The 254,052-nt window shown below is 40.0% G+C and overlaps 4 protein-coding genes across 9 annotated transcripts; 2 read left to right on the top strand and 2 right to left on the bottom strand.

The window, feature by feature from the left end:
* Positions 1-42,295: 42,295 nt before the first annotated feature.
* On the top strand, positions 42,296-45,040 carry LOC124404908 (cytochrome c oxidase assembly protein COX18, mitochondrial). Its single transcript, XM_046879808.1, has 6 exons — positions 42,296-43,046; positions 43,135-43,272; positions 43,347-43,494; positions 43,598-43,722; positions 43,812-43,922; positions 44,360-45,040. The coding sequence occupies exons 1-6, from the start codon at positions 42,435-42,437 to the stop codon at positions 44,549-44,551; spliced, it is 1,326 nt and encodes a 441-aa protein (XP_046735764.1). The 5' UTR covers positions 42,296-42,434; the 3' UTR covers positions 44,552-45,040.
* Positions 45,041-45,389: 349 nt separating this feature from the next.
* LOC124403977 lies at positions 45,390-56,571 on the top strand. Of its 6 annotated transcripts, none has more exons than XM_046889990.1 (27): positions 45,390-45,820; positions 45,939-46,352; positions 46,445-46,810; positions 46,891-47,062; positions 47,185-47,466; positions 47,593-48,234; positions 48,603-49,412; positions 49,742-50,029; positions 50,301-50,392; positions 50,613-50,761; positions 50,874-50,984; positions 51,155-51,499; positions 51,588-51,802; positions 51,873-51,985; positions 52,059-52,203; positions 52,311-52,411; positions 52,504-52,679; positions 52,835-53,121; positions 53,329-53,533; positions 53,620-53,803; positions 53,900-54,112; positions 54,237-54,362; positions 54,812-54,961; positions 55,067-55,216; positions 55,347-55,578; positions 55,665-55,844; positions 55,920-56,571. In XM_046889990.1, the coding sequence occupies exons 1-27, from the start codon at positions 45,749-45,751 to the stop codon at positions 56,054-56,056; spliced, it is 6,357 nt and encodes a 2,118-aa protein (XP_046745946.1). In that variant the 5' UTR covers positions 45,390-45,748; the 3' UTR covers positions 56,057-56,571. The 6 variants fall into 6 exon arrangements, with proteins under 6 accessions (XP_046745946.1, XP_046752519.1, XP_046737726.1 ...); XM_046896563.1 differs by having other exon boundaries at positions 47,590-48,234; positions 49,745-50,029; XM_046881770.1 differs by having other exon boundaries at positions 47,590-48,234.
* Positions 56,572-58,846: 2,275 nt separating this feature from the next.
* LOC124414152 lies at positions 58,847-243,698 on the bottom strand. The gene is made up of 13 exons (XM_046895141.1): positions 239,426-243,698; positions 234,187-234,237; positions 165,065-165,124; positions 81,389-81,550; positions 73,869-74,078; positions 72,947-73,207; positions 65,864-65,980; positions 65,599-65,712; positions 64,866-65,009; positions 62,774-62,976; positions 61,102-61,253; positions 60,910-60,982; positions 58,847-60,787 (listed from the first exon to the last, which is right to left on the bottom strand). Exons 1-13 carry the CDS (start codon positions 242,741-242,743, stop codon positions 60,766-60,768), a joined length of 4,887 nt encoding a protein of 1,628 aa, XP_046751097.1. The 5' UTR covers positions 242,744-243,698; the 3' UTR covers positions 58,847-60,765.
* On the bottom strand, positions 181,542-220,864 carry LOC124414236. The gene is made up of 4 exons (XM_046895261.1): positions 220,632-220,864; positions 185,399-185,633; positions 184,768-185,191; positions 181,542-181,893 (listed from the first exon to the last, which is right to left on the bottom strand). The coding sequence occupies exons 2-4, from the start codon at positions 185,629-185,631 to the stop codon at positions 181,789-181,791; spliced, it is 762 nt and encodes a 253-aa protein (XP_046751217.1). The 5' UTR covers positions 185,632-185,633; positions 220,632-220,864; the 3' UTR covers positions 181,542-181,788.
* Positions 243,699-254,052: the final 10,354 nt, after the last annotated feature.

The following is a 254,052-nucleotide window of genomic DNA, read 5'->3' as shown; positions in this document are numbered from 1 at the left end:
TGCAATTAATTCTTTAGGGCACTATTCCGACGTAATTTTGCAAGAGAAATCGATTGAGCGCAGTCCCAATACGCTGCGAGCAACGGATCAAAAGTTACAGCCAAAAAACTGAAGATTTTTATCGTCATTTCTCTGCTGTTGGTCCTACGCATTTTTTAATGTGTTTTTTGAGTTCCTGGGGTCCCAATTAGTCGAGAAACGGTCATACGAATCAATTCGGAGACTAGAAATTTTCAACTCCAAAAATCGCAAAAAAAGTAAGGCTAACCCCTTTGGATTTTTGGCGAAAATTTCGACGACTTTGAAAAGTGCTGCGATTCATTCTTTAGGGCACTATTCCGACGTAATTTTGCAAGAGAAATCGATTGAGCGCAGTCCCAATACGCTGCGAGCAACGGATCAAAAGTTACAGCCAAAAAACTGCAGATTTCCATCGTCATTTCTCTGCTGTTGGTCCTACGCATTTTTTAATGTGTTCTTTGAGTTCCTGGGGTCCTAATTAGTCGAGAAACGGTCATACGAATCAATTCGGAGACTAGAAATTTTCAGCTCCAAAAATCGCAAAAAAAGTAAGGCTAACCCCTTTGGATTTTTGGTGAAAATTTCGACGACTTTGAAAAGTGCTGCAATTAATTCTTTAGGGCACTATTCCGACGTAATTTTGCAAGAGAAATCGATTGAGCGCAGTCCCAATACGCTGCGAGCAACGGATCAAAAGTTACTGCCAAAAAACTGAAGATTTCCATCGTCATTTCTCTGCTGTTGGTCCTACGCATTTTTTAATGTGTTTTTTGAGTTCCTGGGGTCCCAATTAGTCGAGAACCGGTCATACGAATCCATTCGGAGACTAGAAATTTTCGGCTCCAAAAATCGCAAAAAAAGTAAGGCTAACCCCTTTGGATTTTTGGCGAAAATTTCGACGACTTTGAAAAGTGCTGCGATTCATTCTTTAGGACACTATTCCGACGTAATTTTGCAAGAGAAATCGATTGAGCGCAGTCCCAATACGCTGCGAGCAACGGATCTAAAGTTACAGCCAAAAAACTAAAGATTTTTATCGTCATTTCTCTGCTGTTGGTCCTACGCATTTTTTAATGTGTTTTTTGAGTTCCTGGGGTCCCAATTAGTCGAGAAACGGTCATACGAATCAATTTGGAGACTAGAAATTTTCGGCTCCAAAAATCGCAAAAAAAGTAAGGCTAACCCCTTTGGATTTTTGGTGAAAATTTCGACGACTTTGAAAAGTGCTGCAATTAATTCTTTAGGGCACTATTCCGACGTAATTTTGCAAGAGAAATCGATTGAGCGCAGTCCCAATACGCTGCGAGCAACGGATCAAAAGTTACAGCCAAAAAACTGCAGATTTTTATCGGCATTTCTCTGCTGTTCGTCCTACGCATTTTTTAATGTGTTTTTAGAGTTCCTGGGGTCCCAATTAGTCAAGAAACGGTCATACGAATCAATTCGGAGACTAGAAATTTTCGGCCCCAAAAATCGCAAAAAAAGTAAGGCTAACCCCTTTGGATTTTTGGCGAAAATTTCGACGACTTTAAAAAATGCTGCGATTCATTCTTTAGGGCACTATTCCGACGTAATTTTGCAAGAGAAATCGATTGAGCGCAGTCCCAATACGCTGCGAGCAACGGATCAAAAGTTACAGCCAAAAAACTGCAGATTTCCATCGTCATTTCTCTGCTGTTGATCCTACGCATTTTTTAATGTGTTTTTTGAGTTCCTGGGGTCCCAATTAGTCGAGAAACGGTCATACGAATCAATTCGGAGACTAGAAATTTTCGGCTCTAAAAATCGCAAAAAAAGTAAGGCTAACCCCTTTGGATTTTTGGTGGAAATTTCGACGACTTTGAAAAGTGCTGCAATTATTTCTTTAGGGCACTGGTCCGACGTAATTTTGCAAGAGAAATCGATTGAGCGCAGTCCCAATACGCTGCGAGCAACGGATCAAAAGTTACAGCCAAAAAACTGCAGATTTTTATCGGCATTTCTCTGCTGTTCGTCCTACGCATTTTTTAATGTGTTTTTTGAGTTCCTGGGGTCCCAATTAGTCCAGGAACGGTCATACGAATCAATTCGGAGACTAGAAATTTTCAACTCCAAAAATCGCAAAAAAAGTAAGGCTAACCCCTTTGGATTTTTGGCGAAAATTTCGACGACTTTGAAAAGTGCTGCGATTCATTCTTTAGGGCACTATTCCGACGTAATTTTGCAAGAGAAATCGATTGAGCGCAGTCCCAATACGCTGCGAGCAACGGATCAAAAGTTACAGCCAAAAAACTGCAGATTTCCATCGTCATTTCTCTGCTGTTGGTCCTACGCATTTTTTAATGTGTTTTTTGAGTTCCTGGGGTCCTAATTAGTCGTGAAACGGTCATACGAATCAATTCGGAGACTAGAAATTTTCGGCTCCAAAAATCGCAAAAAAAGTAAGGCTAACCCCTTTGGATTTTTGGTGAAAATTTCGACGACTTTAAAAAGTGCTGCAATTAATTCTTTAGGGCACTATTCCGACGTAATTTTGCAAGAGAAATCGATTGAGCGCAGTCCCAATACGCTGCGAGCAACGGATCAAAAGTTACTGCCAAAAAACTGAAGATTTTCATCGTCATTTCTCTGCTGTTGATCCTACGCATTTTTTAATGTGTTTTTTGAGTTCCTGGGGTCCCAATTAGTCAAGAAACGGTCATACGAATCAATTCGGAGACTAGAAATTTTCGGCTGCAAAAATCGCAAAAAAAGTAAGGCTAACCCCTTTGGATTTTTGGTGAAAATTTTGACGACTTTGAAAAGTGCTGCGATTCATTCTTGAGGGCACTATTCCGACGTAATTTTGCAAGAGAAATCGATTGAGCGCAGTCCCAATACGCTGCGAGCAACGGATCAAAAGTTACAGCCAAAAAACTGCAGATTTTTATCGGCATTTCTCTGCTGTTCGTCCTACGCATTTTTTAATGTGTTTTTTGAGTTCCTGGGGTCCCAATTAGTCAAGAAACGGTCATACGAATCAATTCGGAGACTAGAAATTTTCGGCCCCAAAAATCGCAAAAAAAGTAAGGCTAACCCCTTTGGATTTTTGGCGGAAATTTCGACGACTTTGAAAAATGCTGCGATTCATTCTTTAGGGCACTATTCCGACGTAATTTTGCAAGAGAAATCGATTGAGCGCAGTCCCAATACGCTGCGAGCAACGGATCAAAAGTTACAGCCAAAAAACTGCAGATTTCCATCGTCATTTCTCTGCTGTTGGTCCTACGCATTTTTTAATGTGTTCTTTGAGTTCCTGGGGTCCCAATTAGTCGAGAAACGGTCATACGAATCAATTCGGAGACTAGAAATTTTCGGCTCCAAAAATCGCAAAAAAAGTAAGGCTAACCCCTTTGGATTTTTGGTGAAAATTTCGACGACTTTGAAAAGTGCTGCAATTAATTCTTTAGGGCACTATTCCGACGTAATTTTGCAAGAGAAATCGATTGAGCGCAGTCCCAATACGCTGCGAGCAACGGATCAAAAGTTACAGCCAAAAAACTGCAGATTTTTATCGGCATTTCTCTGCTGTTCGTCCTACGCATTTTTTAATGTGTTTTTAGAGTTCCTGGGGTCCCAATTAGTCAAGAAACGGTCATACGAATCAATTCGGAGACTAGAAATTTTCGGCCCCAAAAATCGCAAAAAAAGTAAGGCTAACCCCTTTGGATTTTTGGTGAAAATTTCGACGACTTTAAAAAGTGCTGCAATTAATTCTTTAGGGCACTATTCCGACGTAATTTTGCAAGAGAAATCGATTGAGCGCAGTCCCAATACGCTGCGAGCAACGGATCAAAAGTTAGTGCCAAAAAACTGAAGATTTTCATCGTCATTTCTCTGCTGTTGATCCTACGCATTTTTTAATGTGTTTTTTGAGTTCCTGGGGTCCCAATTAGTCAAGAAACGGTCATACGAATCAATTCGGAGACTAGAAATTTTCGGCTGCAAAAATCGCAAAAAAAGTAAGGCTAACCCCTTTGGATTTTTGGTGAAAATTTTGACGACTTTGAAAAGTGCTGCGATTCATTCTTGAGGGCACTATTCCGACGTAATTTTGCAAGAGAAATCGATTGAGCGCAGTCCCAATACGCTGCGAGCAACGGATCAAAAGTTACAGCCAAAAAACTGCAGATTTTTATCGGCATTTCTCTGCTGTTCGTCCTACGCATTTTTTAATGTGTTTTTAGAGTTCCTGGGGTCCCAATTAGTCAAGAAACGGTCATACGAATCAATTCGGAGACTAGAAATTTTCGGCCCCAAAAATCGCAAAAAAAGTAAGGCTAACCCCTTTGGATTTTTGGCGAAAATTTCGACGACTTTAAAAAATGCTGCGATTCATTCTTTAGGGCACTATTCCGACGTAATTTTGCAAGAGAAATCGATTGAGCGCAGTCCCAATACGCTGCGAGCAACGGATCAAAAGTTACAGCCAAAAAACTGCAGATTTCCATCGTCATTTCTCTGCTGTTGATCCTACGCATTTTTTAATGTGTTTTTTGAGTTCCTGGGGTCCCAATTAGTCGAGAAACGGTCATACGAATCAATTCGGAGACTAGAAATTTTCGGCTCTAAAAATCGCAAAAAAAGTAAGGCTAACCCCTTTGGATTTTTGGTGGAAATTTCGACGACTTTGAAAAGTGCTGCAATTATTTCTTTAGGGCACTGGTCCGACGTAATTTTGCAAGAGAAATCGATTGAGCGCAGTCCCAATACGCTGCGAGCAACGGATCAAAAGTTACAGCCAAAAAACTGCAGATTTTTATCGGCATTTCTCTGCTGTTCGTCCTACGCATTTTTTAATGTGTTTTTTGAGTTCCTGGGGTCCCAATTAGTCCAGGAACGGTCATACGAATCAATTCGGAGACTAGAAATTTTCAACTCCAAAAATCGCAAAAAAAGTAAGGCTAACCCCTTTGGATTTTTGGCGAAAATTTCGACGACTTTGAAAAGTGCTGCGATTCATTCTTTAGGGCACTATTCCGACGTAATTTTGCAAGAGAAATCGATTGAGCGCAGTCCCAATACGCTGCGAGCAACGGATCAAAAGTTACAGCCAAAAAACTGCAGATTTCCATCGTCATTTCTCTGCTGTTGGTCCTACGCATTTTTTAATGTGTTTTTTGAGTTCCTGGGGTCCTAATTAGTCGTGAAACGGTCATACGAATCAATTCGGAGACTAGAAATTTTCGGCTCCAAAAATCGCAAAAAAAGTAAGGCTAACCCCTTTGGATTTTTGGTGAAAATTTCGACGACTTTAAAAAGTGCTGCAATTAATTCTTTAGGGCACTATTCCGACGTAATTTTGCAAGAGAAATCGATTGAGCGCAGTCCCAATACGCTGCGAGCAACGGATCAAAAGTTACTGCCAAAAAACTGAAGATTTTCATCGTCATTTCTCTGCTGTTGATCCTACGCATTTTTTAATGTGTTTTTTGAGTTCCTGGGGTCCCAATTAGTCAAGAAACGGTCATACGAATCAATTCGGAGACTAGAAATTTTCGGCTGCAAAAATCGCAAAAAAAGTAAGGCTAACCCCTTTGGATTTTTGGTGAAAATTTTGACGACTTTGAAAAGTGCTGCGATTCATTCTTGAGGGCACTATTCCGACGTAATTTTGCAAGAGAAATCGATTGAGCGCAGTCCCAATACGCTGCGAGCAACGGATCAAAAGTTACAGCCAAAAAACTGCAGATTTTTATCGGCATTTCTCTGCTGTTCGTCCTACGCATTTTTTAATGTGTTTTTTGAGTTCCTGGGGTCCCAATTAGTCAAGAAACGGTCATACGAATCAATTCGGAGACTAGAAATTTTCGGCCCCAAAAATCGCAAAAAAAGTAAGGCTAACCCCTTTGGATTTTTGGCGGAAATTTCGACGACTTTGAAAAATGCTGCGATTCATTCTTTAGGGCACTATTCCGACGTAATTTTGCAAGAGAAATCGATTGAGCGCAGTCCCAATACGCTGCGAGCAACGGATCAAAAGTTACAGCCAAAAAACTGCAGATTTCCATCGTCATTTCTCTGCTCTTGGTCCTACGCATTTTTTAATGTGTTCTTTGAGTTCCTGGGGTCCCAATTAGTCGAGAAACGGTCATACGAATCAATTCGGAGACTAGAAATTTTCGGCTCCAAAAATCGCAAAAAAAGTAAGGCTAACCCCTTTGGATTTTTGGTGAAAATTTCGACGACTTTGAAAAGTGCTGCAATTAATTCTTTAGGGCACTATTCCGACGTAATTTTGCAAGAGAAATCGATTGAGCGCAGTCCCAATACGCTGCGAGCAACGGATCAAAAGTTACAGCCAAAAAACTGCAGATTTTTATCGGCATTTCTCTGCTGTTCGTCCTACGCATTTTTTAATGTGTTTTTAGAGTTCCTGGGGTCCCAATTAGTCAAGAAACGGTCATACGAATCAATTCGGAGACTAGAAATTTTCGGCCCCAAAAATCGCAAAAAAAGTAAGGCTAACCCCTTTGGATTTTTGGTGAAAATTTCGACGACTTTAAAAAGTGCTGCAATTAATTCTTTAGGGCACTATTCCGACGTAATTTTGCAAGAGAAATCGATTGAGCGCAGTCCCAATACGCTGCGAGCAACGGATCAAAAGTTAGTGCCAAAAAACTGAAGATTTTCATCGTCATTTCTCTGCTGTTGATCCTACGCATTTTTTAATGTGTTTTTTGAGTTCCTGGGGTCCCAATTAGTCAAGAAACGGTCATACGAATCAATTCGGAGACTAGAAATTTTCGGCTGCAAAAATCGCAAAAAAAGTAAGGCTAACCCCTTTGGATTTTTGGTGAAAATTTTGACGACTTTGAAAAGTGCTGCGATTCATTCTTGAGGGCACTATTCCGACGTAATTTTGCAAGAGAAATCGATTGAGCGCAGTCCCAATACGCTGCGAGCAACGGATCAAAAGTTACAGCCAAAAAACTGCAGATTTTTATCGGCATTTCTCTGCTGTTCGTCCTACGCATTTTTTAATGTGTTTTTTGAGTTCCTGGGGTCCCAATTAGTCAAGAAACGGTCATACGAATCAATTCGGAGACTAGAAATTTTCGGCCCCAAAAATCGCAAAAAAAGTAAGGCTAACCCCTTTGGATTTTTGGCGGAAATTTCGACGACTTTGAAAAATGCTGCGATTCATTCTTTAGGGCACTATTCCGACGTAATTTTGCAAGAGAAATCGATTGAGCGCAGTCCCAATACGCTGCGAGCAACGGATCAAAAGTTACAGCCAAAAAACTGCAGATTTCCATCGTCATTTCTCTGCTGTTGGTCCTACGCATTTTTTAATGTGTTCTTTGAGTTCCTGGGGTCCCAATTAGTCGAGAAACGGTCATACGAATCAATTCGGAGACTAGAAATTTTCGGCTCCAAAAATCGCAAAAAAAGTAAGGCTAACCCCTTTGGATTTTTGGTGAAAATTTCGACGACTTTGAAAAGTGCTGCAATTAATTCTTTAGGGCACTATTCCGACGTAATTTTGCAAGAGAAATCGATTGAGCGCAGTCCCAATACGCTGCGAGCAACGGATCAAAAGTTACAGCCAAAAAACTGCAGATTTTTATCGGCATTTCTCTGCTGTTCGTCCTACGCATTTTTTAATGTGTTTTTAGAGTTCCTGGGGTCCCAATTAGTCAAGAAACGGTCATACGAATCAATTCGGAGACTAGAAATTTTCGGCCCCAAAAATCGCAAAAAAAGTAAGGCTAACCCCTTTGGATTTTTGGCGAAAATTTCGACGACTTTGAAAAATGCTGCGATTCATTCTTTAGGGCACTATTCCGACGTAATTTTGCAAGAGAAATCGATTGAGCGCAGTCCCAATACGCTGCGAGCAACGGATCAAAAGTTACAGCCAAAAAACTGCAGATTTCCATCGTCATTTCTCTGCTGTTGGTCCTACGCATTTTTTAATGTGTTTTTTGAGTTCCTGGGGTCCCAATTAGTCGAGAAACGGTCATACGAATCAATTCGGAGACTAGAAATTTTCGGCTCTAAAAATCGCAAAAAAAGTAAGGCTAACCCCTTTGGATTTTTGGTGGAAATTTCGACGACTTTGAAAAGTGCTGCAATTATTTCTTTAGGGCACTATTCCGACGTAATTTTGCAAGAGAAATCGATTGAGCGCAGTCCCAATACGCTGCGAGCAACGGATCAAAAGTTACAGCCAAAAAACTGAAGATTTTCATCGTCATTTCTCTGCTGTTGGTCCTACGCATTTTTTAATGTGTTTTTTGAGTTCCTGGGGTCCCAATTAGTCGAGAAACGGTCATACGAATCAATTCGGAGACTAGAAATTTTCGGCTGCAACAATCGCAAAAAAAGTAAGGCTAACATCTTTGGATTTTTGGTGAAAATTTTGACGACTTTGAAAAGTGCTGCAATTAATTCTTTAGGGCACTATTCCGACGTAATTTTGCAAGAGAAATCGATTGAGCGCAGTCCCAATACGCTGCGAGCAACGGATCAAAAGTTACAGCCAAAAAACTGAAGATTTTTATCGTCATTTCTCTGCTGTTGGTCCTACGCATTTTTTAATGTGTTTTTTGAGTTCCTGGGGTCCCAATTAGTCGAGAAACGGTCATACGAATCAATTCGGAGACTAGAAATTTTCAACTCCAAAAATCGCAAAAAAAGTAAGGCTAACCCCTTTGGATTTTTGGCGAAAATTTCGACGACTTTGAAAAGTGCTGCGATTCATTCTTTAGGGCACTATTCCGACGTAATTTTGCAAGAGAAATCGATTGAGCGCAGTCCCAATACGCTGCGAGCAACGGATCAAAAGTTACAGCCAAAAAACTGCAGATTTCCATCGTCATTTCTCTGCTGTTGGTCCTACGCATTTTTTAATGTGTTTTTTGAGTTCCTGGGGTCCTAATTAGTCGAGAAACGGTCATACGAATCAATTCGGAGACTAGAAATTTTCAGCTCCAAAAATCGCAAAAAAAGTAAGGCTAACCCCTTTGGATTTTTGGTGAAAATTTCGACGACTTTGAAAAGTGCTGCAATTAATTCTTTAGGGCACTATTCCGACGTAATTTTGCAAGAGAAATCGATTGAGCGCAGTCCCAATACGCTGCGAGCAACGGATCAAAAGTTACTGCCAAAAAACTGAAGATTTCCATCGTCATTTCTCTGCTGTTGGTCCTACGCATTTTTTAATGTGTTTTTTGAGTTCCTGGGGTCCCAATTAGTCGAGAACCGGTCATACGAATCCATTCGGAGACTAGAAATTTTCGGCTCCAAAAATCGCAAAAAAAGTAAGGCTAACCCCTTTGGATTTTTGGCGAAAATTTCGACGACTTTGAAAAGTGCTGCGATTCATTCTTTAGGACACTATTCCGACGTAATTTTGCAAGAGAAATCGATTGAGCGCAGTCCCAATACGCTGCGAGCAACGGATCTAAAGTTACAGCCAAAAAACTAAAGATTTTTATCGTCATTTCTCTGCTGTTGGTCCTACGCATTTTTCAATGTGTTTTTTGAGTTCCTGGGGTCCCAATTAGTCGAGAAACGGTCATACGAATCAATTCGAAGACTAGAAATTTTCGGCTCCAAAAATCGCAAAAAAAGTAAGGCTAACCCCTTTGGATTTTTGGCGAAAATTTTGACGACTTTGAAAAGTGCTGCGATTCATTCTTTAGGGCACTATTCCGACGTAATTTTGCAAGAGAAATCGATTGAGCGCAGTCCCAATACGCTGCGAGCAACGGATCAAAAGTTACAGCTAAAAAACTGCAGATTTCCATCGTCATTTCTCTGCTGTTGGTCCTACGCATTTTTTAATGTGTTTTTTGAGTTCCTGGGGTCCCAATTAGTCGAGAAACGGTCATACGAATCAATTTGGAGACTAGAAATTTTCGGCTCCAAAAATCGCAAAAAAAGTAAGGCTAACCCCTTTGGATTTTTGGTGAAAATTTCGACGACTTTGAAAAGTGCTGCAATTAATTCTTTAGGGCACTATTCCGACGTAATTTTGCAAGAGAAATCGATTGAGCGCAGTCCCAATACGCTGCGAGCAACGGATCAAAAGTTACAGCCAAAAAACTGCAGATTTTTATCGGCATTTCTCTGCTGATCGTCCTACGCATTTTTTAATGTGTTTTTAGAGTTCCTGGGGTCCCAATTAGTCAAGAAACGGTCATACGAATCAATTCGGAGACTAGAAATTTTCGGCCCCAAAAATCGCAAAAAAAGTAAGGCTAACCCCTTTGGATTTTTGGCGAAAATTTCGACGACTTTAAAAAATGCTGCGATTCATTCTTTAGGGCACTATTCCGACGTAATTTTGCAAGAGAAATCGATTGAGCGCAGTCCCAATACGCTGCGAGCAACGGATCAAAAGTTACAGCCAAAAAACTGCAGATTTCCATCGTCATTTCTCTGCTGTTGGTCCTACGCATTTTTTAATGTGTTTTTTGAGTTCCTGGGGTCCCAATTAGTCGAGAAACGGTCATACGAATCAATTCGGAGACTAGAAATTTTCGGCTCTAAAAATCGCAAAAAAAGTAAGGCTAACCCCTTTGGATTTTTGGTGGAAATTTCGACGACTTTGAAAAGTGCTGCAATTATTTCTTTAGGGCACTGGTCCGACGTAATTTTGCAAGAGAAATCGATTGAGCGCAGTCCCAATACGCTGCGAGCAACGGATCAAAAGTTACAGCCAAAAAACTGCAGATTTTTATTGTCATTTCTCTGCTGATGGTCCAACGCATTTTTTAATGTGTTTTCTTGAGTTCCTGGGGTCCCAATTAGTCGAGAAACGGTCATACGAATCAATTCGGAGACTAGAAATTTTCAACTCCAAAAATCGCAAAAAAAGTAAGGCTAACCCCTTTGGATTTTTGGCGAAAATTTCGACGACTTTGAAAAGTGCTGCGATTCATTCTTTAGGGCACTATTCCGACGTAATTTTGCAAGAGAAATCGATTGAGCGCAGTCCCAATACGCTGCGAGCAACGGATCAAAAGTTACAGCCAAAAAACTGCAGATTTCCATCGTCATTTCTCTGCTGTTGGTCCTACGCATTTTTTAATGTGTTTTTTGAGTTCCTGGGGTCCTAATTAGTCGAGAAACGGTCATACGAATCAATTCGGAGACTAGAAATTTTCAGCTCCAAAAATCGCAAAAAAAGTAAGGCTAACCCCTTTGGATTTTTGGTGAAAATTTCGACGACTTTGAAAAGTGCTGCAATTAATTCTTTAGGGCACTATTCCGACGTAATTTTGCAAGAGAAATCGATTGAGCGCAGTCCCAATACGCTGCGAGCAACGGATCAAAAGTTACTGCCAAAAAACTAAAGATTTCCATCGTCATTTCTCTGCTGTTGGTCCTACGCATTTTTTAATGTGTTTTTTGAGTTCCTGGGGTCCCAATTAGTCGAGAACCGGTCATACGAATCCATTCGGAGACTAGAAATTTTCGGCTCCAAAAATCGCAAAAAAAGTAAGGCTAACCCCTTTGGATTTTTGGCGAAAATTTCGACGACTTTGAAAAGTGCTGCGATTCATTCTTTAGGACACTATTCCGACGTAATTTTGCAAGAGAAATCGATTGAGCGCAGTCCCAATACGCTGCGAGCAACGGATCTAAAGTTACAGCCAAAAAACTAAAGATTTTTATCGTCATTTCTCTGCTGTTGGTCCTACGCATTTTTTAATGTGTTTTTTGAGTTCCTGGGGTCCCAATTAGTCGAGAAACGGTCATACGAATCAATTCGAAGACTAGAAATTTTCGGCTCCAAAAATCGCAAAAAAAGTAAGGCTAACCCCTTTGGATTTTTGGCGAAAATTTCGACGACTTTGAAAAGTGCTGCGATTCATTCTTTAGGGCACTATTCCGACGTAATTTTGCAAGAGAAATCGATTGAGCGCAGTCCCAATACGCTGCGAGCAACGGATCAAAAGTTACAGCTAAAAAACTGCAGATTTCCATCGTCATTTCTCTGCTGTTGGTCCTACGCATTTTTTAATGTGTTTTTTGAGTTCCTGGGGTCCCAATTAGTCAAGAAACGGTCATACGAATCAATTCGGAGACTAGAAATTTTCGGCCCCAAAAATCGCAAAAAAAGTAAGGCTAACCCCTTTGGATTTTTGGCGAAAATTTCGACGACTTTAAAAAATGCTGCGATTCATTCTTTAGGGCACTATTCCGACGTAATTTTGCGAGAGAAATCGATTGAGCGCAGTCCCAATACGCTGCGAGCAACGGATCAAAAGTTACAGCCAAAAAACTGCAGATTTCCATCGTCATTTCTCTGCTGTTGGTCCTACGCATTTTTTAATGTGTTTTTTGAGTTCCTGGGGTCCCAATTAGTCGAGAAACGGTCATACGAATCAATTCGGAGACTAGAAATTTTCGGCTCTAAAAATCGCAAAAAAAGTAAGGCTAACCCCTTTGGATTTTTGGTGGAAATTTCGACGACTTTGAAAAGTGCTGCAATTATTTCTTCAGGGCACTGGTCCGACGTAATTTTGCAAGAGAAATCGATTGAGCGCAGTCCCAATACGCTGCGAGCAACGGATCAAAAGTTACAGCCAAAAAACTGCAGATTTTTATCGGCATTTCTCTGCTGTTCGTCCTACGCATTTTTTAATGTGTTTTTTGAGTTCCTGGGTTCCAATTAGTCCAGGAACGGTCATACGAATCAATTCCGAGACTAGAAATTTTCGGCTCCAAAAATCGCAAAAAAAGTAAGGCTAACCCCTTTGGATTTTTGGCGAAAATTTCGACGACTTTGAAAAGTGCTGCGATTCATTCTTTAGGACACTATTCCGACGTAATTTTGCAAGAGAAATCGATTGAGCGCAGTCCCAATACGCTGCGAGCAACGGATCAAAAGTTACAGCCAAAAAACTGAAGATTTTCATCGTCATTTCTCTGCTGTTGGTCCTACGCATTTTTTAATGTGTTTTTTGAGTTCCTGGGGTCCCAATTAGTCGAGAAACGGTCATACGAATCAATTCGGAGACTAGAAATTTTCGGCTGCAACAATCGCAAAAAAAGTAAGGCTAACCCCTTTAGATTTTTGGTGAAAATTTTGACGACTTTGAAAAGTGCTGCAACTAATTCTTTAGGGCACTATTCCGACGTAATTTTGCAAGAGAAATCGATTGAGCGCAGTCCCAATACGCTGCGAGCGACGGATCAAAAGTTACAGCCAAAAAACTGCAGATTTCCATCGTCATTTCTCTGCTGTTGGTCCTACGCATTTTTTAATGTGTTTTTTGAGTTCCTGGGGTCCCAATTAGTCGAGAAACGGTCATACGAATCAATTCGGAGACTAGAAATTTTCGGCTCCAAAAATCGCAAAAAAAGTAAGGCTAACCCCTTTGGATTTCTGGTGAAAATTTCGACGACTTTGAAAAGTGCTGCAATTAATTCTTTAGGGCACTATTCCGACGTAATTTTGCAAGAGAAATCGATTGAGCGCAGTCCCAATACGCTGCGAGCAACGGATCAAAAGTTACTGCCAAAAAACTGAAGATTTTCATCGTCATTTCTCTGCTGTTGATCCTACGCATTTTTTAATGTGTTTTTTGAGTTCCTGGGGTCCCAATTAGTCGAGAAACGGTCATACGAATCAATTCGGAGACTAGAAATTTTCGGCTGCAAAAATCGCAAAAAAAGTAAGGCTAACCCCTTTGGATTTTTGGTGAAAATTTTGACGACTTTGAAAAGTGCTGCGATTCATTCTTGAGGGCACTATTCCGACGTAATTTTGCAAGAGAAATCGATTGAGCGCAGTCCCAATACGCTGCGAGCAACGGATCAAAAGTTACAGCCAAAAAACTGCAGATTTCCATCGTCATTTCTCTGCTGTTGGTCCTACGCATTTTTTAATGTGTTTTTTGAGTTCCTGGGGTCCCAATTAGTCGAGAAACGGTCATACGAATCAATTCGGAGACTAGAAATTTTCGGCTGCAAAAATTGCAAAAAAAGGAAGGCTAACCCCTTTGGATTTTTGGTGAAAATTTCGACGACTTTGAAAAGTGCTGCAATTAATTCTTTAGGGCACTATTCCGACGTAATTTTGCAAGAGAAATCGATTGAGCGCAGTCCCAATACGCTGCGAGCAACGGATCAAAAGTTACAGCCAAAAAACTGCAGATTTTCATCGGCATTTCTCTGCTGTTCGTCCTACGCATTTTTTAATGTGTTTTTTGAGTTCCTGGGGTCCCAATTAGTCAAGAAACGGTCATACGAATCAATTCGGAGACTAGAAATTTTCGGCTCCAAAAATCGCAAAAAAAGTAAGGCTAACCCCTTTGGATTTTTGGTGAAAATTTTGACGACTTTGAAAAGTGCTGCAATTAATTCTTCAGGGCACTATTCCGACGTAATTTTGCAAGAAAAATCGATTGAGCGCAGTCCCAATACGCTGCGAGCAACGGATCAAAAGTTACAGCCAAAAAACTAAAGATTTTTATCGTCATTTCTCTGCTGTTGGTCCTACGCATTTTTTAATGTGTTTTTTGAGTTCCTGGGGTCCCAATTAGTCGAGAAACGGTCATACGAATCAATTCGGAGACTAGAAATTTTCGGCTCCAAAAATCGCAAAAAAAGTAAGGCTAACCCCTTTGGATTTTTGGTGAAAATTTCGATGACTTTGAAAAGAGCTGCAATTAATTCTTTAGGGCACCATTCCGACGTGATTTTGCAAGAAAAATCGATTGAGCGCAGTCCCAATACGCTGCGAGCAACGGATCAAAAGTTACAGCCAAAAAACTGAAGATTTTCTTCGTCATTTCTCTGCTGTTTGTCCTACGCATTTTTTAATGTGGTTTTTGAGTTCCTGGGGTCCCAATTAGTCGAGAAACGGTCATACGAATCAATTCGGAGACTAGAAATTTTCGGCTGCAACAATCGCAAAAAAAGTAAGGCTAACCCCTTTGGATTTTTGGTGAAAATTTTGACGACTTTGAAAAGTGCTGCAATTAATTCTTTAGGGCACTATTCCGACGTAATTTTGCAACAGAAATCGATTGAGCGCAGTCCCAATACGCTGCGAGCAACGGATCAAAAGTTACAGCCAAAAAACTGCAGATTTCCATCGTCATTTCTCTGCTGTTGGTCCTACGCATTTTTTAATGTGTTTTTTGAGTTCCTGAGGTCCCAATTAGTCGAGAAACGGTCATACGAATCAATTCGGAGACTAGAAATTTTCAACTTCAAATATCGCAAAAAAAGTAAGGCTAACCCCTTTGGATTTTTGGTGAAAATTTTGACGACTTTGAAAAAAGCTGCAATTAATTCTTCAGGGCACTATTCCGACGTAATTTTGCAAGAGAAATCGATTGAGCGCAGTCCCAATACGCTGCGAGCAACGGATCAAAAGTTACAGCCAAAAAACTGCAGATTTCCATCGTCATTTCTCTGCTGTTGGTCCTACGCATTTTTTAATGTGTTTTTTGAGTTCCTGGGGTCCCAATTAGTCGAGAAACGGTCATACGAATCAATTCGGAGACTAGAAATTTTCGGCTGCAACAATCGCAAAAAAAGTAAGGCTAACCCCTTTGGATTTTTGGTGAAAATTTCGACGACTTTGAAAAGTGCTGCAATTATTTCTTTAGGGCACTGGTCCGACGTAATTTTGCAAGAGAAATCGATTAAGCGCAGTCCCAATACGCTGCGAGCAACGGATCAAAAGTTACAGCCAAAAAACTGCAGATTTCCATCGTCATTTCTCTGCTGTTGATCCTACGCATTTTTTAATGTGTTTTTTGAGTTCCTGGGGTCCCAATTAGTCGAGAAACGGTCATACGAATCAATTCGGAGACTAGAAATTTTCGGCTCTAAAAATCGCAAAAAAAGTAAGGCTAACCCCTTTGGATTTTTGGTGGAAATTTCGACGACTTTGAAAAGTGCTGCAATTATTTCTTTAGGGCACTGGTCCGACGTAATTTTGCAAGAGAAATCGATTGAGCGCAGTCCCAATACGCTGCGAGCAACGGATCAAAAGTTACAGCCAAAAAACTGCAGATTTTTATCGGCATTTCTCTGCTGTTCGTCCTACGCATTTTTTAATGTGTTTTTTGAGTTCCTGGGGTCCCAATTAGTCCAGGAACGGTCATACGAATCAATTCGGAGACTAGAAATTTTCAACTCCAAAAATCGCAAAAAAAGTAAGGCTAACCCCTTTGGATTTTTGGCGAAAATTTCGACGACTTTGAAAAGTGCTGCGATTCATTCTTTAGGGCACTATTCCGACGTAATTTTGCAAGAGAAATCGATTGAGCGCAGTCCCAATACGCTGCGAGCAACGGATCAAAAGTTACAGCCAAAAAACTGCAGATTTTCATCGTCATTTCTCTGCTGTTGGTCCTACGCATTTTTTAATGTGTTTTTTGAGTTCCTGGGGTCCTAATTAGTCGAGAAACGGTCATACGAATCAATTCGGAGACTAGAAATTTTCGGCTCCAAAAATCGCAAAAAAAGTAAGGCTAACCCCTTTGGATTTTTGGTGAAAATTTCGACGACTTTAAAAAGTGCTGCAATTAATTCTTTAGGGCACTATTCCGACGTAATTTTGCAAGAGAAATCGATTGAGCGCAGTCCCAATACGCTGCGAGCAACGGATCAAAAGTTACTGCCAAAAAACTGAAGATTTTCATCGTCATTTCTCTGCTGTTGATCCTACGCATTTTTTAATGTGTTTTTTGAGTTCCTGGGGTCCCAATTAGTCAAGAAACGGTCATACGAATCAATTCGGAGACTAGAAATTTTCGGCTGCAAAAATCGCAAAAAAAGTAAGGCTAACCCCTTTGGATTTTTGGTGAAAATTTTGACGACTTTGAAAAGTGCTGCGATTCATTCTTAAGGGCACTATTCCGACGTAATTTTGCAAGAGAAATCGATTGAGCGCAGTCCCAATACGCTGCGAGCAACGGATCAAAAGTTACAGCCAAAAAACTGCAGATTTCCATCGTCATTTCTCTGCTGTTGGTCCTACGCATTTTTTAATGTGTTTTTTGAGTTCCTGGGGTCCCAATTAGTCGAGAAACGGTCATACGAATCAATTCGGAGACTAGAAATTTTCGGCTCTAAAAATCGCAAGAAAAGTAAGGCTAACCCCTTTGGATTTTTGGTGGAAATTTCGACGACTTTGAAAAGTGCTGCAATTATTTCTTTAGGGCACTGGTCCGACGTAATTTTGCAAGAGAAATCGATTGAGCGCAGTCCCAATACGCTGCGAGCAACGGATCAAAAGTTACAGCCAAAAAACTGCAGATTTTTATCGTCATTTCTCTGCTGTTGGTCCTACGCATTTTTTAATGTGTTTTTTGAGTTCCTGGGGTCCCAATTAGTCGAGAAACGGTCATACGAATCAATTCGGAGACTAGAAATTTTCAACTCCAAAAATCGCAAAAAAAGTAAGGCTAACCCCTTTGGATTTTTGGCGAAAATTTCGACGACTTTGAAAAGTGCTGCGATTCATTCTTTAGGGCACTATTCCGACGTAATTTTGCAAGAGAAATCGATTGAGGCAGTCCCAATACGCTGCGAGCAACGGATCAAAAGTTACAGCCAAAAAACTGCAGATTTCCATCGTCATTTCTCTGCTGTTGGTCCTACGCATTTTTTAATGTGTTTTTTGAGTTCCTGGGGTCCTAATTAGTCGAGAAACGGTCATACGAATCAATTCGGAGACTAGAAATTTTCAGCTCCAAAAATCGCAAAAAAAGTAAGGCTAACCCCTTTGGATTTTTGGTGGAAATTTCGACGACTTTGAAAAGTGCTGCAATTATTTCTTTAGGGCACTGGTCCGACGTAATTTTGCAAGAGAAATCGATTGAGCGCAGTCCCAATACGCTGCGAGCAACGGATCAAAAGTTACAGCCAAAAAACTGCAGATTTTTATCGTCATTTCTCTGCTGTTGGTCCTACGCATTTTTTAATGTGTTTTTTGAGTTCCTGGGGTCCCAATTAGTCGAGAAACGGTCATACGAATCAATTCGGAGACTAGAAATTTTCAACTCCAAAAATCGCAAAAAAAGTAAGGCTAACCCCTTTGGATTTTTGGCGAAAATTTCGACGACTTTGAAAAGTGCTGCGATTCATTCTTTAGGGCACTATTCCGACGTAATTTTGCAAGAGAAATCGATTGAGCGCAGTCCCAATACGCTGCGAGCAACGGATCAAAAGTTACAGCCAAAAAACTGCAGATTTCCATCGTCATTTCTCTGCTGTTGGTCCTACGCATTTTTTAATGTGTTTTTTGAGTTCCTGGGGTCCTAATTAGTCGAGAAACGGTCATACGAATCAATTCGGAGACTAGAAATTTTCAGCTCCAAAAATCGCAAAAAAAGTAAGGCTAACCCCTTTGGATTTTTGGTGAAAATTTCGACGACTTTGAAAAGTGCTGCAATTAATTCTTTAGGGCACTATTCCGACGTAATTTTGCAAGAGAAATCGATTGAGCGCAGTCCCAATACGCTGCGAGCAACGGATCAAAAGTTACTGCCAAAAAACTGAAGATTTCCATCGTCATTTCTCTGCTGTTGGTCCTACGCATTTTTTAATGTGTTTTTTGAGTTCCTGGGGTCCCAATTAGTCGAGAACCGGTCATACGAATCAATTCGGAGACTAGAAATTTTCGGCTGCAACAATCGCAAAAAAAGTTAGGCTAACCCCTTTAGATTTTTGGTGAAAATTTTGACGACTTTGAAAAGTGCTGCAACTAATTCTTTAGGGCACTATTCCGACGTAATTTTGCAAGAGAAATCGATTGAGCGCAGTCCCAATACGCTGCGAGCGACGGATCAAAAGTTACAGCCAAAAAACTGCAGATTTCCATCGTCATTTCTCTGCTGTTGGTCCTACGCATTTTTTAATGTGTTTTTTGAGTTCCTGGGGTCCCAATTAGTCGAGAAACGGTCATACGAATCAATTCGGAGACTAGAAATTTTCGGCTCCAAAAATCGCAAAAAAAGTAAGGCTAACCCCTTTGGATTTCTGGTGAAAATTTCGACGACTTTGAAAAGTGCTGCAATTGATTCTTTAGGGCACTATTCCGACGTAATTTTGCAAGAGAAATCGATTGAGCGCAGTCCTAATACGCTGCGAGCAACGGATCAAAAGTTACTGCCAAAAAACTGAAGATTTTCATCGTCATTTCTCTGCTGTTGATCCTACGCATTTTTTAATGTGTTTTTTGAGTTCCTGGGGTCCCAATTAGTCGAGAAACGGTCATACGAATCAATTCGGAGACTAGAAATTTTCGGCTGCAAAAATCGCAAAAAAAGTAAGGCTAACCCCTTTGGATTTTTGGTGAAAATTTTGACGACTTTGAAAAGTGCTGCGATTCATTCTTGAGGGCACTATTCCGACGTAATTTTGCAAGAGAAATCGATTGAGCGCAGTCCCAATACGCTGCGAGCAACGGATCAAAAGTTACAGCCAAAAAACTGCAGATTTCCATCGTCATTTCTCTGCTGTTGGTCCTACGCATTTTTTAATGTGTTTTTTGAGTTCCTGGGGTCCCAATTAGTCGAGAAACGGTCATACGAATCAATTCGGAGACTAGAAATTTTCGGCTGCAAAAATCGCAAAAAAAGGAAGGCTAACCCCTTTGGATTTTTGGTGAAAATTTCGACGACTTTGAAAAGTGCTGCAATTAATTCTTTAGGGCACTATTCCGACGTAATTTTGCAAGAGAAATCGATTGAGCGCAGTCCCAATACGCTGCGAGCAACGGATCAAAAGTTACAGCCAAAAAACTGCAGATTTTCATCGGCATTTCTCTGCTGTTCGTCCTACGCATTTTTTAATGTGTTTTTTGAGTTCCTGGGGTCCCAATTAGTCAAGAAACGGTCATACGAATCAATTCGGAGACTAGAAATTTTCGGCTCCAAAAATCGCAAAAAAAGTAAGGCTAACCCCTTTGGATTTTTGGTGAAAATTTTGACGACTTTGAAAAGTGCTGCAATTAATTCTTCAGGGCACTATTCCGACGTAATTTTGCAAGAAAAATCGATTGAGCGCAGTCCCAATACGCTGCGAGCAACGGATCAAAAGTTACAGCCAAAAAACTAAAGATTTTTATCGTCATTTCTCTGCTGTTGGTCCTACGCATTTTTTAATGTGTTTTTTGAGTTCCTGGGGTCCCAATTAGTCGAGAAACGGTCATACGAATCAATTCGGAGACTAGAAATTTTCGGCTCCAAAAATCGCAAAAAAAGTAAGGCTAACCCCTTTGGATTTTTGGCGAAAATTTCGACGACTTTGAAAAGTGCTGCGATTCATTCTTTAGGGCACTATTCCGACGTAATTTTGCAAGAGAAATCGATTGAGCGCAGTCCCAATACGCTGCGAGCAACGGATCAAAAGTTACAGCCAAAAAACTGCAGATTTCCATCGTCATTTCTCTGCTGTTGGTCCTACGCATTTTTTAATGTGTTTTTTGAGTTCCTGGGGTCCTAATTAGTCGAGAAACGGTCATACGAATCAATTCGGAGACTAGAAATTTTCGGCTCCAAAAATCGCAAAAAAAGTAAGGCTAACCCCTTTGGATTTTTGGTGAAAATTTCGACGACTTTAAAAAGTGCTGCAATTAATTCTTTAGGGCACTATTCCGACGTAATTTTGCAAGAGAAATCGATTGAGCGCAGTCCCAATACGCTGCGAGCAACGGATCAAAAGTTACTGCCAAAAAACTGAAGATTTTCATCGTCATTTCTCTGCTGTTGATCCTACGCATTTTTTAATGTGTTTTTTGAGTTCCTGGGGTCCCAATTAGTCAAGAAACGGTCATACGAATCAATTCGGAGACTAGAAATTTTCGGCTGCAAAAATCGCAAAAAAAGTAAGGCTAACCCCTTTGGATTTTTGGTGAAAATTTTGACGACTTCGAAAAGTGCTGCGATTCATTCTTGAGGGCACTATTCCGACGTAATTTTGCAAGAGAAATCGATTGAGCGCAGTCCCAATACGCTGCGAGCAACGGATCAAAAGTTACAGCCAAAAAACTGCAGATTTTTATCGGCATTTCTCTGCTGTTCGTCCTACGCATTTTTTAATGTGTTTTTTGAGTTCCTGGGGTCCCAATTAGTCAAGAAACGGTCATACGAATCAATTCGGAGACTAGAAATTTTCGGCCCCAAAAATCGCAAAAAAAGTAAGGCTAACCCCTTTGGATTTTTGGCGGAAATTTCGACGACTTTGAAAAATGCTGCGATTCATTCTTTAGGGCACTATTCCGACGTAATTTTGCAAGAGAAATCGATTGAGCGCAGTCCCAATACGCTGCGAGCAACGGATCAAAAGTTACAGCCAAAAAACTGCAGATTTCCATCGTCATTTCTCTGCTGTTGGTCCTACGCATTTTTTAATGTGTTCTTTGAGTTCCTGGGGTCCCAATTAGTCGAGAAACGGTCATACGAATCAATTCGGAGACTAGAAATTTTCGGCTTCAAAAATCGCAAAAAAAGTAAGGCTAACCCCTTTGGATTTTTGGTGAAAATTTCGACGACTTTGAAAAGTGCTGCAATTAATTCTTTAGGGCACTATTCCGACGTAATTTTGCAAGAGAAATCGATTGAGCGCAGTCCCAATACGCTGCGAGCAACGGATCAAAAGTTACAGCCAAAAAACTGCAGATTTTTATCGGCATTTCTCTGCTGTTCGTCCTACGCATTTTTTAATGTGTTTTTAGAGTTCCTGGGGTCCCAATTAGTCAAGAAACGGTCATACGAATCAATTCGGAGACTAGAAATTTTCGGCCCCAAAAATCGCAAAAAAAGTAAGGCTAACCCCTTTGGATTTTTGGTGAAAATTTCGACGACTTCAAAAAGTGCTGCAATTAATTCTTTAGGGCACTATTCCGACGTAATTTTGCAAGAGAAATCGATTGAGCGCAGTCCCAATACGCTGCGAGCAACGGATCAAAAGTTACTGCCAAAAAACTGAAGATTTTCATCGTCATTTCTCTGCTGTTGATCCTACGCATTTTTTAATGTGTTTTTTGAGTTCCTGGGGTCCCAATTAGTCAAGAAACGGTCATACGAATCAATTCGGAGACTAGAAATTTTCGGCTGCAAAAATCGCAAAAAAAGTAAGGCTAACCCCTTTGGATTTTTGGTGAAAATTTTGACGACTTTGAAAAGTGCTGCGATTCATTCTTGAGGGCACTATTCCGACGTAATTTTGCAAGAGAAATCGATTGAGCGCAGTCCCAATACGCTGCGAGCAACGGATCAAAAGTTACAGCCAAAAAACTGCAGATTTTTATCGGCATTTCTCTGCTGTTCGTCCTACGCATTTTTTAATGTGTTTTTTGAGTTCCTGGGGTCCCAATTAGTCAAGAAACGGTCATACGAATCAATTCGGAGACTAGAAATTTTCGGCCCCAAAAATCGCAAAAAAAGTAAGGCTAACCCCTTTGGATTTTTGGCGGAAATTTCGACGACTTTGAAAAATGCTGCGATTCATTCTTTAGGGCACTATTCCGACGTAATTTTGCAAGAGAAATCGATTGAGCGCAGTCCCAATACGCTGCGAGCAACGGATCAAAAGTTACAGCCAAAAAACTGCAGATTTCCATCGTCATTTCTCTGCTGTTGGTCCTACGCATTTTTTAATGTGTTCTTTGAGTTCCTGGGGTCCCAATTAGTCGAGAAACGGTCATACGAATCAATTCGGAGACTAGAAATTTTCGGCTCCAAAAATCGCAAAAAAAGTAAGGCTAACCCCTTTGGATTTTTGGTGAAAATTTCGACGACTTTGAAAAGTGCTGCAATTAATTCTTTAGGGCACTATTCCGACGTAATTTTGCAAGAGAAATCGATTGAGCGCAGTCCCAATACGCTGCGAGCAACGGATCAAAAGTTACAGCCAAAAAACTGCAGATTTTCATCGGCATTTCTCTGCTGTTCGTCCTACGCATTTTTTAATGTGTTTTTAGAGTTCCTGGGGTCCCAATTAGTCAAGAAACGGTCATACGAATCAATTCGGAGACTAGAAATTTTCGGCCCCAAAAATCGCAAAAAAAGTAAGGCTAACCCCTTTGGATTTTTGGCGAAAATTTCGACGACTTTGAAAAATGCTGCGATTCATTCTTTAGGGCACTATTCCGACGTAATTTTGCAAGAGAAATCGATTGAGCGCAGTCCCAATACGCTGCGAGCAACGGATCAAAAGTTACAGCCAAAAAACTGCAGATTTCCATCGTCATTTCTCTGCTGTTGGTCCTACGCATTTTTTAATGTGTTTTTTGAGTTCCTGGGGTCCCAATTAGTCGAGAAACGGTCATACGAATCAATTCGGAGACTAGAAATTTTCGGCTCTAAAAATCGCAAAAAAAGTAAGGCTAACCCCTTTGGATTTTTGGTGGGAATTTCGACGACTTTGAAAAGTGCTGCAATTATTTCTTTAGGGCACTATTCCGACGTAATTTTGCAAGAGAAATCGATTGAGCGCAGTCCCAATACGCTGCGAGCAACGGATCAAAAGTTACAGCCAAAAAACTGAAGATTTTCATCGTCATTTCTCTGCTGTTGGTCCTACGCATTTTTTAATGTGTTTTTTGAGTTCCTGGGGTCCCAATTAGTCGAGAAACGGTCATACGAATCAATTCGGAGACTAGAAATTTTCGGCTGCGACAATCGCAAAAAAAGTAAGGCTAACATCTTTGGATTTTTGGTGAAAATTTTGACGACTTTGAAAAGTGCTGCAATTAATTCTTTAGGGCACTATTCCGACGTAATTTTGCAAGAGAAATCGATTGAGCGCAGTCCCAATACGCTGCGAGCAACGGATCAAAAGTTACAGCCAAAAAACTGAAGATTTTTATCGTCATTTCTCTGCTGTTGGTCCTACGCATTTTTTAATGTGTTTTTTGAGTTCCTGGGGTCCCAATTAGTCGAGAAACGGTCATACGAATCAATTCGGAGACTAGAAATTTTCAACTCCAAAAATCGCAAAAAAAGTAAGGCTAACCCCTTTGGATTTTTGGCGAAAATTTCGACGACTTTGAAAAGTGCTGCGATTCATTCTTTAGGGCACTATTCCGACGTAATTTTGCAAGAGAAATCGATTGAGCGCAGTCCCAATACGCTGCGAGCAACGGATCAAAAGTTACAGCCAAAAAACTGCAGATTTCCATCGTCATTTCTCTGCTGTTGGTCCTACGCATTTTTTAATGTGTTTTTTGAGTTCCTGGGGTCCTAATTAGTCGAGAAACGGTCATACGAATCAATTCGGAGACTAGAAATTTTCAGCTCCAAAAATCGCAAAAAAAGTAAGGCTAACCCCTTTGGATTTTTGGTGAAAATTTCGACGACTTTGAAAAGTGCTGCAATTAATTCTTTAGGGCACTATTCCGACGTAATTTTGCAAGAGAAATCGATTGAGCGCAGTCCCAATACGCTGCGAGCAACGGATCAAAAGTTACTGCCAAAAAACTGAAGATTTCCATCGTCATTTCTCTGCTGTTGGTCCTACGCATTTTTTAATGTGTTTTTTGAGTTCCTGGGGTCCCAATTAGTCGAGAACCGGTCATACGAATCCATTCGGAGACTAGAAATTTTCGGCTCCAAAAATCGCAAAAAAAGTAAGGCTAACCCCTTTGGATTTTTGGCGAAAATTTCGACGACTTTGAAAAGTGCTGCGATTCATTCTTTAGGACACTATTCCGACGTAATTTTGCAAGAGAAATCGATTGAGCGCAGTCCCAATACGCTGCGAGCAACGGATCTAAAGTTACAGCCAAAAAACTAAAGATTTTTATCGTCATTTCTCTGCTGTTGGTCCTACGCATTTTTTAATGTGTTTTTTGAGTTCCTGGGGTCCCATTTAGTCGAGAAACGGTCATACGAATCAATTCGAAGACTAGAAATTTTCGGCTCCAAAAATCGCAAAAAAAGTAAGGCTAACCCCTTTGGATTTTTGGCGAAAATTTCGACGACTTTGAAAAGTGCTGCGATTCATTCTTTAGGGCACTATTCCGACGTAATTTTGCAAGAGAAATCGATTGAGCGCAGTCCCAATACGCTGCGAGCAACGGATCAAAAGTTACAGCTAAAAAACTGCAGATTTCCATCGTCATTTCTCTGCTGTTGGTCCTACGCATTTTTTAATGTGTTTTTTGAGTTCCTGGGGTCCCAATTAGTCGAGAAACGGTCATACGAATCAATTTGGAGACTAGAAATTTTCGGCTCCAAAAATCGCAAAAAAAGTAAGGCTAACCCCTTTGGATTTTTGGTGAAAATTTCGACGACTTTGAAAAGTGCTGCAATTAATTCTTTAGGGCACTATTCCGACGTAATTTTGCAAGAGAAATCGATTGAGCGCAGTCCCAATACGCTGCGAGCAACGGATCAAAAGTTACAGCCAAAAAACTGCAGATTTTTATCGGCATTTCTCTGCTGATCGTCCTACGCATTTTTTAATGTGTTTTTAGAGTTCCTGGGGTCCCAATTAGTCAAGAAACGGTCATACGAATCAATTCGGAGACTAGAAATTTTCGGCCCCAAAAATCGCAAAAAAAGTAAGGCTAACCCCTTTGGATTTTTGGCGAAAATTTCGACGACTTTAAAAAATGCTGCGATTCATTCTTTAGGGCACTATTCCGACGTAATTTTGCAAGAGAAATCGATTGAGCGCAGTCCCAATACGCTGCGAGCAACGGATCAAAAGTTACAGCCAAAAAACTGCAGATTTCCATCGTCATTTCTCTGCTGTTGGTCCTACGCATTTTTTAATGTGTTTTTTGAGTTCCTGGGGTCCCAATTAGTCGAGAAACGGTCATACGAATCAATTCGGAGACTAGAAATTTTCGGCTCTAAAAATCGCAAGAAAAGTAAGGCTAACCCCTTTGGATTTTTGGTGGAAATTTCGACGACTTTGAAAAGTGCTGCAATTATTTCTTTAGGGCACTGGTCCGACGTAATTTTGCAAGAGAAATCGATTGAGCGCAGTCCCAATACGCTGCGAGCAACGGATCAAAAGTTACAGCCAAAAAACTGCAGATTTTTATCGTCATTTCTCTGCTGTTGGTCCTACGCATTTTTTCATGTGTTTTTTGAGTTCCTGGGGTCCCAATTAGTCGAGAAACGGTCATACGAATCAATTCGGAGACTAGAAATTTTCAACTCCAAAAATCGCAAAAAAAGTAAGGCTAACCCCTTTGGATTTTTGGCGAAAATTTCGACGACTTTGAAAAGTGCTGCGATTCATTCTTTAGGGCACTATTCCGACGTAATTTTGCAAGAGAAATCGATTGAGCGCAGTCCCAATACGCTGCGAGCAACGGATCAAAAGTTACAGCCAAAAAACTGCAGATTTCCATCGTCATTTCTCTGCTGTTGGTCCTACGCATTTTTTAATGTGTTTTTTGAGTTCCTGGGGTCCTAATTAGTCGAGAAACGGTCATACGAATCAATTCGGAGACTAGAAATTTTCAGCTCCAAAAATCGCAAAAAAAGTAAGGCTAACCCCTTTGGATTTTTGGTGAAAATTTCGACGACTTTGAAAAGTGCTGCAATTAATTCTTTAGGGCACTATTCCGACGTAATTTTGCAAGAGAAATCGATTGAGCGCAGTCCCAATACGCTGCGAGCAACGGATCAAAAGTTACTGCCAAAAAACTGAAGATTTCCATCGTCATTTCTCTGCTGTTGGTCCTACGCATTTTTTAATGTGTTTTTTGAGTTCCTGGGGTCCCAATTAGTCGAGAACCGGTCATACGAATCCATTCGGAGACTAGAAATTTTCGGCTCCAAAAATCGCAAAAAAAGTAAGGCTAACCCCTTTGGATTTTTGGCGAAAATTTCGACGACTTTGAAAAGTGCTGCGATTCATTCTTTAGGACACTATTCCGACGTAATTTTGCAAGAGAAATCGATTGAGCGCAGTCCCAATACGCTGCGAGCAACGGATCTAAAGTTACAGCCAAAAAACTAAAGATTTTTATCGTCATTTCTCTGCTGTTGGTCCTACGCATTTTTTAATGTGTTTTTTGAGTTCCTGGGGTCCCAATTAGTCGAGAAACGGTCATACGAATCAATTCGAAGACTAGAAATTTTCGGCTCCAAAAATCGCAAAAAAAGTAAGGCTAACCCCTTTGGATTTTTGGCGAAAATTTCGACGACTTTGAAAAGTGCTGCGATTCATTCTTTAGGGCACTATTCCGACGTAATTTTGCAAGAGAAATCGATTGAGCGCAGTCCCAATACGCTGCGAGCAACGGATCAAAAGTTACAGCTAAAAAACTGCAGATTTCCATCGTCATTTCTCTGCTGTTGGTCCTACGCATTTTTTAATGTGTTTTTTGAGTTCCTGGGGTCCCAATTAGTCGAGAACCGGTCATACGAATCCATTCGGAGACTAGAAATTTTCGGCTCCAAAAATCGCAAAAAAAGTAAGGCTAACCCCTTTGGATTTTTGGCGAAAATTTCGACGACTTTGAAAAGTGCTGCGATTCATTCTTTAGGACACTATTCCGACGTAATTTTGCAAGAGAAATCGATTGAGCGCAGTCCCAATACGCTGCGAGCAACGGATCTAAAGTTACAGCCAAAAAACTAAAGATTTTTATCGTCATTTCTCTGCTGTTGGTCCTACGCATTTTTTAATGTGTTTTTTGAGTTCCTGGGGTCCCAATTAGTCGAGAAACGGTCATACGAATCAATTCGAAGACTAGAAATTTTCGGCTCCAAAAATCGCAAAAAAAGTAAGGCTAACCCCTTTGGATTTTTGGCGAAAATTTCGACGACTTTGAAAAGTGCTGCGATTCATTCTTTAGGGCACTATTCCGACGTAATTTTGCAAGAGAAATCGATTGAGCGCAGTCCCAATACGCTGCGAGCAACGGATCAAAAGTTACAGCTAAAAAACTGCAGATTTCCATCGTCATTTCTCTGCTGTTGGTCCTACGCATTTTTTAATGTGTTTTTTGAGTTCCTGGGGTCCCAATTAGTCGAGAAACGGTCATACGAATCAATTTGGAGACTAGAAATTTTCGGCTCCAAAAATCGCAAAAAAAGTAAGGCTAACCCCTTTGGATTTTTGGTGAAAATTTCGACGACTTTGAAAAGTGCTGCAATTAATTCTTTAGGGCACTATTCCGACGTAATTTTGCAAGAGAAATCGATTGAGCGCAGTCCCAATACGCTGCGAGCAACGGATCAAAAGTTACAGCCAAAAAACTGCAGATTTTTATCGGCATTTCTCTGCTGATCGTCCTACGCATTTTTTAATGTGTTTTTAGAGTTCCTGGGGTCCCAATTAGTCAAGAAACGGTCATACGAATCAATTCGGAGACTAGAAATTTTCGGCCCCAAAAATCGCAAAAAAAGTAAGGCTAACCCCTTTGGATTTTTGGCGAAAATTTCGACGACTTTAAAAAATGCTGCGATTCATTCTTTAGGGCACTATTCCGACGTAATTTTGCAAGAGAAATCGATTGAGCGCAGTCCCAATACGCTGCGAGCAACGGATCAAAAGTTACAGCCAAAAAACTGCAGATTTCCATCGTCATTTCTCTGCTGTTGGTCCTACGCATTTTTTAATGTGTTTTTTGAGTTCCTGGGGTCCCAATTAGTCGAGAAACGGTCATACGAATCAATTCGGAGACTAGAAATTTTCGGCTCTAAAAATCGCAAGAAAAGTAAGGCTAACCCCTTTGGATTTTTGGTGGAAATTTCGACGACTTTGAAAAGTGCTGCAATTATTTCTTTAGGGCACTGGTCCGACGTAATTTTGCAAGAGAAATCGATTGAGCGCAGTCCCAATACGCTGCGAGCAACGGATCAAAAGTTACAGCCAAAAAACTGCAGATTTTTATCGTCATTTCTCTGCTGTTGGTCCTACGCATTTTTTAATGTGTTTTTTGAGTTCCTGGGGTCCCAATTAGTCGAGAAACGGTCATACGAATCAATTCGGAGACTAGAAATTTTCAACTCCAAAAATCGCAAAAAAAGTAAGGCTAACCCCTTTGGATTTTTGGCGAAAATTTCGACGACTTTGAAAAGTGCTGCGATTCATTCTTTAGGACACTATTCCGACGTAATTTTGCAAGAGAAATCGATTGAGCGCAGTCCCAATACGCTGCGAGCAACGGATCAAAAGTTACAGCCAAAAAACTGCAGATTTCCATCGTCATTTCTCTGCTGTTGGTCCTACGCATTTTTTAATGTGTTTTTTGAGTTCCTGGGGTCCTGATTAGTCGAGAAACGGTCATACGAATCAATTCGGAGACTAGAAATTTTCAGCTCCAAAAATCGCAAAAAAAGTAAGGCTAACCCCTTTGGATTTTTGGTGAAAATTTCGACGACTTTGAAAAGTGCTGCAATTAATTCTTTAGGGCACTATTCCGACGTAATTTCGCAAGAGAAATCGATTGAGCGCAGTCCCAATACGCTGCGAGCAACGGATCAAAAGTTACTGCCAAAAAACTGAAGATTTCCATCGTCATTTCTCTGCTGTTGGTCCTACGCATTTTTTAATGTGTTTTTTGAGTTCCTGGGGTCCCAATTAGTCGAGAACCGGTCATACGAATCCATTCGGAGACTAGAAATTTTCGGCTCCAAAAATCGCAAAAAAAGTAAGGCTAACCCCTTTGGATTTTTGGTGAAAATTTCGACGACTTTGAAAAGTGCTGCAATTAATTCTTTAGGGCACTATTCCGACGTAATTTTGCAAGAGAAATCGATTGAGCGCAGTCCCAATACGCTGCGAGCAACGGATCAAAAGTTACAGCCAAAAAACTGCAGATTTTCATCGGCATTTCTCTGCTGTTCGTCCTAGGCATTTTTTAATGTGTTTTTAGAGTTCCTGGGGTCCCAATTAGTCATGAAACGGTCATACGAATCAATTCGGAGACTAGAAATTTTCGGCCCCAAAAATCGCAAAAAAAGTAAGGCTAACCCCTTTGGATTTTTGGTGAAAATTTCGACGACTTTGAAAAGTGCTGCAATTAATTCTTTAGGGCACTATTCCGACGTAATTTTGCAAGAGAAATCGATTGAGCGCAGTCCCAATACGCTGCGAGCAACGGATCAAAAGTTACTGCCAAAAAACTGAAGATTTCCATCGTCATTTCTCTGCTGTTGGTCCTACGCATTTTTTAATGTGTTTTTTGAGTTCCTGGGGTCCCAATTAGTCGAGAACCGGTCATACGAATCCATTCGGAGACTAGAAATTTTCGGCTCCAAAAATCGCAAAAAAAGTAAGGCTAACCCCTTTGGATTTTTGGCGAAAATTTCGACGACTTTGAAAAGTGCTGCGATTCATTCTTTAGGACACTATTCCGACGTAATTTTGCAAGAGAAATCGATTGAGCGCAGTCCCAATACGCTGCGAGCAACGGATCTAAAGTTACAGCCAAAAAACTAAAGATTTTTATCGTCATTTCTCTGCTGTTGGTCCTACGCATTTTTTAATGTGTTTTTTGAGTTCCTGGGGTCCCAATTAGTCGAGAAACGGTCATACGAATCAATTCGAAGACTAGAAATTTTCGGCTCCAAAAATCGCAAAAAAAGTAAGGCTAACCCCTTTGGATTTTTGGCGAAAATTTCGACGACTTTGAAAAGTGCTGCGATTCATTCTTTAGGGCACTATTCCGACGTAATTTTGCAAGAGAAATCGATTGAGCGCAGTCCCAATACGCTGCGAGCAACGGATCAAAAGTTACAGCCAAAAAACTGCAGATTTTTATCGTCATTTCTCTGCTGTTGGTCCTACGCATTTTTTAATGTGTTTTTTGAGTTCCTGGGGTCCCAATTAGTCGAGAAACGGTCATACGAATCAATTCGGAGACTAGAAATTTTCAACTCCAAAAATCGCAAAAAAAGTAAGGCTAACCCCTTTGGATTTTTGGCGAAAATTTCGACGACTTTGAAAAGTGCTGCGATTCATTCTTTAGGACACTATTCCGACGTAATTTTGCAAGAGAAATCGATTGAGCGCAGTCCCAATACGCTGCGAGCAACGGATCAAAAGTTACAGCCAAAAAACTGCAGATTTCCATCGTCATTTCTCTGCTGTTGGTCCTACGCATTTTTTAATGTGTTTTTTGAGTTCCTGGGGTCCTAATTAGTCGAGAAACGGTCATACGAATCAATTCGGAGACTAGAAATTTTCAGCTCCAAAAATCGCAAAAAAAGTAAGGCTAACCCCTTTGGATTTTTGGTGAAAATTTCGACGACTTTGAAAAGTGCTGCAATTAATTCTTTAGGGCACTATTCCGACGTAATTTCGCAAGAGAAATCGATTGAGCGCAGTCCCAATACGCTGCGAGCAACGGATCAAAAGTTACTGCCAAAAAACTGAAGATTTCCATCGTCATTTCTCTGCTGTTGGTCCTACGCATTTTTTAATGTGTTTTTTGAGTTCCTGGGGTCCCAATTAGTCGAGAACCGGTCATACGAATCCATTCGGAGACTAGAAATTTTCGGCTCCAAAAATCGCAAAAAAAGTAAGGCTAACCCCTTTGGATTTTTGGTGAAAATTTCGACGACTTTGAAAAGTGCTGCAATTAATTCTTTAGGGCACTATTCCGACGTAATTTTGCAAGAGAAATCGATTGAGCGCAGTCCCAATACGCTGCGAGCAACGGATCAAAAGTTACAGCCAAAAAACTGCAGATTTTCATCGGCATTTCTCTGCTGTTCGTCCTAGGCATTTTTTAATGTGTTTTTAGAGTTCCTGGGGTCCCAATTAGTCATGAAACGGTCATACGAATCAATTCGGAGACTAGAAATTTTCGGCCCCAAAAATCGCAAAAAAAGTAAGGCTAACCCCTTTGGATTTTTGGTGAAAATTTCGACGACTTTGAAAAGTGCTGCAATTAATTCTTTAGGGCACTATTCCGACGTAATTTTGCAAGAGAAATCGATTGAGCGCAGTCCCAATACGCTGCGAGCAACGGATCAAAAGTTACTGCCAAAAAACTGAAGATTTCCATCGTCATTTCTCTGCTGTTGGTCCTACGCATTTTTTAATGTGTTTTTTGAGTTCCTGGGGTCCCAATTAGTCGAGAACCGGTCATACGAATCCATTCGGAGACTAGAAATTTTCGGCTCCAAAAATCGCAAAAAAAGTAAGGCTAACCCCTTTGGATTTTTGGCGAAAATTTCGACGACTTTGAAAAGTGCTGCGATTCATTCTTTAGGACACTATTCCGACGTAATTTTGCAAGAGAAATCGATTGAGCGCAGTCCCAATACGCTGCGAGCAACGGATCTAAAGTTACAGCCAAAAAACTAAAGATTTTTATCGTCATTTCTCTGCTGTTGGTCCTACGCATTTTTTAATGTGTTTTTTGAGTTCCTGGGGTCCCAATTAGTCGAGAAACGGTCATACGAATCAATTCGAAGACTAGAAATTTTCGGCTCCAAAAATCGCAAAAAAAGTAAGGCTAACCCCTTTGGATTTTTGGCGAAAATTTCGACGACTTTGAAAAGTGCTGCGATTCATTCTTTAGGGCACTATTCCGACGTAATTTTGCAAGAGAAATCGATTGAGCGCAGTCCCAATACGCTGCGAGCAACGGATCAAAAGTTACAGCTAAAAAACTGCAGATTTCCATCGTCATTTCTCTGCTGTTGGTCCTACGCATTTTTTAATGTGTTTTTTGAGTTCCTGGGGTCCCAATTAGTCGAGAAACGGTCATACGAATCAATTTGGAGACTAGAAATTTTCGGCTCCAAAAATCGCAAAAAAAGTAAGGCTAACCCCTTTGGATTTTTGGTGAAAATTTCGACGACTTTGAAAAGTGCTGCAATTAATTCTTTAGGGCACTATTCCGACGTAATTTTGCAAGAGAAATCGATTGAGCGCAGTCCCAATACGCTGCGAGCAACGGATCAAAAGTTACAGCCAAAAAACTGCAGATTTTTATCGGCATTTCTCTGCTGATCGTCCTACGCATTTTTTAATGTGTTTTTAGAGTTCCTGGGGTCCCAATTAGTCAAGAAACGGTCATACGAATCAATTCGGAGACTAGAAATTTTCGGCCCCAAAAATCGCAAAAAAAGTAAGGCTAACCCCTTTGGATTTTTGGCGAAAATTTCGACGACTTTAAAAAATGCTGCGATTCATTCTTTAGGGCACTATTCCGACGTAATTTTGCAAGAGAAATCGATTGAGCGCAGTCCCAATACGCTGCGAGCAACGGATCAAAAGTTACAGCCAAAAAACTGCAGATTTCCATCGTCATTTCTCTGCTGTTGGTCCTACGCATTTTTTAATGTGTTTTTTGAGTTCCTGGGGTCCCAATTAGTCGAGAAACGGTCATACGAATCAATTCGGAGACTAGAAATTTTCGGCTCTAAAAATCGCAAGAAAAGTAAGGCTAACCCCTTTGGATTTTTGGTGGAAATTTCGACGACTTTGAAAAGTGCTGCAATTATTTCTTTAGGGCACTGGTCCGACGTAATTTTGCAAGAGAAATCGATTGAGCGCAGTCCCAATACGCTGCGAGCAACGGATCAAAAGTTACAGCCAAAAAACTGCAGATTTTTATCGTCATTTCTCTGCTGTTGGTCCTACGCATTTTTTAATGTGTTTTTTGAGTTCCTGGGGTCCCAATTAGTCGAGAAACGGTCATACGAATCAATTCGGAGACTAGAAATTTTCAACTCCAAAAATCGCAAAAAAAGTAAGGCTAACCCCTTTGGATTTTTGGCGAAAATTTCGACGACTTTGAAAAGTGCTGCGATTCATTATTTAGGACACTATTCCGACGTAATTTTGCAAGAGAAATCGATTGAGCGCAGTCCCAATACGCTGCGAGCAACGGATCAAAAGTTACAGCCAAAAAACTGCAGATTTCCATCGTCATTTCTCTGCTGTTGGTCCTACGCATTTTTTAATGTGTTTTTTGAGTTCCTGGGGTCCTAATTAGTCGAGAAACGGTCATACGAATCAATTCGGAGACTAGAAATTTTCAGCTCCAAAAATCGCAAAAAAAGTAAGGCTAACCCCTTTGGATTTTTGGTGAAAATTTCGACGACTTTGAAAAGTGCTGCAATTAATTCTTTAGGGCACTATTCCGACGTAATTTTGCAAGAGAAATCGATTGAGCGCAGTCCCAATACGCTGCGAGCAACGGATCAAAAGTTACTGCCAAAAAACTGAAGATTTCCATCGTCATTTCTCTGCTGTTGGTCCTACGCATTTTTTAATGTGTTTTTTGAGTTCCTGGGGTCCCAATTAGTCGAGAACCGGTCATACGAATCCATTCGGAGACTAGAAATTTTCGGCTCCAAAAATCGCAAAAAAAGTAAGGCTAACCCCTTTGGATTTTTGGCGAAAATTTCGACGACTTTGAAAAGTGCTGCGATTCATTCTTTAGGACACTATTCCGACGTAATTTTGCAAGAGAAATCGATTGAGCGCAGTCCCAATACGCTGCGAGCAACGGATCAAAAGTTACAGCCAAAAAACTGAAGATTTTCATCGTCATTTCTCTGCTGTTGGTCCTACGCATTTTTTAATGTGTTTTTTGAGTTCCTGGGGTCCCAATTAGTCGAGAAACGGTCATACGAATCAATTCGGAGACTAGAAATTTTCGGCTGCAACAATCGCAAAAAAAGTAAGGCTAACCCCTTTAGATTTTTGGTGAAAATTTTGACGACTTTGAAAAGTGCTGCAACTAATTCTTTAGGGCACTATTCCGACGTAATTTTGCAAGAGAAATCGATTGAGCGCAGTCCCAATACGCTGCGAGCGACGGATCAAAAGTTACAGCCAAAAAACTGCAGATTTCCATCGTCATTTCTCTGCTGTTGGTCCTACGCATTTTTTAATGTGTTTTTTGAGTTCCTGGGGTCCCAATTAGTCGAGAAACGGTCATACGAATCAATTCGGAGACTAGAAATTTTCGGCTCCAAAAATCGCAAAAAAAGTAAGGCTAACCCCTTTGGATTTCTGGTGAAAATTTCGACGACTTTGAAAAGTGCTGCAATTAATTCTTTAGGGCACTATTCCGACGTAATTTTGCAAGAGAAATCGATTGAGCGCAGTCCCAATACGCTGCGAGCAACGGATCAAAAGTTACTGCCAAAAAACTGAAGATTTTCATCGTCATTTCTCTGCTGTTGATCCTACGCATTTTTTAATGTGTTTTTTGAGTTCCTGGGGTCCCAATTAGTCGAGAAACGGTCATACGAATCAATTCGGAGACTAGAAATTTTCGGCTGCAAAAATCGCAAAAAAAGTAAGGCTAACCCCTTTGGATTTTTGGTGAAAATTTTGACGACTTTAAAAAGTGCTGCGATTCATTCTTGAGGGCACTATTCCGACGTAATTTTGCAAGAGAAATCGATTGAGCGCAGTCCCAATACGCTGCGAGCAACGGATCAAAAGTTACAGCCAAAAAACTGCAGATTTCCATCGTCATTTCTCTGCTGTTGGTCCTACGCATTTTTTAATGTGTTTTTTGAGTTCCTGGGGTCCCAATTAGTCGAGAAACGGTCATACGAATCAATTCGGAGACTAGAAATTTTCGGCTGCAAAAATCGCAAAAAAAGGAAGGCTAACCCCTTTGGATTTTTGGTGAAAATTTCGACGACTTTGAAAAGTGCTGCAATTAATTCTTTAGGGCACTATTCCGACGTAATTTTGCAAGAGAAATCGATTGAGCGCAGTCCCAATACGCTGCGAGCAACGGATCAAAAGTTACAGCCAAAAAACTGCAGATTTTCATCGGCATTTCTCTGCTGTTCGTCCTACGCATTTTTTAATGTGTTTTTTGAGTTCCTGGGGTCCCAATTAGTCAAGAAACGGTCATACGAATCAATTCGGAGACTAGAAATTTTCGGCTCCAAAAATCGCAAAAAAAGTAAGGCTAACCCCTTTGGATTTTTGGTGAAAATTTTGACGACTTTGAAAAGTGCTGCAATTAATTCTTCAGGGCACTATTCCGACGTATTTTTGCAAGAAAAATCGATTGAGCGCAGTCCCAATACGCTGCGAGCAACGGATCAAAAGTTACAGCCAAAAAACTAAAGATTTTTATCGTCATTTCTCTGCTGTTGGTCCTACGCATTTTTTAATGTGTTTTTTGAGTTCCTGGGGTCCCAATTAGTCGAGAAACGGTCATACGAATCAATTCGGAGACTAGAAATTTTCGGCTCCAAAAATCGCAAAAAAAGTAAGGCTAACCCCTTCGGATTTTTGGTGAAAATTTCGATGACTTTGAAAAGAGCTGCAATTAATTCTTTAGGGCACCATTCCGACGTGATTTTGCAAGAAAAATCGATTGAGCGCAGTCCCAATACGCTGCGAGCAACGGATCAAAAGTTACAGCCAAAAAACTGAAGATTTTCATCGTCATTTCTCTGCTGTTTGTCCTACGCATTTTTTAATGTGGTTTTTGAGTTCCTGGGGTCCCAATTAGTCGAGAAACGGTCATACGAATCAATTCGGAGACTAGAAATTTTCGGCTGCAACAATCGCAAAAAAAGTAAGGCTAACCCCTTTGGATTTTTGGTGAAAATTTTGACGACTTTGAAAAGTGCTGCAATTAATTCTTTAGGGCACTATTCCGACGTAATTTTGCAACAGAAATCGATTGAGCGCAGTCCCAATACGCTGCGAGCAACGGATCAAAAGTTACAGCCAAAAAACTGCAGATTTCCATCGTCATTTCTCTGCTGTTGGTCCTACGCATTTTTTAATGTGTTTTTTGAGTTCCTGAGGTCCCAATTAGTCGAGAAACGGTCATACGAATCAATTCGGAGACTAGAAATTTTCAACTTCAAATATCGCAAAAAAAGTAAGGCTAACCCCTTTGGGTTTTTGGTGAAAATTTTGACGACTTTGAAAAAAGCTGCAATTAATTCTTCAGGGCACTATTCCGACGTAATTTTGCAAGAGAAATCGATTGAGCGCAGTCCCAATACGCTGCGAGCAACGGATCAAAAGTTACAGCCAAAAAACTGCAGATTTCCATCGTCATTTCTCTGCTGTTGGTCCTACGCATTTTTAATGTGTTTTTTGAGTTCCTGGGGTCCCAATTAGTCGAGAAACGGTCATACGAATCAATTCGGAGACTAGAAATTTTCGGCTGCAACAATCGCAAAAAAAGTAAGGCTAACCCCTTTGGATTTTTGGTGAAAATTTTGACGACTTTGAAAAGTGCTGCAATTAATTCTTTAGGGCACTGTTCCGACGTAATTTTGCAAGAGAAATCGATTGAGCGCAGTCCCAATACGCTGCGAGCAACGGATCAAAAGTTACAGCCAAAAAACTGCAGATTTTTATCGGCATTTCTCTGCTGTTCGTCCTACGCATTTTTTAATGTGTTTTTTGAGTTCCTGGGGTCCCAATTAGTCTAGAAACGGTCATACGAATCAATTCGAAGACTAGAAATTTTCGGCTCCAAAAATCGCAAAAAAAGTAAGGCTAACCCCTTTGGATTTTTGGCGAAAATTTCGACGACTTTGAAAAGTGCTGCGATTCATTCTTTAGGGCACTATTCCGACGCAATTTTGCAAGAGAAATCGATTGAGCGCAGTCCCAATACGCTGCGAGCAACGGATCAAAAGTTACAGCCAAAAAACTGCAGATTTCCATCGTCATTTCTCTGCTGTTGGTCCTACGCATTTTTTAATGTGTTTTTTGAGTTCCTGGGGTCCCAATTGGTCGAGAAACGGTCATACGGATCAATTCGGAGACTAGAAATTTTCGGCTCCAAAAATCGCAAAAAAAGTAAGGCTAACCCCTTTGGATTTTTGGTGAAAATTTCGACGACTTTGAAAAGTGCCGCAATTAATTCTTTAGGGCACTATTTCGACGTAATTTTGCAAGAGAAATCGATTGAGCGCAGTCCCAATACGCTGCGAGCAACGGATCAAAAGTTACAGCCAAAAAACTGCAGATTTCCATCGTCATTTCTCTGCTGTTGGTCCTACGCATTTTTTAATGTGTTTTTTGAGTTCCTGGGGTCCCAATTAGTCGAGAAACGGTCATACGAATCAATTCGGAGACTAGAAATTTTCGGCTGCAAAAATCGCAAAAAAAGGAAGGCTAACCCCTTTGGATTTTTGGTGAAAATTTTGACGACTTTGAAAAAAGCTGCAATTAATTCTTTAGGGCACTATTCCGACGTAATTTTGCAAGAGAAATCGATTGAGCGCAGTCCCAATACGCTGCGAGCAACGGATCAAAAGTTACAGCCAAAAAACTGCAGATTTCCATCGTCATTTCTCTGCTGTTGGTCCTACGCATTTTTTAATGTGTTTTTTGAGTTCCTGGGGTCCCAATTAGTCGAGAAACGGTCATACGAATCCATTCGGAGACTAGAAATTTTCGGCTCCAAAAATCGCAAAAAAAGTAAGGCTAACCCCTTTGGATTTTTGGCGAAAATTTCGACGACTTTGAAAAGTGCTGCGATTCATTCTTTAGGGCACTATTCCGACGCAATTTTGCAAGAGAAATCGATTGAGCGCAGTCCCAATACGCTGCGAGCAACGGATCAAAAGTTACAGCCAAAAAACTGCAGATTTCCATCGTCATTTCTCTGCTGTTGGTCCTACGCATTTTTTAATGTGTTTTTTGAGTTCCTGGGGTCCCAATTAGTCGAGAAACGGTCATACGAATCAATTCGGAGACTAGAAATTTTCGGCTGCAAAAATCGCAAAAAAAGGAACGCTAACCCCTTTGGATTTTTGGTGAAAATTTTGACGACTATGAAAAAAGCTGCAATTAATTCTTTAGGGCACTATTCCGACGTAATTTTGCAAGAGAAATCGATTAGGCGCAGTCCCAATACGCTGCGAGCAACGGATCAAAAGTTACAGCCAAAAAACTGCAGATTTCCATCGTCATTTCTCTGCTGTTGGTCCTACGCATTTTTTAATGTGTTTTTTGAGTTCCGGGGGTCCCAATTAGTCGAGAAACGGTCATACGAATCAATTCGGAGACTAGAAATTTTCGGCTCCAAAAATCGCAAAAAAAGTAAGGCTAACCCCTTTGGATTTTTGGCGAAAATTTCGACGACTTTGAAAAGTGCTGCGATTCATTCTTCAGGGCACTATCCCGACGTAATTTTGCAAGAGAAATCGATTGAGCGCAGTCCCAATACGCTGCGAGCAACGGATCAAAAGTTACAGCCAAAAAACTGCAGATTTCCATCGTCATTTCTCTGCTGTTGGTCCTACGCATTTTTTAATGTGTTTTTTGAGTTCCTGGGGTCCCAATTAGTCGAGAACCGGTCATACGAATCCATTCGGAGACTAGAAATTTTCGGCTCCAAAAATCGCAAAAAAAGTAAGGCTAACCCCTTTGGATTTTTGGCGAAAATTTCGACGACTTTGAAAAGTGCTGCGATTCATTCTTTAGGACACTATTCCGACGTAATTTTGCAAGAGAAATCGATTGAGCGCAGTCCCAATACGCTGCGAGCAACGGATCAAAAGTTACAGCCAAAAAACTGCAGATTTCCATCGTCATTTCTCTGCTGTTGGTCCTACGCATTTTTTAATGTGTTTTTTGAGTTCCTGGGGTCCCAATTAGTCGAGAACCGGTCATACGAATCCATTCGGAGACTAGAAATTTTCGGCTCCAAAAATCGCAAAAAAAGTAAGGCTAACCCCTTTGGATTTTTGGCGAAAATTTCGACGACTTTGAAAAGTGCTGCAATTAATTCTTTAGGGCACTATTCCGACGTAATTTTGCAAGAGAAATCGATTGAGCGCAGTCCCAATACGCTGCGAGCAACGGATCAAAAGTTACAGCCAAAAAACTAAAGATTTTTATCGTCATTTCTCTGCTGTTGGACCTACGCATTTTTTAATGTGTTTTTTGAGTTTCTGGGGTCCCAATTAGTCGAGAAACGGTCATACGAATCAATTCGGAGACTAGAAATTTTCGGCTCCAAAAATCGCAAAAAAAGTAAGGCTAACCCCTTTGGATTTTTGGTGAAAATTTCGATGACTTTGAAAAGAGCTGCAATTAATTCTTTAGGGCACTATTCCGACGTAATTTTGCAAGAGAAATCGATTAGGCGCAGTCCCAATACGCTGCGAGCAACGGATCAAAAGTTACAGCCAAAAAACTGCAGATTTCCATCGTCATTTCTCTGCTGTTGGTCCTACGCATTTTTCGATGTGTTTTTTGATTTCCTGGGGTCCCAATTAGTCGAGAAACGGTCATACAAATCAATTCGGAGACCAGAAATTTTCTGCTTCAAAAATCGCCAAAAAAGTAACGCTAACCCCTGTGGATTTTTGGTGAAAATTTCGATGACTTTGAAAAGTGCTGCAAATAATTCTTTAGGGCACCATTCCGACGTAATTTTGCAAGAGAAATCGATTAGGCGCAGTCCCAATACGCTGCGAGCAACGGATCAAAAGTTACAGCCAAAAAACTGCAGATTTTCATCGTCATTTCTCTGCTGTTGGTTCTACGCATTTTTCAATGTGTTTTTTGAGTTCCTGGGGTTCCAATTAGTCGAGAAACGGTCACACGAATCAATTCGGTGACTAGAAATTTTCGGCTCCAAAAATCGCAAAAAAAGTAAGGCTAACCCCTTTGGATTTTTGGCGAAAATTTCGACGACTTTGAAAAGTGCTGCAATTAATTCTTTAGGGCACTATTCCGACGTAATTTTGCAAGAGAAATCGATCGAGCGCAGTCCCAATACGTTGCGAGCAATGGATTAAAAGTTACAGTTCAAAAACCGCAGATTTCCATCGTCATTCCTTTGCTGTTGGTCCTACGCATTTTTTAATGTGTTTCTTGAGTTCCTGGGGTCCCAATTAGTGGAGAAACGGTCATACGAATCAATTCGGAGACCAGAAATTTTCTGCTCCAAAAATCGCAAAAAAAGTAAGGCTAACCCCTTTGGATTTTTGGCGAAAATTCCGATGACTTTGAAAAGTGCTGCGATCAATTCTTTGAGGCACTATGGCGACGTGATTCTGCGCCAGAAATCGATTCAGCGCAGTCTCAATACGCCGCGAGCAACGGACAAAAAATCACAGCCGAAAAACGATACAGTTTATTTTATTATTTCTCAGTCGCTGGTCTTTTTCTTGCAATTTCTCCGCCGATGGATCTTCAACCTTTTCTGTGTGTTAGCTGAGATTCAGGGGATCCAATCAGTTTACAGAGGGGCATACAAATTGATCCTTATATTAAAGATTTGTTGGCTACCCAAATTGTCATGCTACCTATTCTTCATCATTGGCGAAAATCTCGTCAACTATCAAAAATGCTGCAAACATCTCTTTTCTTCACCATTCTGACGTTATTCACGAGTGGGAGCCATCGCGTACAGTCTTGATTCGCAGGAAACGAATGGTTGATACGGTGTGATAGGAACGAACATAGAATTTGCACCCCGCTGTTAAAATAATGGGACAGGAGAATAACGAATTCATAGCTACAGTGTTTTTTTCGTACGGTATTAGTATATTCATTATGTCCTAATCATAAATCACGTGTTGCGGTCCCAGTGTATCATACGTGAACAAGTTTCTAAATTATATTAGAATGACTTAAAAAACAAAATGGCCAAAAATTATTTATCATTCCATAAGAAGTCTGATTACTATATTAAGGTCAAGTAATGCAAAACATATAATTATCTTAAGCAGTATATGGACAGTAGTATATGAGATAGCAATTATTAACGTAGTCTCTAAGTACCTATACAATTAAGTTCAGGCCTACGCATAGATGCATTACACCTTTGCGGGATACGATGTGTATAACATTGTATTGCTTCATGCCACCTTATTAAAATAATTGAACAAATAAATTTTTGTGAGTTCTTTTTGTATCACCTCAGCCCTATCTCTTACGCTATTCTTCATGTCTTTTATGTATTGCTCATGGTCGAATTATACTAGCATTATGCTAGGTTTGCACAAATCGATACTGAGACTAAAAATCGTCTATTGCAAAAAACCCGAAAAAAGTAAGGCTAACCCCTTTGGATTTTTGCTTAAAATTAGGATGATTTCGAAAAATTCTTGAATCAATTCATTGATGCGCTATGTCAACGTAAAATTGTGCACGGAATCGATTACGCACGCAGTCCGAATACGCTGCGAGCAATGGATCAAGTGTTACAGCTGAAAACGAAAGCTTCTTATCTTAGTTTCCAGTCCTACTCTATTTCTGAAGTCTTGTTTCACGTTTACAGATTTCAAAATAGTGTTCCAAATGCTGTCGGTAGATTTTGTTAGCAAATTCTTGTTGACCGTTCGACCAATTTGTTGCATGAAGATACATGTATCCTTTAATGCCGTTTAAATTCGTACTCAGTGCGCACCAGATGGCGTCTGTGAAACAGATCGTGGAAACATAGGGACTCGACGCTAGCGGAGCCACAGCATATTACTGAACCGTAAACCATGCCTTAAACGGTCTCCCGACGGACCATCGAGCTTGCCACAGAATTGCGAGAGGTTTTTCGAAGACACTGAAATTATATTGTTGAAATGCTACGTTCCATAAACTTTAACTTTAACTTCCAACGAAGTTTGAATTTCACACATGCTGCATCAATCAGTTCAATCAATTTGAGACTCATGAGTCATTCGTGGCGATCAACTCATAACCTAAACCTGAATCAGGGCGACAGTCACATTGACAGTGAAAATATTCAAGCTTTTTCAATTCACATGTCAAAGACTATGTCATCCGTTACAGGCAAAGACAGTTTATTCAGTTTCAATCGGAATATACCTTCTCGATTCAACATACAGAGTGCAACGGGTTTAAGTTCATCACACACCGGAATCAACATTTCAAGAAAACGCAGCACATTTCCGATAAATTCGATGTTATTGCCCGCCAATCGCACTCGTTGTACGGTTCTGCATCCTAAACATTCTGGGGTCAGGCAATTCTCAAGCGAAGTGACACAGCATGTACCACAAGTCCGCTTAACTGGAATTTGGAAAGATATATCAGAGAGCACACCTGTTGAATTTGCACAAGATACTTTGGTCACATTTCAGTCTACAACTGGTTTGCCATGGTGGGCAACTATAATTTTAACCACGGTTATAGTAAGAAGTACATTGACGCTACCGTTGAGTCTTTATCAAGTAAATATTCATGCTTTTTGTTATGTAATAGATATATATCTAGTTGGTGGGGAATCATTGCATTAAATAAGCATAATTTATATTATAGCATTACATTATTGCCAAAGTCCAAAATTTGAACATCGAAATGAATGACACTGTTAAAAAATTACAAGCCGAAGCAAATGTAGCTGTATCACAGCACAAATGTCCCGAATATTATGCTAGGATGCTGTATAATACAAAGGTACTTACTTTCGTTTTTACTTTCAACATAGATGGTCTATCCAAATCTTATTGCTTTGCCGTCTTTTTTTATAGGTAAACGAGAAATGGGATGAATTGATTCAAAGAGAAAACTGCCATCCTGCCAAAGGATACATTGTATTGTGGACACAAATACCATTGTGGATAATGATATCTGCTGCACTGAGAAACCTCTGTTTCATGTTACCTCCAGGTCGTACAGGTGAGAGACCTTATCCTGATGGCTTTGTTATCTAAGAGACAATCTTATGGAATAAATTAATGAACCGTACCAATTTTTAATAGGTTCTTATATTCTGACTTAGATGCTGAGAAAAATTTCCTGGACTTGACAACAGGTGGTTTTGGATGGATAACAAATATGATCGCAGTTGATCAATTTTGTATCATACCGATTTCTGTGGGACTCTTCAATTTAGCCAATATTGAAGTAAGAATAACTAATTCATGTATCTGCACTTGAATATTAATCCATACAATATACAACTAGCCACTATATATTTGGATAAACCTTTACAGATGATGAATCTCTTGAAAACTACCGAGGATACAAAATTACAGAAGTTTTTTCTTTATTTTTTACGATTCATTTCCATTGCAATGATACCTATCTCCATGTACGTTCCATCGGTAAGTTGCACAGATTTTAAATATATGACAACGGTACATACACACGTCATTAACTATTAGTATCTACACATTATTGTCAGAATATCCTGGTTCGTTCATTAGTTACCAAATACGCAACAGCCGTTTTGGGTTTTACAATATGAGATTGAGATTTGTAATGTAAGTGTAACTATGGATTCATAGGAAAAATGGTCATTTGTCAAGTTCAGGAATGTTCCAAATTCAGTAAACTGCAATTCCGCATTATCGTGCTTATACTTTAGAACCTCAACTTATCCAAAATTGTTTTAAACTAACAAGTGGGTTCCCATGAAAATCCTGCTATATAAATCTTACTAACTTCAACCTTGTTGCATGATGCCACGTACCCAGTCCTATTTATTCCAAATATGATTAAATTCCCCATATGAGTTCAGATATTTCTATTTTACTTAAAGTGCATGTCTCTGTACTGGGCAAGCAGCAGTGCGTTTGGTGTTGTCCAGAATCTGCTATTGCAATCACCAAAGCTGCGAAGATTGGCTGGAGTACCTCTTACTAAGACTGCGAGGACAAATCCATATCGTCAAATGTATACAAAACTAAAAACCAAATGGTACTTCAATTTTATGCGTAAACGTAACAGCTGAATGTCATCGTAAGTATGAAGTGTATTAAAATGTAATGCCAATGGCAGGTACACATCGCATAGGATATTCCACGACAAACCAATCAAGATCCGTTGCACTTGAATTTTAGATTTGAACCGTCTTGACTTTGTCAATATCAAAGATACGCTAAAATTGGCAGTTTTTTTGTAAATAAATTTCGTTGACTTAACTTACCTCCATCGGTTCTTGACATACTTCAGAGACTACAACTATAGAGGGAAGTGTTGGTTCCATCTAAAATTCAAGTGAGAACATGGTTGACTTGATGTAAAATGTTTTATTAAACGTGTTTTTATTTTTATTTATTATCAAACCCAATGTACATACAATAAACTTATGTAGTTTACTTGACATATGTATATAAATAAAGTAAAGTAACAGCAAAGTATTTAAACCTGCGTACATGTATGAATTTTTCCTGTAATGTTTTTCTACAGTGCAGTTGTAATAATGTAGAAGTATATTCATCAACTTAATACAGATGTAAGCGAAGACATAAAGAGAAAAGAGCAATTCTCAGCATAATTTTATACTTAAAATAATTAAAAATAGTACAGGGTATTTTGAAATTTGTCTTACCTGGCAAGAGAGATTGGCGCCCATTTTTTAAATGTTTTAACATATACATAATGTTCATACCGTGTTTTTGTAGCGATAAGATGACAAAGCAATTACATAAGATTGATTTTCTCAGAAATTCTGAAATGTAGGAAAACCATTTTGTTATGATTCCTGCTTTAATGTTATCTTTGGTAGTATCGATTCATAAGAAATGGCGGGTGTAAATACGTCAATCATTCTATTTAGACCTCTAAATTGTAACTCACACAGCTGACATTTAGGTATCACTACAGTGAACCAATTGGCCAGCTGTGCACACATGGAAGCCTACAACTGATTTCACATGCTGTCGAATGCCATTAGGCAGTGTAGGGGTGACCTTTGCTTTGCCCTAAGATAACCCAATATAGAACTTCGCTCTGTCAACTAAATTGAACGCATTACTCATAAGGAAGTCATCGGTAGTATAGGAATGCATAAAATAAATTATTTGGCACAAGTACATCGTCTACGAGTGAGTGTTGCGCAGTGATGTTACATGATGAAAAATTAATATAATATATTAATTCGATAAATCTGTTCAAAATCTACTGTGACTTATCAAATTTACTGACGATGAAACCATCTGAAAACATATTTTTGCTCGCTGTACTGACCGTTACATATTTATGTAATACATCGTTTGCCGTAAGTTTTCGATCAGTTTTGTTCTGTATTACGAGTTCATACAGTGTAATATGGTAGGAATAATAGCTTGATTCAGAGAACCTATGTATTAATACTCATAATCGAAAATTGGATATAGATTTACGATCCAAGACAAACTCATGCTGTTAAACCTGCCAAAAGACGCGAGTTTCCGAGCCTGTGGTATTCACCAAGTAGCACGACTCTAACGCCGATTGAACCTCAAGTTTTCGAAGGAGTTAAAGGCACAGACTTGGGTCCTGAGAAACCAGTTGTTCTCAACAATGGCGCTCACACATATTCTAAGTATGGAACATATAATGAGAATATAGAACAGCAAAGCACAAAAATTTTCCATAATAACTATGACCGAGGGCAGGATGTTCAACGAGAAAATTCTGATTTTCAACATCGTTATGATCAGGATCAGAATATCGTATATTCTGATCAAAATAGTTATTACGGAAATGGATGGTTTATTGATAATGCTGACAATCACAAGTCCTATGAAGATTTTGCTATCGAGATTAAGGTAAATATGACTGAGCGAACAGCATGAAATACATAGTATATGCAATTATATAGAATATTGACTAATATTTTTAACTTCTTCTGCAAAATTAGAAACCTTATAAGGACACAAAGGACTTCAGAGTGAAACCAGTTACATCAATTAAAGTCGCCAAATATGATTCGGAAACTGAAGCTGTGTGTCCAACATCTTATGCAACAGGTCAATTCGTTTACCCACCTGATTGTAAATTTTTTGTCAACTGCTGGAATGGCCGTGCTTTTGTTCAACCCTGTGCACCTGGGACGCTTTTTAATCCTGAAACTCTTGAATGTGATTTTCCAACAAAAGTCCAGTGCTATGGCAGTGAATTAGTGGACTTAAACAATCCATATAACATACCACCATCGGCAACAAAACAGCCATCACAAATTTCAGAACCGCAACGAGAATGGACGGTACCATCACTAACTAATCAGGCAAGTAAAATTATAGTAATTTGTACAAATTCGTTTGTTGCAAGACCATAATGTGAGAATTTTATTTATGGGTGTTTCAGCATCCATCATGCCCACCTTCGTTTACCGGTTTATTGCCACATCCAACTGATTGCGCTAAATTTTTGCAATGCGCCAATGGGGTGACATTTATCATGGATTGTGGTCCGGGAACAGTTTTCAATCCTGCAATAAGCGTATGTGACTGGCCTTACAACGTAAAAGGTTGTGAAGGTATGATTCCTGAAACGCATTGATTACCAAAATTGTGTTGAATGTTTCCTGAGTATTTCGGCACTGCACCAGATCTGTCATGATAACACTGTAATGTACATGTATTTTTTATTTGTTTCAAGATGCACTGAAACTTAAGACAGACCCGACGTCTGTTCCTGTTTGGAAGGGAATTGACGTGAGGAGTGATTTCAGTCCACAGGTTCTTCAGAAACGAATAGAACCTGAGGTAGTGACATGTCCTGAAGGTGAAGAAGGGTTGCTGCGACATCCCACAGATTGTAAAAAATTTTTGCAGTGTAGTAATGGAAATACAAATATAATGGACTGTGGACCCGGAACTGTCTTCAATCCATTAATGAGTGTCTGTGATTTTGCTGACAACGTGGAAGGTTGTGGTGAAGGTAATATAATGTACTAGATTATTCTTATATACAAAAATGCTGTCCCCATAGGACCTGTAGTTAACAACAATAAAAAAACCTGTACAATTATTTTCATTTTCATATTTAATTGTTTTTTCACAAAAGATTTGAGAACTACAACAGAAATTTCACAATTTGGCATAAACTCCTATGTGGGAAATTCGGGGAGCCAAAGTGAAACTGGCTTTGATCATAGGACGCACTGGGGTGCTGTACCGAATGTACCGAATAATCAAAAGTTTGACATTCGAAAGGATTATGAAAATAACTCTAATCGTGGAGATCAAAATAGTAACCCAACTGGAAACTGGCACCCATATTATAACGATAATAAGAATGAAGGAAATTCAAATGATAAGATTGATCAAGGCAAGGAACGGCAAACCGAAAGTTCACTAAGTGGTAACTTTAATGGAAATCCGAATACATATGATAATGACCCAAATCTCGGTCAAAGCAACACTCATAATTTTAATGGGGATCAATATGGGTTAGATCAAAATATTTACGTGGACAGTAATTATAAATTGCCCAGTGAAGAAGGAAATCCTGATGAGAGTAAAAAGGATGGGAAAGAATTTGTTGTAACTCCTGCTACACCTGAAAGCGTAATCAGTCAGCAGAGCTGGAATCAACCAGAGACATTTGTTAATCAACCTGGTCGGTTTAAACCAAGTTCATGGACAGGTCAAGAGAAAGAAGGCGAACACCCGTCAAATCCAGTTGTGAACCATGAGTGGTCACAAGGTAGGTTTAGAATATTCTGTACAATGATTCATAGAGTACAATTACTTCCCGACAGCATTTTTTTTCTGAAGATTCGATTAGGTGACGAATTTCGTAATTTTAAATTCTATTGGAAAATATTTGCTTGCATTTTATTGGCATATACGGGAAATATTTTTTATTATCAATCTGACTATTTTTGTCTACCACACAATTGGCTTGATAATTCAGCAGGTGAGAGTGTACACACTACAGTACCTATTTCTAATATGCACATTGTGAAAATAATTTGGAATTTCTCTTTTTGTCATGCAAAATGCGTACAGTGAAAATATTTTTGTCAACATAAGAAAAATGCAATATGAGCAATGATAATCCTTTTGGTATAGGTTCAAAAACAATTGATGTAAATAAGAAACTGAGTGCCGCAAACAGCATGAATGTTCTCAATGCACTGCATCAAAACAGCATGTTCTATAATAAGCATAAACCGGACACGAATACTGCAATTAATAACAATCCTTCTTATTTATTACAAAATAATCAAAAGCCTTTTTCACGATATCAACCCAATAATAACGCACTGGGGTCATCATTTATAAATAAGCAATATGCTATTACGAATCAAGGACATGGGCAAGAGTATTGGTATGCTACAGAGGGAAATGTGGACGTGAATGAAACGTACGGCGGCATTACTTACAGGAATTTTAGTAGTAAAAACATGACCCGTACTCGAATACTAAATACTGATGAATACTCCAATACCACGTTAAGGAACAGGAATTCAAGTAGCAGAGTAGTAGAATGTATAATACGCACATCTAAAGAATTACCCTCAGTAAAAACTGATTTGTTAGGTCCTTCATCAGGAAAAATAGATCTGGCTGATCACAGGAAAAAGGACCTTGATCTTGATTCGAAACTAGATCAATGGGCAATCCGAACAAATGTTTTTCATCATGTTCCTACCCAGCCTGGAACTAAAACAGTAACAAGACAAAGAAAAACAGATGAGAAGAATTTCCACTATCGAAACTCAACCGATCTGACAATGAATAATCAAAACTGGTATCCAAGTGGAATATATGTGAATGTAAATGGAATCCAGGGTCATTACATTACGAAAGAAATAGAAATTAATCAAGGACATTCCAATGCACAAAAATATGGCAATAATAATGGATTTTCAGTTGTAGGTAAGCCAAACAATTGCTTGGCATTATCAATTTATTATGAAAAACCACTATTACAAAACTTCAGTACCATTAATAAACCAGCAATTGAATAATGCATTGATCGGCATATCGATTCTAAATAGCTTAGTAATCCAAGAATGTCAATACCGGACTAGATATACATAGGAAATGTAAATTTCCGGCATTAAAAGCATATTACTTTAGACCAATTGCATGAGATAACTCTGTAGCAAGAATTATAGATGTATCACGGAAATTAGTCGGTATATAGAATGCAATCTATATCATAATGAACCAAGAAATTATGTTGATATATACGTATAATTCAGCAGAAGAGGAAAGAGATTATGACACAACTGAAAAAAATATACTACACACTGAAATTGAGTTTGATAGCGACAAGGATGATGATGAAAAATTGTATGAAACGAAAATTGAACATACAACACATGGATCTACGAATACTTTGGTAGAGACCGAAACCAGTGTGGAAAATAAAAAAATTGATAAAGATGATAGAAATATTACTGAGGGTTCAAAAACGTCATCAATCATGAAAATTACTAATCAAGAAATTGATCTAGATATTTTTGGTGTAGAATTCGTAAATAATAAAGGTAGGTAGATATTGTTAATGTATTGCAGGAGAATTGCGTGCTTTTGTAAAAAAAAGATATTACAATATTTGCAAAACTGGTAAGTATAATATGCTTTCCCTTGCTTTCTGATTATTGAATTATGCAACACACACGGATGAAAATGGCATTAAGAAAAACATGCGAAAAGTTAAATTTCCATCCACTTTTCTCGGATACAGGTCTGAATTATAATAAAAAATGTTTAAGTCTTTTCTTAATAACGTTATAAAGATTTGCTCTTTCTTTTTAGGTGAACCTCCTTTCCCTGTTTACTTTGTACAAGGTGTTCAGCCCATAAACGGCTGGAGTGAATGGATTAATATTACACCGATTTCTGGCCAGGTGAAATATTGATGACAGATTGAATTTGACAAATATTTAATTAAAGTGCATGCAATGTGATATTGTATACTCGAGGCAGTACTGAATAATGAGGCAGGCAAATCTGCACTCTCAATCAATGCCATCCTGTAGCTGATGAAAATTTGATAGCTCTTCAGTGTATAATATAAATTAATTCGAGGTACAACCAGTAAAATATATTTATAAAACTAATTTATAGGTATTGCGGTTGCGTGGCGGTTCCGTTTTGGAGGAAGGTTATTTAGAAGTACAAGGTACTGAGCCGGGCTGGGGAATCGTATGCGATCATAGAAATGCATGGAACCTCAAAAAAGCTAATATTGTTTGCAGGCAGTTGGGATACACCAGGTATTTCATTCCGAAAACTGCATTGTATCTCATTCCTCTCCATTCGTATAAATCTTGAAAAGAAAGTACTGAGTTTATATGTGGTGATAATTCAGATCCTTTTTTTTGCTAGGGGAGCTGTAATGGCATGGCAAGGAAATAATAATCAGAATAAAGAGCTACCTTGGGTAGCAGCAGATAGTGTGGATTGCATTGGAAATGAAACATACTTTCAATCTTGCAAGTAAGAATGACAAAGTACATGTGTAACAACAAGGCAATTGATACAAATTTGGATATGTACAGCCGCTACTATCATAATTTATAGCTATGGTTGGACGGCCTGGAAATAGTTCAGTAATTATTGTGAAATTAATTTGTTGTAAACTATAGCTTCCATTAAATTGAAATCAGGTTCACCCACAATCCATATTGTGACGTAGCCCGCGATGCCGTTGGAATCCGTTGTTTACCAAACAGAGCAGCCTATTGCAGAAAAGATGAAATACCACACAAAGGTTTTTGTTATCATTTGGCAAATCCTGATACAGCGTTAAATCATCCTGAGGCTTTGGACCACTGTAATAGTAAAGGGGCAAAGTTAGTGGATGTTCTCGATCAAAGCGAGAACAATTTTATATCTGAGTGGCTCGTGCAGAGACATCCATACGTCAACTCAATCATGACATCAGGATTTGGTTTTACAACCTTAAACAGAACAGTTTGGCTCTGGGAAGACACGAATCATGCCAAGTTTAGGTACGTTGTTGCTCACTACAATCGGTATTTCAATTACATATATTTATAAGGCTGCAGTTAGATAAATTGAATTTTGTGTATGTGTTAGGTTTGGAAATTGGTGGCCTGGCTGGATGCAGGACAAAAGACTACCTCCATCGGTTGGCTCACGTCCAGCGTGCGTTGTCATGAAGCGTATATTTCCCTGCCATAATCGTCCTGACGAAAGTTGCCTCAGTGATTATTTCTTCTGGGACATTGAAGACTGTGCTACATCATCCAAAGGACATTCACACATTTGCAAGAGGGTCTACAATGATATTGGTAAAACAAATACCAATTGCATAAAATATTGCGTGAAAACTACAATTCTCATAACTGATTTTTGTGATAGGTTGCGTTTATGGCAAGGGCCAACACTATTTGGGAAAAGCAAATATCACCGAATCAGGAGCACACTGTCTTCCATGGAATGACGAGGCGATCGAGCAACATCTCCGCTTTAAGGTAGGGCTGATTCTTCTTTGCTGAAAATGACCCAGCCTATAGTGAACCAATTTTCATTCTTGCTACACTACAGGTGGTTTCTGATGAAATTAGAGAAAAATTGAAAGAACATGACTACTGTAGGAATCCGAATCCAAGCAGGGAAGTGAAACCTTGGTGCTTTACTGGACTGAATGGCGAATATGAACACTGTGACATTCCACCCTGTGCCAAACAAGGTAGACTACATTAAAAATTGTACATTTTGTTGTAGTACATTTTCTTGAAACTTTTGTCAGTCTTTTCAAATTTATGGTAATAAATTATTCTTCAAATGTTTTTTTAGGTATGAGAAGGACTGTCACAGCAGGACGCTGCAAGCCAAAACATTTTGAATGCACACCTGGCGAATGCATTCCATCACTATGGATTTGTGATGGCGAAGAGGTATAGGATGATGTGGTATCATTTAATTTTCAATTCATAAATAATGATCAGCTAACATTTCTGTCTAATATTAAATTGTAATAACATTTCAGGACTGCAGCAACGGAGCTGATGAACAGGCCTGTTCTCAGCACTTGGAATTTTATACAAAAATAGAACAACATCATCTGGATGACCACGATGTAGAGAAATGGTTAAACACTCCACTGAAAACATGTGCTCTCAGGTGTAAGGAAGCTGATTTCACGTGTCGATCATTCAGTCATAAGTATGTTTTCATTATATTGGTCACTTAACGATAAAAATTTGCCATCAAGTTTTAGTTTATCAGCAATTTTCTTATAAACGAAAGTAATATACGAATTAATTAATACAGTTTCCTCCTATAGTATTGCGGATAAAATTTGTTATTTTGCATTTCAGAGCTGATGGGAATGTCTGTTTACTCAGTGACAGTAACATCGGGCTTACTGGAGACCTTCAACCTTCCATAGACTATGATTATTATGAAATGAATGAAAGAAGTATCAACTGTAGTGATATGTTCGTTTGCGGAAATGGAAAATGTATAAATCAGTCGCTACTATGTGATGGAAAAAATAACTGCGGAGATCGTACTGATGAAAGCAGTTGTAATTTGGAAAGTTATGGATATGAAATTAGATTGAGTGGATCCAACAATACTAATCAGGGTAGAGTGGAAGTGAAAGGTAATCTTACGATGGAAACAGTAAAATAATAATAATAATAATAATAAATAGTTTTTTTTTGTGTCTTTGGGACGAGTCCCCTACCCACATATTTCAAGACACCTAATTAATGGTCTGCTTTTGCGATTGAAATCAGTTACAATTTGGTCTATGAATTACTAGTGGAACTACATGGGCGTATACCAATTGTTGCTTACCCTTTCACAGTATGGGGAAAATGGGGTCAAGTATGTGACGATGGTTTTGGAATGATTGCTGCTAATGTTGCGTGCAAGGAGCTGGGTTTCATCTACGGTGCTCAAGAAGTCAGGCCTGCAGGTTTCTATGGCAATGCAGATTCACAGTTATTTTTGATGGATCAATTAAAGTGTAGGGGAAATGAGACCTCGCTAAGGGAATGTGATTTTGATGGGTACGTTGCACGACTGGATTACAATTCGAGTCAAATTCCAAATTCAATATCCTTAAAAACTTCTGAATATGTTCTCTTCATTATAGATGGGGTGTTCACAATTGCCTCCCTGAAGAGGCTGTCGGTATAGTTTGTAAAACCGCAGTGAACACATGTCAAGATGGGTTCTGGAAATGTGACAACAGTCCCGAGTGTATTCCAACACCATTCATATGTGATGAAGTTGTAGATTGTAATGATCGTTCTGATGAAGGTCCAGAGCATTGTGAGGTAACGTCCACATATATGAAGTAAAATATTTCAAAAGAGTTAATAATTTTAGGGAACCATTATACCCATTATAATTGATCACGTGAATGTTTATAGGCACCTTTTGAGCTAAGGTTGTCTGGGGGTAGTAATCTTCTTGAAGGAAGAGTTGAAGTGCGTCACCATGGTATTTGGGGCACGGTTTGTGATGACGATTTTTCAGATAAAGCTGCCACAGTGATTTGTAGATCATTGGGTTACGAAGGGCAAGCAACTGCAATAAAGAATGGAGCTTTTGGACCTGGAGATGGGCCAATTTGGTTAGATGAGGTAACAGTAACTGCTAATTTGATGAATGGTGGTAATATATGTTTAAGTATGATATCAGTTAATGGTTTTACGGTATATTATTAAAATAAGATAAAAAAATAGTAATTTTGAAATTTTATTATAGGTATTCTGCTCTGGTAATGAGACACAATTATACAGGTGTGATCATGAAAATTGGGGCCGCCACAATTGTGGCCATGACGAAGACGTCGGCGTGCGGTGTAAGGTTGGAGAATTAATAAGACACGAGGTAAATTAATATCGATAAATCTACTAGATTAGAGTAGCTGTATGACAGACATTCAAGCTTAGAACGTGGGCTTCCGTACAGTTGGAAAATATAGTAAAGTTTTTTTAATATTCACGATAATGTATTACTGTAAATTGTTATCAATGGTGGTGGAATAAAATTTTTTTGACAGACATGCAAAATAACTTGTTTCATTACATTATACCCATTAGTTTCCGTTAGATAAAACAACATGAGCTTGTTCTACAGATTCCTTTCCACAGCCGTTTTTAAAACTTGAATATATGTAAACTTTACGAATACCACATTGTTGTAAAACACTTGGATGATCGACCATATATTCGAAACAGTAAAAAAATTTGTGTTTTAACTATTCAAGAGTATTGGGACTATTGGGAGATATGTTTCCCAAATTTATTTCATTCGCAAACGTTTTAAAACGATTTCAGACATCACTTCCATACTTACCTGAGGTCACAGCCAATGATATATTGCCTACAGATTGTGGTAAACGCAATGAAGATTTTGATGAAAATGACGAGTACATGGCCAGAGTTATTCAAGGGTCTGTTGCTCAAAAAGGGGCATATCCATGGCAGGTAATACTATAATAAAAATGAATTTATTGTAGAAAGGTCTTTTACCCTTAGATCAGTCAATATGTTTTGAACCTTTTCTTGATATCGGTTATTCACTATCTCTAGGCAAGTCTCAGAGTTAGGGGGCACAGTAGATCGAATCATTGGTGTGGTGCAGTGATAATATCTCCATTGTATGTTTTAACGGCAGCTCACTGCTTGGAAGGCTATAATAAGGGAATGTATTTTGTACGAGCTGGAGATTATAATACAGAGGTGAGCGGAACTTCTTACCTATAAAAGATAGAATTACACAATCACTTAGAATCAATGGTTTCCAAAAAAAGTTATTGTATGACAAGAGCTTTACAGTAAATCGTCAAATAGTATAATACCTATGTTGTAGGTCGATGACGGTACCGAAGTAGAAGCAAATATTGAAAATTACTATATACACGAAGATTTTCGCAAGGGACAACGAATGAACAATGACATTGCCTTGGTGATGCTAAAAGGGCAAGGGATTCCTTTAGGTAGAAATATAATGCCCATTTGCTTACCACCTGAAAATGTTGAATACTTACCAGGATTAAATTGCACAATTAGTGGTTGGGGTAGTATTGAATCTGGAAAATCTGGTGCGTATACTATTACAATATAAATATGGCCCTATGAACATTCTATTCAAATGATTTGATATAATATGTCCAATATTTGATTACAGTTCAATCACACTTCTTGCGCTTTGGTTGGGTTCCAATACTCGATCAGTCTGTCTGTCAGGCAGATTATGTTTATGGAGAAGGTGCAATTAGTGATGGAATGGTGTGCGCCGGTTATTTGAATGAAGGTGTCGACAGCTGCGACGGAGATTCTGGGGGGCCTCTTGCCTGCTTTCATAACAGTATGTATAAATTTGTCTATGTATCAAGATTTGTTTTCATGTTTCTACTAATAATTTGATTTTCAACAATTACAGATGCATTCACTTTATACGGTTTAACAAGTTGGGGAAAACACTGTGGAGAAGCTAATAAACCAGGAGTATATGTTCGCGTAGCTCATTACAAAAAATGGATTGAGGAAAAAATACAGACATCTTCAGCCAGAATGTAGAAGACGTAGAGGAATTTATGGCAACACTAACTGGCTCGACAGACGTTGTTCTGCCTTGTCCGTTAGGTGCGTGATAATATGTTAACAATATGAAAAATGAGTCGATAACAAATATATCTATACAGCTATAAACCATTGTCTGGACAATATAAATGTATTGCACGAATATAAAATCAATTGGTCAAGTCATTCAGGAGTTACACAATCTAACAGATGGACAGAAGAATCATATATATAAAGATGATTTTAACCATGTGTCCTATAATTTTTAAACCAAACTATGATGAGAAGATGTTACTGCGTATTGATCTATTCGATAATCTAAGATGATTAGAATGTAATTTTTTCACGTATCTTATAAACATATACCTACTATGTTTCACCCATAAATTCATCGACAATCAATAAAATTTTTGTTGCTTTCACGTTACAAAGCTGACAATAGATATATCATTTTTGAAACGTATTTATGTTAATCTGTACTTTATTCAATAGACATTATCGCTTCTACATAATTGTTGCGCTGTGATATTGAATCTATTTACAACAGTAGATATATTATATGTATAGCATGACAACGTAATTCAATATAGGTAAGTATAAAGCAGCATTATTTACAATAAAAAAGAAAGTTATAGATCATGATTTTGTACTGAAAATAAAGTGAATTATGGTTGAGGATTGGTTACAGTGGGAAGTACAATTAATATCTTCCATCGTTTATGCAACTCAACTTGTTCGTTTTCCTTTAAATTCCACTTCAGGGTTACATATATATATATATATATATATATATATATATAATGAAATCTCAACAGTTTATCACTCAAATAATAAAGTTTTATTATTTCTATTAGAAAGGTGTTGTTTTATTATATCGCTATTAGTTTGCCGAATTTGTTGTTGTGACTATTTATACGAAAGTTGTGGATCAACTTTAGCTTCACTCTAAAACAATAAGTGCAATAAAAATTGAGTTAACGAAATTGAAAATGGTTTTGCATCATACTCTACATGATCATACAAGAAGTGTAAAGTTAGGAAATTGTAAATTGCTCATTTATGCTCCTTCTTTGTTATGGCATCTTGATTTCTTATCACTCAGCCATACACATGGTACTCGTAGCAACAATTTATGACACCGTCGTTGTTGGTTTATTGTTATGTTTATCACCCAGATACTTTAATAGAAATGAGTCAAAATTTATTTATGTCAGATTAAAACGTTCACTTCTTCGATGAAAACGTGATATATATTCTGTAAATATATTAAGTCATTACACTGCATGATTATATTGAAAAAACTGAAACTCTGAATCTTTCACTTCTTCTCAAAATAGTTTAAAAAAAAGAATACAACAAATGCAAGTATTGTAGTATGTGATAGGTGAGATGACGCAAATGATTGTGTTGTGCGTTGTTTGAAAGAGAGAAAGCAAAATAATAAAAGGAATAACACGTGAAGCGATTTATCAATGTTTATAATAATTCACATAAATAATCTAAATATTTTTATGCCGAGTTACTTTTTTTCACGTATCATTATTCATTGTGAGCTTTTACCTATTTGCTGCTAAGAAGGGAAAAATATGATATTCAAACGTTTAGACTTATTGTTATACGTTATGGGAATGTTAATAGCCAAATACGTATAGGATGAACTTAAATTAAATGTATGAAACCAATCTTATTCTAATTTCTAAAGGCATAAAATTACATAAGAAAAATGTCAAACGACGTAAAAGAATACCGGATGCTAATAATAATACTGAAGTATTATGCAAATTTCATGAATACATCTGCATATGTTTAGTTGTATATAATCGATAAATAATTGGCGAACTATGATTTTTGGAAACCTGCACTATGATAGATAATGTAACGTGTTACGCTACTATAACTACTATTAACATCCAGTATCCTTTTATTTACATATACATACTTTTAAATATAATAAGTTCAACTAATAGCTAGTGACTAGAGCAAAGCAGAAATTACATGACCTGGCGTCATAATTATACATACGATAACATAAATGTTAGCGAGCTCGTCAAAGTGAACATTGCCGGAGCTTCGAAATTATTTGAATAAATTTTTCTATAGCATTATATTGTATAGCATTATATTATATCTCGACAACGGGTATATACACGACAGTTTATTTACAATTGATTATTACTGTAAACATTGGTGATTAGGATTAGGTGACAGTATTTAACGAAAAAAAAAGTTTAATAATAACCAAAATATATAAAAATTTCGTAAAGTAGTAAAAATCGAAAAAAATGAGAAGAAACGATAATAAGATTAAATAATCAAAAAAAGAATACTCCTCAACAAAGAGTAGTGATTTAAATTCAAAGAAATTGAACTGGAATTACTTTTTAACTCTCAAGTATCTCAACATATACGCCTTCTCAATAAATTTGGTACAATAATAATGATTACAATCGTTGGAGACATTTTATCCAAGGAATATACTGTCACCGAAAAAATCTCTGCAGAATTCTTCATTTTTTGAATAAACAGGGAAACTTTATCAGAGTCACGGAAATATACTATTTCACTATAACGAAGTAAATATTAGATTCACAGTTACTAGTCGTAGTTATGAATATTGACGATTCAATTCTGGAATTCTAGTAATATTAATTTTTAATACTTTACGATACCGTGCATATAGTATAGCTATCTTTGATATATTCTATGAAGTTCAAATGCCTTGTATACAAACTTGTGGTATTCAGAAATAAGAAATTATAAAATCGGGGTAAATGCTTTGAATTTTTGACTCGTACATGCCTGTAGCTGTAATCGACTGCGACAAATGGTCGAAAAATCATCGAACAATATAAGTAAACTGAAATCAATCTCATTCATGCAAAATAAATATATTCCGTAACACAACCAGCAAAAATGTGAATAAAAATATGACAGAGATTTTTATATTTAAGGCATTCGATTGATTTAGGTTTGAGGAGAATTTTTCTCTCTAAGACGTAGTAGCTGGCCACTGAAAATGATCTTGATATGAGTAATCGATGCAGACGGGTGAATCAAATACATACGAGACTATTACATCGGGGCATATAGTTAATTAAATGATGAAATGTTCAATAAAACTTATCTATTTATCAGTGGTAAGTGATGGATTATTATATGAAATTATCATGGGATCTCGAAATTTATATTCACGATCGGAAGAAATTAACTTGGTCCCTATACTTTCAAATTCATTAAAAATTTGATAAAGTATATTATATATTTAAACTTTAAAAACTGTTGTAACTTGTTGTATAATCATTGTTCAAAACTAACATTATATTCTGCAGAATTAGTATACCTATAATGTAAGGTGTTGACACTTGTTCTTTAATCGACATAATATACTTGTTTTAAACGGATACGACCAGTGAAATTAAGTGTAAATCATCACATGTACAACAATATACGGAAAGTAGAATTTTTACTTCGATCCGGACTGCAAATGGTGTAGAGCTATTACGATCTTTGAATAACTTTTTCGACTACGTATAAAAAGGTTTTAATAACGGGAAAGATCACACTCAGTATTTGAATTAGCGTTTTTATAATGGTTGAAATAACTAAATCCGTTTAACGTTGTCCATTGAAACTTACTCCGATTAACAATAAGTACGTAAACCGGGTTATATACTTTGTTTACCTAAATCGAACTTAAACTACAGGAACGAATCTACTCACACCTAATTTAGCGTATATCAAAAGGGCTATGTACAAGTTGAATCGTGCGTTAAAAAGTCTACAATCTTTGCGAAGAAAATTTATATATATATATAATTATCGTAAAAAAGTGACAAAGAAGAATACCTAGACTAATATGACTGAGACAGAAAGTAAGAAAAAATGGTCACAATTATCAAATTTATACATACGTAATTATAAGAAATATGACCGATGATTGTATTACATTTGAAAACCGTAAGCTGGGTTTTAGAGAGATTTTCGATAAAAAATATCGTGATCTGACGAATAATATGGTATTTATGTAATATCCGTATTTTAGATTTTTTAATGCACGAGGTTTGATGAGGCTTAGGAACTATTCTTACTCCTATACGATACTGTTACGTGAATCCGATGACCGTCCATTGAAATTTGAGAAATTATAATCATGTTGAAACTTGGGCAAGAATTGTTGAATGTCGAACGTGTCTCATAGGAGATTGTCCTATAAAATTGGCCGCGAAGTTGCCGTGGCTCTAGCGCCGTGCCTTGAAATTTATGATCTAAGTGGAAAGAAGAATGGATCAAAGAAAATTGCGCTCGAATAAATAATTGCCAAAAGTATTTCAACCGTGAAGTTTGAAATTTTGCTGCGTTATCGATATTTTGTAATATATTGTATAACTACAGTATATGTACTTGTATTGAACGTGAGATCTCTATAATAATTTCCGGGTCTATGGCCAAACGCAGACCATTCAATTGGTGGGTATTAGATTCCTATAATACCTTGTAATACTTTGACTATATGTATAATTTATACGTATGACGAATCCATGGGTTTAGAATCGCTTCATTCATATTATCGTTCGCATTTCAATTACATCTTTAATATAGGTATAAAGTTATTCACCCATATGTAATATTCCCTTAAATATTCGTATTCGTAATTCGCGTATTCAGTACCTTTCAAGTTTGGCGTCTTTAAATCCCCCATATTCAACTCACTGAGCGTTTAACTCGGATCTGCGGGAAAACAAATCGGAAAATGGAATAATTATGAATGCACAGGTGATGCCTGGCGCGATAAACATGAAAATATCACGATCTTCAAGTACGACTTTTACGTTAAAACCAATTATACTCACTTTAGAGATTTGTAACGTTCTTTCTCTGGGTTGTTATCCGGTGGTTCGCATTCAAACGACGCTAGAGCCAATGCTGCAAAGAAAAGGATAAATATGTATGTACATGCATAGTCCAGCTACCGTCGGATGACAAAACTAAAAAGACGCTTTTTAGATTTTCTGTGTAATCATTTATAAAGTAATTAAACTTACAGTTTTCCGTGAGTACGGGGCTTGCTTGAAGAAAGGCGATCACACGCGCGTTCTTCTCGAATGGACAAGCGACTTGTTTCCATGCTATGAATTCCGTAACTTGTTTTGCGAGCTGCCAAAATTTCTCGAAATTGATGTGTCCGTTCGGCAATCTAGACGAGAAAAAAAAAACACAACGTTTATCGAATCCGAATCATCTGAAATGATGCAATGTATAAATTAGGAAACAATCAATTGAAAAAAAAACAACGATTACTGATTAAGTGCTAAATCATCCTAAAAATCTATAATAGTGAGGTTCGACGAAAATTTTACTCAGATAAAATTCTTCATTACTTGAACCTTGATTCATTGTAAGAACAACTTGTTATTATTGAAATACTACTAAAAGTTGTACTGCAGGGCTGGTGCCTATCCTTGCGTGTAATTTTCCCCACCGCACGTCTAGCTCTATACGTCTATTTCACCAAGAAATTCCCAAGCAACACGTCGAGATAACGGCTGAAAGTTTCCCAATTTCTAGGCATGAGGGCTGCGCGTTAAATCTAAGTGCAAACCCGTTATAACATAGGTATGTATATACATATATGTATATAAAGTATACATCAAAGAAGAGGAAAAGAAATCAGGACAAAGTGGTTTACAGACGAGTCAGAGTGAATTATCTGAGGATTTTTCTTCATCAAAGAAAATCATTAACCAAGTATAATATTATTCTACCTGGGTGTAAAAATTTGTGCGAAAAATAAAATCTGGAACAAATTTTGTTATTCGATACCTAATAATATTTGCTTATATTATATGACGATCGGTAAATATTATATCCATCACGACGATTGCACGGTGGTCCGAAATATTCGTCTGCGGGTCTTGGATTTTCTGCGCTATATCCCATCTTCGTTTCAACTTTTGCCATTACAAGTTTAATAACTTTATGTACAAAAACTTGGAGAAGGTGGTCGAGAGTGTGCGGCAAGGAAAGATACGGCTTGCGGGATACCGCGGGGCGAGAAAAAAGAACAGGAAAATAAATATACCTGTATACTGTGTATATAGGTATAGGAAAAAGAAGGAGACAAGCATATTGCATGTATAAATTTCATCAAAACCCTGAACCTCTATGATGAATATAGGCGATAAGCATGCAGATGCGTCCGTTCAAGTATCAGTAACGCCTTGAAATATGTCCCCGGAAATAGAAGAGCAATAGGGGGTAAATGCGGGAGGAGGTGAAGAGAACGCGTGGATTGATCGATCCCTTTGAGTTTCAAGTCGAGGGTGCAGGTATAGCCGATAGTTGGAAATGATGGTATGCGCTGAATCTGTGTCGAATAAGAATTTGAAAAAGGGCGAATGGGGATGAATAAAGACGACGTGTCTGCAATTCGGCATTTTTCAGGATTACCTGTTTCTTTTCGATTTCTTTTTCCACGTAATACACATTGCACCAGACGCAAACCAATCGATGGATGCTTGATATTTCGATTTTGGGGATTTGCTACGTCGCTGTGAGACATTGCGCAAATAACTCTGAGAGATTGAAGAGTGAAGTATAGAAAATTGGAAGGATCGAATGATCATTGTGATCAAGTGTTACGCAGTAACTGGAATAGAATAGAGGGAATAAAGAAGGCGACCCTCGCGCCTCGTTCCTTGTACACCGTATACTCACTTGTTACTGCAACCCTCGTTCAGAAAATAAAGGTCCTTGACAAGGAGGCTGAAAAATGGCACGACTATACGTTGTCGTTCGTCAGTCGCTCCGGCGCTTCGCCACATCGCTGCCTTCAAGGTGCTTCTATAGCTGCTGAAATTACTGCTCGGATCCATTTGGTGTTCCAGTATCGAAAACTTGGCTGACTGAACTTTCGACCACTGTGTAAAGAAGGAGAAAAAATTATCATTATTGTGCCGAATTGTCACGGCTAAAAACGTACCCAAATTATGCGTTCAATTTTCTTCGGGGGGAAAATTATACAGTCGGTAAAATATGATTAGAATCTCGGCGAGGAAATTGAGTTTCCAGAACTTCGCGTCATGTCTATAAATCATTTTTAAATACATGCCTGCGTACGAATCGCGTGTAACAATATTACGCACGTAGTCAAGCATGAAAGGATCGGCGAATTACATGTACTCGAGTAGATAATATAATGCGAATATCGAATGAACCTACGTCGCGAATGTTTACATAAAACAATTACACGACGAGGTAATTCCTGAAATCACTTACGCAATTTTTTTCAACGAACGCCAGTTATTATCAACCGGTATACACGTAGAAATGCCAATATTAGGATTATTTTACGTTATACATATATACAGTGCGAAATCCAAACTATAAAGTATACACTACTACTAAAAATATCGAAGCAGTAGCGAAACTTTTCAGGTACTGACTACTGCGGTACCTACCGAGAGCCGGTCTTTCGGTGCACGAGAGAAAAGTTTTTCATTAAACGATCAAATAAAAGCTCGCCCAACCCACAGTGAAACTTTATTTTATTTCCACTTTTTCCAATCAAGGCTAAAGTCCTGACTGACCAACAATTTATCCGACCGAGCGTCGTCGACGTCGTCGTAGTCGATTCTTCTACAATTCTTTATACAAGAAAAACTAAAGGCAATGGAACGTGGTGAAGCAAAGTTTCCGGTTACATCGCCGGAAATTTCACACCAAAGTCCGTTCTACAGACGACCGAGGACCGAGATGGTTCGTGAAACGCGAACTGGAAGCAATAAGACAGAGGCAAAAAGGCGTCAGCGAAGTTCCAACATCTTTCTTTATTTTTTCTTCTTTCATTCAGGTTTGCGAAGCCCCCTGAGACGCATGCATTCTGGATCTAGGTGAAATTGTATCTCTAATCCACGTCGCTGCAGGGTAGACGGAAAATTTTGAGATGGTTTTGTGCTTCGCTATACATATATAGATACAATCGTATGCTGGCAGATTTTAAATTACACAGCGAGAGCAATCATTAAATGAGAGCCTGTAGAATTTCATCAACGATGAATAATTGTTTCGCGAATTTCTGAACCCGCTGTTGGGTTCAGGTTGCGAAATTGATTAACGAAAGTTCATAAATCAACAAGGACGCAAATGAAATGAACACCGAATACCTAACGCAACCCTGCGCAAGTTAAAGCTATTACGCGAATTCACTCAGCGTATAGAGAGAAAGAGAAACAGTGAATAGTGAGATAGTAAAACACGGTCGTATAATTAAAACCGTTGGAAAAACAGTTAGAATTTTCGGACCCAGTGACAGCGTTGACTGAAACACGATTTAGCATCTCAGATATGCGTCGACGACATTTACCCGACGTGATTATATTGAACTATAAAAAAATCAGTCAACAATTTCACCATAAAAGCGTAATTATAAAAATTGAATTACAGCGATAGAAGAAAATTGACTCCTAATAGCCAGCTTTTATTCTTTCAATTGAATTATTGAAACAAGTGAATTTTATCGGAAGCGCAGTATGAATTTAGAGCAATTTCTGAAATTTCATTTCATGCGGCACGGATATTATATTCATCTGATATTGCAGTAATGCTGATATTGTTTGAGAAATATATATTTATATATTAGAAGTCGCGACGTTATATGTGCATAAATCTTGTATGAATCCATAATTTTTAAAATTACTTCAACGTGTTATGGATTTCGCTTCAATTGCAATTTATACATACTTATGTTGGAGAAGAGGTAGCTTCTGTAGAACATGGAAACATGTAATTATGTAAAATTGTGACTTACGGTTTTTTTCAGCCGAGAAATTGGCGACATGTTGAGACCAGCGATGATAGCCATGAGAGAATTGAAGTTGCCGATGTTGAAACACTCCCTGGCCGTTTCTATCCAGTACTCGACGACCCTTACTCGTTGTTTCTTTTTTGCATGCTTAAAGAGGGAGGAAATACGGTTTGAAGAAAGAATGATAATCGAGTTTTTCAAATTTGTATTGAATCGAATTATCGTTAAACGCTTTACTTCTAAGATAAGAAGGAAGAAAAAGAAAACGCAAGGAAAAAAAGAGGCGAGTGAATAAATGGCGAACGCAGGGCGGAGAGAACTTTCTAGCACCGTGATAATCGGATAATCTGATAATCTTTCCACCACTCTCGCTTTCGCGTTCCATCTCCCTCTTCATTGCTCTTTATATTTAGTCATCCTTCGAGAGAGAGAGACTGCTATGGGGAAAACTTTACTTTCTTATACATACTCAGCCATGGAAAACTTGAAGCGGGAAGTAAAATGAGAAGAAGAAAAATAACATTATATACAAATAAAACAAGTATAATTTAAGCTTTTCCAGTAAACTTTCGCGGTATCTCTGCACCTTCTGACTTCTATGAATAATATTTCTAACCGTTGTTATTACGCTGTAAAATTATAGAAGCGTTTAAGCACTGCGAGAAAAGTCGAGACAACTTGTCAATTTTCTCCATTAGATACGTAAAAATTATATATTAAAAAGATCATAAATTACCTTGCAGACTTCTGTTGCTACAAAGTAACTCAGTCTGTTGAACCACTGCACATACGATTCCAAGTTTCTGGTCTTTTTCATATCTTTGAACGACGTTTCCAAGTGCGGTGACTCCTGTACAAAAGCAAAAAAAAGACTTCCCTCAAAATAACGTTTTCATTTTCCAAAACACACCCGCATTTTTTGTATTATTACGACGGATATAAAAAATTAATAGAAATGTGCGAAAACATTCCCTATCTGCACTCGAAATTAGAAGACTCACCTTTGCGAATGCCTGGACAAATTCCTCCGGACCGATGTAAGAAAGTCGTTCCAATTCGACGTGGGTGAGTTGCTGAGCGAGAACAGATGCCGATGGACAAAGCTCCGTGACGTCGACCTGGAAAAAAGGTGAAAATTTCATTTCCACAACAGCGTGCGAGACGTGAACGGTTCTGCGTTATAATTGCGCATTTCGCGCCGGTGTTATTCACTATGATTCAGGTGCATTTCACCCACACGAAGCCGGAGACAGGCTCGTGCAAATCCTCCACATGCACGCATGAGAAGGGTTTCAGTGCAGAACGGGTGCGCTGTCAAACATAAATTTCCCGGACACCATTCTACCCCAGGGGGTTTGCCATTCGCCTCTCTACACGTGCAGCAAGTTCCGCAACCCGCTCCCTTGTCGCGTTATAGGTACTTCTATAATATGTAATTATATATCTATTATATACCTACAGGGATGATGGTTAATATGCCAGCTAGTAAATAATTGTAGATTCGGCGTGCGCGGTAGGTTGTATAATTTTTAATTTTTTATCACCGTGTATAAATAAGGAGGAAAATTTATTCGCTCTTCCAAAGCCTGATAAATATTTCGCAAGAACTGGGGCTAAAAGCGATGATATCTGGGTCTTTCCATCATACGATCAGCGCTTTTCCTTCTCAGTTTGTTTTCATTCGCGATCGTCTCTCGCGAGGAGAAGCGTTAAAATATTGGGATTTGTAATTGCCACGGGCAAACACTCTCTGGTTTGCAGATTAGGCTGGAAATTCTCCGATATTTTAAGCGCCAAATCAGTTCTTCCCCAAATCGCTCTTAACCATTTTGCGAATAAACCGCCCAACGACGGTTTGCTACACTCAACAAGCAACAATCGCCCGATTCGCTCGTAAATCCTCAAGAAGAAAGAAACACAGAGGGAGACAAAACAGGGGTAGTAAAGAGAGGGTGAAATTCATTAGAGCTGCATAGTAGCAAACGTGATACTCGCCACGTTCAGGATGATACATGTATTTCTGCACGCTTGTATGCATACGGAGTAGAATAGATATTTCTTTTTGAAACCACGTTTTTGTTCACCAAAATCGTACTGCAGCGGCGATTTCATTTCGATTCGGATCTATAACGTTTCAATTTTATTATTTACATAGTGTTTTCCTCTTCTTTTACAGTCTTCGCCGATGCTGTTGTGATATCGTTTTACCTCACGAATAGCATGTGTTCCCTAAAATCCCGATAATCGTGAGTGTAGTCGAGAGCCGTTTTCATTGATTAAAAAAAATGTAGTGAATAAAAAATAATGCGAAACAGAAGGGGGTGAAAAAGTTTGGGATCTACTGAGTGCAGGGATCGCGTTGTTATTGTACAGTTACGGTATGACAAAATGAAGGTTCAAATTCTGGTTCACGGGGGCGGCAGGGTTCCCGAGATCGTTTATATTAAACCTCTAACGTGTTTTATCCCACTCAATAAATCTGGGGCAATTTCCTGCTGGGGTGCAATCTCCTCTCGCTCGTTTGACAATAAAAAATAAAAATCTAAATACATGGTAACAACGAAAATGAAAATCATTACGGCAACATACGGTATCGATGATTAAAATCGCAGTTTGATATTATATCAAGCACGGCAGTCAAGTTACTACAAATGCTTGGTGTATCTAACTGCAGGGCAATAGAATAATAGTAGGTACGCTACGCCCTTTGGCAAGTAACCAAATTAACCGAGAGTATAACAGCTTTGGAAGTAGTTTCCTACATCGATGGAGTAACTCTGGCAATTTGACCACGAGTGTAACTAAATTTTATAACTGGATTAATATATATCGCGTGCCAAATGCCAAAAGGGCGTATGATTTTTTTTTTTTAGTAATCATTTTGGAATTTTTTTTATACACCCTTTTGGTGTTAGTACATCAAAAAATTTTTTTACAGACGTTTATGTTTTGAGCGACTCTAAGTTGAATGGTAGAAATTTTTTTTCATACGCCCTTTTGGCACGCAATATGTCTATCTAAAACGTTTGGTAAATTGATCCCAAGTTGTTACTTTGGTATATAATTATTCTAAGTTGCGCTGGCGGATCGGGAAATTTGATGTTGAAGAGTGTATTATAAGAGGTTTCCCGCGAAAGCTACGAAGTGCAATTCTGTTGTTGTTGCTCTCCTCGTTGTGTACGGCTCATTGAAACTGGATAACAGTTTGGGTAATGAGCGTTGTAACAGTTATGCTTGCCCGCGTTCTACCATTCTAGGGGTTTCATAGTCTGGGAACTTTGAGCGTTAATTATCGTTTTTGTTGTGTGCATAGTCGAGACAGAAAACATCGAGTAATCTCTGACGGAATACCATGCACGAATTGATTACAAGATCTTTATTTCGAAGTCCGATAGGCTGGAACGAATTTTGGATATTCTGCATCGTCTTTTGTTCGTTTATCGCTACTGGGAAGAAAATTTGCTATGCACGCGACGTGACTCAATCTGAATTTACTTCGTTTCCGCGTAGTACAAATTATGACTCATCCCTTGAATCGGTTAGTTATTCGCTTCACCGAAAGAAATGCGCGAAAGAGGATTATTGGTTGGTAAAGTTCTGAAGACCGGAAAGGACCACGAAAAAAATTTCTGGCTCGTTAAAAATCGATGAGAAAAAAAGAGATTTCTCGCAGCAGCCTACGAGAGTCGTATCTGGGCATATACCTGTATATATGTATGTAGGGCATTCCACGCCAATTCGACCTGGGTTTCATCCTTGACCTCTCAGATTTGGTGCGAATTAGAAGCGAAAGTCATTTTACTATGCATGGTTGCTGAAACATTTTTATACGTCACATTTGATTTTTGAAAAATTTTCAGATTTCTCGCAAGCCATTTTTTTTCCTATTTATTTTGTTGATAAAAAAGATTGCAAGCCGTAAACCGTACGAGTGTACGGCGGGTTATGAAATACGCGCAAGTTGTCTGTGGTCCGCACTCGCTCACTGCCGAAACTTATCTGCCGAAATTCGCGCGCTCGCGATTATCGGGACGTCGTCAAACGGCACCCGCCCGCCCTCTGATTCTTAGTACTGAAACTATATTCTAACTAGGCATTGTGTCTTTAACCACACAGATCGCCAAAGGCGCGAACAGATTTAGAAAAATCTGATGTGACACATAAAAATGTTTGAGTAACTATCCATAGTAAAATGACTTTCGCTTTTGATTTTTTCAACGATTCTTTTCGGAAAAAGCTTGAAAACAGTAAGAAGGGAAAATCGGTCCACTCCGGGTCCAAGCATAAGAATTTTGATATTTGACGCACGATTTTCCAGAGTTTTTTCAAATTTTTAATTTTGTTCGGTTGATAAAATCGTTTCTAAACATTGTACAAAATTCGAATTAAGTCTGAAAAACAGAAAAAAAAACGAGTACCTTCCAAAGTAAGATCAATCAGAAAAAATCGCGCGCCAAATCTGAGAGATCAATGGTAAAACCCAGGTCGAATTGGCATGGAATGCCCCATATGTATATCTATGTATACAGAAGGAAGGACAGTGCATCAGGAGCACCTTGAAGAGGGCGGTAACTGGCTGTAGTTAGTTATGAGCGCGGAAGTTTGAATTGGCTTTAAGGCGATAACGTTTAAGCACTTTAGGCGGCGGGGTTAAGTCAAAGATTTAATAGAACCGCCTTGCAAAGCTGTAAGGCGAGTTGTGCTTATCGACGTTACAAATATCATCCAGCATTTACTCATAACGACCTCGAGAAACGTGCGAGCCTTCTTCTATTACTGTCAACTGGGCAAAGTCACCCGTTTTGCGAATTTTGCCTTGACTATGCAACCTCATACGATATAATACCATATATATAGGACAACAAAGTGACGAAGAGGCGACGCGACGGTGAAAATACGCACCGCAGCGTTTCCTCCGCGCTTATACGTACACGAAGCTTGCGGAACAACGGCCATATAGCTCGTATAGATTTTCCATTAAAATACCCAAGCGAGCAATTTTGTCCCCCGCTGCATGGCGCGTCGGCTCGGACCTCCCGTGGAAAACACGTATGTATATATATATATACATATATTTAATAATATATATACACACACACACGTAACGCAATTTTTTACACAACCCGTATAGGTATAATATATACGGCGCGCAATAATTGGTCCGGAGAAAATAATCGTCGACAAAACCGTGGAATCCGTTTTTTATTTCACCCTTTCCGTTCGACCGTCCCTATTTTCATTCATTTCAACCCCCCGAAAGCTGAAATGCTGTGTGTGCTTGCGGGGAGGAGCATCAAAGCCTTCTCATAAGGCAGGCCATGTCCTCTCTTATCGTTTTTATGGCGAATCTTTGTCCTCTCGTACACAATGCAGCAGCAGCAGCAGCAACAGCAGAAGCAGAAGCAGCAGGTTTTACTTTTCCTTGCAAAGAAAACACGACGCTAATTCAAAAAATTCGCTTTTTCTATCCTCTCCTCTTACCTTTTTATTTCTTTCCTTTTCTTCTTAACTTTTTTGCCCCTTTCGCTTCTCCGCTCTTTATACACATTATCCCTGAATCGACCTATAACCTATCTGACTATACATATACATTCCCCTTGCTCGATGGTCTATAGGTACGTGACTTTTATCCCCCGATAATCAACGTGGAGGAGGCGAAATTTCGTTTATCCACGGCTTGGAGAAGGTGTAATCTGTACGAATTTATCACGTCTGTGGAGGCGATACTGCGTCAGCAGAAAAATAAATAAAAATGTCAAGTTTTTCATAGTGTGTACTTATGCAACAGTCTCGAACTTGAGTTTTGCAGAAGAGTATTTTCGAATTAATATCGCTGAAATTAGAATCTTATTTATCAAGGATGGATTGCACTGTTATTCCATACTTGATAAATCCTATTTCACGTCTATTTTACATACCCAATTTGATAACGTAACGATGTCTCGTCAAAGTGTACAAATACGGAAGCGAGTACTTGTTTAACTCAAAACTTGAGGGAAAAAAATGATATTTTTCGATTCAACATTGTTCGCCAAATTAAAGAGATGATTTTTTTTTTAGCGTAACGTTTTAAATGTTCCAAAATGTTGTAACTTTACGGGGATTTATATCGGTTCCAGTTACATTCGGGTATAAACCACGAGTGAGAATCTTCAGCAGAACAAACACTTGCAGTTCTGTGCGGAAAGTTAGTTGGGCGTGTGCGGTTTAGTCCCGCAGCAGAATTGCGAACGTTCCAATTAAGCTCCCAGCCTTGTTTTCCCACCTCTCTTTCCTTTCTTTTGCTCTTTTCTACACGCGCTTCTCACCCGCCGGACCAACTACTCCCCTCGTTTTTTATAACACTATGTACCGAGCACTGTGTGTCACTAAAGTCATGCCAACTCGTGTATTAACCACATGACATGTTAATTGTGTTCACTCGTTACTTACGGTGTGACAACATCCAGAGTTGATTTGTTCGGGGTAGCGTAATTCAATTTTTCCCTTTCCTTAATAAACGCACGACTGCTAAAGCAGGGATCATATTAAACCTCTGAAAATCCTGCCTTCCGAGATTAGCCATTTTTTGCGAAACTTGTTGGGAAATGTATAAATTTACAAAATTACCATGATGCTTGAAGAGTTCGTGGTCTTACTGATAGTGACTCGTATTTTTTTAGATGAAAAATTACGCAAAGTATGCGGAAAATAAAGAGAAAAAGAAGGGATCGGAAAGTTTGAGATTTTTTTATTCGTACGATTTTTTCACCTCTTAATTCACTGGGTATGTGAAGAAAGCCCTTATTAAAAATTCATCGTAAAAGTTACGCGAGTTCTAACTAAAGGTTCAAGATAGATCAAAAAGACACGACTAGAGTTTCGAAAAGAAATTATCTAGCGCTTTTCGCTTTGCTGAAGATAATCTCTCATATAAAATCCTTTCTGGGAAAATTTTATGGAAGAAATTTTTACGGTAGAAGAAAAAGGAAGCTTTTAAACGGAGCGAAATGCTTTTTGAACTATTTTATAATCCTTTTTGAATCCCCACGCTATTTCATTCATTCCAGAGTTGAACAAAAACGACGTAAGCCGATTGAACATCATTTTGAACGTGTTTTCGGTACTCAAATTTTGATGGATTCAATCTTTTCATGGTAATGGTATGAATAAATAAATAATAGTACTATAAAGCACAATAATACGGATAGCTTCTTTTTTTTTTGAAAATAGAGATATAGAGTTATTCTGAACAGAAAACTTGAACAATTTTTGTTTGAAACTTTGCGTATACATTGATACGTAACGTTGAAATTTCCAACTGATTTAACATGGTTATTCATTTATCTCGTTACGGGCAGCGTGTGTAACTATACTAAGTATAAAATTCAGTTAGAAATTACCCATAATCTAATCTTGGCGAGGTATAGTGAGGTGTATGGCATAGTTGGGCGTGTTTGTAGATAGGAACGTGGCTAGATATAAGCGTATGTCTATTATAGATACGTACTAATGCACATGTAAAGTAACAAGTATATGCATGGGGGTGGGTAAGTATCGAGTATATGTTGTGCAAGATTGAATTGCTTGAATAGTTGAGGAAACCGCGGAGAGAAACCACAAACGGCATTATTCAAGTTGAAGTACGGAATGTGCGCTGGTTTAATTCCATTGAAATCAATCGACCAGTTTCGCCGAAGCATAATATAGATAAAAAATTAATTATTCCTCCGCATACGAATGAAAAAACGGTAATAGAAGGAAGAAAAGAAAAAAACAAGAACGAGAAAGAGGAGGATTTTTTTCGCCAATTGAAATTCTTCGTCATAAGATTTACCGGAAATCTTTCTCTCTCTCTAACCAGAATAAGGCGCTACGCAATTTACTCGCAATTATTAGATTGAACACGCGATTTCACGATTTCCGTCGATTTCAAACGCGCTCATTTTGTATACTTTTTATATTACACAAGTATAGAATTTCGTGATTTAACAACGTTTCATTATATTACACAGAGATTATGCGAAAGCGAATCACACAAACTGCTTACCAACAGGCAACGCAAAGGAAAGGAAAGAAGGAATCACACCTGCTGCAATCGTTACCTGAGTGAGTTGTTCGGCGGCGGCTTCGGTCGCTAATCTTGCGAGTCCTTCCTCGTACCTTTCCAAGGCTGTTAACCTGAGCAAAAGATTCTGAAGAAGAGCCGAAACCTCTTGTCTTGCTGTTGCGTCAACGGCAGCCACCTTCTGGGTGATGGCCCGCACGTGACCCATGACTCTTTCGTCCCGAAAATCGTAGGGGAATGTCTCCGTCCACTCGGCCAAGAGCTGGACGAGCCTTGGAACGAACCGATGAAGCCTCTCCTGGTTAACCGAAATTATTTCTGTTGTATTCTACTGGGAAAATCGATCAACCCCAAGTACCTCATCGTCATTGTCAGTGTCTTTATCATATACCCAACCCAATCGATGTGACATACAAATATATAGGTACTTACGAGGAACATCAGTTTGGTGTCCCCTCTGATTTCGTTGAGACTCGTGTATGTTGTAGACCATTGAAAACTAAGAGACTTCTTTCATTTGCATGAAACTAACGCTGAAGTTTTCCTATTCATTAAAAAATCATTTCAGTGTTGATTTCATTCAAATACACGAAGCACGTCAAGAAATCACTTGTTGAGTGCCGATCTTTGGGGGTAGTTTTCACCCCTTTGAACCGTTTTTTCGCAGATAAAAAAAATACGTGTCTCTTAGTTTTCAATGTTTTACAAAAAACATGAGTATAAACGAAATCAGAGGGGGACACCAAACTGATGTTCCTTGTAAGATGGGATCGATTTCTTTGAAGGTTTCCTAATTTAAAACTTAAATTCTGTTGCACTACAATTTTCAACTATATATCACTGATTGTGAGTCTTTTCAGAAATAACTAGTGTAACTCGGGTTGCCTACATGCCAGCGAAATGATGGCAACCTTCAAGTAAGTCGCCCCGTATGATCGTGGAAAATTCATATTTCTCACCTTTCCACCCTCGCCGGTGAGATTCTGCTGTAGTTCGCAGAGGGCGCAAACCTCGCCGAGGAGCTCGTGTGGTTTTATGAAGAGTCTGGCGCTGAGGAGGAAGGCGAAGAGGTAGGCGCGATCCGGGTAATAATCCTCGGTTGGTACCATGTGTTGGACGAGAGCCTCCAACGAGCCCGAAACCAGATTCCCATCCCGATACACCAGCGCCTGTACAAAATGATTTGGGAATAGCGTAAAAATTATCAGGCAGGATTAATCGTCGTTATTATTTTCAAGCTCGGTAAATGAATCCTTGTAATAAGTCGTCAGTTAGGTACTATGTGGGGGCTGCTTGTACGTTACTGAAAGTAAATTGAGAAACTAATTTACACGTGCAAACATTTCCTTGATGTCCCTCCGGCAAGTGGTAGCAGGTATATCGTACAGGTATATCTGTGACAAATTTGCCTTACCAAGATAAGTTTTCCCGGAGAGATCCTCGCTTGGTTATAATCATAGGATATAAATGTATACGTATAGGTAGATAGGTGTACGAAGAAGCGGATTCAAGTTGGATCGTGAGATCAAACTTTTCTCGTCATTTTTAATCAACCTACTCGACCACCGCGTCAAATTTTTTACCCTGGAATACTTTCTTCGTTTTTCCTTCACGCATTATTATTATTGTTATTGTTGTTGTTATTATTGTTATACGTGGCACCTGCAGTATAAGTACGTAAATAACGCGGAAATTTTTTACCTACCTGCCTAAGTTGTAATGAGTTGAATGAATAAAGACAGCAAAGAAAAGATAAGGACGAGATTTCTTTTACAAAAATGCGACAGAGGTGGTGACAAGAAGGAAAGAAAAACATTTCGGCTCACGGTTTTCGGTTTCAGTCAAATCTGAGCCAAGGAAATCTCGCGCAAGCTCTGCATGCAGGCCAACAAAAGCTCGTCTGGGGTTGCCGGGGTTTGTTTGGCCTAGTAAAAAGTTAGCTACGAGGCGCGTGGCGTCGGTGACAGGGTCTACTGTTTTGTCACAAATTCAGTTTCCCTCGTTTTGCGTCACCTCTAAGCGAGAGGATGAAACAGAGAGAGAGAGAGAGAGAGAGAGAGAGAGAGAGAGAGAGAGAGAGAGAGAGAGAGAGAGAGAGAGAGGGAGAGAGAGACGGGGAACCCGACCGCAACACTCGCTGCGGTTTTTTAAGCTCCGGTCTCTGCTGCATTTTGTGTTGTCATGTGCCAAAATGTATTCAAAGCATCGCACAGAGAGAACGCCGATTTTGATGGACATGTCGGGTTGAAAAATCTCGCTGAAATTTTGCATGATGAGATGATCAGGGGTATATAATTTTCATAATTTCATTGGGAAACAGGCATTTCGAGAATGAATTGATAATTGGCAAATAAAGTTTTTGTCATTATTTTACTTGTATAAAAACATCGCAGGTGTATTTCGAATTCCTTATTTTCAATAAAAGTATTCATTTACGGTTTTTCTAATATCACCGACGTTGGTATAATTTTTCCCAAAGCAATTTGCAAGTCAATCGATAAAATCTTGCTGGAATTGAAACTTATAGGTGAAATCGACGGCTCGTCGTACAAGCTAATTCTTTCAATATACTTTTTATTGTTCAATTACTCGTCGTATCTTTTCCATTTTTGAATATCGCGTATGCGGAATAATCGGCAGAGTGTAATGAATATTGATGTGGCAAAACAGCGGGTGACTTGAAAGCGTGGTTTGCAGGAACAGGAGAAGGGAACGAGGGAGAAATTATTCTTCCAATATTCGTTATTATCCTTCTTTGCAATCATAAGACTCCGCGATGCTGTAGAGCTAATTGTTTCAGGTTTTAATTCGTATCTCTGTTTGTTTCCTTTTCCATGGGTTGTTCAATACCTCCTTTCCACGGTTATATAATTTGATTGCGGTTAATTTTCGCGAATCTTAATTCCGGATGAAAAATGAATCTTTGTAAGTTTTCATTTTACGGAGTAGACATAAAGTTATTATTATACGAGACCTTCTACAATTACTGGATATTTGCAAAATAAAAGGTACTCGGGTCACGATATTAAGCTTGGCTAACCCGAGGCACCGTAAACTCGTATAAATGGTATACTGCAGTTTGTACATATAACGTATTCCAAGTGGGGGAAATTAGACGCCGGAAAAACATAGAAACTTCTATAGTACAAGGTGGTGGTTGTTGCGGTGCAGGGTAAAAAGTTGCGAGAAAATTTGATTGCTTTTACGACACGGTTACGCTGTTGCAGACTGTATAATAATAGGGCCACACGACGCCGGAGAAATAAGAGCCGGATGAAAACATAAACGATATAATTCAACGACTTTTAATGTCGTTTTACAAGCGCATTAAAATATATACGAGGTATATAAGAATAAAACAATGCGTGTAAAAATAACAGTAACAATAACACCGTGTTTTACCAATACATGAGATTATAAAGCCGAGTTGCTCCGTTAGCTTATTATATCTTAGCAATGAGCGATGTCTGTTTAGCTAAAACTTTCCGAAAATAAGAATTAATTTCCGAAAGATTTAAATAATTCTATAAGACAAGTTTCTAAAATTATTTATGCGGAGTTTGTCTTTTTTTTCTTCGTGTTTCGAAAATTGTTTAAAACTTTGCGAAATGATTCACATCAGACTTTGCATACCAGTAGGAAAGAAGATAAAAGAAATGTATAAAAATATAATTAAGGTTTAAAAAACGTGAAAAAATTGACCAATTACAGCTTGAAGCGAGAAAGAATAATTTCTCTATTCTCAAAGTTTTTAAAAGTAGATAAAAAAAAAAACACAGGCGAACAAACGTCATGGCAAACAAATCCCAATATGTCAGGTATTCACCCTTTCGTTCTTTCCCCACAGATGCAAAGCAACCCGCGATACGAACATTAATTCAGAGTTAATTGCCCAAGGCAAATGAAAAAAAAGCAATTTAGAATATTGCATAATATTGTAAAATAAAGGTGGAAACGTTTAAGACTTGTATTTCCTAATTGCTTGTTTTTAATCATTATTATAACTATATATAATTCTGCATGAAAAAGTAGATTTCTGTATCAAGATAACGGATACCAATTAAGAGTAGCGGCCATTCTGTTACAGGACAGCACGAAGGTATCCTGTAGGAGTTTATCAACTTTTGTACCATATATACATATGCATGATATTTACATAGGCAAGTATATATATACATAGACCTGAAGTTCTCGATCAGCGTCTGGTGAACCTGCAGGAAAAAGGAATCAATCCCCCCCACCTTTAAAAATTTTTTGCTCTCTTTTCTATCTCCCTCGATTTTTTTTTTCTTATAATATACATTTTTTCTCCTTCTCTCTACCCCCCCATCCTTCTCTTAAACTGTGACCCACTTCTTCCGTGCACTTTCCAATATCTCACCGGATCTATTTTCCCTTCATCTTCTCTTCTTCACCCTCCCCCTCCGTAACGTCACCCTGGTTAAGTTAAGGTAGTATTAGGTACTCGCAATGTTCTAACGTTCAACCAGCAGCCATCCGCTCCCTCGGGACGTTGCACCAATCTTCGGGGAGAAAATTGCGTTTTATTGCCCTCACCCGGCAAGCTTGTGCGGCCGATGAAAACACCCTCGTGAATATTAAAGCGGAGAGTTTAAGAGGTTCGGTTAAAAAGCTCCCACTTCCGGCATGGGTATGTACCTATACATATACCTACGTTATAGGTACGTATTACCGGTGCAGGTGCATCCTTGCTGAATGTTCATTTGACGCGTTGATTCCATTGATACGATTCAGTTCCACGCTTAACATGCCCATGTACATTACATGAACCATTATTCAAACGTTGTGAATTTAATATACTGCATGGTGGTAAAAACGACATGAAAATGAAACGAAATGTTCATCCTTGCGGGGACAATGGTCTGCAGCAAAATGAAACGAGATTCTGAAATGTACTCGGTTGGTATAATGTTGAAAATTTTCCCTGATATATATACATATATGTATATGTATACATATATATTGTGGATGTACTATGGGTACCATCGCGTTATGACGTTATACTAACAAAGTGAGTATGTACAAAGCAGCCCATTCAAATTCCGAAGGGAATGGCCGAGCAAACAATGAAGTCTTTTCTTCGCGGTTTAATTTCCCACACATCTACAGTCAGCGATTTTAATTTTCCCTGCAGTCATACACCGCGGACTATGATCGGGACGAGTAATAACGGTAGGGTAGCTACGTCTCTTTTTGTGCGCTTTCAAAAATGCCTCTGTTTGGAGATAAATCTATACGCCGATCGGCGTTCATCAGCGTCGGTTTGTCGATTTTTGATGAATATAGGTATAATATATATATATATATATATATATATATATATATATATATATATCGATAGACGCGTTCCGACGTCGAAGCTGTGACGGTGCACCCATTGTCGGATAAAGGTTTTAATTTCGAACGGAATCGTTCAAACGGACTGGGAGGCAGCCGATGAAAATGAAAGAGATAAAAAGATTAGGAACAAAACATAAAAGAATGAGACTAAAAACAGAACAAAGAAACAGGATGGAAAGAGAGAGGGAATGAACGAGGGAGATGAAAATAGGAAATGGGAAGTAATAGGAGTAGAAATGAAAAGATTGAAAGAAAAAGAAAACGAAAGAAAAGTGTAGACGAAAGGGATAAAAAGTAAAAGAGTCAAAATCGTTGCCCGGTCAGATTGATAAACCCGACAAAGCGCAATGGAGGGGGAGGGGGGGGGGGGGGGTTAAATTCTTTGGGCTCGCTTTGACGGAGACGAATTATAAAATTGTAAAAAAAATATTGAATCGGATTCTTCTTATAAAAAAAATTATTGCTATTTTCTCGACGGATATTGCGAAACTCGGTGAAGATTTTTGACGAAGTGAAAAGGGCACGAGAAAGAAAATAATAATTGAAGAGAAGAAAAAAAGAACAGCTCATCGACAATGGAAGTGTGGAATATATATTCATTTTTCAAACGTATAATACACGCGCAACAGCAGCAGCAGCAGCAGCTCAGCATCCTCGTATATGTATATATATATATATATACATATGTCGCATTGATTTAACATGTGAACAAACGTTTGCGAATATTTGCGAAATGGAAAACTGAAAGCAAGCGCGTGAGTGATACAATACAGACTTAATTAAACTTGGCTTTATTTTTGTTTATTCATTTACTTTTGTTCCGTTTGTCCGTGTGTTATGTACCTTCACGCGTGTAAACTATACGCTATAAGCTGCGTGAATTGTTCTATAGAAAAATTTCTCCCCCATCCGAAAAAGGAGAAACAGAAAAACGGAAAACGTGTGTAAACAAAAGAAAAGAATAAACGTTGCAATCATTGGATTGGTTTCTCTCCCTCTCCTTTCCTTCCGTTTTTTCATTCTTCCAGCGATTCTTCGCGAGGCTGCAGACAAATTCCACGCGTGTTAATCAAGTTTTTTGCCTGCTATATCGAGGCAAGAGGGTGTTCAAGATAACTTCGGAGTTCTGGTCCGAAACGCGTGGAACTGAGACGGTAAATAATAGTTTTGCTGGGGGCGCCTCCCTGCGGAGACCGCCATTCTCTTATTACCGGAAAAAAGGTGATTCCCGAAAATTACTTCGCCATCTTATCATCAGGGATCCCTCGTCCCATTCCTTTTGCAATTTCCCGTACCTGAACCGCACACCCACGTTATATACGAATACCAATACGCGAAGGTGAAGGCTTCCCTCTTTTTCTCTCATTGTTCTTCGTTTTCTGCCAGTTATTCCTTCTTTACTTTTTGCGCCAAATGTTTTTTACGCCAAGGTTTCGCCCCCGTGTTTTTCTCGACTTGATTTCTAACCTCCCGCGGGTGAATTCGAGATGGGGATAAAAGGGGATCATGTATGCGAATAAAATAATCGAAAAGTCTGCGTTGAGAGGTGAAAAATTTTTCAAACTCCATCCGAGTTTATATATACCTTACATATGCCTTATACTCCCGGGTGAATTATTCACGAAGCGTTTTTGTTGTCAAAGTTAAAAATGATGCGCGGTGCCTTTTGTTGACTGGTTCTCACGGTTCGTTCTCTCGTCGTGTTTATATCATAAATAGAATTTAAAATAACGCTTAACATTGCGAATAAAAATTAGAAAAGAATATTACAAAACCTTGATTTTCTCCCTCCCTCGGTGAAAAAAATAATAAAAACCGCGCAGCTGATTAAAATTAATAAAGTTAAACAAACAAGCCGTAATTTTGTGTACGGAGAGCTGGAATTATCGGGATACCAGTAATTCTGGGGGTAACCTGATGACCAATTTGAACCCTAAACCAGACCCCGCCATTACAACTGGATGCTCACTTTTGCAGTATGTATTATTACAAGATTCGTCAAAAACGGATGAAACGTTGTTACGCATAGATTGACGTCACGTTTTAATCCAATTATCTGATTGTGAGAATAATGGTTTTATTTTCTCCTTCTCTTTGAACGAGGGAGAGAAAAAAAAACATCAGCATCGTTAATGGAACCGGTTTTAGGTTGTCGATAATCGCATGAACGTTCGATCGTGATAACAGCGGATGTACTGATTTGGTTCTAAAGTTTTTACGGATTTTGACGATTTTATTTTTCAACCATATGACGTGAACGAATTTGCATGTTTACCCGATTTATCAGAGCTGGTCAAACGATGCCCCTTAAAAATACTTCAAAAGTGTACAAAAATCGTCGATTGGGTAGAGATACGCGAGGAGTGAATATAACGGCATCTGGAGAGTGGCCGCAGCTGCCGGAGGTTGATTAAATCACAGCTAGGTTAAAATGGCAATAGTAGCAAAGCGTAGACGCGTTTCTACGCGGCGTCCATAAAACCGTTTATATGCAGTTATAGGTTTCAGCGTTTATTACCGGCGTGGCCTAGTTTTAGAAACAGACGATGATTTGGTCCGAATATATACTTGCCACCACCAACTACACATGCCTGTAGCATTTTCCAACCCCAGAGCTTTATGCGCCACTCGTTCGAGAAAAGATTCGATCGTACGGAGTGAAAAAAAAAACTAATAAATAAATAAGATGGCAAAAGTGTGTAAAAAGGGCGCCCCTATATAATAACAGTAATAATACTGTATGTAACAGGTACAACAGTGGTCGGGATATGAATTCTCTCGTTTTGAATATTGTGGAAACGTCGAGGAATATCAACTGGGTGATTGTCTGGCACCCTCGTTGGTATAAGCTGCAGGGGGTAGAAGAAATGTAAATACAAATATAGTAAGCGCGAAGGGCGCGTCTGGGGCGGAAATTCCTCAATATTGATTTGGCAAGGAGGCAAAACCCGGCTCGAGCCTCCGGAGGGTAGGCGCTGTTTGCCTCCGCAGCCCTCAAGGGTGTCAAGGGTTGACTTTGAAATATACCGGAGGAATCACCGAGAGCAATGGACGGACGCGCAACCCCGCCGAGGGGGAGGCGGCGAATAAAAGGCGAAGGCGGCTTTGCTTTACTCACGTGCTCGGTGTTGATAGCGGCACTATCTCTCGGATCCGGATGTTCTACGTTGGCTCCATTTGCCAGCCCCGGACCAGGAACAGAACCGACGTTACCGCTTCCAGCACTTCCGATGCTGAGACCCTTGGCCCCGGTACATCCTGCCGGCGTCTGGGGTAGACTCTGGAAAGAGTGAAAAAAAACATAAACCCTCGATTAGACAGGTATGGATGGATCGTGAGTTATTTAAAAGCTGTATTAAATTTTTTTTTTCAAATTCGCACAATTACGAACTAGTGTGAAGTTTGTGTCGTATGAAAAACACATAATTCGCAGTTCAGGGTTATTTGAAAGAGGAAATAAACGAAAATAAAAAAAAAAATGTTTACACGATTCGACTAATAATAATTTTACCCACTTAGGTTAGTGTTTAAACTTGGATACAATAAATGTATTCTTGAAATAACAAATAACAGACTATTCTCAGGTATAGTTGTGAAAACGAACTTCATACCTACGTACCGATAATTTCTGAAACGATGTAGAAATGACGTTACGTACAGTTCTGAGCGGTAAATGAATTCGCACAATAAAAGCAGGCCCCATCGTGCAGAGGAGGTAAAAATTCGAGAGAAATGAATAAAATGAAAAATAAATAAAGAAAAAGGGATGAAAATCCCAGGGGAAAGGTCGTGGTACGTTTTAAACTAGTAAGCGAGACTCTAGAAGGGTCGACGGAAGGCTGACAAACTAAGTTACCAGAGCAAAGCTCTTTCGTGCTGCACTTTACAGCGTTCTCATCCAGCACTCGCTTCCGCGAAGAATGAACAAAAAATTTCGTTTCTATACCTACAGTTGTATCGGTAAAATACATACGTACACGCAGGTAGGTGGATATGTAGGTACTGTATGACATTTTGCTTACAGAAATGGTTTCCCGTACATTTCGGGGGGGCGGGAAAAAAATTCGCGCACACTGTGCGGCATGTGCGAGGATTCCCTTTATTAACAACGGAAATTGGCTGGGACCAGGATATATTATAAGTTCAACTTCCGTTTTTTCCACGGTGCAATACCTGCATGGGGTTTCATTTTCTTCCATTGTTGTTGAAAAAATTGTTTACGTGAACTTTCGCGCAGCTGTGCAGAGCAAGAAGTATCGAGATCATAATTTGGCGATAAGAATTGCGTTGCGGAAAGTAGACGCGTCGCGGGAAATGAAAAAGAGGGACACTTTTTTTCAGAGACACTAACGCAATTCATTTTCTTCTGCCTCGTGATCTTTTTCGTTCATTCTTTACCTTGTAATTATCGCTTCGCAATTAACAAGCATTAAAAATTCATTAAAATCATCTCCTTACCCGGCTGCTGATGCACGTTCAGTAATAATTAGTAACGCTCGGACCTCTGAAACGGACAAGGTGATCATGGAAAGGCTCTCACGATAAGGGGGGGATGGAAAAAGGTGATCAAAGTACACTTTGCAGTAAAGTCCATGGAGTGCCAAAGGCTAGAGACGCGATTGGTATATGTATTATAAGCGCGAAAAGACGGCGGTGCACCATAAGACGCTGTTCGTTCGCCTTTTCGCACACCCGAAGCTCCAATATTTACTTTATTGGCAATAGTCGAGAGGCAAGAGTGCTCTTAGAGTAATGGGGATATCAAAGAGTCGATAAGCGTGGCGTTTTATGATCTCGCAATTTCCTTTGTCCGCAACGTAATATGTTTCTATCCATACATTGTACATTGAATATGCATAAAATGTATACACATTATAGAAATTTTCTCCTCGATTTGAATTCGTCTTTACCCCCGGCGTTTTTCGATGGCTCGTACCAACGATTTCCGGAATTTGACTCACTCACTCTAGATTATACCTACATGTGTGTCTGTACACATATGTATCGCATACATGTATACGTTATACTCGGCAAAGTGATACGTGGAGCGTAATTTATACGACAGAATTGCAGGGTATCGCATGCAGGATCCGGAATAAATTTCGTTTAGCAAAAAGGAATCGATCAATCAGTCACACAGCGTTACGGTTCGTCTCGAAGTTTAACCGGATGTGTGGGGGTGGAAATATTATATAAGTATAGGAGTGTGGAAGTGATGCCTATACATCGCATCTGTTATGGCTCATGGATATCTGTGCGAGTACAGCCAATGAAGCTTCGCTTTATCAGTGACTTGTAAGGGTGGAATGCAGGTTTTCTTCCAAGTTGTCCGTAGTTCTTCATCTTTTATTTTCACCACGGCGAGCAAAGGCGTGGCAGGCGAGGGGCGTACCCGATGCAGAAATGCAAACCCGAAGGAATAAAAGCGGTTTCTCAGGAGAGTAAGCGAGAGTTTTCTTTCGCGTTAAGCTTTACTTTTTCACTGCTTTTCGGCTGGGATTTCACTCGGACTTTCACCCTTCGCATAGTAAGTGCGAATCTCCTAGCCTCCTTTATTTTTCATTCTTAAATCGGCGGTTCACAGGTAATTCGCTACCTTGATTAACATCACACTGCAATTCGTTCGATTCGTACAATTAGCAATTTCAATTCATGATCGATCAAGAAATTTCAAAAAATGTAAACCGCAGTATTCATCTATCCGTTCTTCTATGTTTGTAACAAAAAAGTTGATTTCCGGTTATAATTATTAATAATTAATTTCATTTTCACCAATCTCGACCAATTTTGCGTCAAAGGATACCGCGGTAATGATAAAGGCTTCGGCAAGCCCCACGTTTTGGATAAGCAATAACAGATTGTAGGCACGGAGGTAGAGAAGATGGGTGATCTTAAATTGCATCCGCGCGCCGCGTCGCCTCCTCATCAATCTTAATATCAGCCAACGATGTGCGGTACAGAAAATTTCATTCTAACAATACACACAGAAACCAGCAGCATTTGTTTAATGAATGCGTCGGAAAAGTGGTGCAAAAGAAAAAAAATAAAATAATAATAATAATAATAATAAATAAATAATCGCAACTCGGTACGAAGTAGCTTATTAATTTAGATGGAGAAATCTTCACCGGATATGAGATGTATAAATAACAAACATTCTCAACAAAATTACCCAAAATTTTACATTGAAGTTATATTTCTTCTTTCTACAGAGCCGATGGAAGAATTTAATTTTTATTACGTACTAAAAGGATGATAAAGAGGCTGAAAAAAAAGGAGAAGAAAAAGCAACGGATCTGTAGGGACGTCCGGTCGTAAGTAATTCAAAATTGCTCGTGCGTTAATATATTTTTAATTCGTTTTTTTTTTTTTTTTTTTTAGCATCATTTTTCGTTCCCCGTTCACTGTCTCGATTCCTTTCTTTCCGTTTCACCTCAGCTTTTGCAGTCAGCCGTGTAATCTTGTGGAAAATCGTCTCGCCACAGCTGCAGTAGACACGTGATTACAAGTTTTTATCAAACAGTGTGCTATTACATATTATATTGCCGAACGAATTGAATTCCTCGCTTACTTAAATACGTTTATGGGGAAGGTAAGTGGCATAACGAGAGAATTGCGAGCACGTTATAAGGAAAGTTAAAATTTTAAAATAATTTTAGCTCCGTATAATTTCCGTCGCACCTTATAATACTTTTGTACAATGAATCTTGGCAGAGGTAGTATCTTCACTTACGAACCAAAGACGACACCGCGGCCCGTCTGCCGCTTTCCGAACACGTTCCTTCTTCCCCCCTCCGCGAAACGGTGCTAATTGCTTTTCACACCCCGTGGGAATGTTAATGAGAATTATAATTACCGGATGAAGCCGCAAGACCTTTTCCTCAAATGCGAGATGAAAACAAAAAAAAAAAAAAAAAAAACCAAAGAAAAAGAAATTAATACATTTTTTTTCCTTCTCAATAGGACGAAACGAGAACGAAAAATGAAGGAGTAGGAAGACAGGGAGAAAAGATTAATAATAACAATAAAACGAAACATCTCGAAAAGTCGGCCCGTCTCGTATATAATTAGGGAAAGTTGAGTGGCTGGAAGCGCCGTGACGTCCTTTGGATTTCGAACAACTTTCTACACAGACTTTCGTCAAGGAACTTTGATATCTGTTCATAATTTTTCTTTTTTTTTTGCAGTTAATTATTTTTTAGTACAGCTTTCAACCCTTCGGATCTGCCCCAGATCTGTCAGCTTACTGGTCGAGTCTGAAATTGAATCCGTGGATATCCAATATGCAAGGGCTCCTTAAAAATTCGTTTTCAAGACGTACGTATAACCTCGATCGATTCGCTCGATTTTCCTTATTGCCTTTTTTTCATCACGTATAAGCTAAGGTACGAAATTTTCCGGGAACCCATGAATTGAGTTGGCTAGTTATAATTTATATCCGCTGTCGCGTGATTTTTTGCATTTACTTACGGAACCCATGAGGTCAGAAGCCTAGAGCCATAAAAACTTCACAACAATCTTAATAAGTTGACATTCGTGCTTTACCAAAACTTTATAGGTAATTAAACTTTCGAAGAACAAGATGGCGGTGAAACTATATACAATTTCCCATTAACCACAAAGTGCTGCTAGTGTGTAGTGTACATGTATAATCATGTGTACCACGATGGAAAATTCAGACCTGAAACTCCTGAACTTAGTTGCTCGTTCAGTCGGACATAATAAACGACTTTTCTCAGCTCTGTTACCTACCGATTATCTTCTTCATCTCTGTCTAAAAATCTTTCCTTTTTCGTCAATTTCAAGGCTTAAGATATATGGGTGAAAACGTTTCGAAGTCGGCTTTTCCGCCTCTCGAGACACTCGAGACAGTGCTAATAAGGAGAAAACAGCAGCACCTGCAAGACGTGCGAAGGACGCCGGTGTCGGTCGCCTAGAAACAACGAGTTTCAACTTTGCCAGAAGTGTGTACTTGGCGTTTCTCGTTCGCAAAGGTTAAAACGACGCCCGGAATACACATACATATATATATATATATATATACAGACTTTATATTAGAGAAGTAAGATGAAAAAGAGGAAAGAACTAGATGACTGGGAGAAGAAAAGAGAGTCCCTACTGCAATTGTACGAAAGTAAACAAAAAAATAGTTAAATAAATTAAAATACTAAACTAAATTAAATAAGAAATCAGGTGAATAAGAAAGAGAAAATCCGGATTAATTTTTTTTCACCGGTAGTGGAAGCTTGACGCAAAATGGGAGGAGATAGCGAAGACTCGAGGATATTTTATGGCAGCCCTCACCTGCATTATCTGTATCTGAGTGTTCATTCGGTGGCTGATGTATAACGCCATTATACCGTAGCGTACTATAAATTTCCTACTCGCGTAGACAGCCGTTCGATCGTTAGTTATTTGAGCTTGCAAGCTGAAACACGGCCGACGTTTCGTGGAGTCTTGATCAGAGAATTAAATCGGAATATATGAGCTCTGCGCGTGCAGTAATTAACTAATCGAACTGACCAATGCTCTCCGTTGATGAGAAGAGGAGAGCTTTTACAGCAGTCACAGTCATGCTAATAAGAGTGAGAATTGTTGTAGCAACAAACCCAGCTGTCCAATCCGATTGTCATCCGACGATGTGTATATTAAATAGGAATAGAGAAAACGGAAGAAAATAAAGTCAAAGCACAAACTTAACTACGGTTGGAGAATAATTCGTTCAAACTTTATTTGGTGCAGCTGTAGCCTCAGAGGGTTAAAAACTAAGCGCTGAGGAAAACGTGACCCAGTTTATTATTATGCAGCTGGTGCTTTAACGGTTTTTCTTATTTTCTTACTCTCTCTCTCTCTCTCTCTACATATGTATATATATTTCAATTTTTAAACACGAAAATGCAAACTCCGGTTTTCGCTCTAATGGATAATTTCGCGAGCCTTAAAACGGCCCCGCTTTTCACCCGGAGCGAACGCTGAAAACCCTTTGGATTTCCGAGTTGAAGCACTAAAGTAGGAAGTGAACAGGGAAACAAATGATCGCTCGAGAGACCCGAGGGAGTGATTCATGTGTGTTGGACTAGGCACGTGATATCAGATAGAGACTAGATTCGTTGGGTAATAAAGTGATAACCGAATACATTAAGCTGGAGGATCTATCCAGCGTTCGGGATTAATGTATCACAATATTATCACGCCTGGGATGACGTGGAGTTTAGGAGATGAAACGTGGTTTTTACTACAAGCTTGTGTTTGCATCGAGTCACCCCCGAGCGACAAAAGCCGCCATTGAACATGGCGGAAAAGTAGCGTAATGGACGGGCCAGTAGTCGGGGTAAAAAGGCTCGTTGATCGAAGCTTTTACGGTTCTCCGAAAGTAGCATCAGCACATATATTCGAGATAAAACAGTTGCGTTCGATTGGCGAAAGTGATGGTCGATACCGGAAGCCCTGCACCTGATCCTGGAGGTGTTTCGTGATTTCATTTTATACTTCTGGTAGAGATCGGTTAGCTCATCATCCCTCACCTCGAGTGATAGTAAAGAGAGTAAGGAAGGAAGGAAGGAAGGGGTGAGGGAGGGAGGGAGGGACGTGGAAGTAAGTGAGTCGGAAATAGCGGGACGATTTTCTCTTCTTTATCGTTTTCTGGTCTATTAAGATAAAATAAACGACCGAAACCGGGACCACAATAGAACTCCTCATTCGCACGGGCATTCGTACGAATTGACGCAGGCTTGAGCGTAACGCGGGTGTGTTCGTACGTACATACATCTCGTTGGTAGTGTGGGTATATCGAAGTATGGTGCGTTCGACTGGAGGACGAACCGTCCTATTGGAGCATCCGGGTCGTTTTGCCTGCTCGTATTCCCCACTGGGCTAAACTACCACACCGAGTCATATAGTCCCTGAAATTCGCACCGAAGGGTCGACTTATTACCTAGCAGGTAGTTCCAGGATTTTCCCTTACACTGTGGAAAGAGAGCGAGTAGAGTAACGGGGTGGTTTTAATGCCTCCGCTCAAGCCCACACCAGGTGTCTAGGGTCGTTAGAAATTTGCCTGAGTTTATCTCCCACGGCGAAGAAAGAGAGAGAGAGAGAGAGAGAGAGAAAGAGAGAGAGAGAAAGTCAGAGGGAGAGAGTCGTGGATAAGCGGAAAGAGGATGATGTGCAGGATTTTTGGTGGAGGGACGAAACCGATGTCAGCTGGAAAGTCTCGGACCTTTAAATATAAATGTAGGTTCGACTTGCGGAGGAAGCGGTATTACGAGCCCACCTTTTAACCCAGAAAATAATATTTCCCTCTTCTTGACGACTGCAGTGCCAGTTTGTGGTGTTCAGTTTAGATTCTTGGAGAAATTTAATCTCATTAAGCTCGGGTTATATGCCGCGCTAATCGTGTCAAGTACCCGGTTCGTCCTTGGCCCCCTCTGGGGTGTTTTTTTTTTTGTTGTTGTTTTTTCTTTAAAGGAGATAGATAAATAGTGGTAGAAGCTGCGGGAGAAAGAGTGAAACGAAGCGAGACCCACACTCACCTACATCGTTTCACCACCACACGACTAAGTGGATACTGTAACGTGAACGGGCTGGAAGATATTTATGATCTGTCTTGTAGCAATCTAACTTAACCCCATCCTCGGTAACAAGGGATTCACCCTCACCGCCTCACTAGCTCACTGCCTCACTGGTTCACCACCTTATACCACACTCTCCACCTCGGTTCAGCCACGAAATGAACTCGAACTCCTCTCCTACCGACGTGGGTCCCAAGGCGAGCGAACAAGGAAGAAAGGAAGAAGCAAGGAAGGAAGGAAGGAACGAACGAACGATCCTAAAGTCTCCGCAGCTAGCTTTTCTCCCTGTGGGGAAGAAATTCAGACCCTCCGTTTTCCTATCTTTCGACTAATTTAAGACACGTCTGTTGAGTGGATGCCGCTGTTCATCCGAGGCGGAGGCCAATATATGCGGAAGGGAAGTAACGGTTTGTTTCACGGGGTGGAATTTCACCTCGCGAGATTGAATAGATGAATGAATGGAAATCGACCGGGATCGCGAGACCAGGAAAAGGGAAAAGAAAACTCGGAATTGATCGCACTGTGAATGGTCGCAATATCTGGGTACAATATTTAGCAGAGTGGTTGGTTTTCTGGCCATGTTCCCAATCGTTTCGACCTACCGGACCACTTGCCGAATTCGAATTTAACTTTTCAGCGCAACGGAATATCTATTCAGGTATAGCTACTGTGCCCGGGTTCATCGTCGACATGGACCGTAACAATTTGTTTGCGCGCTCGCGAAACGACCTCCTGCAGGAACTTTTAGCAATCGGTTGGTACAACTCGGGGATAGTTTGGCCGAGTGCCACGTATACGCGACGTTTGAGTCACGGGACAGGAACGAAGAACATGTTTACCGTCGTTATACGTATTCATCCGCATTTCTATGGGTCAGGGAGAAGTCGGTTACCGTCAAGCTCGCTAATTAACTCGTGACCGTACATCAAGTCCGGTCTGATTTCATCCAATTTCAATTATTACTCGGAGAAAAGCAAGAGGAAAAGAAGAAAATTGTGGAAAGGGAATTTGACCCGGTTCCTTCGCCTTGGTGGATATAAATTCCCGCGGGAGGGGCGACAGTCAGTCATAATTAATTAAGAATCGACGAGGTGATGAAACGGTAAAGTATAGTATGAACTTGCCTTTCTTCGAGTAAAACTTTTCAAGGCTCGGGCAAGGTTCGGGGTATCGGCAGACCTTTCGTAGAAAACGTTCAAACCCCGACGGGTGTTCCTGGCGTTTTCATTCCGTCAGTCTCCTTCATCCATCTTTCGATCGCGCACCGCGAAGGCGGGCGCTTAACTCTTCCCTGCGCCCCGAGACAAACGATTTCCCGGTACCAGACGGGATGCGTCTGTTCGGGAAGCCCGATCTCGCTGGCGTTTCTTTATCAGTCGATAATCAAAAGGTTCGTAAAACCGGGCAGTTTCCTCGTCTTTACTGACGACTACAGCAGGCGAGATGTTAGACGCTCTGGAGTGCAAACGAGTTAAAGAGGTCGAGAAGCTTGAGAGAAAAAGAGAGAAAGATGGAGAGAGAGAGAGAGAGAGAGTGCGACTAGAGTCAGGAAAGTTTGTTCCGCTCGACAATCGTCATTTGTCTCGGTTGGTGGGCGTTAATTAATTATTATACGGCCACGAGTGGAGTAATTAAAAGTCTGCCGCCAAGCTTTGCGAAGTAACTTCAGTACGTACGGGCACCGCGACGCGTCGCGACGAGTGTGAGTTCCGGATGTTTCCAACTTACAGGACTGTGTGTGCATGCCTGGTACCAACTGCAGAACCATTTCCACCTTCTCTGTTTGCTGCAAGCTCAGCTTAACGGCGACTCGACGGCGGCTGGCCTAAGCCGGCAATGAACAACAAGCCAATGATCAGGGAAAGGCGTGCCTACATCGAGTCGAGAATGGGATACCATCCGAGTATCCGGTTCGCCTATTTACGAGAGAATTGAAAAGGCGTCAGCCGACTAGCGGAGAGTGGCTTTATAGACTTGGGGGATCATGACGGGCTTTAGACGCGGTTCAATAACGGCCGAACAGAACTCTTTGACGAGCGACGCGACGTGCCAATTAATGCCCTTAAGAGGGAATGTCCAATTCCTCATTTTTTCTTTTATCTGCCCCTGCACGCGTTGCGTTCGTGATGCCCGCAACTCGGGGTTGAAAAATGATTTGTTGTCCTCGATGCCTGATGGGCGGAACTGAGGAGGGAATATTGATTGCATATCGGCATTGTTGTCAGGGATGGGATAAAAATTGCGAGAATAATGCGATATTACCACGCGGAATGGGATGATAAATCGACGCGTAAACTGAGCATTTTATTATCCCGAGGGAGGAGGAAGGAGATAGGGGCAGGGGGCAGGTGGGGGGGAAGAGTGCGGCACTATAAAATTTGCATTATACATATTCACCGTAGGTTTTTGACTCTCTTCAGCCGTGTCTGAACTCTGTATGGGCCTGTGCGGCAATAGGTCTTACACTACCGGTGAAAACCCTTCGCTCGATCGTTGCGGCGTCAACGTCAGGCTGGCGAGAGTGAAAAATCGTCCAAAATCCACGCGAGTCAAAATGGCATATCAGGCTTGAGAATGAACCGTACCGTCTGAATCAAAATTTATTACAAAAACGTTACAATTGGACCAAAAACACCAGAGTTCAATCACTTGGAATGTTATAATTGTAAGAGCACTTTTAAAATTATTCATTTGTCACATCGTGATATTCCAATTTACTCGGAACCATTTCTGTAGTATAGCAGGAACGTAGTTTCACCCTGTTTCACCGTCATCCGCAGAAATAATAACATTGCTGTGAATTTTTCACCAAGTTCTTCGTGTTTCGTAAATTTTTATTCAGACGGTACGCAGCCCATTCACCCTTGATTCGCAGTGCGAAATTCGAATGCAGGTGGGTTCGAGTAGGTTAAAAGCGAAATCGTTTCAGAGGCTAACTAATAAATCAGGGTGATCGCACGTTATCACCACTTTTCCGAGCTGCATACGAGCATGGATGAAAATTGCGATTCCTCGGCGAGCTTCTGAGCTCGGGTTTTTTATTATTCAGCGATGCAGGTTCTGATTTTTATGCAAAAGAACGTCGGACGACGCCACCACGTTTCACCGTGACCACAACGGAATATCAACTAGCCAAAAGGGAGGACCTAGAGCGAGGACACGAACTACGGACAGCAAACAGATGCGACCTGTTTAGCATCACCGACATTCCTCCCTTCCTCCACCCGCCGTTAAACATTCACGGAGATCATCCTAATCCCACGTCCTCGACGTGCAGGATACCCGAGACAAAGATTTTACCCAGCACACCAAAACCTCGGGCCCCATAGTTTTGGTAAAGATATTCTTTTGCAATCTATGAATTATATTTCGTACGAAAATAATAACTCTACGTAGTTTTTGACGAAGGCGTAGATCTGACGTCGAGTATCCTTAGCCTGGAGTCGGATAATCGAGTGAATTCGAATAATCAAAGTAAGTACGTTTCCATTCACGGCACGACTTGGTTACATTTCACTCCCGGTTCACACAGTTTGGCACCGTCTTACATTCACCGTCTCCTCTGCGATATAGGAAGTTGTAAGTTAGAAATGGAAGTTGAAATTCAGAGCGCAAATCTCCGGCCAGTATGAGAAACGGTAGTTGAACTGGCATATATATTCATACCGGAGAGTTAAAAGACGTTCGTTTCCTCACTGAACGAGTCCGGTTCTATAACACTTCGAGTATTACATTATCGAAGTTTGAATATTTTGAACTGAATTCACAGTTCGCCGAGTGATTTTTCCCCGGTAATTCTACTCGGTAAGTATATTCGCCTTGATGAAACAGCTGCCGTTTCACGAAATTCGTGAAAAAAAAACACGGCCTCTTCATAGGAAGATACCCAATAAATCCATAAATTAGCGTCAACGATATCTACTTCAGAACCTCTACCGTCGTCTTTCGACTCGATTTCCGGTCGGCTTTTTTCGTTGTTAGCTGTTGATTGTCGTGGATGACAGGAGAATTAGGGATTCGCGTGTCACCCGTTTCCCGCAGGCCATTCACCGGCTGTTCTCGTCCGAAGGGTCAAAAAGGTACGCGAAAAAATGAGAAAAATGAGAGAGGGAGAGAGAGAGAGAGAGAGAGAGAGAAGTACAGGGCATCGAGGTATGAAAGGATTGCGGTAAAGCCTCCCACAATACTTTTCAATATCACAGGTCACAAATCTTTCTTTCGCTCCGTGGGAAAAAGCTTTCCTCGACGCGACGCGACGCGAGTGCTGTTCCACCAAGCTTTTGTGGGGATGGTAGAAATCCGAAATACGCTTCGCGGGACAGATCCTCTGATATATGATGCTGTTCGAGCGCGAAAGACGGACGCAGAGAGGCGCCAAGAATCGCGCTGGTGCAAGCGGGACGAAAATTGGCAAAAAGAGAAGAGATGGGCTGTGGAGATAGAAAGCGACGCGACGTGCAGGAAGGACGCGAGCTGAAGGGATCTCCATTGTCATATCCCACAACTTTTTTTTTCCCCCAGGTCAAATTTATAGGCTGTGGATTAGACAAATGTATTGTCTACTCTGCTCTACTCTGCTCTTCTCTGTCTCTCTATCTCTCCTTCTCCCTCGCTCGCCCTCGTACCTATACGTAGTCCCAGAATCTCGAGGTCCCAGCAGATTATCAGACACGATTTTCCGCGGGAACGAGAAAAATCCCCCGAGAGATTTTCATGCAGGGAAACGTTTCCGCCGCCTCCAGTTTATTCCCTGTACACCGTTCAATCGGAGCCTTTACTACATACCTATATCTACGTGCGACACTCTCGCCGCAGAAACAACTCGTTTTATAGGCTTCGGCATATACACGCGCACGCACATACTACACACCATTGAGGTAACTGCTGACCCTCCCCCTCGGGGCGGTTTCCAGCTCGTGGAATATGCGACATGTGGGACGTGTAGTCTTCACACACGCAGATGCGGATGATTGAGCCCCCAAAAGTTTCTAGGATCGGAATTAGGACGTTGCGGTGTGTAACTAAGGCTTGTTTTCACATGTATTTCAAGCGTGGCTCCAGTCTACCGGAATCCGAGAGATAAGCGGGGAGACAATTTTGCCCGGGATCTAACAGTACATGGGATATCCGAATTCACAACGCGATATTTTATTATAAATATATACATATATATATATATACTATTATACACATCATACCTCCAGAAGAATTACTCACACGTGATAATCGCTGCAGACGAGTAAAAATATGTATACCTTGGAGTATAGCTATATAGTACGATCAGCCTTCAGGCTTCTTGCAAATTGTTATCTTTTCGTTACAGATCGGGTTCGGATAATTGTCCCGCCCCTCGCAGGGTCGAATCGCTGAATTTCGAGGGGCCAGCTCGTTTGGCGGTAAAAAGTAGCTGTCGGAGGGTCGTCGCGATGACGTCGTTGAAATAATAATACGTTTTCGCGCGGTTTGATTTCGGCTCGTGATCCTCAGCTGCGGGTGGCTGCTGGCCTGGGGGTCGGCGGCATTCGGAGCGATAAGAGGAAAGTGAAAATCTGCCATGATCGTTCACAGGCATCGTCGGTTTCGCGAAATTTATTTCCAGACACCGTTCAAAGAGGCAGACAAAATTCTGTAGAGCGGGTCGAGACGTCATGCATCTGTGATTCTTCACCGTGTGGATGATCGCGACGTTCGGCGTCACGTTCAGAACCAGAAACAAGTTCAACTTCTCCCTCGCTAATTCGCGAAAAAGTTTTACTCGCGGTTAGCTTCTTCTAACCGGGAGCCAGAGTTTCGCACGAAAGTTTCAGACGCGGAAGGTTATTGATTTCTACCGCCTGCACAGAATTGGAATTTCGTATTTCTGTTGACGTGCAGAGAAATGGCGAATTGAATGTCGTAATTAACAGTTTATGCAAGAAAATTTTGTACATATAATTCCTTTGCTTGTTTATTTGTATAACTATGCAATACAATATAACAAAAATATAAAATCAACTAATTCAAAAAATTCGTTTTCATTTTCCACCTACAACCACATTTTTCAAGCAGGAACTACATGCGTATATGCAATAGCAATAAATTTTTCACAAGCTACAGAATAACCAATTATCCTTGCCATCGATTTATAGGATCCTGTGTCTCGTACTGTATGGCTCAGTTATCACTAAACTTTGTAAAAAAGATGTTCAAATTGATAAACCTTTTTTCTTTACCCACGATTTCACAGGGAAGTGTGACATCGTGTGGCACATATATAATAGCAAAAAAAGTGAACGAGACCGTGTTGGACGATTTCGAATCTGACCGCTTTTTTATTTTCATTCTTTCATCAATTTTACGATTTCCAGTTCAGCTCCATATCCCGAGCGTCAGTTTTAAATCTCCTCATATATATATACACACACATACATATATATATATACGTTCCTCACTTCATCGCAAACGTTCGTTTTTATGTCTCACAGGTGGCGAGGTTGCCGGAGAATCTCGTCCTTTTTCCTCTTCACTCTTTTCTCTTTTTCCCCATCGACGACGCGTTCAACGGTATCAAGAGTCGGATAAGGTGAAGAATATAGAAGGAAAATTGAATAAAAAGTAATAAAAAGCCCGAGGTAGAAATGAGAATAAGGAAAAGCAACACCAATGCAGGCTTGAAAATCTATCCTCCCGCTCAAACCTCATCATCCCCATGCCATGCACTGCAGTAATGTATCACAACTCATCACCCATCCTTCCATTATAATACGAAATTGTTGCACAAGACACTCTAATGATAGTCTCACCAGACGATCCGATAATTTGCGGCCATTCACGTGGCCCGTGGTTTAAACCGTCGACGTTGTAGTACTACTAGCAGTAGTTTAAGCACTGATGCGGTCAGGCGGCTCTCGATCCGTATCCGCCTTTCTATTATCCGCAGAATTAATGCATCAACCGCAATCAATTATCAAGATTAGCGATTTCTGCGAAGGACAATTTATAGAGAATTCCTTTAGCTCTTTTCCCCTTCAGTGCGTCGACGATGATACCAATTTTTTATTATTATTATTATTATTATTATTTTTGTTTTTAACGCAGCAACAAAGTACATGGTAACATGGAGACAATAACATATGTGGTGTTTCGAAATAGAATCAAGTTTCATTGTGTGAGACAATAAGCTAGACATCTTGAAAGCCATAAAGGTTTACTCCTTGATCCGATGATTCTGGCTAGCGGAAATCGCGTTTTCCCGTCACGGATTTATCCACTTTCGCCAAGTTCTACGTGCCTTGTCGACTTTCACTTCGACCGGCTTTGCGTCAAATATCCTCAGGGCTGTCTCGCCGTTCGTTCGATCTTTGACGCGTCACATAAATTATATAACCCCCTCTCCCTGCCACCCCATTCTACTATCGCGTCATGAACGATTTAACCCTAATTTGTCAGTCCCTTCGGACCCCGTCTTATCATACCGCATATTCATCTCACGGGCATTAGAAACTTTCCCCGATGAACCGACGTTCTTGCGGTAATTATAGGCGTGCGTATGATGGAGGAGATAAAAGATGGGGATGCGAGTGAAAAAAGCGAGACGGCAAAGACTTCTTATCGTTATCTAAACACGTGGTTATATTCATCAGAACGCATCACGGCCACTTTTTCCATGTCATAAAAAAGGTATTAACGAACAAGAGATTTGCTTCCAGGCTCCTGGGGTAATTTCGCAGCTTTTTAGAATACAAATGAGATATCGAAGTGGAGAAGAAATAGACGGGGAGAACAAAAAGCAGAAAAAGAAGAAGGGCAGGAAGGAATAAAAGGGAGAAAAGGAACTTTGAACAACCTCATTGAATCCTTCTGGGTCCTTGCCTATTCTTAGGGGTTTGAGGTATCGGAAAAGGGGGATTCTTATCTTTCCGAGGGAAGGAAAGGAAAGAAACGAGGATGCTGGCGTCGACTGGCTTCATCCCCCGCGTTTTTCCGTCTCCGTATTAATACGTACATACCTATTTTACCAGATACACAGGACTCAGGAGTAGACTCGTATAATATATCCAAGGACACCCGGAGCTGTACACGTAAAACGTGGATTATTTTTTTTTTTTCTCTTACTGTAGAAAAAGTTCCAGGTAATAAGTTTTTCTTCAAAACTTGTTCAAAACTTTTCAAAAGGAATGAATAAATTAGCTACATTCTCCGCGCATGTTTCCAGCTGATAAACCACGAATAAAGATGAAATATATATATCCGTAATACTGTCGACATAGGTATGTATACATAAGGGCGAAACGATACGATGCATAACCCATTTAACAAGACTAATATCAACTCCAAGTCTCCTTTCTGCACCCTATATTTTCAGGGGTGGGTATATTTCTCTTACTTCCTTCTCTGATATTTCAACGTTTCAATTTCCTTCGACGTCCAGTACTCTCTTCACTTCGGGGCTTGGCTGCAATGGCCGTTTGGCGGCTGACTGGTTCGTTCTTTTACTTCTTTAGTCTCCTCTTTTGACGCGCGATGCCGCGGGTTTCGCGAGTATACCTACGTCACGCTACTTCCGGTCAGGGAATAGAAGTTTAAATTAATTGGAACAGCTCGCTCTTTCGCGAAGTTTCCTCCATGTATGTATATGCGTGTACCTTGTACGCGATTTCTCGATCTTCAATCGTTGGGAAATTCCATTGTCGAAGGTATGACAACAAAGACGAAAAAGGTAAAATAGCTAAACTTATATGCACTCCATACCACCTCGTTCGATTTTCACTGTTTCACGTGAAAGGTCGAGTCAGGAATCAGCGCTTCGCTCAACGATCGACAAAACTGAAAATAGACTGATTCAACGGCTTTTGTTATCTCTAAATATTTTTTCTGAGTACAAAAAATAGGGAATGTCTCTGCTGGAAATTGGAAATTTTCACCCAGCCAAAGAGTTAACAAGAATACCAACCAAGAATATCTCGTAGCATCGTTCAACCAATTTTTTTCCTTCTTCTTACAGTTTATGTCGCTCGAGGATGCAGGGAAATGTCACGTGAGCCGAATCTTTGAAATATTGAGTAAACAAACTAAGTTTCGTACAAACGCGTCAAGGATTATTATAGACGAAAATTTGGAGAAACAGTAAATCGTCTTTCCACGTGATATATATTTACAACTCATTAGAGTCGATTTATATGTGAAACCGGATAATTACGTATCAGTTTTTTCTCGCAGGATGAATTTCTATTTTACGTCGTGATCGAGCCCGGTTTTCTTGTACCTTCATACCGCCGCAAGAACGAATAAAACGCGTTCCTCAGTTTTCCCCAAGGATATTTCGATCATAACCAAAGCATTGGTATCGCACGAAAGAAAATATCGCGTAAGGATATATGTATATTATTGTATATATGTATATATATCGAACGGAAGTTATCGAACGGTCGCAGTTCAGGTAAGGAAATGTCGTTATTTTATGACTCTGCTCGCGTTTTATACGTACATCCCGTGGATGGTGCAGCTGCATTATGGAGGTTTGAATTACGCGGGGGTTGGATCTACGCCACTGAAATTTGCTCCTCCTCGACGTAAGTTCTTCCTCCGTCAGGGGTTCCGCGAGGAATGGAGGATATTCAAAAATATGAGAAACCCTCTTTCTCCTCGTAAGTTTAAGGGTAGCTTTTCCCACTGGATTATTGGGCGATTTTCAAAGATCGCGAGTCTGGATTCGGCGATATCGGGCCTGGTCGAGTGACCAGGTGAATCCGGGCACCGAGGCAGCAACCCAACCCAACGTCAGGGCAAGGATTTTATGCAGGGAAATGTATACCCCCGAAAAAAGCACCCCGCGCTGCCGCGTTTTACGATCAGAGGTATTCGAGAATTCTAAAGCGAGAGAAGATCGAGGTTTACGAGGGTGAAATTTTCTCCAGATCGAGACGGCGCGTCGGAGGATCGGATTTTCCGAAGAGAATCGGTTCATGGACTGTAAAGAAAGGGTCAAGTGTATGACGCGCGACGGCTGAAGGAGGAGCGATCCGGTGTTCAGTTCGAGGCAATGATCCACCCTTACATCTGAGCCCCGCTTACCACTCGCCTTTCCATCAATACACAGCGTTCAAATAATCCCTGATAAAACTCTGGCCGCTTTCGCAAGCCAGCGGTAAATATTTCCAAATCATAAAACTGTCCCTTTCGAGAACGCCGTCCGTTTAAACAATAACCAAATTCAGCCTGGCGTTATTTGACGCGTACTTTCTTTGTCTCTCGTAATTCTTCCTATACTTACTATATAAGATCGTTCAGTTGTAACAAATAGCTTTAGCGATCATCACGGAGAGTTGGAGAAAGGGAATCGAATACTCACTCCATTCTTTATCGAGTTTATTTCATCCCGCGGACGAAATACCGATGAGATATATTGTTCCGCGTCGATCGAGGGTAAGTGAAATTGATTGCCAGTCCAACTTTCGTATTAACTCTTGAATCAAGATTCTTCGCGCGCTGAAATAGACGGAAGCTAACTGGGTCAGACGTAAGAAATCTGTTCGAATTAGTATCGAATATATGAAAAATTCAGTCCCTCTTTCACGTTAGAATTCAAGGAAGACCAGAAACATAATGCATAGTTGAAACGAAAATTCTTTTTACGCTTTTCGATGAAAAAAAATATACCGTACCTGACATAGATACCCACAATGCACGAATTGTAAAAAGATACGCGAGTGCAAAAATGATGTAACAATCCCAACGATCAAAGAAAAGACACGAAGATTCCCGGCAAGAATTTTTTAACCCGAAAGAATAATAATGATAATAATAATCTTCGAGAAACTACGTCATTTACACAATATAGTCGTGATAAACGTTACCTTCAACCCCTGCCCTCTTCGTATGTATTTTGATAAAATTCTTCCCTGACGATAAATTCTTTAGGAGAAGCGTGCACTCATCAGGGTGATCAATAGTCTCTATACGAGAAAGATAATACAGGCTTGAATAGGTACGTGCCAAACGGGGTTCGAGGATCAATCGTAACGCGCTCGAAGGGATATCGATGTTTCGAAATTGATCGACCGCAAATAATGAATCGAGAGAGAATCAGGAAGAGGCGTCTGAGGGTGTTTTACGACCGGAACAAGCAGGGTGCCATCAGGATTTAACAACGTACCGCCGTTCTTCACGGCTAGGCGGTTGAAGAGTGTAATAAATAGGACCAAAGTTACGTTGAGCAGGATGTAGATCAAAGGGATCGAACGAAGCGACCCGCGGAACTTTTCCAAGGATTATACAACGTCCACTCGGTGGTGAAAATTTGACTGAAATTTATGACTATATTCTTTATTAGATACTGCGGGAACAAGAGATAAACAACAAGCTTGCGCACAGGATAAGAAGCCGTGATGCTTTTTACGATCGCTCGCAAGCTTGACGTGCTGATATATTTATGTACTGAACAGCCTCGATAAGTCTTACCGGTAAAAAGAAAACTTGTATAGTTATACAAACTGTATATATTATATATAGTATCGCTGGTTTATCATCATGTCAACCATACGTCTTACAAGGAGAGGTTGAAGCGCCCTCATACCGCGAATTCCCGTTTCCCCTTACCAAGCGGTTCAGATCTTTGAACTAGGTATATAATAAACCACGTATTGGAGAGAGAGAGAGAGAGAGAGAGAGAGAGAGAGAGAGAGAGAGAGAGAGAGAGAGGATAAAGGGTCGTGACGTCACGGGCAAAGATCGGAGGACTTGAATGTGGAGGTCGGCTGGTTGGTCTCGGAACGAAATGAAATGGGGCGCATACTTGTGTTCGACAATCGGTACTTTCGACGACAATGAATCTTGTAACGAGGGTGTGCACAGTGTGGGCAAAATCTAAAGCAAGTTCCTCGATAAATCTTCGATTCTAACCCATTGTCCAATTCCACTAGCGGCTCACTCCCGCTTATCTGACGAGTTAAGGATCGAGAAAAACGACTTTTATACGTGTTCTATCCTCCCCGAGCTATTCCACCGTTATACCAAAAACTCATCCATATTCCTCCGTTCCCTTCACCTTGTTCCGTTTTACCGTACATATTCTGACAGCGTCGCAACTGTTTCCTCTCCCTCGTTACAACACTTAGTCACCGGTGAGTGTTGTTTGACCGTAAATCATCAAGTTTGGACCGCATAGTTATATGGAAACACTTACAGTAATTCTCGATAGTCGTTCATGTTCGTGAATTTCTCTGAGACCTTTCACACCAGATGCATACAGGGAGAAGAGTGGCGTCTAGGTCCATGCGCAGAATCCGAGTATCGTATAGATACGACATGACACATGAATAGGACGGGCTACTTGATTGGCCTTCGCGATATAGCGAACGGTCCGAGCGACTCTATCGATAAATTGGAACTGAGGATGGTATTTGCCGAATCATGCCAAAGCAAACAGATCCGCTGCTCTGGTCCTGTGCAATTTCTGCAGTGTTTCCCTTCTTCCTCCCTCCTACCTCCTCTCTCCTTTCTGTCTCTGTCAATGCACACACGGTCGGCTACATGTTCCGATAGGTACGGACGAAGAGCGTCACATCATGCCAGGTGGCTGCTGGAAGGTAGACATGCACATTGCACACAAGGGAACAGAGACAGACTTCAGTAATAATTCAAATTTGCATTCCATACCGCGTTACCTCGTCTTCGCGGGATCGCGTATGTGTATAACACAGTGGAACAGGGTATAAAAGTTCCATAATAAAACTGGGATTTTACAGGAATAGAAAAGGTGAAGAAGGAGAGAAAAAAAGAGGAAGATCCGATCGTGAAATCCTAGCTCTGCTGCACGCATTGCAACCGAAGAACGAAGAAGAGTATCGGAGGATGTTACGAGATAAACTCGTGTTCTCGTATGCTTCCAGTTTCGGATATACCTAACGATGACCTATAATACCTATGGATCGATAAGCTTATGGATTTGAGAGAAGGTAATAGAAGAATCGACCTTTCCTTAGCATTGAAAAGAAAATAAGAATGGAACAAGAAAAGAAAAAAGTCGAAGAGCGGCGTCTCGTACGAAGCTTTACGCGCTCACAGAAATGTCTAGTTTTACTTCATTTCTTCTGTTTTCTTTTTCCTTTTTTTGCCGCTTATTTCGTGCAGGTCGTGCAGAGAAAGGGATTGAAAAGTTTGAGATAAAAAAAAGCATAAAAGTAATGATAATAATAACAGTAATAACAATGCCACGCGCCACTCTCTACCCATTTTCGCTGTCTTTTTATAGGTTTATACCTATAGTGTACCTACATAAAGTATAAACAATATGAAAAAGAGAGAACTGGATTTTTCTCTAGAAACGTGATATTATTTATTATTGTACCAGACGACGTCTGGCGATTTTTCGAATTCATAAAACTAACAAGACGGGGTTGTTGCGGAGTCTGGTGGTGCAGTTACGGGGATGATTAATCATCATTCACTCGAGATAAGTATTCAGAGAAGTAGAATAATAATCCAAAAGGAAAACGGGGAGAATGATAAGGGAGAAGAAGACGGGAAAAAGTTTCGAAGAATTCGACTTCCCCGAGTTGAGACTACAGCAGGGTGCAGGGTTGAAATATTCAAGGCTTGCTTCGCCGTGTAGACAAATTCGTCCTCACGGACGTAGATTTTCACGGCTTATTTTTTATGCCCGGTAAACCGTAGAGAAGCGAGAAGGTGAGAAACTGACGATCGTCACAAATAATTTAATTTTCGCCTCTCCAACGTGGGTATAATATCTGTACAACGTATGTGATAATATTCGTTTCAAATAGGCAGTAACGCAGTAAAAAATCTCGGTTTACATTGTACATTGTACTCTTGTTCCAAATTAATGTGGAAACGATCGAATTATAGAACTTGCACGTAATCGTGTAAAAGGATCAGGGATTAATTATATCGAATCGTCCGAAACCGCTTCGCTACGCGTCGCATCATAAACGGTTAGAAAAAAAATATCTCAGCAGGTCGACTAAAATTTTTTCGTTGATTCAACCATTTTTTAATGTCTTACTAAGAATAAGTAAAAGAAAAAATACAAAGTGGAAATAAAATTTTGATGTGACAATTTAAATGTTAAAATTACAATAATTTGTGTCATATTCACTAACAATAATGTAACAAATAACTCAGACATAAGTTGGATCTACTGGGACATCATGTTTAGTTAAATTTTAAATTTAGATATATCTGAGGCCTGATTAATTATTCAGGAAGATTGAGCTGTAGGGGAGAGATTTGAGGTATTTTAGCATCTCCTTTCATTATTTTCATCTCTCTCTGTCTCTCTCTTCTCTCGTTCGCTACATTCCGTGCCACGAGTAGGTAACAATCAATTTGACGTCACGAGCGAAACCCGGTGTCCCCTCCCCCTTCATTTCTCAAACTAGAAACTGTCGCGAGGGACAAATGACGCTTGCAAGAGCACAGAAAACCGAGTGAGAGATTAAGCGATGAATGATGCCGTTAAGAACGTGCAGGACTACCTTCGCCCACACATCCGTAAGGCTGTGGTGTTCAAGTTATGTCTACGTCTCTGTGTACAAGTACATGTACGTGTACGTGTACGTAAGGCAGGTTATAACTGAGGGAAGATTTCTACGTCGTACCAAAACACTCGCCTAATTGCAAAAGCCCGCTTAAAACACACGCTTTTCTGCACATACATATAGCATCATGGTGAGAAACGTGAAATTACACGAGCCGGATATAAAATTCTTTGGTAACCGAAGAGCGTGTATCCAGAAAACGTTTCACCACTAACGCACGGGTACAGAAATATAATAGGAAGATGAAGATGAAGAAGAAGAAATGAAGAAGTAGAAGGAGAGCAGAAAAAACAAGAGAACTGAGAACACAGAGATTGGAAGACAACGGGTGTTTCTCGAGGTAAGAAACAGAAACAACTTAGCGAAACTGGTGTGCAAGTGTCGATGGGACTGCAAAAATCCGCAAAAACAGAGTCAATTTAATATCACGTGACTGCGTAGATGTATCGTGTTTCAAGTTTATCTTTTTTCCCTACCTTTTAATCAAAATTTTCGAATGAGTTTCACATCAGGCTGTTATAAATAAGTTTATATTTAATTGCTCAATTTTGTCGACTGGAGGTTGTCGCAAAAATGAAGGCAGGGTGGAAGGTGAGGGAGGGTGGAGGCGTTGAAAACTTTGCTCGTGCACGCGTGCAGATCTCTGACAAGAAGGAGATTACTATTTAGCATGAATTTCGTTAGGGTAGGTGCGAAGTTTCGAGTAACTCGATTAGTTGGCTTTGGGGGAGGAGGGCGCTACCTATTCTCTTAACCTCGGCATCATCGAGGGTTTTAACCCCTCTCCCTATGAATCTAGCTGACAAATTGACTCGGTATAAGCTGTGACAATTTTACGCCAAGTTTCCCCCGCCTCGTAAATGAAAATTATTACACCCCTGAGTGTATATCCACAACCGATTTCCTCCGCCGGGCACGATCTTGCAAAATTTCATTTGTATTACGAATTAGGTAAATCAGAATTTATATATATATATATCCAGCATTGTATATGCCCACCGAAAATCACGAATATGGTTTCTGCACGCTAAAACTTGGCGCAATCGTTGCTTCGCTGAAATTATCGCAAAACGAATTCTGCGTTTGATTTACGATGATACGACGCGACGAGAGGAGATCCTCTTTGTTTAACTTTTATCGCTCTGCAAAGTTTCCCGGAGGAAAAATAAAAATGACAAAAAAAAAAAAGTAGAGAAAAAAGAAAAAGAAATCCGCACTAAAATACGTGTACGCGGAAAAGTGTATAACGGAGAGATAAAATTTCTCGCACGGCACTTTTCATTCTGCAAAGAAATCCTTTGATTTGTTGGAAAAATTGTACCCACCTAGTCGCCTTTTACCCAGAAACGTGAAAGCCCTTCCATAAGGGATACGAGACCAACCGGGAAGAAGTCGTCGGTCCCGTATTCTTTACTTTACCCCTGTGTTCTTCTTCTTCACGTCGTATTCAAATTCATCCGCGTTCACCTCGCGGCTTCTCCTCCCTTTTAACCTTGCGTAGGCTATTCCATATTCCGTAAGAAAAATTGTATACACCGAAGCAGTATTTTTCAGCTTATAGTTTCTGCCTGTTTAACTTTGTTTTTGTCGTTGCTTTCTTTCAATTTCCAAATCATCGTAAGGCGACAATAAATTGTTAATCATCGAATAGCAGTATTGATTTGTCGTATTTCATATTCCGTTCTTACGAATGTTCCCCCCCCCCCCCCCGCCACGTTTTCTTCTTTGTTTGACGTATAAAAGTATAATCCAACTCTTAATTCTTCAAAGGTAATCTTGCAAATGTGCTTCAACGCCTAAGAGGATGATTTTATTGCCTTCTTTTACTCGCTCCCCGACGGTTATATATCTATATTCAAGATTTGAAAGCACCCTTAAGAAACGTTCTAAGCTTGCTTCGCGTTATTAATTTTTTATTCAATTAAATCCTCCTTTCCCTGCAGAATCCCGCACGGCGAGTGCAATGCAGTGCTTATGAAGAAGTGCTTTGAAAGAAATCGGCCGTTAGCCACGCTCGATTAATCATGAAATATTCAATTTCAAACTATTCGAATTTCGCGTAACACATATCACGTTATAAAAATGATAGCAATCACAGAAATTCTTTAATTTCCTCGCTAGAGTCCTTGAAATAATCAGTATCTATAAAATAGATATTATATACCAGAAATTTAATTGAAAAAAAAAAATAAAAATAAAAAAATGCATACGCAGGACAATGTAATGAAATGATTTCGCAGGAGGAAGTTTTCGAGAAAATTTCTTCAGCCAACCGAGTACGTAGAATTCTAAGCACGTAGATCCAAGCTGCACATCTGAGGTGGTCACTGATCCGGATGGTAGGCTTTAGGCGCAATAAATTCAACTGTAGGATAAAAGCGCGGATATAATACACACCTTGCTCTATGCATATTCGTTACAGTATAAAAAATACTATTCACCCCATAATACGTGCTATGAAGCCGAAATGGATGTTTTCACGATATAAGAATGAGGCTGTTGTAGGTAAATACGATTATAATAATGTGATGTGTTGATTTTTTGTGTTTTCGAAAAAAAAAAAACACAAATTTGTTTCTCTTCGAGTCCTCGTTTTTTATTCTTCTTCATCTCGTTTTTCCCGACTGGTCCCTTGAATCATTCCGTCGTCTGCATTCGTAATGTAATCACATTAGCAGGCACTCGTTGAGATTAATTTGAAAATTTTGTCAAAGCGTTTTTATTCGGTAGGTATAAGGCGGACGGGTGGTTCGAAGCTCGGATGAGTGAGTAAGTATGTATATAACATACCTATACCTATATGTATATTATGTATATATAAGTTTACTTTATACTATACATGGGAGAATGTAGGATACATCCTCTTTGAATTGAGTTTCGAAATAGTCGAATGAAATTCGAGATAAAATTCGTACATTAGGTGTATCAGGTACGGCGATATCCCCCCACCCACCCCCCAAATCTGCCATACACCCTAATAAACGTAGCGTTGAAAATATATTCGGAATTGTTGAAAGGATAAATAATTAAACGCGACGAGTAATATGAATATCCTGTCAACGGTGACATGTATGTATATTACAAATAATAAAGGAAAAGAAAATAAAACAAACCTGAGAGAGGGTATAGTGGGTTTCCTGAATGCCATAAAGCGAAGGAAGAAAAATCCCCTTTGAAATAGCAAATCAAGGAGAGAAAAAATGAAGTAAGAAGAAAAAAAAATAAAATAAAATAAAAAATAAAGAAAGAAAGAATGGAGAGCAAAACTAAGTTCCATCGCAAACCGAGCAGCTGAAAATCTTCTCTCCTTTAGAATTTCGGAAAAGTAAAGAAAAGAAAAAAGGTTTATAACAATCGCAGGCAAAGGTTCGACGATTGTTCGGTTTTTCCTTTATTCATTTTTTCATACGGTTCAATCCTTTTTTTTAGAATCAGCAGAAGGGATAAGACGAAAGCAGAGACGAGCACTTTCCCTTACTTCGCGAAGGCTTGCGGCGCACCTGTTCGGTTCGCCCGGGGTTCTTACGTATAATTCGCTGTTTCTTCTTTCAATTTTATACTCCTTATATTATATACTTTATATCTCGACTGGAGTCTGCCGCACGAAGTACGTACTATACCTATAATAAGAGAAGAAACGCAAAGTCAGCGATGCGGAGCTCCGCAAATTTCGGCAAGGGATCACAATCGCGTCTTACCGGGCGCGGATTTTCCCGGTGTGACAGTTAAACCGGGGGAGAAACCCGTGACGATGCGAAATTGGTCGGATCATAACCGTGATCTTTACGAGACAGTAAATGAACGATCCGGTCCGATTGCTCCGAGTCGCGGCGGATTCTGAGAGCCAGGCTAGTTTGAACGAGTGGATCACCAAAGTTCACCGCTTACACGCAAGGTGAATAAAAATGGCGGTATCATGAATTCGATCAATCAGAAAAGGGGACTCCGCCATTCAAGACAATTCTTGAAAATTGAATTACAGGTAGAAGAACATGCGAAGCTGATTAAATCAGATTGCATTCTTGGATTTTTTGCATTTCGTTTATTGTGGGTATTGTCTCCAGATATTGAAAGTTGATTGGACCGAAATAACACGATTCGGTGCTTCGTGTTTCTTTTCAGGATTTGACTATTTTTTTGGAAACTGATCAGAACGCGACTGAATCACGTGTTAAGATTAAGAAGACTCAAGGCTTACTTTTTGAATTTTCTAAGACGAGAATATCGGGACCACATTTTTTTGTTTGTTGTTTGTAATGCGATTTTCGCACCGTTGCATACACCTGAAATCGCCGGTGAACAAGGCTGCAGATAAACGCGACATCGAGAATTATCTCATAGAGTATTTGAGCTGTTGCGTTTCCGCGGTTAAGCTTTATTACATAAACGCACCATTTATCTTTTTCTTAATTTCCTGGTCCGGGGATCGGACATGAAGTGTAATCACAAGAGTTGTATAATATTTTTTGCCTTGCAGGTTCTCTTCTCCCTTTCCCTGTAATTCGTCGTTATTATCAGCATCCCCTGCCTTCACTTCCCCCTATTTCCCTTATTCCTTGTTTACTCGCGGGCACTTTCATTCCCTCGCTTTTCTACCCTGCCGCTTCTTTCTTCATTCCTCTATATTCTCTCTCTCGTTCTTTTTTCTTTTCCTCTCCACCCTTTCTTCCACGAAATAAACTCCGAATACCTACCGCGAAGCATCTCATTGTCACGACACGATGTATCACGTTCTTGATAACAGACGTGAGCAAATAGCGAGATACAGGTTTCTCTATTTCGCAGCTCTACAGATCACTCCAATTTTCTTTGCAGTACGAGTCACGCGGGACCCGATATGTGCAGGTTTTCTCGATTTTTCATCTGCAAACAGGATTGATTCCTTGCCGGGTGACGGAGGGTAGCCTAGGAAGCCAGCGTCGGGGGTGAATGCAGCAGCCTGAAACCCGCCATTTTACTCAACTCCATACTAAACTCCAGACCACCTATTGCAGAGTTGGGATTCCCCGACGGTATCTCGTCACTCGTTGCAGCGGGCAAACAAGATGGAGAACCTGACAGTAACGTAACTCAGTACGGACACTGACGTAGGTGCTGCACGCCTCGCTCCGGCAAATCCCGAGGGTGCAGAGAATGAGGAAGAGGTTTCAAGACAGGAAGTCACTTCAATACTTCCCCCCTTCCTCGCTCCCCCGACATCCTCCATGCATATTATACACCCGCCTTGAGATTTTTCATATATCATTTTCCACGGCGCTCGGAAAAGGTCGCGAAGAGGGTCTTCCGTCGATCAATCTCCAGATGGATGGATATTTCCACTAACCGATGCATGTAACTTGATTTACAACGAAATTGTATTTAAATATTTAGCGAAATGGATGAGGAAAAGAAAAAACTACCACTGAAACTGAATATCTTGTGTTGAAACGGTTGATCTGGAATCGACCAGACATCCGTGACAATCACTCGATTCGATTGCTTCATCGATAACGATCGGTTAGTATTACACTCCAAATTTTGGGATGTTTAAGTAATTCATTTTCCGCAATAATTATTGAGGTGTAATGTTATACGTCGAGGTTTCATACCTTATAACTGCACTGAGTATCGAAATAATCAAAGTGGAAAGAAATACATACGTAAGATCAAAGAGATCGAAGTATACCGATGTATATGCATGTTTGTATATATATCGGTAAAAACGCGAAGAAATAAAAAGCTCGAGGGTCAGAAGACCGCGAGGCGTACCGTGAAGCGAGTCATCCTCTAATCTCGAAAACTTTTCGCATTCACCGCGTGTAAACTTTTCTGCCGAGTAGCAAAGAATACATTACGAAGCTTAATACACACGAACATCGATATGCGATGTATACATGAACAATGTACATGCTTATGTATGAATTTCAGTTTAAAAGAAACATTCAGCGAATAGAAGATGAAGATGTTGAGTCGTTGGTGAAGTGACGTCGGATACGAAGAAGGTCGACGGGTACAAACTGGGAAAATGTCTTTGAGGATTTCCCCTCCTGAGATTCGGAAAATCTGATATAGCTTCGCGGATTGGAGAGAAGGTTGAAAAATAAGGGAGAAAGGAGTAGAGAGTCGAGGAGAGTCGAGAGGTTCGGCGATGGGAAGTCTCGTCCGTCGGTCCTTGATATATGTTGAGACATTAGACCGTTCCACGCCGGAGAAAAATGCTCTTATCTAGGTAAAGAACAGGGGCTGCTACTGCTGCCACGAGCCGAAGCACTAGGCCAGTCAGCCAGCCAGCCAGGCAATAGCTCTTTGGAAAAGTATTGGCCCAATCAACGGAGAGATTTAGCTACTGATTAATATCTGCAGGTCGTCTGAACACGGCCATCAATCCCCAAGCCGACGAGGAAACACAGAGAAAGACGGACGGACTCCTGGTTCTCGCCGAAAGGGAGCTACCGTGCTTTATGAAAATCTCTGCACGGCCTATCGTTGAGCGAAAATGCTTTTAACGCGATTGGCCGATCTGCATCTCAAGAGATAACCGCGAGTAATGATATTGGACCAAGATTTTGTCTGCGGTAGGTATAGATATGAATGAAATATACGCGTCATCGTATTACTGCAGTGGAAAAACAAATTTCTGATTCTGAGAAATCGAGCCTAGCTTTGAGATTTCGTTGATTTTCATATTTTGAAGTTTTTGAAGTTTTTATGGAATATAAAAATTAAGATAACAGTTTAACTTTTCTATCTTGGTGCTCCTCGCAACGGCCCTCTTCTCTGCTGTGGGTGTAATAAATAAAAAATTAATATATTCTCCGGATATATGCATAAGCTAGGTACTTGACAACGGACAAGAATATACGTATAAGGTGTGTACAAAACACACACCTTCGTCTCGAAAGCATATGTATACACGTATATTCGTATACATAATATTATACCTAGACAGAATATATTTGTACACATTACACGGACGTTTAATTTCCCGGTGAATTAACCTACACGTTGCGAACCAACCTTGCAAGCAATATTCACACCATTAACTTGATTCGTTCTTTTATTGCGTCGTTTAGACCACCCTCCATACTCTTCTCGGGATGTCAGAGACACACGCGTAGACGACTTCAAGGAATGCATATTTTAAAATGTTTCCAGGTCTGTTGTTGTCGCAAAGTCTGTCGAGTTATGGGGTTTTGTAGGCGATGCGTTAAACGTAGTCACGTTTACCGTGTACAACGTAAATGTAGAGAAACATGTGCTCGAGAGGTGATCGTTTTGACTTCTTGGCTTGGCATGTTCCGCCGAGATGACGGTCGAAGCAAAGTTCCTTTAGACTGCACGTTAGTAAGCGTTATACAGAGTTGCTTCGAATAGATCGAGAGCTCAAGATTTACAAACTCGAATTCTTCAGCAAATCATTCATTTCGCAAAACGCAAAACCGTGTACGAAGGTAACGCGATTGTGCTTGATACTTGGGTCGGTTGGCTGCTTTCGCAGAAGGCAGGGTGCAAATAAAGGAAAAGGGTTTGTTGAGGTAAGGATGTCGAGTGGTACTTACCTGAAATGAAAGTAAGATAAATCTACGGTTAAAACCACGAGCTGTTAGATACCGTCGCGGGTACAACGAGTGAGAAAATATTTGTAGTAAGAGAAGAGAACGACGGAGTGAAGGACGAGGAACGATAGCGTCGTAAGCGCCTCGAAACTGCGAGGCGTAAAATTATCGTCTACGTGACTTGGCCACTTTGTCACTTCTTCGAAAGATCCGTCCAATTACATTAAGTCCCTATCACCAGAGGCGTTATTCAAATTCTTCCAGAAACTTGACCCTCCTTCCCTTTCTTCTCCTCGTCGCGACTTCTTAAACGAGAACGAAACTAAACCGAGCTTTGAGTAGGTTGTAGGTGTAAGGTAGGTATGAGGAGGTAGGTGGCAAGGGGTTAGTGTCGACGGCGTTCAGGAAGCGCGGGCGTCTTTATAACCAAGTCATAAATATTCAAGGCGTGGATCTGACACATGGACGTTGTAACCTATGTAGGTAGGTGGGTAGGTACAAAGGGTTCTTCTCATGCAGAAGCAGCAGCACCACCAGTAGCAGCAGAAGCTCACAGTTTATCAAAGTCAAAAAACGAAGGTCCACAGCGTAGCGGCAACATGCACTCGCCAATCTCACATGCACATGCAGTCGGTCATAAACATGACGAGCACCCGGTGTATGGATGAACGAGGTATGTTGGGTTATACAGATAAAGGAGGGTCAGAGGGCAAGGAAAATGGTTGAATTAAAAAGGAGAATACCTGGAGAAATAAGGGAAGCTGGGGAAGTTTAAAAGCCAAGTCCAGCAGCGTAGGGGAGCTGCTTGAAAGAGACTCATTAGCTCTCCCGACGTGTAACCGTTCGTCGGGTCTGTAGCAAGATGGCTGCATGCCCTTTCGCTTCGTAGTCGTTCGTGCGGAATTTTCAATTCCGAGTTCCACTGTGCCTGACTGAATGAACGACTGGACAAACGACTGCTGCATTGAACTGTATTACAGAGGATGGATGGATCAGGCGCTTATTTTTCAACACCCGTCGATTGATATTGACGCGTATCGCGGAATTAGCTCCAGAGATAAAAAGAAACCCGTTCGTTGACGAAGAATCAACCAAGGAATGAATGGCACTCGTTAGCAGGCTCCTGTTATCACGCCAAATTAACGTTAGGAGACCGTCCCAGATTCTACCTGTATCTATTCATTCTCTGCAGTCTACCGCTGCACTCGCATGCATCGATACTGTGTTATGGAGATCCGCTAGTCACCTGCTCACGTCTGAGTTTTACTCGCTATATAAATAACACGCTTCCCGACCACACTTAAGTATTGAAATAAAAAATGGAGAACACAATTTTTCTTTCAGTCAATCGTCAATATTAATTGTTAATAATCGATACTATCCGTTGTTGGATATTCTTTTTTAGATATCAATTTACGTACCTTACAGATAGACATGAATGAGTAATCGTAAAAAACGGTGCAGAGGTCATGGTCAATTTTCAAGTGACACACTTACCTGTAACAAAAATGAAAACAGATGTGATTAGAATAATTTCATTCGGATATTGTATGGGATCTCACAGATTAAAAAATTTGTAATAAAAGACACAAAAAAAAACAGTAGAAACGGCATACAGTTAGGAGATCGCATTGCGTCTTCGTAATCGTAAAGTTTCGACCCGCGTGTAATATCAAGTCGAATACAGAGAGGGAGAGAGAGAGAGAGAGTCGGATACCGTGGCTGCGGTAATTTATCAGCTGTTTGACATGTCTATTATCGTCGGCCTCTCGCCTTGTAATTTCCAATAGCATAGCCGTACTTTCTCTCTCCATCTTTCTTCTGCCAGCCTATCATACATAAATCTTCTCTCTTGTATGCATACACGTGCGTGAAACTTATAAGAGCAGAGAAATTCTCACTTCCTCTTAATAAGCAATTTCCTCATCACTCAATTTTGCAAACAAACACTTTTCATCCAAGCAGCGATCAACACCTCGCCATTGCATATTGAAAGAAGGTGAAGTGGGTTCCAGGGCTGCTGGAGAAAATCGATTTCACCTTTTCGTATTACATTTTAACCTATAGACACATAATACATCATACGTATACATATAATGCATAATACCGACGACGTTAGGAAAATAATTATTTTCACCCCGAGAGAAAACGTCTGAGGGATATCAATCATCATCGTTATATACGTCATTATCCGCGTTCTTCGGTAACAATAATTGTACGGGGTGGAAGAAAAAGGATCGAAAAGATAAAAATAAACAACGCCTTTCCTCCGTCAAGAATTTGCGAAGATAAACGATACCCTTAAACGTGTTTATTATTACGCACATCAAATCGGATTATCTACCTGCGCGGCCGTTTTCTCGTTTAATAAACAAATCAGGTTTATGTATGTATGGAGTATTCTTAGAATACGTATATCTATAACGAAATCAGGGAGTGTCAATCAATTTATCACTGCAATTTCTCTTTCTATGGGTAAAAACCGACGAAGGCATGGAGCATACGTGCGTGTTGTATAATAAAAGAACCGTCGAGGCTTTTAACGAATTAATTCTATCGGAACGATAATTAATCAGTTATGACTGATTACCTCGTTCACTTTTCCATCAAGCCAAAAAATGTTACAGGCTTGAATAGAGACCGTCGGGGGTTATAAGGGAACAACCCCTGCACATGCCGATATATCAACGATCAAATTGAGCGTTCGTCGATGTTTCATCGTTTGCGTTACGGGGGGGGGGGGGGGGGGGGGGCGAAGCACGATAATAATAACGCTGATATACGAATAATAAAAATTCCTCAATCATATACGCATTTCATTGAATTTGAGAAACCCTCTTCTTCCCTTTTCCCATTTTATATTGTATTTATACGGTATTTCTATACACGTACCTGTATTAGGCACATGTACATGTAAAGGTATAGCCGCTCTGTGCGTACGTGTCGTACATCCCGCTGGTTCGGGTATTCTAAATCGCCAAAAGGTCAAAGTTTCGCAAGTCATTCAGTTTAATGAAATTTTTCGGTGGTCCTTCAGGCGTTTCGCATGTAAGGATTATAATTTGAAAGGTAAGATTCATTTCTGTATCGCCAATGTACCTATCGATGAAACAAACAAATCAGGATAAGAACAACAAAAAGAAAAACAAAAAAATTTTTTAAAAAATCACACACACACCCAATAGAGAAGAAACTGCAGCGATCGAAAAGTGTAAACATGCAGGGGAAATCGGTTGTGTCAAATTTGATTTTAATTTTTTCCAGCACAAAACACACATACACTGTATGTAAATCGCACGTCGTTACGTATCGATGATATGCCAACTCCATCTCACTTAACCGAGAACTCCCTCTTCTCGCGATTGGCCTTCGACCGCAAATTGCAACTGCTAGTCCGGATTCTCGGTAAAGTTAAGGAGTCACAGATTTGCCCAGCAATTTGCCGGCGCAAGTTTCGACGAGGGTAATCTTCCTCGCAGTAACCAGTCATGCAACCTTTCTCTACCTTAACTAACCCAACAATGCAAACTAATTAAAGATTCATTATCGGCTTGGTGACACACAACGTTTCACCCCCTCGCACGAGCCGCGTATAACTGCAGAAGGTGTAAAAAAACTTGAATAACAATTTAACCACGGTACAATTTTTCATTTTTTATAAAACTATTATTATATAACTTGATGAATCGTCTGGAGTATATTTATGTATATATTTATTATATCTATGTATGTATATATATAAAATGGTCTGCAGAACGCGATGAAATATTTCACGTTTTTGAAAGAACTTTTTTGTTTTTTCCTAAAAAATCACAGCAGCCGTGAAAGAGTTGGGTAACTGTATAATTGAACGTTTTGAAAACCATGTCGCTGGGTGAAACTCGGTTGTGCATTGTTAATTATACGGTTAAAAGTTAGCAGGCTACCTAAACGCGAATAAATAACTTGTATTCCGGAATATTATAACGTATGTGCCCATGCAAGGTGCATTGGTTAACAACGACAGAGTTCGTAAAGCTCAACGTCAGGATCGATACATTTTTCTGGATGATTAAGCGAATCCAAACACCCTGCGGCATGGCTGAAATTGGAAGCCGTATTTCAATACGACTCCTGCACTGCACAGCGGTTGAAGTAATTTCACCAATGAAAATATTTAAAAATTCAGATCAGACGATATTTGCGAATGTGTATTTCTTGAAGTGGCGTCAAATCGTCATTGAACCAATTCGAATAGAAAATATGTGGCGGAAACGACGCTACGATAAAATTCATTCTAACAAAGAAATAAGAAGAATATTTCAATAAATAAACACGAGATGTTAAAAGTAAGGAAAAACTCTATTCGAAATCTAATTGCCGAAGAGAGTTAAAATCTGCTAAAGTCAGCGGACAGCAGCTGGTTGCTATTCGGCTGTGTCCCGATAATTTAAGTCCCGAGGACGCGACGCGCCGTTGAGATTAGAGCCGAGATGGCGGAGGCTCGTATTTTTCTTCCCTATTGGTAATTTCACTGTCGGTGCCTCTCCAAGTGGCATTGAGTTTTTAATTAATTTGCTTCCGGGAGCGAATGACGTCCTCTTTTACCGCGTGGCTACCTCCGCGAATCTTTCTCTACCGGCATGTTCCGAATTACGGGCGGTAAAGCACAGCTCAACTAATTATTCTACATAGAACATCCCTCTGAGAGTTCGAATTCGTTGAATTTTGTGATATCCTTTCCTGACTTAAGAATAAAAAAATAAAAATTTTCAAATACATGGCAATTTTACATCGTTCGCAACAGATCAATTCTGATTTCGATTGTCGAGACAGATCGTTGCGTTCTGCAAAGAATCACATTCTCGAAGTTTTACTTTCGTGCCTACGAATGAAATCAAACCAGAGGTGAAAAAAGAAAAAAAAAAACAAAAAACAATTCAATGCCAGAGTTACTATAGAATGAAATTCGGTGAAAAAAAAGGCATAAAAATTTTATTTCATACTTTTTTATTATACGACTAAAATACACCCGAATATCTTGGCCACAAAATTTTTTTATTGTCATCCCCTTTTCCGCCTTTATACGACGCATCAAGGCTTTTTTTTACGAACGTGAGGAGATCTTAACAATTGAAGTCGAACAAAAGGTTTCGACGAAACCCTGAAAGAATTGATTCGCGTTGTGAAAACAAAAGTGAGAGTCAGAATCATCATTTTATCTTTGCAATTCGGATTATAACAATAATTGGTTGACGACTTGATATTCTCTTTGTGGCTCCGTGTTTAGATAGAAATTAAAGATTGGAGGGGGGAGGAAGTAATTTAGCAGGAATGTGCAAGTTTTCAAAGAGCTGTAACCTTCGTTTTTGATTGGGAAAGTTACCTTCTTGAGCAACAGCCCACCAGGTTCAAATAATTTCCTGGGGACATATAGAGAGTCTGAAGAGTACTTTCCTAAGAGAGTTCGATTACAGTTTAGGTACACAAGCCGATATTTGATTAGTTTGAAAGTCGGCTATGCCGTCTTGTTAGTATCCCATTCGATAGGAAGGAATCTCCACGAAGAATGAAGTACCTACACGCAGGAAAAGGAATCCTTGAAACAACAAAATAGATTATGTTGTACTTGATCGCTACGAAAGTAGCTTCAGAGACAGTTTAATGAAACGGGATAGTCAGCTAGGAAAAGGTAAGATAAATTTGTCATCAGACCTATTACAAACGACGGAAAGCATGATACCAAGTTTGGAACCATCGGAATCGATATTGACGACAAATAAACAAAAACTATTGACACATGTTTAATTTATATTTCTACGTTTACAACAATAAGTTTTCGTCAACGGAACTATGAATGATATTTTTTGAAGTATACTTGTTGTGCACTTTTGTAACAAAAAAAGTATTCTGTTAAATTAAAACAAGTATTGTGTTCACCGCATTTGCCTACGGCATTTAGTTGAATCAAACAAACATCATTTGAGTCAAATATATAATCCTTTCCATCGGTGTAGGTGTTGAAGTACCTTCTCTACATAACAGCCGAAGAGACGGTTCAACCTGCACGGTGTGTCTGCCCTTCCGCCTTTGGCACGAGAACTTGACGACAAATTAAACCCAACCGAAGAGAAGAGCCAAGATACAAGGGAAAGTTTGAACTCTGCACAAAAAGCCGACGGCAAAGAGTCGGGGGTACAGCAAGAGATCAGGGCAACGAACAAAGCTGTAACAAGTTTTCCTGATCCTCCAGGCGTCTCTGATTAAGCTAGTCCGCGAAAGGATAAATGCAAATGCAACAGACCAAACTGCAACGTCAAAAGCCCTAGGGTTTCGTATGATTCTGACGATTTGGATCCGCATTTGCAATACACGGGGATTCGAAATTAAACCATCTTACAAGGAAGATATCCCAGGTCGATCTCTCTGATTTCATTTTTTTTTTTTTTAATAATATATATGTTATAATAGACTAAAAGCTAAGCGACACGAATTTTTTTTTTTTCATCTACCGCACAACACTTTAAGGGGTTGAAACTACCCTCCAGAGTAAGTAATGTCAATTAGGGGCGATTTGGCAGTTTCACCCACAAGAAGATAATATTTTTTAACCATAATTCAACTAGAAAAGTTTTCTCTTAAGGAGAAGTAAAAACGTAATTATTTCGATAGAAAAAAGAACAAAAATAACTGCTAAATAGCCCCTCGACATGCCCTACTTAAGAGTGTGACTTCATCCCCCCAAAATGTTCGATCGCAGATCAAAAAAAAAAAAAAGAAAAAATACATGTCGTTCAGTTTTTAGTCTACTGTAACATATTACGAAAGAAATCAAATCGGAAATATTGTCCTCCTACAGCTTTATCCTGACACCGGAGGCATAAAATGGCGGGTGGAAAACGTAGAGAAAAAAAGTAATTTTTCCAAGTTTCGTCGTAGGCAGGACGTCGAAAAAGGCGGCGGCGACGGCAATCGCCATCGTTTTATTGGCTCTTGTTAGCCCCCAGGACGCGCCGAGTTCCTTTGACGTTTCTGGGACAGGACAGACGCGCTAAGAGTCAATTTACTCAGAGTCAAAGTAGGTGGGTTGGCGGGTCCACTCGGATCGACCCTGGACTGCAGGATGTACAGCGAGATCCTGTAGATACAGAGGGTTCGCGGGTCTTTTGCCGAGGACGCGACGAGACGCTTTGACCGCCAGGAGACATTCTTCCTCTGAATCCAAGACGAAAGCAACAGCTTCTGTAGTTCCGAATGCAATTTTAACACAGGTATCAGAAATTAACAATAAAGACACGTGTCTTATGTTGATGTTTTTCCACTCTTCAGGAAATCTCTCTTGCAGCTAGACAGTGAAATTCTATTCTTATACAACGTTGGGATAAATTAGTGTCTGACGTGAATCGGTGTTAGTTGAGGGTAACGCCGAGACCGGTAACAGTAACAATTTCCCGTAAGGCATAAACGTTGAAACGCGTGTGGTTGTGGGAACTTGGTGCGTTTCGTACCTACCTACCTATCTACCATCCAACCAACCAACCAACCAAGCAACCAAGCAACCAACTTACTCACCTACCGGTTCAAAGTTCATTTTCATTGCTTGTGTTTCGAACGAACGGCTTGTTTGTTCAGCCCGCTCCTGTAACCCCAAAAGTTATTTCACGGTGTGTAACAAGACTACGAGAATTGCTTCGAGAGGAAAGAGATGGGGCTCAAGACGGGCGGCCGGTTCTTACAGAGAACAAACGAAGAACAAGATAAATACCGATTATATCAAGAAAAATTTTTGCACTGCATCTCGTCGTATTTTCGATTACGAAATAGGAGCCACATTCGACAACCATATTTCTCCGAGAAATAACAAGACCAGATATTGGACATCATGCCGACCTCCGGTGATGGATTCAACAACACATCCAAATTTCGTGTTCAAAGTCTCTGCACCTGAGTCGATCTTTTCGTCTTTCCATAATTTTCAAGTTAAATTTGCAGGCTTAAGCCAAAACAGACCGTAGGTACAAGAATATATTAGGGTCGCTGTAACAGCTGTGCTTCAAAGACATAAGAGGGAGAAAGAAGGACCTAACAAGCTTCTCGCAAAAAAAGGGGGAACAAAAATGGAAGAAGAGTGTCACATGACCAATTTCAATGAAACACGCGGTTTTTTGGCAGAAAGGAGAGCGACAATTTGACATCTGCTAGATGTGAAAGACAGACATTGAAGGGTCTTACCAGGAAAAACCACTTCTTATCAAGGTGTGTTCGAATATACAGCGTGATCGTTTCGCCCCCCGTTCAATCGTGATCGCGGATGTCAAATATTTATACGGCAAACGTCTCGGGTGTTTGAAGTATCGAAGTGTCTTTTCACCCCGACTCTCTTTCTCTCTTTTTTTTTTCATCTTAATCTCATCCGCACTGCCTTATTGTCAGAGACAGGGAGGGGGGGTGGTGGGTGAATTTATCGACATGGCACTCAAGTGGCACTGCAGAGGGATGGGGGTGGAAAATCGACAATGAAGGGTCGTCGTGATCGATACGCTTTTGCCCGGTGCACGCGCTCGATTTCCCAGGTGTTTGACTCCGGTGTTGGAAGGTTACATGCTCAACTCAATTACAACGACTCTTCATCGCGTTCAAAGCACAGCGCAAGGAGGGTTGCAGCCTCTCGAGTGCCTCATGCCTACTAGGTACCTGCAGGTCACCCAAGACGACGATGCGCTTCGGGCTAGACCGACGAGGGTCGAGAGGAGGTGTCAAACGCAAAAGGCGAAGGAAGAGGGAACAGACCAAGAGAGTAAGGAAACAGGCACCGGTTAAGGGGACCGGAGAACGGGAAAAGCTCTCGGTCGACTAATTGAAGTGATTCCAGGTTCTCGCGCGGCCGCAACCAGGGCCATCATCACCTCCATCGCGAATCAAGTACACCACAAGGATGTTTGTTGTTTTTTTCTCCCCCTTTTTCTCACCTTGTTTCAAAACATACCACCACCAACCGACTCCTAGTTGACAAAAAATGGTTGGATGTTGTTTAACACCGAGCCACCGCAATATTCCCGGTACAGCTATAAATATCGCCAACCTTTGCACTTTGCCTCGTCTCTCGCGTCTCGCAACGCAGATAAGCTAATATATTTTCAAGGGTTTCTTTGCCGCTCGGTATTATGTATACATATAGGTACGTATACCTATGTACCAAACGGCGGTGCTCATGGGGCCCCACCCGACCGGGACCGGAGGGTGCAGGTCGGTCGGATACGAGGCACGCGGTAGGTAGCAGGAGGGCTGGCTCGTAATCCAACCAGCCAATTCTATCAAAACCTTAGATACCCACTCGATCCGGGGAAAGTTCGATTCTTATATTCAATCACCGGAAGACGAGCCCCCGCCCCACCCTCCTCACCCTCCAACCACGATATATAGCCGAAGTTCGTACGTGTACCGTCGCCCTCCCCCCCCCCCCCCCCCCCCCCCCATAGATAAAGGGGTGTTTATTCGGCTCAATAATTTCGGAATGAGGTAGATAGACTGGTATAATGGTCTCAACCAGGATCGAAATTCTTCCGTTTCACAAGAATAAGAGAGAGAGAGAGAGAGAGAGAGAGAGAGAGAGAGCGAGAGAGAGAGGGAGAGAGAATAAAAGAAACAAACGCCGTACTCTTCTCGCCCTCAGGCTCTGCGCTGGGGGTCGATACTTTTTCGTCGTGTTCCGATGCCCATTACGTTTTCACCCCCGGGCCGTTTCTCCTTCCCCGGTAACAACTTATTGCCTCGAGCTCTTTCCTGATCCGACCGCGGGTCCTTCCTGCAATGAGTTCTTTTCGTCGACTGCAAACCTTTACGGATGTGTGTTTATGTGCTTATATGTACGGCACTCGAGAACAGAACTGATTCTCCTCATACTTGAGCTCCTCTTCTCGTATGAGATAAGGGCGTCGTTGAATTATAAGGCACTTGGCGCTCAGTCATCCGTCACAATTCATCATCCAGCTTCCACAGGCTCGGGTATACCTTATACCCGCGGCGAGGCGGCCGCAGGGTGATGCAGCTGCGGTTGAGGAAGAAGCTTTGGGGAATTTCGTGCGGTGCCTAAACCACGGAATTTCGTACAAGGTTTTTCGAGCGTTTCCCTCTCCCCATCTCTCTCTCTCTCTCTCGCTCTGTCTCTTTTGACAAGACATGGACCTTGTTGATACTGTACATTATATTCGATGTAACAATAGCGTACCTTTAAGCTCGAGGTTGGTCTGTCAAGATTATTGACCTTTTGTCTCTGACTGGTTATTATAGTAGCGAACTCCCGGGTTGACGTGTCGGTAAAGTTGCGCTTAGAACTTTCTCAACATTTTGAAATTCATTCTTCACTTAAACGTTAGCATCAATTTTTCTTTTTCCTCGTCTTTGGAACTTTGGATTTGAAACCAAAATAGCTGAGAAACGAGCACTGAGAATTAAATACACTGCAACGACGTCACACTATGAGGATAACACACGTAGATATATCAAAGTGAAACTTTTATTGCATTCGTAAAATATATGTCTAGCTTCTGAGGCGGGCCTCAATTTTGACTGAACCATACATCACCGTAGAATTATACGGTGTATGAAAAATTGCAAGGACCAAATTTCAACCCTGAAATTTCACCAACTTAATCCCAGCTGACAATTTAAACCCACAAATATTCAAGATGAAACGATTGTAATATGAGTTTCTTTCACATAAGCTTGTGAAGAACGAGGCCATTTTTTCAGAAAATGGCAAAAACGAAGTTGCACTCTTGACGATACTCCGTCAGCTGAATCTACGTCCTCAGCAACTGATCCAAAAAACATCTTTCCGAACGACTGCGTATATCGAAAAAAAAGTAGAGTCGATCATTTCCAAGTCGCATAAAAAACACGTGATCAATGAAAAACCGACTAAAAAAATCCGGATGCCTTTGATTTCCGATGAGTGGCCGATCACTCGGACAATCCTTGCTGCGCAGGAATAAGGAATAGAAGAAGAGGTACGAAGAGTCGTGATCGCGCCTTAGAAAATCACGTGGAATAAAGCTCGGGGCTGTCGACGGAGTTGCGGGGACGTCGTAGAGAGACGATCGGATTCCTGGGGAGGGCGTGGAGGTCCATTGTGTTCGCGGTCTATTGTGAAGGCTGCACAGTAAGTTCGGTCGGACTTGCCAACGAGCGTATAGAGATCCGGAGGCACAAGCCTGACTACCGTTTCCATCCCCATTGCAGAAGCTTGTCAGGCCCTCGATGCTGCTTGGCTAAAGTCAGCGCGACACTTCCGTTCCTTCTTCGTTCTTTCCGCTTCATCGCGAGACATCGACGTCGTCAATACAGGTCCCAACGAGATTAGAAGGGTTTCGAAGCAGCGAGATGACAAAGGAAGGAGTCGCCCTTACCATCCCTCCGAATACCTCGCGAACAAAGGATAGTGGCTACTGGATACCGGCTAATCACGCTGTGGAAATTTACTCGGGTTATTATGATGGCTGCCCTCCACCCTGCGCCTGTAATTCCTACCCCCTGGCAGATGCGAAATGGCTCCTGCGCCATTTTCCGGAGGTATTAGACTCGCGGTCCAAAAGAGGCTGAAGATTCGAGTCTGAGGACCGTGAAGAAGCGTCTTATGGCGAACTGGAGGGATTTAAAAATAAAGAAGCAATTTTCCTAATCCTATCAAGTGCCACTGTAGGCATTTTATGCAAAGCTTGCAAGGTTACCCTGTATTTTCCTTTTCTTTTTTCTTCTTTTCTCCAGTAGGGATTTCAGATGAGAATTAAATTTTTTCCCTCCCAACGTGCGAGACGGAAGTGAAATCCTTAATGTGGTCAAAGTTGAAAAAAATAATGCATAACAATTGTTACAAGTGAAATAATTCTACACCAGTTTTACAAATTGAAGCGGTTCGTCGTTTCAGCGGAAGCGATGCGCTTGACTTGGTTTGAGTAAATCGCGATGGTAGGTAACAATCTTCGGCGATCCACTTCTTTCCGTGAAATATCTTCCAGACGATTTACGACCATCGAAATCAAGTCTCAAAAAAAAGCGGGTCCAGTAGCCCAATCCGTGTTTGTGAAAAATATTGTCAAAACACTGGAGAGCTTTTACGGCGACGATAAAACGTGAAGGGATGTGTACGGGAAATAAAACCTCAAAGGATCCGTAAAATTGAGTAAAAATCTTCGATTTCTACCCTTTACACCTTGAAACGTGAAACGCTGTAGTTGATGCAACCACGCTTTGTTCCACAGTATGAAAACGTGTCCAGTGTGTAGAATGTATCGTGTAACCGCCGCAGCACTACACGACGCCGTTTGTTTTCGAAATATGCGGCTAGCTCGACTGTAACAATACTCGTTGAAATGAACACTGCATGAAGTAACACCCGCACGTTTCATACCAGAGGAGTTTCAGCACGTACCTCGAACCTGTTCCGCGTAACCGCGACTTACCACTAAAAATCTCTCCAGGTATACATATATGTTAAATATCTTCTCTAACGGCGTCTGCGTATAACAGCCGGAGCCATTCTCACAAGGCATACAAATGCCGTGTAAGAAACGAAATTTGGTCTGGTATTGCCAAAGGATCCAGCAGAAACCATCCGGTAAACAAGCCTTTACCATAAATCGCGAGGCTCGTCTTACTGTGTCCACCAAAACTTTGCCAATACTCCGAGTACCCAAAACTTGACCCAGATGAACACTTTGAGGTGGTTTCCTCACTCGCAAATTCCTTGTATTTCGGTTATAGGTATTACACCAAGTTGACCCTTTGAGTGATCTCTTCTATTGCATCGGAGACAACTCGTTTCATCATAGAAACTGTTCCCTAAAACTCGGCTCACTGCCTAAATTCATTTCGAATTAATGTCCCGAGCCTTTGACTCGTAAGTAGGAATAAGCGGGAAAAAAAGCTTTTAAAATTACTACGACGTTCGAAATATTCAAACTCTGATATTTTTCGTTCGTATTAAAAATCATTGGCGCAAATAACCTTCGCCGTAGATCCTTCAAACGATTTTCATTTCAGCTTCATTCACCCTTATAACGATTGAAAGTACAGCTTAATCGACACCCTTGTAAAAATTCTACAAAATCCTCTGTCCAGGGGTAACCGCGATTGAAAAAATATTCGCGCTTATAACACACACAGGGCCCGTAAAATCGTTGTCGATCAATTTCGCCTCCCCCCCTTACCGTTTGAACGGGGTGGCTATCTCACCTTATGCTTTGTCCTGTGACGGTGGTAGTGGTTCGGCTTCTGCTCGTTGGGGGTGGTGGGCGTGGTGGGTGACACATGGTCAACAGCCAGGGCGGTGTTCCCGTGGATCGGAACCCTCGGCTGAGGCGGTGGTGGCGCCGGTGGTGCTTCGTGACAGCGACAACCCCCGTTCGAGGCGCCGCTTAGTGCCGCCGCAGTCAGCTTGTTGGCATAGTAGTACATCGCGCACATTTATACCACGAAAGCTTAACACCGCGGCCCCAACGCCACCTCAGTGTCATCCCTAACGGATGTTATGACGTTTCCTTTTTCTTTTTCTCTTTCTTTTTACCGACACTTGCTGGCGAATCGCTCGGAATTGCTCCGAGGGTGCCGCAGTCAAGCTTTCGACAAGAGTCTCTGTTTCGGTTCTGCACTGTCGTTTAATTAAGTATTACGATAGGTTATGTTTATCACAAAATCAAACCGATGATGATTTTACCTCTTTAACACAGCTAATTCACATCAGTATATATACATGTATATAATAGGCACTCGATGATCTGTTATTTTTATTTCCGGTCCACTACTCTCATCGACACTTTACACTCTGTCACACCATGACCGACTCGTTATAGCAATGAAACAGAAGATCAAAACGTCGTGGAAAAACTTCAAGCCACAGTTAAAACAAAGTTGTTAAAACGATCTTTTGCATCTGAATCGCTGAATTGAATGAATTTTATTTAACGATAGGTCAAAGTTTCGTCGTCAATTTAACCGCAGTATTAAATAAACTTTGCACATCACCATAATCACAATATCATCAATTTATTCTTATTATACCCTTGAAACTTGCAGATCAACGCATAAATTTATCGAATATTCATCACGTTCACGCAATACTAGATATTATCTTTCTGCAATATTGTATTTCGCACAACAACAGCACTGCGGGTGTATAAACTGAAACGAAAAGAAACGTCGGTTATTTTTTTTTTTTATTTAACCGTCGCGGAATGTCACGCGTACATTATTCAGATAATTATACGTGTCACCGTGCGTCGTTTTATTCCATTTCGCCGGTTACGAAACGAACTTTGCTACGACCTTATACAGATACGGGATTAGAAGAGGCTTACGATTAGGACACCCGAAGGCACCGAAGTGAGTCAGCCCCCGAAGAGCGATAAGGGCGCCACGCCGGTTGTCACGTAATTACATTACGAGCAAGTTACCGTCAATTATTGAAACCTGTGTACACACCGGCAGCGATGCAAGCCGTATAAAGGGCGCCTTATCAGCCTCGCTAGTTGTAACCCGGTCTATTCCGCGATGGTGTTTAAATTTACACCAATAGAATATTTTTTATTATCACGATTCATATACGTTAATAAGTCTGATCTTTTTATGTCAAATGAAAGCATTCGTGAAAAACAGAAGATGAACTTTTAAGCGGTTGTTGTTGTTGTTGTTTTTTTTTTTTTTTTTCGTTTTTTGAAGCTTCAAAGCGATAGACATCAGCCATGAATTCTCGTCGCTGCACCGACATAATAATGCCTGCCTGCACCGTCTGTACTCACACATGTTATACGTGTTTATATTATAGACCTGATATTCCCGTCATTTCAACGTTCATGTTTATACAGAGTGATTATATACTGGATGTACAGACGATAGAATTTATCGATCCGTTATCTCGATAAAATTATTTACTTTGCGGAGTGGCTATGAGGATGATATCGCAGTGCTACAATATATATATATATATATATATATACATGTTATATATATAGCTAGAAGAGACCATTGTGCTATGTTTTTATAACCACAAAATATAATTGGCTGCACCAATTGGATTATTATACCGATGTACACAATTTCGCCTGAAATAAAATTAACGTATATACTATATAGTATCACGGTGAATGAATAAACAATATCAGTGTAGTGAATATATCCGGAATATCGTTACGCATCGTCCCCGTTGATTAGCGAATTGAACTACTTTCAATGTATTTTATTTCGGTTAGTCATTATTTTACTTCCCGTTTCCGTTAATTAACGTTCAGCGACGCGAAGCGAGAGAAGAAAGTGAAAAAGGTGCTGATTTTCGGCGGGTATTTATTTTTTGTACCGAGGTATAACACGATATTTTTTCGCTTTTTTTAAGCTTACCACCACTGACAGTGCCAGTTCTCGGAGACTCCTTCCGGCCCGGTTTATTCCCGTTTGTTCCTCACGCAAAGAAGAAGAAGAAGAAGAAGAAGAAGAGAGCATTCGGAGTAATGCGGTGATACCGAGCTCGGTAAATACTAGAGAAATGACGAAAGTACCTGATATCACACGCGACGGTTTTGGTGCTCTAAGCTAATTGCTTGCTATCTTGTCTTATGCAGCAACGTTTTAAATTATAAAACTGCAACGCATAAAAATTAGGATGATAAGCGTGACGGGTTGCAAATGCAGCTGGACGGTAAGCCACTACTTCGATGCATGAAAAATGGAACAAATTTTATCCAGTGAGTGACGTTTCCAGCTGCACGTTCCCCGCCATTCGTTAACCGCAAGTGCATCGGTTTAATGCACTCAAGCTGCGAACACTTTTTTTTCTTTACCGTTTCTCTCTATTTTCTTTCATGCTTACAGGAAAGGTCCTTATTGTTTCGAATACTTGGTAGTTTTAGGTCTCAGCCGGATTACCCGTTCATACCGATGACTTCCGGTCCGTGTATATACACGCGAGATATACATTATACAGTCCCGAATATCTGTCCTTCACTATAAGCCTCGAGGTAATCCTATCTCGCAGTTTGTCTTCTCGGATTAGGGACGTATGAACTATGTGACAAATACGTCAGACGTCCGACAAAAGGAAGGAAAGCCAAAATAATTGCTAGTGGACCGCATAGATGAGTACAACGAGACACTTACAATGCACGGAGAATGTCACAGGTGAATAATAGTGTAACATGGTGACCTAAATTTTCCTGCGAAATCTTGCAGCCGTTCCCCCTTTCAATACGTAACGCGGGACCAAAAACGATGTATGGTAGAAATTCGGCTGTTTCGAAAGAGAAGAAGAAGAGAAAAAAAAAAAAAAATTGATATAAGAAAAAACCTAACGCCTGGGAATTGGGGGGGAGTCGTCGAATGGTGCACTCTGAGTTAATAAATCAGATAGCTGTATCAAAGCTGGAGACTTTTCCATGGGGTGCAAGATTTATCTCACGTTTTTCCTCAGGGCGTTACAAACGTGTTTTCTAAATCGATAGGCAATTTGACACGAAAGTGAACAAAAGGGTTTGCTATCCACGTTCGTGTTTGTACGTACAAGGGAATACCAGCGAGATTCTAACCTTCTCTGGATAAGCCACGATGAATATGTACCATATGTATATATCTATATATATGTATGTATATCCAAGCTTACGTCTCTTGACTGCACGGGTGCGTAAAACATATACTTGCGTAACAAAGACGTACACACGTGTATCTAATGCGCCTTTCTCTGAATTTTTTATAGGTATGTACAGGGTATAGCATATCTATATATATCTATATATATATATATATATATATATATATATGTATGTATGTATGTAATATGTATGTACGTACGACAAAGTAAAGGGTGTAGAGAAATACAAGCATGCGGTTAGCGGAGGAAACTCCCCGCGACCCCGTGTTATATTTTCTTCCGCGTTAATATTTTATCTCCCACAAAACGCACCTCCGAACAAACAACAGTGATGATGATGATAATAATAATAATAACAACAACAGCGACAAAAAAGAGGAAATACCGGTTCTCCGCTTTACCCTGCCACCCTGGAAGCCTCCGTAATCCCTATACACATAATTCCGAATTCAACCTCACGTCTCTGTCGTGGAATCCTTATTCTAATAGATTGAGGGGATCTTCACCCTTTGGTAACGTTCGGAAATCCATGAAATTCGGATTACAATTACGTATTCTACTTTAAAGAATGTAATTTTTTTCAATTTACAAAACAAAAATGCAGCGACGCAGTGAACGGAAGTTCGGCACTCTTTGCTCTTTGGAATCTAAAAGCAATCACGTGACTGAATCTCTGCGTTTTCACGAAGAGGGTAAAAATTGTTCAAACTCGATTCGATTTTTTCTTTCTATCCGTTTATTTCTTTCTATACAGGTTTAACTGCATATATACATACATACATCGAATACTCAACGTTGATGCCAACAAAGAACGCTCATCACTCGATCGATGAATCGCGCGGATAAGCTAGACATAAATCTCTATCAAAATTCTGAATTGCATTATTCTTATACGTAGGAACAGAGCCTCCGGGTAACTTCGTACAGTCTGACTGTATCCGTGTGTGTCTTTCACGTTATCGGAATACGCGCTATTACACGAGGGAAGAAAACAACCGGGCCAAGATTCAAACTATTTCTACACACTAACGTTCAGGAGCTTCTAATCTTTACGAGCCATAAAAATGTTTACCGGTGTAATTCACCGGAAAAATATTTCTCCCTACTTCTACACGTACAGATTATAATCTTATTCAACTTTTGGTCTTTACGCCGCGAAGAAAAATTTTCCAAGTGGTAAATGCGGGGACAGAAAAAAAAAAAAAAAACGAAAAAAAAAAAAAAACAGGAAAATGCGAAGCGAGCTTGTATAACAACTTTTTGACAGTTCTGATAGGTGATTCCAATTTTTCTCACACGATGTTTCTTCGAGTTTCCTTCTCCTTCTTTTCTTTTCTTTTTTTTTTTTTACCGTTTCTCTCTCTCTCTTATTTTAACGTAATTTATTCGTTTCATTCCCCCGCGGATTTCTTTCCCAGACTTCTTCGCGCTCATCTCTTTTTCCCCATCTACGGTGTAGCGGCGAGCGATTTGCAAGGGATGGGATCGATTTTCAATCGGGCGGATTAGATTCGTTTAACGGTAATTGGCGTAGCTGATTGGACGTCGCTGGTGGACATCGGCGAGTATCAGGAACGAAATCGGGCAGCTTTCACCCGGTGGTATATAAAACCCGATGCGTCAATTGACGGGATTTTGATTCGAATTCAATTCTTGATGATACACACGTGTGTGCGCAGCCCCGCTAATTATCGCCGCAGTCCAATCAGCGTGCCAAAGCAGCTTCCGACTTTTCATTGAATTATTATGTAGCATATCCCGCTGCAGACAGCCGCCTAGTACGGAATATCGCAACTACTTGCTATTACCGCAATTAGCCATTTACAGTGAGAAATCGACGGCCCGTCATTACCGTGAATTTAGGATCGATTCGGACAGGCATGTAAGAAGCTTTGGTTACAGAACGCCGCGAGGCTCGCGTGTGCAGGTCGACAGCTCGAGGGATGGAAACCCATTAGCGTCGGGAACAGGCTACTGGATTCACCCCAACGAACCAATCGATCTGATCGAAACGGATAGAGGCTAACACAGAATTATAGAATAGCCGAATAGTAGTCGAGGTGTAATTTGAACGGACCAATAATTTTCCGTTGCCTACGAAAGAGGGGGCGGGAGAAAGAGAGATGCTGGAGAATCAAACTAACGATATAAGGCTGATATGGAAAACACTGCGTCGTGGCGAAATAATCGGTCAAACGATGAATCCCGGTTTTATACGGTCAAGAAGCAGACGCTCCGAGTTCCAGGGATGCTGTAATAGAGTCCGCACCCTTTGACCGGGTGCATTCCGTTCGGGAAACTGTACACAGCGCCGTGGTAAACTGTAGTTGGGGAGAATTATCTACGTGACCGAAAACTTGGTGGCCCGGTGGTGCTGGATAACCAAGTTTGCCAAACGGCACAGACATGTACACAGGTAGAGGTAGTTGAGTCGTGCACATGTACACCCGGTGATAGCGCATTTCTTTTTAACATCGAAGATTAGATCTCTTACATTCGATAGTCGGATATAACATGATTTAAAAAATTCCCGAACAGTGATTCACGTTTAAATAAGTGATTTGGGTTTACGGGTTGTTCTCTCGTTAGCTGCAGCGTCATCACCAGACGCTAGGAAAATGAGTATAAAAATCTGGAGTTTAGGAAAAGGAGCTTTTCGCCACGCGATCGCAGCGGACAGAGGTTGGGCGTGTCGAAGAATCCCGGCAACGCCAACGGCAGAACGCGGCTTGTGCTTGGCTGGCTTGCAAATTTATGATAAATTTACTACAACTTCTCTATTTTTATCCCTCTCATATATATATACGTATCTATATACCTATTATATTATATACTTTGAGTACACAGGATGTGGCCGCAAAGCTCAGGGTGAAACTAGACCAGACAGAGGGCAGAGTTTAAATCAACTATAGAACCGCGACTTCTTTTATCTCGCAAATATACCCATCGTTATAGAATATTTCATAGAGATCCAGGTACGTTACAGATATAAACTAGCTGTAGAAACGTACCTATTCCCTTTATGTAAATATTGTATAAATAATACATAGATATTCGACTATATAGAAGCCGCATTATATTCAAAGAGTAACCAATATGCATGATATCGGATATAATAAACCTGAACATAGATTTTCCGATAAAATAGAATTACTTGTTATCCTAAGTACAACGTCATCGTACAGAGGACTTGTGTAAGCAAATCGGTGATGTTCTATTATGATTTTTTTTTTAAATTTTATGTTTATTTCTATTATATACAACAAAACGCCGCATCGTCAGCGAAATGCGACAAAATTTTTCCGTCCTCGATACTTCGCGTGTGTTGGAATTTTCATTTTCTCTTTTCATTTCCCCCTTATTTTTTACCGTCCAATTTTGCGGCTGGTTAGAGGTGGGTAACACGTGTCTCTCCGAGCCGTTGACAGTTATAGAAGGATGGAAAATTGTCGAATTCAAAGGGTGAACGAGATACCTGCCGATGTCACCTAACGATAGTAGCGTAGTAGAATTTCGTCGACGCGGCGCAGGAAGCTCTTGGACCCCTTGACTAATTCAATTAACCCTTGACGCGCGTTTGGCAGCTGAATTTGACGCGATTCTAATGTATTCCCGAAACAGGCAAGGCTTCCTCCTCTCTCACTACTCGCTCCAAGTTGCCATCCGGGACTCGACTATCCTCTCTGCAAGTCCCCACGTGTTACTGTGTGTATGTATACCTTATACGCGACACATGGATGTGTACGTGATTCCAGAACGCGGTTCCCGCAGGTTTCCCGATTTCCCTCTTGTCAGCCAACCCGGTTGCCCAGCCGCGTTAGCACCCCTATCCGCGTGCCAGTTGCCACGATATGCTAATTCCGTAAAACTGAATATTGAATGTAAAGTAGTTTATCTCAAATGAATTTGTCCCGCTCCAAGCTCGCTCGAATCACCGCCCGCGCTCGTCGTGTTCGTTGGCAACAATTTTCGACCGAGGCTTGGCAGAATTGCATCCCAGATTTCAATTAACTCGTCGAACGTAAAATTTGGAATGAATTTTTCTTTAATTTATTATTATCATTATTACAATTTTTTTTTTTTTTTTTCTTACACTTTATTTCTATCGCGTTATAGGAATTGATGAAATACAAGAGACTCCGAACAGATCGTCATACTTGTTGCTCCGTAAGGCATTTACGCGTTACACGTATACGCGATTGCCTGGAATTTATCCAAAAGAGAAAATTCTATCTCCAATTCTTAGCACCGTATATCCTTACTAGGTATACATATATGTATATGTATAGATATATGTATGTGCGTAACACATAATCGGCACTTCCAGCGAGTTTTTTATCACCTCGTCAATTTTCATCGACAATAATCTAAGGTTACTCGGCAATAATATCCCTCCGCGAAGTTTGAGTCCGTGCTAATTTACGACGGAGATGATTATCGACTCGGAAGTTACAGACGAAATGTGCATAAAAAGTCCGCGAAGTCCGCGAGCATCGTTTCACCTAGACGAATGGCGCCCGTCTGATAGACGGATTTACGTTCCGGGACCAGACGTATGAAAATTGAAAAAGCAGTTCGTTGTTGTACGGGGCAGTAAGAAATGATGATAAATAGGAAAAGGGTGTGCAGGAATTTCTCTTTATGCGGATCGTAAACTTGTTTTTCTTCCCAATCCCTTCGTTCGTTCGCTAAGGCATCGACGAATCGTCGACGACATTCGAGAACGACGAGCAGGAACAGTGGCAGAGGCAATTGCGAGGGAATATTGAATCACGTACGTCTATCAGCGAGATAGAAAGAACGAAGACTTGTTTACGGCCTGTTCTATTTGCTATTCTCTCTCTCTCTCTCTCTCTCTCTCTCTCTCTCTCTCTCTCCCCATTTTGTTCCATGACGTTATTTATCGTTCGGCATGGTCCAGTTTGCGAATGAATAAAATACATTTCTACCAAAGATTTATGACTCCGTTCGCGTATTTCATTTTATTATAAAAAAATTCATTCCCCTTCCTCTCCTCGAAACCGGATATGTCGTCGTTCACGTATAAATATAAGGTATATCCGTAGCAAAGCGACGATACAATAAAAATTCCATTCAGTCGTAGAACAAAACTTTATATAATACCTATAACACTGTTTCACATAACACTGAGTTTTTTCGCATATATTTATCACTTCGATTAATGTGATGAAGCTATCGTGAATTATTATCAATAAAATACAGTGAAATTTCCGTAGAGATTTTCAGCTGCTTTCGAGGGTTCGCGATGAGCTGCGACTTTGACTTCCAAAAGCAGAGCGAAGTATGTTAGAAGACCGATAAGAAATAAATTAGCTAGGGTAATTCGGATGACTGCACACACCCTTGATTAGGGGATGAGTGACTTTCTTTCGAAAGACCTCTTGCTCCCTCTCATTCCAAGGTTAACGCACAGTTTAAACACACATCACTGATGACACGTACTCTAATTGTAACTCGCAATGTCGCACGACGACGATCCACCTCCTCGTGGTGGTCAGGATCGATTTGTCAAGTATCGTAACTCCTCGTATTTCCCGCCAGAGCCAAGTTCTGTCAACCCTGGCCATTTCTCGTTTCCTCGGGTTGAGGCCAAACCGGCACTGATGTTCGGTGGTGGATCGTCGCGAACCCTCGGGACGCGCGGGGCACCAGCATTACGTCCGAATGACGTATTGCGCAGGCGCCAAGAACCTGCGCGGGAACGGCTTTCCTTCCGAACGGGAACGAACGAACAAGTGGGAGGAAAAGTTAAAAGGTTGGATACCTAAATGCTCCGAGTTGCCATAGAGGGTCGGCTGACTATCCGTCCTCCTTCCTCCTTCTCGTTTCCCATTTTCCCCTCATTCTCTTCGTACGATAGAGAATCGGCGTACCTACTCGAGATCCACGGAGACCATTATGGCATCGTCTACAACACCAAAGAGCCTTCTCCTCAATTCCCTTCCTCTCGCCTCTTGTTCCCTGTTTATCCACGATTGCCTACCTCGGCCGAGAATCGTTGCGGGGAAAGCTTTTGCCGCGACACGTCAAATCGCGTGAGTCGTTCGCATTGCTTTCTGAATTTGATCGTTATACCTTGTCTGGTCGAGCTATTGACGTAACTAATGATGTTGTGTTCCAGTGGGCAGTGCGTGACTACAGACATGATTAAAAACTGGTCGGAATTACACCTAAAACGTCACACACCGATTCATGATAAGGGAATTAAAATCAGGATACTGGATTACTCACTAATTACACGCGACACTCGATCATACCTTTATCTTCCACGAAGCAGTGTAAGTAGAAAAAAAAGAAAAAAAAAAATTTACGTGAAAGAAAGAAGAGTCGGTAGGTATTACGAAATTGCCTCGGCCAGTAGTTAACGTTGTTTGGTGGCTCGAGGCGACGTTTTAATTGGATGTTTGTTTATTTATTTGCTTTATAAAATACTGGAGTAGGTACAGCCTTTGACTTGAATCACCAAAGAAAGGTATCAAGGTAAAATTGAAAGAGAGATGGTGTAAAATGTACGCGAAACTCGGGGGTTGCAGGTGCAGAAATTCCGCGCGGTGCAGATAACATCAACCGCTAAATTGAGCAGGTATTCCGGATGAGTGAATTAGAACGTTTATCTCCGGTGGTCCAGAACTCCAGTCTACGTATCAGAGCTTCTCTCTAAACCTTCTCCTGGAGAGTGAGTGAGTGAGTGAGTGAGTGAGTGCATATTGTGTCCACCCTCAGCCACCGGGACTGCAGTCAAGCCGACGACTCGTCGACGTATGTTTCTGCCTGGATTACCATAATAGTCGTAGGTACGAACGGTAGGGACTACCTAGTTGTCACCCGACGCGAGTCATCAACATAACAAACGCGCGTGTTGCACGGACCAACAACTGCAGCACACACCGAGCTGCATTCCGCACAATGTGTATACAAATAAACGCAGATCATGCAAGTGATGCCTGATGCCAAAGTGCATCGTCTATACCTAAGCTTGATAACGATTCCAGTTTCCATGCCAAGTGTGTACAAGTTTAGAAAAATGTAATGATTATACATGGGTAAAAAATATAAAGAACTTTCTTCCCTGCATTTCAGACAAGCTTTGCATTGTAGATGCAAACCTCGACATCCTCGTCTGCTTGCTAATTGTGCACGTTAATTGGCTTGCCGAAAAACCATTTCATCCATCAGCCGGTACCTAGCCGTAAAGAACTGCAGACTTTAACGCGATGACAACACCGACCTATATACATATATATATATATATATATGCACATACTTTTCCTTCAACAGCAGCACTGCGTTAATTATGCAGAACCGCAGACGTGAGGGTTGCATATAAATATACATACAGCCATGCATCACGACGTTATGTTGGCAGGGTGAGTGATATAATTATACTTACAACGTGGGACTGGAATTGGAGTATGATATAAGAGACGTATTTGAATTTTGCTGGTTACAAAAAAGAGTTCTGCGAACCACCTCGAATTACTTTCGCATTGCGTCAAAAAAAAAAAAAAAAAAAAAAAATAGGAGCGTAAAATGGTACCGAATGATTTTTCCCCATGAAAAATTTCCCACATCAATGTTGATTTCAATGGTTGTGACAGAGTGTTTCGTTTTATGAATGTGTTTGCAGATAACCAAGTTTTATAACGCTCACACAATTTTTACATGGATATCGCGATCGCGAGCATCCGTGTTTGAGGATCCAGAGGAATTAGATATCTGAAAAAGGCTATCCTTTTAAGTGGACGTGCAGGTTGACCGCCACGCCGTTAGACATGGGACGAGGGTCTAATCCAGAAGAACTGATACTGTCCTTCGGTGCTCACAGAAAATTGATTAAGGTTCAATTTAACCAATTTACAGAACAGGTATCTTGGGAGGCGATAAATTGTTGGGGTAATATTTTAACAATACCCTGCGCCGTAATGTCTGCCAGAACAAAATGACCGGACGTTTTTTCCACCGGGGTTCGGATTTAATTTCTGCTTTGGACGGTGGCCAGGCGTCCAGGCACACGAACGCAGACCTCCGACTACCTGCTATACACGACAGCAGGATGTACCTACAAATACACGGTGGTTTCCAAATACCCGCGTACACAGCCTGCATGGCTATACACCTAATACCCTCTTGACGTATCATCGCTATGTGACCTAGATTTTCATTTTCATCATATTGCGAGCCGGGATTATTCCTCCTTTTCTCCTCTCTCCGTTTTCCTATCCTGTTTCTTTTTCCTCCGTTTTTACTTTCTTTCCTTTCCTTTTTTTTTTTTTTTTTTAACCGTGAACCACGCAGGTGTACCGAATGTCTCGAGTATACAGACTGGGCAAAAGGGTCGCGGTAATTACGGTGCTGCAGTCGGATCATATCCTGTACATACTGGCTGAACGTGACCGACCTGAGAACTGTAAACAACTCCGTTTCTGGGTGAAAAATAAGAACGAGATGAAACCTGAAGTTCGTGTTCGACGAAATATTCGCGCGTTCGAAATTACTCGAAAGAATTTATTGCAGGCAATGCGCCTTCGCGGTGCAACAACTTCGACCTGCAAAAGCCATGGAGTAATTTTTACCCAACTCCCCGAGAGGCTATCAGAGCTTATAATTTACGCTCGGTCTAGGAGAGGAGAGGAAGAGAGAGTGAGAGAGAGGCAGAGTAAAACCAATACGGCCGGTAACTCTAACCGAATACACTTTTTACCCCTTAGCAGCGGTATACAAGGCAGGAGAGAGAATCAGTCCCCGGGGTATAATTATACCCTCGGCTTTCAAAACGCGGGGCTTCACTTTAAGACCCGGTGAAAAATTTCAGGTTAAAACGAGACCGGGGAAAATGGCAGGAGGGATATTCCACCCTTCGGATCTGGCTCTCCGTGGCACAAGGCGTCCGTCGGCTGATCCTGAGTTGACGTACGTGCCTTCCAGTCGCTTGTCAGCCGCGTCCTGGATCCATATCATGTCAAAAGTTCGCCTCTTAAAGCTCGGGCGCAAGTTGACTCGTGGCTTATAGCAGCTACTGGAAGAAGAGGCGCGGCGTTTTTAATCACCGCGAAAGAAGACGAATACTTGCATTTTTTTTTATTTTTTTTTTCTTTCTTTCTTTCTTTTTTTTTGCCAGCAAAACGTGCGCACGCGTTATCCGCGCGGTTCTGGTTAATTAAATCAGCGTAAATATTCTCGCTTTTTATTTGGAGTCAAGCCAAGGGGGGGTGGGGGTGGGGGTGGGGGTGGCTGCGCCGCTGCAGAAGAGAATATATTTTCACATTCCGCGGTCAAATCGTTCGCGAAATGATATTAGAACGGCTAATTGACGGGTGAAACCATACTTCCAAATGAGTAATAATTTGAGGGTGAGTTTTAGTCCCCAATTTTCCACCACTTGACTCGCATCAAACTCTTCCTCTCAACGAGTTCGCCGCTTCAAACTATACGGTAGGTATATGCATAAGACGATATTATAGTATTGAAATATCGGTGTGTTATATGTATACGTGCGAGAAAATCTAAACTTTATTGGATTAGATTTAATATTAGAACATGTTACGCATACTTTTTCAAAGGAAAGGTATATTCGAAAAGCATACAAGTTTTACATAACAAACCGCATGAGACATAAAACTATATAAATGCAATGAATCTCGGTTCGGTATATTTGATTAGGTTACCGTTTGACTATCTGCAGCAGTATAGCGACCACTCGATGCGAACCTCTGATTAATTAATAATAACAACGTGGATAGATTTGTCCCCGTCTAACGATAAACATGAATTTACTAAACTACAACATCATTTCACGGTTAATAACGACACTGCTGTTACAATTTGTCAAACTCTGTTCGCTTTCCTTCTCTATTTCTCTGTCTCTCCAGATAAATAAACGAGCCATCACGTGTCATGCAAATTTCATTTATTGTATCAGTTACGATCAATCAATTCTCCGCAAATCATTTACAGATGAAAAAAATAAAATAAAATAAAATTAAGAAATCGGACAAATTCGTTGAGTTATGAAGAAATTTTTTTTTTTTTTTTCTGTTTCTGCAACAACGCGACAAATTTCCTGTTCACGGTAAAAGTCATCGTTACTTTACAAATTTTCCCTCCGGAATAACATGCAGGATGAAGCCAGGGTTGATTTTCAATGGGCACTGAAGGGAAATTGGATTTTAACATTATTTCACATAACGCTCTACAGGCATTCGATTCGAGACGAATTCCACACCGAGCAGCTCGGCTCCGTTTTGACTTATGGCACCCGTAGCGGACTACAGATTCGGCGAACCCAGACGCGTACCCATCGTGATCATTATCTTAAAATTTATTATACCAGCGGCAGTCGCCTGCCGGCGGAGAGCTGCGGATAGCGTATACGTGTGAAAAGGATTATTTTACAGAGATTATATCGTTTTTGTCAAAACCAAATTAACGAGTATTTCCCCGCGTTCTGCCGGGGATCGCGCGCTTCCAAATCAAACAAAACTGTTATACGCGTGGGTATCCCCGAATATTGCGCACCTACACCTGAAAAGGGTTTTTATACAACGATCCAATTTTTCGGTATTATTTGGAGCTCATAAATCGAAAGAAAAAAAAAAAAATAAACGGTAGAATAATTATTCATCAATTGATACATGAGTCTTTTTTGTTACAAAAGGAAAAGAAAACAATTAACAGGGGATAAGGATAAACGTTAGATATAATGTGAAATCTAAAGCGCTAAGGCTGGCATCTGTATAATGAAGAAGAAGATCGTAAAATTTATGAAAAATGAAGTTCTTTCTTTAACATCTTTCTACCTTTTAGATTTTCACATTTACGCGCAGTATCTCTAATCGTTATTATTGTAATGAATTCAATTCGGCCCTTCGCTGCTCATCAGCATCGACAGTGAAAATCGTCGTTTTTCCAGGCAGGAAATTCGTTTCTGTGTGTCTCTTTTTTTCCTTCCCCTCCTTTTATCCTACCTCCTCAGCTCAAGAACCATCGAAGCGGACTTGATCCTGATTTCGATTTGACATTCGACCTTATTCGCATTACGATTTCAGTCGTTTCGTCGTAAAACAGGATAAAGAAAACAAGGCTCGGAAAAGAGCTCGTGAAATCTGCGTTGAAGCGTCTTAGGGAAGCTTAATGAATGTAAGCCCGACTTCTTTGATAATTGGATCAAGGAGTGAAAAGAAAGAACAAAGCTAACGGAAAGGAAGAAGAAAAAAACCGCGCCCGAGACTCTTTAAACGCGGTATATAACAAGTATTACACAAGCACCGAAACTTTTTCCCGCGCGCATTGTCATTGATGAAAATACAGGCCCTTATACGTATATTAATTGATATACATATATAATTTTTTCTCTGCTCCTTTTCTCCGTGAAACAGTTTTTTTTTCTTTATTATTAATATTACTATTATTATTATTATTCGGCGATGAAAAATCGCGTAACCCGGTTCGACTTGAACTTGACGGTGCTGAAATTGCGCATCAGCATTGCGGTATATGTATAGCACATCGGGCAATATCGGTAAACTTTATTCAAACTTTCTTACAGGCACAAGTGCGGTTGGCCTGAGTTTCTTTGAAACATAATTTGCCATGAGCTTAATATTGTTCGAAGTGCCGCTTCCTCTGTAACAACATTTATGCGTTTCAAAGTCACTTTGCTGCTGCTGTTGCTGCTGCTGTTGCAGAGCAGCAGCAGGTTTTTCAATCTCAAGTATATAGATGGGACATTCTACAATTAAAACTTTTCCCCGTTTTCGCGATGTAGTGGTTTTTTTTTCTTTTTTTTTTTTCTTCTACCTTCTTTTCTTTCTTTACTTCCTACTTTTTATTGAATTCACTCGTGGCGCGAAACGATTTCTCGTAGGTACAGCCGGTTATTTAACTCTCGCTTCTACCGATGTGTAGTTCGCTCGTCACCTATATGTATGTGTACAATATGCATACATATATATGTATATATCGCTCCAATCTCCTCCGCAATTCAAATCACAACTAATCATGATCCGGTAACTGATGTGGCTAATGGCGAAGGAAGGAAACTAACCCGTTCATACGTGGATGCAGCAGCACAGCGCACGGCGGCGGCAGTGAGAGAGTTTCCATAATCATTATAACGTCCTAGTATACCTAGTATACCTAGTATACCTAGTATACCTGGCTGCCTGTCCGCGTATTTAGCGAGGTAAGAGCCAAGCTGAGGGAGATTTGCGCAGTGTGTTACGAGAGACTAGACGTCGCCGTCGACCCGCGCTCTGACACCCCGTCCAAAGTACTTAAGGCTTACGATCTGGATGCCGAGGGAGGAGGCGAGGGCAGGGAATCACCGGTGCCCTAGACCCTGTTTCGCCTTTTCCCTTCTGTTCGCCGTCGAAAGGGCGTTGTGCTGTGCCCTTGAGGAGAGGGAGGAGAGAGAGAGATTCAAGCTCCGTTGACGTCGAGAGGCTTTAGGCAAAGTCGGCAGGAGTATTCAGTCCATTGACGTTCAAGTCTCACAAGTCAATACATGTCAATTAGTCAGGTTATTTGAATTCAAAGCACGCGGTTATGCCTGCCGTTTGTTCTGGAAAAGGTACCAGCACTCACAGCGTACGTTGTAGGTACGCAGAACCATTTCCATGATAGTCATTACTCGCCGAAGTTTGAAAGTGTCGATTAGCAGTTCGGCGTAGGTAAGTACCTGCCTAACTCTGATGATCTGCACAGAACCGCGCGTTATTACGCCCGGGAAATTATATAGAGATCTGTTAGACATGTGCTTCTAACGCGATTTATCCTCAATTACCAACGCGGGGTTTCAAAACCTCCGAAGCATATGTACATCTGCAGTTGCCAAGTCGAGGATCGAGATTAACGGATGACGTATTTAACCCGCACTACCTCCCCAACGATCATGTCACAAATCAAATTTATAATTGCTACGCTTTTTCTGCTCTAACCATTTTGCGTTATTTTCACTCGATGTATAAACATGACGAATATGCTACACGTCAGGCTTGTCATTTAAGGGAAACTTTGGAAACGAGGATAATTCCTCGGGACGAAATGGTCTCGCGATATACTACATGTGAGTATGTATGTGAGAGTCAAGAGGATCGAGTTGGTACGGCTGTGTGGACATTCGTGAGTTCCAGACGTTCCCTGTCCAATTGTCTAAAGCCCGGTCCAAACTCTCATGGCCAAAAGTAGAGGCGGACGAGATGTCGCGGAGAGGACGTTTTAGCGTCTCCAATAAAAGTACGACGGCAATCGCATTAGTCACCGAACCAGAGCCAGGGTTAAAAATGTTTGAAGCAAGGGATTAGCCGAGCGGCTCGAGGAGGAGGAGAAGAATCATTGCCGCAATGATTAAACTAGTGGTAAATAGAGCGGGCGAGAGATGATTGCAGGTAGTAGAAATGGAAGACGAGAAGATTTGAGTTTGAAAAATTTTGCAAATACACATACTCGTGTGCCTATAGATTAAGTTGCGCGGTATAAAAATAGGATGCACAGTGCATGGTGAAGGAGCGATGACAATTTAACGACCCCTGCAGTTAAATGAGACGTGAATTTTGTGTTTTGCGTTATTTGCGGACAGGGTAGGTATATATATATATATATATACATATATACGTATACAGCTAGACGTATGAAAAGATATTTCCATCTAGGTGGATAAAAATGAAAAAAAAAAGTATGAAAAATAAAACGAGTGAAGGCTATACGTATATACTTAGCCGCCGCAGTCTTTAAAGAGCTCGTCGGTCTTTCCCCTCTGAAACCAGGATGCATGCATCGCGTTACGTCCTTGGAGCCTTGCGAGCGTAAAAATTGCCTTATTCTTCCACCTTTTCACCGAGAGACTTCTGCCGTCGTCGGTGCCTATGGCCTATACGTATGTTGAACGTGGCACGAGGCTAAGTGCCTGGCAGTCCCTTGTCTGTTTCCTAGTACCTACCTCTCCTCGTCGTGTACGCGGTTCCTGCAAGCCCAGCCACCAGATAACGGAGCGAGAGGCAGCAGGAGCAAAAGAAGAAGAGGAAGAAGAAGCGGCGGTAGAGGAGCAGTGATTTAGTGCAGGGCTGCACTGCGGCTCTTCCCCAGGAGGAGGAGGCGGCTCTCGGTCTCTCCTCTAGCCAGATAAATCGGTTCACGCCTCTTTCGTTACTCTTTGCGTCGTCCTTACAGGACTCGAGAACCACGAGACACTGGAGCGTACAGTAGTTGGGCATTTCCCGGTTACAGACAAAAATTGCACAGCCTTTCAAAGTTTCCGAAATGCAAATTCGTCCTTCCCGTGTCGATTTGAAAATACGTAATGAACAGTTTCTAAAAAATCTCCCCAGCAAATTCTTCAGAGGTTTTCAGCAATTTATTTGCTTAACATGAAATGAAATATAACCTGATCCCGATCGATAATTTTATTTTATAATTACTTTGTTCCTCATTCGTTCTCCAACTGTGCAGTGTATAACTAGTAAGAACCCGAAGCTGCAAGTTTTATTCAAGACAGTTTGCGTCTGGTTGTATCAAGCTTTAGTTTTCAAGAAATCCGAAACTGAGGCTTGGCCAGAAGCTGCCAGGGAAGCGAACAAAGTTGTGGGGAAGTGCAGCAGCAGGCTGGGGAAAATACCGAAAGGAACAAGAGGATCCATCCTGCAGGAGCAGACCTGGACTTGTTCGGAAGTTTGTCATTACTTTGTAGTCGTCGTACATCGGGGGCCAGGCTTTTTGTCACGAGTCTGAGGCGCCCGGGTCGAGGGCGGTGGCTAATATCATTTTAAAACCAAAGTTTTTCACCCCGCTTCTTTCTTTATCATTTTTCTATACCGCAACAACGGCACCCCGCTACGCTATAGGTATTCACGACCGACCGACCGACCGACCGACCGACCGAAACGTATCCAAACTCCCAACTTCTCTCGCAAACTCTCACGAGGAAGCCTCTTCTAGCTTAGAGAATTCTTCTTTCTATCTTTCATACGGGACTCTCCACTTTCCAGAGTTATTGAAAAACCCAGACAGCCTCTTTCGTACCTCGGCTATTCGTATAGGTCTGCATCCTCACAAGGGACCGCGAAGCAACCTAGATTTCCCAAAGTTCGCTACTTTTCCTGCCTCGGCGTTATAGAGAAAATATTTTTCCACCATCCCTCCACGCCCACGTATCACATTCACATCTAGGTATCTACGTGAATTTCTTTTTTTTTTTTGCTCTTTCCACAAAACGTTTCGACCGACCGTAGTAGCCTAGCTTTCGAGACTTAGAAACGCGAGGACGTGAATTCAAATTCCTAGCGCGTCGATGAGGACCTCGTAAAAGTTGTAAGACAGGTCACATCGTTCAGGCACCGAATCGCCAAGCTGAGGTTTCAACTGAGTCCAGTTTCGCCTAGGCAAGATTTTCCGCAGTTTTCCTGGGTGTTTCTATCGAACATCTCAAGACGACTGCCAACGCATGATTATGATTATCACTATTATTTTTATTATAGTAATTAATTAAATCGAACGAAAGCTGATGACTTTCTTCAAGATCAAACAGTCGCACCTGAAACTGAATGGAGGCCGTGTGTGATTAATCAGAGCATAAGGGTAAAATTGTATAAGGTAACAGTTGGCGAATCAAGACCAAGGAGGGTAATGCATATCAAGTAACGTTGAAGCGTGGACTTGGTTAATTGCATAGTGCAAAGTTACACGCTGCGTTGATGAGTCTGGACAATGCGGTTTGAGAAGTTTCCTGGCATATCCGAGCTGCAACTGGAGCTGATTGGAAGCGAAAAAGGTTCTGCTGTTGTTAAAAATTCATAATCACGAGAGCGATTAAGGTGCGTGCTGATGTACTGACTGGTCAACTCCGAAGTGAAATTTTGCTGTTCTAATTCATGCGGTTATATGTACAATATGTATTATATATATTATATATATATATGCCCGGGTGCTTTTGGAACTATACCATACCGAGCGTAACGGTAATCGTATTAGACTCTGCAGTAGTGTAAACTAGAGTGTCTCGTAATGTGTACCGAAGTGTTAAGCCAACTTCACAACGCGGTAATATCCGGCAGAATATTGCAAAGTAATTTCAGCAAGTACCCACCGCCAGTGGTTGGAAGAGTTTTCATAGACTCGTGGTCTAGTCTAGCACGACTCACAATTTCCGCAGGTGGCTTATGGGCGTCTGGAAGCATGAAAGATGGCAAAGAAAGCAGAAAATCCGTTGTTGTCTTTCAAGGTCGGAATCTCATCTCGATTCTAAGCACGCCGGTATTTTTTGTGCCGTTATACTTATTCCATAGCCACGGCAAGGCGCAGCCTTCTGACGCATAAATATACGAGATAAACTGTATATACATATCTTGAAAGAACGTGATCGAAGGACAGGGGAACAAAATTAATCAGCCAATATATCCGTGTGTCACCGATTCGAGTATATCCGTACGTCCCGAATACTGATAGATGATTGATTACAGTGCTTGCGAGCAGATAAATGTCGTATGAAATTCCTTCCCCATTCCTATATGCCCCATGCAGCTTATATATAACAACATGGGGATTCCTGCCCGTGAGGAGAATCAACGAGCCCCTTGAACGGGTTCGTCAAATCACGCGCCATTACCCGCCAAATCCAGACCGTAAAAACACGCTTTATTTACCCCGGAATTGTTCTGTCCTAATTTACGATCTCAACAGAAGCCCGTTTTGTTACTTTAGATTCTAGTACACCGTGAAACGCGATGCGGCCGTTCTCTGCACTCGTGTAGATTAAACGATCACGACAACGAGGCTCTTTCGAAAACGGCACAAACAACGCTACGACCTCCCACGTCAGCGTCGCGTCGTTTCCGGTCCCTCAGAACCACTCTCAGAGAGACGATTCCAATCGCGTTGTCAACTCCACGCGGTTTCTTACCCGTTTAATTTCCGATTCTCAACCACCAATCAACAAACGAAAACCCCATTCGCTGAACCGGGCAATTCTGCGAGGTATTATTTAAAAAAAATGGATAAATTTACCCTCAACACTCGTTGAGGAAACTATGATGTGGATCATGGTCACAGAGACTGGATTCATTTGAACTCATTTCACGTTACCTCTTCTGTAAAACCTAATTCACGCCAAGCACGTGAAACTTAAGGATGCGAGTCTATCATAAACGAATGTTTGTCGATTATGATTGTTATTACTCAATACTATAATTCAAACATGACAAACGCGTGTTCAGGGTCAGTAACATCGTCAAAAAAAAAAAGCTCGTTGTTGCCGACTTTGTAGAACGAAATAAGTATCGCAGCTGTATAATAATATATGTATAATATATTAATAAGAACCTCTGGTCAAATCGATATTTCATCCGGTTGGCACGATATTTTCGTCGGCTGTAGAAGTCCGGTGGCGGTAGAAAAGCATTGATGAAAACGTGTGGGTAATACGAAAAAGCAGTTTGGCGGTCATGGATGGGCGGAAGGGGGGGAGGGGGGGGGGGGGATCTGACCTACCCTCAATCGTGAGCGGTGAAGCTGCCCTAGCGGGTACGACGAGGCCGTTAATCACGCAAGTTTCCTAATTACTACCATTCCTGATTCCGCTGGCGCTGGATCAAGGCGTGTCCTCCACCCAGCAGGTCGTCATTAGGCGATGGCGTTCGCTGGCTTTTCGTTGTATCCAACGGCCTCTCGAAGTCGTTAGCAGGGACGGTCGGCGAGCGAGGAGGCCACTTTGGAAAAATCAGACACGTACACACCTACTCGACGACAATTATTCGCCGTTTCGGATTCGCATTCCGATCGGTATAACTATTTAAAGTCCTCCGTCAATGTTTCGATGATACTTAGGTTCTCCAATTCGACACCAAAAGCTCGGCTCGGATGATAGATACTCACGCGGACGGTATTGGGGTGCATGGTCGATACTGGGAGGAAACGTGGCAAAAGTTTTCAATTCTAGATTGAAAAGGAAAGAATATTGCTGCTGCAGGGCCGGCAGTAGAAGAAGAAGAAGAAGAAGAAGGTCGACAGTTCTCCGCCAAAAACTCTCGCAGAGCTTTGTGTCGTATTTCCAGCTCGACTCGCCGCGCCGGGCGACTACGTTGTTTAAAACTTTTCCGAACCGTAGAAGCGGGGAAAGTCAACCACGGCAAAAGCCATTGATAAATTCAGTTCACAAATCAGATTCGGGATTAAATCTCTTCCTGGAAGAGCCAACGAAGGGTCAATCAGGAATTCAATTTCACCTCTAAAAGTCAAAGGACAAAATGTTCTTTGCTTTCGAAGAATACACACACACACACACACACACACATATATATATATATATATGTACAACCCTGAATCCACTCAGTGCAAGAAATTTCATCGGTTCGTCAACGCAAATTGGCCACTCGATGTTTTTGACGAAAAAAGTTGAATCGATAATAAAAAGAGGAAAAGAAAGAGAGAGAAAAAAGGACAGCGTCAATCATAGAAATGTCGTAAGCAGAAAAAGTTTGTCTCTTTGTATTTCTTACTTTGACTTTCTTCTCTCCATGGTTCTCATGAATATGCGAGACTTCTTCCAAATTACCATGCTTAAAACTTGTTTAACGATAATTTGAAACTCGTGTAGTTGACCGTTCTACTTAACTTTCACCTTCACCTTTTCTTCTTTCTTGCTTTTTGCGAACTGTCGACATGTGAGAATGTGAATTTCGCACAAATCTGCGCACGCCGATCCCTCACAGTAATATGCCTATAATATTACAGATTAAAAAATAATATTAATTTGTTCGTGAATTTACTTGTTTATCACAACCTTGCAGAGTGAAAATTTTTAATCCGTAGTCTCCACACCGTGAACGAGAATAAAAATGCGAAGCCTCTAATATGATATTTATAGAGTACTTCAGACAGGCTCAAATAAAGTTAGGAAAGCGTATTTTTCAACGAGATGGCAAAACACGCTCGACAGGAAAATATATCGTTGAGAGGTATGATGAATTTTCAATATGTACACAACGTCGCAGCAGCAGCAGCAGCAGGGAAGGCGTCAACGATAAAAACATTTGGTGTCAAAAAAGAAAGAAGAAGAAAAAAAAATACAACAAATCCCAACGGAAAAAAAGAGCGAAAAATAATAATAATAATAATAATAATTTAAAAAAAAAAACACATCTCCTCCACTTTTTAGTCAAACAGCATTTCACCGAAGTCGCGAAGCTTATGCATCATTTCAATTCCGTAAGAGGAAAACGGAATATCAAAAAAATCCACTGGAAATTCCCACCCCGCATGTTCCTCGTCTTCGCTTCTCCTTATATTCCCGCTTCTGTATGCATGCGAAACGTAAGTAGGCAGCTATACACACGGGATTTCTTATACATACATATTACACCTATATATACATATATATGTGTTCGTAGCCATGCCTGTTTTGCACAGCTGACGTCAGCCGTTTCAACGTCTCTCGCGGCTATGATAATTTATATAATTTCATACCTTCCTTCTCACCACTGCAGGGCTGAAATTTTATAATCAAGGTATTCGATGAACGATATCTCATAACAAAGTTGGATCACGTCCATGGAGTTCATTTCACCTCAACGCTGCCTCTCCAGATGATGCCCTGGCTACTTCACTTTTCCGCTGCAATTTACTCTCACCTGGTTGCGTTCGTTGTTTTTTTTTTCTTCTTTGCAATACTTTTCTCCTTGACTCTCCTCAGTCTCTCTTATTCCTCTTTATCCTGATTGTCGGTTCATTGACCGGGTATTATGTCATCCCGAAGCAAGAAGTTTCCTTCAACACTTTATACAGGCATTGTGCAGGTGTATATATATTATATACATATATACACATTATATATACCGTAAACCGCGATGTTGGAATTAAAAAACATTGCGGTACCTCAAGTGTAAACGGTTCCCGAATTGCGTGCATAATGAGCATTTCAAATCTCTTTCTCTCTCTCTCTCTCTCTCTCTCTCTCTTTCTTTATTTTTATCTTTATCTTTCTCTTCAGAAGCTGGGTACAAAGCCTCGCGACAGTTCAGATGAAATTTATAATAAGGGAGGCGAAGGAGTTGATGAAAGTGTCTAATCAGCGAAATTGTATCCCACTGCTTCCACCTCTGCCTTGTTTCACTCTCTTCATATCTGACATCACCCCAGCGGGTCAAGAAGACCGGTTTATCCAGACGCGCCTCTTCGAGTGCGTATTTCATCGTAATAATCCAGAATACCTGCCATCCATTCAAGTATGCGATCCGCCCTGGGATTTGTATTCGAGCGCGATATGTATGTACGTGCAGTATATCGATAATCCAATGAATTTCATTAAATCAGAGCCTGTGCCTGGCAACAGGAATGACACTTCGATGGATTGGATTAAAAATCCTTTATAGAAGCTCTCCAAATGTAATTGCAACGGAGTGCAATATCGGCGGTAAGCTTAGAGTCGAGTTATTCATTCCTCGAGAGAATTGGAAAGCGTCGAATCCCTTCATTCTTTATTCCCTTCCCTTCCGTCCCCGTGTTTTCCCACCACTGCTCAACCGGAAGCACTCGCTTATACATCGAAGATCCCAGGCTCAACGTTTTCGCTATAACAATACCGACGAGGTGCGGAAAGATACGCCGTCTGAATTCCACCCCGAAAGAATTAGCCCTTGGTTCGTTGCGTCTTCTGGAAAGACGAGGAGCACACTTGCAACCGCACAAATACACACTCAGATATTTACCGTTGGTGGCTACCTACATTATCCGCGGAAAAATTTCTTTCCATCAGGCTGAACCGTTCAAACAACAAATAAGCCTCATCCTTAAGATCTAGAGAAAAATCCCTTACAGCATCGACAGATCGGCTACAACGACGACTCGTCGACAACTTATTTAATCGACCAAAAGCAAACAGATGGAGAAATGGTCTCACAAAAATGAGTAAAAATCCAACGTTGTATTTTTTTTCAAATTCTCTTACTGAGTTTTCTCTCCAGCAATTTTCTCATCGGTTGAACATTTCCTCAGGGCTGATGGTGGTACAAAGTGCATGCATATTCATGTCCCTCGCCGCTTTTGGTATACCTCCCCGTATATTATTGTTTCACACCACCTTAACTCGAGCTTTTCCATCCCTGTCAAATTTCATTGTGCTTTTATCGGTGGCTTGAACAGTCCATGAAACATTTTTTTTCATACCCGCTTCGCATTACATTCCTCGCAAAACGTCATTTTAATTTTTGCGATGGCAGCAATACCATTCGCCGGTATACAATTGATGATCTTTTCCGGCTCTCGTTGGACTATAAATAATACATTGGATGAATTACTGCAGCTCCGAACGAATACAAGGAAATATTTATTCAGTACTGCGTACTTCACGATGAAAAGTCTTAATTTGAGGTACACGAGTTAAATTATTAGTCAGTGAAAATAAAGAGGATAAACGCACCCCCATGGTGTCTCTACCGCGTCTTGTGAGTCGTTGAGAGGAGTAGCAAACAGGGAATCCAGTATGAAAATGAAAGTCAACTTCCACCTGGCAAATTGCCCATTAACAACTTTGTGGAAACTTTTTTAAAGTGGCCGCTTTATCCACACTCAAATCCTCTCGTTAACTAGTTACCGGAGTGAGGTGTATTGTTTTCATTTCCTTTTCCGTCTCTCCCCATGCAACGAAATAAATTAACTAGACGTCTTCAAAGAGGAACAATAGAAAATAACGATCCAAGCTTCTCCGTATCAACGCATGCTCCATTCGCGGCAGATTTCCTCTTGTCTTCTGATAAGCCAGAGAGCAGATACGACATTATCTATAAGGTATGGAAATGACGTGCAAGCCCTAACTCACGGGAGAACCACCGCCACCATGCAACCACCGGATTAAAACATATCTTCCGCTTGATATTAACGCCATGCTTGATTTATCAACAGTTTGCATCCTCTAGATCGTGATGTCTATCCATCAACCTTGGCTATAATATGCAGCCCAGAATTAAACGTCTGTATAGAATTATCGAGTTTGAAGTCTATACAATTGAATAGCCTTACTTCGGATCCATATGTATTCCAAACCCATGTCCCGAAATCATCTAGCATTATCCACTGTCAGCAATTTTGTATATCGGCAAGTAACGGATTAGGAGGCTCGGAGAGTGAGTTATAGATCTTCTCGAAGTTGGACAGCACGCCTTAACTCTGAGGAATGGCGTGCCCAGATGCTGTGATAAGTATAACGTGTAGTACCAACTTCATCTTGCCCCAGGGCAAGTCTTCGCTAATTTTCACGTTAGTTCTAATATTTTATAGTTCATTGATTTTTCAAAATTTCACGTCTACGAGCCTAAAACCAAGGACTTTTGAGTAGACGACACCTTGCCTGTACACTGGAGCTCAATTTTCACGCGAGATTCTCGCTTTGCCTACCCTGCGTGCAACGCCGGCAATTACATCGATTTTCATTGAATTCGCGCTGAGTAATAGAAGCGTTACTGCAGATCTGTGGTTAACAAAAATTGAACTCGTTGCAATCAAGGGTCAATTAATGGCGCACACCGGTTACTTCTGGTTGTCGGATGTACGGTGTGAAGTCGGCGCAGACTGGGGATCAGAATCAATTCCAGGTGCTCCATGTGTCGGACTCGACAATCATTCTCTATCTACTGGTCAAGTGAAGTTACCTTATCACCTTGTGCAATTATCTTGATGTTTCACCTACGCGACGTTACCGATCGATTTTAATTATTCGAGACGATTCACAATCAGCGATGGAAGGTTACACCGTTCTTGCGCAATCATTTTCGTTTATTCAATTCAACTTTTATCATTATTGTTATTATTATTATCGTTTTTTCACCTTTAATTGGTGCGTTGATTTCTTTTTCACTCCCGGTGGGATACTCTTTACAATTAGTTACGTAAGGGATAGTCAGAGGATATAATGCGCGATAAGAGCATATCGCGACACTTGAGCGATTTTGATTCCATTTGTTTGCTTTTTTTTCTCCGATTTACATATATGCATATATATGTAGGTTGTTATTTCTTCTCTTCGTCTCTATTTCTTCTTCAACTGGTGCGTCATATTCTTTTTTTCTTTCATTTTTCCCTCCCCCCCCCCCCCCTTCTAATTTTTTCTCTTCTTCTTGTTCACAAGATTTCTTCTTGTTTTTTCTCCTCAGTTTCCTCTTTCTGTCGTAACGATCTCTCTAGGTCTCGGGACTTTACTACCTACTTTCAACTCTCGATCCAAAGTGGCCTCCGGGGTGATCGTTAAAAATAACAAACAGCCCGTAAACGAAAGGTCACGTTCATTTTCAATTTTTAAACACTAGAGTACATATATATTTATATTGAACTGTATCAAAAAAATTGACTATATGTTTCTTCGAAATTCGAGTCAAAAATATTGTTCGAAATGCCGAAAACATGATGCTGCCAAAGTTTCAAATCTATTCTTTCAAAAGTTATTCAAGGTCAAACGGTATTTAACAACCTTAAATAACTTTTGAATGAGTAGGTTTATCATCAAATGATAACAAACCTTTTTTGTAAAGCGTTTAATTACCTACAAAAATACATTCTGGTCTTATCAGTACACTAATGCATTGACGAGTTATAAAATTCCAACAGTTGAAAGAAACGAAAAATTTCCCATATTATTTAAATGGGAAATTGAAAATTGCGACGTGGCACTTCTAAATATTAATATTAAGAGCTGAAACTTGTACAGCATCTTTTTTGCGTCATTTCGAACAATATTTTCAACTTGAATTTTCAAAAAAAAAAAAAGGAAACTCGGATTTTTCTTTATACTGTGTAAAGATAGGTAATCAACGACATCGACATTAAAAATAACTGCAAACATACATTAATCAATCAATTGAGAGAATTGAGATCAAGAAGATTCAAAGACATCAAAGTTTCTTTTCAACAAACTCCGATTTTATCGCGGCGTGTCTGATCGAGCCTTATTAATACTGAACCCCGGACGTTTTTCGGCGGACGACATTTAACCAAATTCAACGATCTCTATTCCGCGAATCCTCAACCAGCCTTTCCGAGGCTGCCCACTTGGTAAATAGTCATTTTCATGCCGCGGCGTTTGTATGCTGATATTAAACTTATGAATATTTGCCAACGTACGATATGAGTTCCGCTCTGCTCGCCCCGCCCTCTGAGAATGTAAATCTATTCACCAAGCGAAAAGGAATTACTTCACGCTGGTATATATATATATATATATACATATATATATATATATATATATCTCTCTAATCGCTCAAAGCTCAATATTACGCTTTGCGAATTTGCGGACGGAGGCAATACCTCCACCACCAGTTCGTCGTCCACGTGTCCACGTACGGAAACCTAATATCAATTTCCGCGGAGAATATCAAGGCAACGAGAAACCCACCCTCGATTCCCTGGTTTTGTCGCGCCCCCCAGGAATCCCGACGACACTGTACACTATACAACGAAAATTTGACAAACATACCGCATACCTACGGGTTCCGGTCAAAATGATGATTCTATACACCCACCAAGGACTTTCAACCCATATATAAGAAAGACCCAACCTCTCCCTCAACGTACACTCTATCCAATCCTCGTGACTTGAGATCGTATTTTCCTTATTTTCTTTTCGACTTCCCCATACGCCGGAAGAAGAAATTCCCGGAGACACATGGTCGCCATAATTTGAGTGCTGATAAATAGGATGTGGCAGGGAGGATACCCCGGTGCACTTACGTAGAGAGAGGCAAAGTGGAAGGAGGTGGTCGGTATACCTACCAGACACCGGTTGAGACCGCCGTAAAGTTAATAGTTGGAGGGCTGGGGGATTACGGTGTCACGGGGGTGAAATTTACTACGGAGATGGGGGCAAGGCAGTCAAGAAGTCCGGCGAACCAAACCGGTCGACTCCAATCGTTCGTTCCACGTACAGATTGAAGATACCCGCTACTCTTTCCCAATCGAAATTCTAACGACGCTACCGTAACATTCGCTCGCTGCAGAGGACAAATGCAATTCCGTTCACCCAGCTAACCGGAGCTCGAATCAATTCGAGAGAAGTTCAAAAAGTTGTCGTACGATAATTACGGTAAAGCCGACTAATAAATAAATACCTACAGTTTTTTCTTTTTTTCTTTTCTTTTCTTTTCGTTTTTCTTTCCATCAACCATTCACCAGAAAGGCTGAAAATGAATGAAACTTATATACATAATATATATACCAACCAAAATTCGAAAGACTCGCAGTTGCGTACATCGAAGGTCTGTTGAGCAAAGTAAAAAAAAAAAAAAAGAAAAAAAAAAGAAAGAAAAAGAAAAGTGATCGAATTGGAGAAATGTTCAGGGAAACGGAAACCTTCAACTGCGAGATGTGTACTCTTTCATAGAAGTTATTAAGTACTACGTGTTATACTAGCCGGCTATACCTGCGCCTGCTGAAGCTCCGAGGTCGAATTAGAGCCGAAGGAAACTTCGGTGGAAAGTTAAAGCTAGTTATTTTAATACGCAAAGTTACCAAGACGCTCTCGAGGGAGAGAAAATAAGAAGGCGCGAGCGACCTGGCGGCTTAACGGATTATTAGACGCATGTTATTATACGTCCATATATTATACGTTTGCAGGTTGATTTTCTCTAGTGTTTTTTGCTTTCTTTCTTTCTTTCTTTACTTTTGAATTTTACCTGAATTCGTGCATTTCAGGGTATATTTTTACCGATCGAAATTTGTTCATTTTTCACGATTGGCCAAATTCCTCACTCGCTCCGAAACAAATCTTGATGAGTAAAATATTTCCCTCCTCCCCTTACTATTTAAAATATCAAATTGCCCATGGAAGGTCTCGAGGTCTCCAAAAACCTGGCATTACAGTAAAAATAAAAGAATAAAAGAGACGAGTGAACATGCTATCGACACGATCGCATATCCCATCTGGAAGTAAACAATAAGTTGGCTGCCGAGCTACACGCTTGATTTCCGCCATCTCAAATCCTCGATTGTCAAATCCAAGTCTGTGTTTCTGAACCAACAAGACTTTGACCACAAATTGGCCAACTCATTCTATCCAAGCAGGTTGTCCTACTGCGGACCTGCTTCCCTGGCTAACCTGGACACATACGACGGGGATGATGCAAGGGTAGTTTCCCTGCGCCAGCTCACGATTTCCCGTTCAATTGTCCAGCGATTGAATGAGCTTGCGGGCTTTGGTCTCGGTTCACAGATTCTATCAAGCAGAGTCGCAAACTCAGCTATAATGCACGTGTACGTCGTACAAAAGTGGTTTTCGCGGTGGGCGATGGCGATGTAACGTCGTCGTCGTCGTCGTCGTCGTTCGATCACCGTCCATGTTTCGCCCGGACCAAGGCGGCACACGGACAATGGTCCAGCTGACGGCTGCTGAGCTATTGTAGCTTCAGAATGACGCGAGGCTTGTAGACGAGATCGGGGCGAGGGTGCAGTTAAAACCGATACAACTTATCGCAGTGGGATACCTACACGATCCGCAAATTCGTTAAATATAAAATGGTCGAAACGAAGACCAGATATCTTCATCTCTTGATTTTATACGTAATAGTCAAGTTCGTTTCTTCTCTTCATTCGTATGCTCAGGCATATCATGTATAATGAATCCGCTGGTAGGATCAGCTAGTTGAAATATTGATTCTATAGGAGATGATTCCTACGGTTGAAAATCTACACGACGCCATGTTGAGAAATATTCGCAATTTCAAGAAAACCTGTTCAACATAGGTAAGCTCTCTACAGTAGTCCACAGGATGAGGTTTAAATTGGAATCCGTTTATACGTACACGCCTAGCTATCTGTGCAACGTATATACACAACTTATACATAGAAAGACCCGATCTTACGGTACGATAAATAAATTAATGATTCGCGGGGAGAGAAATGGCGGGTGCTAATTACCGGCGTAATGAATGCGCGAAGAGGGTGGAGGTGGGGTGGGGGTCGAGGGGTGGTGCAGGGATCTAAAGAGCTTAGAGAACCGGCGAACGGGCGAACAGCGTCCTTTATACTCGAGAACTTCTCTTCAGAAATCCTTAAGAGAGGCGAAGCGAATGAACGAATGAACGAATGAACGAATGAACGAAAAAAACGAAAGAACGAATGGTTTGAAAGGCGCGAAAAAAAGCTGGAAACTTATACTTGATGGGAGAAAAGGCAAAATCCGATATCGTCTCCTCTCTCTCTCTCTCTCTCTCTCTCTCTCTCCTTCTCCTCCGTCATTCCATCGCCTGTCTATATCTACCGCAGCACCTTTGTGCCACCGTCGTCGACGTCTACGTCTGCCTTGTTGCCGAATCCGACAAGACTTCCTGCTTCTCGCCCTCACCCCCAACCCCCCAACCCCTGCCGCTCTCTCTCTCTCTCTGTTCGCCTCATTGTAGGTAATATAATTACGAATTACTGCAGTAGTCTAAAGCGGAGCGAGAATAGGAAGGAAGGCCTTCTTCCTCGCTGCTGGCTGACTTGAGAAGGCTCACAAGTAAGCCGCAAATTCGTTACCGAAAAAAGCTTCTTTCCATTCACGTTAGCGGCGTGAATTTCGGAAATTACATCCTACGGTAAAACCTTTTTTTGCGTTCAGCATCTTACTTTTATTCTTTTGCTTGTTCTTTCACCGCAGAAAGAAAGAAAGGAAAAAAAAACACAGACACACACAGGCATACAAAACTGACAAAAAAACACCCAAGTTTTTCAGCTCCAAAATTAACTACAATCTCTTCTATTCTGACGGACAAACTATATATATATATATGTATATTCGAGCCAGCTGCATCTGCAATGCGAGGATCCGCGCAGTCCGTCGGTTTAATTCCTTCGCTTTTCACTGCAGCGTTTGACCCTACGACCTAGTTTGAGCTTTTCTACAGCCCGCAAAGAAGCTTGCGGATAGTTATTTTCATTGAAATCGTAAGAAACCGTATGGAATACATTTTCAAACGTTGCATCGAGGGCCGGTGTCACTCCGCAGAATTTGATAGTGTGAAAAAATCATGCAAGTATAGTGATTTTGAAATGTACTCTCGGAAATGAACAGTGATGGTCGTCCTCCCCAGTTTCGAGTACAACGAAGAAACGAACGAACGAACGAGTCGCCAACGCGGTTAATCTTTAGCTAGTGTGTATACCGGCTTTCCACCTGCGGGAGTTTAATGTTTAATACCGGCTGAAAGCAAGTTAATTCCGGTGCAAGTGTACACGCGGTATATATGTATACATGGTAAACCCACATCGTATACATACATGCATATAATATGTGTACATGTGGAGAGTAGAAGGATAGCCGATATTCTGAAGGCAGAGAGAGCTACCTCCGCGCACATACCGTGTATAACGGGTGACGAATTAATAATGAAACGACTCTATCTCTCCGCGCAAAAGGTAATATGTACTCGAAATCCGATAGAAATAAAATATAAGATTGAGGCGGCGTCCCGGCGTAAATCGCGTTGATTTCGCGTTCTCCCTTGAACCTATGAATATATATATATATATATAAATGTACGCCTAGATCGTGAATACTATAATAATAATAATAATTATAGGAGGAAACAAAACGGGATAACTTTTGGCGTAGATATTTTTTATAATACGTAAGCAATTTCAACTGCAAGGCATTATACAATCGCGTTATAAATATCCGATGCGTTCCGCCGAGCGTTTATTTATTTCCTCGTTTATAGAGTGTATAGTAGGATTAGGGCAGACTGCGTGGTTTAAAGGATTAAATTAGATTGTGTTGGATCAGTGGCTGACGAGCGAGCGACCGGGACCCTTAACATATACCTACATACCTACTTATCTACCTTATACCTACCGAACACGCGTTGTGTATAAGATAACCTTGGTTTTCCCTACATATATATACACACACACACACAGTGAAATAAAGCTCTGCGTAAAACACATCGACAGCCCTGCAGTCTGCAGCAAACGCTTTTTGTAAAACTGCTTTTTCTCAGAACAAATCTTCAATTTCGTGTCAGCAAACATACCTACATACCTATGTAATACGTCTACGGAGATATATGAGAGAAAAACGAGATGGAAAGTAAAAAAAAAAAAAAAAAAAAAACAAGAAACAAAAACTACAATGTAACACGGATAACGATTTTTTACTCCGAAAGGCTTCCTCCCCCAAAGTGAAGAGAGCAACATTTCGACGAATTGACCGAATGATTTATCCCTACTTTCCTCCTCTTCTTTTTTCAACCTTTTATACAGGTTCGTACAATTTACTCCCCCTCCCCCTCGATCGTCTTCCTCTTTTCGTTGGGGGAAAATGAAAAGGCGGAAGGTGCAACGGCGCGCGAGTATAACGGTTCATTTGAGGTAAATTAGAGATCGGATTGTCGGAGAAGATTAGAGTGAAGTTGGACGGCGTAATTGCGTTTCGTTGTGCATTAAGTATTATAAACCCGCAGGTCTCTGTACGGTTGCTGTTATTTCTACACGAGGGGGTGTGCGGGGAGGGATTAGGTAAGCGCCGTGGTTTAAATGGATTAAATTAGATTGTGTTGAATCAGCGGGCTCGATCGTCCCTTGTGTCCTGCCGGTCCTGCCGGTCCTGCCGGTCCTGCCGGTCCTGCCGCTGCTGCTGCACCGAATCCCTGCAGGATTTGATACGCATCTACCGCCATGCATAATGCTGGTGGTTTAAAAAGCTACCGGAATATCGGATTGCAGATATGGCCAAAAGGTTGAATCGCCGAAAACAATGCGGTTATATATATATATATATATATATATATATACATATATACCACCTACCGGCGCATTTCCTAAGCCACAATTCAAACGGACGATGTTCTATAGAATATCTAGATTTTATACCCAATCTTCACTTTTATTTAATTATTATTCTCAGGGGTGTTTTCACTCCTCAGCATCTACGTAATACAATATTAATTGTGTACAAATAACACCTGCGTTGTCAATTTCGAGAGGTTAATTACGTCAAAATCCGGTGCTTCTATTTGTTTTCATATTTTTTATTCACAATATTTCAGGATTGAATTCCTCAAAAATTTCACACCATTTCGTTGTCATATATCACACACACGATTTCGAACGTATGTTTTTATAACTTTTCGCGTTACACACTTTAAAACCATTATATCATATGCATAGTTTTACAGAGTTTTAAAAGTATTTTTATAGAATACTGCTTCAAATATAGGATCACATCATATCACCTCGATCTATCCGTACCCGTAGATAGTTCTTTATCGTCCATCGTGACGAATGAGAAATAAAACGGGCTTCTAGAAATGTGCGGTTACCTTACGAAAACAACAACAATGAAAAAAGAAGAAAAAAAAAAAAAAAAGAAGAAAGAATCTAGAAGAAAAAAAATCGCTGTCGAGTCACTTTCGCAAACCGCATTTCCGCGTTACAATAGACTGAATATATACACATATATATACCTATACCGTGAGATAAAAGCGCTCTCCCTTCCTATCTTTCTCCCTCCTGGCTAATTAAAAGTTATGGAGGATGGAAAACTGTCCGGTTGCGCGTGCCTGCGACGAACCCTTGGCGCATGAGTAGGTAGGTATATACATACATATATATACAATATAGATACACATATATACACATTTCTGGACCGTTTCGTTGTTCAAGTAAAGATTTTAATCTGCGGGCTGCACGGCCGAGACTTAGGGGTCCTACAGCAGGCTAGACTCAGTCAGCTTATTATACATTTTATATAAACTTTTTTTCCTTAACGATAGAAAGATGCAGATTTTCACACCGTCAAGAGCCTCCCCTCCTCCCCTCCTCCCCACCCCGCCACCCCTCGCCGAGTCGTCGTTAGGTCTTCATTTTTCCCAAGTACTATCTTGATACGTTTACGCGCGTCGGAAGGGTGCGCGCCCGCTGCGTCAACGTTTTTCAGGGCATTGTCCTGGTCCCAAGTTTTGTTTAAAAAGGAAAAAGAAAAGAAAAGAAAAAGAAGGGAGAAGGTAAAAGGTAGAAGGTAGAAGAAGAAAAAGAAGACGAAGAGTATATTATACTGAGCGCATAAAGAAAGAGGGTAGAAAAAGGTTTCGCACTTCGCTTATTCGCCACTTGATTATAAGCATTTTTTCACTTTTCAAGGGTTGCCCCTTCTATATATATATATATATATATATAAGATCGTGTAGATTATAGTCGAGCCACGCGGGTAAAATTAGACGCGATTCTGGATCCGTTGCTCCTACCTACCTTTATATACCTAATATTTTCATCCGAAGCTTTCGAATATATCTGAGTTTTAGGTTTAGTTATAAAATGGAGGTAAAATAGACGAGCAAAAATAAGGATACAAATTACAGACCAACTCTCCGCCAAGTCTGCCACACCGACGTGCCTAAAGAGGAACGTGATCACGCGTTATAGCGCCGCCGAGAGCCGAGCTGATAATCTGATCCGAGAGTCGAGGCGTATGGACCAACGCGTACCGAAATTAACGACACACGATCGAGCGCTCGTCGCTCGCTAGTTTGTAACAATTATCCGGCGCCATGAGGGGGCGAACCTCGTCAAAGGACGTTTCGGTCCACCTCGACCTCTGCAGGCGCAGAACCGCAGAGTGCGAATCGCTGTAACACGTAACACTCTACGATGGATACGAGGATGCTGTTTCAAGATGTGCGTTCAAAGGCTCCAACTGCGTAGGTGTACGTAGAAAAGTGTTTAATTCATTCTTATGCGAGTTATGTCCGAAGCTGCAGAGAATTGAGAACTGTGTACAGGTGAAAGAAGTGAGAAAGAAGCGATGTTGATATAAATATACGTGTAGCCATTTCAAACTATTATATACCCTCAAGTACAGATCAAAGAAATCTGTTTTCGAATATATACACAGATATTCATTTCATTTTTCACCATAAACGTGAAAAGTTGATTACTAGGGATCCTAGGGATGGACGACGCTTTCAGTTCAAAACGAGTTGTTATATTAGTGAAGGAAGAGCGCTCTGCATATTAAAAACAGTCACATAGTTTGCATTGTAGTAGAATTAAAATCGAGCAATATGAGAATGTTCTTCACGTCTCATTACACTATTTTTTAATACAGTCACTCGTACTATACGTAATTAAAAATATTGCGCGAATATCAAGTTAATATAAGAACAGAGCGCATGATCTATAATATATAAAATGCCTTGTCAGACTGAAAAATAACGTAGGAAATAAAGTAAATACTATACTATAATCGGCCTGATTTTATCTTGCAATCGTTCACCGCCGTTATCAAAACGTCCCTCATTTCGCACGGTGCAACAATTTACCTGCAGTTAACAGTTACACCACACATTTATACGTTAAAAAATGAGATTTCCCACACGAGAAATAAGCCTATCGAAAAAGGAATCACCGAGTATAAAGTAAACCCTCGACCATGCACGTAGGTCTATGCATGCGGAGGGGTGGAAAGGCGAGGCGAGGGAGGGAGAAGGATAAAAAGCTCTCGGGTCCAGGCGTCGCGCTACAATCGATTCTCTCGGCTCCAAAGGCGTCGGCATCGGGGCTCCGGTCATCCATCCGGTCATCCTGTAATCCGGTCCGCACGTTCTCGACTCCGAATGGTCAATCTATAGGGTCAATGAGTAGGGTCAAACCGAGGATACACGTCCGGAGGTGGACGAGTAGGTTCTCGTTCGCTCCCGAATCTCGCGGTCGGTGTATCGAATGAAGAGAGGGGCCCACGTTTACACCTGCTGACAGCTTACCCTTAGCAACAGAGGCGAATCAGAGGTGGGTAAAAACGATCCGCGGATTTATCTTTTTTTCATACGAGAGAGTGTGTTTCTTACCACGGGTTACTGGAAAACCTTACATATATTCCTTAAAAAGTTCATTTTGCCCGGGGATTTTTGAGGTAGTAGCTGATTACGAATCTGAACTTGAAATTACAAAATTCAAAATTCATGGTGAATTCAATGCGGGAACATCAGGTGACTTTTGGGATTTTGGTCCACCGTATTGGATCCGCCATTTTGAATTTGGTGATTTCGAGTTCAGGCTTGTAATCAGCGATCCAAGAAACCCCCGTACACAAAATTTTATCAAAATCCATTCGGTAGATTTAATGTGCCCCAGAAGTATAAGTTAAATGGTAAAGGAAGGGGGGGGGTGGGGAGGGGGAATCCACCCTCTTGCGGGCACGGGTTAGAGTTGAGATAAAAAATCTGGAAAAATAAGGCAATTATTTTTGAATTATTTGAAACCGATTTAGGGAGCGAGCTGGTTGAAATTAAAAAATTACCTTTTTAAGGATCGCCCTAATACTTAGCTATATAAATCAGTTAGTTTTTCATCGTTATTTTCGTCGAATTCAAAGACTTTGTAAGAGGATTCCTAATTACCCAGAACTCTTGCCTAAATTTATCTGGGTCAAGGGTGCAATCTGTCTCTTTCTGTCTATTTGAATCTCTATAATTAACTCTGTATACATATATATGTATATATATACTATATCTAGGTTTGAATAATCTTTTGTACGCACTAATCCTGCGATTAAATGTGACGGCTAAAAAATTATTCTGCACGGTATGCGGAGCGTTTCTACGGTTCGATTGATTACATTATAGAAATTGTATAACGAATTGTGGTACAAAGACTGCGTCTAAGAATAATTTCGCCTACTAGGTACTGCGTTCTTCATTTATTCATTTTATTTTCACCCGTTTTACAATATATTGTATTGAAAATATCGTACTTGTTTTTCGAAAAATATCGTCTATCCATCTATTCAGCAAGCTTCTACCAATCTTACAAGTTATATACATATAATACTTATACTTGCAAAACTCTTGCTAATGCGGCATATTTTTATCTCTTGAAATTCTTTACGCTTCCACATCGGCACTTTTCTCGCGGGTTCAACGAAGGCTTCGAATTCTTTACTTTCTCTTCTCTTCTCATTCATCCCCCGTGAACACTTTGAATTAGCATAAAAATTTTTTACAGTACGAAACCATCTGCACAGTTCGCGGGTAGAATGAAGCCACGTGAAAAAGTGTCGAATTTAGAATGTAGTATATATATTACCTTTTCAACACTGCGAAACGTTCGAGGTGAAATAAAATAAGAAAAAACAACAAAAAAAGAGCCAACAGAAAAGTTAAAATAAAATGATCCATCACGCCCATCTAGGAATATATTCCAACCCCAGGCGGGCAAATTCTGCCAACAGGATCGCGTTTGTAACCTTACAGGTAAAATTATGGCGGGTCAGTTTCAGGCCCGTATCAGCCCGCCGACACGTGTCCATATCCGGTTTCTATATCCATGCAATACGTATAGATATATAATTTCGGACAGCGCTACTATAAATAAATTCCGAGCTACTACTGATCGTCTTCGCCGAATATAACCGACAAGCGGTGTTTCCGTACATACTTAGCAGCATGGCAGTAGCAGCCCGAGCATCTCTACAGTTCTCTAGGTAAGAGTTATTGTTAGCCGCCCGTTGAACGTGGAGGGGTCAGCGTCAAATTCATTATTAACGTATACTTCCCGAGGGTTGATTAGGTCGGGGTAACAGGGGGGTGGGGGTGGCGGTGGAAGATAAACTATTAAAGCCACGCGAAGCCGCCGCCGCCGCCGTCGCGTCGTGCTGAATTGGCAAATTGGCATGTACCGGTATAAGCTGAGAGGGGGGGGGGGGGGGGGGGGGGGATGGGGTGAATCCTCGCAGGTCATCCGTCAGTTGAAATAATCCTGGGGGAAAGAAATTCCGGTCAGAGTTTATGAATTATTCACCCTTTATTTAATATAGGTATTTGATTTGATTTTATTTAGGTTAGGTTAGGTTAGGTTAGGTTAGGTACACATAAATACCCGTCGCGCAGTGACCGTTTATAATCAAGTGTATGTATAAGTGTACAACCATTAACGATGTACTCTCTGATCAGCATAAAGGGTCAGGACGAAAATTGGCAGACGTGAAATATAATTGATGAATTTGTTAATGTATATCATCGTATACACGGCGGCGGCGGCGGCGCGGCGGTTATCCGAAACTAGTTCGACCAAATCCAAGGCTAGAGGCTTTATTAACAAGCAGTGCAGCACAGCGGCTGCATACTTGTATAATACCTAAGGACTTTGGAGAATTAGTCTCATTACACAGTTATGTATGTATATATGTATATACACGCTGGGGTTTTAATAGCTGGTTCCTCCCATACATACATGGTTTTCGGAGGCTACAGGATTATGGTCTTCGGGTTGTACGGCTGAAATTTGCATAGAATATAATTCGGTTTTCGAAACTCCAGTTACCGCTGCTGCTGGTGTTATACTTGACGATGGTTAAAAACTGGAAATCCTTGTAGGTCGGACAGCAAAGTAGTTTCATTAACGGGTCGGTCTTCGTATCAGATTCAACGTGAAACTATAGGATGGCAAAAGGTCGGCCGGGGTCCGCTGGCCGCAGGAGGCAAACAAACTCGCGGGGGTGAAACCTTTCCTCGCGCATCCCGCCGCTGCAGGACAGGAGTAATTAATCTAGCCCTACACCGACCAAACACCGGGACACCTCACTAAAGGTGACAAATTGCCTTCACGCGGCTGCATCGCGGTCGACTCCGGGGCTCTGGGTGGTCCACCCCATAGGCCGAATCCATGTGAGTGTCCATGTGTGGCGGTTCTCCACCCGCCGAGCCGCGTTATCCAAGATTCGATTACGTACCTCCGTGCGGATGCGGACCAGCCGCAGCCGGCGGATCTCTCACGATTTCCGAGCATTCGATATATGTATTCCTTATATATAAAAGGATACCTTATACCTTCTACCTTGTAATCGAGTAATTATTCAGGCGAGGTAGAATCGAGTGAAAACGGTTGAGACTCAATTTTTTCACTGATTAATTCAGCGCTAAATAACGGATTGCGATAATAATATGAATATTCGTCAATTATCTATGTATGTAGTAGCACGATTAATGAACTTGATCAATGCAAATTTAAATCCACAGAATCTCCCTCGGGCAGGAGATTCTTTCGGAACGCAAGGTAAACGGTTTTTTTTTTTTTTTTTTTTTTTTTTTTTTTGTTTTTCTCAACGTCTGGATATGTGGTTCCTTTTACGTAACGACGAATGAGAGAATAAAGAAGTTGAAATAAGGGCAACACCTCGACTTAATTGGAGTCATAAAACTGAGTCATTATTATAAACGCTGTGAGTATTTTTTTCTCCGACTCTCACTTTCTTTCTCCAAAGGGAAGAGAATAATTTATATACATGGGGCATACCAGCTAAACTCGACCCACTTTTGACCTCATACTTTCGGACTCAGTTCTCAATTTTTTTCGAAATTCTATTAACAGATAAATAGGGTCAAAGTTTTTTTCATATTTTTAAATATCAACCATTTTTGAGTGATGATGTTTTTTTTTTGACATCGCCTTTTCTTAAAAATAACATTTTTCAAGAGGATGTGAGGTTTGACAGTAAAATTCCACTGAAATAAAATGCTCGGTTCGATTCAAAGTTTCACGAAAAAAAAAAAAGAAGTGAAGAAATCAATAACCTCTTCTAAGGTGATTTTTTTGTTCCTGACGTAAAGAAATGAATAATCCTTCAAGTATGTCGTAATTAATTTGGCCCCAATTTCTTTCATAAAGAGGTGCTTCTTTACAAGTATTTCAAAAGTGGAATATTATGCCCTGACTTTTCGTTGAAGAGTTAAAACGATTTCAAGTCGGTTCGGGAGAGTCATTGGGATTCGAAACTCGGCATTGTTTCGTGAAAGAATGAATAACCCGCCTCGGATGATATAAAAAAGGTTATTCCCATTCATTTTATCTGGTAATATATGTAGAAATAAATGGGAATAACTTTTAATTCTTTCACGAAACAATATCAAATTTCAAATCCCAATGACTCTCCCGAATCGATTTGAAATCGTTCTAACTCTTCGACTAAAAGTCGGAGCATAATGTTCCGAGGCTTGAAATTTTTGGAATGAATGCAATTTTTTATGAGAAAAATTCGGGCGAAATTAACCATAATGTGTTTGACGAAAATTCAATTCTTTTACTTTAGGGAAAAAAAAACATCTTAGATTAGGTTGTAGATTTTATCACCATTTTTTTTTTTTTTTTTTTTTTTTTCCCTATGAAACTTTGAGTCGAACTGAGCATTATATTTTAGTGAAATTTTACTGTCAAACATCACATCCTCTTGAAAAATATCATTAAAAAAAAAAAATCAATTTCAAAATAATCACAACTTGAAACGGTTTGATTCTAAAAATCTGAATAAAATTGAGAATCTTCTTGTGGACTAGTGAAATTCCGAAAAAAAAAATGAGATCTAAAGTGGATCGAGTTCAGCTGGAATTCCCCATATTGTCGAACGACGGGATTCTTTTCTAGGGTTTAAAACACTCCGCCATCATTAAAAGCGAGGTTACTCAAATACTAATTGTACAAAATATATCATCCTCAACACATTCCATCACTCGAAGAAAAAAGAAATGAAAGGAAAAAAAAAACATCACCCGAGGAGAATAAATATTTTTTACAGTAAAACGTACTCACCCTTCGACTGTTGCCATCCTTGGGATTGAGATCGGAAGCCACAGTGCCGAAAATCGTAGGCTGTAAAAAAAATTTGAACATTGTAAAACCCACCACTAGTACTATAATAGAGTTGAGAATAAGTGCAAGGCAATAAACGTGAATCTTTAGCAGGTTGAACAGCAAAGACGAACTAACGAGTATCCGTCGATTATCGACGTCTAACGTTGGCCTTTAGACTTATGTCAAACAGAAATATCGGCCATTTGTAATAATAATAATAATAACATATGGTACATAAAGATCGGCGGGAATAATTGTCCTCGTAGATGTGACCCGGCATAAAATTTCCTTCTTCCCGATAATCCATAATCTGCGTACTGATTGTCAAACATGACCAAAGTCGTTATGTATACGTTATAATGCAGACTTTACGTGCAGGACAGATAATGCAGGTACATACGTATATATACGTATATATACGTATATATATCTATGTATGCATACGTATATACAGGCATGCGGTATATCGGTAACGTTTGCACACAAACTCTCAGAGAGACAAACACGCGATAGCCCAACCCTAAATCAACAAGCCGAACTCCGCTTCAGAGCTGACAAGAACCGAAAATTGGATGAGTTATACGGATAACTTTGTATTAAGGGTGAATGAAACACTTGAGCGAAGAATATTCAACTCTTCACCTTCAATGATAATTCGTGTGAGTTTGTAAAAACAAAAAAGAAAACATAATAAATAAATAAATAAATAACGTCATCGATATCTGAATTCTATATTCCCGTATGCCAGGATTCCAAACTCGATAAATTCAAATTATACAATGAAAGAAACTTGTTCTTACAAAACCATCGTTATCTCGCTTAAAAATGTGTGTTTTTCCGAGATCTGGAAATATTCCGCAGTTTGGATAGACATATACAGCTAGACAATATTGTGCATCAAGAGACGGAACGAGATAAGTGCACGTCGTGTGAGAATGAGAAAAGATTTTTTTTTTTTTATTTCAATTCTTTTTTTTATCCTCATATTTTATTACAATGACCGCAGGTCCAGTTGAACTAGTTTGAAGCGAAGCTTTTCCGGCAACTCTCTGGCAAGCTCGTGTGGTGACACTGCAAGTTTAACTTTGCCTTCTCCTCCGCGCCGATTCCTACCGTCGGTGTTGTAGTAAAATTATCGATCGTTGAAAACTTTGCTCTTATCTCTCACCCCACACCGAGGATACATATGTATAGTTGGTGCCGAACTGGTACCCCCTCACCCTCCCCCTCTCACCGGTCACTTGGAAATGCTAATAGATTCACACAGCATTCTACTATTCGGAAATAAAATATAGTATATATGCCTATATGACCATGCTATAGACTCGCAGTGTTTGATCTGCTGCACTCGCCTTAATTGATAAACACTTGCAGTCGCTAATTTTGCCTCAAAGTTTTACACGGCCGTAGACTTAGACACAGTTGGACTTATTATTCTTTGTCGGTTATGCACCAAAGTTCGTCAAATTTTCTTTGTAATTTCGCAAAAACTATAACCGCGAAGCAGGTTCCTTTTATACTATATACGTCAAGGAAATTACAAGCTATTATATCGCGAAAATACTTTGAAAAGTAAAAAATTAATTTTACGATAGGTAAATACGTACGTAAGGAGCCACTATACGAAGTTAATGATAGACAAATTGAATAAGGTTTTATTTATATCCGCAAGGAGATACATCTCATCAAACGTTACAATAATAATTAAACATTTTCATTATGGTAATATTATTAGATACATTACGTGATGGAGAGGTAAAATTTCGATCGCGATGAATATTATATTGCGATCGCTTTCATCGAGTCCTATATGAAATAGCATTTCGCGGAAAATGTAGTTTCGAAATCACAAGATTGATCGGTTTACTCGGCACGGTTTTAAATTGCAAATACTTGAACTGCACGCACTGCTATATACAATGTTATACGTATAGTACAGATGGGACAACTTTTCTCGTATGGATTATACATTTCAAAAGTTTATTCTATCTGTTATATATAATATATTTCAGACTTTATTACGCGTAATACATAAGTAGATAAAGTTATATGATATATTAAAATTGGCAATAATCCTGAAATAACTCTTATAACGAATATATCTGCTCAGTCTTTCGCTGCTGCGGCCTTGTTACATCGGCCGACATTTATGCGAATTGACCACTTTTTTACTCTTTCCTCTTTACAAAAGGACGAATCGAGGACGAAGGTGGTATAAGAATTGAAATATCAGATGCAGTTTCACTAAGATCTTTTATTTTTCTCTCGTTCCAACATACCTACGCAAAACTCCCGCGACATAGAAAAAAAATAATCCAACGACCAGGATATAAAAAATATGTATGTCCTGTAAGAATACCAATAACATACGAAAAGGACAAGTGCATTTGTACGAATAGTTATATTACACGCACTCAGGATCATAAAATTGAATTATGGGTTCTCGTGTATATTTATTTATTTTTTCAATTTTTTGTGATCGGACTGATTATTATTTTTTTTTTTTTTTTTTTTTTTTTTAAATCATGTATAGAGGAATTCAAAGTTCCGGAGTTTTTCAAAATCGGTAAAACCTTTGGGAAAAATAAAAAATTAACGCTAACCTTCGATAATTCACAGGTGAAAATTCGACGAAAGAAAAGAGATTTCGAATATATTCCCTCTCCGAGTGGAAATTCACTCTTTTTCTGCAGGGCTCCTACCTATAAGTAATCTTGAAAGGAAATTCCGGAAATTGTACGACGAAGAAAAATCGCGGCGGGGAAATTGCCGATCGTAAAAGGTCGGGTGATGGAAATTTGAATGAATTAAATGCGAAAACAAAAAGCACGAAGAAATAAAAATTTCACACAAGCTGGCGAAAACTGGGATTAAACGATAAGCTTAATAAATATGAATAAAATATTCCCCACGCGCGTAAAGTAACAACGTTAATTAATAACGAAACTTTTTTGTATAACTGATAAGCAAACACCAAAGACGGTGTTTCGGTTTATTTTGATAATCATGAGATTTCCTGCTCGTTCGTTAGCCCTTGGTTTTATCTGCACAGAATCGCGGAGTAGCATTTTCAGAGATAGAATCAGAATCTCAGGTATCCCGAGGGTTTGCAGAGCCCGCAGGCTCCTCGATTGAAAAAGCATAGGATCGAGGTAAAAAGTAAAACGAGAGAAATCCAGATGGGAAATCAGTATCTACCCACCTGCAACTATACATATACATATAGAAACGCCAAGCCAATTACCGAGTAACCGATCAAGCTAACGGTCAACTAATACGGTTGAAAAATGATGAAAAAAAATTTTCCAACAATCAACATCCAGCCGTAACTTTTCACCGGATGATGCAATATCAATCGATTCGCAATTAATTCAGCAATATCATGTATCACGGTCTTAATTTCATGTTGATTTTTGTCAATACCTTTTTTTCCCTTCATATAATAAACACGCTTAACGATTACCGAGTAAATACGATTAACCGAAAGACTAAGGAGCTGCAATTATTTGATCCTTTCTCCAGGCGAGGTGCCTTGTTTTCTACGCGTATATTCCACCTGGTTTCGGCTCTGCGATCCAAATTAAATTTTTCACTACCAGCAAAAACGCAACCCGAAACTCCGTTATGAAAATGCCGTCACCTTCCTCGACGATCATGCTCACCCTGAGCTTTCACCTCGTCGTCGGCCCGGCGACCAATTACGTCGAGGCTAGAGCGCCGGGTGAGTGCTTGTTAATACTTAAAAATCTTATCTCTGCAGTTTTGTCTTTTTCCCCCCTAATTTCATGCATATTTTTCAAAGGTTCCACCTGGGTACTCGACTTTGTAGTTAATTAATTGAAACAAGACGGTGGTCGACCTGCAAAGGTGTAAAAAATTCATGGCAATACCAAAATCAGCAGCATGCCGGGACTTGGGACGACGTTTTATGAATTCTGGTTCATTTGTTGCTCTTCGTGGTTTGTTTTTAAAATGTTTTCACTGTTCACTTTTATCGTTCAACTATACTATATATAATTATAGATAATTCATTTGTACGCTTAATTCGAGTATCTTTGTCACAACTGACGTTTCAATCTTTTCACTTACGGTATATTTCCACGCTTTTGAATGATTGATTTTCTTTTTTTCTATTCAAATCTTTTCCTCTTTGGTGTTTATTTTTTCACCTCTCCAACGTGAATTGCTAGTTAAAATCGTAAAACGAAGGACGCCGGTAAAAGCTGATGGCAAGAAACTCGAGGGGAATTATAATCACAACCGCGGGTACTTACTTTGGAGGCCATTGATTGTGACAGTCAGATTTACGGAAATTGGTAAGTCAATTTCTACTGATGAAACGTTTCTTCGGAACAAAGCGTAACGTTGGCATATATATACCTACATACTCGTGTTTATCAGAAACGCGTTTCAAATCGCAAGGGTATGAAAAATGTTGCGCCATTAATATTCGGATCAAGTGAATATAATCTTGACATTTTCAATATTTCTTCAAATGTAAATCAAAGATGAAATCACACAAATCTAATGTGTACGATAAATATTGCGATTTGTACCATTCCGTTCGCCTGCCATGACGGAAAAATAAAAACTCTCGCTCTCGCTGTCTCTTGGACAATTTCAAAAAGAGACTCGACACAAGAGCTGAAACGTTGTACAATTTTTCGCGAGATTGATTGATTATTATACAAATGGAGGTTCGCACTAATTGCATTTATTTTCATTAAATTTTTCACAAAGGAATACACAAAATTGTAGTTGCACACAAAAAAAAACATCAAACGTGCGCATCAAGTACAGAATTTGTTAATACGGTTTTTATTGAATTCTCGGCCGTTCTTATAGACGCAATTTATTATTATTGTTGTTGTTGTTATTATTTAAGCCGTGTTCAATTGGGTTACGATTGAATCACGCCACGCGTGGGCTCGGACTTTTTACGAGGCAATAAAAATGCCGGGGAATTGACACAGCAATGAGGATGGTAAAGGAATATAATGATAAGAAGAAATCATTATACGTGATGTGTTACATCGGTATAATATAAAATATAAAAATTTTCTTGGAATGTTTATTCTTCGAGGAATCTGTATAGACACATCCACTCTGGACGATATATGATAACGGATCTACTTATAAACATTATAACTCTCGACAAGATAATTTTAGACACTGTACTGAATTTAAACCTTCTTCATATCTTTACGATTTTCGGATTACCTGGATTTCAGACAATTTTACAAAAAAACATCGACAGAAACAAAGATGAAAGACATCGGAGTAAACGATAACGCAAATAAAAAAAAAAATTAATAACAAGGTAAAAAGTACCGTGATTAGAAAACAATGAAGAAATTTCAATGAGCCAAAATCTGATATCGATAATACGACCGAGATGCAAATGAAGAGATTTGAACCTGGCTGAAATCCCGTGAAACAACCAGAGAGAATCTTAGTTCGGGGTGAAGATCAGTTAGAAACTTCTGCTTCCCTTAAATATGAAGTAGAAAAATGAGTAGAAAAAAACGGAGTACGGAGTCATAAAAACATTTCGTGCCGGATAAACGAAGGGGCGGATTCATCGTAGGAAAAGAGTGTATATCTAATCAGTGTGAATCAAGGAATAGTGAATAACCGATGGGGTATAGTATATGATGGAAATTGGTAAGTGCAGACGGATCGATGGAGGAATGAAATTATTTTCCTCGGCAATGAAAGAGCCGAGAGAAGGAGTAAAACGGGGGTAAAACAAGGCGGTGAAAAAAATTAATTCAGCGAAGAAAGGACGGAAGAGAAATTCTTCAAAGTAGTTCAGGAGACAGAATTTCCCGGTAAAATTATTCAACTAAAGGAAAGATGGGTAATTACAAGCGTCGACGAACCGCCGCGCCGTGGAAATTCTCGGACCCGTGTAACGACGATATCGAGTGATAAAAAGCTAGAAGGTCATGGTCGAGAAGTTTGGTTGATCGAAATCAGATACCGCGAGTGAAAGATCTTTGTTGATTTGAAACTAAACACATGAAACGCTGAAAAAGTTTCTATCAAGACGAGTCTGAGAGAAAGACGAAACGTCGATTTCTCGAATCTCCTTAGAATTGAGAGTAAAGATAAAAGGGCTCCGAGGCATCGGATCGTTCCCGTCGTTATCCCCGACATTTCGAGGCTTATTAAAATTATCATCCACCGTGCGCCGCAGTCTCGATCAGCTTCGCCTGCGGCTCTAGTTTCGATGTGAAGGAATTATCGATTGATCGACTAATTCCTGAAAGCAATGGGGTGTCTGCTCGGATGGAGTTGCAACCTATTGTCGGTGGATTATCGACTACAGGTTGCGATAAGCGTAGATAACCACTGCAGTTAATTGTTTACAAACTTGATATTATATACCTGTATATACGTATACATGCATTATATACGCCGTGAGCTATTTCCAAATATTACATATACATATTTGTATCGATTAACTGCATCCCAACGATTTCAGTTTCAGATACCCATATCAACGTTTCATGAAGAAGAATCTTTTTCTCTCAGAAGCAAAAAATTCAAGACATTTAGTCTACTTTTTTATTGAAAGAAAAAAATTTTATTCAACTGTAACGTCGCAGCTGTAATACCTTTAAGTGATGAGCACGATTCGATACGTCGTTTGTAAAACGCCCCTTCCTGCAGAAATATTATATCTACATTTGGTAATCAATTACAGATGTATATATGTACAACTTTAAAGGGAAATAAATGTACAGAAGATGAGAGAAATTTTGAAGCTCCTTTTTTCATACCAAAATAAGAGAACCTTATTCCCGATATATATGTACAATATAATTATCACGGAAGTGTTTAATTTGGTAAAGTCAAATTGGTTTGTGATTGTCCCAATTATATTGATCAGACACGTTTATTAATTACTTAGTAAATAACCAATCTTGATACTCATTGGAAAGCAAATTGAAATTCCGGAATTGTTTGATGTGTCCGATCACCGGGTAACACGCGAGCTATAATATTGGTGGAAATATGTTTCCTCTCGACAACGGTGGAAAATTGATTTATCAGGATCATTACTTTATCGTACAGATATTCATATTACAACAGATTCAAAATTGTTATCGGTATAGATGGATTGTGTAACTATTGTCATCATAGAAAAGTGAAAATGTATAAAGGTCAAGGTATAAAAATCCAAAATATAGAATCATCGTAATAAACGAGAATGCATTTTACTTTTTTAAATTTTGACGTTTCTATGTTTCGACTTTCTGTCAATTTTAAATTTCTAAAAAATAGATTTTCGCTTTCTTATAAGAATTCCACACCTCGGCGCATTTATTTTCTAATCCTTCGACATTTTTACCCCCGTCCAATTTCATCCACGTCACTCCGGAGCTTGTTCGCGTCTCTCTGACTAGAACGACTATAATCTAACGCGTATTACCCATGAAGAAAAGGCGTTATATTGCCAGTTTGTAACTCCAGAGACAGTCGTGGCGAACGAGAAACGCTTCACTGAAGTCCATAGATTCGATCGCCGCAACGATTCACTCACCCGAGTAAAGAAGATAAGAATGACGTTGAGGGTTGTACAGACTCGCTTTTCAATCGACCCCAGCGTAAGATCCTTGTTAAAATGGTTTGCTGCTGACTCTTTCCTTTCCCCGTCACAAAAGGGCTCAGCGAAATCAATGAACGATAAAGAAATTTGAAAAGTGATTTATAAACGAGATATAAAAATCCACACCTTAATATTGTAAAACGCTTCACTTTCTCATTTTTAAATCATATCGTTGTTTAATTCACTTTCGTTCGTCGTACAGGGGGGTATTTTAAATCCGCACTAAATTACCAATCTCCATATCCTGAGCAAGCGATTAATCATTATACTGACAGAAGATTGTTACAGCATAAAGATAAAAGACTATAATAATATACCTATACTACGTAAAAAATAAAACCATTGTCACTTTGTACACACCGCGTATTCAATTAACTAAATTTTATTATCACGGTGATACTAGTAATTATCCACCGATGGCATAACGCCAAAATAATATCGTTCAATTTTGCCAAAAGTTTTTTCACTTTCTGCCTATATTTTCTCATATGTACGTTATACTCACTGACCGACGTAGCGCGGAACGATAAAGTTGTCTGTTTTACATTGATTTCAAAAGAAAACTTACCTGAAACAAAAATCGAAACAAATCTACGTCAGTAATTGTATTTTATGATCTCTTTTGTTGTTTAATTTTACAAAAAGAATTGAGGTGCGATAAGAACACGTACATATTAGATGTAATATACAGACGCAGTAATAGTGAGAAGTTTGACCTGCGGTGACAATATCTGGCTAAAGATGCTTTCATACCGTGAAAATAGAAAAACTTTCGCATGAAAGCTAAATAGAAAAAGTTTATATAATATATCTGGAACTTTGGGGGGAAACGAAATTGGCACGCTGCGAACCACGGACGTGGGGTGTTATTATTTCTTATCTACAGTATACCTATAGCGGACTACCATTCCGCTGCAGGGTTGTACAGTTAAAACAAGCGACGTCAAGAGACGCTCGTTCAAGTGCAACGTATCACTCTGAGTATAGTATAGAGCTTCCCTCGTAACGATTATCTTGCGACAGTTAATTGGCCCTCGGAATACGGTGACCAACGTGAACAGAGAGCCAAGCTTAATCTCACATTTCTCAAATTTGCATGGACGTGTATGTTAGAGAGGAAAATTAAAACGCGATCAACAAAGATTAAATGTAATTTCAACGAACGGATCATCCACTAATCAAAAAAGTGTTCACATTTCTGATGTTCACACTTCCAAAAGATGAATTTTACCTTGGGTGTCTTGGTACTAACCGTATGTTGATTCCCGGAAGCTAATAATTTTCCAAAGACCAAGAGCAAATATCGAAGGTCTTGAGCGAATGGAAGACACGCCGATAAAACTGAGATAGAAAATATTTCGCAGACTCAAACGTTTGAGCGAGGCAAGTTAGCTGGAAAAACAACACCGACGTTCCCGAGGATGATGAAAGGAGGGTGCAGGTCGATATACACTCGACTCTACCATGGGCGATTCCCACTGATCTTTGAGGTGAAACAATCGCGTCCCGTGGGTTCATCAATATTCCTGGTTCGCCAACAGCCGGTGCAAAAGTGAATAGATTGTACAAGTTTCCTGTATCGCGTTATCATTCCAGCAGAGTTCTCTGCATCGCGGTGAAATCCGTTTCTCCGGAAACAACAATTTTAGGTCGTTCCGTCGTTTGGCAAGGAATCCCCCAGTTACATGAGAAGAAGAAGGAATTCGGATACCAAGGAGTTATCAGGGCGCTTAACTGGTCGCCCCGAATAAACCGAACAAGTCAGATGTGATTGATTTACTACAGAGTAGGAATTCGGAGCTTGTAAAAGCCGAGGAAGCCGACGATGGTAATCGTAAATATACCTACAGGAGGAAACGAAATGGGGGGATAACGGAGCTAAGGGACAATAGACCTGCAGTCTTGAAAGTTATCAACAACAAAACAAGATGGAAGGAATATCGGGAGCAGATGTTCAGAATTGAATTGCCCATCGTCGACGACAACTTCGAATATAACGGGGGGGAAAAAACTTTTACTCACAAATGACATTGGATCAATCAATCCCGCCTGAGGGGATTTCGTGTCGAATGAAAGGTGGTACAAAAGGCTAAAGAAAAGGAAAAAAATATATATATATACTCAAGGAAACGGCGTAACCCCACGACGATTGATATTATAATAAAAGACCAAAGATGAGAAGGAATCGGAAATTGAGAGAGGTGAGAATTCTCTATTCATAACTTGGGACACCTGAATAAAATCGTCCAATTTTCTCACTATTATGATACCAAAGCCGGGAGATAAAGAAAATACTGTTTTACGGGTTATACGTGAAATGAAGAACTCGGCAGATTTTCATCTTCACGCTGCACCGGCTACACCGTGCAGCTCGGTAGTAAATACAGAGATGTTGCGTCACATGTTGGTCACAGATGGCGCAAATAAAGCTGAACGCGATTCTTCTAGTTTCGTAATATCCTTCTCTATCTCACTTTTTTCCTCAAACTGTACTGAAATTAGTTCAGACCTTTGATAAATAAACTATTCTCTTCTTTCATCGGTCGGTAAAATTAATCTTGTCAGAGGTTGGAATCATTATCAAGTAGAGAGTAGCGAGACAATTTAAAAAATGTTGCTCACGATTAGCTGCGAGCCTTTTTCTGTGGTATCTATTTCGCATGAATTTATTCGTGCGATCACCGCTGATGAAAAAAATAAAAGGCTATTTAATTATCAAAAAGTATTAATAATTTGACAAAATAACAAAAAGTTGAACTTTTCACTAGAGTACCAACGAGTTCTAAAAAGCACCAAAAGCGGTACCAATCTAACATCGTGGCAACCTCTCAACTCGAGAGGAGTTCATTGGTACAAGAATCTAGTACTGAGACTGACATGAGAGACGAAAATTGATACTGATTCCAAATCACCGTGATCGCTATTCAAGTTTCGAATCAGCGTTACTCACGCGTATTGTTATTTCAACAAGAATCATTACATTTGATTGGATGAAATCCCAACATCTTGCGACAAGAGAAGGGTTCTGTTTTAAGCCCGAAGCCAAGCCGTGGTAATCGACTCACTAAACATCGCAAGTGATCATCGATACAGAAGGAGAACACGAGAGATTAACAGTTCTAAGACAACCCGACCCGGTTTAACAATAAGACGGAGAAGCAGCTGTTACACCGACTCATCGTCTTAGGCACCCCATATACTATTATCCTAATTCGTATTGGATAAACACAATTCGTTTGGTACTCACTCGCTGTACCTTATTCATCGACAATCGAACGTACCCTCCACCGTATTCGGTAGCGAACATCGGTGCCTTTGTTGCGAATGAGGCGAGGTAGTTACCAGGTTGAAATTTTGAAGGGATCGCGTATAATGGGTACCCACACCGAGTGAATAACCGACTGTTGCGTATTTAGAGACGAACATCCGGACACAGGGAGCTGGAGATGGATATGCCTACCTGACTAATTACTGATTATTAACGAGCCGGTATTAATCATCCACGAGATGCAATTAAGGTGGCACATGAACGTGACGGGTCCTGATATTCCCAGGTTAACTTTCTATTCTCTCGTGGCAAATTTTGTGCAGAGCATATTCTCACAGTGATCAAGATTGTGATTCGATTGTCCCGAATGTGTTTCTTTGAAGTTGATAATCACGTATCGTTTACTAATTTCTGCACAACTAATAGTAAAATAATGAGAGGTTTAAGCTGTTTCCGACAACAGTCAGTCGGGGAAATGAAATTCATTCGACCGAAGCCAAGGGTTGTTTGGCAGCAGTGCAAGTCCGCGGTTTCGGTGTTTGTTTAATCATTCTACAATGATGAATGGACGGTGGATCGAACAAGTCGCCTATAACCATGGTGTTCAAGAAATCAGTGTTTCAGGTGTGTGTACCCAGTCTTCATTTCAGCCACAGCTATTTCAATCCAATTCATACCGACCAGGGAGGGGGGGGGGGGGGGGGGGGGGAGTAATTATACAGTTTCCCAATTGATTGCGGTTACAGATATCATGTGCCAGAACTGTGTCTAACACAAAGTCTCTGGTTGATTGATTCAGACTCGTCGCAAAAATATTTTCCCCGCAGAGCAATTTTCAGAAGGGTTTGTTAATTTCGACTGACTTGAATAATTCGGATAATGCCTCACCTTTAGCTCTGAACATCTTGACTCAACTTCACTGAACCCAGCGATGTTTGAAAGAGTTTGCAACTGTTTCTTTTCATCATCCGATATCAATACAAAGGGTAGAAAAGTATTGTTGATCAGTTTAAAGTACGCTTCCGATCCTCGTCGATGGTTCGAAGATAAGAAAAATTACGCATTACCCGCGAAAAGATCGTAACGCGGATTGTAACATCCGTTGAGAACCAACAGTTGGTCTTACAGTATCGCACCGAACCGGATCAATTCCAGGCCGTTTGGCATCCATCGTGTCGTTTCTCCCGGGATGGTTGATTAAAATACCGAGCGAATCTACTGTGATGGAAGTGTTACAGAAGGTTTAAGGAAGTGGAAGATATTTCAGTGAAGAAATATATTTTTGTGCATAATTAGTGTGAAATTCAAACGAGAAAATCTGAAATTCCATTGCTGACTGTTGATTAAGACTGTCTTGCGAATTATGTTAATTAGAGAGAAATATTTGAAGTCAGAATTATATAAGGGCATGGAATGGTAAACTTTTCAAATATTCGAAGTCAAACGCTAAAAGACAAAAAGAAAGTGAGAAATAGTATATAAATACGGAGAAAGCTTATGGAAAAAACTGTCCCTTTCCCCGGTCCAAAGCCAATCTAACTAATCCCAATCACCAATTCACACTTAATCGTAAGTTAAGGAAATAAAAACGGGTCCTTCGTCCCACTAAAAGTCTAATTGTAAGGTGAATTGAATTTTACTGAAATACGATTTTCAGCCAGCAAATGAATGACATTACTGATTCTACAGTCATTAGACTTCTATCATTCTTATTACTTGCATCAAAGATCTATGAACAAAAGTGAGTCAAGACAAATAATTTGTTGAATGTAAATTAAAGAAAATTATCAATGACATGAATATCATTACCATTATCATCATCATCATCATCGATGAATTCTAGAAAATAGAATACCTAAAATGCGTTAGCATTGTATCCATCTTTCTCTCCTTTATCTTTCTCCGTTCATTGTTATTGCGCGCCTTGTTAAAGGGAGGAATTCAACTTGGGTACACGCAGACTATACTCTGATTAAAATATCTCGAGGGATAAGATTCCTTGGCCGAGGTAAGCGAGGAGAGCACGTATTTAAGGAATCAGTGTAGGTAAATTAACACAAAGCTGTAATGATCCCGAGAACTTTTGTCCATATAGCTTTCGTGAGGCTGAGCTGTTGCTGCTTTCGGTGCTTCCTTGGCACGAAATAATCAGACGGCATCTTAATTACGGTACCATAATTATTCAGCCCTTCCCATAGAGTATTACAAACTACATACTTTGCCAGGATCTCAGCTGAGCCCATCTATCTGCTCCTCTCATTCTCTCTCTCTCTCTCTCTCCCTCTCTTTCTCTCCTAATTCCCTCAAGCATCTCCGAAATAATCTCCAGTTTGTCTTCTACGCTCCAAACATTTCACCTTTGCAAAAGCAGATCGCGCCGTGGTAATCAACAATATTATAGAGGGCATGGTGCATTATATGACAACAGAGCCAGTAAATTATGCGAGTAAAAAACAAGCTTTTTTGAAAAATCATACGCGATGCTGATAGGACAAATTTAAACGTTTCACAATTCACCTACTAGCTGTACCTAGCGAGTATAAGGTATATGCTGGCATCTTGCTAACGCAGGCAGGCAGGCAGGCAGATAAAACAGGCTGGAGTAAAAGCTGAACTGGCTCACGCCTGTCTGTGTCTGTGCCTGCCTTGCTCTTTGCCTCTGTGTGCGGGTGTGTGTGTGTGTGTGTGTGTGTGTATGAGTGTATAACATCAGTGTGTAAAAGAGGAAGAATCGGTGGTGGGATAGCGTGTACTTGACGGAAATAGATCGATTCCTATTGACCTGAATAGCTAGAATTGTCAGAGGAGGGTGTGTGTTGCACAGCATTCGAACGGCGCAGATATAGGTACATACACTGTGCGAAAGAGAGGAGGGAGAGAGAGAGAGAGACGAAGTGGTAGGGTAGTAAAAAAAAAAAAGGAAAGGAAAGGAAAGAACAAAAAATTGAAAAAAACAAACAAACAAAACACGAAAGTAAGCAAAGAGAAGCGATCCTTTCAGGGTGAAATTTCTAGTCTCGTTTTAGATTCGTGATTTATTATTTCGTCGACGTTGGATAAAATGGAGAGAAAAAACGAGACTGCTAGACCACCGCCTAAAGTTCGGCGAATCTAGAAAGAAGAGATTTTCGCTTGGACAGTGAACGAACGAGCCACGACTTACCCAAAGGACGTAACCGACAAGTCCGGTCAAGAAGGCAATCATTAATCCGTAAAGAGTTGGCAAAGTTTCAGCCTCGTTTCCACCAATATTCTCCATACTTCACTACCTCCGTGTCGTCCTCCTCTTCTTCTTTTCCCTCTTCTTTTCTATCGAATGACGCGTCGACAGGAATTACCATCGATGATTGAATCAATGATCGGCAAACATAACTCGCAAAAAATTCTCACAAACTCAAACTGCGCAATTACCGTTTACAGGAAATATATTTTTTTATTAATCACAGAGTCGCAATTTTTCCCACATATATTTATATATACATATACATATAATGTGTAATACAGGAATTATTAGAAGGAGAGAAAAAAATAGAAAATAGAAGATAAAAAAATAAAAAAATAAAAAATAAAAAGAAACCTCGTACGAACGATAAACAAATTTCATCGCAGGCGCCGCGCGATAGGCGCTGAACGTTAATCATTTCCCAAGAAAACAGTGCTCGCGGTATAACCTATGTTTAACTCCGCGAGACGAAGAAGTTTCCGAATTATTCACAACTCGGACGGTATCCAACCGGTTGATTTATTCGAGCTAGATACGCCTCGTGCCATAATATGACAGATCGGGGATAAACCGGCGCAATTCGCGGGGGGCTCGATCGCTTACTGCCAACCTAGTCGTGTTTTACACCGTCAAAGACCAGTTGACGCGGAAGTGCGTATTAATAGTACGACGCACAAGTGGCCGGGCTAACTATACCTACAACTAGACCAGAACCCAGACGATCCGAACCGATCTCGGAGAACGCCAGCCTGACCCGTGAGTAACTTCCGTTTAATCACACCTGATAATTATGAGAAAAAATTTGAAGAATCAGAAAAAAAGAAAAAAGAACAGAATAAATTTAGAGAAATATTAACGCGCGAAGACAGAATTTGGGCGAGCAAAAAAATGTTAACGGTAAAGGTATAAAATAAAAAAAGAAAGCAAGCAAGAAAAAAACTTGAATTTCGAGTAGAACGAAGGTCGAGGCAAAAGAGCTGACGTCTCTCAAATACGTGATCAGCCTACTGCCGTGAGTTATAGGATTTCTGTCATCCGTTCAAAGATTGTACTTTATTTTTCATGACAGACTGACATTCGTTACATTTCCTTTAAAACGTACCTTACATCCGCCGTTCTATCAAGCCGTATAGTATAGGTAACAGAAAATTTCTCTAATAAATTTCTCTCTAAATTTGGATTAGTGAAAAGTTATATATATAATATATATAAACTTATTCTCTCCAGTGGTGTATATAACTGATTAACATTTAGGAAGCATTTTTCTCGGAAAGGTATTCCGTGATGAGCTAGTTTCTCCTGCACGAAAATATTTTATATCTCTTTTAGAATATTTAAAGATCGAAGTCATTTTCACACGTATTACAACAATTCTTACATTTTTCTCCGCATTGTCACCAGGGAATCCGGGGATACCTAAAAAGCAGGCAACTTTAAAGGACACCAAAGCTCGTGTAATGGTCTCGAGGGAATTTTTCGATACCGTACTTTTGTTACAGTACTTGGCAGCGTAGTCTTTTGTGTCGTACGATAAAGTAGAATACAGAAACGGTGAGTGAGAATAACGCCCCTCCAATAGTGAGGTACGAAAGTCAACGATCCTAGAAGGATTTTATTTCTTCTCCACGAAGTAGTTAAACTAAAAAAATTCACACGATAACCAGATATTGATGAATTACTTGCGTGAGGTGTGGCATTAGAAATGCGTGTCCTTGCGCGAAATAACCAAATTTCTGCAAGTAAATAGAACAAATTTAACTCCAGGCTGCTGTAATAGGTGTAGATCTAGTCACGTTACGATTCTATATATATGCGTATGTATACGGCACATAAGCCTGTAGGAAATGGCAATCTGAAAGCCGATCAATAAATCCAATTAAATTTCGAAGCGTGGCCACACCGCGTGGACCATCAGACCGAGAACCCGAAGCTACCAAATTGCATTTTATGCATGAGCGTTGAATATCCTGTAGAATATTGCGGAACGAAACGACGTTTTGAATATACGCGCATCGCGACCACCAACGTGTACCGTATTATTTAATACAAATACAGACGCGTATGCATGCAGCTGCACACGCAATGCATATAATACAGGCACGCCCAATATATATATAAATCAGTGAATTTTCATCTGCCGTCAGCAGCTCGGCTGTTCGTTAATTCCAAAATCGTTTCTGTCAAACTTGTCATCGGTGAATCGATTTCTAATATCAACCGACGAAACGTATATATATTCAATTTTACAAACCCTTTTTATTTTCCTCTTTCACTCTTCATTGATAATAAAAGAAAATTCACTCGAGTTTTGCATAACGCTAGCAATGAAATGAAACGAAAAAGAAGAAAACGATATTCAAACTAATATCACTTCAAATTTACTTCTCGCAAAGCACTGAAATTCCCAAAGACAAATTTTTATCTACAAATGGTATATTCTGGAGGATCGATGAAGGTACCAAAAGGAGATAATCCTATCTGTACCCAGTTTTCTTGAACAATTTCGGGACGCTGCAGGATCCAGCAAAGCCCTCGGCTGGATTAAGGTTACCGACAATCGAGTCAAGGTATCGCGGTTACCGACTGCACCAACTTTGAGAAGATAACTGCTTCTCCCGCGTTCGGTCAGAGCTTTCGTAATCGAATGCAGGATACACTCTCTGCGAGCCCTTCTTTTCCGTCTGTAATAAACGATCTGCGTTGCCGACTCGTTCTCGGTGGAATTGAAATATTTCCAAAAGAAGGTATGCATATTCAAATAATGTTCACATTAATGCTTGGGCTTCCGGCTAACTTGTTTTTTGTCCGAAACAAAGTGCGATTTAGATTCTGTACGGCTTGTGTAACAATGACTTGCGATGCAACCGACGTGAGAGATTGGAGAAGTCATTGGAAATTGGATTGAAAAAACAAGACAGCCGAATGGGGAAGGGCATTACTGTTCAAAAAAGATCTGCTAGTAAAAATTGAACGAACCGAGTAGAGGAAGAAGCTAACTAAGAAAAATTGGTTGTCGGTTGAAAAGTCGCGCCTTAAAAAACGAGTGTCATGTATGATTCACGATTTCTGTTCACACCTGCACAGTATGTGTTAAAACGAAAGAGGAGATAGAAACAGAGCGAGAAAGAGAGAGAGAATAAAAATGAGCTTTAATGTATACAACAAGAGAATCAGTAAAACGCTATTTGCATACTTGAAGCATAAAGATGAAGAACCCATTGACGGATAAAAAAAGATCTACTGCACTCCTCCACCTCAAACAGCTAGGTGGATGGATTACAGTAACGAGGATGGACATATTTCCACGTATCTAGGTAGTATCGAGGAACGTGTCAGCGTCCTCATGTCAACACGTGGATTATAGGCGCCTATTATACTAGACTGTTAGGTACGTGGCTCACATAGTGACCCGAATTGAATTCAACCACATGCATATTCCACTAACACCGAGCATCACGATCTTACGGGACTAATTCGCCACCACGTCTGCAGGCGTTCATGTGGCGATCAAGGTAACCGGTCGGTCTCCTTAGAGGCCTTGGACCGAAAAAATGAACGACCAAATGCCACGTTGAGTAGGCGTTGCACTTATTGTTGATCGTGAAGGCAACGTGCCAATGCTCAATGCACGTCTATGCAGACCAGAGTGTGAGTCTGGAGTCTTATAAGTAGATGCATAATACGCGTGAATGCCTCACCACTTAATCGGAACTCCGCAATAACGCAGTGAAATCAATATACTCCTTCGCCTCTTTCTCGTACGTCATTTCCTGACAGTTTGGAACAAACGTAAAAGTAACTTACAGACTTTATAATATAACCGCAATTCGACCAAAAGCATATTACGTTATAGCGATAAGAATACACAAGCTTACAATACGCGTGCCCAGAAACAGAGCATGATGATAACGAAGGCGATAAAGAGAGGCAAGAATAGGAAAATTCACGAATCAAGGTGAAAGAGAGAGAAAAAGGAGGATTCTTGGCGAGTTTATTATCGTAAATTATAAAAATAGTTGCGTTGTGTTTTGCCAGTCGCGAGATTATGCAAGCAACGTTCACTTCCGACCCAAACCAATGATTTTCATATTACGTGAGCGGTCGAAACCTTGAGGAAAAAAATCATACAAAACGTCAAATACTCTCAAGTTTAATACCTATTTGATACGGTAACAAGTATTACTTATATCGAGAACATGTGCTGACATGACTTATGGGACATCCGAGCCCAGCGAGGCGATCCGGTGTCTGGCTCTTTTAACGACGCCTAATCATGTGTAATTAGATTCACTAGATTCAAGTTCGCCGAAGTCTTGTAGCTCAGGCGTGATGGTCGACTGCATGAGGCACAATTGTCTATTTGTTGTTTATGTTTCTATTTTTTCTTCTTCATTCTTATGCACATGTATGATAAAACGATCAATCGTCAGTAAGGACGCGATCGTTGCATGGAACGAATCAGTCTAATTTCATTAAGACAACCTGCGCTCATTAAAATAATCATTTCTGTCAAGTGTTTAATGTATTTTTATTTTTTAACACTTGCTAAATGACCATCGTATGGTTCTAATAGAAAATAATACAGGTAACACGTCGTTGTATAAAGTATAATCGTAAGGTAAATGAAACTCGGAATCGTCTCGCACATGTATCATTGAATATTGTAGAGACGTAGCAGGTAAACGCGACTACAGCATCCTGAAACTTTCTTACATTAGGTATAGTCAGTTGTCACGGTTTGCGTTCTCCACCCGATATGGTCACGTTTGTGTATTTTCTACACGGTTCACCGTCGTCGTCTACTTCAGAGCCGAGAGTAACTCGAGCGTACCTTTCCTACTATGGAAACCTGGACTCGATCGCGAGTCGCTGCTGTATATACGAGGTTTTCTGCCGCTTCACCGGAAATTAACTCGGTGGATCTATTTCGTCTTGGAAAGGAAGAAAAATAAGAAGATGAAGAAGAAAGGGTACAACAAAAATCCGAAGGAAAAACATAATCGACCGTATAATGTTTGAACACACGTATCAGTCACTACAAAAGTATACTTAGTAAATATACTGCATAGGCGTAGGATTGTGCAGAGTGATCACCTTCACATCTCTTCTTAATTGGTTTCCTCGATTCCGGTTATAGTTAAGTTACGTTATTATTCAATATACGTACATGCTTATCGATTTATTATACAGCATAAAATACGTATCGGTTCAATCCACGCAACCGTTTCTACACTCTATCCACGATTTTTCCTGTTTCAGTATCATCGGAATAATAACTTCGCGGTACTGTACAAAACAACTTGTCATAAAAAAACCGCCCACTACCGAGTATAATCCGATTCGACATTCTGCCGATCAATAACACGAGGTATCAATTAAAGCACCGTGCGACTATACTGCATGCGGTAGAAAAACTAATGTGAGAAGTCAGATGTCGAACAAAATACTAGGAATAAAATGACTAACTAAACCTGTCGTTACGGGAAAAGAAAAAGTCGTAACAAAATGAAAAGAGATTCATCCGTAGAGATGTATCTTGTTACTGTGCAACTTACCGCTGAGGTGGTCGTTTGGACGCCGGGTACCTTCGACGTGTTGGAACCGGTGAGTCCGAGTCCTCGAATACAGTGTCGCCTGCAGTCAGGATCAGAGTCCTCGCATATCGGGCATCCCGGCAAAGCGCCGCCTCGTTCCCTGAGCACATGACTGCTGCTCGTGTTAGTCGTATATCCTTGATCGGAGCTGGCGTTAGAATTGGGTCTCGATTCGTCGGAGCTATCAAAGGGCTTGAGATTCCGATGGTTATGAATAATTCCAACCGGTTCCCATATCTCGCTCGTCGACGACGTATAAAAGTTGTTCTCTTTCGTCTCTCGGCTTCGTTCGTCAACGATTTTTCCGCCTCTGGCCACCGTCACTTCTTCTTTGGTAACAACCGACGATTTAACGCTGAGCGATGTCTCGAGACGCACCGGCGCCCTTGAAAAATTTATTATTCCTTATGATAGAACAAACGAGCACGTAGAAACGGACTTGCGTAAGAGATGATCCCGCAGGATCGATGCAAGAATCTACATATTTAGCAACATCTAAAAACGTGTCGACGTCGTGTCTTCTGTCAACTACCTTCAACTAAATTTATTGGTATTCATACGCCAGTCAATTTCAACGGCTCAAATGTTCTACCTCAGTATCCCAGCTCTGACGAGTATCTGATTAAGAAGATCACAGGGTGGAACTTGTCCGGTGACCATGGCCTCCCTGATGGCAATTCCGTCGGGTCCTTCGAGGGCAATGGGGACCCCGTTTATGAGGAGAACCTCCTCCTCTCTAACGCAGGACTTCTTTTCACAGTCAACGACCTTCACGCCGGGTCCAAGGATCGACTCGACGGTCGACTGGATCTCGTGGTCGTCCATGTCTGTTCGGAGGATCCGTAAATATTTTACATATGTATAAAAACGTACACAACAACGTTCAATCTACGCTGGGCCCTTGTGCGTATATGGATACAACAGAGATCGTTGATGGTCGGTAATGAGTGTGTCGCAGGATGCTAGTCCTACGGTTCATAGAGAGTAGAAAAAAACCGGACGATAAGAGTGAGAGAAGATGCAGATAAGGATTCCATCCGCGACTCTTTTGTCGGCTGATAATCACGAGCAATGATCGGTCTCTAGACGGTTAATTTCCGGTGCAGTCTCCTCGACACCTGAGGATCTAGCCTCACCTGAGCCTTCACCGGCACCTGCTCAATCAAATACCCTTGGCAACGTCGTCGTGAAAGGCACACACAGCAGACTCAGACTGCAGCAGCTGAGGTCTGAGTTACGTGACTTGAAATTTCACCAGGTGATGATAACCGGGATTCGGCGTAATCGAGGAATACCATCTATATTATTCGAATGTACAATAATGGTACATTATATAACGCGTGGATACAAAACGATCGTTAATTGTGTAAAGACGGCGAGTGTGTGTGAAGAGGATTTCCAGACAAGCGGAAATACGACGATTGAGTTGAATGGAACATTAGGCGTCAGGATATCGTTATAACTACTGCATGCAGAGGTAAGATGTTAGAAGTGAGATTCCACGGAACGAAGGAATCAGGAGTGTCGGAATAGGAGCATCAAAGCACCTGCGTCCCTACAGTAGGCACCTATGTACCTACCTACCTACCTACCTACCTACTTACTTACTCCCGAAGGAACGGACGATCAGATAAATACGACGTGGTAGGTAGTAAGCGCAATATAAACGGTGACTAGCGGATGAACTATACAGAGGATTCGGTGTGAATGTTTGCCTCCTCGATTAAGTTGGTTAAAGTAAAATAGCCGCGAAACGAGTAGGTGCTCTCAAGACATTTACTGCCTGTCTGCCTGCCTGCCTCTCTGCCTACACTCTCGGCCAACTTTTGACTATGAGACGAGTATCAGGCACCCACCAAACGAAGAACCATCAAGGTATACATACTTAAAGAATGGAAAAAACAAACTTCAGATGAGAAGAGATAAGGATAGAAGGAATAAAACTCAGGCAGCGTGCTTATCCAATTCACCTTTTCCTCCCCGTGCACTGCGCACAATGTTTGTTCAGGTCTCCCGTAAGCGCGCAACGACCATAACACTTCCACCGCCGTTAAGGAACAGGTATAAAGGTATATGTATAGGTATATAGGTACATACTCTCATATATACCTTACCATTCACATGCCCACGTTACACCGTCGTTACGAGCTCATTACGAATTTAGGATAAAATAAAAATGATTTTCTTATAAAAGCGTCATAATATTAATATAATATAACCTGCGCTTTGGAGTATTATAATATAATCATTGAACAAATTTTTTCTTCCATTTTTACTCCGTCGTAAACCGGTCGTTATAAAATTTTCAAAGGCCTCTACTGAACATTAAAGGTCGGAAGGAAAAAAAGCTTGAATCATTCATCGCCGGTGTTATGTGTTAGCGTGGCACTAAATCGCTATATTCTGGAATTATGGCGTGGGTACGAAACTCGAGAACCGGAAACGGGGTGAGTCAGATCGCGAAGGAAGCTTATCGCGTACATATACCTATAGGAGGATACAAGGAGGTGAGAACCCGGGCCACGTCCCTCCGGAGAAGTAAAGTGTAATTGATAGGTGCACCGTTTGCACACACGCAGGATAAGGATGTTTTTTCACAGCTTTGTATGATTTGTATTTTTTGTAATACGCTTAAAGCTGGCAATGTTACGGGATGAATGGTGGAATTTCAACGGCTTAAGGGGTTCGTCTAGTGTGAAGGTTATTTTTTTAACGACACATCATTGAATTAAAGTTGCTCATAATTTCCACATCATATTTATTAACATTTAAACAAACTTTGTAGATTTTTCGAAAACGAAATAGCACTTTTTTCTTATATCTAATGTAAAAAAAATTACAAATTTTACTTCGATGGTTTGTCTTGAAAATATACCCCAAAAAACAACAAAAAAAAAACAGTTTTCATACCAGACGAGGCCCTTAATCTTTAGCAGGAATAATCCAGAAGCCGGTTATGAAGATGACTTGTGCAACGTAGTTATATATGTAGATATACGCATATCAAACGCATCCGGCACTGTTAACGATTCTTTGTGTCACCTAAGGCGTCATAACGCGCGAGTGCCTTAACAAGAAGTAATTTCCACGTCCAAACTGCGTCTTCCCATTATTCCTGATTACAACCGCTTAGACGCCTCTCTCGCGTTGACGCAGCATCCTACTTCCGTTTTTACGATCCAAAAGGGTATAGCTGTGCAACTGTGTCAGTTACTCAAATTACTATCTTAACTCAATTTTGAATTGATAACGAAGGGAAAATCGGCTCGATATACAAACCCAGACTTTAAATGCATTCAGATTAAAATAAAGAAAGACGAAGAAGAAAAAAAAAAGGAAATAACTATGCATAAAATTTGCGAACTATAATACTCGTATAATATAAAACGTGCAGGTACGGGAAATTGCTTCGTTAAAATTGCAAATTTTTCCCAAGCATCCAACTATTTTCCACAGAAGCTGCTAATTTATACTTCACCTTGCAAAGCGGGTTGTTAAAGCGTACACTTTTTTCAGCCCTTTTCTATTTCTTCTCCGCAGAAGAAAACAACAACAACCTACTAAATATACCTACTGAATAAACCTGGACAAGTAGAATGCATACGAATAAAATTGCAACAAGAATAAATGAGAAGATCACCGCACAGTTTAAGAGAATAGAGAAAAAGAAAAAGAGAGAGAGTACGCGTGTCTTCTATTTATTCCTAACCCCCCCCCCCCCCCCTCACCCCATCGTGCGATTTCTTATACCCCGAAATCGATCGACCAACGCCCGCCATCCCCTTCAGGCTGCATCGAATAGGAGTTCAACATTATACACGTAATATCCGCACAAAAATCCACGCACTCAAGCGTGGGTAAAATATCACCGCTTTTATAGTATACGTGGCGCCGACCAACGTGTGCATAAAACGAGCCTAGAATTCGACTGCAGGGTGCAGGGGTGAGTCTAGCCTGACTGGTGCCTGCTGCAGGATGTTGGAGAGGAAAATGTGCGGGGAGGTAAGGAGGGGGGTGGCGGCATTATAGTCTTGGGTCGTTGCACTCGGGGAAAAACATCCCCCTCGGTACTGCAAGTCCACTAGGAGGGATCAGGAGGGGTGGATGGTAGAGAGGGTGGAGAGGGTGGAGAGGGTGGAGAGGGTAGAGAAAGTAGGAAAGGGGGACTGCGGTATGTCAGGGGAGCGATAGACGACGAACGAGGGATGAAACGTCGCCGCGACGACGGCCAGGGGAGGACGCGCGACGGAGATGAGCTATGCTTGTGACGCTTCAATGCTGTCATCCCCGATGCAGGATACGCAGAGGCTTTCGGTCTGCAACCCTCGGTAGGTAGCAATACAAACGGGTCAAACAGCTCGCGCGTGCTGCGGCATCGTTTACACCGATGATAATGATATTGTTGATTTGATATTGTCGTAACAAAGCTCAAACACCAAACAGTATATGATTCGAAGAAACAATTGTAAACGGATATTATTGAGTCTAACTACTTCCAGCGCGCTGAAAGTCACAGCTTGGAATAAACTTATTACAAACTTATATTGGGTTCAACCTTAATTCCATATTTCAAATTAACGACAAATTTCTTTGAAGTAGATATATGCATAGAAGTTAGTCGGCATAGATCAATCTCGATCGATCTGAGCACAGAATTTTTTCACAGTAAGGTAAGTGTACCAGTTATTGAAACGTTTAGACCCTTTTATTTTCTAAACTTACAAATTAACGGCAGAAATTGTGAATTTCTCGACGACTAAAAGCAATTCCTAATAAATGTTTGGACACTCCAAATTCATTTTTGGTAATTGTAGATCTCAGGATCAAATAGATACAACCAAATGAAGATCAATAATTGGTACACTCACCTTCGGAATTCAGTTATATTGGCTACTTTTACTGTACAACAATCACTCAGACGTTCCATGCCGTATGAAAGGAGAACTTTTTCTACATCGTGAAGCAAACAGCGTATAACAAGTAACGAGCAAGCATGAAAAATAACTAGAAAAGAACAACGAGCGTGTACTTTTCGAGAATGATAAAGTTTCGAGAACACGTTTTATTCTATATCGTTAGCCATGGACGTTTGCGAAGAAGATAGGCGGCAGTATCATCGGGGTCCGATGTTTCAACCCCATACAGCCGTTATCCCCTTGGTGCGGGATGAGTACGAGAGAGGGTGCGGAGTAATATAAATTCATGGTATGCGTAGAGCTCCATATACGCGTATATCGCGTACGTGTTGTATGTGCAACTGTTTCATGGCCGGTTTAGCTTTGGGGCACTATGGGTATCGAAACATCTGCGCCGCGACGTCGCATTGGCGGTGAAGAAATAAAAAAAAGGAAAATATTCTTTCCTCGTATCTTGCAGCCTAAACAGGCGAAAAAAATTAGTTTTTTCAATAAACTTTAGTAGCCAGCGATTTATCGATGAGTCGATACGGCACGATATGGATATAAAAAAAAAAAAATCGCGGTAATTGGACGAGCAATTAATTACTTTGCTGTACGTACCGAGCCTTAAAAGCGACCGAGATAGAGAGGAAAAAAATGTAATGTTTCGAATGAATTACCAGAGAAGCTCGCCCAGGCGATGGTACTTTTTTGCAAACCATCTGCGGACTTAGCCAGGGTACCGAGAAGTGTGATAATATAAATAAACAACGCATATGGCTCGAATATTTTGCCGATGTTAATGATGATAATAAAAAGGCAGCGAATAGACTAGAAAACCTCTATGCGTACATCGGAAGTGAAGATGAAATTTTTTCTGCATTATGTTTAACTGAGTCTGACGCACAAATCTGTTTATGTATTGTATATTATAATATAAGCACTGAAATAGGTTTTTCTGTCAAAGTTTCGTAAGTTTTTCGTTTACGGAAGTTACGTTAAAAGCTCCTCGGCTCGCGTATAAAACCAAACAATAAATCTCGACGATCGTTGACGACGTCTGACTTCGTATAAGCCTGTTTGCAGACATTCGGGGCAAAGAAGCGAGTATAGTAAACCCGGCGAGATTACGTCACGATCAAGTTAATTACATTTTATTTGACAGACGATCAATCCTAATTCAGGTTATCCCTGTGAGTCATGAAGCCCCGAGAAGAAAAAGAAGAACCGGACCTGAAGGCGAATAAAAATACGAGGAGAAGAAAACGTGGCTGGAAAGCGTCCGAGTGACGATTTCTCCGATTTTTCCTCGAACAACGAAAGCGATTTAAAAGTAATCAGCAGCCGGCGTTCAATCATCGCGATTACTTGGCTTGCGAGAGCACAATGGACGTAGGTACGAAAATACGTGATTCATGCCACACTGCATGCATATTGTACCCTCGATGCTATGCATTGTATGCATGCGTTTATTGTGTATTGTATTCATACAGCAAGACTTAAACGTACTTACGTTGCACGAACGTAACGTAATACGCCATCATCGTGACGAACAATAATTCGAGAATCGTGAATCGTTTACGCCTTAATGACGAGCAGAAATTTTTGCCCGACTCTTGAATATACATACAGACACATAAATAGCGCCGTGCTAAAAAATCCGCCGCAAATCGAGTGAAACCAATTCATTGCACACCGCAGTACCTATACACACCACGCAAGGCTTATACACGGCAAAATCTCATTACGATTCGTTCCGCGACGTCAACAATGTCAAATTACTGAAATCGCACACGTGCAATACCGTGATACAGTATATCAACACACACGAGTATACTATATACGTAAACTAATTGGAAAGACACTACAGCACATGCAGGAACGAACGAGAAATCGCGAACCCATCTAAGTTTAACCTTAGAAACGCGTTGTCAGCTGACAATGAGATGTGAAGTTAAAAAAGTCGCGAAATGCTCCGTTGGTAAGTGAATTCCTAATTCGTCATCATCATCGCCAAGCCTTAATTGAGAAAGAACGACGATTACAACGAATTTACATTCTTTCCTTATACCTTATACGGTGAAGAAAAAAAAAATCATCCCATTTTCACGTGGTTAAAAAATGCAAAATTTACATTCGCGCTGTTTGCATCGAGGATCTATATAGTCGAACGAATCCGAGCGAGAAAAATCAGTTCAAAGCCCGGTCCGAGCTCTCTTTGCGCGATTACGTGTGTAACTCAGTGAGCGTGAAGCCGAACCTTTTCCTGTCGCTACAACATCGTTAAGTCAACCTCTTTGTGTGACACACAGTTGTTGTCTTTTCGTCAATTCAGAGTTAAAAGAATAAAAAAAAAAAAAAAAAAAACGAAATAAAACAGCCGTACGCCCTGGTCTCCATATATGAGACCCTCTGTATACCTACGATTTGCCATCTGAATTATGCAGTTCGTTTTTAAGTAAATTACCGCCGCCGCATCACACGACGTAGTATCGATGCAGTACTATAATACAGTTCAATACTAAATAATTTAGAAACTTGATATCGTTCGCTAACCTGAATTGACGATAAAGGTCATAGCAAAAGCTATAAAAATTCGATTCCAAACGTGGCATTTTTGTAATTAAGAAAAGAATGAGTTCTTGTATTGGTGTTGATGTCGGTAGCCGAAAGTGCGATACGTATGTGAAAATATGTCGACAACTCTAAACTTTCACGATAGAATTTATCGATCCTTCGTTAAACAGCGAAATCTCGTTGTCTCCGTAAGTTTTTCTCATTCCCAGCATCACGACGACGCTCCGTGCATTCCGCTTCACGCGGTTTACGATCTCGTATAACCGTGATCTAATGCGGAAAATATACCACGAACGAGAAACCGCACCGCAAAATTTATGAACCGACGAAATGCTGTATGAAAATTTATGCACGTTATTATAAAATGTATATAGGCAGATTATTCTGTGGATTCCTCCTCGAAGCTGTCTAATAATACAGACTGCTATAATAGTCAGATTTTACGCGAATGATTAACAAATTAGTTTTCTAGAATTGCAATATCGTTGATAATGGTAACAGTAAAGTGAAAAAGTAAATAATTTTGTTTATACGCATAACGATACGCAACCGAAAATTTTTCACCTACACAAAATTTCGTTTGTAAATGATATTCCCGCTCGTTTGTCAAAAAGGACGGCAGGGAAGAGACTCCTTGTTGATCTCCGGATATTTAAAGTATCCTGGACACATGAAGGCTTTCCGGCGTAGCGTACGGGAATGAAAAATAGTTGTAGGTATACCTACACCATGATAGTGATGGTGGTTTTATCGGGTGAAAGAAGCTTGAAAAGTTGTGCGACAGCCGTGAAAGAGGCGGTAATTTGTCGTCGTCGTCATCGTCGAAAGGAAACAGGAAATTTGCTCTTCGACAATAGCGTAGAGTAACACATAACCTTAAAAAAAAAAAAAAAAAAAAAACTTGAAGCGTAAATGCGCGAAGCACGTTAAAGATTTTTCATGTTCCCAAACAAATGTCCACGCATCGTTCTATCAGACCTGTTCGCATTATGCACGATAGTTATATCGTAGGTAGATCGGAGAATTTTTCATATGAAAACAGAGTGCATGCCGTGGTTTCAAAAAAATTAACGTCAAGTTTCTCATATACCTATACAATATACATAAAGCCTGACGTAGAAGAAGAGGAAACGGTGTCAACGACATTGTCCACTCCTTTGGCGAGGAGTCAACTGTATGCGAATACTTCAGGCATCTATACGCAGTACAAAGACAACGTTGGACTGAGAGATGCATCGTCGTGAGCTTCTTCCTTTCCATCATGTAGTATCTATCACACGTCCACGTGTCTATAATACGCGCCTATCTTCACGCTGCGCCGTTGACTCACGAAGTGATAAGCCGAGCTGTGCAGTATAATTAATTATGACGAACACTGCACTCGCTGCGAGCGTTTGAGTGTGGAAATTTATAAAAAGTCTAACGATAAACCGGAATAATTACAACCGACATTCGTATCCTCGAAGCCTGCACTTTTCACACCGTGCAGTTTAGACCTCTCTCACCTATTCGCGAGCCTGTCCGTAATTTTTGTTCTTTAAACCTTTTTGTTCAAAAGTATCAGCTTTTATCAAGTAACCATGTATCCGTTTAAACGATAATCACGTATAGTTGTAAAGAATCCATTACTACAGTGAAAAGCGACGAGCGTAACTTTATCGTTTGTTTAACTTTTAAGAGCCTGAAAATTGCACCGTGTCTCGTTCTGTTCTGTTCTGTTCTGTTCCATTCCGTTCCGTAACTTTCCGTGAAGTGACATACGATATTCGCAACTCGTATAAGGTATAAGGTGTAAAAGTATAACTTGCCGCAAAACGTGATTTAACGAAGAATCGTGGCTATAATATAAACATTTTCCTTCCCTTCCATTCCCTCGTTCATACTTACGTAACTTCCTGAATAAAATTAAGTCAAGCCTAAAAGCAGGAAACATGTTTAGAGGAAGAAGAAATGTTTTTTTTTTTTTACACAAAATCAAAGCATCGCATTTGTTGCGATAACAGAAAGTTTTGGGGATCGTCAAACAAAAATAAAGTATGGATAACGGTTCCGTGACCCGTGATTGTTCCACGATTTGCGCGTAGGCGAAACAAGATGAAGCGAATGAAAAAGAATGAGCTGAAAATTCAACGGTAGATACAAGATCGAGTAAGAAGCGAGAGACTAATTATTGGCTTTAAGACTGAAGAGGGTCGTCGGACCGCAAAGCAGAATTAAATTATAACGGCAAAGTAGTTCAGCCGATGAAGATGTCCATGTTTAGACGAACTGACCTGAGCACCTACAAACACGTTATAACTCTCGGTAAGAAGCATAAGAAGCCGGTTTTAATTTCCTGTTCAATAGTGATCCCGTAACCAAAGAATCTAAAATTTCTCTCAGCTTACGAACCCCACAAAAATTCATTTTCGTTACATATTCCACCACGAGTGACAGCGTTGAACGATGATTAACGCTAACGCCAGCGTTCTCTCACGTCTAACTATGCTTTACTGATACATACATACATATATACGATCTACGCTGCAGGTGTAATTTCATTCATCAACCATCCGGCGAACAGCGAGACGCGCTGTCTGTTCCCTACAGGCATGTGAGTGTAATTAATTCAAGTTTGTTGTGCGGATTGATGGCGTGAGTTCAATACCAACAGTAAGTGAACGCGTCCTTCACCCGGCAATGCGCGTGACGACGTTCTAAACCACCGACGAAGACAAGCAAAAATGCACGATCATTAGGTAAACTATAGTTATCGCGATAAATTTATCGTTGCGAAAGAATTTCCTTCGTTCGTACAGCTGGGGGAGGTGCAGGGTGACCACGAATCGCCTCTTCGCCGGCGCTTCGTCCATTTGCCAATAAAGGGTCTAGACACTACGTATATGTATACATATATACACATTCACTTGATGCAGTAAGAGGAGAAGAAGCCGAAGCAACTGCTTTATATCGCATCGTCTTTCAGCGTCAAAATGGCCTCGGACCAAACAGGGGGGGGACGAAAAAGAAGAGTCCTTTTAAGCCGCGGAGTCCGGCAAATAGGGGAAGGGAGATGAGTGGAAAAGAAAATGATGAGAAAATACTGAACCACGGTCCACCGCAGCTTTGGCAGACGGTTGTCTCTGTCTTATAGATGCTGCTGCAGCATCGCTGAGAGGCAAACACGATCCAGAATAAAAAACATTTTCTTTTGCACTTAGGTGTGAGGAAAAATATTTTCACACACATACAATATCTGTTTTCTGGATTCTCCAAGTGTTTGCGTACAATTATCATAAAATGCATATATATTCTAATGCGATAAGTAAAGATATCGTTGCCAAACTTTTATTATTATTATTATTATTATTATTGGACAGAACGAACAAACAACAGAAGCCCGTTGCCGTATGTTTTTGTTTCGGAATATTTACGGAGTGTATAAAAAAAAGCGAGACGAAGAGAAAAGAAAATGCAGGCCTGGATTGAAACGAATTGTAATTCTATTCTAACGCAAAGTGATCTCGAAGAATCCTACTCCATGCATCTCGAGACCGCGTGCAGTTAAGTTTCGGGTCAACCAAGCAGACGCACGAGATTTACGTTTATTATTTTTACGGTCTGATCAACTTCCCCGGTTTCGAGAACCGACGATAGCCTATAGCTTTAATGCGTCGAATCCGCATTTGGAATCCCAATGCTCCGATCGCATCGTCAGTATATTTTAGGGACGGAACAAAGACAAACTGAAGTCTTTCTTTTTTCTCGGCTAACAATAATCGTTGAATTCAAACAATGTTGAAATCGTTCGCCGGCTGACGCATATCATTCAATATTCGAGAATCGGGATTTGTCAAATAGTGTGTGTGTGTGTGTGTGTGTGTTCGCAATATGCAGAGCGAGTCTTGAACTCCGTCGATAAACATGAATGGAATCGATAATTATTAAGTTTGAAATTGCGAGCTTGAGAGATCGTTAATCGTAAGTTGAAAATACGATCGGCAGGGGATAAGAAGTATTGATCGGTAAACTGTGAGGAGGATTATAACGCAACTTCTGCGAATACGGCTTTAAAGTTTAGTAAGGGATGTTACTTGTCGGAGGGAAGAGTATTAGAAAATTACGAGAACTGAAAAGCAGAAGAAAAAACAGGAAAAAAGTGAAAATTGAAGAGTGTTTATGCAGACGAGAATAAACAGATCAAGTCTACTTCGCGTGAATGGAAACCCTCTTTTTGTATGTATATATAAAATCCACTGCGAGAAAACGGCTGCAGCTTTCGTTATTGGTCCATGCAGGTTTGATATTTCTTCGCATACCGTTACTGAGAAATTCGCAAAAGAAAATTGTACGATTGACTTGACAAAAATCATCGTATCAATTACAGTCCCAATTCAATACAGATCGAGAATAAAATATTGCATACCTTAAATTCTATGCAAATGGTATATATAATTGTACACCTTAGGTCAGATTTTGCAAATCTCCGTTCAACTCGAAATCCGTTTTCCCTGACAATTGACTTTCATCTTGAAGTCTCTGGACGGCAGTTTGAAGGTAGATGCGACAACACTTTGCACAATGAGATAATAAAAATCTAGTTTAAAGAGGAAATAAACAAAAGGTCGTAGGTAAAGTAGAATCTGTATGTGGTGGTCGGCGATTTATGAAAATGTCATTTGAGGAATAAAAATTGATCCCCTCGTACGGCGCAAAAATAGAAAGTCAACTTCGAATGAATTTAGGTATTAGTTACATACACAAACATTATAGGTTAATTACAGCAAACGTTAGTGCAATTACAACGTTGATTAAAGCAATTCGCGTCGCGGTCAAATCAATCGAGCGATTTCTAGGTCTGCCGGAAGTCAACGCACGTTCCATTTCAATTCCCGCGTATAACTTGTACATATACTAGCTGCCCATCGCTGTTGTACAGCAGACATGTCATAATTAGAACCTCCCACGCCAGAGCTGCAATATGCCGTGATTTGAATTTCAAATCAGGGAACTCATAATGCCTGCGTCCAGGTACAATACAATTTCGCCTTAATTCTCATGATCAGCAAAAAACTTTACTGACAATCGCATCGAAAAGAGAATTAGGGGGAAGGGGGGGGGGGGGGGAGGGTTACAGCTTAGACGGTACCTATTTTAAAAAAAAAAAAATTTCTCGTCAAGAAAATGAAAACACTTAGAGGAATTTAAGCTTGAGGGCTTTATATTATTCATAGTTTCAAAAACATTTTATAATTTTTTCATTGAAATTAATAACAAAATGGCAGCGTAGCACATGTATAAGTATGATTTTAGAGCGTACAAAGGATACCCCACCACCTTGATTAATAATGCAAATTAGGTCACGTTGAGCATACTTCATCTATTCATTCGTTTGTCCATTCATTTATTCATTCGTCGTTGGATATTTACTATACATGATGTATAAGAATAATAAATTGTAACATCTAATTCACTCGTGTTCATAAAGAGAAATTATTTTTCTTTAGTCGACCTATATAAAAAAAACGGTTCAACATCGTAGGGAGTAAAGTTGAATAAAGCTTTGAGGAAAGTGCAAAAGGCATAAAATGAAGAGAGGAACGAACGAAGGAAGAAAAGAAGGAAGGAAGGTGTAAACTTGGAAACCCGGTACGGATATTAAATTCCGCGCGCGAAATGTATTATACATATATAATACATAAGGCGAAGAAACCAGCAGGGTCACCAGCTGTGTTTTGAATTACATCCTATGTAAAAAAGCTTACCGAGAAATCGACAGTCAGCCTGCGAACATATATGCAGGCTTCAACATTTTGCCGAGTGAAAGAATAAATAACGTTAGATGCACTGTCAGCTATTTGTAATCGGCATTAGCCAGGCGCTAACGAGCTACATAAATATATATTAATAATAAGATTAATTGAAGAAATGGCTCAGAAATTGATGGGTGCGTAGCGCGTTAATCAGATATGGCAAAATTCAACGTCGTGTAGGTATAAATAAAGGAGGTATTCTACCGAGACAATTAATACAATTTGCCGGAATGACCTAAGAGACAAGACAAGAGAGTGGAAACCGAACCGTTAATGAGGGTAAGATCCATTTGCAGAATTGGTCGCAAACGAGATTAGGGTATTTCAGATACCTTATACCCACCACCGCGGAGGGTAGAATGAATTAGGAAAGAGATAAACTCTGACGGATTGTGTCGAGCGATAAAACAGACGCGAACCGTGACAACAATATTACAGGGTAGTAAACAGGTTTGGGGGGTGGCAAAGAGAAGAGATCGATATTACGAAAGGTTCGAGACCAAGTATGACTTCCGATGTAGGTACGCGTGATGATTCCGCGGATGCTTTGACGATACTGTAACCTTTGTGAAAGTTAAGAAATAAATTAGGGTTCGTGAGAAATAAAAAACGAACTCAAAGTCACGAAAAAATAAAGCTTATAATAAGGCTTTTATTTAGCGATATGCGTTTCTCATTTAAAGTCTGAAACAAGACTGTTTTTTTTATAATAATGTCGGTTGACGCAGCAACTTTATATTCATTTTGTGACATAAGAAGTCCAACATGTCTTTTAACTAGATCATTTAAAAGGGAGGTAAAACGGGTGATTTTACCCTTTGTAACAATACTTTAGGCACCCTATAAGCCATTATACTGTAGTTGCCAAGCCAACTTCGAAAGCTTTTTGGCCAATGAGTTGCTGCGTTGGCCCCTTGACAATACGCGTAAGCCAGAGCAGCATGACTTGGCCATTTTCCTTCCCATCATACTACGCGCGGAAGTCCTTCCCTTCCAAGGGGAACAGATGATCCCCTCGCGTAATCCAGCCGCCCTTTTCATATGGGTACGCGAACGGACCTTATGGAACGCCATCGCCGCTTCCAAGCCGTGGCTGATACCCATACCACTGATGCACGGTGATACAATGTGAACCCGGAAGTCGGTACGGAACTAGGTTGCACCGATATTTCAACTGACGTTTTATTTTCGCTTGCGATAGTACGAGGAATATATCAGTTTTAACGGTATTTAGCGGGTTTGAAAAACGTTCGCGTGTCTCAAATTCATCTCTTTGAAGACCCAATTAAACTGCAATTCGCTACTACAATTCAAACTTGAATAAATTACTCGGAATATCAAAGACCGAGCAACAGATGTAAAGTAATTCTTGATCCATGCTCTCTGTCAAGTACCATAAGTAGTGAATCTACAGCTATACTAACGAAATTTATTTCAGTCCAAGTAATCTTTCAAATTAGGAGTACAACAATAATTTCTAAAATACAATTTCTTCAGAATCCACTACAGCAGATTATCATCTAAATCAAAATCGATCAGTAATACAATCTCTTCCAATTAATCGCAGTTTCTAAATACCTATAAATTACTATCTAGATTCCTCATGATATTGCAAAAAATTTTCCATAACTCACAGTCAAAACATATATATATATATATTAAAAACGAAGCAATTCGATTTCCGTCCACGAGCCGCAATCATCATCTCGCTATGATACACGAGGCAAAAACTACAACGAAGAGTCCCTGATGAGCAACCATTCGCGCTTAAATTACATATATATATATAAGACGTGTATACGATATCGCTGAGAGAGGAAAAGATGACGAGGAGAATGACCATGACGATGACTATGAGTCACAAGACAGGCATGCGTAAATTGCAAAGCGACACAAGGGACTTGATGATACCTACTCGGGTGGTTCTTGATACGCCCACCGTGAAGCTTTATGGTACGCGTCATCCTCTCTTGATCGCAGGGCCCCCCATCCAGAGAACGATGAAGATAAGTGAGAGACTCGCGTTGTATGTGCAAGACGACGATGTGTGCCTGCCCCTCCCCCCCCCCCCCGTGTTTCTCACTTTATCATTCCCTTTCCCTTTTCCTTTCTCCCTCTATCGCGATATCGACCAGGCATCGTAATCCGTTAGAAAGAGGAGGATGTCCCTCTCTTTTCCGCTAGTTCCGCAGCAGCTAGGAGTGCAGTTACGCAGGGTGGAGGTATGTTTCACCCACTCTCTTCGAATCCCCTCGTGTCTCACATAGCATCCAACAGCGCTGAGTGAGTCACCCTGTTTTCACGACGTTCGGAACGACCCTCCACCACTGCCTCTTCGCGACGGAGCTTTTCGCGGGATTTTCATGGGGTTATTTTTTTGCCAGTCCTAGTTATGTGCAAAGCCAAATTCATTACGACCCCAAACCCAAACTTCGTGCAAAACGAGAAAATTGTCTGGGATATCACGTGTTTCGTTTTTATAACCAAATTTTCACTTGACCCAAAGAAAAATTTTGCAAAATTGTGGGTGAGAAAAAATTCGTGTTTCGAAATTGAAATATATTTTCGAGCATGAATTTCACTGTTACTCGGGCAAAGCCTGGCGTACAACATGAGAAACTCTGATTAGTAGTTAGGGGAAAAACGGAGGGACGTTTGACGGTTATAATTTCGTTCGAAATGTTGATTTTTCAACAATTTATCTTTTGCTACTTAACATTTTCGCATGTTTGAAATTTCGATGCATCGGCCATTCGAAGTATTGACCCTTGCAAGTTTTCACCCCCTCCCTTCACGTCGTATACTGAAGCGCGAATGTCTTGCTCATTTTCACTTTCGTTTCCTCGTTTGCTTTCTCTTTTTCACCTTTTTTTCTTCCTCACCGCGTCGTCGTCTGCACGCTCGAAATAATCCCTGAATGATAACTCGCGTCTGTTACTGCAGGGCAATCCAGCCGTAACTCCCGAGTCAGACAGTTCGGCTGGTTGAGTCTCGTTTACTTCATAATTGGAATGAAAAATCGATATATAACCGGATAAGGTGAAAGTCTGGCTATTATTAGGTACATTTTATACGCAAATTTACGTTTCGCGATACGGCAATGAAATTCACTGACAAAAAGTCCGGTCAATTATAAAGAGGAAAAGAAACTGAACAGCTCTTCAAATCATTTTCGTCGCAGACTTGCATCGTATTGGATTTAAACGCATTCCATATATTCTCGGCAATAAATAAAAGTCACCTTTTTCAAATATTTCTTTCACACATTGTTCGCCTTCCCAAATAATACCTTCAGATCTAGTCTAAGTGAAATCCTATGTCCCGGCTCTATTATGGTCCATAATTTACTCATTCCACAGCATGTCGATCCGTCTACAATTGCCTACACAGATAGACATACGACACCGTTTAGCTCAATTAGTTATCGAACATACAGGCAACGAAATAGGTGAAACAAATTCCGATGAGATAAGTGTAGCATTCCCACGCGATAAAAGCTTCCGCTTTGACTTATACGATTAGAGAGATGCGTCTGGCTTTAGATGCGTCGATATTTGAATATCGAAATAGACGCACGAACTGGAGGAAAGAACGACTCAGCTATCTAGGATCTACAAAGAAAAAACGAAACAGGAAATAGATTGTGTAGAATACTCGGGAGCGTGGATAACAAATAAAGGAGAAATTTATTCATGGGAAGAGGCTCGAAGCAGGTTTTCACCAGCCTGAACCAGGCAGCTGTGAAAACGAGATATCGAGATCCAGGTTGAATGATCTGAGTGACCTGTCAGCTCCGTTTTACCTGCGTGTTTATATCCACCTAAACAATCACTGCAATTGATACCAAGTGTACAAACAACTTTTATATTGAACCAATTTTACATGCCGTATAAGTTTCATTCGCTCGTACAAACGAAACGAGTTCCGACTTTGGCAAATTTGGTTCATCCACGAATAGTCCCACGATATTCATCTTCTTCGTCCTCTTCTTCTGCACGTAACAATACAACCATCAAAGCGTGATACGCGTCGTATTATAAACACACATTTTTCCATCCACTCGTCAATCGTCAGACTCGTTGTAATGGTTCACCTCGATCGTATAAGAATTTGAACTAAGTAGTGGAAAAGTTGGGAAAAATAGCCACAATGAAATGGAATGGAACGGAGTGGAGTGAAGTGAAGTGAAGTGGAGTGGAGTGGAATGGAATGGAAGTATTTGGCAGAGCTTCAAGTCTCGCAGATTCCTTTTGTCCAGACGAGCGCAGTCTAGCTTTGGTGAAGCTTAACGTATTATTGTAAGCTCTGTTTCTTATACGTTATGTATACATAACCAACAAATTCAACAAGTTGAGGGTTCGATATGAATTCTATATGCATATTGCACACTCTCCTCACGGTACGAAGAAACTGTTCAAATAGTAATACGCCAAATTTCGATTGCAGAAAATAATAACGTTGTTGAAAATAATAACAAAAACCTCCTTATGTGAAATCAAAGATTTTCAAACTTTCGTTTGTTCCAGGGTTGACGAAACAATTGGATGCTGTTGCACGGGGATTTCCCTGCGCCACGCCACGACTCGTGGACCAGAGGAAACTCTCTCCTTCCCTCTCTCTCTCACTCTCTTTCTCTCTCTCGCCTCGCGTATCGATCTACCCCAAATCCCCCCTCTTCCTTTTCCTCATGCTCTCCCATTTTCTCGCTCTCTCGCTTTAGCAGACCGAGGTAAAGAGCCGGAGAAGGAGGGCATTCTATAATCTACGCTAGACTCTAAACTCTGAGGCATTCTTCACTACGTATCCTCTCTCTCTCTCTCTCTCTCTCTCTCTCTCTCTCTGTCTCTCTCTCTCTATCTCTGTCTCTCCTCTTTTTTCACCGACGACCCTTTTATTATTTTCCAAGCATTCCGTCGTACTGCATCATAGAAATTTTTACCTCTTGGAGTAAGCAATTAAAAAAATTCAAACCTGAAAGACGATTCATTAACGTTCCACATCTCGCTCTGGACCCTTAGCGGCCAGCATTATCATCAGAATTTTTCAACAACAGGACAAACTTTCCTTAAACCAAAAAGAAAAATGATACATGAATTCAGTCACGTATCGTTAATCTTTCGATATAGAAGCTTTAAGAAAGAAGAAAAATTTCGTAAAATTTCGACGCTTGAAAAAGGAACAATAAACATCTATCGTAAAAAATTATTTCAAAATAACTTTCATCATTCTAATCGTGAGTAAATAGAAACTATTTAAAAAAAACTCCATAACCAACCGATCACATAATTACGTACAAAAAATTGAAAAACTTTATAAATTATACCCGTATCAGAAAAATCTTGTTCTGAAATAAAATCTCGGTAGATCTGCCTGGTTGTATAACCGATAGCGCGAAATATTTCGTCGCTATAGTTTGTTCAGGTATTCCAGGTAGGCGTTATTCGGGCTTACTCGCGGTATGGCTCAGAGAGAAATCAATACTCAATAAACGAGCAAAGCGCGGACCACGTTTGAGACACAAGAGTTCGCGGATGCGTGTAATAATCGAGAAAAATTCATCCTGCGGCGATGCATGCATATATATATATATATGAATGAGGCCTGTGACGTGAATCCAGACTTGATTTAACCCACATGGTTTCTTCGTTCAGAATTATCACGTATCTTAACTTTGTAAAATATAAGTCCGCGAGATGATTCGCCCGCAACATATGCGTGTCTAAAAAAAAAAAAATTTATATATATACATGCAAACCAAATAGAGTAAAAGCTAACCTCTTTTTTCTTCGTCTCTTTTTGGCCATTTATTTTTTCTTTCTTTCAACGTATATACGCAGACGGATAACAATTAAAAATAACTTCTCTACACGACTATAAACAAGATTGTATTGCAGTATATGTATATATATTACACGTACACATCCACCTGAGCAGGCTCTATCTGCTTTCCGGTCAGCTTTGCACTTCCGGGACAGAAGCACGTCGCCGGAACGTTTCGCGTACGATGTATGTATGTATACATGTATGTAGGTAGGTAAATACCTGTATAGTTTATGCATACCTATACTGGCACACATTCGTACACAGTGCTGCGTAATTTTCGCACACGTTTCGCGTTATTTGAAGCTTGTGCCGTAAGCTATACATGTCCATACCCTGCAGTTATTCTCTCCTTCCTTAATACAAGCATTTTCAGCGTTTGTATTCTCCTCGTTCGAATCAAAAATTGCCAAAAAACAAACAAGAAGAAAAAAAAAATCAAAAATTCAAGATTACCGTGATCATGTGGGATTATAAAAATTGAAAAACGTTCATCGAACGTACAACATATTGAATACAGATATACTCAATGCTCTTATACATATAACATACATATAACGTCTATGTAACGTCTTTCATCGCGAGATTCGCATTGTACTCTTCCTCGCCTCGTCGTCCCGCAGCCTGCGCAGATATCGCGTCTATTGTGGGATACATCTTCGATCTTCGACTGACAATAAAGTGTACTTATACACACAGGCATACGCATGGTATGCAAAAACATGACGTACCTACACACATATAAACACAATTGCAGACAAACCACCGTAGCACCAACGAAAAGTCTATACATATACATATATTGATATATATAACATAAGTATACATGGCAAGGCAGACGAAACGGAAACCACACACGTCCAAATGCTCGACATAGGAGATATTATGTAAAACGAGTCTTCGCGGTACACCTACTGCAGGCTCAATTGTTGAGAGAAGAGAATATCTGGGCATGGTATGGTATGGTATGGTATTGTATTGTATTGTATGGCATGTATGCCGTGTTACGACCTGCCTACACCTCCTCTTAGAATCTCTGCATCAACCTCCGCGGTTACCTCTACCGTATATACATATATATACTATATTATGTTATACACCTAGATACTGAAGAAAACTGTTATCTCCAGGGTATACGTGTTGAAAATTTACCGCCTTCTCGTTGTATTCACCCAAGTATATACATAGATTCAAGGTGTGCAATAATGGATACCTATACGTATAGTCTTCGCTGTACAATGTACATAGTTACTATATGTACCTAATATACAATGTCGCCTACAACTCCAGACTTCGTAGGTACTCCAAGCTTCGTACTCCGTAGCTGGATGTCTAGAGTCTAGACGATGCAACAAGGGCGCACCTCGGCACGCCCTGCCATGGCCGGAAGTAGGAAACGATGAGAGGAGATGCCTTGGTTATAACTTATAACGTTCTACAAATGCGGTGTGTGTCTGTCTGTCTGTCTGTCTGTCTGTCACATCATATATACATATATATGTACTTTGGTGAACTGTAGTTTTTAGGACTAGCCTAGTTTCCGTTCATCTTGTATTAGTATGGTGCCCCGCTGCACCTTCGTCAACTACGAAGAGTCATGCTGAGTTCTTTTTCTTCAACCTTAATCCGGACTACTTATATCAGGCTATGGACACTGTAGGTACCATTTCACGGACGAGTTACTCGTCGGCATGGACCAAACTGTAGCCAACATACCTAATAATCAGATTTCCACTAAAGATATTATAGAATATCTTATACTATCACTGATTAATTGTTTATTCGTTATTTGTGGCAACCTCTGCCGATTAAAGACGCTTTTACCCAATTTATGAATTACTTTAATATCTTCATTCTCAAAATGTTGATACATCGGCGATGCTATACGCTTTGCATGTACGAATTTTCTGAGCCGTGTTATTCGATCCTTTGAATAACTTTATCTTAAAAGAAAGCACCGGAAGACGCTACTTGAAATCAAGAATGCAACGAAACAAAATTTCATGTTCTATACTTTTCTGTCCCACCATTGCAGGGTATCGCTTTGGTCAAATCGTTACGAATAATTTACATTTCCCTTATCACGTAACAAAAACCGATTACGAGACAGTTTCTTTTTTTTTTTTTTTTTTTTAATCATCCGATCGTGACAAAATCATCAAAATTTGCAATTAATCCACACGGTGTTCGCGACTTCCTGCTAGTAAGTTATCACGAAGAACGGTCAGTGACTTCAGTGTCAAGTCAATACATATAGTACGAATCAGCGATCACCCAAGTGTTAAAAATAAAGAAGCCTGAGAATAACCAAATAAAATTCTCAACAACGTCAATGAGAGCTGCACCAACGCATATAACTATATATGCGCTACAAATTTCGTTGTACCTAAATACAAAGCGTGTGTAGGCGACCAATTCGATAGGCGTGCATCATTCGCGTCCTCCTTTGACCATCCCTTCCCTTCCGGTTGTCATTTCCGGAAAGGGCCGGGCCGAGTGTGAGGCGAGTCGAATCCACGTCTGTCTGTCTGTCTGTCTGTCTGACTCCATATTGAACGGTGAGCATCGCGCGTCTATCGCATTACTATTTAATACTATTTGTCGACTGTGACATGCGCAACGATGATCATGTCCCTACAACACGAGATACCAAAAGCATGTGTTATCGAGGGCTTCCCGCCGCTTTCCGCATCGCTTCCGGTGTAAAGTTGTGTCAATATTTACACCGAGGGATATGCTTACAGCATATAGGTATACACGCAGTACTTGCGTGAACGAAAATTGAAAGTACCGAAGATGAGTAAATTATCACTGGCTATGTAGTTTCATTCCCAATCAAAGTCGGTGAATGTATCATGAGAGCGAAATCCATAAGCAAACGAACTTCATCAAAAGTGAAATGCTTGTGGTTGGTTTAATACACGTATATACCTATAGATAACACTGCCGAAACATCGTTCGGACAAATTTTTTGGCAGAGAAACAAACAGATTGTAAAATTGGTCTAGATGAATCGTCTGTTTTTTTTTTTTTTAAACCTAGATACCTGCACTTCGCTAAATATCGCATCTCCGAGCAAAATAAAAGAAATCAACCTCATCCGTAAACTGCACCGCATGCAGAAAATAACGACAAACATGAATCTATTACCGATATATATATATATATATATACGGAAAATCTTTGCACGGTGAAAGTCGTCTCGCGACGATCCGAACGACAAAATGAAAAAAAAAAACGCTAAGAAAATAAATAGATAATAATACGATAGGGGTAACACGAGATCGTGACTAAACGCCATCGAATCGAATGACTCGCTCGAGTGCGCGTAAGGTACTTTGATAATGTTGTAGAGGAGACGCGTAAGTGACGTCACGATATATCACGTGCGCGCGTGGTTAACGAAAGTGTGGCTAGGAAGTAGGCATATACATATAATATATGTATACATAAAAAATGTTGTGTGAAAAAAAAAAATACATAGAATCACTTCTTGGGATACTGTAAAAGTAACGAAAGAGTGAGTTTTTCATGAATCATTGTAGGTATACAAGTTAGATAATAAAATATGGCTTGTCAGGTACATATGACCATGGGTAGTAATATTATGTGCCCGTAAAAGTGTTACATAAGCACCGCGAAACGTATAACAAAAAGTCACTGTGCCAAGCGAAAAAAGAGAACAAAATAATAGAAGCCTGCAACTTTTTTTTTTTTTTTTTTTTTTTCTAATCTTATTTTTTCTTCCTTCTTTTTCGACTAGACACATTATTTAGATATAATAATTATATACACCTAGGACATATAATAAACGTGTATAGCATCGTCACATATATTTGATTATAAGAAATCGACCGCGCATATATGTATACCAAGTATGAAAAGTATAATTTCGGATTGATATTTAATACCAATTATACATTATTGAATCCGCGGTACGAAGTAAAGAACGGTTGGGGAAAAACAAACTAAAAAATAATTAAAATAAAAAAAAAAAAAATGAGACAAACCATCCGGTGTAACAGGAAAGGCAAAGTCTCGCTGTACTTAACGACGATGGTATTCGCGGTACGCGATATTGTTATTACATATAGTTAGCGTATGTAATAGAATACAAAAGTAAATTACATTCTTCCGTAAGGTTGAGCTGGCGGGCGGATATCGTCATTTTTTAACACTGTGCGAATAAAAAACGTACGGGATATAATTGTATACAGGGTACCGAATGTATATTCATATATGTATATTTGTATGTATATACAAAAAAACGCAAAGATATCATTACACGTTAAACGGCGATAGTTTTTTAGGCAAGCGTGACAATCTTATACGCGTAACAAAGATGTTGTTGTGTTGTATCATAGGATATAAATATATATATATATATATATATTGTATATATACATAGGCTCCTCTTGGAACTACATACCTACGTGGAGGAGGTTAAAAATTCGAAGTTAGTGTCGGTGCGTGTCTGACACACATCTGGCCAACTAAACGGAGGGAGACGTGTAGCCTCGTTGCGTAAGAGTTCGCGACGATAGTTGGCACAGTTCTTGCTTGTGCATGGCCCATTACTTGTTTTCCCCCCGCACTACGTGGTAGCACCACCACGGCACTAACGACTCTAAGGAGCATTCAGACCAGCCTATACCTATGCAATAATGATGCTCGAATACAACGATCTGGCGCGATTAAAACACTAGGAAAAATTAAATCCCGAGGTAAAATAAACACACACACACACATACACATACGTGAGATGATTTTTCGTAGAGATAATCGCTTCTTTTCATAGCGACGAAACAACGCAAATATCGAAGCTGGAAACGATAGTTCAGGTTTTATGAAATCCACTTTGATTCATCCGTCGCGGATTTAATCGTCACGAGTTTCTACGGTATTGATAGATTTAAGATCGCTGATGTCGATCTTCAATATCCATACACGCAAAGACGTTCCTTTGCCGAAGAGGTGCATATGTGAGACTCTGATAATTAAACCCCGAAGACAAATTTCTCAACTCGGAGAGCTACCTGAGAAGCCTAACCATTATTAACGTCACAGCTTCAATTCCTTTCGTTTTTTGGTTATTCCTTTTTGTTTCTTTAGCAATCCAAAGTTAATTCGTGGCGATGGCCTTAAGAGGCATACTTATACCATATACCTATATAAACCTACTAATTCTTCCATCGCCAGAGGAACATTCAAGGACTTGCCAAAAGTCTCACTTATATATATATATATATATATATATATATACACTATATTCCATGTAGCAGTACCGCACGATTTTCGTTCTAAAATAAAAAGAGAATTAAGAAAAAGTCAGAAGCCACGAGGGACTCGTATAGACCTGCAATACCTACTACTATACCACAATCGTATATCACGTCCCATATCCTTGAAGAGAATATCTTTCTCACCCGTTATCCTTAAAGGGGTATTAATCGTAGGAAAGGTGCTTCGGACTAGTGAAGAAAATACGAGTACGTAGGTTACGTAGGTTGGCAAGCTAGGCTCGTAGAACGTAGACTGATGTGAGCCAAGCTTTGAACGAGGAGGTGGCACGCCATGCCGTCGTCTACGTAACCTATGGTATAAGACCATTAAACCACAGTGAAACGACAACCAGACTACATGAGTTGAGGTTGCATTTGGTTCAGGAATATACGGTGTCCCAGCCACGTGGTAGGAGGAGGACGACGAAGTAGAATTAGTAGAAGAAAGAGAAGAAGAGGAAGAAGAAGAAGAAGAAGAAGAAGAAGACGGCGATGAAGGAACGTGAAGAAGAAGAGGAGGAGATGAAAGAGGCTCAGTTTGAGACGCGTGGGACCCATAGTTCGGCGAACAATAGACGCTCTTGTGGGTCCTGAAGCACGAGTCCTGCCTCCTGCGCCGCTTATGCGTCAAATACTAAAAGACGGTTACACATGGCTGAAAGTTCGGCGATGCCACAAGCGGGAAAGGAATAGAGGAGGACTGGAAATAGAGAGGAAGAAATAATCAGCTCCGGTCGCGTTTTACCACCATCGAGGGTAGTCGGACGTAAACCCGTTATTTATAACGAACCCGCAGTCCAAAAATGTTCCCCGTCCGACAAACTGAATAAGGTAAGGAAGAGAAGATGGAGGAAAAAAAGGAGGAAGAAGAAAACGCAGCAGAGATAGAGGGAGACAGATAGAAGGTACAAACTAAGGTCGGATATCTGCAAGAACGAGTAGAAGAGAAGAAAAAAAAAATGCATTCCTGGACCGTCTAATGAAACGATTCTCTTCCCTCGACTACCCAAACGACTACCTACTTCTCTCCTTTCCTTTTGTTTCGTGGTGTTTTTTTTTTCCTTTTTTGTCTTTCACTTCGTCTAGTCGTCTCACCGTTTTCAAGGATAATCATCACCCCCGACCCTAGCTTCGTTCGTAATTCTATACCACAAGAAATGCTTGCTCGATTTTTTAATTAGTAAACTTTTTGTACTGCAGATATCGTGCAACCTTCGACTATAGGCTATACACCTATACGCCAGAGACTATTTCAGGATAACCGGAACCTTTTTTTACTATGTTTAATCTACGACAAAAAGATGAAATCGCGAGATAATGAAAAAAATAACGAGGCAATCTTATAATCTTGGCATAAGGTTATCACAGATCTGCTGTGACGACGATCGGTATAATAATAATAATAATAATAATAACAATAATAATAGTACAAGAGTAATCGTTTCGAACGTTTGGAGTTAGGGAAAGTAAGAAGTATGCGGAGTCCTTCTTCCTTTCCAGGTCAAAAGTCCGGGATGCTATGCAAAGGCATCGAAAAACGCGAATGTGCGTTACACGAGAAGAGTGTGAAGTAGCACAGTGTATAAAAAAAAAGAGTTACGGTCTAATTATAAGTAATCAATAATGATTAAAGCTAATCGAATCCCCGAGTGGTATGGCCTGGAGTATTGAAGTGCTCGATGTATAATATATTCTATAAATAATTCAATGTTTCAATGCGGTATATAGGCATGTAATTTTAAAGGTTAGTGATCTTGGCGCTTCAAAGGATTGGACGAAAACATTCGTGATATTGGATAAAAACTGGGTACAAGTATAATTACTTTAGTATTACTATTATCAGGAGGTCAAGTTGATTCTGAACCTTTAGCGATGAGCAAAAATAGCTTGATATCAAACTTCTACTTATTTTTCTCCTCGTTGTTTAACATGTTTATACGTCCTATATTCACACGGTATATTTGCATCTTAACGAGTCCACAGATAAAACGTTTAGATAAGATGAAAAGCGTGCATGCGAAGCCCTGCATTTCATTCGCAATGCTTAACCAAGTCTCAGGATTTTAATCAGTGATTAATTTCCGGCTTAAGCGATACTATATATCAGTTATACATACGCAACAAGGGCAAATTCGAGATCTCATCGAGTGATCGCATTTCCCAAGCACGCAAGCAACCCCTTCCAAAACGGAAACGAATTTTTCACAACGAAAATCGTTAAAAAGGTTAAAGTTGAAAAATATTTCTCCTTAGGTACGAATTTTCTCCTCAATTACAGAGAAAGTGATTGGCAATCGGTATAATACAAGAATTATTATACCTAGAAGTGTAAGTTGTAAATAATCAGCGGACATTATCGAGCACTAATTAAAACTCTGGCAAGCCTTCAGCTGCAGAGGTTGACTTCGCAATTCTGTTTGAAGGGTGGCATGAACACCGGTTTAACGTTTACCGCATTTTGCACAGTAAGTAAAGGTACAGATTTTCCACCATAGATACACGGCAAATCCGAGTACAATTTGTACGTATATGTAGTTAAGTACTTGTACGTATAATATGTTTGTACATAGGGTAAATGTAAAACGAGTTGCAATTACGTCGCGTGGGAAAAAGCTGTAAAACGCATATTACACACACGTTAAGAATTCGCAACGATGCAGATAATCTCGGCGGTAAACCGGCTTTGAAGCTACGGACTTTGATTAACCGTCAACTTATCGCATGCGTGACAGTTTACAGAGGTGCGTGAGTTTTTTTTTTTTATCTTTCAATCTCTTTTTCTCTTTTTTTTTCTATCTTTCTTTTCAGAAATCTCAATCAAACTAAATTACACAAATCAGAAGTAACGACGTATTATTATTATTACAAAAGTCGAAGTATAACGCCGTGAGAAATAAAAATAAACTTGCACTTTGCATAAATTTGTATCACAGATTTATATATACTTTGGTAGAAAATTTCAAACGTTCTAGTGAAATATTCAGTAGTTACTGCGCCGTTAAATTTTCCCTGTATATTCTTACAAATAAATGTACATTTGCGGTTTTCACTTACGACGAACGTAACGTCAAAATGTAATACACAATAATACGTAATGGATATAATATCGCGTACCGCAAAATATGCAATACGCGTTTTGTGTCCCGCTTTCTACACACGCTAGTGCAAAATTGTTAATATTATTATTGTTTTGCTGTCATCTTCCTTTCCAACATTTACTTTGTATTTATTTTGATTTTTCTTTTTTTTTTCTCTTCGTTTTTCATTTGCTAATAAAAGAGTTTTAGCAAGAGAAAGTTAATTCTGACAGTGGCGAAACATGATCGTTATAGTTATGTATAGGTATACCAGGTATCTGAATATATTTGTATGTATTATACGTACAGAAGGCATGTCCGATTTACAACACAGCAAGTAATAAACCCGGTTTGCATTTAACTACATTATTTACACGGCGTTAAGAAGCAAATCAGAAATCCCCCTTCCCGGGGTCAATGACCGAGGATGGGATACGTTCCATTGTGAACATAGCGCGACAATGGGCTGCAGAGCTTTTAGGGTGTCGTTATATATGTGTGTGTATATATATATATATATATATTATATATATACACACCTATAAACATATCCTTAATAAAAATAAATAAAACAACAAGCAGAAGCTAGTCAGAAGAAGCACAGTGTGCTTTGAGAAGTGTGTTAGGATAAAGAAAAAAAAGTCCGCAGCTTTGTTTCACCGATACCTACATAATAATTATCCACCAACGATGCGTATAAGTATAACAATTAAATACAATCGCGTGAAAGTCTGAACCTGCGAGACGGCTGAGAACGAGATAACAATTAATCAAATAAACGGTCAAGGTGAAGAAAGAAGAGTCACAGTGAATAACTGGTTTTAGAATCGTCTGAAACTCACGAGGTTTTTGCCATCGTTCAGTTTCAAATTTTTCTTTACCGTGAAAAAGGCGAGGAAGAAAAAAAAAAAAAAGGAGAACACGAAAAAGTGAACTCAACGCCTGAATCGCGATGCAAAGTTGTTTTCTTTATCGAGAGATAACGTGAATTCCGAGAGAAGACGTAAACGAGATTTCAATTTATAGGTTCAAACTGGCATTCTTTCATGTGTAGCGATGTAAAAAATTTTTTGGATCAAGGCATTTGCAGTCAATATTTTATATGAAATCGTAGCCCTGCTCTATAGCTGTACTTTTTTTTTTTTTTTTTTTTTACTTAAGCAATATCGATAAAAGTATAAGTAGGTGAATATAGAAAAAGAAGTGAAGAATCAGTATAGAAACAGCGACAGAAAGAAAAAGAGAGATAGAAAAAACAACGCGTAGGTAATTTCGTATATATTTGCGAGAAAGCGTTACGATGAATTATGGAAGCAGAAAAAATAGCCGTCCGCCCCACCCCCGAGATATTTTTGTTGCTCTATATGAATTGTGTAATATTATACATACGAGAAAATTCAACGATTTGTATTCACCAGGTACAGTTTTAAAAAAATAAGTTTCGAGGCGACGAAATTCATAGGCTATAGTAAAGAAATATATATATATATATATATATATATATATATATATATATATATATATATAAACACTTTTTCGAACAATGACAAAAAACTTGGGGAATAAATTTAACTAAGTTCATAAAATCGAAAAAATAAAAAATTATAATAAATTCATTCCTCGTCGTCGGAACAAATCATTATTCATTATAATATCCGGCCATTCATCGCAGTCTTACGTAAGCAAATATTAACTTTCGACTAAACGTGAACAACTTGTCGAAAGAAAAAGAAGAAGAAGAAAAAAAATCCCCAACAACGTCGCCAAGTAATAAAATAATAAAGGTACGCATAGCTCGGAATCGTGCAGTTCGACTTTCAATTTCAAACCAAATAACACACGAAGTTCGCGTATAAAAGCGATCGAAACACCAAAACTCTGTTCCTCATAGTCACCGCAGTGAGGCAATTCGGGCACACCTCCTCCTCTATAGCCGGTCTTTGGTGGTAACTATAAATAGATCATAGAGAGGGTGCAGAGTATAGTAGCACAGTTAGGTAGTAGGACACGTGGTAGGTAGGTAGGTAGGTATAGTCCAGCAGCAACATATTTTAGTAATTAATCAAACCGAAAGCACCACAGACTCCAGGATGATGAAAATCCAAAGCTCTCGATTACTTTGATCCTCTGGCCAAATTTTTATCGCGAGCAAACACTCCTCTCTCTCTCTCTCTCTCTCTCTCTCTCTTATCCAAGTAGCTGCCATATCAAATCACAACTAAAATAATATACGATGCAGATGCCCGAATTAAAGTGTATGAAATGAAAATGCCTCCTGCGTTCTTTCACGATTTTCACGAATTATAGGTTTAGGTTTATGTACCCTGTAAAAAAAGAAATATGAAAAAAAAAAATACGGAGTGAACTTCTATATATTATATTTTGGGTGGTTGTTAAATGAATTGTTTTTTAATTTCAATGTTAGAAGCTCGTAGATCGGCTTTAAGTATAAAAAAAACGCGTCTATAAATTTTTCACATTTTTATTTCGATCAGCCCTGAGTCTCCCCACTGGCCTTTCTTTTTATCCTTAATTCTTGAGCGCTAAAATGGAATTCCCCGCACACCTTCTTCCCGTACAATCGTAAATAACGAAGATTAAAAAAGAGTATAAAACACGACGTTCTATAGCTTGGAAAATGATTAAAAAAATACTGTCTTAAATTAAAATTAAATTTAAAAACATCCACGACTCGTGTGGAATGTACGATCTACCGATAGACTAAGAGGGTGAGAATAAAAATTGGGAAAAAAATTATCAAGCAACCTTTTTTACATTTGACGCCGATTTACCGCCATCCAATATCATCTTCCACTTAACTACCGCCGTAATACGTACAGCATGAATATCGCGTACGTGCAACGTATGCATGGTCATAACACCGATGTGGGAAACGCAAAGGGGGAAACTGTTGGCACTCTTGACCACACAATGGCAGTGATGGAAGCAAGAAAGGAAGACATGCTGGTACTAACACTTACACGTATAATTCCTGCGTCTCGACTGCACTGCTGGGCAGGTGCAGCTCGTTGCGTTGTGGGAAACCTGGACACCGCAGCCAGTGTGTATGCAGGAGTGAAGAACGGTACAAAGCTGTAACTATACCTACGTAAGCCAGTAGCATGCGGAGAGTAGGTAGGTAGGTAGGTAGGTAGGTAGGTAGGTATAAGGTTATGAGGATGGACGTTATATACGTACATTAAACTTGCAACGAGGTCGAAGTGGTTAAAATTTCGCCAACCGCAAACCGCACGAGGAAGAAGCGAAACGAAGCGAAGCGACGCTCGATCCATGACGAATATATTGGCAAATGAAATTTACTTAGAAAGGGAACTCGTTCCAGTTTTCATACGAAGAATAAAATAGTAATCCACTGGTAATCCATTAATCAACATTACTGTACCTAGGTATGTTTTATCGATTACGGTTTTTTTTTGTTTGTTTTTTTTTTTCAAAATTCAAGTCACAAATATTGTTCCAAATGTTTATTGACTGTTTGTTTTTTTTTTTTTAATGTCTTTAAATAACTTTTAGAAAGAACAGAATTATCATGAAATGATAAGAAAGAATAAAATTCCAAAGTTGACAGAAAAAAAAATTTCCCATGTCATTGGAATGGGAAATAGAAAATGGCGATGGGCCACATCTAAAACTTAATATTAACAGCTGAAATTTGGACGGCATATATGTTTTACATCATTTCGAACAACATTCTCCACTTGAATATTAAGTGAAAAACATAATGTTAATTTTTTTTTTATACAGTATAACATATATATACATATATGCTATGTATGATAATACATATATGTATTACATTACATATTGCGAAGCTTCGTGCCGATTGTGAAAAAGGAAATGTGACAATTAGCGACGAACAAGTAATATAGGCGACTCGATTTTTTTTACCCCGAATCACGACCGTGTGATTTTACTCGTCGAACGTATTCGAAAAGAAGAATTGGAACAAATAATGTTCTCCTTTTTTTTTTTTTTTTTTTTTTTTTTTATCACCGCACGTTTATTTTCGCATGAATAATGAATTCTCATTTAACGAGTCTTGCCGCAAACACCTTTCTCGCCAGTCCTCCAGAACGATGAATGATATACACGCTGACACACAGATTCCTGCACGTGGTAACGAGAACGGTGAGAGAGAGAGAGGGAGAAAGAGAGAGAGAGATAGAACGATTTCATAGCTCCAAATAGATTCACCGGTATTACTTACCGAATGTTTTTTATACGTAAATATCTATATACACATAAAACTCGAAATGGCTATTACGAAATTCCTGTCTAAATTCACTTTCGATTCGAATGTGTCCACGGTTGGATTTCAAAAAATATTTTACCGCGTTCTCAGAATTTTCACGCGTTCATCAAACCCTGCTTCACCCGTGCAGCAGTAACATATACTTATAATCAAAGGTTCGATACTTTCTCTTGCAGTGAATAGGAGCATGAACATCGTCCGTTACACCGTGCACCCAATAAACTGCAATTTCCTGCACGGGCAACTTTTTTCGTAAGCCCAATGCGCCATAATTCCTCCAAAGCCGCAGTGTAACACCCATACACACATCGTTTACCAACATATAAACTAAATAATCAAAACCCAAATGAACGAAAATTTTTTCCCACCACACGCCTCCCCAACAATCATTGAATTGTTGATAAAATACAAGAATTCGCATATCACGTTAGTTGTCATTGAAAATAACATCGTCTACAGGGTGAAAAACGAGTCGATGTTTTTCAATCGAACAGTATCTCACCAATGGGTCCGTTGTTTTCGGACAAAACAATCGTCGGAGCGATAGAAGAGGGTATAAGTTAGCCGAAGGATCAGCCCTCCATTAAGTAGTAGCCGGTGTTCAAATAAGTCGATGTATAAAAATTTTTCACCACCTATTGACACGAATCTAATTATAAGGAAAAAACTACCGTCCATCAATCAACTATACACAGAAATTATAAATTCTTCTCATTGTATACCGGAACAGTGATTATTTGCGTAAAGATGAAAGTTTCATTAGAAAGTTCCAAAGGTATAATGTACCCACGAAAGCGAGAAAATTTGCAAAAACTTATACATTTCTAACACGACTCGACCGAATTAGCAAACTCCTAAGATAAATAATTACCGTAATTGAACAAGTTCGCGTCTCGTTTCTACCCATTGCTGATCTTTCGAGTCCCGCGCTAGTACATGGAAGGAAGAAGAATAAAAAGAAGAAGAATAAGAAGAAGCCGAAGAAGGGACGTCGGAGGATAAGGGAAGCTGGATTTTACGCCGAGGGAGGAAACAGGAGGGGGGGGGGGGCGGGGGTTTAACTAATTCTGTAACCCTCTTCTCGTTCTCTGCGAGTACACACAGGACCGCCGCGTAGTTTCTTGAATATACCTGTATACATATGTATACATACCAATGTATTATACAGCATATAAGATCGTTCGTAAAAATTTTCAGGTAGATTTGTAAAGAGAAATGAAAAGAATTTCGGTACGTGCAAGGTTGTAGATGTACGTATACCTATACATACATATAACCGACGACAGGTAGTTATACGTATATACGTGTGTATATATATATATATATATATATGCACACAATACCTGCAGTAAATGGATGCACGAATCTTGTATACCTGCCTGCGAGATGAATGAAAACTTTAGCAAAGAGATTATGAAAGAAAACAAAAACCAACCGTTGGATTTTGTGCAAAATTTTTTTGGTAAAAACTGCGCGAAAAAATTACAAATATTTGCCAACGAACGATTACGAAAATAATGCCTAAAATCGGAATAAAATTTCAAGTCTTCACATGAAAAATTATGTTAAATTATTATCTAGTTTTTTCTCGAGAATATTAAATAGAATCATAAATTCAAAGTTCAGAAAATTATTTGACTCTGACTAGTTAAGAGTACAAAACAACTTGAAACGTTTTTTGCTTTACGATATGTGCAATTACTCGAGTAAATGATTTCCGAATAATTCATATTTAATAAAAAAACTGTTACATAAAAAATTTCAGGGGGCCCACTTTCCCCCCAAATTTTTTGAGATATCAAAAATTTGAAGGAGCTCACTTTGCCCCACCCTTTCCTACAAGATTCGACACACAAGTAATAAATTGTCGTTTTTTTCGTCTAATTTGTTTTCTTTATAATGACTATTTTCTTTCTTTCAACTGATTAGAGCATCGCGCTTATACGAATACGACCAGGAACAAACACGGAATTCGAACAAGGCCCAGCTTATTTCCATATCCTTATACAATGGTGTAAAATTACAGTGTCGAGGTGGCTGGATGAAACTTGAAGCAACCCTAATACGGTGTGTAGCGTTTAATTTCAAATCGCGGTTATAACAATCGTCAATTTATTGCCTCCCTGCTCGTCACTCACTTAGAACTACAGGTTGTAAACGTTAAATAATCGCTTGTTTATTTACCTTCAAACAAGTTTAGTCTAAAACGATAATCATCAATCAAATACCTACACATACAGGCTAAACGATATGTAACACCCGTTCATTATTATTTATTGCTGACTAAAAGAACGAGATCGGTGTATTCAACAACATTGCATTGTTCGTTGTCATTAAATTTTGACCCGCTAAATTCGTTATTTTAAATATTATATACACAACAAATATTTCATCTTTTCTCAACACAAATCCGTACGCACAAGGGCCTGAAAAAAAATAGTATAAATCAAACTAACCTACAATAATCGTGTAATTGATGGAAAAGTTTGCATACGAGCGGATCCTGTTTTGTGATGTGTACTTATTTTGTATTTTGTAAAATTTGAACATTTTTATCAATTCTTTAGTGTCTACACAGTTGTTATCCATATTTATTTTGTAAAAAAGAGAAATAAAAAAAACACATTATTTCAAACCCCAACTGTAGACCGTATAACAATAATAATAATAAACCATATAAATTGTATAAATAAATATATAACCCGGTCAAGCTAGAATCGATAAAATTCAATCAGCGGGTGTTAATTTTGAGCCAGATTCGTATACATACACGCATACATGTAATGTGTGTGACATAAATTTTACCATCCAAGCGTATTACAGGGCGGCGTGTATAAAAAGGCTAAAACTGTTCGAAGATTAAATTTAGGATAGCGTTATAATCGTGCGAGAAGAAGACACGCGTTTGCCCTAGTACTAGAAGAAATCTAAAAAAACACGCGTGATATTCTATTTATTTACATACGTATGTACATATAAATATATATATATGCGTGTGTGCGTGCGTGCGTGCGTGCGTGTATTATATATACCTACTTGTGCATTTGTAACGCACGTATAACGAGGCTTGTGAAATGCTGACAACAGGTGTGCCGCTCGTTTCCTAACTTTTCCATCAATTTCATCCTTACGTTAATACATGATCTATATAAAATAATATACCAATGCATTGTTGAATTATATATAAATATATAAATTTATATATACTGGAGATTCGAATTTTTCCTTAAGAAAGTATCTTTCCCCGGAAAAAGAATCTCGACTCAATTTTCGATAAAATAAATGATCGAAGAATTGTATCGTACACATGTACAGGCATTGTACATAAATTCGGGAAATTGAATTGGATTCGGTATTTCAATTACGTTCAGAGAAAACCTGAAACGAACACCGCGAACAAGTCGGGTGGGGGGGGATGAAATGAAAGTGTGCAGGGATCGAGGCGGCGATACGAAAAGAGCAACGATTGCATCTGTCGATTAGAGTTTAAAACGCATTCCCCCGTTTACCAAATGGGAGTGAACGAATTTAAAACAGTCGAACAACCAATCGGGAGCGACGTAATGTTATAAAAAATATCACGCCAAGTTTTATCCCGTGAAAAAAAATCGATGCGTGAGAATGTAAATTGAGAATGTACCATCCTTTTTTATTTTCTCCCCCCCCCCCCCTCCCCCCCCTTTCGGATTTCCCATAGGAATACGAAATGAGCCGGAATTATACGTGCGTAACGTACTATACATTCTGATTTGTAAATAAAACGCGATTTCACCATAACTGAGTTAAGGATAATAATTTAAAATCCATTGTCCACCGAGGAGGGGTAAAAGAAAATCCGAAAAATTCACAGTCGCGATTGATTAGGGGTACAAGTCACGTGATACGTATTTTTCATTCAATTATTTCATTTGCGATCGATGAGAATTTAATAACTGCATATCACATGCGTGTAACATTGGAGTCGAGATTAATCCGGGGTGAAGAAAATTCTTGACATGTGGAAAAAAATCATTCGTCTCATTTACAATAATGCATTAATTTGGAGAAAATAATATTATCAATAAAGACCGATAAACTTACAATATTCACGATAATATAAAACTAACCTGTGCAATCGTGAAGTGAAATCGGTCCCACGATCACTTTTGATGTGACAAAAAAATGTAATCCAAAATAATAGGGTATTACGATATATGTATATCGCAGTAGGTATGTATATCCAAATGACGATAATACGATGACGTATGACAGCACAAATCACATATTTCAATAACAATTGTTGTACATATTGTTTACGTATGTATATAAAAAGCAAATAATTATACGATAAATATCATATGTGGTATATTTTTATTATATTATATATCATGATTGTTATTTAATTATTTTTATTATTTATTTCGTGTAAAAAAATTTTGTTCTTTTTTTTTTCACGCGCACTGAATTTTGTGCATTTCAAACTCGGCTCGTCAAACGTGTGCTTGAAAGTTGTTTATTTATTGCGTAATGATCCGGGGCCCATACGTGTATGTATGTATACGTGTGTATGCATATACCGCACTGATTATCCACAAACACCAATCACACGCGATATCGATACGGACGTACAGGTGATTTTTATCTCAGATCATGAAGTCAACCTGACTTAGTCTTAGTCATATAAGCAAAGTATTTGCTCGACGCATGACAAATAACCCAAAATAATTTCGCCTATGCAGTATAATGATTTAACAAGTTGTTCAAAACTAGCGCGGATAGGTAGTATTATAATGGAAACAAAGCGCGCGAAAATTCAGAATCAAGAAAAAAAGGAATTCTAATCATCAATCACGCAGAGAATGTCTAGCGAACATATTTCAAAAACATTTTCAATTTCGGAATCCATTTTACGAACGCGTATCATATACGTAACTGCAGTAGTGTTAAAATTTACATGTTGCACGTGTTATCGATCGTTACAACTTTATCGTCAATCAAACTTTCTTGTTTGTAATTAAGAAACGAAAAAAAATAACCGCAGATTGTCTTTTCTCTTATTAAACTAAGATAAATCAGGATATAAGTATGCGAAGAAATGAAAAAGATAACGAAGACGATGATAATTATGAGTATATGCAAAATCGTAAATCGATTCTAAACAACTTATTTTTCTTTTATTATTTTTTCATTATTATTATTATTAATATTAATATTATTATTCTTGTATTTTCCTTATTCGCTATTTCTTTCTTCTTTATCGGTTCGAGGGAGAAAAGAGCGGGGTTTTAATTTTTTTCCAATAAGTATAATCGTGCTCTGGATGAGATTCCGTCACGAAAGAGATATATAAAAAAAAAAAGAAGAAAATTCCCCTTTTTCCAATAAACGAAAGACGATACGAAAAGTCGTCGCGACGGTTTTGCGTATTTTCTGTATATAAAACAATATACATTCGCACGTATGCGTATATTACATACAAGTATGCTTTGTAATATACTGTAAAATACTTAGATGTGTATAAAAAAACGAAGCGATACTCGCGGCGCTAACGCTCGCGGGCAACTGACAAGTGTGACAGTCGGCAGCTAGCCGGCTGGCTGGCTTGCTTTACTTTAGCCGCCGAACACCGCTGCCAACTTAACGCCGTGAAAACCTCCGCTCAGGCGTATTGGCTTCCTCTGTGTGAGACGTGCATCTATTATAGTACGTATACACGATGAAGGGTAACCGTGTGTCTGCGTGCGCGCGCGTCAACGCGGCGTCTGCGCAGACGCCTTACGCGTCTTCACGCACCACGTCTTTCTCTCTCTCTCTCTCTCTCTCCCCCCTCCCCTTCGCTCCCGTCCCGATGTGGAGACGGAGGGCAGCCCTGACCCGTTGTGTGGGAGAGGTGCCGGATTGGAGCATTGACTATTACCCGGCGGAAGGACCGAAGGACAAGATAAAGTTGTGATAGCGCGGAACGATGCGCTGACACTTGGACATTTTCAATTAGATACTTCACACTTTTTTTGTTTTTAATTTTTCAGATTTTTTTTTCTTTTTTTTTTATCATTATTTTTTTTTTTCGTGTGTTCCTTCCATCTGTTCGTCTGTCTACGGGTAATTCTACAGGGGTTTCAAAATTTTTAAAATAACGATTATTTACATACACGTATCGGGTTACGATAAATTTCTTCGCGGAACAAATGAAAAAAAAAAAAAAATGAACAACTATGTGCGATGTGCAGAATCATGAAAAAAATTTCCGACTATTTATAATATAGGATAAAATTTGTGAAAACGGGGTAAGCAAAGAAATAATCACCGTTTACAACAATTACATTGACAACAAACACGGAAGTAGTAAATTCATTCGAAGATAGTACCTATATATTTCAATTTTGTCAACGTGCTTTTTCTGCAATGTTGTAATAACTTCCGTTATGAATGAGTGCTGGAACAACGAATCTCTCTGTATGAATCTTGAATTATTATTATTATTATTGTTATTGTTATTATTATTATTATACATACGTATGTACATATTATATATTGTGTGTACACATACGGGCATGAGTAATCAGGAGTTTACAAAATTGTACGTGTAGGTATGTTAACTATTCATACGCATATATGTATGCTTATACGTATAACTCATGTCAAAGGGGGCCAAACGCATAAATCTTAACGACGTCTTTCCAACGCGGCTGATGATGTTTCGAATTATACAATTATACACAACCGCGTTTGTTTGATAGATTTATTTCAACCGATGCGTTTGTTTCAGTTTCACACTGTGCACGCCGAATTATCCACCGTTCAATATATTTCGATGAATTATTATCGCTATCGATTATTGGTTTATCCCATTTCTCATTGTTATTTCTATCGAGATCGATTCTACACGTTATACGTTTACTGAAAACTATAAATCCAGTTTGGCCTCGAAAACGAACTGTAACAATTGTTTTTCACGATAGATCGATATTTTCCCGATTATTTATTATTATTATTTTTACCTTTTTTTTTCAAACACAACTTTCGGTATCGAATTTCCAGTCAAAGATAGGGGAAAAAAAAAAGTTTAACCCAATTTTATCGAGTTCGAATATCGCCCCGAAATTTTTTCTACGTAAAAGTGATAACCCTCGTTAAAAAATTTTCACCCCCAAGAAAAAAATGTATATCCGACTAGTCTGCATTGCACCCTGTGAACGAAAAGCTAAAGCCTTTAGACGATATTAGAAACAGAGAAGAATCGCCGCATTTTGGGAAGGATAAATTGGGGTGAAACGCGACGGAGGATAAATTCAAAATTTCTGTCACCCCTTTTTACCCTGGACCGATAAACGTAAGTAAGGTTGTCACCTTTTTCCTCGACGGTGAAAATTCGCACGAATCGGGACTACCAAAATCATTGTAAAATACCGCAATAGATAAAATCCCACGTAATTCACTAACAATATCTAACTTACCCGCGGTTCGCTTAGCGATCTACGCTAACGGTGGTAATAAAATACGGCTGTCGGTAAAACAGCGTTCTATTCCAGTAAAGCTCGGTCAATTCGTGATCTGCGGTGATTCCAGAGTCCAGGTTACAGGAGGCTGCTACCGCATCGACAATTTTCTCCGACTTTTGTGCCTCAGAATCAGAAGAGACACTGCTCACCAACCAACGAGCAGCCCGGCTCTACCTTTCACCGAATTGATGACAATTAAATTAACTACTAATTCGCGCAATCAACTAACGAACAAACTTTCGTGCAAACAACCTAGATTCTGCAGATTGAAATTCGCCAAGCTGAAAACCCTCGTCAACCGCGTTCTGTACATTCTCTCCTAATAGTTTCTGCGGGATGTTTGTCTAATTGCAAATGATACATGTTTTTTAAAATATAAAAACACCCACACACAGAACTTGTAATCATAAATTTTCAATCCTTATATAGGAATTCCGAAAAGCAAGTATAATATAAATAACTGTCAAGATTTTTGTCAACTAATTATTTTCTCATGTTTTTAACTCGATTTAAATGTTGCTTCGTGAACAACTGAAAGAGGGAGACAACAACGAGATGAAAGAAAAAAAATGATCTTATTCTTTCGAGAGAAGGAGGGAGCAGATATTATACGCATCGCATTTGTTAAAATGGAGTTTCAAATAGGAGCGTAAGCTGAAAGGCGAAGTTGTGAATCGTCGTCGTTGCCACGCCTTATGCCCCAAGAAATTAGCTGAGATGATTATTATGTCTCGCCTCGACGTAACGCGCGGTACAAAATATTCTGCAGAGAAGAAGCTACTTCAGACCCTGGAAATCCACTGCGTGAAAATTATTACGAAAAGCACGAGCCTTGGACAGGTATACTATAATAAATGAGAAATAAAAACGTAAAAAATTGTGTGAAATATCAAAGTTTCAGTGGAAAGATAAACAAAAGCGTTTCAAATAATCGCATACTGCCCAAGTACACTCGAATTCAAGTCTAACGGCATATAAAAGTCAATTCAATTCCCAATTTCTCGCAAATATTTGTGATTTGCAAATAAAGCATGTATCTATCATATATACAGTGTATATATACGTATAATATTGCAAAATTTTCTACATCCACAACCGTTTGATATTGTATGGTAAAAAAAAAGGCGAAAGTAATTATGTTTAGCGAATTACCATCTAGATTGCGATCCTTAGATCAGTGAGTTTTTTTTTTATGTGGATTAGTTATGTACGTTGGTCAGCCGTAATGCAGCACGCTCGTTATAAGTTACAGGTTACATACGGAAGCCGTATTTGAAAGAAACTTAAAAAGGCTCTTTCAACCAGCTGCTTCAAAGGGTAGGTAATTTACTTTTGCTGCAGCCGCAAGAAAGGCGCGTAGAAAAGGAAATAAAATGTCCGTCGAAGATCAGAGTCTCATGCAGGCCTTCGGAGAGTCAAGATGGTTAAAATCGTGAGCGGTGACCGAAAACTTCGATATTGCCTTTCCTTCTCAAGCGCGAGAACAAACGTTCGCTTTTCGTATCCAGGTACCAACCTACCCACGAGAAAATCTGAGCTAAGCCAAAAATTTCGTTTCATCAAAAGCAATGTGTTTCCATACAAATTTTTAGTGTTTCTCTAACTCTTTATTCAATCTCCCTTACGCTCTCAATTTCAGTTATTTAGATCGTGGATACGGAATATACTAGACAAGGATAAGTCGTTGTATATCATAAGATAAATCGAATTTCAGATCGGAGCAGGCTCGTACAACACAAAAGAAATAATTTTAACTGTTTCAGGAATTGTTATAATTCATAAATATCAATTATTGATCTGAATACCGATGAAAAAAGAGTAAAGTTCCAATCTGTTTTATGGTTGAGTAAATTAGTTGAGTCCTGAACAAATGGAAAAAAGTGGGTGAAAATCAGTTTGCTGGCAAAACCAGCTAACATTAGCGACATCGATGGATAAACATCGACAAGCCTGCGACGCTGATACCAGCGGTAGAAACGCGACTCGTATTCTTTGAAAGTGACCGTGGATCGTAGATCGGTTCGATTCCTTTGGCCGCGCTGCAGGATTATCGATCTGCCGATGGACGCCGACGCAGGAACCGGAACTCGCCCGGAGGATCGACGACCCGACGGATCGCTCCGGGAGTTGGTCGTGCAGCTTGAAGGATCCCGTCGAAACGTCTTCCTACGCCGTCGCCGCAGCCTCGCCTCGGAAGTTGTCGGCAAGAAATCGGTCTACGATTGTTCCAGAAAACGTGAGTCGCGTTTCCCACCCTCGATATCGGCGCAGCAAGCTTGCCGATGATTCGTGAAGTGAAGTGAAATACTTCTCGAGCCCCGTTGCCGACTGAAGATCCGATCCTCGTGCCGCTGACCCTCGAGTCGAGGCGAGGATTGCCTCGAAGGCTGCTCCGAAGGATCTCTCCGAGCCGATTCGTCCTGTCGTCGATGTCACTGTTTCACCTTTCAATGCCGCTTGTCAGGATCGTTGTACCAGCAAACCAATTTTCACTTACTTGCCCCAATTTATCGAGGAAGCGGATAAATCGACTATATCACGATTCTGACTATCGTCAAATGCATCTTGATCACTACCCTTGTCATGAATTCGACATTTTTCAAGTAAGTATAGAATTAATCTGACAAATTCCGCAAATCAGTTTCCTTGAGAAATATGATAAACTTCTGATTAACCCAATACCTCAACTCCACATATTCTACATAGATTATAACCTCGAAGCACTCACAAGTTCTGAAACTTTACCGAACTGAATTGATTAACCAGCTTTCATGGACAAAAAAACTTAGCGCGTGTTTACTCAAGTACAAACTTTCCTCAGATTTCCACATCATCTGATACCTTCGAAAAAATTCTAAAAAATTTTCATTTTCACCAACTAATCGATTTCAACTTTCTTCCAAATCATACAAGCATATTTTTTCAGTAATTCCGAAGATAAAAATCTACGAATCAGGCCCATCGCCTATACCTAAATATTATTTCAGTAAAGTGAAAGAGGATCCGATTGATGTTTTGCAATTAGCGAGGGACGCACGTATTTAGTTCCGATAAACTCAGAGAGTGAGAAGGGTGCACAAGAAGGACCAAGAGTGCGAAACAATCTTCCATTATACTTAGGCCAACATTTCCCAAACTTGCAAGATACACAATATAACGATATATAGTTTATATATACCTACATATATGTATACATATAATATATACCCTTCTACCTAACAACCTGTAATATACAGAGCTATATGCTTCTCCTGATACACCGGCAGTATTATATTATATGTATATACACAATATACACGTATCTCAGAGTTCCGAAGTTGCTTACTTAAATGAGATACCCCGTGTGCGTCCTCTATAGGTAGTATATAATCTACTATTATACATATTATGTAATACCCGGATGCCATAAAACGTTGGATATACGTAAACACGTACATATATCTTCCTAATCCCTTATCATCAGAGATTGTTGCGATTGAGGGTTGCTTATATATGTATAGACATATAGGACTTCTCTTTCTTAATTTCATTCAAAGCATACACGAACATGAACGTCTCTTTATGCCCTGCGAGAAGAATTCCGTATTCTATAAAATTCTGAATTTCTCTTTCCAAGCGATGTTGATCTATATATCTATTTCCGTAACGATTTCGCACGCTGAATAAAATCCGTACCAACGAAATACAGCGTGACTATGACATACTGTGCTATAGCCCCACAGGTATAACATTTGAAAGTGAGGTACAGAGAGAGAGAGAGAGAGAAAGAGAGAGAGGGAGGTGATATTCTGCATAGCTACGTGGTGAAAAAACTGTTATACTCTCCTCGATTTTCCTTTATTCATCATTTTTTCTTACTAATGAAAATAGCTTGCGGATATGTACACAAACATGCATAAGCATCGCTTCTATAATACCTAGGATGAGGGGCAGTACGCGATCTCTGACAAGTAGAATAACCCTGTATGTACCCGAAACTTATACGTATTCATACATGTAGGTACATACATATATTGTCTATATACACACAGCGCGTTGTGTAGTATCTTCGTAAGGATGAAACATAGATCATGCATGTATCTGTACGCGTGGACCTGGGGCGATATCGACGTGATAGACCAAAGAGAGAAGAGCAAAATAATATAAAACAAAAATACATATATATTAGAAAAAACGGGGCGAAATAATCTCCTCCACATCTTCCCACACGTTATAGATACATATAGGTATATGTATAATGTATAATGTATAGGTATGTAGGTATTATGCTTCTATTCGTGGGTCGACGATGCTTCAAGCGTGATTCTTCATGGTACATATATATATATAATTTACGTACATAATCAGTGTTCAAAACTGAAGAAATTTATTCTCACTTGTATCGAGTGATGATATTATGTCTGTGAACAGTGTAGGTATAACTTGATAACATCTGTGCAAGAAACAAAACGTGTATCAACTTTATTATAATTTCAGCAAGTTTTTATACTTTTTCCGTATATAAGTACAATAATAATACTAATTATAATAATAATGTTACGTACAGTGACGTTATAAAATTATACTTCGCGTTTTATACGCCCATATAAATATATTCCCATGTGTATTTATATATATATATTATATGCACATGTGTAACAACTCAAAGTTGGCAAGCGTTGCAAAAATATACCCCCGAGGTAACCGGATTGTTCGCATGCGACGCGACGACACGCTACGCGAGATTTCTACGTATAAAACGTTATCAAACTTATGTTTAATCTCACGATATCAAGAAACAGATGCGGTTCCTTTGTATAATAATGATAACAATAACAACAACAATACTAATGTCAAACGGTATGATAAAGTTTTTCTAATTACTCAATATTTACTAATTGCGAAAGCTCTTTAAAATTCCAAACGGTTCCAAAGAAGAATTCATTCACTATATACAGTATTATATATACATATATTGTGAGATGAAATATTTCATCACCGTTAATTTTTATACAGAGACAAAAATTTAATTTTGTAGGTATCGATTAAAAGACGATTACATACTTACGGGAAAAAATAAACTCAGTGTCAAAGTATATAAGAAATCCCAATTTCCACAGCGAAATCATACCGTGATAGAAATCGAGTAAACTGATGATGAATTGCTACTTTGTTCTGATCGGATTTGAATGTGAAAATCATACGATTAGAAACGTACAAAAGTGTAAACGAATATTGGGTAAAAAGAAACAGGAATAAAGAAAGAATAATAATAATAAGAAGAAGAAGAAGAAGAAGAAGAGGGCAAGATAGGAATAAAAGACAAAAGCGTACGATAATCGACGACACTTGACAAAAGACGAAGACCGCCTTGAAGGGTGTAACTTCAGGTAAAAAAACATTCAATCCTGGTTGGTACAGGGGGTGAAATTCGGAGATGTAAGACGGTCGCGATGACCGAAACAATGGGGGTGACCGGAGGCCGGAAGCGGAATAAAAGAGGGGGTAAAGATAACCGGAAGCACAAAAGAAGACGTGACAGCGAGACGTATGGATGAAAGGATCCTTCGCCTTGCGCTTTCCTTTTACAATACCTAGAATAAAAGGGCGTTGCACACCTAGGTATGCTTCACTGTGAGCAATTTTTTCTAACAATAAAACTTATTCCTCTAATCTGATTATTTATCCGTAGCGCGATGCCGAAAAGATAATTCCGACGAATTAATTTTATAGCAGTGAATCTATCTCTGCGGTCATATACCGTGTTAAGCTCGCAAAATTTATTCGTAAGGATCATTCAACCCTTATCCCGTTGAGGGACGGTGGGGCGTATAAGTCTCACCTCTTTAGTCTCAGTTTTTTCATATTTCTAATATATTTTTGTACTTTTCGTGTGCACATAAATACTTTTTAGATTCTTGGGTGCTCAAGACGTTAAAATTCCATGGAAAATTGTAATATTTTATTTATTTATAAGTTTGTTATATATAATTAACGTGAAAAAAAACAACAACGATCGGTTTTTTGTCGTAATGTAAACGGAAGAATGTGAATTTCGTCGCAGAGGCACAATTTTGACTGTGTCTGTGAGATGTTATAGACAGTACAGTGTGTGTAAGACTGAGAGTGTAACTCGGTATCACTACTCAAGCCCGTTGGACGGACCCGGCCCTCCAAGAAGGATATGAAGAAGTCATATCGAAAAATGCGAAGTTGGTTTGCTAGTAATAATAGTTAGTATAGTTAATATTCGAAATGAAATTTTTCTAGTAATGTAAACGGCTAAGGTTCTGAAATTTGTTTTACGCATTCTCTATACACAGTTTGAAAATATATAATTATTTTTCAGAATTACCCGTATTTTTTTAAATTTCGCATAAATAAATTTTTTTCCACCATTTTGAATTTCGTAATTCCTGACTTCAAAATCATAATCAGTCAAACGTCGAAATCGATCGAGACACCCCCTTAACGATGAATTTTGTTTCATGTACGTTTTAAAATCGTCAGCAGGCACATCAAAGCGCTTTCCCCGAAAATCGCGGAATAATCTGCATGAGCCATACTAAATATCGCTGATTTAGATTTGTTATTTCAAAGAAGACTCCAAGCAGCTTGAATGCCGGCCTCGTTCTCTTTGAAAAGATACCGTACGTCGCACGTTACTCGCCCTACCGTGGAGTAAAACGCGTTAAACACGGTTATTGAAATTTATCTCTTTTCCTTTCTATGTTACTCGATTTTTTTCTTTCTTTTTTCTTTTTTAATTATCATTTTTTCAACCACGTTAAATCGTATCCGGTGGTAACATTGCCAGAGATGATAAATTCTCAAATGAAATATCGCGACCCGAATTTGTGGGACAAAAATAATTAGGTTTCACGATTCTGTGGGGGGAGGGGGGAGAAGAAAAAAAATTAAATTGAGCCGAATATGAAACGAAGTTGAATAAATTTATACCGTTCAAATTGTACCTGGCATATAGAAACGAGAAGAGAGAAAAACAGTAACATAACATTCGGAATTATTCTGTGAAAATATATCAACGCCACCTGATCGAATTTATGCCACCTCCTCTCTCTCTCTCTCTCTCTCCTCTCTCGCGGCTGCACGGAAAAACAAAAGAATGAACGAAAATATTTCGCAAACGTATAAAATTTTGCCGGGCGAAATTTTCCAAGAGAAAAGAAGCGGATACAGCGTGTATTATATACCTTCTATCGTGAAACTGTCATTTGTTTGGTTTAAACAAAGGCTCCGCAGCCGACCTCGACGCTTTTGAGTCTTTAGCTACCAGGCAACGCGGGGCTGAGCTTTCAGGTATAATCCGTAACGAATGCACGAGAGCCTAGGAATTAGAAAATATATCCAGGCTCCCTCGAAGTAGTATTGCTCTCTCTCTCTCTCTCTGCGACGCTATTTCATTTGTTTCAGCCCGGTAAATCCGAGCATATTTTTTTGAATAAAGAATCTTTAAACCTAATTTTGCACGTTTTTGGATAAATTATTTAGACTTTCTTTAAATTTTTTACTCTTCTTTTCATTTTGTTTGAGAAGTGTTTTCGTTCGAAGATATTCGACGTTCTCATTAATTAATTCGGACGAATTACCTCGAATTTCTCTGCTGCCGACAGGCGGACCGATAAACGTGGTCCGAATTGGTCTCATAAACTGTCAAAACTCTATATCGACTTTTGGTAATATGAAATCGAGGTTAACAACGAATTCGAGGGATTTCACAGTGAAATTCAAGCTCGGATTTGAGGGTGATTAAACGACAAGGAAGAAAAAGCCAATCAATGATGATATTGACGTGAATACCGACAGAAGGAGAGTAAAATCTCCATCTGCTTTATAGTTGAATCGAGTCCTGAATAAATGGTAAAAATGGGTGAAAATCAGTTTGCTGGCAAAACCAGCTAACATTAGCGACATCGATGGATAAACATCGACAAGCCTGCGACGCTGATACCAGCGGTAGAAACGCGACTCGTATTCTTTGAAAGTGACCGTGGATCGTAGATCGGTTCGATTCCTTTGGCCGCGCTGCAGGATTATCGATCTGCCGATGGACGCCGACGCAGGAACCGGAACTCGCCCGGAGGATCGACGACCCGACGGATCGCTCCGGGAGTTGGTCGTGCAGCTTGAAGGATCCCGTCGAAACGTCTTCCTACGCCGTCGCCGCAGCCTCGCCTCGGAAGTTGTCGGCAAGAAATCGGTCTACGATTGTTCCAGAAAACGTGAGTCGCGTTTCCCACCCTCGATATCGGCGCCGCAAGCTTGCCGATGATTCGTGAAGTGAAGTGAAATACTTCTCGAGCCCCGTTGCCGACTGAAGATCCGATCCTCGTGCCGCTGACCCTCGAGTCGAGGCGAGGATTGCCTCGAAGGCTGCTCCGAAGGATCTCTCCGAGCCGATTCGTCCTGTCGTCGATGTCACTGTTTCACCTTTCAATGCCGCTTGTCAGGATCGTTGTACCAGCAAACCAATTTTCACCTACCTCCGCCAATTTATCGAGCAAACCAATTATACCTAGACTGAGTAAATATCAGGATTTTGTTTCGATCAACAATCGCGATTTGGATTACCAAGTTCATCTTCATCTTAATTAATAATACGACCGTTAAAATTTTTTTCAAACACCTAGTCGATCATCTCAGTTCCTAGATAAGTTTCACCGCGACAAGTCCAATGAACCTTCAAATTCTTCCGAAACATGACAGTTTTTAGCACCATCCGAGAGCAGGGTGACAGTTATAATCAGCCGGCAACTTCGTTTGATCGAGAAGTTTATGGTGCTTGCGAACTACACAATCACGAGAATAATTTCTAAATATTATCACGGTACAGAAACGACGAATTATCTAGGGAAGAACGCACGCATCACCGAACCTCGAACATCCTTACCAAAGACCTTTTGTAACTTCGGTAAAGGGAAGCTTTCCTCGAAGAGGAGACTGTAATCACCTACACATAGAATGCGACGACATTCAGAGCATAGTACGTATAATAGTAGAGACAAGCAATGAAGCAAGGAATCAAATTTGCGTGCAAGTATACACATTAAGTGTGTATAATACTTGAGTAATACAGGTACGTTAACAATTGTACAGTCCCACACAAATGCTGTATCATTTGATGAAATAACCGTAGCAGAATCAATCGTAAAATGAAAAATTTCATTTTATTCACAATTTCAAGTACACCTCCGTATGGATACATGATGCATGTATGCAGCAAGTGAATGAAAATAGCTGCCACACATCACGCATGTAACACTGCAGATATGCGATATATACCTAACTACGTTCAGACAACTGGACAACTTATGACACGAGATTGTGAAGTTTTTAACGATGCACGATTAGAAAGATCGTTGCATACTCCGCAGTCTTTCTTTATGATTGTCTGAAGTTCAATTGGTACGTAAATCTCGTTACAAAAAATAAAGCATTCCTAGATATTTTGAAAAGCCAACTCCTTATTAAAAATTCTAAAATTATTCTAAAATCGTACAACGATTTATTCCACGATATTTCGTTACGTTAGCGTAACTAACTTCAACATGGTCAACGAATCCTCTAGTTTCCGTAGTTTGGTACCCCGTACAAGCCTCGCCGCATCAAATTATGCATCGCACAATTATACCCTCGACACTGTGTATAAGATACGTAGGGACGTATGTATACGCACTGCATACGTATTTCCGCGACATGTAATTATGTAGGTACGTACGCGTGGTTTACTCGGATTGAAATTTATAGTTAATCAGATAGTTGATGCGACGCTGCTCTGACGAGGGTTATACCCCCATCCATTTCCCCCTCGCAAACCCCTTTCGATCGGTTTCAAAGTGAAATACCACGCGCCTCGCCCAGTCTTGACAGGAAGCGCGTACTAGGATCATGCGGTTTCCCTCAAATTCATCAATTTTCAAGAACAAGACGTTACAGGGTGTGTTCAAGTTTCAACTGCGCGTTTTGTATTATCAGGGAAAATTTCACGTCTCGAAATTAAGAAGCCAACTTTTCACGAGTTTTATCAAAATAAATACATAACTTTTTATACGTATAAGAAGAATTACGTGTGCAAATGAAAAATTCCACTGTAGAAAATTACAAAAATATACGAAAATTGCACACAAATAAAATATAAGCGAATGTAAAAGATGAGATTAGACAAAATGGAGACACTTACCCTCGCCTTTGGCGTCTGCTTGAGTCCAATGGCCGGCTGACTCCTGTTACTCTGTAACGATAAAAAGGAAGAAAAGACGATAATTAAAAATCTGTAAAGCGTAAAACGCGGTCTTCGTTAAAATAATTTCTAATGAAAATTCAATGTCAGTTGTGACCGGAAAATTTTCGTAAAACCAACGTTGCAATTTCAGAATATCGACGAGCAGAGCAGTTGCGTTAGAGAATCAATCGAAGCTTTCCAAATGGGAGATGAACTACGTACAAACAGGATGATAATCAAGCGGTTTATCTCGATTAATTCCGAATAATTACGTCTATAATTAGTCCAATTGCGCGAGTTCCGCTGACCTCAGGTCCGTCGTCCAACGCTTTGATTTGCCGCAATCCCGGCGATATAATGAAGGGCGACAAGGCCTGCTCGGCTTCAAAATACTCCCTTTGAAAATTTGCCCGTATTCTTTAGAGACAGACGCGAGATCCTCAAGAATCACTTCAAGAATCACCTACCATCATTTCACGGACGTCCGCGTCTCTTTATTGCGTGATTTTTAAGCCGAGGAAAGATGGCTGCAATGATTTTTCAATTTCACCACGTTGTTGGTGTAATATCAGCGGATAAAATACCCCGCAACAGTGACTCGCGAACATCTTACTCGGAATAAGAAAAGTACTTAAAAGCAACTGACGCAGAGTCCAAGCAAACGATATCGATATATAAAATAAAATAAATAAATAAAAAAAAAAGGAAGGAAAATAGCTCGCCCGGCAGATGAAGAAACAAAGCACACGACTCGATGAAAAAACATGCGATCAAAAGTATATGTAATAAGCGTTGCTTGTATATTACAGCAACGGTATTATACTATACCTATATTAATATGCATCTGTCAAATTATTTTTTACCACAGTTTTGACAATTGAAGTTCATTATTCAATCAACATGACAATATTGAAAAACAACGTACCAAAATACACGCACGTTATATTGTTTAAATAAATATCATCATCGTGGAAAAACATCTGGGTAATAAACTATTTTCAGCAGTCAATTTCTGTTTTGTCTTCTTGGTCATACTCTAGCTATACATAATATATGTGTAACGCATTACGTATTTGTAATACTGCACTGCATACACTTTATAATAATACCTAGTTTAAAATATTGAGAATCTGCCTGAAGAGTATACACCCGCGTTTAATTATTCATCGGCGACATCGTTAAATAATAAACATCTTTACATCCATCCCCCTTTGTTTCAGGACGAATGTATACCGTGTAAAGTGAAGGTATGTATAGTATATATACCATATACACATATATACACGCCGAGGAAAGGGCGAGCAGACAAACGAAAAGGGCAAGCTTCTAGTATGTGGCATGAATATTCATTATAGCCATGGCGAAAAAGAAAAACAAGGAAAAAAAAAGAATAAAGAAAGAAAGTATGTAGCATTTACTGATGACGTACCCCCGGCACTCAAAGAGGCTGGCGAGATGATCAAAACTCGCTCTTCCATTCCAGTATACACGTTACACTCGATAAATTATATCCGAAACACACAGACACACGCGTTTCTCGCGTATTTCTTACACCCCGAAAAAGAATCCTCGATGAAGAATATTCTAAAAAGAGAGAGAAACCAAGAAGAAAATACGCCGTAAAAAGAAACAGTTGATTATAGTTTCTCTATCAAAACTGTACTCAACACTTTTATAACATAATTGTAAAAGTTACGGATTTACTTTGAGGAAAGGTCACTCCGGTCACTGTAGATAAAACAGAATGGAAGAGCGTGTTAATCGAGGAAAATATCAGTAGAAACTAATCACACTCGGCACCGTAACGATCATCGTCTTCGAAGAAACAAACCGTTGATAAGTAACTCGTAAAGAATTCTCTCGATAAATAGATAAACCAATAACTGATTAACGTAATAAATGCAACGGATCAGATATTCGCTATCAAACATGACGAGGAAACGCGTAAAAACGAAAAGTTTAACGTAAACTGGCCGTGCCAAGCTGATCGAACGAAAGTCGCGACGCTACTGATTGCGAGAAGACTGTTCATCGCAAATTGTAAACACCGATCGGCTTGGCGAAGGTGAAGTTGAAGGTAAAGGACGCTTTGTTTTCACGGATGGCTGAATGGATGGGTGTAAGTGTGAGGACAATATGAACTACGTACAATTACGATAAACATACTCGATAGCCATGATATTAAGGGAACACAATATAAAAGGAACGTGAATTATTTTATTTTATTTTATTTTATTTTAGTGAGATAATTAATCAGTGGAGTAAGAAAACCTTAAGAACAGTAACAGAAAATTGAATGGCATGAAAAAAAGTACACAAGAATAAGTAAAAAAACAAAAAAATAACAATAAAACCTGAACCGCAGCCTGGAATTTGTGACTCCATAATTACTGAAACGTTAAACTTTTCATTAATAAATATATATTGATTTTTATAACCGAACGAACTGTTTGATAGAGACTTAAATGTTTGTTGCAGAAATGTATTTCTCATCTATATGAAAAATCGCGCGTTTCTCATCGCGTAACGCGACTGCATAGCTTGAGAATAAAATAATTGCAGCCAAGAAAAAGATGTGAGCGGAGAAAAACAAAAAGAGAAGAAAAACCACAAGATCGACTTTCGTCAGCCGGTTTGACGCAGCGGTGTATCAAAGAGCAATTTGAATTCCGTTCACGCGCACAGAGTATAGTAGAACCTCTCGTAGAGTATAAGTATATGTATATTTCTATGTATACTATACGTGTAAGCGGTATAAAAGGTCTGTAGCAGCAGACGTGAATTTGCTAGGCTTTCCTCATCCGAGGTTATATCGGCAGTGTCAGCTTGCGCAGCGAGTCCGTCCCTTAAGGGATCGGCAAGGGAACCCGTTCTTATTAATTCAATTGGAACAAACCCTGGCATTCTGTATATTCGCGGCCCCGCCGCAGGATCGGCGATAAATCGAAACCCCGCGGAAATAGAAGGAATCTAAATCACGACCGATAGAAATTACGGACTTTGGTGCGGGACGCTAGGAGTCTAGAGTCTCGAAACCCGCTGCCTAACGGCCAAACAATTTGAAGGGGGGAACGGAAATTGGCGTAACAATTATCTAATTGAAATTAGTAACGTAATCGTGACGATGGGCGCTGAGGAAAAACGGTTATTTCGATTTTAAACGATTTTTTGAACTGTCGGAAATTTATTAAACCATGATAAAAGAAAATACATTCGTATTTTGAAATGTTGGTTACTTAAAAATCAGTGTTAAATTAAGAAAGCAATCATTTTTTCCCTAATCTTTCGTTACGATAACGTTACTAACTTCCATCTTGTTTACAGTTACGACTCATTGTCAGCCTCTCACTGACCGTTGTGGGGACAATTTTTCCAAAATAAAATTCCTTGACCTTTTCCCACGAAATTTATGTAATGTTGGGCAGCTTTTACGACCAAAAACTCAAGAAGTTGATACCTTGAATATATATTTTGACCTAAAAAACACTTAGTATTGCTTCGTTTCACACGAGTAATTATAAATTAAACAATAATACCATTTCCAAAACTTAGCTTAACTGAATTTACGAATCGTAGCTGAAGTTTGAAAACGATTTATAAAAAAAAAGTTACGTTTTTCCCTACAATCCATCGTAATTCCCTAACTTTTGCCTGAGTATTTTCGGTTTTCCCGGTCCGTCGCCACTCTGCACTCGTGTACCTCGTAAAAATGACGTAAAAAAAAAAAAATGATGCCAATCAGATTCCTCTGTAATGCCTCGACAGGTTTTTCCGAATGGCACGTAGTTTTGTAGAGACGATCGTTTGATTTTCTTTCAACCAAACTAAACGTGGAAACCAGTTTCAAGGTCAAAGACGAAAGAAGTAATATAGAATTATACGGTGTGAGAAGAGACCTGAGGTTAATTATTCGGCATTTCGTCGACATTCGTTAGGAAAACGTAGAGATGTAATTTGCTGGACGCGGACGGTCGGTCATACCCTACTCTTAATTAACTTCTCTTAATTAACCGACTACAACTAACGTCAAGCCACTCTACTTGAGTATATACCTACAATCGATTTTCTGCAGCACACTCACTAATCTAAACCTTGTTAAACCGGCGCAGCGCGATTCGGTAGCTCGGCAAAGGTTCGCCCTCCCTTTCGAATAAGGGCGTCGATCATTTTCGATCGATCGTTCAACCTACGTACCTACTCCGTGTATGAGCTGCGTGCCTACATTATAAATATATTGCTGCAGGTCAAAATTTTGCGGTTAAACACTTCCCGTGTTGCAACGGGATTACAAATGAAAAATCGTTTATACCTGTTCACGTGCAGCGAACAGGTCGCAAGCATTGTTTAAAACTGGTTAATTGATTTCAACGATTCAATGAACACATCAATTCGGTTCACTTTGCAGCGGTTTTCAAAACATTAATCACAAGTCCGCTCGAAGCGTGAACAATTTACATTTCATATATACGCGTCACGTATCCTGATTCGCCTGCAAAACATTAGGATCCTAATTCTTCAAGATAAAAATGCAATGTCCGTTGTCGAATCGTGATAAGTAGAACGCAGGTATCAAGTTTGAAGAATTACGTCGAGATGACGATTGTGTCGTACGAACTAACGTGTCGAAGAAGAATGTCCCATATAATATGAATCAGACGTGTGGTGGAAAACGAATTGGGAGAGAAATGACTATAATTGAAAGCAGGATGGTTCTAGCGTTTACACCTGTGCCAGACATTGGCTGGCGCTAAATATAAAAGAAAACACGTCGTCGGTACTGCCGTTTACCTACTTCCCCTAATTAAAAGCAGGCATCCTCTGTACCTCACCGGTTTAAAAAGAGGAACCAAACAAACATCCCCCTCATCTATGCGTCTCTCTACACAGACATTTAGTATTTTCCGACGTGGAATAAATCGATTTTACACTCGGAGGGCGTACCCATTTCACGTTACAAATAAAACACGGTAAATGAAATTCACCGAGCAGGTTCATTCAATTTCAATTGAAATTGTTATCACGCAGAACAGTTCTCGAGTTTACATTCGCGAATGCAACGGTATAGAATTATTTTTCATATTATTATACATTACATAATTCATCCATGCAGTTTCTCTACCATGTTATCCTACAAAAATGATATTTCTACAATAAACAAGAGATAAAGAAAAATCGAATTAATAAACTAGTGAATTACCTCTGCCTCTGGCGATTGGACGATCAACGATGTTCGGGGTGGTTTCTCCGGTGGAACTTTCTTGAGTGTACCAGTAAAACTGGCGCTACTACCGATGGCAAAGCTCGCTGCACTGGAACCAACGTCGATCGCGTCACACTGGGCGAATCTGTACTGTAACGAACTCCGGCCAACTTCAGTTCTATCGAACTGGGACAAATTTGGTAAGGGCATCTGAGACATGCTGGGGATTTGAATTGGGTTTGGATCCGAGTCGTCGTGTTGTTGTAAACGCGGTGAGAGTTTCTCAGCCATTTGATTTTGGCTTTGAAAAGTGTTTTTATAACCACCGGGTAGAAAGCCTTGATGAAGAGTTTGCTGAAGCTGATTATGCAGGTTGTTTTGATGGGTTTGAATTTCACTCTGCTGTCTGTGTAGCTGCGATAACTTCTCGCTAATTTGTTCGGAGGTCTGAAGACTCGCGGACTGCGGCTTGTTCGGCACTTGAGACTCGTTGTTGGTACCGTGAAATTGATGCCCGGTTTGAATTTGATTAAGCTTTTCGATAGGCTGAGCCTGGCTTTGAAGACTCTGCATTTTTGCCTGGAGATCGCTCTGCTGGTGCTGAAACTGCGATACCTTGTCTAAAATTTGACTCTGATTCTGCAGACACTGAAGTTTCGTCTGCAAATCGCTCTGCTGTCTCTCAAACTGCGACAATTTCTCCGATATCTGATCAAGGCTCTGCTGATTCTGCATCTGTATCTGCTGCTGAAACTGAGCACCAGTGGATCCCTCGTTCTGAGCCTCGTTATTCGCCTGAAGACATTCGGTCTGACTTTTGCTGTGGGTCAACAAAGTCGAGCCGAGATTCTGGCTCTTTCTATGACTATGAATAATGTGATCGACCTGCTCCATCGACTTGACAGACCCGTCTCCAAAGTCCGTGGCGATCGTCAGGGCGCATTTGGCGTCAATTTTAGCCTCGCTGATGGCCGGATACTGTTGGCACAGTAGACTAGGACTCGTTCTCTGCGAGCCAATTCCAGGCATAATAGCACCGAGACTAGCCATGGAAGCGGCGGTTGGCTGCTCGTCAAAGTCCTTGCGTGAGAGCTCCATGTGTTTGGTAAGATCGGCACTCACGTGACGCAGGTGACGTCGCTGTTCCATTATCGTGTTCTGACTGATGTTCGGTATCGGCTGAAACGCCGACTGTGACATCCTGAGCTCCCGCCTCTCCTCGACCTGGTTCATCATCATCCTCGGGTCCTTCCGTTCTTCCGATTGATTCCTCGACCTGGGACTAGTGGTGAAGATGTGCGGCTGTACTGGAGCACCGACTCCTCCTGCTCCTCCCCCTCCTCCACCTCCTTTCTCGAGTTCCTGCCGTTGCCTTTGCTCAGCCCAGACGGCGAGCTCTTGTCTGGTTTTCTCGAAAGCTTGGTTAACGAAGGACGGTGACTTCTGGCCGGCACGGTCCGCCGAGAGGTCTCGTATCGGGACGAACGGCATCGGGGACTTCCTCACTTCGTCCATCCTCTTCTGGTCGAGAGTTAACGGCGACCGTCTGTGCTCCTCAAAGTAATCCGAGCGTCGATTCTCGTGAGATATCGATCTTTGACCGGGGCTAAGCGCGCAGCCCCAATCCGGCTTTCGCTCAACGCCGATAACGCTTTTGCGATTTTCCTGACGTGACGAGGGGTCGAACGACGGCCCGATACCGATGGCGGGAAAAGCGTTACCACCCTCGTGTCTCTTCACCTCTGAATTAGACATTTTCCGTCCAGGTACTAAAATCTCTTGGTTATCACCGGGGAAGGTGAAAGTAATGGTATCGTTTCTCTTCTGAAAGCTCGTCGTCACGTCGACGGATGCAGACTTCCGGTGCTCCGGTCGCGAGACGTAAATCGCTGACTCAGAACCAGCCGCTTCCGAAGCGGTGCCGATTTTATCGCCATTAGTATCGATGTACAGTCCGTCCTGTCTGGTCCTAGGATTTTGATTAATCGGAGCCAAGTATCTTCTCTCCGTACTTTCTGGCAGACTCTGAGTCCCTGTAACACCGGAAATCTCTCCGCGATGAATATCCTGAATGTTTCCAGCATTCGCGTCGTACTTATGGTGAACACCTTGCAGATGTTGCGCCTGATTCCCCGGCTTCTGTATCGACGAAACGTCAACGCTTGCGGATTTCCGATGCCCGGTCGAATCGTGAGTAATTTTTGAGTTCCCCCGAGGCGGAACCGTCGGTTTAGGACCACGAGTTGGTCGCTCGGCAGTCACGACGATCTGCATCCCCTGAGCGATGTTCTGAGCAATGGGCTGGATAATGGGCTGATTTTGGTACTGTCCCGAGTCCTGGGAGAACCCTTGAGGGTTTGGCGACTGCTGTCCGAACTGCTGAGGGTGCCCGATAACGATGTTTCCCGGATGACTAGCGTACGGCACGGTTCCGGGGTTCATCACAGTCTGGGTATATTGACCGTAAGGGTACTGCTGCTGAGAGCTGATCTGGGCGAATGTTTGCGACGGTATCACAACGCCCGAATAATACGTCGGCTGCGGGCTCGCCGACTGTGACGACTGCGGTTGAACGGTTACGTACTGTCCCTGCCCTCCGAAGATCGGGACCGAATTCGGCTGACTGTAGACCGACTGATCCCGGTACGCGATGTCCCTGGTCACGTAACCCGCCCTCTCCGAGTACTGACCCTGCCCCGTATAAGCCTGCGACCTGACCTCGAACTGCGACCTTATCTGCGAGAACTGTCCCTGATCGCCGGAGTATTCCTGACCGGTAAACTGCGGCTGCACCTGGACCGGCATGATCTGAGTCCCAGTCTGCGAGACGTACTGGACTCTCTCCTGCATAGACTGCATCTTGTCCTGACCATACTGGGTTGGTATTTGTCCAGGTACCGGATGACGGTCGTCGAGTTGACCGCCGGTGATCCTTCCCGCTTGAGGAAACTGGACAGGCTGCATGGTTTGCACACCGTCACCAGCAGTGTTGTACTGAACGCCGCTCTGGGTTTGGGCCTGGTTCTGGTAAGTCATGCCAGCGTGACTTATCTGGTTGACGGTTCTTTCCTGGGCTCGTTCCTGAGCGTATCGTTCGTACTCCATGGTGCGATTTTCGAAACCGTTGGAGAGGTCAACCGCGTCGTTGCTCTTCGGTTGTTGGTGGTCCAACTGATGATGGTGCTGCTCTTTCACCGACTTGCCATTCTGACTAACTCCGAGGGTTTGTCCCTGTAGGGAACCGGTGCCCGTGCGGTGCGACGAATCGTTACCAGCGTTCAAACCGTTCGAACCGTTTGAACCCGACTGCGACATGTTGGCCCCCACCGACGGCCTGCCGCCGATGTAGCCGAGGATTCGCCCCAATCCGCACACCGTGAATACCTTACTTCACACTTGCGGCAAAGTTTTTCACGAGCATGGGGAATGGCTTTTGATTCTCTATTTTCCGTCCGCTAGGTGGTTCAAGCCTGTTCCAGTGTTCGGTCAAGTTTTTTCTACACCTCGCAGGAATACGTGTACCTTTTTTTTTTATCTTTAATTTCTTCGATTCGAGGGCGATGACAGCAGGTATAATTTCTCGCATGTGAAATGATTTTCGAATGTTTTTTTCCGTCATAGATGTATGTGCATATTATAGATATTCATTTGTGTTTTGAATGTGTTTGATTCGAGACCGGATCACCGATTTTACTCCACTACAGAAGTCTACCCTAATTCGTTGATGTAGTTAATTATTTGTTTTTAATACGTCTAATAATTGCTGCATAAAGTCACATTGCAAGAAACGCGATGCGACTGCACGTTCATCACCACATTAAGAAGTTATTACGTAAAATGTACTCCAAAAAACTTTCGCAGGGATTATATCACCAAAAAGTTGACCGCAATTTAATCAGATATTAATTGTTGTTTAGAATTTTGGTAGTTTAAGAGATTATTTAAACCACCGTCACATTGAAGATTTATCAGCTGACATCAAGGAGGTAGAACATTCCACAATCACGTTTGATTATAGAGGGTTATTATAAAAATTATCACAACTTTCATAGTCATAGTTCCATATTCGTTTATTTTTCACATTAAAATTCGCTGACGTTGAAAATGAAGTGTTGTATAAATTTTCAAAAAATTTATGTCTTTAATATCGTCGATTCGTTCAAAGGACTGTTACGTCTTTGATTGATTTGATTGCACCGATTCGTTTACAATTAGTTACACATTGAGCAATTTATATAATTAAACACTTAAGTAACAGAATAACTTTTTATACTCGTTTATTTTCCATCAATTTTCTCAGTCACATCGATTAACCTGAAAAATTTTACATACGCGTAATGTAAATGCTGGGTCGAACGATAACGACGGAGTTTTGGAAAACTGTTTAAAAAAAAAAAAATGAGGATTCAACATCGTTAGAGTGAGAAATTATTGAAATCCGGTTCGTAACACGATATCGATCACGCTCATATTCATCCCGTTTCCACAATAAATTTTGTATAGCATCATTGATTAAAAAATACGCACGTATCTGAAAAATCAGTGCTAAATCATTTTCGCATGTACAACAGCTGCACCGCAGGCTGTCGAACGAACGAAATTTAAGCGAAAAATAAGCGTCCAGAAACGGAGAGAGGGTGCAAAAAAATAGACATTGATAAGAATGAAATAGAATTGGTAAAAAGGAAAAGGCAGCGTGTACTCGGTGCTGCAGAAACGGGGAACCAATACCATACATATAATCCGTGTACATGTACGGGCAGCGAAATTGCTTTGTCATATAGGAAACGTCGTACCAACGAACCGACCGACCAACCAGAATACAAAGCGAACTATAAACAGTAGTAGCAGTAGGTTATCAAATAATCGATAGGAAAATGGTGTTCCATAGAGAAACACGCGTGCACCTCTGACTTGCTGAGAGACACAAATACAGCAGGACGTCAATACCCTGGTGAAAACGATTTCTACGATTTTCTACGAATTTTCCGTGAAATTGGGGCTTTTCGTACAATTTTGTCCAAAAAAATTATTCGCCTACAAAATCGTAAACGATGCATAGTTTCTCGTAAAAACTTGTAGACATTCGTGAAAGTTTGCATTTTTCCAGTAAGAAATTTACTACAAGCTACTGCAATTTTTTAAGGAAAATTAACAATTCTTTACGAGAAATTATATATATATATGTAAAAAAAATTTTTTAAATTCGTAACAGTAGAAACTTTTGCCAGGAAAAGATATAGCCGCCCATTAATTGCGTATCAGATCAGATGATGAAACGCATAAGAGTGCAAGATGAAAGTCGGACATTTTCTACTTTTCGTGGTAAAGCTCGCCTCCCACGCAAACTCTAGAAGTAAAATTCGCCTCTTTTTCTCCCCGTCTACCGTGCCGACTGTAGGTAGTAGAAGGTTTGGCCAGAATTCAGGCAACGTTAACGGGAAAATGGAATTTAATTACGATGTACATACAACCGTGTAAATACATGTCGCAGCTATAAACTGTTCGCAAAGTTAAAGCCGAGCATTTTTATACCAACCGTTAGAAGCGATGTACCAACGTATATTGTATATATATATATATATATATATATATATACGTGTATAGCTATCCACGGAATTCTAGAAATGTGTTTAAGAAACTTGGGGTTGAAACTCGAGGCGTCCCTCCACCCCAGTTTTCCACCTCTTCGACAGGGAATATCTTACGGTTGAAATCCCCGCAGCACTCGCTTTTATACCGAGGAGGTGAAGTCAGGCGTATTATTCGCAATAACAAAAGGAACGAACGTATGTCACTATTGGACATCGCAATGTGGACAACAAAGTATATATAATATAGAACATGGGGATTAGGTCATGGTTTTCCTTTGCGGGGAAAATATTCAGCCGAACTTCTACCTTACGTAGTTCGTATATATATATATATATATATATATACCACAGACCACCGTTCTGTTAGAGTTTGTAAGACGTTTCCTCCGTTACGACTTTGAAATTCGACGAAACTACCGCCGGAGCGAGTAAAACGATAATGAAAAAAAAAAGAAGAAAAGAAAGAAATAAAAGTCAAGAGATTAATTATTATTTGAACAGAACTTTAAACATCGCCGCGAACGTTGTAGAGATACGGAAATTCAAGTGAGAGATATAATATCAGGTTTTAGCGGTAAGTGCGAGATTAAATTTTCACACTATTGCGATATCGTAATATTTCTGTGCTTCGTTTTCTTCTTCTTCTTCTTCTTCTTCTTCTTATTATTATTATCATCTTATTTCATTCTTTTATTGCCTTTTTCGTTTCAAGATGCATTATAGACTCGTTCCACTCGGAGTACCTGTATTACAATTTCCACGAGATTTTATGTACCAAGTAAAGGTGTATGTAAAGGTAAAAGCAAGCGCAAAAGACTGCAGGAGTCTAAGGCTCTCTGCTGAGGCAATAGTGGTCGGTTATCGTGAGATATTAAAAAATGATATTAAATATTGCAAGATTCATGCACGCAACGATAATAGTTGATTCTGCAGCGGTGGCTGAGTAAAAATAATAATGAAAAAAAAAACAATTTCAATATGAACCACGGTATAATCAATTAGTAATGAACGATGGAAAGTTGTCAGAATTCTAGCGATGTAAAGTGCTTTCTTTTTTTTCTTTTTTTTTTGTGGGGCTTCGCCAATGAGTCGAATAATAAACTCTGTTATAGTACTTATAAAGCGCAGCAAAAGTGCGACGGGATTGAATGATAATAATGATAAAATGGGAGGGGAAACTCTTCTCAATGCTGGATTCTGTGCGGTAAGATAACGGATCGATGATTAAAAGAGAAGCTCGCACTAACGAGGAGGCGGTCCCCCGTTCGTTTCCGATTGAGGAAATGAAAATCAAAAATTGATGCAATAACCGAGGATCAATTCTCCGCCCATCAGGTATACCTACTATAGGCATGACACGAGATACGAATCAATCGACTCTACCTGCAGTTAGTCTGAGCAAATCACGGTTTACGTTAAACCTGCAACGCAAATTCCTGCAATAAATTCATGCCACACTCTCCCATCGTCATCGTTATCATAATCATTATCATAATCATAATCATAATCATAATCATTATTATTATTTATGACAATGCGACGCGCCAGCGAGTGAGGAACGAATATATCCCATTGAATTCACTTTATGTGCGTAGGTATAAGTATAAGAGCTGGGTAAAGAGGAAAAGGAAGAAGAACAAGAGAATACGACAAGGCGGAAAACACAACAGCAAGGAAAAGATTGAACAATAAAATCTCTTGGCCGGTCTTAAGCAACCCACTCGGTCCGTCGGGTGAAATTGGATGGCAAGAAAATGAAAAAATAAAAAAATGTGCGACTCTCAATTGGATTTTGCACCGAGAGTGTTAAAACTTTCTGTTAACTGATAAATATGGAAATGCGAAATCTTTGCGCACAGGGGCAAAGCAACCGAACCATTTCTCTCTTTCGCTCTCTCTCTCTCTCCCTCTCTCTCTTACGTTTCTTTCATTCTTTTTCCCAAAACTTTTTTTTCCCTTTTCTCTAACTTCACCGGCGTAAAATTTCCATCGCGATTCGCTTTATTTCCTTATACACAAGCCTCAAGGCCCCGAGTAAAACAAAACTGCGCTCCCTCGGTTTTCCCTCCTTCTCTGTCCGTATGAAAAAAACCCAAAAAATAATAATAATAATAATAAAAAAGAAAAACAATACGCAATTTACTAAACGTTAGCTAGGCTGTAATTAAGTTGAAATAAATTGAAAACATATCATAAGAAGCTAATAAAAATGAACACGAAATAGAAGTAAAAGAAGAAAAAAACTGCCAAAACCTCGATTTGCAGGCTAAATATAAAAAGTAGAGATTATTGTTATTAACGCTAAATTACATCAGCGTGCATATCGTTCGAATATACTTTTATATCTCAACCATACATATACCTATAATGTTTATTAACAATCCTTTATAAATTAATTTCTGTTCAACATAGAACGTGAATAATTATAACAAAATGTAAATAATTCCACCTGATTGTTTACATCTGCGGCAAACTCATCGCACTTTGCAGAGTTTATACTATAACTATATAGATGGCATATACCGAAGATAGTGGGATGGATATCCGTAAATTGAGAAAGAGGTAAAAACATGGGGGGGGGGACGTTATAGGTTTACGTGTATCGGTACAGAACGCTGTTGGAGAGTTCAGCCGTTTTCGATCGAAATTCAATTATTGCTCGACGTAGCCTGCAGTCACGCTGTAGCTGATATCCCGGCATATATATATATATATATATATATATATATATAATATATACGTGTATTCGACTAACGGATCGAATGTGTGGGTGTGTGTCAGGGGAAGAGTAGAGGGGGTGGAGTGCGGGATTACCGGTGAGCCGAAGAGCGATATCCGCTTTGATCGTTTACCCGAAACTGGAGAAGAAAAAGTAGATGATGAAAAAAAGAAAGAAGAAGAAGAAGAAGAAGTTATACAGACATAACGCGGGGTGACTTATACGTATAAAAAATCAATGAAACCGCGCCGTTTCCGTTTTGAGACTGAAACCACCGTTGTATGCGATAAAACCAAACGTCGAAATCTCGACCCGGTAATTAAATCAGATAAAGAAAACACCGCCTCCGTCCATTTCGTAATTAAGACCCCGAGGATGGGGCGTAATTCCATATGTAACATACACCGTATTCCCTTATTCCCGCACTGTCATCTCTCTCTCTCTCTCTCTCTCTCTCTCCCGCCCGTTGTTATTCCTCGTTCGAACGAACCAAAGACTAAATCAGCTTACGCAAACATTTGCCCTGTCCTCGCATTCTCGAATTCACGCAGCCTCGCTCTCTGCACGTCTACGCGTCTCTGTTTCTGTTTCACTTACTCTCCAACATCGTTCTCCTCTCCTCTCATCTCCTCTCCTCACCTCATCGCCCGGCGAGTTTTACCTAACGATGTGACGTCGAGGTCACGATGGTCAGGCGCAAGCTCGAAATCCCCTAGCAGTTCTCCTCTCCTTCCGGTAGCGAAACGGAGTTCGTACAACTTCGTCCAAGCTTATCCGCATTCTTCTCTTCTATTCTTTTTTTTTATATCTTTTCTTTTCATTTGCTCCCTTGTTATTTTGTTCGCAACTTCTTTTCCGCGATAAGCAAAATACCTATATACCCATGTTTCGTGGGTATACATTTCACGAAATGAAACAAATCTTGATTACATGCATACTACTACCATGTACTGTCATGCCTTGTGCAATATCATCAGGATCTCAAATAATAAGCAAAGCAAATCCGAATATCCTTCTTTTCTCTACATCCCTGTACTCTGCAGAATAACGAATAATTTTCTAACGTTCCTGCACCGGGTTCAGAAGGGTTAAACACCGACCCCACCTACAACCGAGAAGCGGAGACGAAGGCGGAGGCGAAGGTGGAGGTGGAGGCAGAGTCCTATAGAAGGGAGGCGAAGGGTACGTGAGTAGATTTGTAAAGTTGCTGTGTAGATCGGTGAGGGCGACAGGGTATCAAATTACGAGCCTGTTGGTCTCGTGTGGATCGGCGAAACAGAAGACCAAAGGATATATACAGCTACTTTCGTACTATGTACAAAGTAATTGAAACACCGTCTCTATAATTTATTTATCAAAGAGCTGAAAAACGCGAGTAATACTTTTCCATCCGCGATTTATACCTCGAGACTCGGTAGATTTTTTTTCTTCTTTCTATTTCTATTTTCTCCTTTCGTCTCGCCGAGTTTTCCTTCTCTTCGCCATGTACAAAATAAGCTGCAGGTACTCATATTATACCTGCCTGTGTATATAAGAAGGAAACTGCAGTGAAACGTTTGTCGGTCGAAAGAAAAACACGTTTTGCCTAAACGGAGAAACTGCAGAGTTGAGTGCCTGAATTAAATTAGCAGAGTCGTGTAAGAAGAAATCAAAAAATTAATAACAAATAAATAAACAATCATAAGCTGTGGCATAATGAGTTAAAATTTGTGTTCCAATTAAGCGTGCTATATTGAAAACTTTTTCAGTTCTGATTCGATCATCGAAATTTTACCCGAAACTTTGAAAGTAGTTAGAATCAATTATTTCATGCATCACTCAGTCGGAGAATTGTCCATGAAAAATGTTGTTTTTTGTTTTTAATTTTTTTCTTTCGTACAGCATCTGAAAAAAATTCCGTTGAATCAATCATCGAGCTCTATGCAAATAACGTATATAAATTTGATCACGTGAGAGTTTTTTCACCAGAGCTGACGATCTGCGGTTAAATATTGTCCAAATTCATCATCATTAATTTTCTCCAAAGCTACGATGCAAACTGTTACAACGTAACTTTCATGTGTAATATCCGAATGTACAGCGTGTGTACGTGTACAGGTAAACGTTCCGAAGGTGCAGCAAGCCGAATAGCAGAGTAGCCGGCGCCTCGTTCCGCAATCAGAGAGGCAACATTTCAGCTCAAATATGCGCGACGACTGCTAATTTCACTCACTTCTCCTCCTCGCCTCGCCTCGCTTCGCCTGCTAGGTATGGAATAACTTTCGTCCAGGTTTTCGAGAGGGGGAATGAAAGAGCGAAAGATCGAGAGCGAGAGAGAGAGAGAGAGGAGAATAGGTAGGCGTGCACATGCATGGGTCTACCTACACAGGAATTCGCAAAGAAAAATCGAGCCTCGAACATTTTCGATATATGCCCGAGTGATTTTCATCGTTCCCATCAGACCCTGCTTCGTAGTCGATACAATAGTATATACATTATATATATACAGCTACAAGAGACATATTGCATAATACTGGGTATATAATATATCAAATTTTAATAGTCAGTATACGTATAATAAAGAATATAAAAATTGATCGATTTGTCCAAACGTCACAGCTATTGACTCCCTACCCCTATTTTCTTGTAAAGCTGTAATACTGATTTGAATTCTGTGAAGCATCCGATGTCTCTGAGGCGTTACCGCTATACATACCGGGACCATCTCTAGAAACTATACAGCAACTGCGCATGCGCGAGTTTAAATCCGCCGTCCGTGCAGTCTGGCCACCCCGAATTTCAGCTGTCAACCTTTGTTTTTGTCGGCCATGTAGTTCATACGCTATTTTGAGGTTAGAGTGTCAAATAATCGAGGTAGTGACTCGCAAAGGCTTGGGAAGTATTTGTCATTGCGCCAGAAAGTTGATTCTTGAAAGAACGGTCGGAATTTAATGCTAATGCTCTTTTACAATTCGTCTTAATCGAGTGAAACAAGAAATCTGTTTAAATGTTTGGTGCTTGGAAGAAACAAAGCAGGTAAGTAGGGACAATTTATTCAATCATTTTCATTACTTCATACATTAAGAATAAAAATGACATTTTTTTCTATCAACAGACAATGCAGTAAGAATAATTGCATCTCTGCTATTCGCTGATATCTGCTCCCCCTATTCAATTCATGACACATGCAAACATTATCACTTCTTTTGTTGGTTGTTGGAAGAAGTTGTGGGTCTTACAGTTTCTTTTAATTTCATATCGCGTGCAACATATCTTTTAATCAACTTTGTCACTCTCTGGTAATTTCAGAAGGTAACATTAGATTTGATGATTCTTGATTGTTCAAGAAATTGGAATATCTTACCGTTAATAACACAACTGTGAATCTCTTTTTCTAGAATTTAGTTCAACAAAATTGTTGTTACGACTACAGAAAATTACCCAATAATTATTCGAGTTCATTTTGTGAATTTTCAGCAATGTTCGATTAAATAAATGAAAGGAACCTAATACTAAAATCAAAATATTTCATTTACTGGAATAATTTCTGAATTTCATGTTGGTGCAGTTCGAAACAAAGAAAATCTATTCCGAAGAGTAAAACTGAGGAACATTCTGTGACCCAATTTGAAAATAGACATTTTCAAAATGTACCTCAGTATCACAATTACCTTTCAGGATAACCATGTTTTAAAGAAATGTTCAGATCAATAATATGAAGATATTAACTTATCAAATTCAAGATTCTAGCCCTTGTTCCTTTGAAACAAATGAATACCTAATTTTGAACGAAGTTCATGAAAACATTTTCTCAAATAATCTCCTACTTGCTGTTATTTAAGAACAATAGACTCAAACCTAAATCCAATAAAGTATCTTCTTCATAGTGCTCGGAACATCATCCGGTAACATGAATATGCGGAAGGAATTCCTATGTCGCTGAAACCGTTATAAAATTCCTTGTTTTCAACTTGTGCCACTAGATAACTTTTGCGTTGCGAGTTCCATTTCCAATCTCAGGATGAGATTTTTTTGTTTCGGACAGTGTTAATATGGGATGCAGAAGTAATTGTAATAAATGTAGATTCACAAACTTTCAGTCTAAGTGAAGGACCATGGTAAGAGTGTAAAATTGAATCTGGTTTCAAGCTATCGAGAAGTTACCGGATAACTCCCTGATAGAGATTCATAATAAAAAAGTTAGCCAGCAAGTAAATCCTACTGTAGACCAAGTGATCATTTGTAACGTGTACTAGTAAGTGAATGCATTCTGTAGACGTTGCTGGAGTTGAACGAGACTGAAGCATGGATGATAGCTGCAACTAGCTAGTCAGATGATACCGTCAATTAATATTGGCTTCAAAGATATTTTCTACTGAAGTTATCCAACATTGTTAGATTGAGATTGGTTCAATTTACCTATCAAAACTCATTCGTAGAATCTGATTCAAGACTTGAAACACTATTCATCTGAATTGAATACCAAGAGAGTAAGAAATAAAATATCAAAACTAAAAAGAATAAAATTTGAAAAGAAATGCGAGCTAATAATACCGCTTGGATTACAATGGTGCACGGAATGATTCCTCGGCAAAATTAATTAGTAGCAACTGTTGAAAAACAAACTTATTACTATTGGCTCGATCAATCTAAAATGATCGAATATTTAGAAATCATGATCTGTGGCGTGTCGTGCTCTTTAGTTTTGTCTCAACTGATGTTCAGAAGGTGGCGACGACCTGAAGAAATTCCCTTGGGTATCTGTTGCCTGATGAAACAACGGAACAATCAGGGTCGATGGTTGGAATGGTGGCACCAATCGAGAAATCAGGGTCCTTGCCATCAACGTTTGGACCATTAGGTAAGGTATGATTTTCCTCCCATTAACCACACTTGAAACTTTGAGCCTACCAAAAAAGACGAATTTTATCATTAAATACACGTGAAAATATTGTCATATGCAAAGATCACAGAATCAGAAATTTACTTACACGCTTCGATGCCTGACAACTTTAGTCCCACTTCGATGATGGATTGTTTCCTATCTGAAAATATTAGAAGGTATCATGATCAGTTAGGAGCTTCTAATATTTTTGGACACAACTGATTTGTAAAAAATTGCATGAAAAATGAACGTTATTGTAACTCATTGCCATGTGACATCAACTGACTCCACGTTCGAAAATTACAATCACGAGTTACCGATCGTTGGATATCGTTTCAGGTGATGCGTTTGTAAGTTCCATTTATTGACTTTGAATTGTTAATTTTTCTTATAGTCCATATTTTCCCGAAATCAACAAAATTCATCGAATCGCGAATGTCACATCATGCTCGCGAGGTTATCAAAATTTGTTTATCCGAACCGCTGAACACGCGGTAATTAAACGTCGCCGTTCTCATCGCGGAACCATTTCCATGTTTTCCCACGTAATGATAAGGAAGGATATCGATTTCTTAAACTGAAAGTCAGAAACAGATCACCACGTGGTATTTAGCCAGACAATAGTACGTATCATAATTCTGTGCATACTGAAAAACACCCGCGAGGGCGCGAAAATCACGCAGCTACCACAATCTGATTGGATGAGACCAACGTCGCGACCGATATCAGCCAATCAAATCATCTATCTGTAAAGTTTCCCAACTTCTCCACCCGCGAATATAAACTCTCCCGCGCGCGTAAACTGGCCACTTTGCAAAAAGATTGCACGTGGTGAACCTCGTGTTTGATAAGTATCGTAATCCTTTTGTGAAGTTTTTTACAGGTTGAAAATGCCTAATTACAAGTTTTCTGTTCAAGAAAAAGTGGAGCTGGTGAAGCATCACCATCAAGGACTGACGTACCGGGAAAATAGAGATCATTTCGCGGCTGCCCACCCGGATCGACCGATACCGTCCATCGCGACAATCAGGAACATGGTCCTGAAGTTTGAGCAAACTGGGAGTGTCGACGAGAGGACGAAGAAAGTGGTCCAGCCAAACCGGCAACTAAGTTGGGATACCAAGCTGGACATCTGCTTGACCATCGAAGAGGATCCCTTCAAGCCAACCAGCCATGTTGCACAGGAGCTTGAGATTTCCAAGGCGTCGGTCAGAAGAGTGCTGCGTGAAGCTAAGTACAAATCGTACAAGTTTCAAGTACATCACGAACTCTTGGTTGGTGATGGCGATAATCGTCTTCGCTTCAGCCAAGAGATGATGGAACGTCTGAATGCAGATGAGGGCTTGTTGAGTCGCATTTGTTTCTCCGATGAAAGTACGGTGATACTTCTCGGAAAACCCAACAGGCAGAACACCAGAGCCTGGTGCCGAAGCAACCCTCGTCTGTT

The sequence above is a fragment of the Diprion similis genome, chromosome 1 (genome assembly GCF_021155765.1).
Source record: "Diprion similis isolate iyDipSimi1 chromosome 1, iyDipSimi1.1, whole genome shotgun sequence".
In the NCBI taxonomy this organism is placed as follows: domain Eukaryota; kingdom Metazoa; phylum Arthropoda; class Insecta; order Hymenoptera; family Diprionidae; genus Diprion; species Diprion similis.
The sequence above is the reverse complement of the archived record's forward strand: the minus strand, read 5'-3'. Positions and strand labels throughout refer to the sequence as shown.

What these genes read in the sequence shown, in the direction of transcription:
- LOC124404908 (XM_046879808.1), top strand. Translation starts at nt 42,435, where the DNA reads ATGCTACGTTCCATAAACTTTAACTTTAACTTCCAACGAAGTTTGAAT. An exon ending in TACCGTTGAGTCTTTATCAA is followed by an intron (nt 43,047 to 43,134) that starts GTAAATATTCAT and finishes TTTATATTATAG; the next exon opens with CATTACATTATTGCCAAAGT. An exon ending in GTTACCTCCAGGTCGTACAG is followed by an intron (nt 43,495 to 43,597) that starts GTGAGAGACCTT and finishes ATTCTGACTTAG; the next exon opens with ATGCTGAGAAAAATTTCCTG.
- LOC124403977 (XM_046881770.1), top strand. Translation starts at nt 45,749, where the DNA reads ATGAAACCATCTGAAAACATATTTTTGCTCGCTGTACTGACCGTTACA. An exon ending in CGTGGAAGGTTGTGGTGAAG is followed by an intron (nt 47,467 to 47,589) that starts GTAATATAATGT and finishes GTTTTTTCACAA; the next exon opens with AAGATTTGAGAACTACAACA. An exon ending in AGAATTCGTAAATAATAAAG is followed by an intron (nt 50,030 to 50,300) that starts GTAGGTAGATAT and finishes CTTTCTTTTTAG; the next exon opens with GTGAACCTCCTTTCCCTGTT.
- LOC124414236 (XM_046895261.1), bottom strand. Translation starts at nt 185,631, where the DNA reads ATGGACGACCACGAGATCCAGTCGACCGTCGAGTCGATCCTTGGACCC. An exon ending in GTCAGAGCTGGGATACTGAG is followed by an intron (nt 185,192 to 185,398) that starts GTAGAACATTTG and finishes AAATTTTTCAAG; the next exon opens with GGCGCCGGTGCGTCTCGAGA. An exon ending in TCCAAACGACCACCTCAGCG is followed by an intron (nt 181,894 to 184,767) that starts GTAAGTTGCACA and finishes CGTTTATTACAG; the next exon opens with ACGGAAAAGAAGGGCTCGCA.
- LOC124414152 (XM_046895141.1), bottom strand. Translation starts at nt 242,743, where the DNA reads ATGTCGCAGTCGGGTTCAAACGGTTCGAACGGTTTGAACGCTGGTAAC. An exon ending in CCGCCGAACAACTCACTCAG is followed by an intron (nt 65,981 to 72,946) that starts GTAACGATTGCA and finishes CCTTTTTTCCAG; the next exon opens with GTCGACGTCACGGAGCTTTG. An exon ending in TAGCAACAGAAGTCTGCAAG is followed by an intron (nt 65,010 to 65,598) that starts GTAATTTATGAT and finishes TCCCTCTTTAAG; the next exon opens with CATGCAAAAAAGAAACAACG.